The sequence below is a fragment of the Triturus cristatus genome, chromosome 1_1 (genome assembly GCF_964204655.1).
Source record: "Triturus cristatus chromosome 1_1, aTriCri1.1, whole genome shotgun sequence".
Lineage (NCBI taxonomy): Eukaryota > Metazoa > Chordata > Amphibia > Caudata > Salamandridae > Triturus > Triturus cristatus.
Window position 1 is genome coordinate 891422239 of NC_140579.1, and position 280522 is coordinate 891702760.

At 46.4% G+C, this 280522-nt stretch overlaps 1 pseudogene; it reads right to left on the minus strand.

The window, feature by feature from the left end:
* Positions 1 to 35072: 35072 nt before the first annotated feature.
* On the minus strand, positions 35073 to 243459 carry LOC146871249 (HAUS augmin-like complex subunit 4; annotated as a pseudogene).
* Positions 243460 to 280522: the final 37063 nt, after the last annotated feature.

Below are 280522 nucleotides of genomic sequence, written 5' to 3' on the forward strand. Positions count from 1 at the left end.
TGTCCAGCGCTTTAGTAGTGGTGCCAGTGAGGTGGGTCTCTTGGAGTAAGACCACCGCCGGGGTACATCTCATAATACTGTGCAGGACCAGGCCCCGTTTGATTTTATCTCCCAATCCCCGCACATTCCACGTGAGCAAAGAGAGGGGCTGCACTGGGGTCAAAGTGGTGTCAGGGGATGGGTCGTGCATCAAGCCAGACATTACGGTGGCTGAGAGAAGTGACGGAGCATGATGCGGATAATGCGGAGTGAGACGTGCCGTGTAGTGAGATCGCGCTTGGTATAGGTCAAGGGCCTGTGTCCTCCAGAACCCAAACATAGGAACAAAACCGTAAAACATTCCCCAACCCCCCAACCCCCTCCCTGCCTCCCTGCCACACGGACTCAGAACTGCCCGCCACCCCAACTCAGCAGAGTGCTCAATTCCCTTAACCTCAACCAGTACTTGCGCTTTAAGGAGCGTGGGGTCCGAGGAAGACCAGAACATCCCCTATCCCCAGGTCCCATCGTTCATGCCCTATGGCAACAGGAAGTAGGCCAGTCCAGCAGCAGCGGGCCCCGGAGGTCATTCTCCAACTTCATGCCGGGGGCAGCTTAAGCCACGACTTCATCCGGTGGGCCCCTCCTCAACCTCCTCCGTTTGCCGGTCGTGACCATCAGGGTCTTCCGCACCCCCGGGGTGCCTCGCCCTTCGGCCCGAGCGCCCAGCACCCTTAGCCTGGCGCCACCCCTCTAGCCAGTCATGAGCCTCCTCCGGCGTGGTAAAGAATACAGTTTTGCCATCCGCCACAACACGTAGCCCCGCCGGGAAGAGCATAGCATAGGGAAGTTCTCGGGCCCTTAGCTTCTTTTTCACCTCCATGAAGCTTCGTCGCTGCGCCGCCACCGCCGCCGTATAGTTCGGGAAGAAGGACACCGTGGAGTTTTGGAGACGGAGGGGCGTCCCTGTCGCGGAAATTGTCGCGAATGGCAAACCGGATCAGGCGGCGTCGCTTTGTCTCCGCTGTCTGCACAGGGACCCTGGGGCCAAATCGCCTCGCGGATGATGAACGGATGTCAGGGGAGTCGATCTCACCCTCGGAGCCCAACTAGGCTGCGGCCATCTTGCTTGGCTGCAAGCCACACCCCCGGCCTTGGGATTTTTGAGTAAGGCGGTGATCTTGGCGGGCTTCCAGCTCTCCGGGAAGATCGCTGTCTCAAAGGAGATGTTGATGACTTTCTGGAGTTGGGGTGCGATGGTGGCGCTGCCTTTGTTGAAGATGTGGTGTGGGCATGGGTCTGAAGGAGATCCGGTATGGATGGTGTTCATGATTTTGATGGTGTCGTCGTCACTTATGTTGGTCCAGGAGAGCAGGGGATCGGTGTGGATGGTGGCCGTGGAGACAGGGGTCTCAGTGGCTGTCGGAGTGGTCGTGACGTTGAAGCTGTCGTGGATGTCTGCGATCTTGCGATGGAAGAAGGTGGCAAGGGAGTCACACAGGTCTTGCGAAGGTGGGATATTGTTGGTGTTGGAGCTGGGGTTGGAGAGTTCCTTCACGATGTTGAAGAGCTCTTTGCTGTTGTGTGCGTTGTTGTCTAGGCGGTCTTTGAAGGAGGCCCTTTTGGCGGATCTGATGGGGTGATGATGTCTGCGGGTGACGTTCTTGTGGGCTGCGTAGCTGTCCGGTGTCGGTTCATAGTGCCGTTTCTTCTCTAGTCGTCTGTAAGTTTGCTTGGAGGCCTGGAGGTCCTCGGTGAACCTGCTGGCTTTCTTGTTGGTGTGTCTGTTGGAGGGTTTTGTGATCGGGGCGAAGGTGTTGGCGCAGTCGTCGATCCATTGTCTGAGGTTGTGGGCGGCAGTGTCAGGGTCGGTGGGTGGGCTCCGGGCAAGGGTGGTGGTTAGCTGGTCTTTGGTGACTGTGCTCCAGCGGAGGTGAGGGATCTGTTGGGTGCGGTGGTGCGTGGTGGGTTTCCGGAAGGTGAAGTGGACGCAACGGTGGTCGGTCCAATGGAGTTCGGTGGTGTGGCTGAAGGAGAAGTGGGAGCTTGCGGAGAAGATGGGGTCAAGCATGTGGCCGGCAGAGTGGGTGGGTGTTGTGACGAGCTGTCTGAGTCCGAGGTTGGCGAGGTTGTCGATCAAGGTGGTAGAGTTGGTGTCGTTGTTGTTCTCGAGGTGGAAGTTCAGGTCCCCGAGGAGGATGTAGTCTGTGGAGGCGAGGGCGTGTGTATTTACGAAGTCGGCGATGGAGTCGCTGAACTGTGGCCGGGGTCCGGGGGGTCTGTAGACGAGGGTTCTTCCGAGGGTGGTGTTGGAATCGGTGTGGATCTGGAAGTGCAGGTGTTCGGCGGTGCTGAGGGTGTCGTCAGTGTTGGTCGAGACTCTAAGAGGGTTCCTATGGACGATGGCGATTCCTCCTCCTGTTCCATTGGTTCGGTCCCTGCGGGTGATCTTGTAGCCGTCCAGGATGGCTATGGCGATGTCGGGTGCCGAGGAGGGGGTTCATCCAGGTCTCTGTCAGGAAGGAGATGTCTGGGAAGGTTGAGTCAAGTAGGTCTCAAAGTTCAACGGCGTGTTTGCGGGCGGAGCGGGTGTTGAGAAGAATGCATCTGAGGTGGTTGCGTTCTTTCTTGGTGGGTGGATTGACGGATCGGATGCTGGTGAAGCTGCAGTTCCGGCAGGAGAAGGGTACTTGGGTGCGCTTCGGGGCAGCCAGGAAGCAGGTGTGTGATCGTCCAGTGTTGAGTGCATGGAGGGTTCTGGCATCGTAGCGGAGACGGGCGTTGTGGCGTTCGCGGGGGCCAGGGCTTCTGGCGCTGGGCGTGGTCCAGGTGCGGACAGGCGCAGACAGGTGTGAGAAGTTGGCCTGATGTATGATGTCACTAGTTCTAGTGTACACCTTATATCAGTCCAAACAACCCTTATGGTGATTGGTTGTAAAGTCAACCTTATAGACCAGCTATCCTAGTGGTAGCATGGACAAGAGCAGTCTTAGGCTAAACTATGAATGGCATGTGAAGCCAGCTGTGATACCATATATAATCCCTTGAATACCAAATGAAAGGACACCACAACAGATATATATATAAAATAAAGTGTATTTATTCTAGTCAAACCCTCAGCACTCTTTATGAGATTCGAGGTAAGTACAACACAGTCTTATTCAAGCATACATTAAGTCACACAGGTAAGTAATACAGTTAGGCCCTAGGGGCCACGCAAACCATATACTAAAGAAGTGGTATAAGGACCACTGTCACGGAAATAGAATAGGCCTAGGCCTAGGGAATCGCTGGGGCTACACTACACTACCATCAGTTAGGAAGTGGGAGGCCCACGGGATTCAGGTGCAGAGTGGAAACACTCACGCGTAATGCGTATAATCGATAGAAATAGTACAGTTCTGAAATAAGCAGTTTTAGGACACTTCTGGAGTAGCTAGAAAGTCGAGACTCGGAAACTAGACCCTAGGATAGTCACTACCCTTGTGAGCACCGAAGTACCGAAGTACCCAAGTTACCTAGCCCACGGGCTGCGGGTGCATAGGTGTGAACTTGCGTCGGGTTTCGTCGTGGACTTCTATGGATGCCTGAAGGAAAGTTGCTGACAGGCAGTCAGTGCAGAGTGTCTGGTGGATCCCAAGGCCAGGATCAAGAAGGAAGGGTACCTGCAAGCAGAAGGGACAGAGTCAAGGTCACTAGCCAGTGACCACGTGGAACCAGGAAGGAACCAGGCGATGTCGTGAAGATTGCAGGTGAAGAGGTGAAGCTTGTCGCAGCAGCCACGGGTACCAGGAGACGTCGAGGATGACCAGGACGAGGAGCCGAGCTGTCCCACGAAGGCTCTTTTTGTCGGCGGCGTCGAAGTTGAACTAGGACTCACCAAGCCTTGGCAAGCGGAACCCACGAGGAATGGAGGACTTGCTTCTGGTGCAGACCAGGAAGGTCTGGGGTGCTTCTCTTTTGCAGAGGAGCGGGAGCTAGTCTGGAGGAGCCAAACCAGCAGTGAAGATTCAAAGGTGTGTCTTCGCAAAGGCCGCTAGCCAATGGGCAAGCAACCGGACAGACGCGGCAAGCAGGAAAATGCAGAAGGGCCCCACGCAGGAGTCGTGGAGTGTGGGGGGCAGATCTTCTGTGCAGATGGTGCTTGGGGTTGGGGCTTCTCAATCCCTGGTGCACAACTTCTAGGGTACCTCAGAAGCTACGCTGGAAGATACTCGCCACTTTTCCCAGGTAGCCGGTCCCACGTCTCTCGTCGCCTCCACGGATCTCAGCTCGGCTGTGGATGTGGATCAGGGTCGGAGAAGTCTGGAAGTCAAGGCTCTGGTCAGGCTCTGCAGTCGGTCCCTCGTAGAACTTCAGCAAAGCAAAGGGTAAGTCTCTTGATGGTGCCTGTTTGCACAGGGTAGCCACTCCTTGGCCACAAGGGAGATTCTTCAGTCTTCTTCTTTCGTCGAATGTCGAAGGTCCAGAGTTTCTGTTCAAGTTGCAGGTTCAGGATAATCTAATCTCCTGGGGCCCAGCTACCACTCTTATACTAATCTGGGGGGCTGGGTTGCCTGCTAGGTCACGCCTTATGGGTGGGACCTGGGAGGGGGGTGGTTACACCCCCTTCCCTTTGTCCAGTTTCGCGCCAGGACTGGGGCTGGTGTGCCCCAGCACCGGTTTGAACTGGACTATGCATGGGGCACCTTGTGTGCCCCAGGCAGTGTCTCGTTTCATTCATCCCTCCTTGCCCCAATACACTAAGGCCTGTCTGGGGTGGTGCTCGCACCTCCCAAGGCAGGAAACCTATTGTCCAAGCCTCCCGTGCCGGGATCACTCCCAGCAGCAGGAGGTCAGACTTGTGTCGTGGCAGCAGCATCCATTTTGTGATGCTGGGGCTCTGGTTAACTTTAACCGGGTAAGTAGGTTTCAACATGTCTTCTCCCTCTAGAAGGGAGGGATAATATCCTCATCCCCAGAAATGGGATGGGGGTATTATTCCAAAGTGTTAGACACCTTACACTACATGTTTTGATAAAGCCAAACCATAGTTACCATAACCGTTTAAGATTATAAGGCACTTTAAGAGTATATGGTAGGCTATATCATAGAACAGCTGTAAGGACATGGTTCCGAAAGCTGCAGACAGGCTCAGCTCATGCTAGAGCACCATCTCACATGTTACCAAGCACTCTGCCTCCAGGATTGTTAAGGCCTGCCATAGGAGTGGCTGATAGGTACACATGTGTCTATATATAAGGTAGGTATAGAAATACTACACCTAAGCAAGGGGTGATTACACGACCTTGCCCCAGCTGAGTGATCAGCCAGTTGTGTCATAATGGAAGGCCAGGCCAGGGGTGGCATAATACATGCTGCAGGCCCTGGTAGACCTAGGGTGCACCTATGCCCTGGGTACCTAAGGTACACTGTACAGGGGCCAATAAGGTGATCCTATGCAAATGGGTTATGCACCTAAAGTACATAGTATTAATTTAGAGAGAGAACAGCAGGGCTGTGGGTCTGATTAGCAGGCCCACAGCCACATCTAAGTCGAAAACCAGTAAAGCAAAAGCAAAAAGTGGGGGTGAACATAGAAAGCAGACCCTACTCTCCTACACAACCCCCCCCTCCAAACTTAGGGACATTAAACTAACCTTGACCAGTTGAGTCTTCATGTTCTAAGTGGAAATATCTGGAGAGTCCATCTGCATTGGCATGGTCAGTCCCAGGTCTATGTTCCACTGTGAAGTCCATCCCCTGTAGGGAAATGGACCACCTAAGAAGTTTGGGATTTTCACCCTTCATCTGATTTAGCCACAAGAGGGGCTTATGGTCTGTCTGAATCATGAAGTGAGTGCCAAACAAGCCTCAGCTTCTTCAGATTCCAAACCACAGCAAAGGCCTCCCTCTCAATAGCTGACCAACGTTTCTCTCTAGGGGTCAGCCTTCTACTCATAAAAGCAATGGGCTGGTCTTGACCATCTATATTAAGTTGTGAAAGAACAGCTCCCACACCCAACTCTGAAGCATCTGTCTGGACAATGAACTCTTTGGAGTAGTCTGGACGTTTCAGAATAGGTGCACTGCACATGCCCTGCTTCAGGTCATCAAATGCTTTTTGACAGCTTACAGTCCACTGAACTTTCTTTGGCATTTTCTTGGAGGTCAAGTCATTAAGTGGTGTCACAATGGACCCATAGTTCTTAACAAACCTTCTGTAGTACCCAGTCAGGCCCAAGAAAGCTCTGACCTGAGTCTGGGTAGTTGGAGGAGTCCAGTCCTTTATGGTCTGGATCTTGCTCTCCAGTGGTTGAACCTGACCCCCACCAACTAGGTGGCCCAGGTATACAACCTTGCTCTGCCCTATCTGGCACTTAGTGGCCTTGATAGTGAGGCCTGCCTTTTGCAGGGCCTCTAAAACATTCCTCAGGTGGACCAGGTGATCCTCCCAGGTGGAGCTAAAGACAGCAATATCATCAAGATAAGCTGCACAGTAATCATCCAACCCAGTAAGGACTTAATTCACCAACCTTTGGAAAGTGGCAGGTGCATTCTTCAAACCAAAGGGCATTACCACAAATTGATAATGTCCTCCTGGGGTTGAGAAAGCAGTTTTGGCCTTTGCATTCTCAGCTAGTCTGATTTGCCAGTAGCCTGCTGTCAGGTCAAATGTGCTCAAAAACTTAGCAGCTGCCAGTCTGTCAATGAGCTCATCTGCCCTAGGTATTGGGTGGGCATCTGTCCTAGTGACAGCATTGAGACCTCTGTAATCCACACAAAACCTCATCTCTCTCTTACCATCTTGGGTGTGAGGTTTTGGCACAAGAACTACAGGACTAGCCCAAGGGCTCTCTGAAGGTTCAATGACTCCCAGCTCCAACATCTTTTGTACCTCGACTTTTATGCAGTCCCTGACATGGTCAGGTTGCCTGTAGATTTTACTCTTCACAGGCAGACTGTCATCAGTGTCCACCTCATGGGTGCACCAGTTTGTCTGACTTGGGGTCAGAGAGAACATATGTCTGTATGATTGCAGAACTTGTCTGCAGTCCTGTTGCTGATGGACAGTGAGGCTGTCAGAAAAGACCACACCATCAACTGAGCCATCATCAGGGTTCTGAGTCAACAGGTCTGGGAGAGGGTCACTCTCTTCCTCCTGCCTCTCATCTGTAGCCATGAGTAAGCCCATGTCTGCCCTGTCAACATATGCCTTCAATCTGTTGACATGAAGCACCCTGTGGGGGCTTCTGGGAGTCCCAAGGTCCACCAAGTAGGTGACTTCTCCCTTTTTCCAACAATAGTGTGGGGTCCAGACCATTTGTCTTGGAGTGCTGCTGGGGCCACTGGCTCCAACACCCACACTTTCTGCCTTGGCTGGTAAACAGTCAGCACAGCCTTTTGGTCATGCCAAGCTTTTTGGAGTTCTTGGCTTGCCTCAAGGTTTTTAGAAGCCTTCTTCATATACTCTGCCATCCTGGAGCGGAGACCAAGTACATAATCCACTATATCAAGCTTGGGTTGTCTGAGAGGTCTCTCCCATCCTTCCCTTACTAAACATAGGGGTCCTCTTACAGGATGCCCAAACAAAAGCTCAAAAGGGCTGTAGCCAACCCCCTTTTGTGGGACCTCTCTGTAAGCAAACAGAAGGCAGGGTAAAAGGATGTCCCATCTTCGCCTAAGCTTGTCTGGTAAACCTTTTATCATTCCCTTTAGGGTCTTGTTGAATCTCTCAACAAGCCCATTGCACTGTGGGTGATAGGGTGTGGTGAACTTGTAGTTCACACCACACTCCTTCCACATTGCAGTCAAATATCCTGACATGAAGTTGGCACCTCTGTCAGAAATGACCTCCTTTGGAAATCCCACTCTGGAGAATACTCCAAGTAGGGCCCTTGCCACAACAGGAGCTGTTGTGGTCCTCAGGGGAATAGCTTCTGGATACCTGGTGGCATGGTCCACTATCACCAGTATGAATCTGTGCCCAGATGCTGTTTGTGGGTCCATTGGTCCTACAATATCTATGCCCACTCTTTCAAAAGGGACCCCCACCACAGGTAGTGGTATGAGGGGGGCCTTTGTGGTGCCACCTGATTTGCCACTGGCTTGGCAGGTGACACAGGAGCGACAAAACTCCTTGGTATCTTCTGACATATGAGGCCAGTGAAAGTGAGGGACAAGCCTGTCCCAAGTCTTGTTCTGGCCTAAGTGCCCTGCAAGGGGAATATCATGGGCCAAGGTAAGAAGGAAGCCTCTGAACTTCAGTGGTATGACCAACCTCCTGGATGCACCAGGCTTGGGGTCTCTAGCCTCTGAATACAGCAGCCCTTCATCCCAATACACTCTAAGGGTACCTTGAGCATTCCCTACAGCCTCAGCAGCAGCCTGCTGTCTGAGGGGTTCAAGAGAGGGGCAGTCTAATTGTGCCTGCCTCAGATCTGCCCTTGAAGGTCCCCCTGTCCCAAGAAACTCAACCTGATCAGGTTCAAGTTCTTCTAGGACAGTTCCTTCAGGGCTCTCAGAATCATCCTCCTGTGAGGGCTGATCCAGTGCCTGAGGCAGGGGGGAAGGCACAGCCTTTACCCTACTGCTCTTTCTCTTGGTTTGTGACTGGTCCATAGTTCCAGGATCCAGCACTTGTGCAGTGGTGCACATTTTGGCCTGTGACCTGGTCACAGCAAGGACATGTGCATCTATCCCTAGCATTTCTGCATGGGTCCTATACTCCACTTCAGACCAAACTGAAGTTTCAAGATCATTGCCCAGTAAACACTCCACAGGAAGGTCTGAACTAACAACAACTTTCTTGAGGCCAGTTACCCCTCCCCAGGAGAAGTTAACAATTGCCACACTATGGGAGGTAGTGGCATTGCTAGCGTTGGTCACTAGGTAGTTCTCACCTAGTATGATCTGTCCAGGGTCCACAAAGGCAGTTGTCACCATTGTGACACTAGCCCCAGTGTCCCTGTAGGCCTGAGCCATCCTATCATTGATAAAAGGAGTCTGTCTGTACTTGCCCAGGTTACTGGGACCTATAGTAGAGGACAAAGCTATGTCCCCATCACAGATCAGAACAGCCTGAGTAGGTATCCTGACTAAGCCAGAATCCTCCTCAGTTCCCAGGGTTAACCCTACTACACCCTTTTGCTGGGAACCACCACTTACAGCTGAACTAGGGGGTACAGTTGCCTTAGGGGCAATGGTGGCTGGGGGCTTATCCTTTTTGGTGCACTCACTAAACCAATGTGAGTTGGACTTACAATAGTTGCACCATGGTTTCTTTTGGCCATCTTTCTTTTTATCCTTTTTGGGACCACCCTCCCCCTGAGCCATTTGGGGGCCTGGTGAAGACGGCCTGGTGAAGACTTCTGGTCTTTTTGTTTCTGATCATTACCCTTCTGGTCTGCCTTTTTCTGATCACCGCCCTCGTTCTGGTTTTTCTGCTTAACTCTAGTCCTGACCCATCTATCTGCCTTCTTTCCCAATTCTTGGGGAGAAGTCATATCAGAATCAATCAGGTGTTGATGCAGTAGCTGGTTTTGACAGTTGTTAAGGATTTGTTCTCTCATGATCAAATTATACAATTCTGTATAGTCCTTAACCTTACTTCCCACTAGCCAGCCTTCCAGAGCCTTAGTGGCACAATCTACAAAGTCAGTCCAGTCCTGAGTCTGTGTCTTCTGGGTATCCCTGAACAACAACCTGTATTGTTCAGAGGTTAGGCCAAACCCATCAATTAGAGCACTCTTCAGGACAGTGTAATTGTCTGCATCCTCATCACTAACTGTGAGGAGCTTGTCTCTACCTTTCTCAGAGAAGGAGAGCCACAAGATAGCTGCCCACTGACTTTGGGGTACCTGCTGTACTTTGCAAGCCCTCTCCAAAGCAGTTATCCATTTGTGGCTGTCATCCCCACACTTGCAGGGAGGGACAATCTTGCTCAGGTTTTTATTATCATAGTGCCTGTCTCTATCCTTAGGGATATTGCTGCCACCAGTGGGTTCTAACCCACTTAACTTTTGCTCTCTAGCCAGAGCAAGCTTCTCCTTGGCAAGGGCAAGTTCTTCCCTCTCAATCCTTAGCTTAGCTTCCCTCATTCTGGCTTCATGCTCTTTTCTCTGGGGGGAAGTCATTCCCCTGTGAGAAGAGGCATTAGAGATGCTAGAGACATGGGAGTGGATGGATTCCCTTGAAGGGGATCTGTCTCTCCTGCTTCTCTGGTTAAGCCCACTTGGGGGTCTGTATGGGGGGACCCCATGCAAACTCCCATGTAAGCTTAGGTTAGCCTGGCTAAGTCTTCCTACTTGGCCCTGGCTGTCTACCTCCTCATCTGAAGTCCCATCTGACTCATCTGTAGCGGGTAGACCCTCCCCTGTACCTAGGGTACCAGCCTGTAAGGCCCTAAGAGCATCATATTCCTCTAGGATCTGTACTAGCTGAAGGAGGGTAGGGTTTGCACCCTGTTTTAACTTTCTGGAGGTACACAATTGTCTCATTTCCTGAAAAGTTAGGGTATCATATCTAGAGGGGATCTTTCTCAGACCTGCCCCTCCTGAGAGAGAATCTCCTTGATCTCCTCCCAGAGACATGATCTAGTGAGGGTGTGGTGTGTGCACCTACCTACACTAGTTGTTTCTACTAAACCTCTCTAGTAGTTGTAGTCAGGGTGTGTTAGTCCCTTCAACCTACAACAACTAAGTCCAGTAGGACTTAAGTATTATAATCTATGTTATATGTACCTAAACAATATCTGTGTGATCTTTCAATTTAGTATCTCAAGATTACAATGGTATTACAACAGCAAGCTCAGATCCCAACCGCTGCTCACCAATGTGAGAAGTTGGCCTGATGTATGATGTCACTAGTTCTAGTGTACACCTTATATCAGTCCAAACAACCCTTATGGTGATTGGTTGTAAAGTCAACCTTATAGACCAGCTATCCTAGTGGTAGCATGGACAAGAGCAGTCTTAGGCTAAACTCTGAATGGCATGTGAAGCCAGCTGTGATACCATATATAATCCCTTGAATACCAAATGAAAGGACACCACAACAGATATATATATAAAATAAAGTGTATTTATTCTAGTCAAACCCTCAGCACTCTTTATGAGATTCGAGGTAAGTACAACACAGTCTTATTCAAGCATACATTAAGTCACACAGGTAAGTAATACAGTTAGGCCCTAGGGGCTACGCAAACCATATACTAAAGAAGTGGTATAAGGACCACTGTCACGGAAATAGAATAGGCCTAGGCCATCGCTGGGGCTACACTACACTACCAACAGTTAGGAAGTGGGAGGCCCACGGGATTCAGGTGCAGAGTGGAAACACTCACGCGTAATGCGTATAATCGATAGAAATAGTACAGTTCTGAAATAAGCAGTTTTAGGACACTTCTGGAGTAGCTAGAAAGTCGAGACTCGGAAACTAGACCCTAGGATAGTCACTACCCTTGTGAGCACCGAAGTGCCCAAGTTACCTAGCCCACGGGCTGCGGGTGCATAGGTGTGAACTTGCGTCGGGTTTCGTCGTGGACTTCTATGGGTGCCTGAAGGAAAGTTGCTGACAGGCAGTCAGTGCAGAGTGTCCGGTGGATCCCAAGGCCGGGATCAAGAAGGAAGGGTACCTGCAAGCAGAAGGGACAGAGTCAAGGTCACTAGCCAGTGACCACGTGGAACCAGGAAGGAACCAGGCGATGTCGTGAAGATTGCAGGTGAAGAGGTGAAGCTTGTCGCAGCAGCCACGGGTACCAGGAGACGTCGATGACGACCAGGACCAGGAGGCGAGCTGTCCCACGAAGGCTCTTGCTGTCGGCGGCGCCGAAGTTGAACTAGGACTCACCAAGCCTTGGCAAGCAGAACCCACGAGGAATGGAGGACTTGCTTCTGGTGCAGACCAGGAAGGTCTGGGGTGCTTCTCTTTTGCAGAGGAGCGGGAGCCAGTCTGGAGGAGCCAAACCAGCAGTGAAGATTCAAAGGTGTGTCATCATAAAGGCCGCTAGCCAACGGGCAAGCAACCGGACAGACGCGGCAAGCAGGAAAATGCAGAAGGGCCCCACGCAGGACTCGTGAAGTGTGGGGGGCTGATCTTCGGTGCAGATGGTGCTTGGGGTTGGGGCTTCTCAATCCCCGGTGCACAACTTCGAGGGTACCTCAGAAGCTGCGCTGGAAGATACTCGCCACTTTTCCCAGGTAGTCGGTCCCACATCTCTCGTCGCCCACGGATCTCAGCTCGGCTGTGGATGTGGATCAGGGTCGGAGAAGTCTGGAAGTCAAGGCTCTGGTTGGGCTCTGCAGTCGGTCCCTCGTAGAACTTCAGCAAAGCAAAGGGTAAGTCTCTTGATGGTGCCTGTTTGCACAGGGTAGCCACTCCTTGGCCACAAGGGAGATTCTTCAGTCTTCTTCTTTCGTCGAATGTCGAAGGTCCAGAGTTTCTGTTCAAGTTGCAGGTTCAGGATAATCTAATCTCCTGGGGCCCAGCTACCACTCTTATACTAATCTGGGGGGCTGGGTTGCCTGCTAGGTCACGCCTTATGGGTGGGACCTGGGAGGGGGGTGGTTACACCCCCTTCCCTTTGTCCAGTTTCGTGCCAGGACTGGGGCTGGTGTGCCCCAGCACCGGTTTGAACTGGACTATGCATGGGACACCTTGTGTGCCCCAGGCAGTGTCTCGTTTCATTCATCCCTCCCTGCCCCAATACACTAAGGCCTGTCTGGGGTGGTGCTCGCACCTCCCGAGGCAGGAAACCTATTGTCCAAGCCTCCCGTGCCGGGATCACTCCCAGCAGCAGGAGGTCAGACTTGTGTCGTGGCAGCAGCATCCATTTTGTGATGCTGGGGCTCTGGTTAACTTTAACCGGGTAAGTAGGTTTCAACATGTCTTCTCCCTCTAGAAGGGAGGGATAATATCCTCATCCCCAGAAATGGGATGGGGGTATTATTCCAAAGTGTTAGACACCTTACACGACATGTTTTGATAAAGCCAAACCATAGTTACCATAACCGTTTAAGATTATAAGGCACTTTAAGAGTATATGGTAGGCTATATCATAGAACAGCTGTAAGGACATGGTTCTGAAAGCTGCAGACAGGCTCAGCTCATGCTAGAGCACCATCTCACATGTTACCAAGCACTCTGCCTCCAGGATTGTTAAGGTCTGCCATAGGAGTGGCTGATAGGTACACATGTGTCTATATATAAGGTAGGTACAGGAATACTACACCTAAGCAAGGGGTGATTACACGACCTTGCCCCAGCTGAGTGATCAGCCAGTTGTGTCATAATGGAAGGCCAGGTCAGGGGTGGCATAATACATGCTGCAGGCCCTGGTAGGCCTAGGGTACACCTATGGGCCAATAAGGTGATCCTATGTGAGCGAACGGGTTCTTCCCTGTTTGTTCAGGTAGTGCATCGTCGTTGTGTTGTCCGTTCTGATGAGCACCAGTGAAGCTTTTATCCTGGGAGGGAAAGCCAGGAGGGCAAGATATACAGCTCTCAGCTCTAGGAAGTTTATGTGCAATTTTTGCTCGGCAGATGACCACTTCCCGCTGATCTGAAGCTCCTGAAGGAAGGCTCCCCAACCTTCTAGAGACGCATCCGTGGTTATCACTTGAGAGGTTTGAGTTAGAAAAGGTAGGCCTCGCGAGAGATTTTGTGGATGAGTCCACCAGTTTAGAGAGGCGACCATCTGAGGAGTCACCTGTATGATGTCGTCGAAGGATCCGCTGATTTGAATCCACTGAGTGGAGAGAGCCTCTTGGAGAGGACGCATGCGGAGGCGACAGTAGGGTACCAGGAGAATGCAGGAGGACATAATTCCGAGGAGGGATTTGAATAGGCGCACTGAAAGAGACTTTCTTTTCTTAATGCACTCTGCTAATTGCCGGAGTTTTTGTTGCCGTTCCTGTGATGGGTAAGCTTTTTTCAGGTCTGTACCCAGGACAGCTCCCAGAAATGTTATTCTTTGAGAAGGTTGCAGGACCGACCTGTCTGGGTTGAGAGTGAGACCCAATTTTCTGAAAAGCCGTAGACAGGCTCTGGAAGACTTCCTCGTGCCGGCAAGAGAGGGCGCCTTGACGAGCCAGTCGTCGAGATAAGGGAAGACTTGGTGATGCTGCTGCCTGAGGTATGCAGCCACTGGGGAAAGACACTTTGTGAATATCGCGGAGCTGACTTAAGTCCTAAGGGCAGAACTCGAAACTGGTAGTGCCTGATGGCCACGGCGAACCTCAGAAACTTTTTATGTCTTTTGTGGATAGGAATATGAAAATAAGCATCTTGGAGATCCAAGGATACCATGTAGTCTTTCGCATTGAGAAGCTGCAAGACTTCTTGAATGGTGACCATGTGAAACAACTGTTTCTTCAAGAATTTGTTTAGACTTCTCGAATCCAGGATTGGCCTCCATTTCTTTTCCTTTTTGCGCACCAAGAAGAATCTGGAGTTAAAACCTTGCCCTCTTTAATGAACAGGAACCCTTTCTATGGCTCCCTTCTGGATCATTGATGATATTTCCAGGAGTAGGAGGTGCAAATGTCTGTGAGCCATAGGTTGAGGAGGCGTCGGTGGAGGAGTTTGCACAAATTCTAGAGAATGTCCAAACTGTACCAGTTGGCGAACCCAACGATCTGTTGTGATTTGTTACCAATTTTGAAGAAAGTGGGATATCTTTCCTCCTACTTTGGTGGGTGGAGATGTAACTGGGATCGGCGGTGGAGAGAAGTCACTGGCGTCGGGCGGAATCCTTCTGTCGTCCGGCCCTTCCGCGAAAGGAAGTCTTGTTGTATGAAATCTGTGTCTGTTGCCTTTGCTGAAATTGTGGTCTGTATTGTTGGTTAGAAGAGGAATAGGTAGGATACCTATACTGCTGGTAGCCTCCTCTGTAAGAAGATTGTCCTCTACCCCTTGAGCCTCGAAAAGGGGGTGTTTTATATTGAAGGGTACCCAAAGCTCTGGCTGTATCCATATCCTTCTTGATCCCTTGGAGGGCTTCATCTATATGAGCTCCAAAAAGGAGTTGTCCATCATAGGGCATGTCAAGAATTTTGGTCTGGATTTCAGGCCCGAATGTTGTTGCCTTACGCAATCCTTGGCGCCTTAGGACTACCGCCCCAGCTAGTTGGTGGAAACCAGTGGACGCGATGTCTATCGCACAGTCTATAATTTTAGAGGCCGATCGTTCACCCTCTAGCAACACCTTTTTTGCTTCCTCTTTAGACTCCTGTGGCAGGGTGCAATGTCTGACCACATCTGCATGTTATGGCGTCCCAATAACACCAACAAGTTAGACGCCCTTACAGTTAACGCCGACATGGATGAAAAACGCTTCCCAATATTGTCTAAGCACCTGCCCTCTTTATCCGGAGGTGCCGACAGTGGAGCAGATGGGTTTTTTTTTTTTTTTTTTTTTTTTTTTTGAAACCGTTTATTACATGTTAAAAAGGTTACAAGTATGGGCCTACAACCATCCGGCCGGCCGCTAGAGTGGCAGAAGCATATGACATACCTACAGTAAGAGTCTCTTGGCGGTGCAGATCGGTAAATCAGGAGATATCAATAGCGCAGGCCACATAACTCCAAGCCCACACTACGGTTTCCTTTTTTCAAAACAGAACAACACAAAAAACCACACCCGCAAGGCAACCCGCCATCCAAAGTGACGGTACGTGCTCCTTAAGTGGGGGATCCCAACCAGCAGCCAAACTCTGAAGAGGGGAATGGGAATAGATCAGGGACAGGGGAACCACATGCCCGTGGCTGGGGGAGGGGGTCGGCTAGGGGGACGGAGCTGGTGAGGCGGCCGGTAGCAGTGGCGGCTCACAAATACCCCCGCGATAGGCGTTCCAGGGGCCCCAGATTTTCACCCACGCCCCAGGCTTACCTCTCGCCACATACACTACCTTTTCACGAAACATACACCAATCCATATGTTCTTTCCAGGCCAACACCGCTGGGGGCCACTGGGATCCCCACAATTGAGCAATGTCGCGCTTAGCTATCATGTATCCCAGAGTCACCCACCGCGTCTGCGGGACCGAATAGTCATTTGGTTCCCACACATTCAGCAAGCATCTCCTCGCTTCAGGCAACAGCGCAACACGCGTCACCACACGCAGGACCTCATGCACACCACGCCAGAATCGCTCCACCTGTGGGCATTCCCACAGAATATGCATGAAAGTTGCCAAGGCACCACAGCCACGCTTACACAATCCGTCACCAACAAAGCCCATACGTAGAAGCCTTGGCCCCGTCACGTAAACCCGGTGGAGGATCTTAAGCTGGACGAAGCGAAGGCGAGCCGGGATGGCCACCTCCTTCGGAGAGGCCACCGCGGAAATCCAGTCCTCGTCGTCCAGTTCCAGCCCGTCGGCAACCCAGGCCTCGCGGAGACTAGTCAGCAGGCACGATCTGTCGTTGATCAGTTTTTTATATATAAGGGAGATCGTGCTGTCTGGGACATGGCCATCCAGCACTCTGTCTTCCAGGGGGGAAGACTCCGGAATGGACGCGACATCAGGGAAGACGGAGCCCAGCGCGTGGCGGACTTGTAAGTACCGAAAGTACTCACTGCCTTGCAGCTGAAATTCCGTCCGCAGCGTCTCAAAAGTTTTGAATCCACCCCTTGCACAGAGGTCTCCCACTGTGCTGATTCCGATCGTGTCCCACTTCTCGAAGCCCTTCGATGTCCACAGGGAGCCCAACCTCTCAGACGCATATAGCGGTGTCGCCCGGGTCAAACGGTCCTTCCACCCCATCGCTGCATTAGCCGCGTGCCAGACACGCACCATGACACGCGTCGGTCCCGTCAGACGGGAGTCGGGCGCGCCAGAGTAGAGCGCTCGATTGTAGTCGCCACCGGGCAGGAGCATCTTGTCCATTTCAAATGCCGGGTTCAGGGCGGGCCCGTAAAGGCCATGAATAATCGCAGCTAGCTGGGAGGCCCAGTAATACCGTTTAATGTCCGGGAGGGCAACCCCCCCATCGTACCACGGGAGCGTCAATTTAGCCAGAGCAATACGCGGCCTCCCGTCCCAGAACAGGCGCCGCTGCAGACTCTCCACCTCACGGAAGTAGCGCGCCGGAACCAAGTCCATAGTGTTCTGAAGCGCATACAGAAAGCGCGGCAAGGACATCATCTTAAACAAGGCCGCTCGGCCAAGCGGCGAAAGCGGAAGACGCCGCCAGCGCGCAACGTCCTCCCGCAAGCGCTGGAGGGGGGGTAGCAAGTTCCGCTCGTAGCGGGCCTCCGGGTCTAGAGTAATATATATACCCAGGTACCGGAACCCCTGGGAGGCAATCTGGATCGGGCAGTCCCGTGGTAGGGCCGGAGCCTCCCCGGAGAGCACATACACGCAGGATTTCGCCCAGTTGATGACAAGGCCTGAGTTACGACCGAAGGAGCGCAAAACATCAACCAGGACAATCAGCGAGTTACGCGGGGAGGCGAGATACAAAAGGATATCATCGGCGTAGAGGGACACGCGGTCCTCATGCTCGGGGGTCCAGCGGAGACCACGGATAGAGGGGTGCCACCGCAGCCACTCCGCCAAGGGCTCCAAGGCCAATGCAAACAGGAGCGGTGACAAGGGGCAACCCTGACGCGTGCCCCGCCCCAGCGCGAAGGGGGCCGAGACTCGCCCATTCACCACCACCTGCGCCAATGGGCCCGAATACAACAATTTGACCCAGCTAATGAATCCCGGTCCAAATCCAAATTTCGCCAGCATCGCCCAGATGTATGGCCATTCAAGCGTGTCAAACGCCATGGTGGCGTCTAAGGACGCCAAGATGGCCGGCTCCCGCACAAACGGGACACGCGCGAGCACCCCATGCAAGCGTCGCAGATTAAGAGCCGTGTTGCGATGGGGTATAAAGCCAGATTGGTCTTGGTGGACCAAATCGCCCACCACGCCAACCAGCCGGTTGGCCAGTACCTTGGCGAGGATTTTGGGCTCCGCGTTCAAGAGCGAGATAGGCCTATAGGATGTAACCCGCTCACGGGGTCTCCCCTCCTTGTGGATCACCACGATTGTGGCCAGACGCTGGTCCGGCGGGAGGGAACCCTGCGAGTGGGCCGCCAGGAACATGGCGCGCAGGTGGGGCGCCAGTACATCCGGTCGCAGCTTGTAAAGCTCGATGGGGATACCATTGGGGCCCATGGCCTTGCCGGATGCGACCGAGCGAATAGCCAGGGCAATTTCGTCCGAGGTGGGAGGAGCGTCCAGCAAATCCCTGTCCTCCACCGTAAGGGAGGGCAGCGCGATGTCCCGAAGTAGGGCATGGGAATCTTCCTCCGAGCAGGGAGAAACCGGGGAGTACACCTCGCGGAAGTAATCCGCGAAGCAGGAGACAATGGCTTCCGGCTCGGTGACAGGCACACCATCCATCCCCTCAATCAAAGGAACCACACGACTCGCTCTCTCCCTCTTGTCCAACCACGCAATCAATTTACCAGCCTTATCACCCACATCATACAGTCGCCCCTGTTGCTCTCTACTGAGGCCCCTGGCCGCCTCCGTGACGAGGGCCCTATAGGCCGCCTGCTTGAGGTGCAGAACATGCAACTTGGCGTCCGTTACCCCGCTCCCCAGGTCACCCTCTAGTTCCGCAATTTCGGCCTCCACCCGGGTTACCTCCTCCCGCTCGCGCCTCCGGGCATGGGAGATAAAGGAGAGGGCCTCCCCTCTGAGAACTACCTTAAAAGCCTCCCACAGGGAGATGGCCGAAGGGACAGACCCCACATTCTCATCAAAGTATCGCTGTAAGGATTTGATCAAGTCGGCACGAATAGTGGGGTCACGCAAGTACCAAGCATTGATTGGGGCCACCCTGCCCTCCCCCCTAGGGAAGACATCGAAATGTAACAGTACTGGGGAGTGATCTGAAATGCCCCGCGCCAGATGGCACACCTCTCCCACCCTCCCAGCATAGGCCGCCGGGACAAGGATGTAATCAAGCCGCGAGAGGCTACCATGGGCACCCGAGTGGAAGGTGTATTGCCGCTGTGCGGGATGCTTTAGTCGCCAGCAATCCACCAGGCCCAGAGTATCTAAAAGGCCGGACAGCCAGGCCTGTGCCCGGGGGAGGTCCCTAGGGGGATGGCGATCCATAGACCCAGAAACTACCGCATTAAAGTCCCCCCCAACCACCAGCAGGCCACCCGGGAGGTCCAGGAGGAGGCGCCCCAAGTCCGCAAATGTAGTAGATTGTAACCCAGGCGGGACGTACACTGATATAAAAACAAACACTCTACCCTCCATTCTACCCACCAGAACAGTGAAGCGTCCCCTCTCATCATGGCGCACCTCATCAATCTCCAACGGGAGCGAGTTCTTAATCATGGTACCCACCCCCCGCGAGCCCGAGGTGAAGCCCGAGTGGGCCACCAAACGATAGCCTCGCCGATTCATGGCATGAAAGGAGTTACCTATAAGGTGTGTCTCCTGCAGGAAGATAACATCTGGTGAGATACGTTTCAGGTACTGCAGGACCACACCACGCTTAATCCTGTCCCCCAGGCCGTTAACATTCCATGACAACACAGTCAAATCCCTACCCCCCATCATACGTAGAAGCAATCAGTCGTCCCCCACAGAGCATCTCGAGAGCAACAATACAGTAAAGGGCTTGCCTTGCGGTGCAAACAAACAACACACCCCCCCCACCCCCCCATCCCAACAGAACTCCCCCCTCCCTGCACCCCTGCATGAGCCCAAACAGCCCCCCCAAAGTGCAGTGTGCCTGTCGCCCCATAGATGAAAAACTAACTAGTCCCCCAGAGGAGGAGGGAAGCCCCCAACAGACCCCACACGACCTCCATCGGAGGGGAACATAAACGATCAGTAAATGGTAAAGGAATGTTGTCCAGAGCAAGGCCTATTCTTCACCCCTCAGTTCTGATCCGGCGGGCCCTCCCCGCCAACCGCACCCCCCCCACCCCCTCGGCCCCGATCTCCAGGCAGAGTGTCCAACCAGTCCCCAGCCGCCTCGGGTCGGTCAAAAAAGTGCGTGCGCCCATCCACCTCCACCCTTAGCTTAGCTGGAAAAAGCATTGAGTACTTAAGGTTCAGGTCCCGTAGGCGACGTTTAACTCCGAGAAAACTCAATCTCTGTTTTTGGACCGCCGGAGTGAAGTCTGGGTAGAAATGCACATCCATGTTATCAAGCTTGACCGGTCCCTGTTGCCTGGAGGTCTGCAGGATAGCGTCTCTGTCCCGAAAATTAAAAATCCGGGCAATGAGAGGCCGCGGCGGGGCACCGGCCTTAGGTCTGCCCCCAGGGACCCGGTGAGCACGTTCCACCGCAAAAAGCGTACTCAGCCCCCGGGGCTGGAGATGGGTAAGGATCAATTCTTCCACAAAAAGATCTGCCGCCTCCGCCTCTCGTCCCTCCGGCACTCCCACAATGCGAACGTTATTCCTCCGGGCCCGACCCTCGGAATCCTCCAGTCGCCGGTCCATCAGGGCGCTCGCCTGGCCAAGCCGGCGCACCTCCTTTTGGAGGGCCACCACGTCCGTCGTGAGGCTCGTAGTGGTGTGGGCCAGGGAATCGACCCGGTCGTTGGTTTTGGACAAGTCAGCCCTCACGAGGCTAACATCCACCAGGACCGAGTCTATCTTTTGCGCTAGGGTGTCGAAGCGCTGGTCCACCGAGGCCTTCATCTCTGCGATGGCGCCCATGACGTCCCGGAGGGTCAGATCCACCGGTTGAGCAGATGCCTCCGTCGGGCCCGCCGGGGATGTGCGCGATGTCTCCGGAGATCCCTTCTGGAGGGTGTAGCGGTCCATACTGTTGGATTGAGGCGCCGGGCCGCGGCGGGTCATCTTCACCTTCGCCCGGTCGCCATCTTGTTTGGTGGACATGCCTGCTCTCCCACCGTCGTGCCAATCTCCTCGAAAGGGCCGATAAACCAGTTCACGGGTTCCGGGGGGGGGGAGGGCGACCACTGGGCCGCAGGACGACTCACGGCCGGCGGGTCAGCCGGGCACCTGGACAAGGCCACACCACCGCACCCCGCTCCGCAACCCTACCTCGCTTGAGGGCAAGGAGAGCGCAAAAGCGAAAGTGAAAGCACGGGATACGCGAGTCGCCCAGCCCTGCCCGCCGCTGTTGTTCGCTTTGTCCCCGGATCGCCCCACTACTCCAATCCGGGGGGCCAGCGCGGAGAAGGCCGCAACCTTCAATCGGTGCTCCCACCGGTGTCCGGGGTCCGATTCGAAAAAGAAAAACGGATGGCGCCTCAGCTCGGGTTCACCGATGCAGTCCCCTCAACAAGGACAGGATATAGCCAGGATTAATTCAGGAGGTCGTGGTGGTCCTCGGGAGCCTCGCACCTACGCGGCCATCTTGGTTGCGCGCTAGGCTCCTCCTCGCAGATGGGTTTTTTGATCTGTGTTGAGCTGCCTAAGTAATCACCGAATCAGGCTTTGGATGGCCTATAAGGCAGGCTGGAGCGTTGTCAGGAGCTCTATATTTTTTATACAACCTTGGCAAGACTGGAGGAACTGTAAAAGGGTTTTGCGCTATATTTAAGCCTTGATCCCAGATATAATCTATGATAGGCATAGATCTAACAGATTTCTTGAAAGGTTCCTTGAAATCGTAAAGGAAACAGTCCTGTTGGTGAGAAGGCATTGGCAGTTGAAAACGTTGTGCCGCTCTTTCCAGGAGGTTGTGGAATCCTCCGATATCTTCTGGAGGCGAGTCTGCCTGAGGACGCTGGAAGAGGGATAAAAGTCATTCCATTCGTCATGATGAGACTGGGTATCTTGAATTTCCCCTTCTCCTTGTGGCTCATCCTCCTCGTCATCCGTAGAGGGAGGAGGCGGCACAGGCAGTTCAATGGCAGGAGGCAGCGGAGGTGGAACTTGCGCCATCTGAGGTGGAGAGAGAACTGGAACAGGAGATGGAGCAGAGGCAGGGAACCTCTTTTTGTAGTCTGAAATCATGAACTGCAGGTCACAGACCAGGGCTGAAGGAAGACAAACCATCTGAGGCTGCTGATGATGGGTTTGTTGATAGTACGCCTGTTCATCCATATCTTGATTTTCATACTCAGTCTTCCTGATATTTAACATCGAGTTCAGAAGGACTTCTTGCAGCCCGAAACATACTGTCCTCGTCCGAATCATCATCTTCATCCAATAGATGAGAGGGAAGCAAAGATTGGACCCTACTGGGTGATGTCAGGGAAGGCGTCAGCCTCTGCTTGCTGAATTTCTGTTGAAAATGTGTATTTTCTGTCCTAGATTTAGGTGTCGTCGACGAGGCCGTCGTCGGTACACTCGTCGTCGTCGACCAAGATTCATCGATGGTAATACAGGGCACCATCACTGATGAAGGAACTCTCGTCGACGGAAGGGCTGTCGACGGTATACTCTTGGTCGACGTTTGTTCCATCGTCGACGAAGCACTCGTCGTAGCGCTCGTCATCGAGCGAGCCGTCAACACTATCTTCAACGTCGACGATGATTACTTGATCGTCGACGACAAAGGGGTATGTGCCGTCGACGACAAAGGGGTATGTGCCGTCGACGAAGACGTCGTCATCGACGACAAAAGAGATGCCGACGAGACTGAAAGTGTGGAAAATGTCGTCATCGACGGAGTTACTCCAGCAGCTGTATGAGGAGATCTTGTCATCGTCAAAGCCATCATCGACGAGATGGTAGTCGACGAGGCTGTGGAAGGCTTTTTAAAGGTGTGTTTCACCCTCGGCGGAGGGGTTAGAGGGTCTGAAGCTGTAGTTTGCGATTTTTGAAGAGGAGCAGACTCCCTGGCTGGCAAATCCTTAAGTTTTGAAGCCTCTGAAGACTTTTTGTGCGTCTTCTTTTGAGGTTGCTGCGAAGAAGGACCTGGAGAGACATCTCTGGGCCTTTTCTGAGGTGTTCTAGAAGAGGATTTCGATGAGGTCTCACTCTCCTCAGAGGACAAGGGGTCTTCTTTGTCCTTAAGCCTCTGCAGCCAAGTCAAAAGCCTTCCCTCACGGTCTTTTAACGTTTTTGTAGAAAAGGTATGACATACCTTGCAGTCTTTAGGTGAGTGGTCCGGATAAAGACAGTAGAGGCAGTCTTTATGTTGGTCATCGACGTGTAACCTCTTCTTTTTGCAGGTACCACAGGGACTAAAAAGGCCTTTTTTAGGCATGTCTGACATGAAGACAGGAAGAACTTCACTCAGACAAAGAGAATCCTGAAGAAAAATACCTTGTAATCCAAGAATTAAGGAAAACCTGAGCAGAGCTCAGTGGAGACTCCCTTAGCACAACGTGCAGTAGAAAATCTGAGGGACTAGAGCTCCTTCCAGGAAGGTTCCAGAGGGTGGTGACAGCCGATTGGTTGTTCCCTAGAGTTTGCTCCTTATTACAAAAGGACCTGGATATGTTACTTAAGTGAGGCCTTAGGCCTATCACTCTCTATGTCTTATGAGACATTACTTTATTTATGTACCGGGGACTCCCATCCCGATGACTGGGAATGATTCAGGCATGTGAATCTATGAAAGATGCCCTAATACTGGATAAAAGAAAAATACAATAACCTTATTATTATTGTATTTTTCACTTTACCACTGCTCTGAGAGCAGTGGGGCGACGCTCCACCGCCTTAGCGGAGGAGCCACCCCTGAATCCGATATTGGGAGGGGTGTGGCAACATATCTAAACTCATCTTTTAGTATATTCGCAATACCACCCCGTATTTTGCCTACACGATCCTGTCTGCATATTTGGATTCGAGGAGGAAGGGCCATTAGTATCTCAGGGCCGGAACGCTCATTGAGCCAGGTTTCCGTAATAAACAGGACATCCAGATGTTCCTCTTCTAACAGTAAACTGATCTCTGTTTTATGACCTGGAAGTGATCTACTATTAATTAAACCCTTCTTCCAGAGTTTTCTGTTCGTTTGTGTGGCTTGTGTTGTCTTGCCGAGCCTTGCATGCCCCTTTAGTACATGATTGCAATGAGCACATATCTCTTCACTATTATCCAGCCCAAGCATAGATGCAGGAAGTTTTATCTAAAAGCAAGTTATTGCTAATGTGATAATGGCTAGCATTTTATATGAAAGGGCAAATCTGACAAGAAACTCAGTATAGGTGTGTATAAATGTAAGGCAATAGCATTTCTAACACAGCTGCCAATGTTATGGTGGTGTAGTGCTGCCGTTCAAATTGTGCAGAGTTCATCTTGATTTGGCATTGGAACAGATTATTTTGAATATTGAGGAGTGTGTTGGTTGGTACACACATTTGAGGATGGTGATTTATCCGTGCAAGGTCAGTTTAGTGGTGCAAACCTCAAGGGGGCAGACTGTTCCCTGGCTCATCTCTTTGAGAATGTCGGGGGGTGGGGGGGAGGAGTAGTAGAGGAAGTTTGGCTAGACTGTCAGTGTCATCTCTATGTTGCATTTACACCCCACACAAAAAGATTACTGTGCTATGTAGCACTGCAAAGAACCTATTATGTGCAAAAGTTGCAAAGGGACAGGCTCCGGTATAAACCCAAGAGAAAAAAAATCAGTATATCAGTCAGTTTCAGAACACCACTGAAACTCAACAGCGAGAAGTTATATTTTAAGCATGCGACTTCTATATACATATTCCGGGAAATAATTTGTTGACAACAGAGTAACACATGATTGAGTACTGTTCTTTGTAAAAAAAAAAAAAAAACTAAATTCCTTTTCCCAGTCCTCACTTAGCATACAGTATCTGCACCCATCTGACAGGCACCAGACTACTTGCTCAACTCAAAGTGAGATGAGTATTCACAGGAGTACATCCCACCTCCAAGAACAGGGCCAACCTTGCCACAACTTCTCTGTAGAATATCTAAGCTCCAAGAAGATAACGTTATGAGTCCACATCTGGAAGTAGGATGGATTTCAAAGGGAGGGTCAGCATGTAACTGCATTATCAGTAAGGGAGACATTGCTGCCATCATATTCCTCATAGCAATCCTTACGTACTATGAGAGAGTCCCAGTGACAAGGGAAACCCCATCTCAAACAGTCCCCCTCTGATGTGGATTGCCATCAAGGACAGAAGTTACGCAAATCAGGTACAATGTGCAATACCGCTGAGAACAGGAACCTGGATGTCATGTCCCTTGACTATTCACATAAGCTTTTGAGACCATTGAATGGTCAAGCATTGAGAACGCAAACAGAAGGAAGGAGGAGAGAAGTATGACTGACGATAACTTACAATTCAAGTACATAAGGAAGTCCACCGCACACCACTGGCCATGAATCTAGACATCCCAATACTGCCCTTTTAACAACTAGAGGTGTCTGTGGTGAGGAAAACTAGTGCTAGCAGGAATCTAAGCACAAGGCACACACAGGCTGAAGACTTGCACGATTCAGAATCCTGTTTTATGAGCAATTATGATGCCATTCTCCTTGTAAATGTACAAATTCAACTAACTCTTCTTTTTGTTTACACACGTCTCAGTATTAAGAACATATACGAATTTGTGGGGACACTCTGCACTGGAAATTTCCCTACAATCTCCTGTTATAGGATACAGAAGAGTAAGGTCTTATTTTAAGCTTTGGGAGCTTCAACATCCTAATTTTGTGTTTGGTGCCTTATGCTGCCCCTCAAGCGTAATGTTAGAATTGGGGGGTCTCTAGTTGGCACAGGTAGGTACTTGTGACAAATAGGGGCCCTCTCCTCTAGTCAGGGTAAGAGGGTACACTCCTAAAATAACCCCTGCTCACCCCCTTGGTAGCTTGGCACGAGCAGACAGGCTTATCTCAGAGGCAGTGTGTAAAGTATTTGTGAACAACACTACAAATGGACACCACACAGGTTGTATATTTATAAAAATAAGTATCGTTTATATAGAGTTACCACAAGACCATAAACGACAAAAATAATCCACAATACTATTAGAAATCAAGAGTTCTTGTTAAAAATGCTTAAATCAAAATTCTGTGCAAGTCGGTAGCCCTGTCCGGCTACAGCGTTGCTGAAATAACACAGAGTCTAAAAAATCCAGCGGACTGCATCGGTCCGGGCCCACTCAAATGTCGACAGACTCAGTCACAGTACCTTTCACTTGAGGCGTTCGTCGCAGTGCAGAAAAGAAAGCGTTGCAGGATGCGTTGTCCCTCGAAGCGGTGCAGGCAACGGCCCGTTGAAGGAGTTAGAGGGTCCGAGGCGTACGTTTGCAGGGCAAGACGGTGCTTCGTCGCGGTGCTTGCAATGCGGCGACAGAGCCGGGTTGCGGGAGCTTGCATCTATCAGTCCGGACAGCGGTACGAGCCGGGCGGTGCGTCGCGAAGTGCGCGAGCGGTGCCCAACTCCGATGCGTTTACAGGACTCGAAGTCAGCAACAGTGATCGGGTCGGTCAGACCAGTTCGATTTGGTGTAGCGAGGCATTGCATGTCGCTGTGTCCACATGTCGCAGTGCAGGAAACGGCTCGGTGACGGCGTCGGGACGGAGTAGGTGAGCTCAGAGCTTGCATTGTTCGATGCGGACGTTGTTCGATGCAGTGCCTACAGGACACCGGGTCGGTCATGAGAGTTACTCACAGCTCCCTGCCTCTGTAGCCACTGTAACAGCGTTTCCAGCAGCAATCCACAAAGGCTGGTGAAGTCTACTGGTCCTGAGACTTCGGTCAGGGGGCAAGCTCTCTTCCAAGCCCTTGGAGATCTTTGCACAAGTTGATGAGGGTACACACACAGTTCTCCTCCCTCTCTTAGGCAGTAAGGCAACCACTGCAGGCCAATTACCCAAAACAGCAACCAGGTGGGGATAGCCTCTCCTTCAGTCTTCGCGGGTTCCTTCCTCAGCAGAGGTTTCTTCTTGTCTTCCCCAAAAGTGATCTAATTTCTTGGGATCAAGGTCCCAATATTTATACCCCAAAATCATTTGTCCTCTGAGGGCAGTGGGGCCTTTGCCCAGTCCAAACCAGTTCTGGAGCACTCTGTTTACATGACTCCTCCTTTCCTTTCACAGTGGAGGGCAGAAACATCAGACGCCCCACAGGAGGTGGAGCCAGCATTGTGGAGGGAAAGCACAGCCCTGGAGCACTTTGTTGACATGATTCCTTCTCTCCTTTCACACAGCAGGGCAGAGACATCAGACACACCACAGGGGGTGGAGCCAGCACTGTGGGGGGCAGACACTGTCCTAATCAGGTCCCAGGTGCAACTCCTCCCTCCCATCTAGATGCAGATCTCTCTATTCAGCCCTGTGCTGACTCACCCTTTCTCCAGGAATTCCCCAGCCCCCTGGAATTCCCCAGCCCCTGTCACTCAAACTCCAGACAAGGAATACACAGCCTAGCAAAGGCAGGTTTGGATGGTTAGATAAGAACATACCTACTTTCTAAAAGTGGTATTTTCAAACACAGAATGTTAAAACCAACTTCACTAAAAGATGTATTTTATCATTCTGAGTTCAGGCATACTAAACTCGAATTTCTACCATGTTCCCTGAGTCAGTTTAGGATTAGAAGATGTAATAATCAAACTGCCCATTCTGGCCTATGGAGAACAGGTAGCCTTGCAATAGTGAAAAACGAAAATGGCTGTAATTCACTATTAGGACATGCCAAACACATCAGGGCTTGTCCTACCTTATACACCCTGCCCTTGGGCCTACCATAGGGGTGACTGATATGAAGCAAAGGGAAGGTTTAGGGAATGGTAAGTGGGTGCACTTGCCCAGTCAGCATGGCAGTGCGAGACTACACGCAGGCTCTGCGATGGCAGACCTGAGACACAGGTTTACAGGCTGCTTCTGTGGGTGGCATAACCAGTGCTGCAAGCCCACCAGCAGCATTTGACTCACAAGCCCAGGGAACCTCTTGTGCACTGTACAAGGGTCTGACAGTGAATCAAATATACCCAATCATGGAATCACTAATCCATACATCAATTTATAATAGGGAGAGCACATGCACTTTAGCACTGATCAGCAGTGGTAAAGGGCCCAGACTAAAAAAATAGCCAACAGGTCAGAAAAAATTTATGAGGAAGGCAAAAAGTTCAGCTGACCCTGCAAAAAGGGCCAGGTCCAACACAACCCCCTTCCAGCCAAAACGCAGGGTAGACCAATCACTACCTTGATGGGCTTCCCTGCTTTGGGCGATAGAACATGGACCTGGCCCGCAACAGCAGGGGCATATTCCAGTTCTACGCCAATCTGAACCCATTTCAATTCCTCTGTCCATACTCCCAGAGCCCACTAAGATAATCCATGGGGAACCCTTCTCTTCCCTGTGGACACCACCTGGGCAGCATCAAACTTCAACTTGCTCACAGGTGGGTCCCAACAGACAGCAAGCCACAATAGCCACTGACAGTAGTCAGGGATGAGACCCAGGCCTTCTGCCTCTCAGGGCTCTCAAACCTCTGTGGCGTCAGAAAGCAGGGGGTAGTAGGCCCAGGTGCTTGGCACCCTTTGTCCACTCTCCCTCCTGTCAGGTCAGGTATGACATCCTGACCCTGACCCACCAGCCCCAGGCCTGTACCCGGCGGCTGGAGCAGAGACTGGGGTGGCCTCTCCCACATCCAGTCCTCCTCCTTGGGGCTCTGTACCCTCCCACCTGGAGCGGTACCCCCTTCCAGAGTTGTCAGGATGCCTGTAGCAGGTGTCCTGCACAATTCGCCCAACCGTTCAGGTGTTCTATCCTGCAACTGGGCTTCCAGGTCAGGGGGTCACCCTGAACCTGGCTTTCCAACCTAGGGTCTAAACCCTCGGGATGCACCGGGGTCAGAGGCGAGGACTCCCTCCCTCGGTACTCCCTTCCAGAGCACTGCACCCTCCCAACTGGAGGGTTACCCCATGAAGCTACCTCGGTCAGGACACTGATTACTGTTGCCCCTTCCTCCAGGTCAGACAACACCTGAACCTGGCTTCCCAACCCAGGGACCAAACCCTGTGGTTGAACACTTGCCTGGCAACCCAGGACTTCCTTGGGAGCACATATGCTCCCCCCGGAGGGTGACACATAACTCATGGGGCGTGTGACAGTCTGCCTGGCGCAGATCTCCCGACCCCTGTGTATCTGACAGTGCGCGAAGATCCCACAGGACAGAAGTGGTGTCACCATGGTCATTCACTGGGGACGCAGCCCTTCTGGCTCCCCCTGACCCACTGGTTCCTCCACTGGGGACTCTTTCACCCTCTCACCCCTCAGTCTGGACTTCTGCACCCTCCACTTAGGAGCGGCACTGCCAGACACCAGAACTGATGGAGGCCTGCTTACAGACACTCCCAGTTCACCAGACACTAGGGGATGCCCCTCAACGGGCGGCCCATCAGGACAGCCTAGGCTCCCTACCTGGAGTTCCCTTAAAAAACTATCCAGGCCCTGAGACTGGGTTTCGGGCACCTGGGGACACGCAGCCCCACACTCACTCCTTCACTGAGACAGGGCGTGAGCCCCTACACCCCTCCCACTACAACGGGACCTAGCTGGGCTACTCTGAACCACTTCCACCACTCTGGATTGGAAGATACCTGAGCCACTCCTCTAAGGATCACCCCCAAATGCCTCTCCAGACCCTCTGGAGTCCACCAAAAGGTCTGCCTCCAATGTGAGCTCCCTGGGGTCAGAGAACTCACTCTCCAGCAGGTGTTGGCATAGCTCTGGAAAACAGGGACTTACAATATGCTCTCCCACAATTGGATCACAGCCCCCCACAGGGGTTAACCAAACTATCCTTTACCTCACCATCCAGTGCCTCGCACACGTATTCCACACCACTCTCCTGAGATTGGCAAGACAGTATCTGACTGTCTCTGTCATTCAACCCACACTCTTCTGGGTGGTCTTCACACTCACATACCAGGACTTCAACCTTGGGGGAACCTCTCTCCCTGCACCTCTCTTCTAGAGTCAGTAGAGTGTCTTTCCCACCACTAGGACCATGAACCCCTGCGCCAGTTACCCTATTCTCCTCAGGGACACTGCGCACTACTGGAGCTACCTCATGTCCTTGAACCTCCTGGTGTATGTTAACCCCCTCCAAGTCAGGTGCCACATCTCTGGGTGTGTGTACTACTCCCTCAGCACTAGAAAATAAAATTTTGCTGCCACCATCTGAGCTGGACTCCACCTCCAACTCAGCAAAGCTCACTTGCTGAGCTACCCAAATTTCTTGTTGCTGGGCTGAGACACTCATGGCCTCAAGCCTCTCGAGCTCCAAATCAAGCTTCCTCATTATCAAGTCATGCTCAGACTGCATTTTCTTTTCTTCCAGGGCTAATTTCCTAGTTTCTAACTCCAGTTGTCCACTCAACTCGAGCTTGGCCATCTCCATTTCATGCATCCTGTTTTCCTTCCTGTCTGCCAACTCTTCTGGGGACAGGCCTCGGGCAGAAACACTGCTACCCAACGGGGAGGTTGCACTCCTCCCTTCTGGACCCAGTGGTCCTTGAAGCCGCTGCTCTACATCCTCATTCTCATTTCCAGAGGCATTCCTTGCCTCGACCCAGGCCCTCAGCACCTTTTGGAACTGCTCCTTTCTGGAGAGCCCGGTCATGGAAATTTTAAACTTTTTGCAGAAGCTCCTGAGCTGCTTGTTGGTGTAGCTTTCTATTTTCTCTTTCACCCAATCACAGTCAACAGATGCAATGGATGCTGCCTTTTCCATGGTGGTTGAACCAGGCATTACTTTGCAAAAATAGAGATTCCTGGCAAAAACAAGTATCAGAAGTACGTGGTTGCGTTATGGTCTGCACTCACCAAGTAGTGTTCACCAATCACTGTATAGGAGTCACAAATGCAAGTCCAGAATCCTCACCGCTGACCACCAATGTTAGAATTAGGGGTCTCTAGCTGGCACAGGTAGGTACTTGTGACAAATAGGGGCCCTCTCCTCTAGTCAGGGGTACACTCCTAAAATAACCCCTGCTCACCCCCTTGGTAGCTTGGCACGAGCAGACAGGCTTATCTCAGAGGCAGTGTGTAAAGAATTTATGAATACATACAGTAATCAAGTGACACTACAAATGGACACCACACAGGTTGTATATTTATAAAAATAAGGATCTTTTATATAGAGATACCACAAGACCATAAACGACAAAAATAATCCACAATACTATTCGAAATCAAGAGTTCTTGTTAAAAAGGCTTAAATCAAAGTTCTGTGCGAGTCGGTAGCCCTGTCTGGCTACAGCGTTGCTGAAATAACACAGAGTCTAACAAATCCAGCGGACCGCGTCGGTCCGGGCCCTCTCAAATGTCGACAGACTCAGTCACAGTACCTTTTACTTGAGGCGTTGTCCCTCGATGCGGTGCAGGCACCGGCCCGTTGACTGAGTCGGTGGGTCCGAGGCGTACGTTTGCAGGGAAAGATGGTGCTTTGTTGCGGTGCTTCCAGCTTGCGGTGCGGCGACAGAGCCAGGTTGCGGGAGCTGGCGTCGATCAGTCCAGACAGCGGTACGAGCCGGGCGGTGCGTTGCAAAGTGTGCGAGCGGTGCCCAACTCCGATGCGTTCACAGGACTCGAAGTCAGCAACAGTGATCGTGTCGGTCAGACCAGTTCGATTTGGTGTAGTAAGGCAAAGCACGTTGCGGTGTCCACAAGTCACAGTGCAGGCAACGGCTCGGTGACGGCGTCAGGATGAAGTCGTGAGCTCAGAGCTTGCGTTGTTCGATGAGGACGTTGTTCGATGCGGTGTCTACAGGACACCGGGTCGGTCATGAATCGGTTACAGCTCCCTGCCTCTGTAGCCACTGAAACAGCGTTTCCAGCAGCAATCCACAAAGGCTGGTGAAGTCTACTGGTCCTGAGACTTCGGTCAGGGGGCAAGCTCTCTTCCAAGCCCTTGGAGATCTTTGCACAAGTTGATGAGGGTACACACACAGTTCTAATCCCTCTCTTAGGCAGTAAGGCAACCACTGCAGGCCAATTACCCAAAACAGCAACCAGGTGGGGAGAGCCTCTCCTTCAGTCTTCGCGGGTTCCTTTCTCAGCAGAGGTTTCTTCTTGTCTTCCCAAAAGTGATCTAATTTCTTGGGATCAGGGTCCCAATATTTATACCCCAAAATCCTTTGTCCTCTGAGGGCAGTGGGGCCTTTGCCCAGTCCAAACCAGTTCTGGAGCACTCTGTTTACATGACTCCTTCTTTCCTTTCACCGTGCAGGGCAGAAACATCAGCCACCTCACAGGGGGTGAAGCCAGCACTGTGGGGGGCAGGCACTGTCCTATTCAGGTCCCAGGTGCAACTCCTCCCTCCCATCTAGATGCAGCTCTCTCTATTCAGCCCTGTGGTGACTCACCCTGTCTCCGGGAATTCCCCAGTTCCCTGGAAACCCCGAGCCCCTGTCACTCAAACTCCAGATAAGGAATACACAGCCTAGCAAAGGCAGGTTTGGATGGTTAGACAAGAAAATACCTACTTTCTAAAAGTGGTATTTTCAAACACAGAATGTTTAAAACCAACTTCACTAAAATATATATTTTATCATTCTGAGTGCAGGCATACTAAACTCGAATTTCTACCATGTTCCCTGAGTCAGTTTAGGATTAGAAGATGTAATGATCAAACTGCCCATTCTGGCCCATGGAGAACAGGTAGCCTTGTAATAGTGAAATACGAAAATGGCTGTAATGCACTATTAGGACATGCCACACACATCAGGGCTTGTCCTACCTTATACTTACAATGCACCCTGCCCTTGGGCCTACCATAGGGGTGACTGATGTGAAACAAAGGGATGGTTTAGGGACTGGTAAGTGGGTGCACTTACCTAGTCGACATGGCAGTGCGAGACTGCACGCAGGCTCTGCGATGGCAGACCTGAGACACACGTTTACAGGCTGCTTCTGTGGGTGGCACAACCAGTGCTGCAAGCCCACCAGCAGCATTTGACTCACAAGCCCCGGGCACCTCTTGTGCACTGTACTAGGGTCTGACAGTGAATCAAATTTACCCAATCATGGAATCACTAATCCATACATCAATTTATAATAGGGAGAGCATATGCACTTTAGCACTGATCAGCAGTGGTAAAGTGCCCAGAGTCAAAAAATAGCCAACAACAGATCAGAAAAAATATAGGAGGAAGGCAAAAAGTTCAGGGATGACCCTGCAAAAAGGGCCAAGTCCAACAGTAACATTTCCATCCCAGCTTCCAAAAAAGAAAGCATGATGTGGTGGTAACCAGTAAGGTTTCCTTCTACATCTATAAAAAGCAGACTGTTTTTTTTATCCAGGCATTAAAACTACTTTTTAACGCTGGACATGCCAGAAAACCATTCCTTCTCACAATGTCCACATTATCTGTAACAGCTCCCTTTTCGTGGTCAAGTTAAGAGCAACCATGTTAAAATTACATTTCAGGTGAAGAATCAATTATTTGTGGATTCCTTTTCTCAATCCAGTAAATGTCAACTTTCATACCATTGATACGTCATTCTTAAGACACCTTTAGGTGAGCTCTTAGAAATTTGATCAGCACGGCAACTGCATCCCGTATAGATTGTGCCCGTCAGCCTTTAAGAGATTTTGGTAATTGGGTAATTTCTGTTCCTCAAGAATTAGAGTGCTCAAAGGTGGAATACTTTACAGGAGTTGTCCTTTCCCTTAAAAGGAAAAGTAGATTTCATGCAATGGCATGTGTGAATTTAGGTAACCAGATGAAAAGGTCAGTATAAAATCAAATTTAAAGGCAGGTCTTTATTTCGTAAAAATATACGGTTTTATATTTCAGTATCATATATGGTCTTATTTAGCAATGCAAATTATTCCATGCCATCACTGCAATCATTTAAGAATTTTTTTTTGCAATATGTATATCCAATGTTTATGCTGTAAATCCCTTCTTGGATGTGTTGTTTTTCAGATTATAACCAGATTTGACAACAAATGATGTGTTCTCATGTATGGCCTTTTATTGCTGATTTCATTGCATTTTCTCAGTACAAATATTCCGAGGTACAGCAGACACGCTCTAGGCAGAATTCTCTTTTAGTGCTTCCTTAAGGCAGTTAATTACGAGTGAAGAAAAAAAAGTGAAAGCAAGCAGAACTATATGATGGGTTCTAATTCAGTGTTAGATACTGAAGGGAGCATGTAGGGTAACTGAGTCAGATGAACATTCCATAAAGTTGTGAGGAGTATGTGCAACACAAAATGTTTGTAAAGGGCATTGCAGTAGTGAAGTTGAACCGTGTATATTTATAAAAAGATGTACCTGCATGTAAACAAAAATGGCACCTTTAATGTTCATTTGGACTCCTGAAACACTAAAGCACCAAGTGATTAATGTAGCAATATAAAATGGATAGTGTTAAATGCAAAACACTACTGTGTGGAAAAGAGAGACACACACCATCATGTAGGAGTGGGTCAGAGACTAAGTAGTTAAGAATAAATAGTACTAAGCTAAAGCATCCAAGGGGAATTTGTGACCAGACAAGAAGTTACATGAATGTAAATGTAATTTAGGTCATGCCATACAGATTAAGAGTAGATTTTAAGAGACACAGCTTTTAATAACCTGCTCATCAACATCCTGTTGTATATTCAACTACCTCACTATTATTTTATACTCTCCTAAAACAGCCACACAACAAATAACAGATTACATATTTGTGCTTCTTTCCACAGTACTGCTGACTTGGTCAACGAGAAAAGGCTTGAGAAAGCTCTATAGGGTCACTCCAGGTGCTGCAAAAGGCATTACATCTGTACTTTGGAATATTTATGTTTAGCAAACATAATGGGAACAACATGAACGTCAATATTAGGATTTAAAATTCCGTAAATCTGGTGACAAATAAAAAAACGTAATATGATAGAATTGACAACATATATTGGATCTTATATAATGTTAATAATGTTTTTTTCTAAAATGCACATTTGGACTGAAGTCATCTAGCATTGAGGAAATAGTACTACAAAAACGCAACAAATTGTACATTTTTTCACTTCGTGCACTTGCAGAGGTGTGCCGCTCATTTGCAGTTTGAAGGTCTCCTCATACCTATGTAAATTAGCAGTATGCACATTTAGAAGGCAGATTGCCGAGGGCCTCGTGTCCATAAGGCCCAACTCTAAGTTCCCATGTGTCTGGATCTTCATCGCTGCCCATTGCAGTTTGTGACCTTCTCTAGATCTTTGTTCCTTAGAAAGTGGTCCATATCACTATGCTAATTTCCTCATTGACTAGACTTGGAAAGTTCCTCAAGGGCCCACATGTTCGTGGCAATCTCCTCCTTCAGACGTGCGTACTCCTTCACTATCAACTCAAACTCTGGACCGAGGCTCTCATAGGGGTGCAGCAGCATGCGAGAAGTCATCACCTCTTGCTCTTGGATAAGGATTGCCTTTTCCAGACTAGGCCTGAAACACAAAAGTGAAAATGAGAGGGGCACTGTGAGAAGCTGGCCTGGTATATGATGTACACTTCTGTAAGTAGACACCCTGCAAAGGTCCAGACAACCCATATTGTGATTTAGGAGGTCTTAGACAACCATAGAAAGCTCTCTAAGTGGTAGCTGTGGAGAGCAGCGTTAGTGCAGAAAGAGCGTAAAGCAGCTTGTTTTACTAGAACACAATCTTGTATGTATAGATTAAGTGAAAGAGAACCACACAAGGTATTTATAAAAATATGTATTTATTATATAATACGCTCTAACACATACAGATATCTCTTACCCACAGATATGTACAATGCACACAATACTTTGCAAATAAATCAAGAAATAGCACGAAATACAAAGTGGACTCCAAACCAAACCATATACTAAGAAAGGGGTATAAGACCCACGACTTGGGTCAAGACAAGGTCTAGAAGGCGTGGAAGTGCTGGGCCCCCAAGGAACCACCCAAGGTGAGAAACTAGGAACCCCACGTTCTCTGTACAAGTCAACATGCAAGTCGCAGTTGGATTTGTAAAGATTAAGGACCCTTCCCAGTGAACCCTGAAGAAACCCTTTGGAAGACAGAAGGTTGGAGAGCCACCCCACCCGTGGATACCCTAGTACCCACGTTACCTACACCAGGGAAGCTGGGTGCATAGGTGGGAAGTTGTATCGGTAACTGCCATCGAACCCAATGGAGAACTTCAGGAATGTGCCGCTGCTGAAGAAGGAGAAAGTGTCCAATGGAATCCGAAGGAAGATTCTAGTTGAGGGGTACCTGAAAGCAGAGGGGACAGAGTCTATGTCACTCTGGAGTGACCAGGAGATCAGGAAGACGAATGCCCACCAATGTCAGAAGTTTCAGGAGAGTTGACAAGGACCTTGACTCTACAGCTGTGAGGACCAGGCGACGCTGAAGAAGACCTAGGAGCCGTGTACGAGCTGTCCCACGTCGGATGTTGAGTGCTGAGGGATCGGTGTCTGGCGAGAGCACCAACAAGCCTTGGCAAATGCAACCCACGCAGAAGTCGAAGAAGGTGCAGTGTATGGACCAGCAAGATCCAGGGGACTCACCACAAGCAGGGGAGTCAAGGTAGGCCCTGGGCAATCAGTGGAGCACAAAAGAAGTAAACGTGACCCTAAAATTGACCCCACAGGCCGGAGGCACTGGAGTCGAGAGAGGACCTCAAGCAGCTCACCAAAAGATCCAGGCCACGATGAACATGATGTGGTGTGGCCCAAGATTCTGGTCACTGGAGAGGCTCGAGGTTGGGGGCTTCTTGGAGGCCGAAGATCTTCTTGGACGGAAGCCAACAAGCCTTTGCAACTGCAAGTTGACGTGATGCACAGGGTTTTGGTTCCTGCAGCTCCCACGAGGGATACTGGCCTCAAACTTGGTGAGAGGGCAGGCCTCGAGAGCTGTGCAGAACCACCACCTGTGTTGCAAAACCTTTCGGAGTCCGTAGGAGCTCAGGATCAGCAGACCGGTCAGCTTAGTTGCGGTACCTGCAAATGCAGGCAAGTGACTCCTTCACTTCAACGGAGATTCCTTCTGGTGTCTTTGATGCCCACAGGCCTTGGAAGGTTCCTGTATGGTGCACAGGCACAGACTGGAAGGGAGACGAAGTCGGTCCCAATTGAAGTCCAGAGTGCCCAGACGGTAGAAGAAGTGGTGTCTGTACTGAATATTGTTCTATGACAAATCTAGGGACCCGCCCACAGGTAAGCCCTTAAGTACCCCAAGGACAGGGTTTTGATGATTCAGGGGACCCTCCCAGGGGTGGGTGTGGACAGGGGGGAGGTTACTCGCACGTCCTTTGTCCAGTTTCACACCAGAGGGGAAGCCAACGGCTCTCAGAGCTGGTTTGAACTGGACTATGCAAGGGGTCACCAAGTGTGCCCCTCATGCAGACTGAGTGGCGCTCGCAAATGCACCCACCCGGCCCAATACACTAAATTCTGTCTGGGAGGTGGTCACACCTCCCTTTGACAGGATACCTATTGTTCTGCCTTCCCCTGCTCAAGCTTGGCTCAGCAGCAGAAGGGCAGAATCGTGTCTCTGGTCGGCAGCAGCCATGTTGTGCTGTCCAGGTCTAGAAGACTGGCACCGGGAGCATGGAAAGCCTAACGGAGGGCGCTTCCAGTGCTTGGAATCATACCTGCCACACCATTTACAGTGTGGGGGTATGATTCCAACATGTTTGATACCAAACAAGATAATTAATTGCAGACAGTTTCGAGATGGTCATCATGTAATTACGAGGTGCCCCTCTATATGGTATATGGCTGCTTCACTTACAACCCGGGAGAATGGACTCCGTAGGCTGTAGGGGTGTCATGCTCATGCAGGGGCCCCCTTACGCTTAGAACCAAGCACCCTGCCTTCAGGATTACAAAGGCCTGCTATAGGGGTGACTTAGAGGTTTTAAGTGCAGTGACCCTAGATCTAAGAAACCTCTATCTTTAGTAAGTGGTGCTAGCACCAGCTTACACAGGCTGCAATGGCAGGCCTGTAGTTACAGTTTGAATGGTCTCCCATGGGTGGCATAATACATGCTTCAGCCCATGGGGGACCTCTGTGGTACCTATGCCCTGGGTACCTTAGTACCATATACTAGGGACTGATAAGGGTACCCCAGTATCCAATCTGGGATGTACCCAAGTACTGAACATAACAATCTAAGGGAGAAAGCAGACAGACTGGGGTCCTGATTAGCAGGATCCCTGTCAGACTAGTCAAAAACTGCTTAGCACGAGGCAAAGAGTGGGGGTAACCATGCAGAAAGAGCCTACCTTCCTACAGGCACAATAAACAAAGCCATGGAAAGAGAGAACAGTGTGCCGAGACCAAGGCAAAACTGAACTTTGTATTAAGCCACAAATAACAAACATCTATGGAATGAGGTTGAGAGTGATGAAAATGCAGAGGTGCAGGTAACAGATGGGTGCAGGGTCAGTCCATGTAAAATCTCCCTTACAGACATGGAGCGGAAGCAGGATGCAGACACACACAAGGATAGAGAAGGGAGATGAGATTACCCCAGACAAGATAGCCTGGAGCACAAACATTAGGTCACGTAAGCAATATTACACTTAAATGAGGCACATATGAAGATAGAGAAATGTAAGGTACTTGTGATGTAAAAACAGTAGTCCTTCAGTAGTACACACAGGCCATCCTATAACATTGCCTAAGTAATTTTAGATGAGAGAAGACTGGAACGAGGGCAGATACTCTGTAGATAAACCCAGCCTTAAATCTGTGTAGAGTAGGTATTAAATTACTTGTAACACAAGGTTACCCTGTGCCTTGTAACACAACGTTCTATCCCACTGTCATACTCTGTAAAACTGAGATCACAAAACTGCAAGGCTCTATGCTTTAACGTGTAAAGCATAAAGTTACGCAGGGGAGCAGGATGCCACCTCTGAGCCTTTAAAATTATTCAATATTACTGAACACACCATAGTCCCGTACTGCAGTTTGAGTAAGGCAAGAAACTACTTACTTATACAGAAAGTTTTTAAAAGGACAGACTGAATGGAAATGAAGAAATCAATTTACATGTACATATTTCAAATCTACGGCATCCGGCATCTTATCTACCAAGGTATTTTATTATTTTTTGTGAATTTTTTTTATTACCACATACAAAAACAAAAATGCACCTTTCATCATTACATAATATTCCAATGCAGTACCTCTGGTAGCATATTGGCCTTTCCTGAAATGCAACAAAAACCAATATCCATACACACCCCTCCCGCTATAGCCACCCCCCGCCCACACATCCATCCCACATCACGTCCCTCCCCAGGCCGCGAGAATGGCGTAGCTTCGATTTCAGTCGCTCAGCTCGGACTCTGAGTCCGCCACCGGGGGTTCACAGATATTGCCTCTAAACGTGTTCCATTTTCCCCAAATTCGTTGCCAGCGCCTGGGGCAGCCTCTCTACCAAGGTATTTTTGAGAATAAACTGGGAGTTTATTATGGGTTTCTAGTGGGATATTTAAAAACAACAGGCGGGGATAACTGGGATTATTACAGTTTCCATATCAACATGTTTCAGCCAATTCTACCCGCCTCCCCACCAAAAAGGAGTCCACATCTTTCTTCAGGACCATGATCCCTACTGGTAATTGACTTTCACTCATAGCATGCAATCACACTCACTAATGCATAAAAAGGAAGTAGAATTAAAACACCCCATGGAGGAAAAACGGAGTCACATGTAGTCACACAGTTGTCAAAGAGAGTCACCCATTATTTATGATCTGCTTAGCAACACCGGCTGAGTTTGTTCTCCCTGGCGTTTAAAGATCCTGCCAGGTGCTGAACGATCAGGGAAAGGCCTTGATGACTTGGCCAGTTCTAGAGGCATATAGCCTCCTGGCACAGGACCCATGACCCCATTCTGTCCTGATGGTTGCAGTACCACATTGCGGTGGTGTGGTCCTTGAGGATCTGCACCTGTTCCCCCTTGATGGTCAGAAGGAAGGTTTTTATTGCCAAAAGAATCGCTCTAACCCACAACTCTAACAGTCAGAAGTGGAGACAGGCTTCTGATGGAGATCAGAGTCCTCTGATCTCCTCCTCTCCTAGATGACCTTCCCAACCCAGCAACAATGCTTCAGTTATGACGGATGCATGCATCTGAGCTCTGGGACAGGTAAAGAGATGGGCCTGCCACAGTCTAATTAGGGTCCAGCGGCCACCACTGCAAGTCGTTCGCATTCTTCTCTGACACCTGGATGGATTCTGACAGGTTTCCCTGGTGCTAAGCCATCTGAGACTGCAGATACAACTGCAGAGCCTGCATGTGCTACCAGGCTTGTTCCTGCAGCAGGATGCAGGAGACAAAGAGCCCAAGAAGTTTCAGAGCTGCTCTAACTAAGACGCGGGTCAAAGATTGAAACATTTAGATCATAGACAAGATGTCATGGACTCGAGGCGAAGGGAAGGCCCGGAATAGCACCATATTCAGAATGGCTCCAATGAACTGGTGCCTCTTTGAAGGAGTCAGATGTGACTTGAGCACATTGATGGAGAAATATAAGGATGTTAAGAGGCTGGCAGTGGTCTGGAGGTCGTTCATGACTGATTGAGGTGAGATCGTCTTCAACAATCATTCGTCTAGGTCTAGCATGGTTGGTGTTTCCAACCTCCAAAGATGTGCAGCATCCACCACCATCATTTTCTTGAGCACTCAGAAGGTGCTGGTGATACCAAAAGGGAGCACCGAAAACCGGAAGTGCTCGTGACCTCCTTGAAACCGCAGGTAACACCTGTGGGACTGAAGAACGGGGATGTGAAAAACATCGTCCTGCAAATCCAATGCTACCAACCAATTTGCCTGGATGCAGGGCAGCCAGAACTTGTGCCAGCGCGAGCATCTTGAACGTGATCAAAAATATGATGTAGTCTTCTGTCTTTTTCAGCACCACAAAGTACCAGGAGTAGCAAGCACTTCCGATTTCTAATGCTGGCACCCTTTTTATGGCTCCCTTGTCCAAGACAGCCTGAACGTCTTCGGTAGAATGCACAAGTGGTCCTCTGGAAGTGATGTAGCTAGCATGTTTGGAGGGGTGGATAGGAAGAGTAGTGCGTAGCCATGATGGATGATATGACGCACTCATCTGTCCAATGTGATACTTTGCCACCCATGGAGGAAATAACTCATCCTGCCTCCAACTTGGTGACAATGTGCTGCTGAGGGCAATCTAAAGGGGTTTCCCTGGGGCAGGGGATTTGGCAGCGCATCGCTCATGAGGCCTTGGATGTTGTCAGCCGGGTCACAACTTTAACCACGAAAGGGTTGGGAGATATGTTATTGAGGCAGCCATGAGCATTGCCTTTTCTGGATGCCACTTCCTAAATCTTGAAAAAGTTGCTATTGTTGGGGGAACTGCTACACAGGCACTGAAAGGACGTGGGAGAGTACTGTAACCATATTCGCTTTTAAGCTATCCAGGGCAGAGTCCGCCTTGTCTCTATAGACTGGTGCCATCAAATGGCATATCCATAAGTGATGCGTGGTTGTCACTGGAAAAGCCTGTGGAACTAATCTACGCAAGGCTCGAAGCACCACACTGGTGAGAACTACCATACTCATGAAACAGTCGGTAGGGTCCAGGCCAGACCTATTCATGTACTTTGCCATGTCTTGGCCAACTCATATTAACTGCTGCAGATTGGCTCCGAAGTAATCAGTCTTTGGGGGCAAGAAAGATGTCCCTCAATGTTAGACCTGGCACCATTGGCGTGAGTCTCCCTTCCATTTTTTGCTGTGTCTCCTCTGTTTTTGCTGGTTATTAATGCTCTGGGCGCTGTGCCACTGCCATTCAGTGCCACAGCGTGAATGCTCCCTTTGTAAAGATGATATGTGAATTGGTACATCCATGATTGGCTTATTTGGTTTACCTGTTAGTCCCTAGTAGCATGGCCTGTGTGTGCCCAGGGCTGGTAAACCGAATGCTGCTGGTGGGCCTGCAGCACTGGTTTGTGCCACCCACAGAAGCAGCTTGTAAAGTGACTCAGACCTGCCACTGCAGTGTCTGCATGCAGTCCAGAACTGCCATCTTGACTGTGAAGTGCACCCACTTCCCAGCCCCTGAACCTTCCCTTGGCATCCTGTAAGCCACCCTTATGATAGGGTACATTGTATGTGTAATGTAGGACATGCTCCAATGTGTGTAGTATGTCCTAGTAGTGAATTACACCCAATTTCGTTTTTCACTACTGTAAGGCTACCTGTTCTCCATAGGCCAGAATGGGAGGTTTTGGCTATTACATTCTATAGTCCTAACTGACCCACAGAACATGGTAGAACAAGCATTTGCAATGCAATAGGTCTCGCATTATAAAAGTGTGAGCAGTTGGCATTGCTAATAATAATGCAACACTAGCTATTGGCTTTGTAAATGATAATGGCATTTATTTATATGTTTGTTTTATAAAATAGATTAAAAAAGGCATTGTCATGAACAATGCCAATAGCATAAACTTTTGCTAATGCGAGACCTATTGCATTGCAAATGCTTGTTTTTTTAGCATTGTGGGGGAAGGAAAATCATTTTAAGAGAGTCGTTTTCTCTCTGGATTTCCCTTCTCTTTCTGCAACTCAGGAGCATCAACATTGTCGGGGTGTCACCAGGGCTTTAAGTGGAAGCTTTTTCAATATTATATACAAGCCATAGTTGCTGCTTATTTATCTTATGCAACTAACAACCATTGGCAAAGCCAATATTCCTGACTTCTTGTAGGTATGATGTTACTTGTTATATCATATGTCTGGATGCAATGACAGAAACAGCAAAATATAAGTCTGGCAGCACACTATAATAAGCACAGATTTTACCTTACGTGTTTTAAGCCACGCCCTTAATTACACTGGCCACGCCCCTTTGAGAGCTCCCTAGTGTTTTTTAATCCCATTTAAACCGTGACTAGAGATCATTTCAGACACCAGCACAAAGAATTAGGATCCTTGCATCATGAAGGTGATGTTTGTTTATCAATAAGTGGCGTATATTGTAATACAATTCATAAAACATTAACTCTACGGTAAAGTTATCAGAGTAGAGTAAAATGTGCGAATGTAAAAAAATACGGTGCCTGTACAAATTATCGTTCGTATCACAGATTTTTATTTTTTTTTTACAAAATAAATTGTAGCACACTTTCCAAGGAGCTTAGCTGAAAGGTGCAAATTATGTACGGTTTATGGTTTGTTACACCTAAAAGTACACACACAAAAAATACAGTTGTAGGGCTCAAAATACGCCTCCCTACTAGAGATTGATTGAGCAATGTAGCACGAAGTACTAATGCTGTTCGTCCAACAAAATACAATAGAGAATTGGATACACACGTGACTACCAACCAACCCCCTTTATCACCATGTGAGAGGGTTAAGGAATGAGCGTGAAATTAGATAAAGCAAAGGAAAGCAAAGGAGAGCACAGGTGCAACGGGGGAGTGTCTGACGTGATATGGAGTGATTTAGAGAGGGGCACAGGCTCCCGTTTAAGGGTGGGGGTCAGATAAGATAACACGAGGAAGAAAGAAAAGGGTGTCCGAGTCCAGCAAATTATTAGGACTCAAACATTAGATATGAGAGTAAGATGGAAAGGAACGCGGGGATAGGCACATGCAGGTAAGGAGTGGAGCACAAGAGATGGTGTGGCCCTCGGAGTGCTCGTACCTGGCCCTTGCTGCGCTGAAGAGCCCTGGGCTGGGCAGCAGTAGAAGTTGCCGCAGGGAGAGCAGCACCAGCAGCCAGTGCAGCAGGAGGTACAGCAGTATGGACGGCACCAGGAGGCTCTCTCACAGCCCCGGGCTCCTGCCGCGGGAGGCGCCGCTGCCGTTGCCAGGGGGACTCCTCCGGCGCTTCCTCTCCTCCCCTGTCCCGTTCTGTAACGCCGAGCCCCAGGCCGGGAGCTGCGGGGCTCCCGCATGCACCCTGCACACCGCTGCCCCCTCCATCTCCAGGCACCTCTTCCGCCTCGCCTGCCTCTCCGGTGCAGGGACTCAAGCCGGGCTGCCGGTCACGTAGCTCGAGCACAGGGGGTCAGATCTCTGCAGTCCTGCCGCCTCCTGACACTGCACCTGCCCGGGGGAGGAGCCGGTGCGTGCGAGGCTGGGGATAGGCTGAGGCTGTCGGCGGGGAGTGTACGGAAGAGCGAGGTGCTGCTGACAACCGGGGTGCAGGGTCTCCACGTGCTTCCTGAAGTCAACCTCGGCGCATGAGAGTGCCCGCCTCGACACCCCTCTGTCCCAACGCGAGAGACTGTCGAAAAGTGGTTGCCGGGGCTCGAGATAATTCACACCCCCGAAGGAGCTCCTCGCACAGTGCGTGAAGGGCAGCCCGTCCTTTGCAGTAGCCCGCGACCGCGCTAGCGTTGATCTTACAACCCTCAGAAGTGAATATCTGCACACATGTGACCTGAAATTTGCATACAAATGTAAAAGTGCGTCAGTGACCCACGTTACAGAGGTAAATGGTGTCACATCGATCGCACCTGATAAAATCCGACTCAGCCAATTCAGTTGTTGAGAATAGCATGCAGATTTAGGGCCTGATTACTAGTTTCGGGGTCCCACCACCAAAACAAGCACTGGCCGCACGCGCGCCTCGCGCTTAAAGTAAAAAAAAAAAAAAAAAGACAAGCCCGGCGGAGCGTAGCGCGCGCGCGCGCTTGGGGGCGGGGGAGCGGACCCTTTGAAGTGCTCCCAAAAGGCGGATTTCATGGCGGCACGATGCGCGTGATTTTGCGCGTGCTAGCCATGCAATCCGCTTTTTGGGAGCACTTTTCAAACCCGCTCTCTATAGTCTCGCTTTGCGATCGCTTACGCGATAGCAAGGTCGAGACCTAAAAACGAATTTAGTATGCCTGAGCTCAGAATATTAAAATACATCTATAAGTGAAGGTTATTTTTAATTCTGTGTGTGAAAATACCACTTTTAGAGTATAGGTACTTTCTTGCCTAAGCCTTCCAGTGTGCTCTGCTATTATGTGTATTGACTGTCTGGTTTTGGAGGGACAGGGCAGGCTGAGTCAGACCTGGGTTGAATAAAGAGATCTGCCTTGGAGTGAGGGGAGGGGTAGCTCCTGCACTTGAATAGGGCAGTGCCTGGCAAGGTGAATGCTAGCTCCACCTCCCACTGTGCGTCTGAAGGCAGACCCCCTCTCTCTGAAAGGAAGGATGCATCCTGGTAAACAAAGTGCTCCAGGGCTGGGCAGAACTGGTTCTGGCTGGGTTCAGAGGCTTGTGACCCCTAAGAACAAAGACTTTGGGGGTATAAATATTTCTGCCCAAACCCCTACAATTTGTATTGCTCCTGGACAACAAGAAGAACCTCTGTCCGTGTAACTACAGGAATCTGCAGGAGAAGGACTGTCCTTTTGCTTGTGTGCTGTTTCTTGGATTGGCCTGCAGTGGTTACTATTGGACTTGGAAGAAGAGGAAAAGGACTTTGAAGGAACTTTTATTTTTGGCTACAGCAATCACCCCAGGGCTAGAAGAGAGCTAGCCTCCTGCAGGAGTCTCAGGAACATCAGACTCCACCACCAGCCTCCTGTTCCCTCCCAGCGAGGATTTCTATCTGCAGGTGAGGCTCCTGTGAGTTCCAGGGCCTCTAGTTCTACTGTTGAGAAAAGAGTGCTGAAAATCGTCGCTAACCCCAGTTAGCGAGCCGCTGCAGCTGGAAAGTGTGAGGAAAATCGTCGCTCTGCTGCCGCCGAACGCTCGCTACCGGAGATCGTCGCATCACCTGTCGGCGGGCCTGAAAACGCTCGCTAATCCCGAAGATTACCCTATTGCCCGTCAGCGGGCCCCAAAACGCCCGCTAACCCAAGTACGTCGCATCACCTGTCTGCGGGCCTGAAAACGCCTGCTATCCCGAAGATCATCGCAGAGCCTGTCAGCGGGTTCTAAAACGCTCGCTAACCCAAGTTATTGTATCACCTGACTGCGGGCCTGAAAACGCTCGCTAACCCGAAGATTGTCGCATTGTTTGTTAGCGTGCCCCAAAACGCTCGCTAACCAAAAGTCATCACATCAAGTTCATCGCATCGAACGCCATGCGTTCGCCATTTTCCCCGCATCGCATCAGGATCATCGCTCCCTCGCGGAGCGCCATTTTCTTTTATCGCAGCAAGATCGCACACGCAACAGGCTCGGCGCATCATCCTCCCTTAGCGGCAAGGATTTTATCGCATCGCCGGCTTAGCGTGCAGAAGTTGTCGCTTTGTCCTGCCCGCAACCCAGCGCATCATCCCTCCTTGCGGTAAGGATTCAATGCATCACTGGTTAGCGTGAGGAAATTTATCGCTACAACTCCTTAGCGACATTTTTGTTGCTTTGCTACAGAATCCAGATACCTTGTGAGTAAAAGGGTCTCAGAGACCACTGCATTGAACTGAACATCATTTTGTGCACCTTGAACTATTTTTACAGCATTTTTAAAGTAACCCTATGGTCCTAGTATTGTGGATTTTTACTGTTATTGGTCTTGTGTTAAGTCTATATAATATATACTTATTTTTTTATAATTACTTGAGTGTTGTCCATTTGTAGTGTTCCTCATTGTGTTACTGTGTATGGTCATAAATGCTTCACACACTGCCTCTGAGATAAGCCTAGCTGCTCGTGCTACGTTACCACAGGAGTGAGCAGGGGCTGTCAAAGGGTGTAGGCTGCTTACTCTGACTTAGGAAGAAGGGTCCCTACTTGGACAGTGGCCAGCCATTACCAACTAGAGACCCCCATTTCTAACACTCAACAAGTCCCACAACACGTACTACTAACGCCCCAAGGGGCAACTTGAGTTCACAGATCTGAGGAAGAGGCTGGTGGAGGAGAAAATCCTTTTCTCAAAGGTTTCCATGCGTCTGGACTCTGTCTGTAGGTGTAATTGGGAAAGAATTATGGTTCAATATGCTGGAGTAAGCTTGTATCACAAGAGTTTCCGGTGTGGAATCTGGATGAGGAAAGATGGACTCCCGGAGCCAGCCTATGACTTTTATCTATCTGCCTGTAGACAGGTAGGGGGCGTGGGCAGGACAGGCGGGTGTAAGACCCCAGTTTTGCCCAAGGTCTCCGTGAGGTCCTTGTTAAAGGGGAGTAGAGGCTCTGATGAGGTCTGCCCTGGCTGCAGGATCTCTGGGAGGACATTTGTTTTGATCTCTACTGAAGGTAGCTGGAGGTGGAGGACATCTGCCACTCCACTGTTCACTATGGCAAAGGATGCCAATTCCTCAAGAATGGACCAGGTGGAGACCAGTATCGGGGATTGTATCCAGGCCAATGGCCGTCTAGAGATTCAAAAATAAGCTCTATCATCATCTTCATGGACATCCTTGAGTGGTTTAGTGTTTAGAAAACATTGTGCAAACAGAAGCGTACGTTCAGAGTCTGACTGGGTTGAGATGGGTGCGTTGTCAGCCGAGGTCGCAGAGATTTAGCTTTAGAGTCGTTCCTTCGGTGGCATCGGCGCCAGCGTCAAAGCACAGGAAGTCAGCACAGAACTTGGCGCCGGAAGAAGTGGGTGTCAGCTGGACACAGGTACTGTATCAAGAGGCACAGTCGTGATCAGAGAAAGATCGGCCTGTGGTAACCCGTGATAATCTGGCGAATGACCTCCTCGGAACCTTGGGGCTCATAGGCATGGGAGAGGGATATGAAGGGGTGCCAAAAATTTGCAACATAACCTTTTTAAAGGCTTGTATCTGTTGCAGTGTCGCCGAAAGCCCCGGTAATTCAGGCAGAACTGGGAATAGGTTCCTGCAGCAGGAGATTGGGAGCGAGACCATGGCATACCCTAAAGTCAGAGTTACTTCTCCTGACGATTGTGGCTGGTAAAAGAGAAGTAACGCATTGACTTCTTAAGTTTCTTTTTTGAGTTTGACTTGCCTGAGGATTTGGAATCTGATGACAACCTTTCACAAGACTTGTCTCAGGAGCAAGAACTTGTCCGTGCCCTCGACTTTGACGCTTTTCTGCGGTGTTCTGCAACAGAGGTTGGCTTCCGGTCTTGGATGGCCTTCAGTTTCATCCGAGCTCAAATATCGCACGATTTACAGTCAAGCCAAGAGCCCAGAGCCCAGAGACAGACCTCATGGGGTTCCGTCACCGACATCTGTTTGTGGCAATCCTCGCAGGGTTTAAATCTTATTGTTTTTGAGGATGATGATGGGTGGTGGTAAAGGTCCTCCCGAAGTGGCAGCCCAATTGAAGGACAGATGCTCAGGCCAAACGTGTGGGTAACACACTCTCCTGATACAACCCGAAGCCACCAAGATGACTTGGGCCTGGTTTTTCCTGATCTTCAAAACTCTAGAAAAGGGGCAGAAGCACGAAGGCATATAGACGTCCAGTGGTCCACTCTAAGTGGAATGCATCTCTGAGCATCCCTGGTTAAGTCCGTCCTCTGACAGGACAATTTGAAGGACCCACGTGTCGGGTGTAATCCTCTACCTAGCTTTGATGTAATCATGTATCCTCCCTCCTAAAGTACTTAAGTGGCTTGGAAGAGGTGGGGCACTGGGTAGAATTTTGACCCTTCTGGCCTGGGCATTATTGGCTGAATCTCAGACCCTGGCTTCAAAAGGACTGGAGGGTCTGCTGCTGAGGTGATTGTCCTGGACATTTTCTGTACATCGTGCACTTTGTGAAGCTGTGAAAAGAGTGAAGTTGTTGGGGATACAGTCACAAGGGCACAGAAAGGCAGAGGAAATGTGCTGTGCCCTGCTTTCTTTGAAACATTCTAGTGCAGAGTCTGCTCTGTGTCAATACAGAGCTATACCATCATATGGCATGTCCATTAATGATGCCTGGACGTCACTCGAAAAACCTGTGGAACTCATCCAAGTGTCGTGCCAAACCATCACAGTGGATCCAACCACTTTGTCTAAACAGTCAGTAGTGTCTAGCCCTGAATGGGTGTCTTATTTCACTGCATCTTGACCATCCTCAATGAGCTGTGTTATTTCGGAGTGGAATTCATCTGAGACTGTTGGCAAGATCTTGCTGACCATGTCTTATAATGCATGTGAGAATCGTCCAAGAAGACAGTGACACAGTGAATGGCAAGGCTGGATGAAGAAAACACGCTTTTCCCAAAAGCACCTATACGTTTTGACTCCTTATCAGGTGGAGTCAAAGGAAACACGTTTGGGTTCACCCTACATGTAGGCGCCTGGACCACTAGGCTCAGGTGTGGGATGCCGAGTGAGGAAGGCAAAGGCACCAGGGGCAGGACTGTGGTGTCTAGCCGCTTGCCTATTTACCGTCGGGGAAGAGCAAGGATTGGCCCAAGTGCTCAATAATGGCTGCGTGAGGGCCTCATTAAAAGGTAAAAGGGGCTCAGTCGAAGGCTAAGCAGGCTGCAGAACCTCTGTCTAGACAATTGTTACCTATCCAATGGAAGCTGCAAGACTAAACCTTCAGCAGCACACCTGATAACGACAGCAGATGATCCAAATTCTTCTGCCAAGGGACTAGAGGAACGCAAATCAGTGACAGAGAAAGTGCCCAAATCACAGGCCTCTTGTAAGTCCATAAGTAGGTTATCTAAATAATAGCTGGATGCATCATCCTAATCACCTCCATTATCATTGCCCAGGCCCGGTTGGCTATGCTCAGAATCCAAACTAAAAAGATCATGGAGTGCTTGTGAGCGGCTCCTAAGTAAGGGCAACGTCCCGTCGGAAGCTGCACAGGACGTGACACTGATTGCGGTCGTATTGGATTGGTTTAAAAATTTGACAAAACAATTGGGTCCTCCTCTGACGTCGCGGCTGGAGTAGACATGGCAGAAACCAGTGTGGATCTTGGCGTCAGAATCAAAGTCAGGTTGGGGTTTGGTCCTGGAGTCAGGGTGGACCCTGCCATGAGGTTAAAAGGTGCAGGATGGATCTGCCAATGATAATCTAACTGGAGGCCTCCTCCGATCAGAGGGGCCCGAAGGCACGCCAGAGGGATCAGGAAGGGTGCTGAATATTCACAACATGCCTTATTTGAAAGCCTCTATCTACTGCATTGTCACCGACAGACCTGGGAATTCAGGATGCATCAGTATAAGTTGGGGAGGCACTTGGACATCCACAAGACTTAAAGAGCAGCAATTGGTTGATCATATCAATGGCCTTAGAGAAGTGCACACAAACAGAACACATGAGCGTCGCATCACATCCTTCTGTTAGGTAATAGGACAAGTGTCAACACATTATGTATTATTGACAGGTGTGGTGGGACAGGGAGAAATGTTGCTTCATTTTCTGGTTTTCCTGTTTTTTTGGCTCACCTGAGAATTTCTAATGTAAGGAATATCTATTGCGAGAACGGCCAAAGGAGTGGATCCATGCATTTAGCTTGGAATGGGAGCAGGGCTTACAAGACTTTCATTGGTGTTCTGAAGCACAGTTTGCCTCTGTGATCCCGGATCGCCTTGGCATTCATCAGGGCACAGTCCTTGTAAGACTTAGAGTTGTGCGAAGACCGTAGACACCAAAGACACATCTCATGAGGATCTGACACAGACATCTGTTTGTGACAGTCCCTACAAGGCTTAGATGGGGGCATGTTCCCTTGCACACTGTGAAAAGAATTTGACGATATTTTTTTGTCAAAGATGAGGATAAACGTTTGGGAGCAATCTCCAAAATCCACATCTGAAGGTATGGAAAGAAAGGAACAGAAATCAACGTGCAGAGGTGGCACTTGCATGCTTCTCGGATGCCACTTCCAAAACGGGAAGAGGCATACGAGGAGACGTATGACGCTACCTGCTAGTGCGCGGGAGCAATACTCTGAAAAATCTCAGGATCCAGTCTGGCGCCTGAGGGGTATTCACAGTTAGATGGATCTATCAGAATAGACAATACCCAAGTATTTTTTTTATTTTAGAATGAGAAAATTGGGAAAGGAGTTTGATGCCTCAAATGCAGTGCATCTTTTTACATTAGGGCATTAGTGCAGAAGGCACAGGGGCAATGGTATGACTCATCTGCCCCACACCAATTATTGATTTTGTTTCTAGATAACTACTGTACTATATGCAGACCTGTACAATTTGAATATAATTCTGCCAGCTGATATGTGAGCCAATGACTTAAAGAAGAGAGAAAGGGTATTGAAGGAAATACTCCTGGTCCCCTTATAGTATATGTATCAAACAATTGAAGAAGTATACCCTGAAGACAAAAAATGTCCACGTGGTATAAGGGAAGACACACCAAAGGAGAGAAGTTCTCCTTCTCTAAGAAGACCCCCTCACTCACCAACCTAGTTGGTGACATGCTTCATCATGGGGGTCCCACCCGAATGCTATACGGGTGTGCTTCAACACCTGATTACAGTGGAGCAGGTTTTGATCGCAACAGTGGTGCTGGTGAGTGAAAACAGGTGAATTAAAAATTGTCCTAATTTAACTCCCTAAAATGCTTTAATATGGAGCAACAGGACAAGATTAAAACCAGTGTAAGATACCGTGTTCAGTTAGATTGACCTCTGGTATCTTTGTGGTGATAAAAAGTGAAAGTGGTCTACATGTTTCAACCCAATGGCGATATTACCAGGTTTTCTTCAGGACCTAGCTATGTGACCCAAGTGGTATACACGCGCTAGGGTGTACCCAACCCTTGGTCAATCTGATACCACACCGTGTACTCACAGTATGGCGACCTCTCAATTGCTGAAAGGAAAAAATCTGAAAGAGAAATAAACAAGCACACGTATTTCCAATCAATAACGTGTGTCTTGACCTTAAGTTGTTATTAGTGTTCCTCCCATACAAGGCTCAGAGTTAGAGTCGTTTAAACAAACATGGTGCACATAGTGATTCGGGCATTTCATGCACGGCGTGCCTTACGTCTGAGCACTGGATGAGTCTGATTGGATATATAGGACACCTAAAGATTTCATCCTCGAGTGCGCGAGATTGGTCCTGAAGAAGAATTACTTTGAATTCGAGGGAGCTCTGTACCTCCAAATTGGGGGTACTTCGTTGGGGAACACTTTCGCCCCTAGTGTGGCCGGGCTCTATGTCTTTGAATTTGAGCAGAAATTCATACTTAATGACCTGACCCTTTCTCTTCACATATGTTCTGGAAGAGATACATCGATGACGTCCTTGTCATCTGGCAAGGACCGAACGATGTTCTGACTTATTTCATTTCATGGATCAACACCTGGATCGAAACTTGAATTTCACACACACACAACAGACCCCAACAGCATGGTGTTCCTGGATGTTGTGATCACAAAGGAGAACGGGTGTTTGGAAACAAAGACCCACCACAAACCTACTGCTAAATGCAACTTGCTCAGATACGAGAGCTTCCATTCAAGGCCACTGAGGGAGAATCTGCCCTACGGCCAGTACCTTAGGTTACGCCGCAATTACAGCAAAACCAGTGATTACTGCACCCAAGCAGTAGACCTCATTAAGAAATTGACAGATAGAGAATACCCTGAAAGAATACTGAACAAATGCCAAAAAAGAGCACGTAACCAACCGAGAGAGGTCCTGCCTGTTGAAAGACAAGAGAACTACAGAGGAGGAAATACCACTTACATGTGTCACTACTTCTAGTACGGCTTCAAACCAAGTGACACAGTCCATCAATAAACACTGGGGCATCCTCAGGACAGGGAACCTACACTGGGAGAAACCGCTGTTTTCTTTCAAGAAAGCCAGGAGTATGAAAGACTCCCTAGCGAGCACACGCCCAAGGAAGAAAGAACAGGAAAACTCACAAACAGTTCTTAACGCATGTGGCCTACCGAACATCATGGGCCATTTCCCGTGCGGGAATTGTAGCGTGTGCCACCTCACCAACACAACGAAAACGCTTACACTGGAACCTGGGAAGGTGTGGACACAACGGGCACACATGAATTGCAATAGTGCGAACGTAGTGTATTTGATAACATGCCCGTGCGGCCTCCAATATGTGGGCATGACCAGCAGGAAAAAAAAACAAAGAATCTGTGAACACCGCAGCACCATTAGATTTAAAAAAGTAATAAGTAGACTGACAGAACACTTTCTTCACGTGAACCACACAACCAATGATATGAGGCGGAGAATAATTGAGCAAATCAAAACTGTAGAAAAGATCCAACAACGCTTATTTGAGAAAGAACGTTGGATATACAGACTGTCCACACACAAAAACGGGTTAAACGAGAATATCCCGTGGAACTCAGTACTACAAAGATAACGTCCTGCCAAATCACAAGCCTCACTAGGGTCACTGATAACATTTAATAACTGAGTGTAATAGTGTAGCTTTTATCAGATGTGCACAACCACCATGCTAACCACTAAAGCCTCAGGAGAGTCATTGACGCATGGCACATACACATGGCCCCTTAGCGTAACCGCATTCTGTAACCATACATACCATATACATTTTTAAGCACCCAACAAGACACCTGTATGCCTGGATCACTTTATAATTTGTGTTTCCATCTCCACTAGCGGTAATGCCTTCCTGGCTTACCACAAGGGGTGTATTCACAATAAATAACTTAATACCTCAAAACTACTTAGTCTCAATCGAATAGTTCAGCTCGCCCACTAACCACTATGTTAAGATACATGGCCGCTTTTTGCTTGCGGTCTAGGGAGTTCTATTCCCAGTAGTTACTATTAATCTAAGAATAAGCACTGCGCTCATTCTGTCATAAATATCAATGCTATTTACAGCCCCGTCGCAGGATTCATTGGCATGATATTGAGTGCCCCGCTATACAATCTATTATCACACCATGTGAGCATTTTGTTCAAAAGCTTCACCACACGTTCCCATTCAAACACCTGCCACGCCCCCCACTGACGTAGTCACGCGCTGCTGTGACCACGTTTTCAAGCCACACGTGACGTACCCGGATGGACCCTGGTACCGGTGCGGGTTAAAATACCGGTGAGGTGCACACACAGTGATCCTTGGGTCGCCGTGAAGGGTTCACACAATAGGCAGACAAGCGGGCGCCATGGTTTGACAGAGTAAGTAATCCTGGTATCATGTGGGTGGGCTCCGTTGCTCCACGTACCATTGTTAAGGTATGTGCTATGCGAACGCTGGAATCTAATGTCTCGCTTACCTCCAGAGTGTGACTAGAGCCAGCGCCATAACCCCAGCTTCCATGAGGCACGACCGAATCGAGTCTCTATTAAGCCTTAAATCTTCTCTTGTTCCATTTGGCAGTCTTTTTAAGCGCACAACAAGCATGCATGCTTTTTAACAGAAAACCCTTACTTCAAATATACGCTCAATCACTGAATCGAGCGTTTTAGACACCCACCGTAAAGTGTGTTGAAAGTGGGTTGTAATATCGAATTGGGGTGACTACCAGCCCAGAGTAAATGGACAACAGGCAGACACCATTCACTGTTGTCTCGCAGACGTAAGGCACGCCGTGCATGGACTGCCCGAATCACTATGTGCACCATGTTTATTTAAACGACTAACTCTGAGCCTTGTATGGGAGGAACACTAATAACTCAAGGTCAAGACACACGTTATTGATTGGAAATACGTGCGATTGTTTCTTTCTCGTTCAGATTTTTTACTTTCAGCAATTGATGAGAGGTCGCCATACTGTGAGTAAACGGTGTGGTATCAGATTGACCAAGGGTTGGGTACACCCTAGCGCGTGTATACCACTCGGGTCACATAGCTAGGTCCTGAAGAAAACCTGGTACTCTTACAGATAGGTTGAAACATGTGACCACTTTCACTTTATCACCACAAAGATACCAGAGGTCAATCTAACTGAGCATGGTATCCTACACTGATATGTGAGCCAATCGAGGCTGAATTAATATAGGCATTTGGGTGAAGCATTTGTTGGCACTTCTAAGACAAACTTCACTTGTCTGAGGAAAGTGAAAAATAACTTTGCTCTTTTCTGCTTACCTTGAAATTTGGAGTACCTCAGTCATGATTGTAAGTGGATAGTGTGGCTGTAGTGCAGATGGTCTCCCAAGGCTTTCTATGTGTCCTGTCGAATATGCACAAACGTTCTGGGTACTTTCTGCATAATGATTATAGCTCCAAAAACTCCTGATCATTCTTTTACTAGGAAAATCTTAAGAGTTTTATTAAGCCTGGTATTTTACTGCCTGTAATTCATCTCTTGTATTATCACTGGTGCAATGTCCTCACTGGTCTCTTGGGGTGCCTGCAGAGTGCAGGGAAGCAGCTCTGCTGCTCCACGGGAGTTCCTGGTTCGTGGATTCCGTGCTGGCAGGTCTCCCAGGCTTTAGAAACAACAGCTGCAGGACACGTCGTCTTTAGCTCCATTGTCAAAGTCAGACCGGCAAGTTGGCGCCAAGTCAGTTGCTGTTTCTCTGCTCTTGTTTCTTGTGACTCTTCACGCAAGTCTTCTTTCAGGTCAGCAGGATCTGATTTCCTGGTGCCTGGTCCTCCCCTAAATACTAGATTTAGGGGCGTTAGGAGTGTAGGGTAGCAGCCAATGGGCTACTTATCCCTGGGGTCACTACACCCCCTATATGACCACTTCCTGTGGGTAGTGGGCAGAATCCTGCCCCAGAGTTGCTAAGTTTGCCATCACAAAGCTGGCAGACTCTGACATTTCGTCTTTGTAGGAGAGTAGGGTCTGCAATCCTATGATCACCCAGATTTTTTGCTTTTGCTTCATTGGTTTATGACTTTCCCCGGCTGTGGGCCTGCCAATCAGACCCACAGCCTAGCTGTTCTCTCTCGAAATTAAACACATGTACATTAGGTGCATCCACCAATTGGAACTGGGCCGCCTTGTCAGTCCCTGTCTCAGCATACCACAGGTATCCAGGGCATCGGTGTACCCAGGGCCTACCAGGGGCTGCAGCATGTATTATGCCACCCCTGGAATGGCCGCCCAAATCGGACACAACTGGCTGCACGACAGCTGGGGCAACGTGGTGTAATCACCCGTTGCTGTAGGTGTAGTATTCCTACACCTAACCCTAAAATGGACACATGGATTCCTATCAGTCACTCCTATGGCAGGCCTTATCAATCCTGAAGGCAGAGTGCAGGGAATCATGTGGGACGGTGCTCTGGCGCGAGCTGAGCCCGTCGACGGCTTGCGGAACCAAGTCCTAATAGCCGTTCCATAGTGACGCGGGCCAACTACTTTTAAATGCATTATAATCCTCGCGGTTATTTGCTAACTTTGGCATCGCATCACCTACACATGTCGAGTAAGGTGTCATACGAATTGGAATACGAACCCCTCGCCAGTTCTGGCGACGGGGCTAGCATTCCCCCCTTTTAGAGGGGCACGACATGGAAGTAACCTTGAACCCCGGTTAAAGTTGACTCAAGCCTCAGCATCACAAAATGGATGCTGCCACCAGACACAAGTCTGACCTCCTGCTGCTGGGAGACCTTCCCGCGAGGGGAGCTTGGACAAAGGGTTTCCTGCCGAGGTCGGTGTTAGCACCATCCCAGACAGGGTTTGTGTATCCCAGGTAGGCAGGGCTGAAAGGAAGGTGATTGCAAGTGGCACCCCGGTGCTCACTGTGCATAGCCCGGCTCAAACCAGTTTCGGGGGCACACCAGCCCCTGAGCTGGGGCGAAGCCGGACAAAGGATAGGGGTGTAACCACCCCCCTCCTGGCTCCACCCATAGGTAGAACCTAGTCACGGGCCAGCCCCTTTTCTTAGAATAAAGGTAGGAGCGAGTCCCCTTCCCAAATTGGATAATTCTGAATCTTGAACTACTTTCCACGAAAGGAACTCTTGACTATTTCTGAAGACTCTCCCTTGTGGCTAAGGAGTAGCCACCCTGCACCAGCAGGCACCACCTAAGCGCTTGCGGTTTGCTGTAAGTCTCTCCCACGGATCAAGACTGCCCAGCTCGACGAGACCCGAGTTCCCTGCCATCTCTGACCTTTTACCTACCTCATCAGCCCAGCTGAGAGTCGTAGGTGTGACGAGACCTGCGGGACCGGCCATCTTCAGAACCTGCACGACGCTTATCTAGCACGCCCACCGAGGGACCCTCGAGTGAGTGCACCTAGGGTTTGAGAAGCCCTAACCCTGAGCAGCTCCAGCACCGAAGTCTGCCTCCCCAGCATCCCCGAGATCTGCGTGGGGGCCCTTCCGCTCCTTGCTGTTCACCGCGTTGTTCGACCACTTGCCGACCGGCTTGTGGCCCTCTTCACGACGCACCACGTTTGTTTCATCACTAGTCTGGTTGCTCCAGACTGGCTCTTGCTCCCCTTCAACAGAGGAGTACCACGGACCCTCCTGGTCCACTCCAGATGCCATCTTGACTCCACCGCGTGGGCTTGCCACTGCCAAGATCCGCTGCCCCATTCCTGGGCCCAGCATCAGCGACAGCAGACACCTGCGTGGGACAGCTCGCCCTCCATCCTGGTCGCCGCCGCGCCTCCTGGTCCGAGGAACAGCCGAGTCCGACGTCATCCACTCACCTGGTCGAGGTGACTTCAGCCGGTACCCTCCTGGTGCCCACACGATCGCTGGCTAGCGGTTGAGAACTGAGTCCCCTCTGCTTTCAGGTTTCCTTCAACACCGATCCAGGCTTGGATCTCGCTGAACATCGACACTGGTCACCTGCCAGCAACTCTTCTTTCAGGCTCCTGAGACTACAACGAGGACTTCCGACATCTTGCCGAACCTTCCACAGCCGCAGCCTCTGGGCTAGGTAACTCGAGCATCTCGGTGCTCCATCGCAGATTCGCTTTACAAGTGTCCAGTTCCTTTTTCGTTTAGTCCCACTGATCGGATCACTCCGGAATCAGTAACTTTAGACTTTCTAACTTCTCCCCTTCCACTTGCAGTGTAATGGTTTCGTGCCCTCGGGCATTTGTGTAAATTGTGCAACCAGAAGTATTTTCCTAAGAGTTTCGTATTGTGCTTAGCTCCCTGACTCATAAAGAGCCAGGGTAGTCTTGTTATAAATAAATATCCTTTATTTTCATAACAACTTGTGTGGTGTCCTTTCACTTGGTGTTCAAGGGGTATATGTGATGGTAAACAGCTGGCTTAACACGCCCTCTAGAGTTTAGCCTAAGACTGCTCGTATCCACGCTACTAGGATAGCTGGTCTATAAGGTTGACTTACAACCAATCATCAATAAGGGTTGTTTGGAATGATACACAGTGATCACTAGAATTGTGAGCACTACATATCAGGCCAACTTCTCACATTGGTGAGCAGCGGTTGGGATTTGAGCTTGCTCTTGTTTTACCACACACGTATCCTAAGAATATCGCAGTGAAAGATCACATAAGTACCCAGGTACATATAACTTAACTTAGAATACTCCGAGTTCTACTGAACCGGCTGTTGTAGTGTAACAGGGCTTAGCACACCCTGACTACAACTCTTAGCAAGGGATCAGTAGGTAAACACATAGTGTAGGTAGGTGCATCACTTACACCTCACTAGAAAAGCATGTCGGTCCACGGAGAGTCTGGCAACCGACAGGGTAATACCCAATTGACCCTTTTAGTACCTGGGTAAGGAACAATAAAGAGCAAGCAACAAAAATGGTACAAAAGGAAAAGATAAGAGAATAACTTGGGACAAGAGCACACTAATTGACTCTATATCTAGTTTATTAATCTAGACAGATTTTATCAAAATATTTGGACTTTCCTGCAACAGAAATGACCACGGACCTTAATGGAAGCAACAAAGCAAAAATACAGCAACACAAATATACATAAATTGAACATGTGCAGAACGTCACCAACAAAAACACACGAAAAAGTTAACCCCTAAACCAACATATAATTTTTGTTAGTGTCCTCCTAATAATTTCAGGACGAACCACTGGAAGGAAGTCCACAGAGCGCGCTGCGACTCAACAAATTATTGTCGGACTTTCTCAGCACACTCAACAGTGAATATCCACACTGTACTTATTTTCAAGGACTCCTCCTTCAAAACCGGGTCTACGCAATTGCGTTTCGGCCATATGTATTCCTCGGCCTCCTCAGGACAGGGTTAATACAAAGAATGTACACACACTACAAAAAAGAAGTATATACACATATAAATATACAAATATATTACATAAAACTAATCACAAGCATAGTCCTAGCAGTTCGCCATGCCGTCCAACGGGGAGCCTGTAGTTATAGAGACCACCAGCGTGTCAATCTCTCAGGCAGGCGGAAGGAAAGTGTGTCACACCACAGACCCAAAACGTCCGACTGAAAGTCCGGAACAAACAGCCACTCTACTCGGCAATCCTCACAGCGCTGGTCTGCGTGTGGCTACGGGCAGCCTCAGTCCTATTTTCCGGCATCGGACGAGGGTAGTGGACATAGAAGAAGGGTTCCACTGAGGAGTGAAAACGTGTCGGCCATCTTGGCACGGGGGCGTCTAAAATCAATCGATAGCGACAATAGGGTCGGCACCCGTTCGGGTACCTGTGGACCCGGATGACCCACACGTAGGAGCGTCCTTTGGACTACCCTACCACTGTAAGTACTACATGTTTGTTTACTCCAGCGAGACACGCAGTTAGAGTCATGGGGGAGAGAAAGTGAGAGTGGGTTTCCTCGAGGTGTTTGTCGGGTTGTGGGCACCAATGGCTACGGTGGACTATGCATTGGGTCTGTGGTGTGACACACTTTCCTTCCGCCTGCCTGAGAGATTGACACGCTGGTGGTCTCTATAACTATAGCACCTTTCGTTATGAACATATAGATTTCCTATGTAAGCCCCCGGCTCACCCCTGGGCCCCTTGGTGAAGGTCACCGACTACAGGCTCCCCGTTGGACGGCATGGCGAACTGCTAGGACTATGCTTGTGATTAGTTTTATGTAATATATTTGTATATTTATATGTGTATATACTTCTTTTTTGTAGTGTGTGTACATTCTTTGTATTAACCCTGTCCTGAGGAGGCCGAGGAATACATATGGCCGAAACGCAATTGCGTAGACCCGGTTTTGAAGGAGGAGTCCTTGAAAATAAGTACAGTGTGGATATTCACTGTTGAGTGTGCTGAGAAAGTCCGACAATAATTTGTTGAGTCGCAGCGCGCTCTGTGGACTTCCTTCCAGTGGTTCGTCCTGAAATTATTAGGAGGACACTAACAAAAATTATATGTTGGTTTAGGGGTTAACTTTTTCGTGTGTTTTTGTTGGTGACGTTCTGCACATGTTCAATTTATGTATATTTGTGTTGCTGTATTTTTGCTTTGTTGCTTCCATTAAGGTCCGTGGTCATTTCTGTTGCAGGAAAGTCCAAATATTTTGATAAAATCTGTCTAGATTAATAAACTAGATATAGAGTCAATTAGTGTGCTCTTGTCCCAAGTTATTCTCTTATCTTTTCCTTTTGTACCATTTTTGTTGCTTGCTCTTTATTGGTCCACGGAGAGTCTTCGCAGACTCCCTTAGTGGTCAGTGACCCTCCACAGGTCGTGTCACGATATGCAGCTCTTAGCTTCAAGGAGATGCGACAACTGTGTGCCTCCAGGAAGCTAAACCAGGGTTCTAACCCTACCATCGCATTTTTGATAGGTCTCTTAGAGACATACGATGCCAGGAGGTCCTCTAACACAGGTCCCCCCGATGCTGATGGGAACATGCCTCCCTTAGAGGGAACCCTCGGTGACCCAGACCTCGACCTCCACACAGAGGAGGAGGACGAGGAGGAGTTATCAGGAGACGAGGCAGACAAAGGTCCAGTGGTAGTCGGCAGGCTTACAAGGACCAACTTAAGCAGGCATGAGAATGGAACTGGGGGAGCCCCGGGCCCACGCTCAAGCAGGCCTAACCTTGGGAACGGACGAGCTAGGTCTCTCTCCAGAGGCTCTGGCAGATCGGTTCATACACATGTCTCTCAGGCATCTTCTCAGAGAGGAATGACATCCCCTCAGAGAAGGGAGCATGAAGCGAAGATGAGGGAAGTCAATCTGAGGATCGAGCGGGAAGAACTTGCCCTCGCCAAAGAAAGACTTGCCCTGGCCCGAGAGCAGAAATTAAGTGGGTTAGATCCCACTGGTGGCAGCATTCTCAATAGAGAGAAAGACAGGGGATTAGACACTAGACACCTGAGTAAAATAGTGCCCCCCTTTAAACAAGGGGACGACATCCACAAGTGGATAACTGCCTTGGAGAGGGCCTGCACTGTCCAGTGCGTCCCCCCAAGTCACTGGGCAGCTATACTGTGGCTTTCCTTCGAAGGTAAAGGAAGGGACAAGCTCCTCACTACTAGAGCTGAGGATGCTAACAACTACCAAGTCCTGAAGAACACACTGATTGATGGGTTCGGCTTAACCACGGAACAGTACCGGGTGCTGTTCCGGGACACCCAGAAGATTCAGTCTCAGGATTGGACTGACTTTGTCGATTGTGCCACTAAGGCTTTGGAAGGCTGGTTGCTGGGTAGCAAGGTTACTGATTACACAGGATTGTACAATCTTATCATGCGAGAACAGATTTTAAACAACTGTCAGAACCAATTGTTGCATCAGCACCTTGTCGACTCGGATCTGACCTCTCCCCAAGAATTGGGAAAGAAGGCAGACAGATGGGTCAGAACAAGGGTCAAACAGAACCAGAACCAGAACCAGGGTGGTCAGAAGAAAGCAGACCAGAAGGGTAGTAACAAGAACGAACAAAATGACCAGAAGTCTTCGACAGGTCCCCAACAAACCAAAGAGGGTGGGGGTCAGGCTTCACAGAAGAAGAAGACTCAAGAAGGCCAGTCAAAAAGGTGGTGCCAATACTGTAAAAGTAAGACTCACTGGTTTAGTGAGTGCACCAAGAAAGGAGGGCAAACTCCTGCCACTGCAGCCCCTAAGGCACCTGCACCCCCTAGTACAGTCAGCAGTGGTAGTGCGCCTCCCAAGGCATTAGTTGGGTTAACCTTGGGAACCGAGGGGAGTGACGACTTAGTCAGCACGCTCACTCAGGCCGTCCTTGTCTGTACAGGGGATATGGATATGTCCCCTGATGCAAGTCCCAATACTTTGGGCAAATACAGACAGACACCTTTGATTAATGGAAAAGTGGCTCAGGCCTACAGGGACACTTGTGCCAGTGTCACCATGGTGACGCCTAACTTTGTGGACCCTGGACAGATCATGCTAGGTACCAGTTACCTAGTGACCAATGCCAGCAACGTCACTACCAATCACAGTATGGCAGTTGTTGATTTCTCCTGGGGAGGGGTAAGTGGCCCGAAAAAGGTTGTGGTTAGTTCAGACCTCCCCGTAGAATGTCTGTTGGGCAATGATTTGGAAACGTCACAATGGTCAGAAGTGGAGCAGAGGACTCACATGGAAATGTTAGGCTTGCCAGCACATGTCCTTGCTGTGACCAGGTCACAGGCCAAAAGGTGCCCCACTGAACAGGTGCTGGATCCTGGAAGAACGGACCAGACACCTTCCAAGAAGAGGAGCAGTAAGGGTAAGGCTTCACCTTCCCCCTTGCCCCAGGTCGTGGATCAAGTCTCTGAGGAGGCTGACCTTAAAGAACTGAGGGAAACTGAGCCGAAAGAGCTTGAACCTGGTCAGGTTGAGTTTCTGGGCTCAGGGGGACCCTCCAGGGAAGACCTGGGGAAGGCACAGTTAGACTGCCCCTCCCTTGAACCCCTCAGACAGCAGGCTGCTGCTGAGGCTGCAGGGAACGCCATAGGTACCCACAAAGTGTACTGGGACGATGGACTCCTGTACTCCGAGGCAAGAGACCCCAAACCTGGTGCGACCAGGAGGCTGGTCATCCCCTTGTCTCTGAGAGGTTTCCTTCTTACCTTGGCCCACGAGATTCCCCTTGCAGGTCACTTAGGCCAGAATAAGACTTGGGACAGAATTGTTCCACACTTTCACTGGCCCCACATGTCCGAAGATACAAAGGAGTTTTGCCGCTCCTGTGTCACTTGCCAAGCCAGTGGTAAGTCAGGTGGCACGACAAAGGCCCCCCTCATACCACTGCCGGTGGTGGGGGTACCCTTTGAACGAGTGGGGATCGACATTGTTGGACCAATGGAACCCCAGACAGCATCAGGGCACAAGTTTATACTGGTGGTGGTGGACCACGCCACTAGGTATCCTGAAGCTATTCCACTTAGGACCACTACAGCACCTATGGTGGCACGGGCCCTACTTGGAGTGTTCTCCAGAGTGGGCTTCCCTAAGGAGGTCAGAGGTGCAAACTTCATGTCGGGATATCTGACTGCAATGTGGAAGGAGTGTGGTGTCAACTACAAGTTCACCACACCCTATCACCCACAATGCAATGGGCTTGTTGAGAGATTCAACAGGACCCTAAAAGGGATGATTCACGGACTACCTGGAAAGCTTCGGCGGAGATGGGACGTCCTGATACCCTGCCTCTTGTTCGCCTACAGAGAGGTCCCGCAGAAGGGGGTTGGCTACAGTCCTTTTGAGCTTCTGTTCGGACATCCTGTAAGGGGACCCCTTTGTTTGGTAAAGGAAGGATGGGAGAGACCTCTCAGAAAGCCGGCATCGAACATTGTGGACTATGTACTCGGTCTCCGCTCGCGGATGGCGGAGTACATGGAAAAGGCGTCTAAAAACCTTGAGGCGAGCCAAGAATTACAGAAAGCTTGGCACGACCAAAAGGCTGTCCTGACTGTGTACCAGCCTGGACAGAAGGTGTGGGTGCTGGAGCCAGTGGCCCCAGCAGCACTCAAAGACAAATGGTCTGGGCCCCACACGATCATTGAGCAAAAGGGAGAGGTCACCTACTTGGTAGACCTGGGAACTCCCCGGAGCCCCCACAGGGTGCTCCATGTAAACAGGCTCAAGGCATATGTCGAAAGGGAGGGCATGGGCTTGCTCATGGCCACAGATGAGGGGCAGGAGGAGGAGAGTGACCCTCTCCCGGACCTGCTCTCTCAGAACCCTGACGATGGGTCAGTAGATGGTGTTGTCTTTTGTGGCAGCCTCTCTGGACATCAACAAAAGGATTGTAAACAGGTTCTTCAATCCTTTCGACATATGTTCTCTCTGACGCCCAGTCAGACCAATTGGTGTACCCATGAGGTCGACACTGGGGACAGTCTGCCCGTAAAGAGTAAAATCTATCGGCAACCTGATCATGTCAGAGACTGCATCAAGACGGAGGTGCAGAAAATGTTGGAGCTGGGAGTCATTGAACCCTTGGACAGCCCCTGGGCTAGTCCCGTAGTTCTCGTGCCGAAACCTCACACCCAGGGCGGTAAGAGAGAGATGAGGTTTTGCGTGGACTACAGAGGTCTCAATGCAGTCACTAAGACTGACGCCCACCCAATACCAAGAGCAGACGAACTTATCGACCGGTTGGCGTCGGCCAGCTACTTAAGTACGTTTGACCTGACAGCTGGGTATTGGCAAATCAGGTTAGCTGAGGAGGCCAAGCCCAAAACAGCATTTTCTACCCCGGGTGGGCATTATCAGTTCGTGGTAATGCCCTTTGGTTTGAAAAATGCACCTGCCACCTTCCAAAGGCTGGTGAATCGAGTTCTCACTGGGTTGGACGACTTCTGCGCGGCGTATCTGGACGATATCGCTGTCTTTAGCTCCACCTGGGAGGATCACCTGGTCCACCTGAGGAAAGTGTTAGAGGCCCTGCAAAAGGCAGGCCTCACTATCAAGGCCACTAAGTGCCAGATAGGGCAGACACAGGTTGTATACCTGGGCCACCTTGTAGGTGGAGGCCAGGTTCAACCATTGGAGAGCAAAATACAGGCCATCCAGGACTGGGCTCCTCCAACCACCCAGACTCAGGTTCGAGCTTTCTTGGGCCTGACTGGTTATTACCGGAAGTTTGTCAGAAATTATGGATCCATTGTGACCCCGCTAAACGACCTGACAAGTAAAAAGATGCCAAAAAAAGTTCAGTGGACAGCAAGCTGTCAGAAGGCATTCGATGACCTAAAGCAGGCCATGTGCACAGCACCTATCCTAAAGAGTCCAGACTACTCCAGACCATTCATTGTCCAAACAGACGCTTCGGAGCTGGGTGTGGGAGCTGTTCTATCTCAGCTGAATTTTGATGGTCATGACCAGCCCATAGCTTTTATTAGCAGGAGGCTGACCCCCAGAGAGAAGGATTGGTCAGCTATTGAGAGGGAGGCCTTTGCTGTGGTTTGGGCCCTGAAGAAGTTGAGGCCATACTTGTTTGGCACTCACTTCAAGATTCAGACCGACCATAAGCCCCTCTTGTGGCTAAATCAAATGAAGGGTGAAAACCCCAAACTACTTAGGTGGTCCATTTCCCTACAGGGGATGGACTTCACAGTGGAGCATAGACCTGGCACTGATCATGGCAATGCAGATGGGCTCTCCAGGTATTTCCACTTAGAGCAAGAAGACTCACCTGGTCAAGGTTAGCTTATTGTCCCAAAGTTTGGGGGGGGGTCATGTAGGAGAGTAGGGTCTGCAATCCTATGATCACCCAGATTTTTAGCTTTTGCTTCATTGGTTTATGACTTTCCCCGGCTGTGGGCCTGCCAATCAGACCCACAGCCTAGCTGTTCTCTCTCGAAATTAAACACATGTACATTAGGTGCATCCACCAATTGGAACTGGGCCGCCTTGTCAGTCCCTGTCTCAGCATACCACAGGTATCCAGGGCATCGGTGTACCCAGGGCCTACCAGGGGCTGCAGCATGTATTATGCCACCCCTGGAATGGCCGCCCAAATCGGACACAACTGGCTGCACGACAGCTGGGGCAACGTGGTGTAATCACCCGTTGCTGTAGGTGTAGTATTCCTACACCTAACCCTAAAATGGACACATGGATTCCTATCAGTCACTCCTATGGCAGGCCTTATCAATCCTGAAGGCAGAGTGCAGGGAATCATGTGGGACGGTGCTCTGGCGCGAGCTGAGCCCGTCGACGGCTTGCGGAACCAAGTCCTAATAGCCGTTCCATGGTGACGCGGGCCAACTACTTTTAAATGCATTATAATCCTCGCGGTTATTTGCTAACTTTGGCATCGCATCACCTACACATGTCGAGTAAGGTGTCATACGAATTGGAATACGAACCCCTCGCCAGTTCTGGCGACGGGGTTAGCATTCCCCCCTTTTAGAGGGGCACGACATGGAAGTAACCTTGAACCCCGGTTAAAGTTGACTCAAGCCTCAGCATCACAAAATGGATGCTGCCACCAGACACAAGTCTGACCTCCTGCTGCTGGGAGACCTTCCCGCGAGGGGAGCTTGGACAAAGGGTTTCCTGCCGAGGGCGGTGTTAGCACCATCCCAGACAGGGTTTGTGTATCCCAGGTAGGCAGGGCTGAAAGGAAGGTGATTGCAAGTGGCACCCCGGTGCTCACTGTGCATAGCCCGGCTCAAACCAGTTTCGGGGGCACACCAGCCCCTGAGCTGGGGCGAAGCCGGACAAAGGATAGGGGTGTAACCACCCCCCTCCTGGCTCCACCCATAGGTAGAACCTAGTCACGGGCCAGCCCCTTTTCTTAGAATAAAGGTAGGAGCGAGTCCCCTTCCCAAATTGGATAATTCTGAATCTTGAACTACTTTCCACGAAAGGAACTCTTGACTATTTCTGAAGACTCTCCCTTGTGGCTAAGGAGTAGCCACCCTGCACCAGTAGGCACCACCTAAGCGCTTGCGGTTTGCTGTAAGTCTCTCCCACGGATCAAGACTGCCCAGCTCGACGAGACCCGAGTTCCCTGCCATCTCTGACCTTTTACCTACCTCATCAGCCCAGCTGAGAGTCGTAGGTGTGACGAGACCTGCGGGACCGGCCATCTTCAGAACCTGCACGACGCTTATCTAGCACGCCCACCGAGGGACCCTCGAGTGAGTGCACCTAGGGTTTGAGAAGCCCTAACCCTGAGCAGCTCCAGCACCGAAGTCTGCCTCCCCAGCATCCCCGAGATCTGCGTGGGGGCCCTTCCGCTCCTTGCTGTTCACCGCGTTGTTCGACCACTTGCCGACCGGCTTGTGGCCCTCTTCACGACGCACCACGTTTGTTTCATCACTAGTCTGGTTGCTCCAGACTGGCTCTTGCTCCCCTTCAACAGAGGAGTACCACGGACCCTCCTGGTCTACTCCAGACGCCATCTTGACTCCACCGCGTGGGCTTGCCACTGCCAAGATCCGCTGCCCCATTCCTGGGCCCAGCATCAGCGACAGCAGACACCTGCGTGGGACAGCTCGCCCTCCATCCTGGTCGCCGCCGCGCCTCCTGGTCCGAGGAACAGCCGAGTCCGACGTCATCCACTCACCTGGTCGAGGTGACTTCAGCCGGTACCCTCCTGGTGCCCACACGATCGCTGGCTAGCGGTTGAGAACTGAGTCCCCTCTGCTTTCAGGTTTCCTTCAACACCGATCCAGGCTTGGATCTCGCTGAACATCGACACTGGTCGCCTGCCAGCAACTCTTCTTTCAGGCTCCTGAGACTACAACGAGGACTTCCGACATCTTGCCGAACCTTCCACAGCCGCAGCCTCTGGGCTAGGTAACTCGAGCATCTCGGTGCTCCATCGCAGGTTCGCTTTACAAGTGTCCAGTTCCTTTTTCGTTTAGTCCCACTGATCGGATCACTCCGGAATCAGTAACTTTAGACTTTCTAACTTCTCCCCTTCCACTTGCAGTGTAATGGTTTCGTGCCCTCGGGCATTTGTGTAAATTGTGCAACCAGAAGTATTTTCCTAAGAGTTTCGTATTGTGCTTAGCTCCCTGACTCATAAAGAGCCAGGGTAGTCTTGTTATAAATAAATATCCTTTATTTTCATAACAACTTGTGTGGTGTCCTTTCACTTGGTGTTCAAGGGGTATATGTGATGGTAAACAGCTGGCTTAACACGCCCTCTAGAGTTTAGCCTAAGACTGCTCGTATCCACGCTACTAGGATAGCTGGTCTATAAGGTTGACTTACAACCAATCATCAATAAGGGTTGTTTGGAATGATACACAGTGATCACTAGAATAGTGAGCACTACATATCAGGCCAACTTCTCACAGTCTTCACTTCAGGTAGCCCACCTTAGGGGTGGAACTAACCTGAAGGTGAAAACGACTCTCTGACTACTAATTTTCCTGCCTGTCCAGGTGTCAAATGGGACCTAGACAGAGAGGGCGGGGGGGGGGGGGGGGCGTTGCATCCTCTCTGTGAGGAAAGACACATTTGCATACCAAATGCGGTTGGCTCTTTGAAGCGCCATGCTTCCATGCCTTGGAAAGCTAATTCACAGGTCATCCTGTGGGAGGGGGTGTAGACAACCTCTGCCCGAGCAGGTTTTTTTCCTGACTTCTTGGGAGCACATGCCCTCACCCCTGAAAATCAGAAACTAGTCTGTGGTGGCAGGCTGACTAAAACCAGTCAGTCAGCAAACCACTAGTTGGTAGGTTTTCAGGGGCAACCTCCAAGGTGCCCTCTTAGTGCATGCATTAATAAATCTTCTTTTGTGTCAGTGAGGCCATCATGTAGCTGTGGAACTCGTTTTAGATCAGTACCCAGCACATGTACTTAAAATGGCTTCTCTGATCACTTGCACTGGCAGCAATTGAACTGACCCGCACAGGGACATAACTGCTTGTGCAGATATGCCCACACATGTAATACAGTGCACCCTGCCTGTTGTAAGGTCTGCTGTGGGAGTGCCTTACCTATATGCCATGCAGTGTCTGGTCCCTTAGGATGGCACAATACATGCTGCAGCCCTTATAGACCCTCTTTAGCCTCCTTCTCCTAGGTCCCAGAGGTAACACTTACTAGGGACAAAAGGTATTGCCAATTGGGGAACCAACTGTAAATTGTGGGAAAGAGATCTGGCACTAGGGACCTGGTTAGCAGGAACCCAGTACATTTCCAGTCAAAACTGCATTGAATACCAGTCAAAAAGTGGGGGTGACCATGTCAAAAAGGGCACTTGCCTACACACAGGTCTAGTGGAGAAGATGTTATCACTAGTGCCAATACCTTCTCCCATCATATCTGCTGTGAGTGCCACAGTGTACTTCTTAATATGGATTCATTCCTGCATCCTCTCCTGTCACATTCTTCTGACCTTTGTTGGCTGGTCAGCAGGACAGTATTATATTGCATATTCGAACATATTTGCAGAGCACTACTTACCATTAGAATGGCTTTGCAGCACGGTTGAGTGTCCCAGTAGAAATCTACGCCATCTGAGAGCCCAAGCTCACTTTGCCCCCAGTTTACTGGTTTTCTCAGCACTTTGTGATAAAGCATGGTCAGTGGTAGATTAGTTGTGTACCTTACTTACTCCAGTACGGCTTATTTGTTAAGTTTGCCTTAAAATTAAATAGGTTTTCTAAGCGCCAGGCTTACATTCTCCTCATGCTTTTCCTGACCAACTATAGACAGACCGTATTCTATGATAGCTTTATTGTAAGGAGTGAAGGGAGGTGAGGGTGTTTAAGCAGGACTCTATGGTTTGACTTTAATGACTGTCATTAAAGTGGCTTTAATTTACAGAAGTTTCTAGATGACTGAAGAGTTGATTTTTGAGCAGTGACAAAAATAAAGTCAGTTCCACAGCCTCTTTGCACGATGTATGACCTTGTTCCGAACTTCACTTCAGGCTATTTCACACATAACCAAGAGCTCAACTTCTACCTTAGGTGGAAATGTAAAAGTTGGATTCATTGTATGCCAGTGACACGAGGATAAAGAACGCATAAGACAAAATCTGATGTTAGTCCAATTAATACGTTTGAAGAGCGGCTTTATCAGGTAGGACAGTATAGTGTTGAGTCCCAATACTAACGGTAGTCAGTGTATTCGAGGGTAATTACTGAAGAGTCTAACATGAATTCCAAGAGGATTAGCAGGATAAAAGTGAAGAAGTGCCCAACATATTCTGAATTGTGAGATCGTAACAAGGTGAACTCACACAGTGTTATTTTAGGACTGACTGTGCACAGCAATAGCTCGTCAGGCTACATGAACAAAAGATGCAAACCTTGCTGAAAGCAACAGAATCAAAATGTCTTCCATTTCATTTTAATTGTACCTGGCACATGGGCGTTGCCAAAACATCAAGCTTGTAAATTCCACATGCTCAGGCGCCATGCTGTCAAGTTGCGACACACACGATTGTGGGGGAGCACATGGCCCCAAATGCCTTGATAAGATGGCTGTCAAGCGAGAGATTATAGCTGTTGGACAGGTAGTGGAGTTATGTGAACTAAGTCATGCAGGTGGAATGAGGAGTGTTGTGTAGGGTTCACTCTTGAGTTTATGAAACATTCTGTAGATGAGGGGAAAAGTATGTTCAAATATCCAGTATCAGCTCATCAAAATGGGTCTCCAATTGTCCCTAGTTATCAATGCCAGTCGTGACAAATGTGCATGTTTTTCTATGTTACAAAGAGGTCAAATTGGAGCATTTCCCCACTGGTTAAAGACTCCGAAGGTTTTATTTGGAAGAAACTCCCACTCATGCAGTTGCCGCTTGTTCTGCTGAGGGCATATGCCTAATTGTATGTATCCTGTGGGCAATGGCCAAGGATACAGGGTCTTGGCCTCCTTCCACAGGACTGTGATCTTGGGGCCCCTGTTTTTTCTTCTAACACACAAAAGTGTTGTTATTCATTGTAATGAGAACAGAGGAATTGCTTATTCCGAGATGAAAGGCCTGGAACCCAGGAGTACCACTCACAATTCCAAAACATCAGTGTGTAATCGCTGGTCTGCTGGCAACCAGTCCACTGTCTTTCAACCCCTACTCCTCTAATAAATCCAAATGATCATGACAAACTTCAGGGGTGGCTCTCTGAATGACACTGAGGTATCTTATTCCTGGTGTGATGGAGTGCAGACCATGTGATCTCATGTTCCAGTGGCCCCTATCCAGAGAATGTCCAATCTGTCTTGCACTAAATATATGCACAAATAGCAAAATTAGGTTAGAAGGATGTGAGATGCCTCAGAAGGGACATGAACGTGTGCAACATCTCTTGAAAGTCTTTGATGGGTTCACTGATTTTTAAACCTTCTGATGATGTTGAAATATCCTGACTGGGGTTATATGGAGGATAGCCCCCAAGAAACGTAGTTGACTAGCAAGAGACACTTTTTTTCCTGGGTAAGGATGCGGCCCAGATAGCTTAAAAGTGCCAGACAAGTGCTCACTTTGCACTGTGATGTTTGGGCCTTTGGTGGTCTGGTCTGCAGGCCACTTCAACATCTGGCCAATAACTGGAGTATCCCCTAATATGGGTATGGATGCATTTGGTACTGCTGCTGCTATTGAAATTGATATACTTCTCCAAGTGTCTGCCTGCTCTGTGCATTAGCACCATGAAAGGGCTATGCCTTGAGAAACTTAAGTTTGTAACAATCGTGCCTGCCTACCTTTAGGGGATGCAACACATTATAGCCCTGCTTGACATTTATGGATTTGCTATCAAGTGATAAGTACAGAACATTGTTGCACCTCTGGTGTACAGGAGACACTTCTGAAACAACCTTGACGTCCTAAAGTGGCTGTTCCACCGGCATGGGTGGCTTTCATAAAAGCCAATGATGTTCTCACCCCTTTGCTGAGAATAGTTCTTGCCTCGCTGTTATTAATTTGCTAGTTGCTTTAATGCAGGTTACAGCCATAGATCATACTTTTGCCAAATGTGTCCATCTGGCAACCATCCAGGTGTGTCTGGCCAGTACATGACAAAGGAACTGTTATTTCTTTAAAGACATTGAGCTACCATTGAAGTCACAGATTCAACCATTGGAAAGCATCTCGGGATAGATAGAGCATTATCCGTAGTTTTATATATCATTGCCCTGGAACTGTAGCTGGAGTTTGCATCAACTTCTTTAAACCCCCCCGCCCCACCCTTTTTTCATTATTGTTTTTGATAGGGTTCATTAAAAATTCCACTATCATCAGTCATGCAGAGGTAGAATGTCTACTATAGTTGACGGAGAACCGAGGCAGTTGTAGAATCGATGTGGACTGGTACATTGCTGACTTGACAACTTTCGACTGTGCAGCTTTTGGTTGCACAGATGTCAACACGGACACTAGCAAGAACAAGTATATGCAATGCAATAAGTCTCGCATTTGCCAGAGTCTAAGCTATTAGCATAGTAAATGACAATGCCTTATATTTATCCGTTTTGATAATTAACACATACATAAATGGGATTGTCATTTACAATGACAACAGTTCAAACTCTTGTAAATGTGAGACCTATTTAATTTCAAAGAAGCGGCCGCCATTGTCCCAGGCTGCACGTGCATGGTGCGCTGAATGTTGCAAGAAAAGCATGTCATGCCTGCAGTAGTAGAAACTCATTAAAGAAAATAGTGCTTACAGACTAAATACGACATATCGTCTAACACCCAAAGTAAAAGGGCCAGCCCTCATGGGAGGTTACAAATGAAGACAAGGCAGTACTAAGGAGGGACTAACAAGCTTATTAACGAATTAGAAGCCAGCATTACAAAGGACAATGACACAAGCCAATGAAAAATATGGGCAGAGAGTGGGCGGAGCTTCAAGGCCATACCTGAATACAGCATGCCTCGCAGAGCAGCGCATGCGCTGCCCAGACTGGACCTAAAAATTATGGCATAGAAAACTTGAAAGATCCCACGCAAATAGCTGAGGCTTCGAAGAGTGTCAGACTCATAACTGACAAGGGCTTCAACAAGATCTTAATTTAATGAATACTTTATTTTGGATGTCAGCAAGATGCAAAAAAGGATTCAAGCAGCAATACAGCCTGTTTTTTAATTGACCAATTTGGGAAGTACAGCACAAGGCAGCTAAAAAGTCTAAAACCTTTGGAAGGAGATCGGTTCTTCTGAAGAGATTGGTCTTTCTCAGCACAGCATTGTTTAAAAATTCACCATCAAGCCACCAGATATGTGCCTTTTTGTGAGTGCAGGAGAAGCAGTGCTTGATTGGTAAAATAATAGGTGCCAGGGCCCTGACCAGGTGGCCACTGCAGTATGCACCACCCATATTCGCTGCCAATGACGGTACCAAAACAATTACTAACCATCTCTCTCGCTTGCAAGTGCGACACTTAAGATTATTCTACATCCCCAAAGCTAAAGGAATGGTTGGGGAGGCAGGGAATAGTAATTTTCTGTGTATATTGTATTCATAAACAACCGTTGTTCTGCTCCTCTCTAAATTAGATGAGCAGGGCCACCATGTGGCAGACTGTTATAAGTGTGGTGTTGACAATTAAGTACCGGTGCCGAGCACCGTAAACCAATTAAGTGCCGGTGCTGAGCACCGGAAACCATTGGCTCAAATTAAGCACTGAGGAGAACAACCCTCACAGATTCTTAGCCATAAGAGGGGATGGCTTTGGTGGTGGCTTCCCTCAGATTTAATCATTGACCAACATCTTTTAGCGCAACTGAAGGAAACGTACAACAATTTTTGCAGATGTTGAACCGGTAGAGAGGATGGAAGCAAAAAGGCTTTCTTTGTGCAGATCATATGCATAAATGTTTCTAGCCACAAGCTGATCTAGGGAAAAATATGAAGAAAGAGCAGACTCAGCTGAGAAAAAAATAAAAAAGTAAGCAAGAGAGCAAAGCGCAAATGGGATGCATGCATGCAATAGGAATCTGAGCTATAGTGGCCTGAAGGTTGATTGGCGTGCTCAGCTCAACGTCTGCAGTTTGGGCAGTTTTAAATTAAATTAATGTGCTACTATGAACACACACCTGCCTTAGGGCATAATGCCTTCCCTTTTGTGTAAAACTACCAGGCTTCCGATCCGGAGGACACCAAATGATTCTATGAAGCAAGATTATGAAAGATCAAGGGGCACATGCATCAAGGCAATCATTTGCGATTACCAAATATCGAATTTTAAGGATTCGCTATTTGGTAATCGCAAATGCCTATGCATGAGGGATTCACAATAAATCTTGCAAATCCTTAACATTCTCTAATAACGATTGGCAAATTGAGAATGCATTCGCAATCAGAGATTAGCAAATTGGTAATCGCAATTTGTGAATGCAAATCCAAGGGTGCCTGGAGGCCTAAGCCCCCCCCCCCCTCCCCCAAGACACTCCCCCAAAAAAGTAAGTATGCTAATGTGTAGCACACACATGCCCTAAGGGCATGTGTGCGCTACATAGTGCATTGAATTTTTTATTTTTTTTTGCATTTTCCAATGCATGCACAAATTACCATCAACTTCAAGTTGATGGTAATTAGCGTTTCCTAAATACACACTCGCATTTAGGAAATGCTACATACATCTCAATTAGGGAATCGAAAAAATTGCGATTACCTATTTTACAAATGCAAAAAGGTACATGCATCGGAAAAGGCATTTTTCCAGTCCGTTTGCGACCAGTAAAATGCTTGATGCATGTGCCCCCAAATGCTGGCGAGACCATGTAGTGTCTTATATTAGTCAGTAAGGGGTATGTTCCCTAAGAAAGTCATGGTAGCATCTTATGTGTATTACGTGAACTAGGTGTTGTCATAAGTTGACTGTGGGAGAGTATGACCTGCTTCACATGTTTACCCCCACATTTTGCTGGTGTTTCACTGTTTTTCGACTTTAGTCTGGCTGGGACCCTGCTATTCAGGGCCCCAGCCTAGCTGCTTCCTCTCTAAATTGATTGCACTCCAGATTGGATTCTGGGGTACCCTTGTGAGTTCCTAGTATATAGAATACTATGTACCCAGGGCATAGGTACCCCAGAGGCCTACCAGGGGGTGAAGCATGTATTGTGCCACCCCTGGAAAGCCATGCAACATGACACCACAGGTCTGCTACTGCAGCCTGGGTAAGGTGGTGCATGCACCCCTTACTGAGGTATATAGGTTCCCTATACCTCAACTATCACTGCACATAGTAACCTATCAGTCACCCCTATGGCAGGCAGTATCAATCCTGAAGGCAGGGTGCTGGGTTATATGTGAGAGGGTGTCTAGGTATGAGCTGAGTCCCTCTGCAGCCTTCGGAATCTCTTCTCCAGGGTTGTCAGTGGTGCAGCCTGACCATATACTCTTAAGTGCATTATATCTTAAACTGTTAATGCTAACTTTGGACTGAATGCACAGAAACATGTCATGCTTGGTGTCAAACACCTTGGAATCATACCCCACATCAGTTCTTGATGTGAGGAAATGATCCCACCCTTCTAGAGGGAGCGTCATGACAGTACTGGTATACCTGGTAGAAATCTAATAGAGCCCTGGCATCACAAAATGGATGCTGCAGCCACATACACGGGTCTGGCCTCCTGCTGCTGACCGAAACTCTGGCAGGGGATGCCTGGACAATAGGTGTCCTGTCACAGGGAGGTGTAACCACAGGCTTATGTGTATTGGGGCTGGGTGGGAGCACTCTTTGAGTGCTTTGAAGTCCTGCACTGGAGGCACATTTGGTGTCCCTGTGCATAGTCCAGCTCAAACTGGTTCAGGGGCTTCCAGCCCCTGCTGTGGTGCGAAACTGGACAAAGGAAATGGGTGTAGCCACCCCTCTTTCCAAACCCTCCCATAGGTGGGTCCCTAGAGCTAGTCCAACCCCTTCCTTTAGTATAAGTAAGGAACCTCTGTAACCAGAACTTTAGATATCCCTGGATGAAACTCTGAAGCTGAATCCTGGAACTTCAACGCTCTACTAAAGACTAGAAGACTGAAGAAATCTCCCTTGGGGTCAAGGAGTGACTCCCCGGCTTGGCAGGCACCAATGAAGCATTTTTCCGAACTGCATCTCTGAGCTCCCCCAGACTCCTTAGTATTTGCAGCCCAGCAAGAGGATTTCCAGACATCTCAGAGGCCGACCCGAGTCCCCAGCAAAGCGGAGACCTGCAGCCCTCGTGAGTAGCGTGGAACCGGAACGCCTGGTCACCGTGCACTTTTGCAAGTGCATTGACTTACCGACGTCTCTTGAAGTCGTGCTTGGGCTCACTTGTAGCCACCACCTCGAGAACAGAACCCACCGAAGAGTGTCAGCCTAGTTAACCCGAGTGACCTGTGAATCACCATTTTGTGTTTTGTCTCGAGGTCCATTCGCGATCCCTGGTCCATCGACTGGTGGGTCCCTGAGGGGGTAACTTTGATTTTCCTTGGGCTTCCCTGGTTGCTCCAGATGTGCCCCGACTCCCTACCAAGTGGGGAGTCCCTCAGACCTTGCTGGTATGCACCAAAGCATTCTTCTCCTTTCTGCGTCGGTTGCTGTTGCCAAGGCTTGTTGTGTCCAATCCGGGCACCGATGCTGCAGCACTCGACATCCTTTGTGGGACAGCTTGAATCCAGCTCGTGGTTGTCCTCGACGCCTCCTGGTCATCGTGGCTGAAGAGTAAAGCTTCACCTCCTTCACCTGAAATCACCCAACATCGGTGGGCATCCGCCTACCGCCTCCCTGGTCACTGGCTAGTGACCCAGACTCTGTCCCCTCTGCTTTGAGGTTCTTCTCGACTTCGATCCAGGCTTGGATCTCTTCGGACACTTCACATCTTCCCGGCAGCAGCACTTCTTTGCCAGCTCCTATTGAAATTGACGACGCGACCCGACACCATTTGACACCTATGCACCAGGTTTCCCTGGGTGAGGTAACTCGAGTACTCCGGTGCTCCCGTGTGTGTTGGCCCTAGAACTTCCTAAGTCCCAAAGGCTTTGGTCCTGACTCGTTTCTAAGTGTCCCTAATCTTTAAAAATCTAACCAAGACTTTCCCCATAGAAGCTAACGGGAGCTCGCGGCTGTGTTCTCACACTGCACACGGCCCCCGTGGGTCCCCTGTGTCACCATCTAGGATGGTTCATTGGGGTCCCAGCGATTCTACAGGCTCTAGGCCTTGTGTCTAGTCAAGTCGTGGTTCTTATACCATTATTTTAGTATATGGTTTGGCTCGCCCCTAGGGCCCGACGTGTATTTGTGCTTATTACTGTGATATTTGAAGTGTAACTTATGTGTTTTGACTAGGAGGGTGTGTTTAGAAATAAATACATCTAATATATATATATATATATATATATATATATATATATATATATATATATATATATATATATATATATATATATATATATATATATATATATATATATATATCCAATTAACCAAAGTTTCGTACGCTCTCAGGCAGGTAAAAAACACGACCAAAGTAGAAGTGATCAGGTTTATTTCATGACGCGTTTCGACTGCGTCCGCAGCCTTGCTCACATGAAGATAGTGCAACATAGGGCAGCTCGCGACTAAATACAGTGGACACGTGACCGTGACAGTCACAATAGAAACAGGACTAGAAATGGCCGCCATCTTGTAAAGGTCAACGATCAAAGTATAATACATATGACGAAATGCAGAATAATTATGCAAAGTGAACATGTCACAATGGACGAAAAATAGAATGAAATAAAATAGAAGGCTATAGAGCAACATGACATATGTGCTCAGCGTACACAACACGCTAATGCATGAGTTATACCATCGTAATGCTCCCCAGTTGTCCGGGTGATAGTCAATAAAGTTTTTATACATGAATTATGTAAACAAAGATTATTAGTCAGCCAAAGTTAAATACTATTGTACATCATCTTTGTATCAAAAGACATAATTATCAAGGCTCATAGCATATGCAGATCCTATGTGCAATAAACATCTTTAAACTAAAATGCGATCACATAATGTACGTTACAATAACTCGTTTTCTCAAAGGCAGTGATCAATAAAGTATATACAAAAAATAATAAGTGCGCCTAATCTGCAACTTCTGGGATTGCTGCGTACACAGGAGCAAAATGAAAAGAAACTTCTCAGTATATGTGTACAGCCCAGAGTATCATTCCGTCCCATTGTTGTATGATGTGGCAAGAGGACAGCTGCAATTCCCTCCCTCAGCGTGCGTTAGCTCATTGTACACCAAGTCCGTGTCCGACGGTAATCTGAACTTGACGTATAAAGATCATATCGGCATAGTGCTTGTTACCGAAATAACTCATTGAATGACCAAACCTCAGTATATACAGAGTATAAAATGTCAACAGTACTAGAATAGTAGGTCTAAGCATGGTGCCAGTAGACCTGTACTGAAAAAACAAACTACGATATTACTGAAGAGTAAGTATCAAGGCAAAGTGCTCAAGAGGAAAATTAGGCCTCTAAAATGGTAAGTCTAGGCCTGGGGTTAGGATATAACATAACGAAACCTAGTAATTAAAAAATCCGAAATGGTACACTGAGAGGGAATGTAAAGTCAATGTAGATAAAAGTACAGTATTAAGCCCAAAAGAAAACCACTTATCCTGAAGTTGAATCGTGCCCATCATAGGAGTCTTCAGTCGCAGTGCAGTGCCCAATACTGACGTGATGGTGATAGAGTGACATTGAAGAAAAGGTTAGGTAACCAGTGAAGTGAGTAGGTACCTTCCTTCTCTCCTGTAAAAAATCGTGATATGCATGGATTAGATGATGAAAGTTTGTAGGATTATCAATGCATCAGATAAAAATGAACAATGAAATTACTTAAGAGTTTAAGTAGAATAGCAGAAATTAGAAGAGAGATTATAAAAACATGGAATAAAAATCACATGATTATGTAGTACACACTGCATGTATATGAGCCTGATAGTCCAAAGTGACAAGGGTCCACTGTAAACTGAAACATCCACATAGATGTAATAGTGCTATACTTTTAGTCTTTTTTTAAGTGGATCGACATTTCCTCGTCTTGATTCATACCCCATGGGGCTTTAGTTTGTAGATCAATAATATACCTGGACTCTTTCTGTCTAAGTTTCAGTGTTCTATTCCCACCTCTGTGATCTATGAGAACTTGTTCCAGAATGAAATACTTCAGAAGAGAAGAGTCTGAGTAATGTCTCTCCTGAAAATGGCGCGCCACAGGATATTTGGGGTCTTTGTTGTTAATCGCCCGCTTATGTTCCAATATCCTTTTCTTAGCCATAAGGGTGGTGCTGCCTATATAGCATAGGTTGCAGGGACATTCGATGACATATATAACAAAAGTAGTGCTACATGTAAGGAATTGGGTTATCTCTCTGCGATTAAGGCCTTGTGTGTAATCCCTGCGGAAGGGGCTGGCCGAGCAGGCCTTACAGTGACCACACGGAAAAAATCCATTCAGATTTTGAATCCCCCTTTCCGGTGTAGCAGTGATGTCATTGTGAACCAATATGTCCCTTAGATTCCTACCACGTCTGTATGTGATGTTAGGTCTGTTCTTAAATGTGTGGCCTATACTAATGTCATTTTTAAGGGTATTCCAATTCTTGGACAGAATGCGTTTGATGTTATCTGATTCAGCATTATAGGTGAGAATCACTCTAGTCTCTATTTCACTGGTGTCTACCTCTCTGGTAGTGTCTTCTCTAAGTGTTTCTTGTCTGTCCACCCGTTCTACTCTGCTGATAGCTTTCTTAAGTACCCAGGTAGGGTAACCGCGGAGTTTAAATCTTTCGATCATCTCTGCGCTTTCCTTGTCAAAAGTTTCCGTACTACTGCAGTTCCTTTTTGCCCTCAGCAGTTCGCCAAAAGGAATACTCCATTTGAGAATGTCTGGATGACTGCTGAGGGCATGTAAGATACTGTTACCTGCAGTGATTTTACGGAAAAGGGAGGTCTGAAGTGTGTTTTCCTTGACCATGACTTTGACATCAAGGTATTCGACCATCTCAGCACTGATGTTGCCTGTAAGGTGTATATTGAGATCATTGCAATTAAGCTCTTCAATAAAAGCCTGTGCCTCTGAATGACTACCTTTCCATATGATGAAAAGGTCGTCGATATATCTGAGCCAGAGTACAACCTTGTGGAGTTCTTTGATGGTGATTTTTTTAGAGAATATCTCTTCCTCCCAAAGACCCATGAACAGGTTCGCGAAACTTGGGGCTAGACAAGAACCCATCGCGGTACCGATGAGTTGCTTGTAAATGGTACCGTTGAATGGTACCGTCGCTGCATGTAATCATTTTCTCAAATCTAGACAGATAAGATACTGGGAACACAACTGCATGATAATTGAGATGATACAATTCTGTCTCACGAATAATATCTTTGTCTTCAACGGTACCATTTACAAGCAACTCATCGGTACCGCGATGGGTTCTTGTCTAGCCCCAAGTTTCGCGAACCTGTTCATGGGTCTTTGGGAGGAAGAGATATTCTCTAAAAAAATCACCATCAAAGAACTCCACAAGGTTGTACTCTGGCTCAGATATATCGACGACCTTTTCATCATATGGAAAGGTAGTCATTCAGAGGCACAGGCTTTTATTGAAGAGCTTAATTGCAATGATCGCAATATACACCTTACAGGCAACATCAGTGCTGAGATGGTCGAATACCTTGATGTCAAAGTCATGGTCAAGGAAAACACACTTCAGACCTCCCTTTTCCGTAAAATCACTGCAGGTAACAGTATCTTACATGCCCTCAGCAGTCATCCAGACATTCTCAAATGGAGTATTCCTTTTGGCGAACTGCTGAGGGCAAAAAGGAACTGCAGTAGTACGGAAACTTTTGACAAGGAAAGCGCAGAGATGATCGAAAGATTTAAACTCCGCGGTTACCCTACCTGGGTACTTAAGAAAGCTATCAGCAGAGTAGAACGGGTGGACAGACAAGAAACACTTAGAGAAGACACTACCAGAGAGGTAGACACCAGTGAAATAGAGACTAGAGTGATTCTCACCTATAATGCTGAATCAGATAACATCAAACGCATTCTGTCCAAGAATTGGAATACCCTTAAAAATGACATTAGTATAGGCCACACATTTAAGAACAGACCTAACATCACATACAGACGTGGTAGGAATCTAAGGGACATATTGGTTCACAATGACATCACTGCTACACCGGAAAGGGGGATTCAAAATCTGAATGGATTTTTTCCGTGTGGTCACTGTAAGGCCTGCTCGGCCAGCCCCTTCCGCAGGGATTACACACAAGGCCTTAATCGCAGAGAGATAACCCAATTCCTTACATGTAGCACTACTTTTGTTATATATGTCATCGAATGTCCCTGCAACCTATGCTATATAGGCAGCACCACCCTTATGGCTAAGAAAAGGATATTGGAACATAAGCGGGCGATTAACAACAAAGACCCCAAATATCCTGTGGCGCGCCATTTTCAGGAGAGACATTACTCAGACTCTTCTCTTCTGAAGTATTTCATTCTGGAACAAGTTCTCATAGATCACAGAGGTGGGAATAGAACACTGAAACTTAGACAGAAAGAGTCCAGGTATATTATTGATCTACAAACTAAAGCCCCATGGGGTATGAATCAAGACGAGGAAATGTCGATCCACTTAAAAAAAGACTAAAAGTATAGCACTATTACATCTATGTGGATGTTTCAGTTTACAGTGGACCCTTGTCACTTTGGACTATCAGGCTCATATACATGCAGTGTGTACTACATAATCATGTGATTTTTATTCCATGTTTTTATAATCTCTCTTCTAATTTCAGCTATTCTACTTAAACTCTTAAGTAATTTCATTGTTCATTTTTATCTGATGCATTGATAATCCTACAAACTTTCATCATCTAATCCATGCATATCACGATTTTTTACAGGAGAGAAGGAAGGTACCTACTCACTTCACTGGTTACCTAACCTTTTCTTCAATGTCACTCTATCACCATCACGTCAGTATTGGGCACTGCACTGCGACTGAAGACTCCTATGATGGGCACGATTCAACTTCAGGATAAGTGGTTTTCTTTTGGGCTTAATACTGTACTTTTATCTACATTGACTTTACATTCCCTCTCAGTGTACCATTTCGGATTTTTTAATTACTAGGTTTCGTTATGTTATATCCTAACCCCAGGCCTAGACTTACCATTTTAGAGGCCTAATTTTCCTCTTGAGCACTTTGCCTTGATACTTACTCTTCAGTAATATCGTAGTTTGTTTTTTCAGTACAGGTCTACTGGCACCATGCTTAGACCTACTATTCTAGTACTGTTGACATTTTATACTCTGTATATACTGAGGTTTGGTCATTCAATGAGTTATTTCGGTAACAAGCACTATGCCGATATGATCTTTATACGTCAAGTTCAGATTACCGTCGGACACGGACTTGGTGTACAATGAGCTAACGCACGCTGAGGGAGGGAATTGCAGCTGTCCTCTTGCCACATCATACAACAATGGGACGGAATGATACTCTGGGCTGTACACATATACTGAGAAGTTTCTTTTCATTTTGCTCCTGTGTACGCAGCAATCCCAGAAGTTGCAGATTAGGCGCACTTATTATTTTTTGTATATACTTTATTGATCACTGCCTTTGAGAAAACGAGTTATTGTAACGTACATTATGTGATCGCATTTTAGTTTAAAGATGTTTATTGCACATAGGATCTGCATATGCTATGAGCCTTGATAATTATGTCTTTTGATACAAAGATGATGTACAATAGTATTTAACTTTGGCTGACTAATAATCTTTGTTTACATAATTCATGTATAAAAACTTTATTGACTATCACCCGGACAACTGGGGAGCATTACGATGGTATAACTCATGCATTAGCGTGTTGTGTACGCTGAGCACATATGTCATGTTGCTCTATAGCCTTCTATTTTATTTCATTCTATTTTTCGTCCATTGTGACATGTTCACTTTGCATAATTATTCTGCATTTCGTCATATGTATTATACTTTGATCGTTGACCTTTACAAGATGGCGGCCATTTCTAGTCCTGTTTCTATTGTGACTGTCACGGTCACGTGTCCACTGTATTTAGTCGCGAGCTGCCCTATGTTGCACTATCTTCATGTGAGCAAGGCTGCGGACGCAGTCGAAACGCGTCATGAAATAAACCTGATCACTTCTACTTTGGTCGTGTTTTTTACCTGCCTGAGAGCGTACGAAACTTTGGTTAATTGGAGATAATTTGCCGGTTGCTTCGCCGGCGTGTACGCCACCTTCCATGGGGCTGGCTGTCCAGAAGGAGCGGATGTATTTTGGATATATATATATATATATATATATATATATATATATCTACACCTGGTGTGGTTGTCTTTCATTTAGGCACTCAAGAGATTATAGACTGGTAAAACAAGCTGCTTTACATTCCTTCAAGACTTAGCCTGAAGGCTGCTCTCCATAGCTACCACTAGGATAGTTTTCAATAAAGGTTGTCTTTAACGTACCACCATAAGGGGTTGTTTGGACTGATACAAGGTGCCCACTATAAGGATTAGTTACTTACCTGTAATCCTAGTTCTCTTCCAGGGGTATCCTCATCAAAGTGATAAGCATTAGAATATTCCCGCCCATGCGCGGGACCCCGGAAACACTATAATATATTTATATATATATATATATATATATATATATATATATATATATATATATATATATTCACTGAAAAAACTATAGGTTTCACACATGTTATAGTTAGCTGGACATTTCACTCGTAGAAAACCAATGAAATTCCCTCGTTATAGTTAGTTCAGCTAACTATAACTCGCGCGCCCGCAATCCACTGCTGATGACGTCACATATTACATCACTCATGACATGGTCAGTGACATCACTCATGACATCACTGATGACATCTCAAATGACATCACTGATGACATCACTGATGACATCATCCATGTGATAAATTAGCACATCTTCTCACACCCTAATATAACCTTTGATACACCGACTGAATCTGAAAGATTGTTTAAAAAAGCCCCAAATGTTTCCTAACTAAAACATACCTTAATAGAAATGTCAAAAATACCTTTTAAGAACAATAACAATTTACAAGAAATAACGTCTGTAAACCTTGTTGCAAAAGAACATTTTCCAAAATGATATCTGTCAAAGAAGTCCACAATTGTTTGTTTTACCTTTCCTTGAGGCCAAACGGTAAGTTTAAAATCCCTTTTGAGTGAAATATCCAATTTTAATCCTTTTAAATTTTAATAATGCTTTCTTCCGATGCTGATTTTAGTATTTAAAATTTGGGTTTCAGAAAAATTAAGTAACAATTGGGTAAATCCTAAGGCAAACGTTGCTTGAAAATCAATTGAGAATCATTACACAGTGTCCATCCTTTTTCACATTTAAGATAAACTGTGTAATGACCAGAAGTTATAGAAGGACCATCATGAAAAATTATTGCAACTGCTACAAAAGTTTTTCCAGATATAGATAATTGGTTGCCAACAAACTTCTTTAGTAAAGTTTCCAATTTTGTTCCATCAGCTCTACAACGTTGTACCATTAAAGTTACATACTGTCCATATTTCTTTAAAAAATAACGTTGACAACATTTCAGATTTACATTTAGAACATTCCATGTTGTGATTAGCATCTTTAACTAATTTACTAAAAGTCACTGTTTTACTTTCTGGTAATGGTAAATATATGAACCTTTCAGAATCTACATTACTACTGCTTGTGCTCATACAGTTATCACAACAATGTTCCCATGTATAAGAGACACCAAATACATTTTCTACTTCTACTCCTTCATCTTCCAGTACCATCAGGATATACATCAAGAATTCCTGTGCATCTTGCTGGACATTTTGTGTAAACTGTGTACATCCAGAACATACATCTAAAAGATTTCTAACATCAGAAGCACTTTCTATTTTATTTTTATCATTACTCAGCTTCTCATAAAGGAGACTCAGCAAAGAACAGAATCTTTTTTCATGATTTAGTATTATCTGCTCTTGCAAAGTTTCAAGATAAAATACAACATTCAGCACTACATTTGCGTAGCAGTTGACACCAGAGCTATTTTCAAAATGACAACCAACAACCTCTTCAACACTGTCCTTTTTCTTTTTGCTTGCAGTCACATCACTATCTTTTTGTTTTCTCTTCTGTACATCCTCATTACAGATATTCTCAAATCTCCTTTTCCGACAAACAACACGTTTTTCAAACACAGGATACTGACCTAAATGAGGAGCATAGCTTCTTCTTAATCTATTATACTCCTTTACACAGTTTGCATCAGCACTTACTTTTGAGTCATCAAAGTCTATCATGAATAAACCAGATAATTTTTTCACGCGTGACAAAGCAACATATGCCATACCTTCTTTGAACACAGTAGACCCAATGTTTACAAAAGCACTAACAACAGTTAATCCTTGAGACTTGTGAATAGTTAAAGCATATGCTAGAGAAATCGGAAACTGCTTCCTACGTACATACAAGTCTTTCACTAACAAAAAACGAACTGAACAACGACTAATGACTAACCTCTTCAATCTGATCAAATTTTATTTTTAAGAATTCAATTCCATCTTTTTTCTGGTACTTTACAAAACCCACAATTTTATCCATAGCTCCATTCACTAAACCTTTTTCTACATCCAAATTGCGTCTTAAAATTACTCTACAGTTCATACACACATAAAGATTCTTTTCCAAACCAACTGTTTTTGAAATGTTTTTCTCCAGAGAATCCAATTTAGTAGCCAATTTGCCTGTCAATATAATAGTCATTCGTTCATGTTGAATTTTATCCACAGCTTCCAGTTTTATGATCTCTTCATTTTCCAATTTCCAAAGTTCTTGATTGAATACAGAGCATTCATGTAGTGTTGGCATTAAGCAGATTACAGTATTTTTTTCAGCAATTTTCTTGTATATTTTCTCTGGAACTATTTCTTCTGTTGTAAACAAATTAGTCAGCAATCGACTCTGTAATACTTTTCTGCCATATTCTGTGAGTAGTCCAATTCTTATATCTTTCAGAATACTTGCATAGTCCTCATCATTGGCTTGCCTCATATTGGTAATGAGTTCCTTATACTCAAAATATGTCCAAATATTTACATTACCTATACTTCCTAACGACTTTTTCGTGTCTTCATGTGTAAGAGTATGGAATACTGGTTGTACTTTAACTGGAGTAAGTTGCAAAAGATCCCCAAAAACTATGACGTGTTTTCGTCCAAATAACACGTCATACTCTGTCTTCAGAATTTGCTCCATTCTTAAATGCACAAAGGCAAGCATTAAGTTTGACACCATGCTTACCTCATCAATAATGAGTACTTTCAATTTCTTCAATACTCTTGAAACTTCCAAGCATGCTTCTCCTGCTAGTTTGTGGTACTGTATTTTGTTCTCATGCTCTACTGGTAACATTAGCAAATGATGTAAGGTAACTCCTTTTATGTTATACGCTGCTAACCCAGTTAGAGCAGTAACAACACAAGACAAAATGGAATCCATTTTCTTCTGTAGGTAGCTTCTAATTACATTAATTAAGAAACTTTTTCCAGTTCCTGCTTGTCCACTTACATACATTCTCATTGGTTCAAAAGATGTGCATGAGCACTCTTTATTTTCATGTAGTAATCCGTGATCAATTTTTTTCCTGACTTCTTCATAAATTTGTTTTTGTTCGTCATTCAGTTGCTGCTCCAAATATGTTAAGTCTACTAAATCTTTCTGAGCTTGATTCATAGCTCTTTCCACTTGATTCATGGCTATTGCTGCTTCATTTTCTACTATTGGTTGTCCTAGAGGATCTTGACTGAATATCCCAGAACTTTGACTGTCTTGAGAACTGTCTCTAGCTACTTCAGCTGCAATTGTTGCTTCTTGTTCAATTTCTTCATTTAACATTTGAACATAAGTTGTGAAAGTACTGCATTCTATGCTGTCTTTGCTAGCATTGAAGGAATCTTCATAACCCTGGAATTCTCCAAGTAGTTCCTCCTCTGAACGCCATGGTTTAAACAGCTGCAAAAGTGCCAAGTAGTAAAATTCCTTTTTGTCAGGAGTGTCGCAACTCAGCTTCCGGTGATTTATCAAACTTCCTTTTGTTTGCTTCACCAAACATCCCTCCTCACCACTGACTTTATATTTTCCATTGATGATATCTTCTGTGGCATTCCGTTTAAAAATGAAGTTCTGCAGCACTTCATAAAGACACATGTCCTCAAGGTGATGACTTCTTTGTGGGTAATATTGTGTCCAACATGTTTGTTCTTAAAATGTCTGTACTTTCTGGTTCGAACTCTGCTAAATATTAAATTTCTCGAATAGATTTCAGTACCCGATTTCGCATTCCTGCAAGGCCTAAACTTACCCAAATTATTCTTCTGGATTTCGAGTACAGACTTGCAGATGACAACCTATCTGAGCATTCGTAGGATCCAATTTCTCGATGCGATAACATCTTTAAACTGAAACTGTATAGCTTCTTACTGACCGTCTTCTCGTGAGAAATCTCTTCCCACATTTCCTTCAATTCCGTTTTCTCAGATTTAGTGATGTAAGATGTGACATACCGAGCAACAGCAATAGAATTGTCAGCCACATACTGTATATCCATGTTAGCATTCCACATGGATAAAATGACTGGGTTGTAGTCATTTATATATTTTGACTCTTCTTTTCTTCTTAGGTTGTAGGCATTCTTAGGCGATTTTCTTGTAATAGTATGTCGCACAGCTGACATAAAACTGTTTACTCTTCCTTTTGAAAGAACAGGCCATGGAAATCCAAATCGACATTTTGTGTAGAATTTATCTTTACTCTTGTACTTTCGTCGACAGTATTTTCCACACCGATGACTTTGGAAACGTAAAACTTTCTCTTTTAAGTTTTTCTCTTCTGTGCTTTTAGGTATAGCACATGTTGCATATCCTTCAATGAAAGATAAAACTGCTTCATCAGCATCTGTTCCAAATTTTGGGGCATCCTTGATCCACAACAGCATATGAATATGAGGAGCACCTCTTGCTTGGTACTCTTCTCTCCAAAAGAAATCCACAACTTCTCCAAGAGGTAGATTTTTTTTATTGCAGATGAAGGCCATCATAGCCTCAAATCTATGATTGAAATATCTGCAAACATTAACCGGATCTAATGAGCACAATTCTCCTGCTGTCTTGTATTGGATGTTTTCAATGTTTGAATTTGCCTCTCGCAGAAAATCCAGTAAATCATCCCAAGCGTACTCAGCACAGCTCAGGGTAAGGAACCATGTAGGAGTTCCTAAATTCCATAACATACACTTCAATTCTCCATGGCGTCGGTACCAATATTCATTAGTTCCACGCTGACAAGCCATCAAATTGATCAATTGAGATTCCAAATGATCATCTCGCTGTTGCACTTTGTTGAGAAAGACCTTTGCTGACACATTATGTAGATGTACTCCAGTTTTCAAAATGTGATTTACTGCATAAGATAGTGCAGACAAGTCACTTTCAAATAAAAGATGGAACAAATAAGGAATACTTTGACGAAATCTGGGATCTTCTGCATATAATCTTGTAGTCCGATACTCCGAAGCAGGAATCTGTACTGGACGTTCATCATATCGTCCACCTTCTCCTGTAGGAAACAGTTGGAGAAAACAACGAGCTTCCAAGCTCTCCTCCCATACACTCACAGGAGTTCCTTTTGCTTTCTTCATCTGAAACAGATCAATAGCGTTTCCCATAACTTCTTTAGAATGAAGAGGATGTATGCTGAAATGTTCATAAATTTCTTCTTCTTTTGACTTATCCACTTTTTCAATTTGCCCAGTTGGTATTCCTGTGTCTTCTAGTATTTCTTCTTCATCTTCATCCATATAAATGGCATCATACCATTATTTTTTTTCAAATACAAATTTGCTCGTTGTACTTTTCGTACATCCACCAGCTCCTGCCAAATGTTCTTATTCTTTGTTGGTACTCCATTAACCAGAATAACTAATGGTTCAGTTTCCAATCTATCTGCATCAATTGTTTCCATATTTTTTTTCAAATCCAATGGCAAATAGACAACTCTTCCTTTTAAACCTCTTTGTAAATCCGAAGGAGGTAATTTACCTGTTTTTGGCTCCATACGCACTATGGTCTGAAACGGATGGACACATTGAATGAGTATAGACCCATACGTATTTAAATCAGAAAGTTCTGGAGGAATATCAACCAATTGTAATTTATTATGTACAGCTCTTGCTGGCATTCTATTTTCTTCTAACTTGTTATAACAGTATTTACAAATACGCTGATCTTCACCCAAATCAAAACTATTTTCCAGAAATATATATGTTGCAAAATCCTTCCACTTATAATTATCTTCATTTTCACTTTTTTTATACAGATCAACATTCCTTGTTTGAATTTTGTAATGGCTTCTCCGGCAACAAATACAAGTAATATTTGGTCTTTCATTAGAGATGATAGCAAATTTTGTCATTTCCTCTTCAAAATTTTTACTAACAGTAAGTTCTACATTCTCTTCCACATTTTCATCAATAACTGTGTCATTTTCTGCACTTTCTTGTTCTGGACCAAAGTAACAAAACTGAATCTCATCAGTAACCTTCACTACATCTGATACAGATCCACGGAACAGAGCATTATTCAACTCATTCAACTTTAGTGCTGGACTTTTAGCAAAATACAATGTTCTCACAAACTTTCTCATTTCAGTATGATGAACAGCCAGCATCCTAAAATGGTGAAAAACACTTTGACACACTTTCCTAGATAGACAAGCCAGAGAATGTCCTTGCAAACCAGTATTCTCTCTCACTCTGCATGGATCTAGTCTTTGAAGCACCTTAATTTTCTGTTTAACACTCTTTTTACTATATTCTCTTAGAAAGTCACGTACTTTATCAATAGATTCCTGACGCACAGTACAAATACTACTACAATTCCAAATGTACACTGGGGCTTTAGAACGTCTCCCCATAACCTCATCAGCCATCACTTCTTCCTCATTTCTTGGAACCATTTTCTCCTTTTCCATTACACAACCATCCTTAACTTCATATGCTCTACCATTGGTGTCAACTGCATGCAACAAACTATTACTTTGAAGATAACTCTCTTCATTAAAAAATGGTTCAGTACTTGAACTATGCTTCCATTCTCCTAAGAACACTTTACAAAAGTTATTTTTTTTTACTTCTCTTTTCCTTTTGCTTTGTGACTTCATTGCATTGACTAATTTATCTAATCTACGCATCCTGTTCAAAATTAAAATGAATAGTTTTTTTTATTTCTAATGCCTTGGTAACAATACCTTTAATTAATTTCTTTTGCTTATAAAATGTGGTTTTCTTCTTAGATTTTTTCACATCCTTTAGCAAATTTAACATCACTCTTCTCTGAAACATTTTTCGACTAATGTTTTTAAAATCTATTTTCCGTGTTAAGTCACTCTTTCTTACTTCTGAGTCTACATTAGCATTTTGTTTTTGCTGTCGACTCTGTTGTTGTTTTGTACTTGAAACACTGTTTGAATTTATATTTCGATCATTTTTTTTTTTTGGAAGATATTTTTTAAAAATTCTTTCGTTTGCTTACCAGAAGACTTTTTCTGTTTTCCAACACACGCTTCTCCTCCTATTTTTTTTTACCAGTTGTCTTCAAATATAGTTGTTGTTTCTTCTCTTTTCTCTTTCTTGACTTTATAGGCATCTTTATATTTTTTCACTGTTGCTCAGTAATACCTGCAAAAAACTACAAAAAAATAACTTTATGTAATTTTAATTCATTACAATTTTTTTTTTCAACTTTTCAAATCCTATCACATGAGCTGATCCTTTCCTACGAGTCCAAGTCTTACAAAACAAGAAAAACATGAATTAAATCTCTGACAACAATTCCTGTGTGCACACAGACTCATGGTGTGATTCTAGGCAGAAAACGATATTTGATTGGCAATTTGAAAGCACATTTACTTCTGTTGAGGAGCAAATGATAATTACTGTGACAGCCTGACACATTTTTCTTATATTTTAGAGAAGCAGAAAAGAGCACATGTCCTTACACCTATTTGAGACCATGACCATGTGTTACAGGGTGAGTGATTAGACTAGAGCAAAGGAAAAGAGCCTTAGTGACATTCAATCTGTTTGCGTTACACACTGCTATCTGAAACACAACACAGAGCTGAGTATTATGCATGGGAGTGTAGGAGAAGCTGCTGCATGTGTGCAAAGAGTGTGTTTCTGGAGACTGTGTATTGTCAGTTGCAAAAGAGATCTGCATGGAGACTTTTTCAACTGCATGAAGACTGCAGATATGTGTGTAAGAGTACATGTTTGGTAAACGTTAATTGGAGATTTATACATGTAGGAACTACCTCACCCATTACAAGATTGAAAGGAAAATCTACTCTGTTGATTTGAAATGTGTTACCATTTGCCTCTCATTTTTCTGATAGTGATTTCTGCTGAGTACTAACCAACACATTTGAACAAAACAAGCTGGCCCTTTCCTGAAAGTGCAAATTTTACAGAACAGCAGTAACAAATAAAATCTCTGACAACAATTCCTCTGTCCACACAGACTCATGCTGTGATTCTAGGCAGAAAACGATATTTCCTTTGGCAATTTGAAAGCACATGTAGTACTGTGGATGGAGCAAGTGATAATTACCGAGACAGCCTCACACATCTCCCTTATATTTTAGAGAGGCAAAAAAGAGCACATGTCCTAACAGCTACTTGAGACCATCAGCATGTGTTACAGGGTGAGTGATTAGAGTAGAGCAAATGAAATGAGCCTTGGTGACCTTCAATGTGTTTGCGTTATACACTGCTATCTGAAACACAACACAGAGCTGAATATTATGCATGGGAGTGTAGGAGAAGCTGCTGCATGTGTGCAAACAGTGTGTTTCTGGAGACTGTGTATTGTCAGTTGCAAGAGAGATCTGCATGGAGACTTTTTCAACTGCATGAAGACTGCAGATATGTGTGTAAGAGTACATGTTTGGTAAAGGTTAATTGGAGTTTTGAACATGTAGGAACTACCTCGCCCATTACAAGATTGAAAGGAAAATCTACCCTGTTGATTTGAAATGTGTTACCATTTGCCTCTCATTTTTCTGATAGTGATTTCTGCTGAGTACTAACCAACACATTTGAACAAAACAAGCTGGCCCTTTCCTGAAAGTGCAAATTTTGCAGAACAACAGCAACACAAATAAAATCTCTGACAACAATTCCTCTATCCACACAGACTCATGCTGTGATTCTAGGCAGAAAACGATATTTCCTTTGGCAGTCTGAAAGCACATTTAGTACTGTGGATGGAGCAAGTGATAATTACTGAGACAGCCTCACACATTTCCCTTCTATTTTAGAGAGGCAAAAAAGAGCACGTCCTAATAGCTACTTGAGACCATCAGCATGTGTTACAGGGTGAGTGATTAGAGTAGAGCAAAGGAAATGAGCCTTGGTGACGTTGAATGTGTTTGCGTTATACACTGCTATCTGAAACACAACACAGAGCTGAGTATTATGCATGGGAGTGTGGGAGAAGCTGCTGCATGTGTGCAAAGAGTGTGTTTCTGGAGACTGTGCATTGTCAGTTGCAAGAGAGATCTGCATGGAGACTTTTTCAACTGCATGAAGACTGCAGATATGTGTGTAAGAGTACATGTGGGGTAAGGGTTAATTGGAGTTGAACGTGTAGGATCTACCTCACCCATTGCAGGAGTGGAAGGAAAATCTACCCTGTGGTTTTCAAATGTATTAGCATTTGCCTCTCATTTGTGAGATAGTGATTTCTGCTGAGTGCTAACCATCACAGTTGAAGAAAACAAGCTGCCCTTTTCCTGCGAGTGCAAGTTTTACAGAACAACAGCAACACAAATTAAATCTCTGACAACAATTCCTGTGTGCACACTGTCTCATGGTGTGATTCTAGGCACAAAACAGTATTCCTGGGTGATACCAGGCCCTTTCCTGAAAGTGCAAGTTTTATAGAACAACAGGAACACAAATTAAATCTCTGACAATTCCTGTGTGCATGTTGTCTCATGGTGTGATTCTAGACAGAAAACAGTATTCCTGGGTCATACCAGTACACCTTAACTTATGGTGAAGACATACTCCATAATATCTTTCAAGTTCAAGGCACTTAAATATCTTCCTTAACATAAAATGTAAAACACAACTTTTAAATTGGTAGGAAAATGTACCATGCTATTTTCAAATGTGTTTGCATTTGCCTCTCATTTTTCAGATAGTGATTTCTGCTGAGTGCTAAGCAACACAGTTGAAAAAAAGAAACTGCCCTTTCTTAAAAGTGCAAGTTTTACAAAACAACAGCAACACAAATTAAATCTCTGACAACAATTCCTGTGTGCACACAGACTCATGGTGTGATTCTAACCACAAAGCGATATTTTGTTTGGCAATTTGAAAGCACATTTAGTACTGTGGTGGAGTAAGTGATAATTACTGTAACAGCCTGACACTTTTTTCTTATATTTTAGACAAGCAGAAAAGAGCACATGTCCTAACAGCTCCTTGACACCATGACCATGTATTACAAAAAACAAGCTGCCCCTTTCCTGCGAGTGCAAGGGTAATAGAGCAAGACCAACACAAATTAAATCTCTGATAACAATTCCTGTGTGCACACTGTGTCATGGTGTGATTCTAGGCAGAAAACAGTATTCCTGGGCGATACCAGTACACCTTAACTCATAGTGAAGACATACTCCATAATATCTAACATGTTCAAGGCACTTAAATATCTTCCTTAACATAAAATGTAAAACACCACTTTTAAAGTGGTAGGAAAATGTACCATGCTATTTTCAAATGTGTTTGCATTTGCCTCTTTTTTGTGAGTAACTAATTTCTGCTGAATGCTAACCATCACACTTTAAGCAAACAAACTGCCCCTTTTCTGCGAGTGCAAGGCTAACAGAACAAGAGCAACACAAATTAAATCTCTGACAAAAAATCCTGTGTGCACACAGACTCATGATGTGATTCTAGGCACAAAACAGTATTCCTCAGTGATACCAGTACACCTTAACTTACAGTGAAGACATACTCCATAATATCTTACAAGTTCAAGACAGTTAAATTTCTCCTAAATCACAAAATGTAAAACACCACTTTAAAACAAGAATGACAATTCTATTATTTATATCAAAATACACCACATACTTCCCCTCTCAAACTCATAACTCACCTTTAAAATTAATTAGTTGAGAAAGAAATGTGGCACTCAAACAGCAGATTATCAGAGCCAGAATCTCAGAGCTGTACACCTCTCTCCTCTCTCCACAACCAGTAAATGGCAATTTTTCCCTATCTTTTTTCACACATATACATGTTAATGTAAAATCACAGTCCTTCCCACATTTTTTCAAATGGAATCACACATTTCTATTGGTTGCAACTTTCAACCCCTTTCCAAATCATCCCTTCCCCCAACATGACTTCTGCCTGCTACCATAGCAACAGGTCATGGAACACTGGTGTGAGCAGAGAGGTCAGAAGTTCAGCACACAATGTTTCAAATCCAAAGAGCAAGACTGCTTGACTTTTCAAACCTAACAGCAAATCCAAAGTAATGTTCAGTGGGAACACATTTTTCTGTACCAATCCAAAACATGCTTTAAAAAATGTAAACATACAGCCTAGTTTTAACTGTAAAATGGTTTGAAACAGCCAATGAGTTCTTTTTATTACAAAAAAGTATGTATGCCTCCATTTTTCAACTGTCTTTCTTTTCATATTGCCATTCTACTGAAAGACACCTCCTGAGTGCATCCTGTTCTCCTTGGAAGATGTTCACAGTGTGGATTGTAGGTCATAGCTGTCTTCTGGAGTGAAAAGTATGCAGGAAAAATAGGTATTTTCAAAGACCTTGCTTTGCCAAATGTAGACATTAAATGGATTGGTCAGAGAGGGTTAAAGTGGCACCAACTAATGCCTTTGGTGAAAACCTTTCTACATCTCCCACAGCCTAACATTATTGTGCACTGTGGTGGTAATGACCTAGGCACTTTAACTGGGGTAGGTCTGGAAATGCTTATTAAGGACACCTTTCTGCAATTGATGTCACTTTTTCCACAAACTGCCTTTGTATAATCTAATATATGCCAAAGGCAAAAGTGGAACTGGTCCAACCAATTTTGTCCGCAAATTGACAAAGCAATAAAGCACGTCAATAAGTCTGTTTCTGCTTTCCTCAGAGACTATGGTATGGGTTCTATATACCACAACAACTTGCGTTACAACATGCAAGACATTTATAGAGGAGACGGTGTACATTTCAATGATGAAGGAAACAGAATCTTCCTCTTGAACTTTAGACTCTGCATCGGTACTTACTTGTAGGTACCGAAAAACACTCAATAAACACTAGGGCTCTTTTTAGAGCCACCTAATATCTAAACACTTAAACTTGATTTTTATTTCTATTTTTTTAAATGTTTTTTTTCGGGTGCGCACAGAGTGCGCGCACCTCGCGATGTTTTTTAAAAAAAATGCAAATCTTTTTTTTGGCCCTTCGGGGTCCCACTGTGACCCCCTGACAATGGCTAGGGGGTCAAGAACTCCCTACCCTGCCCCCTATTCACGTTCTCCACCTTTCCTTTTCAGTGTGACAGACAAAATGGCGGCCGACACTTCCTGATTTCGACCGATTCGAATGTTTACTGACATCTAACAACCAATCAGAATTACGCTCGCGCACGGCAGGGTGCGCGCACAGGGCTTGCACAGTGCGCGCACCCTGCGCGCGTATAGATATTGATATGCTTTTAAATGCTATTTTCTCAGGAAATACTGAACAGATTTACACCACACCTGCGAAAGGCACTTCCTTGACCTTATGGCTACCTCTCTGCCAAATTTCAAGTAATTCTGTTCAGCCGTTCGGGCTGTAGCTGTGTCTAAAGGTCCTATGGAAAAATGCATGGGGAAAACACGTTTTGGGACCCCCCTTTTTTCTCGGCCCCTACTTGACGAATCACCCCGAGACTTTCAGGGTAGGAGCTGAACGGAGCCCCCCATTAGTTTTGAAAATTTCACGAGGATTCGTCAACCGGCGCCAAAGTTATTCAAAATAGAATTTTGAGATTTCCTATGGAAACACGATCCTAACTATAACTATCTACTGGCGACCGCCAGTAGATTATATATATATATATATATATATATATATATATATATATATATATATATATATATATATATATATATATATATATTCACTGAAAAAACCATAGGTTTCACACACGTTATAGTTAGGAATTAGCATTTAAAAAACCTTGCAAATTCAGTGAAAAAACCATAGGTTTCACACATGTTATAGTTAGCTGGAAATTTTGCTGATAAAAAACCAATGAAATTCCCCCGTTATAGTTAGTGCAGGCAACTATAACTCACGCGACCGCAATCCTCTGCTGATGACATATGTGTCTTTATGAAAAAAAAATATTTGTAATATATGTATAGCTAAAATTTAATGGAAGAAGACATGGGCAAATAAGTGTCTAAATACAGTATTAGCATCAGCAGAAGATTGCGGTCGCGTGAGTTATAGTTGCCTGCACTAACTATAACGGGGGAATTTCATTGGTTTTTTATCAGTAAAATTTCCAGCTAACTATAACATGTGTGAAACCTATGGTTTTTTCACTGAATTTGCAAGGTTTTTTAAATGCTAATTCCTAACTATAACGTGTGTGAAACCTATGGTTTTTTCAGTGAATTTGTACGGTTTTTTAAACGCTAAGTTACTTTACGCCATTCGTGGCGTGCGCGCCCACTTAACGCAGTTTGTTCCGTGCGCGCACGGTGCGCTTCGCGCACCGTGCGCGCACAGTGAGCACGCGGTGCGCTTCGCGCACCGCGCGCCCACTTTACGCAGTTAGTGCCGTGCACGCACGGTGGGCACGCAGTGCGCTACGCGCACCGCGTGCCCACGTTACGCTAGATGGGCCATGTACGCACGATGCGCATCGCGCACCGTGCGCACATGGAGGACATATGATGCGCTTCGTTGTGAAAGGTAATATTTTAATTTTTCCCAATTGGGTAATATGCCATGCACAAATGTTGCCCTACGGGCACCATTTGTACACGGGGTGGAGAGAGTATGGATATTTTTTTTAATTTTTTTATTTTTTACCGTACGCGTACGGTAAGCGTAATCGGCGAAATTATCGAAAAAATTAAAATTCCGTTTTTGGCCATGGGGGATCTTTGAGGACTCCCTCAACATGGCTAGGTGCTTAGGAGCTGTCTAAACAGCCCTTTTACATGTATTTGGCCTTTGTTTTTTAACCCCCTCTCAGACTGCGAGAGAGAAAATGGCGGCCGCCGCTTCCTGGTTTCGACAGATTCGAATGTTTACTAAGATCTAACAGCCAATCAGAATCGCGCTCGCGCACGGCGGCGTGCGCGTACGGTAAGCGCACCGTAAGCGCACCGTAAGCTGGCTCAGATATATATATTGATTTAAAGGCTATTTTCTCAGAATCTACTGAACAGATTTACACCAAACCTACAAAAGGCACTTCCTTGACCTGTAGACTACCTCTCTGCCAAATTTCAAGGAACTCTGTTCAGCCGTTCGGGCTGTAGCTGTGTCTAAAGGTCCTATGGAAAAATGCATGGGAAAAATGCGTTTTGGGACCCCCCTTTTATCTCAGCCCCCGCTTGACGAATCCCCCCGAGACTTTCAGGGTAGGAGCGGAGCGTAGCGCCCCATTAGTTTTGAAAATTTCTCGAGGATTCGTCGACCGGCGCCAAAGTTATTCCAAATAGAATGTTGCGGTTTTCCTATGGAAACAGGGTCCTAACTATAACTACCTACTGGTGACTGCCAGTAGGTAATATATATATATATAGGGAAAATACACTTTGTTTAGGACCAAAAATTTTTAAATGGGATTTTAGATGTATTTATTTTACTATTTATAGAAGTGTATATGGTCTTTTTATATGTATCTATTTATTTACCATACAATACAATATGAAAGCTTAATAATATCTATTTTAGATCATATTTAGTCGTTTATAAAATTTTATATTTAACATGGTATTTATTTATTTATCTATTTATCTATTTATTTACTTAGATGAATAAGGACCTAATTTAGAACCAAAAGCGTTTTAAGTAAATACTACTATCATTTTCTATACATATGGAATTTTCAAATACTTATTCTTATTTTTACCTGTACATAATCCCATCGGTAATTTGCAAACTCAAGTATCCATTTTACTGTATTCAATTAAAAAGTTTCTTTGTATCTTACATTAAGCTTAAACATCCATCCTCATAGGACGTGATATTGAGATCTCTAACAGTAATACTATCACTGGAAAACACCATTAGGCCGTTTCACAAATTGTCAACATAGATTAACATATTTGCATAAATGAGATTAGAGTGGACCACAATACCTTCTGTAGGCCATCAATGTTACCTAGTCTACTAATAGGAGCTGACCATACAAACTGAAAAAATACTTTACAAAAAACGCAACGAAGTTTTGTTTATAGCAGACATGAGAATATGTCATGCATAAACGGTATCACTGGGGCTCCAGTGAGGGGTTTTTTGCACACACACATATATATTTATACTCTTTTCTATGCTCCTTTTGATGTGCTATTTCTCATTACATTTTATACATAGGCATTCATGCTGTTTATCGTAGTTACATACTATTTACTGAGAAACTATGCACCAATCAGGGGAATTGGGGAACGTCGGCAAGACTCTTATATACACAGAACAAGGGTCTTTTCAGCACTAACACTGTTTACAGTGTTAAAGGATTGTTAGATACTATTTAACTGTGTATTTCCCCAGGCACTTTGCACTTTTGCACTTTAGCACTTCTACCTTAGGTTTACAGGTACAGTCAAGCGTAATGAGACAAATTCACAAGCATCAGTTCCACTCACATTAATAACTTGCTTTCAGAAACCAAAATTATGTTATTTAAACCAAATCTTTTTTATATACATTTTAAGTGGTTTTAAGGATTTGAATTTACTTGTATTTTACTCGTAATGTTAACCCGAAAAGATTAAGGAACTAGCTGTTTGTAGTCTGTTATCCATGTTACTTGTCTCAAAACATGCCAATCAGCTTGCCTGTTACTTGTATTATATAAACCAATGATATGTCACGTTACCGTGTCATGGCGGCAAGGTGATTTTGAAATAAATATATCTGCTGCACCAAACTGTGGTCCGTATCCGTTGTCAAGAAGAGACAGTAGCGGAGTTTCTTGAAATATATATATATATATATATATATATATATATATATATATATATATATATATATATATATATATATATATATTTGTATTATCTACTGGCGGTCGCCAGTAGATAGTTATAGTTAGGACCGAGTTTCCATAGGAAATCTCAAATTTCTATTTTGAATAACTTTGGCGCCGGTTGACTTATCTTCGTGAAATTTTCAAAACTAATGGGGCGCTCCGCTCAGCTCCTACCCTGGAAGTCTCGGGGTGATTCGTAAAGCGGGGGCTGAGAAAAAGGGGGGGTCCCAAAACACGTTTTCCCCATGGATTTTTCCATAGGGACTTTAGTCGCAGCTACAGCCTGAACGGCTTAACATAATTATGTGAAATTTGGCAGAGAGGTAGCTAAAAGGTCCATGAAGTGCCTTTTGCAGGTCTGGTGTAAATCTGTTCAGTATTTCCTGAGAAAAAAGCATTTAAAACAATATATATATCTGTAAGCGCGCAGCGTACGCGCTGGGTGCGCGCACTCGGCAGTGCGCGAGCGCACTTCTGATTGGTTGTAAGAAGTAAGTAAACATTCTAATCAGTGGAAATCAGGAAGCGGCGGCCGCCATTTTGTCTCTCGCATAAAGAGGGGGTGAGAAACAAAGGGGGAGAACGTGAAAAGGGGGCAGAGTGGGGAGATATTGACCCACTAGGCATTGTAAGGGGGTCACAGTAGGATCTTGTAGGGCAAAAAAAAAAAATTATATTTTGAAAAAAATATCGCAGAGTGCGCGGACCCAGCGCGCACCCGAAAAAAAACTTTTTAAAAAAAAGAATAAAAAAATCGCATTTAAGTGTTTAGATATAAGGTGGCTCTAAAAAGAGCCCTTGTGTTTATTGTGTGTTTTTTGGTACCTACAAGTAAGTACCGATGCAGAGTCTAAAGTTCAAGAGGAAGACTCTGTTGCCTTCATCAGTAAAGTGTACACCATCTCCTCTATAAATGTCTTGCATGTTGTAACGCAAGTTGTTGTGGTATATAGAACCCATACCATAGTCTCTGAGGAAAGCAGAAATAGATTTGTTGACGTGCTTCCTTGCTTTGTCAATCTGTGGACAAAATTGGTTGGACCAGTTCCACTTTTGCCTTTGGCATATATTAGAATATACAAAGGCAGTTTGTGGAAAAAGCGACATCAATTGCACAAAGGTGTCCTTAATAAGCATTTCGTGACCTACCCCAGTTAGAGTGCCTAGGTCATTACCACCACAGTGCACAATAAAAAGGTTAGGCTGCGGGAGATGTAGAAAGGTTTTCACCAAAGGCATTAATTGGTGCCACTTTAACCCTCTCTGACCAATCCATTTAATGTCTACATTTGGCAAAGCAAGGTCTCTCACCATACCTCTTTTTTCTGAAAACGTTTCACTCCAGAAGACATAGCTGTGACCTACAATCCACACTGTGAACATCTTTCAAGGAGATCTGGATGCACTCAGGAGGTGCCTTTCAGTAGAAAGGCAATATGAAATGAAAGACCGTTGTAAAATGGAGGCATACATATTTTAACATAAAAAGAACACATTGGCTGATTCAAATCTTTTAACAGAAAAAAGTAGGCTGTATTTGTATATTTTTAGAAGCATGTTTTGTATTGGTTCAGAAAATTGTGTTCCCACAGAAGATTAGATTGGATTTGCTGTTAGGTTGGACAGGTGAACTACTCTTGCTCTTTGGATTTGAAACATTGTGTGCTGAACTTCTGACCTCTCTCCTCACAGCAGTGTTCCATGAGCTGTTGCTATGGTAGCAGGCAGAAGTCAAGTTGGGGGAAGGGTACATTTGGAAAGGGGTTGAAGTTTTCAACCAATAGAAATGTGTGATTTCATTTGAAAAAAAGTGGGAAGCACTGAGATTTGAAATTAACATGTATATGTGTGAAAAAAAAGAGGGAAAAATTGCCATTTACTGGTTCTGGAGAGAGGAGAGAGGTGTAGAGCTCTGATATTCTGACTCTGATAGTCTGCTGTTTGAGTGGCACATTTCTTAAACAACTAACTAATTTTAAAGGTGAGTTATGAGTTTGAGAGGGAAAGTATGTGGTGATTTTTGAGATAAATATTAGAATTGTGAATCTTCTTCAAAAGTTATGTTTTACATTTTGAGGTTTGGGAGATATTTAACTGTCTTGAACTTGTAAGATATTATGGAGTATGTTTTCACCATAAATTAATGTGTACTGGTAACAATGAGGAATACTGTTTTGTGCCTACCATCAAACCATGGGTCTGTGTGCAGAGAAGAATTGTTGACAGAGATTTAATTTGTGTTGCTGTTGAAAAGTAAGACTTGCAGTTGAAAGAAAAGGACAGCTTCTTTTTAATTGTGATGGTTAGGATTTAGCAGAAATCACTTTGAAAGAAAAGAGAGGAAAATGGCAACACATTTGAAATTAGCATTAGTTCTGTAAGAATTGCAGTCCCAGGAAAGGGGCAGCCTGTGTTTTGTGCCTACAAACACAGCATGAGTGTGTGCATATAGGAATTGTTGTCTGAGATTTAATTTGATAAGTTGTTGTTCTGTAAGAATTGCAGACCCAGGAAAGGGGCAGTCTGTTTTCAAAAAACAAATTAACCCTTACCACACATGGCTGTTAGGACATGTGCTCTTTTCTGCCTCTGTAATCTACAAGGATGTCAGGCTGTAACAGTAATTATCACTTGCTCTACCACAGTATTAAATGTGCTTTGAAATTGCCAATCAAATTCTGTTTTCTGCTTAGAATCACACCATTAGGCTGTGTGCGCACAGAAAATTGTGGCCAGAGATGTAATTTGTGTTGCAGTTGTTCTGTAAAACATGCACTTGCAGGAAAGGAAAAGCTTGTTTTCTTCAAATGTGGTGGTTAGCACTCAGAAATCACTAAATCGCAAATGAGAGGCAAAAGCTAAAACATTTGAAACCAACAGGGTAGATTTCCCTTTCAAAATAGCAAAGGCACAGGTAGTTGCCATATGTTCAAAACTGAAAATAACCCTTAGCACACATGCACTGTTACATACATCCCTGCAGTCTTCATGCAGTTTAGGAAGTCTCTTTGCTCACCTGTCTTGCACCAGACAATACACAGTCTCCAGAAACACACTCTTGGCACACACGCAGCAGCTTCTCCAACACTCCCATGCGTAGTATTCAGATCTGTGTGCTGTTTCAGATAGCACTGTGTAACGCAAACACATTCAACGTCACCAAGGCTCATTTCCTTTGCTCTAGTGTAGTCACTCCCCCAGGTTGCACATGCTCATGGTATGAAAAAGCAGTAAGGACATGTGCTCTTTTCTGCCTCTAATCTACAAGGAAAATGTGTCAGGCTGTAACAGTAATTATCACTTGCTCTACCACAGTAGTAAATGTGCTTTGAAATTGCCAATCAAATTCTGTTTTCTGCTTAGAATCACACCATAAGGCTGTGTGCGCACAGGAATTGTGGCCAGAGATGTAATTTGTGTTGCAGTTGTTCTGTAAAACATGCACCTGCAGGAAAGGGACAGCTTGTTTTCTTCAAATGTGGTGGTTAGCACTCAGCAGAAAACACTAAAACGCAAATGAGAGGCAAAAGCTAAAACATTTGAAACCAACAGGGTAGATTTCCCTTTCAAAATAGCAAAGGCACAGGTAGTTGTCATATGTTCAAAACTGAAAATAACCCTTAGCACACATGCACTGTTACATACATCCCAGCAGTCTTCATGCAGTTTTGGAAGTCTCTTTGCTCATCTGTCTTGCACCAGACAATACACAGTCTCCAGAAACACACTCTTGGCACAAACGCAGCAGCTTCTCCAACACTCCCATGCGTAGTACTCAGCTCTGTGTGCTGTTTCAGATAGCACTGTGTAACGCAAACACATTCAACGTCACCAGGGCTCATTTCCTTTGCTCTAGTGTAGTCACTCACCCAGGTTGCACATGCTCATGGTATGAAAAAGCAGTAAGGACATGTGCTCTTTTCTGCCTCTGTAATCTACAAGGAAAATGTGTCAGGCTGTAACAGTAATTATCACTTGCTCTACCACAGTAGTAAATGTGCTTTGAAATTGCCAATCAAATTCTGTTTTCTGCTTAGAATCACACCATAAGGCTGTGTGCGCACAGGAATTGTGGCCAGAGATGTAATTTGTGTTGCAGTTGTTCTGTAAAACATGCACTTGCAGGAAAGGGACAGCTTGTTTTCTTCAAATGTGGTGGTTAGCACTCAGCAGAAAACACTAAAACGCAAATGAGAGGCAAAAGCTAAAACATTTGAAACCAACAGGGTAGATTTCCCTTTCAAAATAGCAAAGGCACAGGTAGTTGCCATATGTTCAAAACTGAAAATAACCCTTAGCACACATGCACTGTTACATACATCCCAGCAGTCTTCGTGCAGTTTTGGAAGTCTCTTTGCTCATCTGTCTTGCACCAGACAATACACAGTCTCCAGAAACACACTCATGGCACACACGCAGCAGCTTCTCCAACACTCCCATGCGTAGTACTCAGCTCTGTGTGCTGTTTCAGATAGCACTGTGTAACGCAAACGCATTCAACGTCACCAAGGCTCATTTCCTTTGCTCTAGTGTAGTCACTCACTCACCCAGGTTGCACATGCTCATGGTATGAAAAAGCAGTAAGGACATGTGCTCTTTTCTGCCTCTGTAATCTACAAGGAAAAAGTGTCAGGCTGTAACAGTAATTATCACTTGCTCTACCACAGTAGTAAATGTGCTTTGAAATTGCCAATCAAATTCTGTTTTCTGCTTAGAATCACACCATAAGGCTGTGTGCGCACAGGAATTGTGGCCAGAGATGTAATTTGTGTTGCAGTTGTTTTGTAAAACATGCACTTGCAGGAAAGGGACAGCTTGTTTTCTTCAAATGTGGTGGTTAGCACTCAGCAGAAAACACTAAATCGCAAATGAGAGGCAAAAGCTAAAACATTTGAAACCAACAGGGTAGATTTCCCTTTCAAAATAGCAAAGGCACAGGTAGTTGCCATATGTTCAAAACTGAAAATAACCCTTAGCACACATGCACTGTTACATACATCCCAGCAGTCTTCATGCAGTTTTGGAAGTCTCTTTGCTCATCTGTCTTGCACCAGACAATACACAGTCTCCAGAAACAAACTCTTGGCACACACGCAGCAGCTTCTCCAACACTCCCATGCGTACTACTCAGCTCTGTGTGCTGTTTCAGATAGCACTGTGTAACGCAAACACATTCAACGTCACCAAGGCTCATTTCCTTTGCTCTAGTGTAGTCACTCACCCAGGTTGCACATGCTCATGGTATGAAAAAGCAGTAAGGACATGTGCTCTTTTCTGCCTCTGCAATCTACAAGGAAAATGTGTCAGGCTGTAACAGTAATTATCACTTGCTCTACCACAGTAGTAAATGTGCTTTGAAATTGCCAATCAAATTCTGTTTTCTGCTAAGAATCACACCATGAGGCTGTGTGCGCACAGGAATTGTGGCCAGAGATGTAATTTGTGTTGCAGTTGTTCTGTAAAACATGCACTTGCAGGAAAGGGACAGCTTGTTTTCTTCAAATGTGGTGGTTAGCACTCAGCAGAAAACACTAAAACGCAAATGAGAGGCAAAAGCTAAAACATTTTAAATTATTGAAAAGCTAAAAAAAAAATTAAATGAATTATAATTACAAAAAGGTATTTTTTTTACAGTTTCTTGCAGGTATTGCTGAGCAACAGTGAAAAAATAAAAAAATGCCTTTAAGGACAAGAAAGAGGAAAGAAAAACAACAACAACTATATCTGGACAAAACTGGAAAAAAAGAAATAGGAGGAAAAGCTGGTGATGGCAAAAAGAAAAAGTCTACTGGTAAGCAGAGTAGAGATTTCTTAAAAAAGATCTTCAAAAAACAAAAAAATGGAAAAAATAAATGTAAAACAAACAGTGTTTTAGGTACAAAGCAACAACAGAGTTAACAGCAAAAAACAAAAGCTAATGTACAATCAGAAGTAAGTAAAAGTGATTTAACACGAAAATTAGATTTTAAAAACATTAGTCGAAAAATGTTTCAGAGAAGAGTGATGTTAAATTTGCTAAAGGATGTGAAAAAATATAAGAAAAAAACAAAATTTATTAAGAAAAAAAAAATTATAGAAAATATTGTAAGTAAGGCTTTGGAAATAAAAAGAAAACTTTTTATTTTAATTTTGAATAGGATGCGTAGATTAGATTAATTAGTCAATGCAATGAAGTCACAAAGCAAAAGGAAAAGAGAAGTGAAAAAAAGTAACTTTTGTAAAGTGTTCTTGGGAGAATGGAAGCACAGATCAAGTACTGAACCATTTTTTAATGAATAGAGTTATCTTCAAAGTAATAGCTTGTTGCATGCAGTTGACACCAATGGTAGAGCATATGAAGTTAGAGATGGTTGTGTGATGGAAAAGGAGAAAATGGTTCCAAGAAATGAGGAAGAAGTGATGGCTGCTGAGGCTATGGGGAGACGTCCAAAAGCCCCAGTGTACACTTGGAATTGTAGTAGTATTTGTACTGTGCGTCAGGAATCTATTGATAAATTACGTGAGTTTCTAAGAGAATTTAGTAAAAAGAGTGTAAAACAGAAGATTAAGGTGCTTCAAAGACTAGATCCATGCAGAGTGAGAGAGAATACTGGTTTGCAAGGACATTCTCTGGCTTGTCTATCTAGGAAAGTGTGTCAAAGTGTGTTTCACCATTTTAGGATGCTGGCTGTTCATCATACTGAAATGAGAAAGTTTGTGAGAACATTGTATTTTGCTAAAAGTCCAGCAGTAAAGTTAAATGAGTTAAATAATGCTCTGTTCCGTGGATCTGTATCAGATGTAGTGAAGGTTACTGATGAGATTCAGTTTTGTTACTTCGGTCCAGAACAAGAAAGTGCAGAAAAGGACACAGTTAATGAGGAAAATGTGGAAGAGAATGTAGAACTCACTGTTACTAAAAATTTTGAAGATGAAATGACAAAATTTACTATCATCTCCAATGAAAGACCAAATATTACTTGTATTTGTTGCCGGAGAAGCCATTACAAAATTCAAACAAGGAATGTTGATCTGTATAAAAAAAGTGAAAATGAAGATAATTATAAGTGGAAGGATTTTGTAACATATATATTTCTGGAAAATTGTTATGAATTGGGTGAAGATCAGCGTATTTGTAAATACTGTTATAATAAGTTAGAAGAAAATAGAATGCCGACCAGAGCTGTACATAATAATTTAGAATTGGATGCTATTCCTGCCGAACTTTCTGATTTAAATACATATGAGTCTATACTCATTCAATGTGTTCATCCGTTCCAGACCATAGTACGTATGGAGCCCAAAACTGGTAAATTACCTCCTTCAGATTTACTGAGAGGTTTAAAAGGAAGAGTGGTGTATTTGCCATTGGATTTGAAAAAAAATATGGAAACTATTGATGTAGATAGTTTGGAAACTGAACCATTAGTTATTCTGGTTAATGGTGTACCTACAAAGAATAAGAAGATTTGGCAGGAGCTGGTAGATGTGCGGAATGTACAAAGAGCAAATTTATATTTGAAAAGGAATAATAAATGGTATGAATCAATTTATATGGATGAAGATGAAGAAGAAATACTAGAAGACACAGAAACACCAACTGGGCAAATTGAAAAAGTGGACAAGTCAAAAGAAGAAGAAATTTATGAACATTTTAGCATACATCCTCTTCATTCTAAAGAAGTTATGGGAGACACTATTGATCTGTTTCAGATGAAGAAAGCAAAAAGAACTCCCGTTAGTGTATGGGAGAAGAGCTTGGAAGCTCGATGTTTTCCCCAGCTGTTTCCTACAGGAAAAGGTGGACGATACGATGATCGCCCAGAACAGATTCCAGCTTCTGAGTATCGGACTACAAGATTATATGCAGAAGATTCAAGATTTCGTCAAAGTATTCCTTATTTGTTTCATCTTTTATTTGAAAGCGACTTGTCTGCACTATCTTATGCAGTAAATCACATTTTAAAAAGTGGAGTACATCTACATAATGTGTCTGCTAAGGATTTTATGGACAAAGTGCAGCACCGAGATGATCATTTGGAAACACAATTGATCAATCTGATGGCTTGTCAGCGTGGGACGAATGAATATTGGTACCGACGCCATGGAGAATTAAAATGCATGTTACGGAATTTAGGAACTCCAACATGGTTTCTTACCCTAAGCTGTGCCGAGTATGCTTGGGATGATTTACTGGATTTTCTACGAGAGGCAAATTCTAACATTAAAAACATCCAATACAAGACAGCAGGAGAATTGTGCTCATTGGATCCGGTTAATGTTTGCAGATATTTCAATCACAGATTTGAGGCTATGATGTCCTTCATCTGCAATAAAAAAAATCCACCTCCTGGAGAAGTTATGGATTTCTTTTGGAGAAAAGAGTACCAAGCAAGAGGTGCTCCTCATATTCATATGCTGTTGTGGATCAAGGATGCCCCAAAATTTGGAACAGATGCAGATGAAGCAGTTTTAAGTTTTATTGAAGAATATGCAACATGTGCTATACCTAAAAGCACACAAGAGAAAAAGTTAAAAGAGCAAGTTCTAAGTTTTCAAAATCATCGGTGTGGAAAATACTGTCGAAGAAAGTACAAGAGCAAAGAAAAATTCTACACAAAATGTCGATTTGGATTTCCAAGACCTGTCATTTCAAAAGGAAGGGTAAACAGTTTTATGTCAGCTGTGCGACATACTATTACAAGAAAATCGCCAAAAAATACCTATAACCTAAGAAGAAAAGAAGAGTCGAAATACATAAATGACTACAACCCAGTCATTTTATCCATGTGGAATGCTAACATGGATATTCAGTATGTGGCAGACAATTCTATTGCTGTTGCTCGGTATGTCACATCATACATCACTAAATCTGAGAAAACAGAATTGAAGGAAATGTGGGAAGAGATTTCTCATGAGAAGACTGTCAGTAAGAAGCTATACAGGTTCAGTTTAAAGATGTTATCGCATCGAGAAATTGGATCCTACGAATGTTCAGATAGGTTATCATCTGCAAGTCTTTACTCGAAATCCAGAAGAATAATTTGGGCAAGTTTAGGTCTTGCAGGAATGCGAAATCGGGTACTGAAATCTATTCGAGAAATTGAATATTTAGCAGAGTTCGAACCAGAAAGTACAGACATTTTAAGAGCAAACATGTTGGACACATATTATCCACAAAGAAGTCATCACCTTGAGAACATGTGTCTCTATGAAGTGCTGCAGAACTTTATGTTTAAACGGAATGTCACAGAAGATATCAACAATGGAAAATATAAAGTCATTGGTGAGGAAGGATGTTTGGTGAAGCAAACAAAAGGAAGTTTGATAAATCACCGGAAGCTGAGTTGCGACACTCCTGATAAAAAGGAATTTTACTACTTGGCACTTTTGCAGCTGTTTAAACCATGGCGTTCAGAGGACGAACTTCTTGGAGAATTTCAGAGCTATGAAGATTCCTTCAATGCTAGGAAAGACAGCATCGAATGTAGTACTTTCACAACTTATGTTCAAATGTTAAATGAAGAAATTGAACAAGAAGCAACAATTGCAGCTGAAGTAGCTAGAGACAGTTCTCAAGACAGTCAAAGTTCTGGGACATTCAGTCAAGATCCTCTAGGACAACCGATCATCGAAAATGAAGCAGCAATAGCTATGAACGAAGTGGAAACAGCTATGAATCAATCTCAAGAAGAATTAGTAGACTTAACATATTTGGAGGAGCAACTGAATGAAGAACAAAAACAAATTTCTGAAGAAGTCAGACAAAAAATTGATCACGGATTACTACATGAAAATAAAGAGTGCTCATGTACATCTTTTGAACCAATGAAAATGTATGTAAGTGGACAAGCAGGAACTGGAAAAAGTTTCTTAATTAACGTAATTAGAAGCTACCTACAGAAGAAAATGGAATCCATTTTGTCTTGTGTTGTTACTGCTCCAACTGGGTTAGCAGCGTATAACATCAAAGGAGTTACCTTACATCGTTTGCTAATGTTACCAGTAGAGCATGAGAACAAAATACAGTACCACAAACTAGCAGGAGAAGCATGCTTGGAAGTTTCAAGAGTATTGAAGAAAATGAAAGTACTCATTATTGATGAGGTAAGCATGGTATCAAACTTAATGCTTGCCTTTGTGCATTTAAGAATGCAGCAAATTCTGAAGACAGACTTTGACGTCCTATTTGGAGGAAAACACGTCATAGTTTTTGGAGATCTTTTGCAACTTACTCCAGTTAAAGGACAACCGGTATTCCATACTCTTACACATGAAGACACGAAAAAGTCATTAGGAAGTATAGGCAATGTAAATATTTGGACATATTTTGAGTATAAGGAACTCATTACCAATATGAGGCAAGCCAATGATGAGGACTATGCAAGTATTCTGAAAGATATAAGAATTGGACTACTCACAGAACATGGCAGAAAAGCATTACAGAGTCGATTGCTGAGTAATTTGTTTCCAACAGAACAAATAGTTCCAGAGGAAATATACAAGGAAATTGCGGAAAAAAATACTGTAATCTGCTTAATGCCAACACTACATGAATGCTCTGTATTCAATGAAGAACTTTTGAAATTGGAAAATGAAGAGATCATAAAACTGGAAGCTGTGGATAAAATAGAACAGGAACGAATAACTGTTATATTGACAGGCAAATTGGGTACTAAATTGGATTCTCTGGAGAAAAACATTTAAAAAACAGCTGGTTTGGAAAAGAATCTTTATGTGTGTATGAACTGTAGAGTAATTTTAAGACGTAATTTGGATGTAGAGAAAGGTTTAGTGAATGGAGCTATGGGAAGAGTTGTGGGTTTTATTAATTACCAGAAAAAAGTTGGAATTGAATGTTTAAAAATAAAATTTGATCAGATACAAGAGGTTAAAGACATTTGTCGTTGTTCAGTTCGTTTCTTGCTTGTGAAAGACTTATCTGTGCGTAGGAAGCAGTTTCCGTTTTCTCTAGCATATGCTGTAACTATTCACAAATCTCAAGGATTAACTGTTGACAGTGCTTTTGTAAACATTGGATCTACTGTGTTTAAAGAAGGTATGGCATATGTTGCTTTGTCACGCGTGAAAACATTATCTGGGTTATTCATGATAGACTTTGATGATTCAAAAGTAAGTGCTGATGCAAACTGTATAAAGGAGTATAATAGATTAAGAAGGAGCTATGCTCCTCATTTAGGTCAGTATCCTGTGTTTGAAAAACGTGTTGTTTGTCGGAAAAGGAGATTTGAGAATATCTGTAATGAGGATGTACAGAAGAGAAAACAAAAAGAGAGTAATGAGACTGCAAGCAAAAAGAAAAAGGACAGTGTGGAAGAGGTTGTTGGTTGTCATTTTGAAAATAGCTCTGGTGTCAACTGCTACGCAAATGTAGTGCTGAATGTTGTATTTTATCTTGATTTTTTGCAAGAGCAGATAATACTAAATCATGAAAAAAGATTCTGTTCTTTGCGGAGTCTCCTCTATGAGAAGCTGAGTAATGATAAAACTAAAATAGAAAGTGCTTCTGATGTTAGAAATCTTTTAGATGTATGTTCAGGAAGTACACAGTTTAGTCAAAATGTCCAGCAAGATGCACAAGAATTCTTAATATATATGCTGATGGTACTTGAAGATGAAGGAGTAGAAGTAGAAAACTTATTTGGTATCTCTTATAAATGGGAACATTGCTGTGAAAACTGTATGAACACATGCAGTAGTAATGTTGATTCTGAAAGGTTCATATATTTACCATTACCACAAAGTAAATCAGTGACTTTTAGTAAATTAGTTAAAGATGCCAATCATAACATGGAATGTTCTGAATGTAAATCTGACATGTTTTCCACGTTATTTTTACAGAAATACGGTCAGTATGTTATTTTAATGATGCAACGTTGTAGAGCTGATGGTTCTAAATTGGATACTTTAATAAAGAAGTTTATAGGACAACAATTATCAATTTCTGGCAAAACTTTTGTTACAGTTGCAATAATTTTTCATGAAGGACCTACTGTAACTTCGGGACATTACACAGTTTATCTTAACCCCTTCAGTGCCCGCCCCTTTCCCCGCCCAGTGCCGGCCGTTGCATTAGCGGGCGGGGTCTATGACGAGCTGGACTCGTCATGGGCACAGCGCCACCGCGGCCCATGACGAGTCCAGCTCGTCATGGGCACTGAAGGGGTTAAATGTGAAAAAGGCTGGACATTGTGTAATGATTCCCAATTGATTTTCAAACAACGTTTGCCTTATGATTTACCCAATTCTTACTTAATTTTTCTGAAACCTAAATTTAAAAAAATAAAAACTGCATCTGAAGAAAGCATTTTTTGAAATTTTAAAGGATTATAATTGAAGATATCACTTAAAAAGGATTTTGAAATTACTATTTGGACTAAAGGAAAAGTAATAAAAGGATTTTGAAATTACTATTTGGCCTAAAGGAAAAGTAATAAAAACAATTGTGGACTTCTTTGATAGATATTATTTTGCCATATGTGCTTTTGCAACAAGGTTTAAAGACGGAATATCTAAAAAAATGTTATTCATCTAGAAAGGTATTTGTAATATATATGTAATATTTGTAACAAGGTATATTTTAGTGTGGATAGTTTTGGGGCTTTTTTAAACAATCTTTCTGATTGGTTTTTTTTTGCCCGCTGTTAAATGATGAATAAAATTGTTTTCACTATTTTTAAGTGAAAATTAAAAAATTCTGAAAACAGCCAAAAAAGGGCAAAATATTGCTTTGTAAATATGTAAAAACATGTACTGCTTTATAAAATGTATGATTGAATATTAATATTTTTTTTCTTTTTTTTCAGAACTTGAAAGAAAAATTAAAAATTGAAATTCTGTTTCCTTGCAAATTATTAAAAATGTTTTTTATCAAAATAAGTTTTTTTTAAATAAGATAACTAAAAAATATTTGTATTTTTAATCCTTCCTTTTCATGATTCCTTTTCTTCACCTCTCTTTGTTCATTAAAATTAAAAAAAATAATTTTTTTTAAAAAAACCTCCTTGGGTGCGCGCAGAGTGCGCGCACCCCCAAAAAAAAAAAAGTAAAAAAAAAATCCCCCAAAAATATTTTTGGGTTTAGTTTTTAGGTGGCTCTGAAAAGAGCCCTTGAGTTAATGTAGGGAAACAGGAAGAGAAAAATGAAAAAAAGAAAAAACATCTATGGCCTAGAGCAGGGGTACTCACAGACTTTCTCTCGGGGGCCAAATTTACAGTGTGGTTTGTGGCCGAGGGCCGCACCGGTGTGGGCGGGGTCAGTGGTGGAGGGGGTCGGGGCTAGAGCAACAAAAAAAACTGACCATGAGGTTGAACACTCTCTCCATGTCTCCCTCTCTCTCTCCCTGTCTCCCTCTCTCTCCCTGTCTCCCTCTCTCTCTCCCTCTCTCTCTCCCTGTCTCCCTCTCTCTCTCTCCCTGTCTCCCTCTCTCTCTCCCTGTCTCCCTCATTCTGTCTCGCTGTCTCCCTCTGTGTACCTCTGTCTCCCTCCCCCTCTGTCTCCCTCCCCCTCTGTCTCCCTCCCTCTGTCTCCCTCCCTCTCAGTCTCTCTCTCTCTCTCTCTCTCTCTCTCTCTCTCTGTCTCCCTCCCTCTAGCGGTCTCCCTCCCTCTCTCTCCCTCTGTTCCCTCTCTCTGTCTCCCCCCCTCTGTCTCGCTCCCTGTCTCCCTCCCTCCCTCTCCCTCCGTCTTCTACATCTCCCTGCCGCTCTCTGTCTGAGAACTCCTTGTCCTTGTGACGAAAATTAAACATGCACCCATTCTAAAACCCGCCAAGTTCTACAGGCCATGCTGACCTGTCAGTGGTAACTGGTTGAAGATTAGATTCTGTGTGCTGATTTTTGGCATCATCGGTGATCTTTGGCAGTTGCCAGCCCAAAAATACAAGCTCCCTGAATATGGGCCAAACGTACTTTAAAAATATTTTACTGTCATTTATTTTTGTAAAATGGAAAACAAGCACAGTCCAGCAACATCAGTGGACAATTAAACTATGCTTCATTTCTCATGTTTATTCACATCTGTGCTTGGAGCAGTATGTGGCAAGAAGGAATATCTATTTACAATCATTTAACCACCTGTGTGGCAGCAATAGAGATCAGGGGAAAGAAGGTGAGACAGCAGGCCCAGGAGAGGAAACAAACTGGTTGGTGGGTACAGGACCTGGCAGAAGACCGGTGGATCCTGGGCAGGTGCTAGAGAAAGATGGCTGCTCGGTCAAGTTATCAAGGCACCAGTGACTGATGGAGGCATGGCGGCCGGTAGACTCAAGTGACTAGTTTTCCTGGAGGAGGTGGGGTAGAAATCTGTGTTTTGTCTTAGTGAGTTTGTTTAGAGCAGACTGTAAGGAAATGGACCAGATGCAACCGTTTTGTAAGCGCAAACAGTGCCTTTTTAATTAAGACCAGCATTTTCAACACTATAAGGTTCGTACAGTTCCACCCAATTCATCTTTCATGAGAATGGTGCCTGGCAGAGGAGGTTCCCTCGGCCATCTTGTCTCCCCCCCTCCAAATTCCATGTCTGCCATATGATCACCACGTGGTGACGTCAGCCTGTTCCACGTTGGCAAGAGTTGGTGTCAGCACTCTTGGTTCTTTTTCAGTTCACAGCTTTCCACCTGGTAGTCGCCAGCATAGCTGTAAACCAGTGCTAATAAAGACAATGCGGCCCTTCACAGACACAAAACACCCCAATTGCTGGTGCACCAGAAATGGAGGGATGCATGCTGGGTGGAGACTAAAAAACGAGGCTCCCGTGTTTGCTTCTCTCTGTTTGTTTGGCTCAGTGTGGTCCATGGCGCCGGAGAAACTACAATGCCTACCCCGATGTTTGTTTGCGTCACGATTTCTGCATTCCATCGGATTTAGGACGATCCCTGCCTTCCACACTACAGTGTGAGCATTCCCACATGGCGGCTGGAGTTAGAGGTCCTTTCAGCAGGTAAACACAAGACTGGGTGGGAGATCGTTAGCAGTGTGCGCCCACTTGTTAAACCGCACTCCATTCTTTATCCTTCCATTCATTTACCGTATTCACACAGCAGAGTCGGGCCGACCTATAGGACAGTCAGGCACTGGTCTGACACATCAGTGTATGGACTGTGTATTTGGCTGCTTGTAACTTTGCTACCTTGCTGTGTTTACACTGGTATGGTCGGTATTTTAATGTTCTACAAAAATTGGAAGCATCACGTAAACCAGGTTTTTATCCCCGTTAGCTCTAAACTGCTGCATTCTGCACCACTATCCTCTATGCAGGCGCGCAACACCCATTGGACTCACAGGGCTTCAGCCCCCCCCCCCGTCGTGTGTGGCAGCCCGGGATGAGACCGCTTCCCGGGCAGACACAAAGCCGTGCCCGAGCACTTCACAGGTCTTTAAAAGACCATTTGCATGTTAATGAGGCCTCGCTGTTGTTTCACCCCTTCTAAGAAATTTTTCTAAGCCCCCCCCGCCGAAATTTGGCTCTAGTTGCGCCTCTGCTTGCGAGGCACTGGTTTTGCGCATGCTTCTTTCATCCCTTACCCAGTGAATGCGGCCCCCGAGGAACAACAACAGGCGGAATTGCAGTTGATTCCCAACTGTCTGTTGTTTTACACGAGGGCCGCATGGAAAGGGCTGGCGGGCCGCAACTGGCCCGCGGGCCGTACTTTGAGTACCGCTGGCCTAGAGCAATGATGCGCATCAAATTTTCGCTGAAGGAGATCAAGACTGGTCTCCCCCACAGAAATAAGACTACCGCAATCAGTGCACCGTGTAGACAACCTAGCCAAACAAGGTGGTCCAACAAGAGGTGTAGAAAAAGGTGAAGGCACCATCGCAGTAGAAGTGCTAGCCTGAGCTGCCGAAGATGTGCTCGGCTGAGCTGCTGCAGATGTCGTCGGCTGAGCAGGTGGAGGGTTTGCTCCAGAAGCTCGACGAAAAGTCACTGGATGCATTTTGTCAACATGCCTCAACATAGTGTGAATACTAAAAGAATACTTCTTGTTAGGATTCCCACGTGACAAGACTTTTTGACAAAGTACACAAGTAACTTTAGGTGCATTTACCTTTTTTTGTCCCTCTGGAAAAGTGAAAAACTGCCATATAAAGCTGTCTTTCTGCTTCCTGTTCCTCTGTCTCTCAAGTGTCCTCATCACTCTCTGAAGATGGATGCTGCTCAGCCATTGTCTCTCAACAACAGATTAGCTCCTTCTCCAAGGGAATCAGAACTAATAATGAGGAAAGTGGGAGTGGTGTTGGAAGAATCTGGAACTGAAAGTACTTCAAACCAATCAAAAGTGATGATTCTTGAACACATGACTTGCTATGAGGGGATTGGGTGTGGTGTTGATACAATCTGAAACTGAAAGTAATGAGAACCAATTAAAAGTGTTGTTTTATTCATCACATACCCCGAGGTGCGCGCACCGCGCAAGCTCCCAGCGCGCACGGTGCAATTACGCATGCGCGAACGCGTATCGCGCATGCGCTTACGTACTATTCACGTACGTAATGCGCATACGTGGCACGCGCGTATACGCGAACGTCAGCGCGCGGACTCTACGCGTATACGGAAGTGTACCGCGTGGAGCACGTACGACACACGCACGCATGCGTACGTACGCATGCGTACTGGGTGCGCGCTCCGAACGCGCACGAAAACGTATGTTTGCGTACGTAAATAACGTACGCCGAAATTCACAAAAAACTTACGCAAACGTACTAGGAGCGCGCTACGAGCGCGCACCCCAAGAATGTATAAAAAAAAAACGAAGTGAACATAAGTTAATAGAAGATATTAACTATGTTGTTGTACTTCATCCTAATTGAAAGTAAAAAAAAAAAAGCCACACCAAATTAAAGGATACAGATAATATATAAATGTATACATAGGGAAATTTTTGAAAAACAAATATATAAAAAAAATAATAAAAAGTACAAAAATTAGCATTTAAAAAACCTTGCAAATTCACTGAAAAAACCATAGGTTTCACACACGTTATAGTTAGGAATTAGCATTTAAAACACCTTGCAAATTCACTGAAAAAAACATAGGTTTCACACACGTTATAGTTAGGAATTAGCATTTAAAAAACCTTGCAAATTCACTGAAAAAACCATAGGTTTCACACATGTTATAGTTAACTGGTCATTTTACTCGTAAAAAACCAATGAAATTCCCCCGTTATAGTTAGTTCAGCTAACTATAACTCGCGCGCCCGCAATCCACTGCTGATGACGTCACATATTACATCACTCATGACATGGTCAGTGACATCACTCATGACATCACTGATGACATCATCCAGTGAGTATGTGACGTCATCAGCAGTGGATTGCGGGCGCGCGAGTTATAGTTAGCAGAACTAACTATAACGGGGGAATTTCATTGTTTTTTTACGAGTAAAATGACCAGCTAACTATAACATGTGTGAAACCTATGGTTTTTTCAGTGAATATATATATATATATATATATATATTACCTACTGGTGGTCGCCAGTAGGTAGTTATAGTTAGGACCACGTTTCCATAGGAAATCCGCAACATTCTATTTTGAATAACTTTGGCGCCGGTCGACGAATCCTCGCAAGTTTTTCAAAATAGGTGGGGCGCTACGCTCCGCTCCTACCCTGAAAGTCTCGGGGGGATTCGTCAAGCGGGGGCTGAGATAAAAGGGGGGTCCCAAAACGCGTTTTTCCCATGCATTTTTCCATAGGACCTTTAGACAGGGCTACAGCCCGAACGGCTGAACAGAATTACTAGAAATTTGGCAGAGAGGTAGTCCTCAGGTCAAGGAAGTGCCTTTTGTAGGTTTGGTGTAAATCTGTTCAGTAGATTCTGAGAAAATAGCCTTTAAATCAATATATATATCTGAGCCAGCTTACGGTGCGCTTACGGTACGCTTACCGTACGCGTACGGTGGCGTGCGCGAGCGCGATTCTGATTGGCTCTTAGATCTAAGTAAACATTCGAATCGTCCGAAACCAGGAAGCGGCGGCCGCCATTTTCTCTCTCGCACTGAGAGTGATTTTTAAAATATAAAGCCCAAAAACATGTAAAGGGGCTGTTTAGACAGCTCCCACACACATAGCCATGTTGAGGGAGTCCCCAAAGATCCCCCAAGGCCCAAAACGGAATTTTTATTTTTTCGGTAATTTTGCCGATTACGCGTACGGTAAAAAATTAAAAAAAAAAAAAAATTATCCACACTCTCTCCACCCCGTGTGCAATTGGTGCCCGAAGGGCACCAATTGTACATGGCTTATAACACCTGAGATAAACTGAAATATTTAAAAAAATAATAATAAAAAAAAAAATTATCCACACTCTCTCCACCCCGTGTGCAAATGGTGCCCGAAGGGCACCATTTGTGCATGGCTGATAAAATATACAAAAAATTAAAATATTACCTTTCAAAACGAAGTGCATCATATGTCCTCCATGTGCGCACGGTGCGCGAAGCGCATCGTGCGTACATGGCCCATCTAGCGTAACGTGGGCACGCGGTGCACGTAGCGCACTGCGTGCCCACCGTGCGTGCACGGCACTAACTGCGTAAAGTGGGCGCGCGGTGCGCGAAGCGCACCGTGCGCGCACGGAACGAACTGCGTTAAGTGGGCGCGCACGCCACGAATGGCGTAAAGTAACTTAGCATTTAAAAACCGTACAAATTCACTGAAAAAACCATAGGTTTCACACACGTTATAGTTAGGAATTAGCATTTAAAAAACCTTGCAAATTCACTGAAAAAAACATAGGTTTCACACATGTTATAGTTAGCGGAAATTTTACTGATAAAAAACCAATGAAATTCCCCCGTTATAGTTAGTGCAGGCAACTATAACTCACGCGACCGCAATCTTCTGCTGATGACATATGTGTCTTTATGAAAAAAAAATATTTGTAATATATGTATAGCTAAAAATGTATGGAAGAAGACATGGGCAAATAAGTGTCTAAATACAGTATTAGCATCAGCAGAGGATTGCGGTCGCGTGAGTTATAGTTGCCTGCACTAACTATAACGGGGGAATTTCATTGGTTTTTTATCAGTAAAATTTCCGCTAACTATAACATGTGTGAAACCTATGGTTTTTTCAGTGAATATATATATATATATATATAAAAACAATTGCAGCCTAATAAACACCAGAGCTGAATCATGCTGTAAGGAATTTCCACTTTACATGAAAAACATGCATTAGAAACAGGAGAAACAACAATAAAAATTGTTTAGAAACTGTTCAAATGCTCAGCAAACAGTAGAAATTCTCATATCCCACTGAAAGCATAGGAAGCTCCCAGGCTGCATTGCAAATACCCAGTCTACCAAGACTGAAAAGCTAACCTGTAGCTGCATAGCAATAAACTGACACTGTGCCTTTAAGGCACACCTGACCCCCACCTTCCCATCATGCCTCAGGGGTGACAGTTAGGTCAGTTGTTCTTTGCGGAGACTGAAAAAGCCATGGTACAAAGAGTTAACAATATCTTCAAAATATAAATATCCTTTGCCCGGGGAGGCGGGAGGGTTGCTTATGACTCTGATGAGGATACCCCTGGAAGAGAACTAGGATTACAGGTATGTAACTAATCCTTCTCTTCCAGGGGATCCTCATCAATAGTCATAAGCATTAGAATAGAATAGCGAGCCTCACCTCATCTCCCTGCGGGCAAAGGAGAACACAGAAATATGATCAGTAAGCTTAAAAAACCAAGCTTGGATAGAGCAAAAACTATCCAAACAGATTCCTCAAGAAAGCTTGGCCTACTTGAGCATCAGCCCTGGAATCAGATTCTAGGCAGTAGTGCCTCGTAAAGGTATGAATCGATTTCCAGGTTGCAGCCTTGCAGATCTCTGACATTGGGACGTCATGTAAGAAAGCAACTTTGGCTGCTTTCCCCCTAGTGGAATGCGCCTTAGGAGGCAACGGTAAAGGTCTTTTCGCCTGCTGGTAAGCTAAGGTAATGCAGGATACAATCCATCTGGAAATGGATCTCTTAGCGGCTGGGAAGCCTGTTCTCATGGCGCCATAGTTGACAAATAACTGATCTGTCTTCCTTATGCCCTTGGTACTTTCGAAGTAGAACTTAAGCACCCTCTTGAGGTCTAAGGAGTGAAGCGACCACTCGGCCGGGGTCACTGGATTTGGGAAAAAAGATGGAAGGGAAATGGACTGATTGATATGAAAATCAGACACCACCTTAGGGAGAAAAGATGGATGCGCCCTTAAAACTACTCTATTATGGTGAAAAACAGTGTAAGGCTCATTGGTACACAGCGCTTGGATCTTGCTTACCCTGCGCGCTGATGTAATGGCTACCAGAAAAGCGGCCTTCCAAGACAAATGCTGCAAAGAAGCTCTGTGGATTGGCTCAAAAGGTGGGCCCATCAATTTAGATAACACCAGGTTCAACTCCCACGGAGGAGAAGGGTTTCGAACAGGGGGGTACACTTTCTTCAACTCCTGTAAGAAGTCCTTGACCACCTGCATTTGGAACAAGGAGGGCTGACTAGGAGACTTCCTGTACGCCGTAATGGCAGATAAATGCACCCCGATAGAAGCATACTTTAAACCTGATCTTGCTAAGTAGAGAAGGTAAGGGAGAATGACATCCTCCTGCCCCTTTGTAGGATCAAGGTGACGTTCTCTACACCAAAGAAAAAACCTCTTCCACTTAAACGCATATGACGCTCTTGTGGAGGGTCTTTTCGCTGCTTTCAAAATATGCATACAATCAGGAGGCAGATTCAAATGTCCGTATTGCAGGACCTCAGGAGCCATTCTGTCAAGTTCAGTGAGGGAAGGTTGGGATGAAGAATCCTCCCGCCCATCTTGGTCAGCAGGTCCGGCCTGCAAGGTAGTCTCCTGTGTGGAAGTACCGACAGATGAAGACGGTCCGGGACCACCACTACCGTGGCCAGTCTGGAGCTATCAGAATCATCGTCATGCTGGATCTGAGTAGCTTGGACACCACCTTCGGGATCAGGGGCAGAGGAGGAAAGGCGTAGGCAAATGTCCCTGACCAGTCCATCGAAAGCGCATTCCCCCTTGTTCCTGGACCGTGGAATCCGGCCGCGAAGGCGTGGCATTTTGTGTTTTCGTCGTCTGCGAATAGATCTATTTCCGGATGACCCCAACGATGGAAAATGTCTGCCACCACTTCCTCGTGTAGTACCCAGTCTGGCTGATCTTCGAAGTGCCTGCTGAGTGCGTCTGCCTTGACATTTAGCTCTCCTGGAAGGTGTACTGCCACCACCGAGAGGTTCCGGGCGAGAAGCCAGTGCCAGATCGCCTGTGACTCCAGGGAAAGAGGACGCGACCGAGTTCCACCAGGTTTGTTTAGGTAGAACATGTTCGTCGTGTTGTCAGTCTGGACCAGGACCGAGTCGGACTCGATTGCCGGTAGGAAAGCTTTCAGAGCAAGGTGGACTGCTCGTAGCTCCAGCATATTTATGTGGTAGGTCTGTTGCTTCGCCGACCACCGTCCTTGTATCTGAAGGCACCCCATGTGTGCCCCCCAGCCTTGCAGAGACGCATCTGTCACCACCGATTGCACTGGAAGTGGCTGGTGAAAAGGGACTCCCACCATCAGATTCCAGTCCACCATGTGAGGGAGGATCTCGCCGCCTGGGAGAGACATATCTGATCTTCTCAGCGACCTGTTGACTGATCCCACTGGTCCTCCAGAGTCTGCTGCAAAGGCTGCATCCTCAGCCTGGCGTTGGGAATGAGAAAGATGCAGGATGCCATGGATCCTAGCAGGGATGCCGCCTGCCGGACTGCCGGATTCTGCACCTGGAGCAGAAGCCTGCACTTCTGTCTCATCGAAGACAGTCTCTCCTCCGAAGGATACGCTCTTCCCGCGCTTGTGTCTAGAACGGAGCCGAGGTAGTGGATGGTCTGGGTGGGCTGCTGCACTGACTTCTCCACGTGGAGAAGTGTGGCACAATGGTTAGAGCGGCAGATCCTGATGCAGACATCTGGCCCGGGACCAGGGTTCAATTCCCGCCTCGGCGGGTCTTGGGCTCAATTTCCTCGGACCTGATAATTCTCGCCTCGGTGCCTACTCTAATCATGGGTCCCACTCTGCAACGCTGGGCAATAGCTTGCTTAATCTCCACAACGGCCCCAACAGCGCTGGGGATGCCTGGCTTCACCTTGGGGGTGCCCAGGAGTGGACATTTCACAGGGAAAGCCAGGAAGGGTTCCACAGCGGTATGAGTACAAGCGCCAGGACGCCCCGTTGCTGGGGCAGCAGTGCGCTATACAAGTACAAATTTCATTTCATTTCATTTCACATGAAGGCCGAGATCGCGCAACTGTTGTAGACAGATCTGGAAGTCGTGCCTCACCTGCAGCGGGGATGGACCTTTCAGCAGCCAGTCGTCTAAGTATGGATAGACGAAGAGACCTCTTCTGTGAAGAAAAGCTGCCACCACTGCCATGCATTTGGTGAAGACTCGCGGAGCCGACTTGAGTCCAAAGGGCAGGACCTTGTATTGATGTTTGTGGCCGACCACAAACCGTAGGTACTTGCGATGACGTTTTGCAATGGAAATGTGGAAGTACGCATCTTGGAGGTCCACCAAACACATCCAATCCCCTGCTTGCAGATGTGGACATATTTGATGAAGGGCCAACATGCAAAACTTCTCCTTCACTATGACCTTGTTCAGTAGTCGAAGGTCCAGGATCGGTCGAAATTTGTGCTCCTGAACTTTTTTGGGGACAAGAAAGTACCTGGAGTAAACTCCCTTTCCTATACGAGAAGGTGGAACCTCTTCTATAGCCTGCTTTTGAAGAAGAGACCTCACCTCCTTTTGAAGCAGCTTTAACTGGTGAAGCCGAGACTTTTTCAGTGATATGTCCTTTGGAAGAGCACGGAAACGTAGCGCATATCCATTGCGCAGTATATTCAGCACCCAGCGATCTTTTGTGATGCTGTCCCACTCTGCCAGATGTTGTGAAGCACTTCCTCCCACTGGAGTGGGCAACGGCGGCAGAGGAAGCCACTGCTCATGACTTCCCTCCCGCTCTCGCTGTGGTAGAGGACTGTTGCTGGTGACCCCCTCTACCTCTGTTGGACTTTCCTCCTCGAAACTGGGACTTCCCCTGGTTTTTGTTCTGGGACCACTGAGGGGTTTGAACCCTCTGTTGAGGCCCCTTGTGCTAGTAGGGTCTGTAGCGGCATCTAAACTCTTTCTTTTTCTCCAACCCAACCGCCTTGAGGGTGTCCAACTCGGTCTTCATTCTATTCATCTCTTCATCTGCGTGTGTGCCGAAGAGAGAAGAGCCAGAGAATGGGAGGTTCAAGATCCTCTGCTGTGCATCTGGTTTTAGAGCTGTCAATCTTAACCAGGACGATCTCCTGGCGCATATTCCATGCGCGTAAGAGTGCACTGATAGCACCGCACCATCCGCCGATGTGCTAATCGCTTGATTTGCCACCAACGATCCCTCAGTGACTATCTCGTCAAAATCCTTTTGGCCTTCCTTTGGGAGCTTGGTTTTGAACCGCTCCAAAGAGTCCCAGAGAGCTCTGTCATAACGGCCTAGCAACGCAGCCGCGCTGGAGACCTTAAGGGATGCAGCCGCAGAAGTGCAGGCTCTGCGACCCCACGAGTCCTGAGACCTGCTCTCTTTATCTGGTGGAACCGAAGAAGTGGCCGTTACAGCATGTGTCTTCTTTGCTGCCGCCACGATGACTGAGTCCGCCGGAGGGTCCGTCTTGACGAAGATCGGATCCGAGGCAGCTGAACTTATATTTATTTAGGATGCGAGCTGGCACCGCTTTGATGGTTGCTGGAGTTAAAAAAGTGTCCATGACAGGGTCAAGGATCCCAGGAAGTAATGGTCGAGATGCAGTTTTCTGATGAAGAGTCTCGAAAATCACTGTTGTCGTGACTTGCGGGACAGACATCTCAATGTTGAGCTTCTGAGCACCCCTCTTCAAAACCTCATGGTAGGTATTAATGTCATCTATGGGAGAGACCCTGAAAACCGGGCTGTCCGATAGTGTGGGGGAATAATCCCTCTTGGAGGACCGGGTAGAGGAAGTCGAAGAAGTAGATGGTGGTGTTCTACTTCGCCGATGAGCACAGTGCCTCCTTTCTTGTGATCTGACTGCGCGTTCTTGTCGATTGGGGGAACGCGATCTATAGTGCCGTCTCTCAGGGGACCTCCTGGGAGAAATCACTCTGTCCACTTCGTCCACCAATCTCTGAAGAGGAGATCTATGACCCAGACTGGCATATTCCTGCATACGCCTTGTCGCCCCGGAGTCCTGCCAGTGATGTAAGGGCAGCAGCCATCTTGGGGACAACTGAACAGCAGAAGGGGCCTCCTTTTGCCTTGAAGGAGACGTGCGGATATGGCCAGCAGCTTCCGGAGTGGCTGACCTTGAAGGAGCCCTCTTGGAAGAGTGAGAGGACGAATGGCGCGAGGCTGACTCCGTCACCAGGACCACCGATCTATCCCCAGACCTCACCGAGGCCTGTCTCGACGTCGAGCGTGCTCTCAACACCGAACCTGCATGCATTCCAGACGCCGAACTTGGCTCCTGACTTCTCGGTAGTTGGGCCTCCCGTCTGCTCGACGTCTCGACGGCGACCAGTGCCGATGAGAAACAGGTGAGGAATGCTGTCTCAACGTCGAACGACGATGTGAAGCCGACGACGGAGGGACTCTCTCTCTAGACGACGGCGGAGCTGTGTCCAATCTCGACGTCGAAGGTCAGCGCGACGACGGCGGAGGGGTATTCTTCGCCCTCGACGCCGAACGCCGTCGAGACGACAACGGAGACCTCAATCTCGACGCCGATCGTCACCGAGTTGACGACGGCGGAGGAGATGATAGAAGTGAGCCTGCCCTCGACGCCGAACATCGTACCGTCGACGGCAGGGGGTCTCTCTACCTCGACACCGATCGTCGCCGAGTTGACGTCGGCGGAGGGGTGACACTGCTCGACGCCTAGTTGACGACGGCGGAGGGGTCTTATTTCTCGACACCGATCGTCGCCGGGTTGACGACGGCGGAGAAGCTCGACGAGCCCGCTGTCGAAGGTCTTTTCTTTGATACATGACCCACCTGAAGATCATGCCTCAGCGCCGAGCCCGACGCTGAAGCAGAAGGACGCGAGGACTTGCTTCTAGAAGGCGTTCTAGACCTCTTGGAGCCCTTCCTTACTGGAGATCTTCCTCTAGATGACTTATCTGCCAGGCCATACAGGCAAATTCTTTCCCTGTCCTTTAAGGTTCTTCTGGACAGGTTCTGGCAGTGAGGGCAGGTCTTAGGATCATGATCCTCAGGAAAACAAAGAATACAGACCTCATGAGAATCTGTTTTGGCCTTCTTTTTACCACAAGAAGGGCAAGAGTCAAAAAGAGATGGCATTTTAAGTTGTTAAAAAGTGCCCAAACCCGTCAGAAAAGACAGCTTCTTACTTCAAAAGATGAAAGACGTCGAAGTAAGGATTAAAAGTTGTGAAAAATGACAAGAATTTCTGACAAAAAGCAGAAAAGCGTGGAGCTGTGTTGCCAGGATCCTTCCTGAAGGAGCCGGAAAGAACAACTGACCTGTCACCCCTGAGGCATGATGGGAAGCTGGGGGTCAGGTGTGCCTTAAAGGCACGGTGTCAGTTTATTGCTATGCAGCTACAGGTTAGCTTTTCAGTCTTGTTAGACTCGGTATTTGCAATGCAGCCTGGGAGCTTCCTATGCTTTCAGTGGGTTATGAGAATTTCTACTGTTTGCTGAGCATTAGAACAGTTTCTAAACAATTTTTATTGTTGTTTCTCCTGTTTCTAATGCATGTTTTTCATGTATAGTGGAAATTCCTTACAGCATGATTCAGCTCTCGTGTTTATTAGGCTGCAATTGCATATATATTATATATATGGCACATATAATATAGTGTTTCCGGGGTCCCGCGCGTGGGCGGGAATATTCTAATGCTTATGACTATTGATGAGTATCCCCTGGAAGAGAACTAGTGGACAGCATATATCAGGCCAACCTCTCACAAGGAACTGTCCCAGAGGAACTTGAGCCTGAGCAGGTGGAGTTCTTGGGGACAGGGGGCCCTTCCAGGGCAGATCTGAGCCAGGAGCAGCAGAGCTGCCCCTCTCTTGAACCCCCTCAGACAGCAAGCTGCTGCTGAGGCTGCTGGGAGTGCTAGTGGTACCCATAAGGTGTATTGGGATGATGGACTCCTGTACTCAGAGTGTAGAGACCCCAAGCCTGGTGCCACCAGGAGGTTGGTTAAACCTCTGAAGTTCAGGGGCTTCCTTTTGACCCTAGCCCATGATATCCCTTTAGCAGGTCACCTGGGCCAGAACAAGACTTGGGACAGACTTGTCCCTCACTTTCACTGGCCCCACATGTCTGAAGACACAAAGGAGTTTTGTCGCTCCTGTGTAACCTGCCAAGCCAGTGGCAAGGTAGGTGGCACTACAAAGGCCACCCTGATACCACTACCTGTGGTGGGAGTGCCCTTTGAAAGGGTAGAGATTGACATTGGTGGTCCCATGGATCCCCAAACAGCATCTGGGCACAGATTTATCCTGGCAGTAGTGGATCATGCTACCAGGTACCCAGAAGCTATTTCCCTTAGGACCCAGACTCTGTCCCCTCTGCTTTCAGGTTCCTTCCATCCTCTATCCAGGCTTGGATCTCTCCGGACACTTCTCCTCTTCACAGCAGCAGCACGTCCTTGCCAGCTTCCATTGAAAACAACGCCGTGACCAGACACCATTTGACACCTATGCACCCGGCTTCCCTGGGTGAGGTAACTAGTGTACTCCGGTGCTCCCGCGGGTGTTGGCCCTAGACACCTCTAAGTCCAAAAGGGTTTGCTTGTAGTCATCCTCTAAGTGTCAAACTCTTTCCAACCGCGACATTCCCCATATAAGTTAACGGCGATTCGCGGCTGTGTTCTCACACTACACGCGTCCCCCGTGGGTCCAAAGTGTCACTACCTTGGGTGGTTCCTTGTGGTCCAAGCACTTCTACAGGCTCTAGGCCTTGTGTCTACTTCAGTCGTGGTTCTTATACCACTTTATTGGTATATGGTTTGGTACGCCCCTAGGGCCCAAACGTGTATTTGTGCTTTTACTGTTGAATAGTGACTTGTAACTTAAGTACTTCGAACTCTAGCCTCATAATGAGACTAGAGGGGTGTATTTTATCTTAAATACATATATTTTAAATATATACCTGGTGTGGTTGTCCTTTCATTTGGTCAGTCAAGAGATTATAGACTGGTAAAATAAGCTGCTTTACATTCCTTCAAGACCTAGCCTGAAGGCTGCTCTCCATAGCTACCACTAGGATAGCTTTCAATAAAGGTTGTATTTAACCTATAACCAATAAGGGGTTATTTGGACTGGTACAGGGTGCCCACTATAACTAGTGGACAGCATATACCAGGCCAACTTCTCACATTGACAATTAGCACATGCATAGCAGGTCTGAACATAACACTATCCACTGACTCAGTCTGATTTAGAGACCGGCTAACCCAGCTACACAAAGATTAACTAATTTATTCGTCATACAAAAAATGCTTAATCAGTTACAATAGTACACAATGGCTCTACTTGTACTTGAAGTGTGGCAGCATACTACCTAACAAAGAACGTCATTTTATCATTCACCAGACAAGAAAAGGTGATACTAGATTGGGTAGAAAGCTCACATAAGAAATTATCTTCAATTATAGCTCATCATTGGCCGCTGTTTGCAATTCACTGACTTTCATAAAAACATGATGGCCACCAGAAGAACAAGGTACTTGGCTTCAGTAGAGCTCTTTCTGGTGCTTCCTCTAACTGCAAATTCCTCATCTTTTGAATATTCCCTAAGCGCTAGACTGCATCAAGAAAATCTTCAGCAGTAACCGTACAATCTGGTAGGTGGCATCGTGCCGTTCCGCACTGACCTCGTTCCACTCCGCACATAAAGTGTGGAGTTGTACATTGTGCCATCTATGTGTACTGACGTCAGGGGCTTTCTACTCGGTCTGTATACCCAGGTACAAAGATCAACAACAGACTAGTCCTCATCAAAGTTATTATTTAAAGACTTGGGATCCTTTTCACTAGAAAAGAACCAAGTACACAGAACGTGGAGGTGAGAGTGTCAGTGACGAATCTGCAGTTCCACCAGAAAGAGCATTTGTGAAGGTAAGTAACTTGTTCTCCCAATCGATACTTCTAACTGCAGATTGGTCTCCTTTTGAATCAATACCAAAGCAGTACCTCCCCGAAGGCTTGTCTGTGAACTGTCTCAAAACAGTAAATGCTGCATCACTGAGTAGTCGAAATGCCTTTCTCATCAGGAATGGTAGTTCAGCCAACAGTGCTTTGTGAACGTGTGCAGGGACGCCCACGTAGCAGCCTTGCAAATATCCAGAACAGGCACTCTGTGTGCCAATGTATTGGTGCAGTTTTAGGTCCAGTGGAGTGAGCCCACAAGCCTTCTAGGGGATGCTGAACCAGTGCAGAGTACTTTGTAAATAAAAAGAACAATCTAGGGACGAATGGTTCGTTTCTGCACTGCTCTGTCTAAGTTCCAGCGAATCCAACAAAGAGCTGAAGGTCCACATGATGTTCACAAGTACGATCATACTAGAAGCTGTGATCCAGCAGATGGAATCTCCTTCTCTTTAAAGGGGTGAAGTGAAATAAAGAGTTACCACCGGGGCCTCAACACCAGCTTGCCTGCAAAGAATGTTGTGCATGGTGGGTTGACAGAGATGACTTGTAGTTCACTCACACACCTCGCCAAAGTTATGGTGCTAGAGTAAGAAGCTGCAATGGACAGCTGTGCAGTGGTTCAAAGTGAGTACACATTAGGAATGTGAGAATGAGAACTAGATTCAGGTCCCATTGGTGCATGAAGAAGGGTGGTGTGGGAGGATACAGATATTGCAGCCCATTCAAAAATGTATCACAATAGGTGATTTAAATAAAGAGGCTAGTCCTGGAACTAGCCACAAAAGCTGACAAAATGACTCATTTAACTGTCCACACAGTAAGCCAGAGACAACACAAAGAGATAACACAACACTCCGGAGAATTTGTCTTAAATTTGGTCATTCTACTGAGTATCACACCAAGCCACCAAGTTGTCTCAACGGCAAGCGTATACTGATTTTGTGGAAAGACACCTGACTTCCAGAATGACATCAACTAATTCGGAAGGAAGTGTAACGCAGTCAACTGCTGCAGCTTAATCTCCAAGCATGACAATTACGTTTGCGTTGTGCCGGTTGCAGGACCTGCCCTGCTGCTGCGACAGAAGACCATTCCGACGCGGCACGCTGATCGGAAGACAGACGCTCATGCCAAGTTCCTCCAGTTATAAAACTTCCCCTTACCCAAACCAGTGCCACTTGGATGGCTTGGGCTGGCCGTTCCAAGTTCTAAACAAGCATTTGCAATGCAATAGGTCTCACATTTACGCGACACCTATAACATTGCAAATGGTAGTCATCACAGACAATGGGAGGGGGGAGAGAAGGCATGGACAACGAGAGTGTGGGCGGGGGTAGGGGAGGAAAGGCACGGACAACAGGAGTAAGAAGGCAGTAGTAGACCCACATTAAAGAAAATAGTGCTCACAGTCAAAATAAAATGCACAGTGTAACACTCAAAGTGAAGGGGTCAATCGCTATGGGAGGTGACGAATTAAGAGGAGGTGGTACTAAGGAGGTGCTAACCAGCCTATTGATGAATCAAAAGTCAGCATTTAGGACAGACAATGAAACAAGCCAATGGCAAACATGGGCAGAGTGCATGGGGCTTCTGTTCGCTACTCGTCTACAGTAAGTCACGCAGAGCAGCGCATGTGCGCTGGCTCAGGCTCAACCTAAAAAGAATCAGGGATAGGAAAGGTAACAGAGCAAAGGCGCCTGACCTGGGGTTCACGTGCTGCCAGGTTTTATGCCATCAAGAAAATCCCCTAGTGTTCCAGCCATTTCCAGAGGTGTAGTGCCTTCTGACACAGGGTGCACAACCCCACCTCGCCCAAGGGAGAAGGCGGCTGATGGGAACGTACGTTGGGAGATTGCTGGGCTCAGTCGTTCCTAATCCCTTTGCAGAACTCCCAGTAGAGGGAGGTAACAGTGTAAAGGTGCCTGACCTGGCGCTCACCCGAGCCTGCTTATTGCAGTACTACATGGAGGTGGTGTTGTCCACGACTACCTGCAGCAGCCATCCTCTGATGGATGGCAAGAAGGCTCTCAACGCCAAGCAGATGGCCCGCAAATCCAGAAGATTGATGTGGAGACAGGTATCCACCTAAGACAAAATGTCTGATCCCCACTGCTCCAAGAAGGCTCCCTAATTCAAAAGTGATGCCTCAGTTGCCACTGTTCACTCTGGGCAGGGTAAGGGATCTACCGCTGGCCCAATCGCGAACCAGCAACCACCACTGCAGACCTAAATCTTGACATAGTTGGGAAGATATCCCTGAGGCTGTGTTCATTTGGATTTTGCCTTATCTGTAGGATAAAGAAAGCCAGGAACCCAAACAGCCTCAGTCAGTCACACGGAGAGCCAGGAGAGAGGCTAAACATCAGGATCATGACCCGAATGTCCTTTACTCTCTGCTATGGGAAGAATCAGCACAAAACTGCATCTTATCCAGAATAGCTCTGATGTAGGGTAGCATCTGCAAAGGAGTCGGGCGTGATTTCAGCACCTGGATAGTGAATCTCAATGATGTAAGGAGGTTTGCCATAGTCTGGAGGTGGGTGACGACTGCCTGTAGCAAGCCCACCTTCAGCAGTAAGCTGTCCAAGTAGGGGAAGACTGGAACGTCTGACCTCCGAAGATGCTCTGCATTTCGTGAACGCCAGATGGGTCTACTGGTGTGGCCAAAGGGGAGCACAGTAATCTGAAAATGCTCCTGGCACACTGTGAACCTCAGGTAACACCTGTGGGTCTGCAAGGACGAGGAAATGAAAATGAGCGCCCTGCAGGTCCAACACTACCATCCAATCTCCAGGGTTGAGGCAGACAAGTCCTGGGTCAGGGTCAGCATCTTGAACTTGCCCCATCGCAGAAAAGTATTGAGAGGATGAAGGCCTAGTATGAAATTAAGGCCTCTGTCCTTCGGCACCAGAAAGCAGAAGGATTAATAGCCAGTTCCCAATGCTGATGCCAACACCCTCAGTATGGCTCCCTTGGCCAGATGGGCCTGCACTTCTTGCTGTATGATGGACAGATGGTCCCCTGTTTGCTGTCCTAAGGGTAGTAGTGGAAGGTGGGGTGGAAATAAATGGAGAGCATAACCCTGACAGACAATTTGCAGGATCCACTAGTTTGAAGTGATTGGTTGCGACCCCGAGAGAAAATGTGCCTCCGACAGGATGCTTGTGTGTATGGAATGGCACACTAAAGAGGTTTTGTGGCTGTAGCATATGAAAGGAGCTCGGAGTGGACTGCTTGCTTCCCCCAGTTGTCCACATGGTCTGTGGGAGGCGCATTGGGTCAACTAAGCAGGCTGCATGCAAGGGTTCTGGCAGAATCAAAAGCCCTATTGACACATTGGAGGAGACTAACCCCAGGAGCACACTGTGGCCCTGCTGTTTTTAAGTCCTCGAGGGCTGAGACACCTTCTCACCGTAGAGGAAAAACCAATCGCAGGGCCTGTCCATAAGGGAAGATTGGACATCCCCGGAGAAGCTCCTATATCTCATCCAGGCATGTCTTCAGAGTGGCACACTGGTTGCAATTGTCCGACCAAGGCAATCTGTACTATCTAACCACAGCAATTTTTCCTGCAGTTCTGCCATCTTGAATGGCTTGAGTAATGGGGGTAAAGGTGGCAGCTAGCTGGGTCACCCTAGGCAGGGTGGTGGCACCTTACTATCTATTTAGAGCAGAATGACAGTGGTGCAGAGCCGCACAACTTCAACTACCAGCATGCAGGGATACTACTGAAGATTTTCCAGATCCAGCCTGATGCATGAGGAATATTCAAAAGGTGAAGAATCTGTGATTAGCAGTATCTATCAGAAAAACTAAATTCCAGGACTCTCTTGTTTACACCACAATAGTGCATGGGTTCAAACGAGAAGCCGTATTAGTTTTGTGAGGACATTGAAATCCCATGTTAGAACTGATAAGCAGATGGTGAGATCAGACTCTTCAAATGTTCCATACATGCCTTCATTGCGTGCACCCAAATACGGACAGGGTTTCCCTATTGTGCAAAAAAGCTGTACATTGAGTGAAATGTACCTTAAGCTAGATTGTCTGAGCATTAAAAACTACTTCATGTCTTGAACCGCTCAATTTAAATGGTTATGATGGCTCGAGAAGGAATGCGGAGCAAAATATTCCCACTAATAAGCACAAGTCTTTGGCCAGTGCACCTCCTTAAAGATTCTTAGGCATTATGAGGACAAACTTAAACAACCAAATTGACCAGAGCTAGTGACTAAGCAATACAGCACAATACTCTCCATCATTGCTGGCAGAGACGTTTGTACAGACATTTCTACCAGATGGCAAAAGCATGGCTGATGTGCCTATGGGAAGTTAAACAAAGTATCTTCATTGGCGCTTGGTGCATTTCGCTCACTTTATACTAAGAAGCAGTCAATAAGTGAAATGCATACTCAAATATCCCAGACTAATCTACAGCAGATACATTCCCCTAAGACTGGATAGCAGGAGGCAGAGGTTAGGAAGTTTTGTATTTTTCTTAGCCAAAAAAAAATCTACTTCTAGGGTGTTCCATTCTTGAAAGGACATTTGTAAATTGTGAGATTTAACTTTCACTCTTGTGACTGATGGTGATCTCTGCTCAATCTGTTTGTTGGCTCCTTCTCAACACCTAGTATGTGTTCTGACAGGAAATGCATGCATCTCAACCAGTGCCCAATGCCATATCTTGTGCCATTCTGGACAACTGATGTGAATGTGCCCCTTCTCTCCAGTTTAGCCAAATATTTCATTCATAGTATGCTGTCTAGTCTAATTAAAATCTTGTTATGGTGATTCTGTAATGCAGCTTTTGCAAAGACTAATTACTTCAGTTCAAACAAATAAATGACTAGTGTGCCCCTTTAAAAGTCCACATGCCCTCCATCATGAGGCTATTTGCGGGTGAGCATCTTACTGCCTGCAATGCATCTGTACTAATGGTCACATGTAGCAGGTTTGCAAAGGGTCAGCCCTTCAACACTAGACTGTGGGAGTTCCTAACTTAATACCAAAGATTAATTATCACTAGATCCCTTCAGGACCGGTCATTTGAGAACACGGTATTGCTTGTCACTTGTGGAGCAATCTCATATGAAACCTTGTGTTAGGAATTAGTGCAATGCATGATAGCATCGTACCCATTTGGAAGGTTCCCATCTTCATCATTAGAGACTGGTGTCTGGTAAAGAGGACATCATCTTCATGTTCAGAAATAACAGGATCCTTTCACATGCAGGTTGGACTATTATTGTCTTTCAAAACAGCATCTAAACACAGCTGCACGCATTAAAATCAAATGTAAAAGTGTCACACGGACACCAAATGTCTTACTGGGCACACAGCAAATACTTTGCTTGCAAAGCTGGAATGTTAGATGGTATCACAAGTAAGTTACCGGTGATCTGATGGCCAGGAGTAACTCCAAATTCAAAGGAATTCTTAAGCTAGTCCTGTTGGCACAGTTATTCAGCCTTCTATGGTGGCCTACAGTTAGGTGTTGAATTAACTCCACCCTGACTCTTTCCATTAAAACCAGTCACAGCAGCTCTTCAGACTTTAGAGCTTGCTATACACCAACTAAAGCCTTCCAAAGGCCACCGTTCTACCCGTGACCCCAGATGCAGTCTTTGGATTTATTATCTGCTCGCAGGCTCTATTACCAACATGGATATTCCATGTGCCATCTGATAAAGAAAGAAAATGTTCCTGAGGAACTGCTTTATATTAGCATTAAATTTGCAGTATACCCAACCTTGTCTTCAGCAAGTGTTAGAAATCACTTCCTTGCTGCCCAGCAGTCTTTAATATGGGAAAGTATTCACTCCTTTGTAGCACTGTCACACCGAGGAAAAGCTTTGCTTTCTCATTAATTTCCAATACCCCTACATGAGGGTATGTCATTCTCTGAATAACTGCATAATATGCTATAGTGCCATCTGGTGGGGATGTCCTCATGGGGTTCGAAGTTAAGCGCTCTTCATAGGAAATAATATCTTCGATCAGCCTGTTCTCAGTACACCCGCTGTATGGGTCATTCCACTGAAAATGGGCAATCATATGCCTTAGGTGTGTCAAACATTGGGCAAAAACTGTGGCCACTTGGTCTTTGAAATGTGTTTGTTCCCCGTGTATCTTCATTGCCACTAGGTTGTGAGCGTGCCCTTCGTGTAGTGGGTTGTGTTTTAAAGGGGTTAGCCCATAAAACCTACCCGACCATGGGTCAGTAGTACAATATGTTATGAAGTTGGCCGTGGTAGTATTATTTGTAAGACTCATATGCTGGAAAGAAGCATTCACCGCTTACAAATTCAATACGATTCAAAAACGGAATTTAATTCCATCAAGTATGCAGGCATTAAATGCAATATAACATCAAAACATTAATGATTGACATTAGAGTTGCTCCACATAAAGGTAGTGCATTCAGTATTTACAGTGCTCTTATCGTGAAGAGGAGGAAGGGTAGGGTAGGGTAGTGACATATATACATTTGTAGTTATCTGCCACCTCTCTGCAAGCTCAAAGAACAGAATAATTGAAACAATTTCTACTTTTGAGCTTTGTGTAAACATGGGAACAACTGACCTATGTTAGGCCGGAAAGGTCCAGTTCTTTGTAACTACAAATGTCACTATACCTTTACTCTGTCCCTCACTCACCGATTCACTACCATTGACCCTACCCTTCCAACTCTTCACAATAAGAGCACTGTAAATACTGATCTACTGCGGGTAAGAGCACATGCTCTCTGAGGCCAGAAACAATGCCTGCTCCGGAGGAAGGTGTTCACACTTTCTCCAGTAGGATGGCTAATCATTTAGGATATCAAGGCCATGCCTTCAAAGCCCCTGCCACCTTTAATATGCGACCCCAGCTGCCCCGAGACATGGGATATGCCACCCCCTGCCCTGAGGCCCATTTGGCAAATAGGCTATTGCACCACCAGGTTAGTCACACCCCTAAGGTGGGCTGCCTGATGTGCTCCATTAAAGAAGAGTTTCACTATCTTGATTTTGGTGGAATTAGGAACTCTGGGACAGGGTTATTCCCACGCCCCACAGGAAGAGGTCATATAGGGGGGAAGTGGCCCCAAGGGTAAGTAGCCCATTGGCTACTACCCTTCACTCCCCTTAACACCCCTAAATTCGGTATTTGGGTGACCCCCGACACCAGGAAGGCAGATTCCTTTGACTCAAGGATGACAAACAAGAGCCAATGAAATGTGGACTAACTTTGGACTTGGCCTCAAACCCTGACTGTTCCTGTCTTGACAACTGTAACGACCCGACTCGTCCAGCAGCTGTGCATCCTCCAGTACTTTGCCAAACCTGTCAGCATCTCCCTTGAAGTGGAGGAGCCACTTACCTGCAGCCTGAAGGCACCGACCGCGATGTCTGGTACACCGATCTGCTGTCCACTGGGTCCATCAATGCAGCAGCCACCCAGGAAAAGGTCACCGTGCTCCAGGTCAGATCCGTCTCCCCAATAAGTTTGGAGACGCCAGGTCCCCAGAAGCGGCCGTGCAAAAACAGGCGGGGTACCAGAGAAGCACCAAGGCTCGTTTGTGTTCAGTCCGAACACCACCACCATCAAAACTGACCTGCATGTTGAGGGACTACACCGGAGGCCACCTCCATGCCACAAGTCGTCTGGCTGCGTTTTTTCTCCCTCTTCTGCACGTGCACTGAGAACCATGGGAGTCTCAAACCCGACAACCAGCTGGACAAAGCACCTATGCACCCGAGCCCCCTATCCCGTGTCCTTTGAAACCAACAGTGTCTATGTGGCCCCGAGAACCCCAAGAGTGGAACCCCCACCTTAGGGTTCTACCAGACTGGTCCCGTCGTCCCCCTTGAAGCCTCTGTTCTACAGGTACTTTTCCCATTTACTACCGCGTCTAGCGTCCAAGGCTACCACCGCTGAGAGCACTGCTGCACCTGGACACCCTAGGGCAGGTAAAGTTGCATTCTTGCACGGGTGCCCCTACTCACCTTAAGTCCAGAAAAGTCCTGTAAGTCGTTTGCAAGTGATCCTATGCAGTGAATATTTCTCCCATAGGATGACATTAAAGTGTTCAAGGCTCATGCCTCATAATTGTAAAATTTGATGACGTCTAAAGTACTTACTTGATTTCGAATTCTTGGTGTCTAAAATTCTAAGAAAATGTGTTACTTTTCTAAATTAGTTTTGAGTTTCTTCTGGAGTGTGCATCTCATTTATTGACTCTGTACACAACTGCTTTGCACTACCCTCTGATAAGCCTAAACTGCCTGCCCACACTACCACAAAAGACAGCATTTGGCATTATTAATTTCAGACCTGTAAGCCAATAAGGGTCGTCTGGACTTTCTACATAGTGTTCCTCATTATGGTAAACTACATAAAAAGCCAGCTTCCTACAATCGTTAGGTGGAAGGAGGGCCTTTAGCAAAACCTCACTCACCCACCCACCGTTGGTAGGGAGGAATGAATTGGGAGACCAAGAGTCACAGATGTGGGAGTAAAGTGCGAGTTCTCTGCCATTATCTTGGCAGATTTCCATAACTTCAGATTTCAAGGGTTGAGTGCACATTGAGTTACAAATCCTTTTAAACCAAACTTAATTATCAAAAATAATATGTCTAAAAATGAAATTTAATTCCTCTCAGCACTTCATTATCTGCATTTTTTTTGCTGGTGTGTGCAGTCAGATAAGTCGTTCTGTGCCCCTTCGTGAGTGCAAGGCATGGACACCTACTTTGACTGCTCTATGTAAGGAAATATGACAGATGAAGATGTCCTGCTGTAAGTAAATGCAACTGTACAGACAGTATTTTCATATGGAAACTACATACAGTGCAAGAACACCTTTATAGTGAATACATATCTGTGTAGGTGTGAGCAAGCCATGCACAAAATACATTCATCAGGCACTAGAATATTTGGTGTGGGAGGAGAGGATGACCTGTATGACATTGCAAGATCATGGAGCACCCTTCAGTGCTTAATTTGACCGGCAGTTGCCGATGTGGGCCAACTGGTACTCAGCACTTATTTTTCTGCAGACATTTAAAAGAGGAAGAGAGAAGAACAAACAAAATGGAAAAACAGCGGAAGAGAAAGACAAAGAAACCATAATACAGGGAGAAAGCAGGAACCTGCCAGAGTGAGATAAAGGGGCAGGGAGTATCTGTTAGTAGGTCAACGCGCAGGAGGTGACATAATGACTATGCAGCGTTGGTATACGGCTTGCCAAAATTAATTAGCACAAGGCTTTTCAGCAGAGATTTAGGCATCTGCACTCATTCTTTCACAAATTTAGTATTGGCACCCTCCATGGCATCACTGGTGCACCAACCATTTGCCAGTAATGGCAATCAGAGGAGGAAGGGGTGAATGCTTGCAGGGCCAAAGCAAGAAGATAAGGCCATGATGGATGCAGTAATACCTCAGTAGAAGTGCTCAATCCCAGCCCAAAAATCAAACTCCAGGGACCCAACCACTCAGGAGGAGAGTCCACATGTGGCCATGCCATAACCACCAATGTGATCCAACAAGCGAGAGGCATTCTGCTGGTATACAAAAGGTAGGAGCTTATGAGTAATTCTGATGATTTCTATGTCAGCCCAGTTCCTCAAAGAATAACACGCAGTTTTATCAGAGATGTCAATTAATAAGGATAAAAACATTTTAAGAATATTGAGTGGGAAGCAAAACAAAAAGGTTCTATGACATTTCACCTACAGCATCTCTCCTCTATGGACAACTGCATGTAACATGCAACAGAGGTAACAATAGGTAAAAATAATTAACTCACTGGGTCATCATACATAAAACAGAATGGGAAAGATGTTTTTGCTATTGCATGCAAGCCTCCAAGTACATTTTTACAAAATAAACAAGTACAAATTACCATGTACGCCTACCTTTAGAGGTGGTCCTTCAACAAGAACAATTTTACATGTAAGTGGATTTTGTAAGCACAGGAAAAAACAGATTTGGCAATATTTTGCATATTTATTCTATAAACACAGATAGCCACAGATTTTAAGAAAAGTCCTGAAAATAACCACTGGAATTCACAAAAATAAACACTGCAAACAGGATACCACAGGTATATTCTTGCTATGCTCTGCCACCCATGGAGGTAATACCTTATCCTGTCTCCAATGGGATGGCCATGTGCCACCAAAGGAAGGCTAAATCGGTTTGGTAGAGGGAGAAACGAGAGACTGACGTTGTTGGCTGGATTCTCGACTCCAGCCTTGAAAGGAGGGTCTGATGCTGTGGAGGTGGTCCATGGCATGTTCTTTGAGTCACGTCACCTTAGAAGCCTTCAAAAGTGGAACAACTACTGTCAGAGATACTGCCACATGGGCTCAGAAAGGCAGAGGCAGTGTACTGTGGCTCTGCTTTCCTTGAAGCATTCTATTAGCAGAGTCTGCATCATTTCCGCAGAGACTGGTGTCGCCAAATGGCATGTCAATTAAGGGCATCTGAACCTCTCAGGAGAAACCTGCGGATCTTATCCATGCGTAGTGCCAAAGCATCACACTGGTATGGACTGTACTTCCCAGTCCGTGGTGTCCCACCCAGATTGGATGGTGTACTTGGGTTTATCCTGATGATCTTAAATGGCCAGAGTCCAATTTCAACCAGAGTCCCACAATGCACTGGAGTAGCCTCCCAGTAATCATGTGGCATTCATGGACTTAAGGGTGAGGCTGGCTGAAGAAAACATCCTCTTCCCCAACTATTCAAGCCTTTTCAAATCCCTATTTGCGAGGGCCGTAGGAAAGGAATTAGGATTGACTGTTGGCAGAGGCCAGTCCTATCAGGCTCTCTGGAGCAGTGTACTACTTTAAGAATTACAGGGTCACCAGGAGTTGGCCTATGGCCACAGGCCACCTATCTATTCACTGAAGGGCCTGAACAAGGTTTTTCCCAAGTGTCCATGATGATATAAGTAAGTGCCTCATTAAATGTTAACAAAAGGATCTGAGAAGAATGTACAGGCCTAGAACTCAGTGGGCATATTAGTCTTTACTTCAATTGAAGGCAATTGCAGATCTAGAAATTTGGCTGCCTTTATACTTACCATGGCAAAGGACGTAGACTCTTCTGTAGAAGAATCAGACAGGACTCCAGTTCTGTGTTAGGAGACGAGTCGAGCCCACTTACAAGTTCATAAAGAAGTTGCCATCATTATGTGGGGGAAAATCATACCCGCCAAAAATGGGTTGGCTCTAAGAATTTGTTGTACTGGAGGGTTACCTCTAGGCAAAGGCAATGTCTAATCTAAGTTGGAAAGAATGTGGGCCAGGTGCGTAGGAACTGAACTCATGTGCAGCTTAAAGGTCAGGTTGGATTTGGTACGAGTTGGACAGAACTATAGGCTCAAAGTCTTTCTCTGACATCTCTGGCGACATGACAGGAACTGGCCTGGATTGGAGCGCTGGATGTGAAATGAGCTCCAGGATCAAAGCCAAACCCGAAGCAGGCACCAAGAGCAGACCAGCCAGTGGTAACCAGACTAGAGGCCTCTGCAAATCCGTGAGTCCCAAAGGTGCGCAGTGGGAACAGGTAGGCTGAAGGTGTGAAGCATGGCATCCTTAAATGCCTCAATTCGTTGCAGCGGCGTCAACAGACCGTGACTCTTGGGGTGCATCTGAATCAGCTGCGGAACTGGCTCCTTGGCAGGGGCCCAGGTGCAAGACCACTGGGCATCTTGGATATCACGCGGAATAGGGGGCCCCCTGCCCGGGGGCATACTCCGGTTCGCCCTAGACGTCTAAATTCAATACATTCTTATTCAGTACCTGTTTTTGATGATCTTTCTCAGCATTTTGTCAACGAAATCTCGTACAAAACTTCTTCTTTTCATAGATTGGAGAGCCTTTAGCTAAGCTTCTAGATCCAAAAGTGGAAAAAAAGAATATGAAGATGGCAACAACGTGTGGAAGCTTCCTGGGAGTATGAAATCACGAGAGCCTGGATTAGACACCAAATGATGGGATAGTCAATGCCCAAAAACAGCATAAAAACAAAAAGAGAAAAAGGACTACAAGTACACTGGAGAATTCCAGACCCAAAAACTAGATCGTGGAATAATGCATAGCATGTGAATCCAGAAAAGATTCATGCTGCAACTGTGGACTTCAAGTGATTTCAGATAATGTTTGGCAACATACAGCTTGGCTTCATTGTCCCAGATTGCCTTCAGATTCATCAGAGAACACTACCTGCATGACTCTGTCATGTCTCAACCCTGAACACCAGAAGTACATCTTATGGGGATCCATCACAGACATTAGTTTGCAACAATCCCTACAAGGTTGAAAGCCTGTGTTTTTAGGAGGTGGCACTTACCTTGCACACCAGAAACATTTTGAAAAAAAGAAACTGGTCAACGGATGAGGAAAAGGAGCTAGCTCCGGATTCACATGAGAAGGCGTGGAAAAAAGGGACTGACATTAGCATGCAGGGTTAGCGCTTATGTGTGGCTCCGGCATCAGTTCGAGGGCGGGACTAACTCGGCGCAGTCACACTCCACCTGCAGGTGTGCAGTAGCAATGCTGAGAAATGAATTCCTGATCCAGATTGGTGCCTGTGGGTATTCACAAGGTGAGGAATATGCCTTTAGAAGTATCAATCAGATGTCAATCAGAGAGCTGCTGATGCCAAAAGCAGACCTGGCACCCAAGAGACTCCCATAAAGATGTCTCTTGACAGTGGACTCATCCACAGATGCAAGAGCATCCTGTGCTTCCAACAAGACGAAATGTGTTACTTACCTATAACTGCAGTTATCCAGTATTGGTATCTTTCATAGATTCACATGCCTGAATCATTCCCCGTCGTCGGGATGAGAGTCCCCGGTACATAAATAAAGTAATGTCTCATAAGACAGAGAGTAATAGGCCTAAGGCCTCACATTAGTAACATATCTAGGTCCTTTTGTAATAAGGACCAAACTCTAGAGAACAACCAATCAGCTGTCACCACCCTCTGGAACCTTCCTGGAAGGAGCTCTAGTCCCTCAGATTTTCGTAAGCACAGAGCTATATAGAGGTACAACTGAGAGTACTAGGTGAGCCCTTCCTAGGGAGGCTGTTGGGTTGCATGTGAATCTATGAAAGATACCAATACTGGATAACTGCAGTTACAGGTAAGTAACGCATTTCTTATCCAGTATTAGGGTATCTTTCATAAATTCACATGCCTGAATCAGAATAAAAAGAAATGATAAGCACATTTCCTTTTGTAAAGAATGCAAAAGTTATAGAAATAACAGAGAAATGTGCGTATAGAGAGAGATAGAGGTTGGTGGGAAGGAAGGAAGGCTCACCTTTATTTAAATAGATGACGCAGCGCCGCCTGTCCCACCGCAGCATCCTTCATTAGCTCCGAATCCAAGCAGTAATGCATGTCTTCCATGTTGCCGCTCTGCAAATGTCAGTTATAGGCACGCCCGCAAACAATGCCATAGAAGTATAAACTGCCCTAGTGGAATGGGCACGAATTCTTGATTGTAAAGGTTGACCAGCTTGTTGGTGATAGAAGACAATAGCACCAGAAATCCATCTAGAAATACTCTGTTTTGTAAGGGGAAAACCTTTCCTAGGTAGACTGTAAGCCACGAAAAGTTGGTTGGACTTGCGGAAAGCTTGTGTCCTGTCAAGTAAGAATTTAAGGCAGCGTTTCAAATCCAGTGAATGTAGAGCTCTTTCCGCTGCTGTATGGGGATTCGGAAAGAAAGTCTTTAGGACAATAGGTTCGTTAAAGTGGAAGTCCGATGGGACTTTGGGTATGAATTTCGGATTAGTCCGCAGAATTACCCTATCGTTCTTGAATTGAAGGAATGGGTTTGTATTGTGAATGCATGAAGCTCACCGACTCGTCTTGCGGATGGAAGGGCCGGAAGAAGTGCAGTCTTCCAGGAGAGGAACTTGAGGTCAGCTCTGTGTATCGGCTCAAAACGATGTCTCATAAGTTGAGCAAGGACTGTGTTGAGCTGCCATGTTGGAGGCGGAGACTTTTCAGGAGGGAAAGTCCGAAATAGACCCTTGCGAAATTGTTTGATCAGTCTATTTGACCAAAGAGAAGGTCCTATAGAAGACCTCCTGAAACGGGAAATTGCCGCCAGGTGAACTTTGATGGAAGCGTGAGCGAGGCCTGAAGTTGCTAGATGGAGAAGGTATGGTAAAATTTCTTCAGGAGAGGATGTGAGGGGATGCACCTTAGCTGATCTACACCAGATACAGAATCTTTTCCATTTGAAAAAAAAAGCTCTATTTGTAATATCTGCTCGAGCGCGAGATAGAACTGGCCTGCAGTCTGGAGGAATGTTTAGGCCCTGAAATTCGTAGAACTCAGGATCCAGGCGGATAATTTGAGAGATGCTGGATCCGGGTGTTGGACTTGTCCCTGGTCCATTGTGAGGAGAGATGGAAACTGTGTCAACTGAATCGGAGGCTGCAGGGAGAGGAGATGGAGTTCCGAGAACCAATGTTGGCGAGGCCATGCTGGCGCTATTAGAATCAATGTGCAGGGCTCTGCCTTCATCTTCCTGAGGACCCTGGGAATCAGGGCAATCGGTGGAAAGGCGTAGGCAAATACGCCGAACCATGCTATTGAAAATGCATTCCCCAGAGACCCCTGTTGGGGATGCCAGCTTGTGAAGTGTTGGCATTTGGCGTTGCGTTGTGTTGTGTGGCAAACAGATCCAACAGTGGTTCGCCCCACTGAGAGAAGATGCTGTTGAGAGTATCTTGGTTCAACTCCCACTCGTGGCAGGTTGCCTGCAGTCTGCTTAGTGAATCTGCCAATGTATTGTCTTTTCCTGGAACATACACCGCTCTCAGGGAAATTTTGTGTTGAAGTGACCAGTTCCAAATTTTTTGAGCTTCTCGAGAGAGTGTGAGCGAACAAGTTCCTCCCTCTTTGTTCAGGTAGTGCATCATCGTTGCTTTGTCCGTTCTGACGTGCACCTGTGAAGCTTTTATCCTGGGAAGGAAAGCCAGGAGGGCAAAATATACAGCTCTCAGCTCTAGGAGGTTTATCTGCAATTTTCGCTCGGAAGATGACCACTTCCCGCTGATCCGAAGCTCCTGAAGGAAAGCTCTCCAACCTTCTAGAGACGCATCCGTGGTTATCACTTGAGGAGAGGCTTGAGTTAGAAAAGGTATTTTGTGGATGAGACCACCATTTTAGAGAGGTGACCATCTGAGGAGTCACCTGTATGATGTTGTCGAAGGATCCGCTGATTTGAATCCACTGAGTGGAGAGAGCCTCTTGGAGAGGACGCATGCGGAGGCGACAGTAGGGTACCAGGAGAATGAAGGAGGACATCATTCCGAGGAGGGATTTGAATAGGTGCACTGAAAGAGACTTTTTCTTTATGCGCTCTGCTAATTGCCGGAATTTTTTATGCCGTTCCTGTGATGGGTAAGCTTTTTTCAGGACTGTATCCAGGACAGCTCCCAGAAATGTTATTCTTTGCGAAGGTTGCAGGACCGACTTGTCTGGGTTGAGAGTGAGACCCAATTTTCTGAAAAGCCGTAGACAGGTTCTGGAAGACTTCCTCGCGCCGGCGAGCGAGGGCGCCTTGACAAGTCAGTCCTCAAGATAAGGAAAGACTTGGTGATGCTGCTGCCTGAGGTATGCAGCCACTGGGGAAAGACACTTTGTGAATATGCGCGGAGCTGACTTGAGTCTGAAGGGCAGAACTCGAAACTGGAAACTTTGTGTCTTTTGTGGATAGGAATATGAAAATAGGCATCTTGGAGATCCAAGGATACCATGTAGTCTTTCGCATTGAGAAGCTGCAAGACTTCTTGAATGGTGACCATGCGAAACTACTGTTTCTTCAAGAATTTGTTTAGACTTCTCAAATCCAGCATTGGCCTCCATTTCTTTTCCTTTTTGTGCACCAAGAAGAATCGGGAGTAAAAACCTTGCCCTCTTTAATGAACAGGAACCCTTTCTATGGCTCCCTTCTGGATCATTTATGATATTTCCAGGAGTAAGAGGTGCAAATGTTTGTGAGCCATAGGTTGAGGAGGCGTCGGTGGAGGAGTCTGTACAAATTCTAGAGAATAAACTGTACCAGCTGGAGAACCCAACGATCTGTTGTGATTGGTTTCCAATTTTGAAGATAGTGGGATATCTTTCCTCCTACTTTGGAGGGTGGAGATGTAACTGGGATCGGCGGTAGAGAGATGTCATTGGCGTCGGGCAGAATCCTTCTGTCGTCCGGCCCTTCCGCGAAAGGAAGACTTGTTGTATGAAGTCTGTGTCTGTTGCCTTTGCTGAAATTGTGGTCTGTATTGTTGGTTAGAAGAGGAATAGGTAGGATACCTATACTGATGGTAGCCTCGTCTGTAAGAAGATTTTCCTCTACCCCTTGAACCTCAAAAAGGGGGTGTTTTATATTGAAGGGTACCCAAAGCTCTGGCTGTATCCGTACACTTCTTGATCCCTTGGAGGGCTTCATCTATATGAGCTCCATAAAGGAGTTGTCCATCATAGGACATGTCAAGAATTTTGGTCTGGATTTCAGGCCTGAATGTTGTTGCCTTAAGCCATCCTTGGCGCCTTAGGACCGCCGCCCCAGCCAGTTGGCGGAAACCAGTGGATGCGATGTCCATCGCACAGTCTATAATTTCAGAAGCCTATCTTTCGCCCTCTAGCAACACCTTTTTTGCTTCCTCTTTAGACTCCTGCGGCAGGGTCTCAAGGTAGGGTGCAATGTCGGACCACATCTGCCTGTTATAGCGTCCCAATAATGCCAACGAGTTAGGCGCCCTTACAGTTAACGCCGACATGGATGAAAAACGTTTCCCAATATTGTCTAAGTGCCTGCCCTCTTTATCCGGAGGTGCTGACAGTGGGGCAGATGGTTTTTTGATCTGCGTTGAGCTGCCTGAATAATCACCGATTCAGGCTTTGGATGGCCTATAAGGCAGGCTGGAACGTTGTCAGGAGCTCTATATTTTTTACCCAACCTTGGCAAGACTGGAGAAACTGTAGAAGGGTTTTGCATTATTTTTAAGCCTTGATCCCAGATATAATCTATGATAGGCATAGATCTAACAGATTTCTTGAAAGTTTCCTTGAAATCGTAAAGGAAACAGTCCTGTTGGTGAGAAGGCATTGGCAGTTGAAAATGTTGTGCCGCTCTTTCCAGGAGGTTGTGGAATCCTCCGATATCTTCTGGAGGCGAGTCTGCCTGAGGAGGTAAAGGCGACGCTGGAAGAGGGATAACATAGCCATCCCATTCGTCATGATGAGACTGGGTATCTTGAATTTCCCCTTATTCTTGTGGCTCATCCTCGTCGTCGTCCGTAGAGGGAGGCGGCAGCACAGGCAGTTCAATGGCAGGAGGCGGCAGAGGTGGACCTTGCGCCATCTGAGGTGGAGAGAGAACTGGAGCAGGAGACTGAGCAGAGGTAGGGAACCTCTTTTTGTAGTCTGAAATCATGAACTGCAGGTCAGAGACCAGGGCTGAAGGAAGACAAACCATCTGAGGCTGCTGATGATGGGTTTGTGCTCGATAGTGCGCCTGTTCATCCATATCTTGATCTTCATACTCAGAGTCTTCCTGATATTTAACATTGAGTTCAGAAGGACTTCTTGCAGCCCGAAACATACAGTCCTCGTCCGAATCATCATCTTCATCCAATAGATGAGAGGGAAGCAAAGATTGGACCCTACTGGGTGATGTCAGGGAAGGCGTCAGCCTCTGCTTGCTGAATTTCTATTGAAAATGTGCATTTTCTGTCCTAGATTTAGGTGTTGTCGACGAGGCTGTCATCGGTACACTCGTCGTCGTCGACGAAGATTCATCGATGGTAATACAGGGCACCGCCGCTGATGAAGTAACTCTCGTCGACGAAGTCGTCGATGGAAGGGTCGTCGACGTTATACTCTTCGTCGACGTTCGTACCATGGTCGACGAAGCACTCATAGTCACGCTCGTCGTCAAGCGATCCGTCGACGCCATCTTCAATGTCGACGAAGATTTCTTGATCGTCGACAAAGGGGTATGTGCTGTCGACGAAGACGTCGTCGACGAAAGAGATGCCGACGAGACAAAGTGTGGAAACTGTCGTCGTCGACGAAGTTACTCCAGCAGCTGTATGAGGAGATCTTGTCATCGAAGCCATTGTCGACGAGATGGTAGTCGACAAGGCTGAGGAAGGTTTTTTTAAAAGGTGCGTTTCACCCTGGGCGGAGGGGTTAGAGGGTCTGAAGCTGTAGTTTGCAATTTTTGAAGGGGAGGAGACTCCCTGGCTGGCAAATCCTTAAGTTTTGAAGCCTCTGAAGACTTTTTGTGCGTCTTCTTTTGAGGTTGCTGCGAAGAAGGACCTGGAGAGACATCTCTGGGCCTTTTCTGAGGTGTTCTAGAAGAGGATTTCGATGAGGTCTCACTCTCCTCAGAGGACAAGGGGTCTTCATTGTCCTTAAGCCTCTGCAGCCAAGTCAAAAGCCTTCCCTCACGGTCTTTTAACGTTTTTGTAGAAAAGGTACGACATACCTTGCAGTCTTTAGGTGAGTGGTCCGCATAAAGTCAGTAGAGGCAGTCTTTATGTTGGCCATCGACGTGTAACCTCTTCTTTTTGCAGGTACCACAGGGCCTAAAAAGGTCTTTTTTAGGAGTGTCTGACATGAAGACAGGAAGAACTTCACTCAGACAAAGAGAATTCTAAAGAAAAATACCTTGTAATCCAAGAATTAAGGAAAACCTGAGCAGAGCTCAGTGGAGACTCCCTTAGCACGACGTGCCGTAGAAAATCTGAGGGACTAGAGCTGCTTCCAGGAAGGTTCAAGAGGGTGGTGACATCTGATTGGTTGTTCTCTAGAATTTGGTCCTTATTACAAAAGGACCTGGATAGGTTACTAATGTGAGGCCTTAGGCCTATTACTCTCTATGTCTTATGAGACATTATTTATGTACCGGGGACTCCAATCCCGACGACGGGGAAGGATTCAGGCATATGAATCTATGAAACTTACCCTAATACTGGATAATGGGATCTACCACAAATTTGAACACAAATCTTTGGAACAAGGCCTCACATTAGTAACCTATCCAACTTCCACCTGGAGAACAACAACGACTGCAACACCAGCACCCTGCTCGACAACCTCGCCAACCTTGGACTCAAGCAGCTGGTGTCCACCCCCACCCACCTCGCCGGACACACACTCGACGCCATCTTCTCATCCAGCAAAGACATCGCCTTCAGCCACGCCACAGAACTCCACTGGATGGATCACAGATGCATCCACTTCACCTTCAGAAGAACGACGATCCACCACCACCAGCAACAGGCTGCCCGAAGAAGCTGGAACAAGATCACAGCCGACCAGCTCGCCGCCTCCCTGAGCCAGCACCCTCCGGCCAGCTCAGCGAACCCCAGCCAGGCCGCCGACAACCTCACGAAGTGGATCAGCGACTGCGCGGACGAACTCGCCCCACTGAGGACCCCGCCCAGCAGACCCGGCAGCAAGAGAGCCCCTTGGTTTACCGACGAACTCAAGAGCTCCAAGAAGAACTGCCGCGCCCTCGAGAAAGCCTGGAGAAGGGAACCCACGCCGGACAACAGGACCACCCTCAAGCTTGCCACCCGGAAACACCACCAACTGATCCGCATCGCCAAGAAGACAGCTTTCAAGAACCGACTGGACAACAACGCACACAACTGCAAGGAACTCTTCAACATCGTGAAAGAGCTCTCCAACCCCAACGCCGGAAGCAACGACATCACCCCTTCGCAAGACCTCTGCAACTCCCTCGCCTCCTACTTCCACAACAAGATCGCGGACATACACAACAGCTTCAGCACCCATCCGACCCACGCCACGACCGCAGCAACGCCACCCACCACCACCCTCCGCGCCTGGACCCCGGTCAACACCGAAGACATCGTCCACACGATGAACTCCGTCCACTCCGGATCTCCGACCGACCCCTGCCCTCACCACGTCTTCAACAAAGCCGACGCTGTCATCGCACCCCACCTGCGGGACATCATCAACACCTCATTCGACACCGCCACCTTCCCCGAGAGCTGGAAGCACGCCGAACTCAGCGCTCTACTCAAGAAACCTACAGCAGACCCCACCGAACTCAAGAATTACCGCCCCATCTCTCTACTCCCGTTTCCAGCCAAAGTCATCGAGAAAACCGTCAACAAACAGCTGGCCGCCTTCCTCGAGACGAATGGATCCCTCGACCCATCGCAGTCCGGATTCCGTGCCAACCACAGCACCGAGACCGCCCTCATCGCCGCCACTGACGACATCCGAGCCCTGATGGACAACGGGGAAACAGCGGCCCTCATCCTCCTAGACCTCTCCGCGGCTTTCGACACGGTCTGCCACCGCACCCTAGTACAGCGCCTCAGCAACGTCGGAATCCAGGAGAAGGCGCTGGAATGGATCGTCTCCTTTCTCGACGGAAGAACACAAAGAGTCCGCCTACCACCGTACAAGTCAGAGGCCACCGAAGTCATCTGCGGCGTCCCTCAGGGATCCTCACTGAGCCCGACTCTCTTCAACGTCTACATGAGCCCTCTCGCGGCCATCGCACGCCAACACAACCTCAACATAATCTCCTACGCCGACGACACCCAGCTGATCCTCTCCCTGACCAACGACGACCCCGCCGCCGCCAGAGCCAACCTGCACGAAGGGATGAGAGAGGTAGCCGAGTGGATGACGACGAGCCGCCTGAAGCTGAACTCAGATAAGACGGAGGTCCTCATCCTGGGCTCCTCGCCCTCCGCCTGGGACGACTCCTGGTGGCCCCCCGCCCTGGGCACCGCACCCAAACCGACAGACCACGCACGCAACCTGGGTTTCATCCTGGACTCCTCCCTCTCCATGACCAGGCAAGTCAACGCCGTCTCCTCATCGTGCTTCAACATCCTGCGCATGCTTCGGAAGATCTTCTGGTGGATCCCCACGGAGACCAGGAAGACCGTCACCCAGGCCCTCGTCACCAGCCGACTGGACTACGGCAACGCACTCTACGCCGGAACCACCGCCAAGATCCAGAAGAGACTCCAGCGCATCCAGAACGCCTCAGCCAGACTCATCCTCGACATCCCACGTCACAGCCACATCTCCGGACACCTAAGAGACCTGCACTGGCTCCCGGTCAACAAGAGAATCACCTTCCGCCTCCTTACCCACGCACACAAAGCTCTCCACGACCAAGGCCCGAGCTACCTCAACAACCGAATCAACTTCTACGCTCCCAAACGCCACCTCCGATCCGCCAGCCACGCCCTCGCCACCGTCCCACGCATCCGCAGAACCACTGCTGGAGGAAGGTCCTTCTCCTACCTGGCCGCCAAGACCTGGAACTCCCTCCCGGCCGACCTGCGCCTGACCCAAGACCACCTCTCCTTCAGGAAGAAGCTCAAGACCTGGCTGTTCGAGCAGTAGCGGCACCCCCCCCCCCCCCCCAAGCGCCTCGAGACCCTACGGGTAGGTAGTGCGCTCTATAAATTTCTTTGATTGATTGCTTTGATTGATTAATGGCAATGTCTAATCCATCTATAGTTAGGGCAACCAGACTCACCCCACATGACATACTCCACAGACTTAGGGTGAATGAGTAAAACTTTTAAAACCCCCCTCAAGCTTAAGAGAGAGTAAATAATCTGTCTGGGCAAGAGACAAAACAGATAATTCTTCTTTGGTTACGCACAAATCCTTTAATGTCAGATGCTGAAGACAGCTCATACTTTGAGCAAAAACAGATGGATTGCAGGTCCTCGTGGCTATTAGGTAGGCTCGCTTACTAGAATGGCCTTCCAAAATGATGTTCTTGAGTCGGCTCCTATACCTGTATTCCAAAGCAGGGTAGCTCCATCATCTAGTCTACTAGATAGTCCGGCAGCACCTCTTCCAAGTCTTTGGCTTTTTTTCACGCTCTGAAGTTTTAACAAAAACTCCCAAGTTTCAGGTCAGACATCCCTCTCAGCTGGTGCTTTAGGTATTTTTCCAAAGTCCAGAATAATATGCAGATTCTGGAGGGCCAACATACAATAAAAACTGGAGGGTCAACATACAAGAAAAACTAAAACAATAGTGGAAAGCCAGGTTAATTCACAAAGTGTGCAACATCAACTTCCATTTTGATAGCCAATTACAGCAGAGTATATCTCCCTTAGTGAAAAAGTGATAGGAGGAGCAGCAGCCAATGGTCACAGTGAGACTGTATTCTTGCTGGGTGGAGTATTTATTGTTTTTTGACAGGCCCAATGGCAAATGAATGTTCACAGATGTATATGTATTTGAGGAAGCATAATGCAGTGTACACATCCTAAGCAGAGGCTCTCCTTGGACATACCTGAGAAAGTTTAAGTGTGGATTAATTCCCCATATCCTCACAGACATTTACTGGGCTTGAAGGGAGAAGCAATAAGAACACTGTCACAAACAAAAGAAAACTTGAAGGTGAACTTCCATCTTGCTGGTAACACAGCTTCCTCACAAAGGATATAACTCTCTCAGCATAAGGGATATCAATAATGCAGCACACATCACACCACAACCTACGAATAAGCAGATATTTCACAAGGGCAGAAGTAAGCACTCTCCTAGTAGAGGGAAGTGCCCTCAATAAACAACCATCAGTTTACAAAATTCAGTTGGTGGCATTTTCAGCCAGAACCTCTGTGTGGTTGCATACTCTGTGTTTAGCAACTCTCAATGTGAGCCTTGTGCTTTACTGGAGAGTAAGAAACTGAGTGTGATGCTATAAGGTATCAAATTCACTGGGGGTGACGGGGGGGGGGGGGGGGGAGTTTGAAAACACTCAGTAGACCAGAAAAGCAAAAGTAGGCAAGATCACACCTTAACTAGCAACCTAGCCCTGTTTGTGTACAAGTGCAAAGGTGCTAAACAATGCCCTTAAGTCTAGTTTAAAAACAAACTGTTGCAAGCATTACCAAGTGCGACTCCAGGTGAACCTTGCAGTATTTGGTGTGGCAGTTTTTTTTTTTTACTTTGTAAAGCTATTTCAACAGAGAATGTGCTCAGTATACATGATTATACACAACCATGCCACTTGTGTATGTAAGACTTTCCCACAAATAGAGAAATATGGATGTGGCCTTTCAGCCAGAGCTGCCAACTTTGGATCTGTGGAACCAGGTTCGAATCCTGGCATTGGCGCAACATCCTTTGATTCTAGACAAATCACTTGAGCTTCAGTGCTTTTAATAAAAGGAATCTGATCTTGTGTAGTGTACTCTGGAGCTCATGTAAAGTGCTGCAATGTCCTTAGCCCAAGTTTGTGCTACACAAAGCAGACAGTCCAAAATGCACCCCTGAGCCTCGGTTTAACACAAAAATTGAGATATAGCCATACCCCATACTGCTGCAAAAGGGGTTTCTCAAATTTACTAAAAAAAATCAAAATAAAAAAATCACTGGGATAACTTCAGAAGCTATGTGATTTTAGGAGACAGATGCCACAGGCCAGGACCCCACTCTGAAAAGTGTTCCGGCTAGCTCTGGACTTCAGTGCAGTTCACCATTTGTCACTTTCATGGGCAGATCAATATCCTGGCCACAGTCCGATATCGAAGAGAGTATACACGGTCGTGACATTTAGAAATAATTCCTGGTATTACACTTAAAAAGTATCCCACCTCTTGTCTATTGCAGGCAGGTGTGTCACGAAAGTTTACCATGAGGTTGTGGTTCTAAACGTTTGGGAAGTACTGAATGAGACTGTTGGAGGTGAGGCAGACTTTAAGGAATCTGTATCAGCAATAAACAGCAAATACAGACAATCACTAGGTACAGGTTTAGTGACATTTAGGATTGTAATGGAGCAGATGAACAGAAGCGAAAGCCCAGAGATTCCAGTCCATGCACCCAGGAGACAGTTGAGAAATAGTAAAGGAGAAGCAATTTACTCTGCACTGTCAAAGATGCAAGGACATCTTCAGAAAGTATTTTTCTATGACATTAGAGTTACTGGGGAAACTAGTCATGTCTTCAGCTATCATTAACACAAGGCTAAAGAGCTATAGAGTTCAAACTAGGCGACTAACAACAAACTTGTTACAACAAAAGCACATGTTTACGCCACAGTCAGGTTTATGCAGCTTGTTCAAGCCTCAAACTTTTTTTGTTTTTACAAAGCATGCCTTACACATTTGAGTTGAACCAGTTTGTTCTGGGCATAATACTGTAGTGTTCAACACAAATGAGGCCGCTCCCAGTCGAATGACCTAAACAGTGCTCTAGTGTGTTATGTGTATGCGAGTGTAGGCATCTCACAAAAAGTTTAGGACTGGCCTCACACACCACCTGGTGTCATGCTTCATCATCGGCCATCCTCACCCTCTAAAAACTCGGTTTGATAGAGGGCGGGCATACACCTGACGACAGGGATGCACTTCTAAGCTAAGTGGGGGTCCAAAGTGAGTGAGTGAGATTAAAATACCACTGTTGACACTAGGCAGAAACATGTCGACCCAATTCCTCACGGCGAGGGGTTAATAACCTTCCCCATGTCGCCGTTCACTTGTTTTTAGACACCATACGGTTACCTAATTCATTAAAATTAAGTAAGCAACTGTAATGGTTTTTTAATCTCACTCACTCACTCACTCACTTTGGGCCCCCACTGAGCTTAGAAGTACATCCCTGTCGTCAGGTGTATGCCTGCCCTCTATCAAACCGAGTTTTTAGAGTGTGAGGACGGCCGATGATGAAGCATGACACCAGGTGGTGTGTGAAGCCAGTCCTAAACTTTTTGTGAGATGCCTACACTCACGTACACATAACACACTAGAGCACTGTTTAGGTCATTCAACTGGGAGCGGCCCCATTTGTGTAGAACAATTTATGTTGGAGGCTGGCCGGCTCCCAACGCCCTTTTTTGCCTCTAGTTCCCTTCCCCAGCACAGTCTGGGGCTAGTGTGGTTCCATAATACTGTAGTGAGAACTGCCTCACCTAAGGCGGTGTCCTCTAAAATATCTAGAGAGATACTTCACTATCTGGCTGTACCACATCAAATGATTGCATTGTTGCTTTACCGGGTTGGAATGCATAAATTATGTTTCACATGATCCTTTATGTAAGGAAAAAAGAAAAACTCTGTAGTTCATCTTTTAACACAGCAGAACATTACTCCAGCTATCTAAAGTTCACACTAGCTTCTGGATTGCCAAAGGACTGATTTTAAGATCTGCATGCCTAGTTGAGCCTATGAGATGGAATCCTTCTTCCAGATGAAACGACTTTGTTACATTTGTCCCCATGAACATCTATTATGCCAGGTACCTTCTCTTAATTGATCCACAAGTGAAAAAGGGTTGTAGTGGTGACGAGAACTTGCAGTCCTGGTGTCTAACTATATTTTGATCTTAGAGTCCTACCTCACTTTTAACCGAACAGTTAAAATTAAAAACTAAAATCTATTTCACAAATAACTTCAACTGCCTTGTTAGTGATACAATCTTCACCAAGAAATCATAACTTGTTTTTGAGCACTGATACATAGTTGGAATGCAAGGCTTGTTTTTCAAATTACCTTTGAAACATAAATGCATTTCTCCATAAAGATGTCCTAAAGCACACTACTATGAAATCCAGGATTTAAAGGTCCCAATTCGTCCATCATTTACAGGCTTACTGGTAGTATCCCAGGGTTTTATTTCTACTGACTTTGCTTGGATAAGGTAAGTATGTGACTGCTTGAATGACATTGCCACCTTTGGCTGTTGCTTCAGTAAATAATTCATTATTTTCTTCAGGCTTTCTGGACTAGGGAGGTCCAACTTCCCCAGCAGTCCCTCTCTAGGACTGAAATAGGAAACAGTCAAGCCTTACTTTCAACTGGACTTATACATAGCAAACACTATTAAGCAATTAAACATACTAAACAGGAGTCTGCATAAAATTACAGCGCCACTGTAGAGAAACGTAGCTGGGCAACACAAAGATCAAGTAAGCCATACCATAGGCAGATTAAAAAATAGCATTCAATGGTCCTGAGGGAGATCATTGGCTCTGAACCCGCCTATTGGCTAAATACACCACTTCGGCAGTGGGCGCCAAGCCAAGTTCTCAGGACCCAGACAACATGGGAAGAATAAGATTTTTGGTCCATCCACATATACGGAGGACGAAATAAACTACCCAATGACGGTTCAGATTACGCTGAAGCCTGCAGCATTGCAATATGTACTGAACTGGCATTGTACAAGATGCGATCTTTCAAGACATGAAGAGAGCAAAGGAAACTCTATAAAACATCCCATAAAAGAAAAGGCTCAGTAATAGCAGGGTAGGAAACTGGGTTTTTGTTATAGTACACCCCGCTTTTGCCTTGTATTTATTGCAACTTTAAAGGAAGTGTACTGGGTTCCTGCTAACCAGGTCGCCAGTATCTGTTCTTTCCCTAACACTGTCCAATTGTTGGTAAATCCAACACTGGAATCAATGTGGGTTTATCAATATGAGAGGTTTGATACCAACCATCCCATTTTCAGTGAAGCAATCATGTAGCTGGGGAACTTGTTTTCACCAGTGGCAAGCACATGTTCTTAAATGGGTTCCCTGGTCACTTGTACTAGCAGCAGTGGAACTCACCCGCACAAGGGCACATCTTCTCATGCAGGTATGCTCTCCCATGTAATACTATGCACCCTGCTTTAGGGCAGTAAGGCCTGCTGTAGTAGTAATTTACAAGTACTGCATGCAGTGTTAGGGGTCCTGGGAAAGAGGGATGTGTGTCAGGTCGTGTTTTCACTCTTCTTTGCACAAAAACACGCAGCCTGCAGTAGCAGACCTGCATGAGTTTGGTGAGGGGCCCCTTAAGGTGGCACAATTTGTGCTGCAGCCTTTGGGGACCATCTTTAGTACCTCAGGCCCTAGATACCAGAGGGTACCATTTACTAAGGTCTTAAAGAGGGTGCTAAAAGTACTGTCAATTTGGAGAACAATTGTACAGTTTTAGGAAAGAGACCTGGCACTGGGGACCTGGTTAGCAGGTCCCCAGTGCACTTCCAGTCGAAATCACTTCATGTACCAGGCAAAATGTGGGGATGACCATGTAGGAGAGTAGGATCTGCTTCACATGTTTACCCCCACTTTTTGCTGGTGTTTCACTGTTTTTCGACGTTAGTCTGGCTGGGACTCTGCTATTCAGGGCCCCAGCCTAGTTGCGTCCTCTCTAAATTGATTGGATGTACTTTAGGTACACCACAGATTGGATCCTGAGGTACCCTTGTGAGTCCCTAGTATATGGTATACTATGTACCCAGTTCATAGGTACCCCAGAGGCCTACCAGGGGGTGAAGCATGTATTATGCCACCCCTGGAAAGCCACCCAAAATGACACCACAGGTCTGCTACTGCAGCCTGGGTAAGGTGGTGCATGCACCCCTTACTGAGGTATAGGTTCACTATACCTCACCTATCACTGCAAATAGTAACCCATCAGTCACCCCTATGGCAGGCCTTATCAATCCTGAAGGCAGGGTGCTTGGTTATATGTGAGAGGGCGCCCAGGCATGAGCTGAGCCCCTCTGCAGCCTTCGGAATCTTTTCTCCGAGGTTGTCAGTGGTGCAGCCTAACCATATACTCTTAAGTGCAGTATATCTTAAACGGTTAATGCTAACTTTGGACTGACTGCATGGTAACATGTTGTGTTTGGTGTCAAACACCTTGGAATCATATCCTCACATCAAGAACTGATGTGGGGGTATGATCCCACCCTTCTAGAGGGAGAGACATGGCAGTACTGGTATACCCGGTAGAAATCTAATAGAGCCCTGGCATCACAAAATAGATGCTACAGCCACAGACACGGGTCTGGCCTCCTGCTGCTGACCGAAACTCCAGCAGGGGAGGCCTGGACAATAGGTTTCCTGTCATAGGGAGGTGTAACCACAGGCTTATGTGTATTGGGGCTGGGTGGGAGCTCTCTCTGAGTGCTTTGAAGTCCTTCGCTGGGGGCAAATTTGGTGTCCCTGTGCATAGGCCAGCACAAACCGGTTCAGGGGCATCCAGCCCCTGCTCTAGCGCGAAAATGGGCAAAGGAAATGGGTGTAGCCAACTCTCTTTCCAAACCCTCCCATAGGTGGGTCCTTAGATCTAGTCCAACCCCTTCCTTAGGTACAAGTAAGTAACCTCTGTAACCAAAACTTTAGATATCCTAGACGAAACTCTGAAGCCGAATCCTGGAACTTCGACGCTCTACTAAAGACTAGAGGACTGATAAAATCTCCCTTGGGGTCAAGGAGTGACTCCCCTGCTTGGCAGGCACCAACAAAGCATTTTGCCGGTCTGTATTTCCGAACCTCCTGCCGGACTCCGAAGTATTTGCAGCCCAAGAAGAGGATTTCCAGACATTTGCAAAGCTGAGACCCGCAGCCCTCGTGAGTAGCATGGAACCGGAACTCCTGGTCACCGTGCACTTTTGCAAGTGCATTGACTTCTCGACGTCTCTTCAAGTCATGCTTGGGCTCACTTGTAGCCCCCACCTCGAGCACAGAATCCACCGAAGATTGTCGGCCTAGTCACCCCGAGTGACCCGTGGGCTGCCATTTTGTGTGTCGTTTTGAGGTCCCTTCGAGATCCCTGATCCGTCGACTGGTGGGTCCATGAGGGGGTAACTTTGATTTTCCTGGGGCTTCCCTGGTTGCTCCAGACATGCCCCGACTCCCTACCAAGTGGTGAGTCCCTCGGACCTTGCTGGTCTGCACCGAAGCATCTTTCTCCTTTCTGCGTGGGTTGCTTTGCCAAAGCTTGTTGTGTCCAATTCGGGCACCGACGCTGCAGCACTCGACATCCTTCGTGGGACAGCTCGAATCCAGCTCCTGGTCGTCCTCAGCGCCTCCTGGTCCTCGTGGCTGAAGAGTCAAGCTTCACCTTCTTCACCTGAAATCACCCGACATCGGTGGGCATCCACCTATCGCCTTCCTGGTCACTGGCAAGTGACCCAGACTCTGTCCCCTCTGCTTTCAGGTTTTTCTCGACTTCGATCCAGGCTTGGATCTCTTCGGACACTTCGCATCTTCCCGGATGCAGCACTTCTTTGCCAGGTCCCATTGAAATCGATGACGCGACCCGACACCATTTGACACCTATGCACCCGGCTTCCCTGGGTGAGGTAACTCGAGTACTCCGGTGCTCCCGTGAGTGTTGGCTCTAGAACTTCCTAAGTCCCAAGGGGTTTGGTCCTGACTCGTATCTAAGTGTCCCTAATCTTTAAAAATCTAACCGAGACTTTCCCCATAGAAGCTAACGGGAGCTCGCGGCTGTGTTCTCACACTGCACACGGCCCCCGTGGGTCCCTGTGTCACTACCTTGGGGTCCCATCGATTCTATAGGCTCTAGGCCTTGTGTCTAGTTAAGTCGTGGTTCTTATACCACTATTTTAGTATATGGTTTGGCTCACCCCTAGGGCCTGACGTGTATTTGTGCTATTTTACTGTGATATTTGAAGTGTAACTTATGTGTTTTGACCTCTAGCCTCATAAAGAGACTAGGAGGGTGTGTTTAGTAATAAATACATATATTTTATATATATATACCCGGTGTGGTTGTCTTTCATTTAGGCACTCAAGAGATTATAGACTGGTAAAACAAGCTGCTTTACATTCCTTCAAGACTTAGTCTGGAGGCTGCTCTCCACAGCTACCACTAGGATAGCTTTCAATAAAGGTTGTCTTTAACCTATAACCAATAAGGGGTTGTTTGGACTGGTACAGGGTGCCCACTATAATTAGTGGACAGCATATACCAGGTCAACTTCTCACAGACCATGTCAAAAAGAAGTACTTTCCTAGGATTTTTTCAGTTGTGCGGTTATGGGATACATTTTTTTAGCTTTAACCAGTAGCCACTTAGGTCTGAATCATATGGAGTTTCCAAATGCCTTTTTTAAGCTCTTGTATAAACAGATTTAAAACAGTCTATGCACAGTCAATGCAGAGTAAATCAACAACTCTGGGAAGTCTGATTCTGTGCGTCAGCTGGAGTAACATATGTAGCCTTCTAAGCACCATAAGTTAATATTTTGAACGGTTTGTCATTTACTGGCAGTAATGTGTACCCTCTCCTTCCCCCCAAATTACCTCACACCACGACACTGCACAATGAATTATCAGGGAAATTTCCTTTAAGCCGAAATGCAAGTTTATAAAAGACAGTCATTAGAAAAATTACATTTCTATAAACAAGATGAAAATGTAGTTGCCTGTAGCTACAGCTGTGCTGCATTGGTATTTTTCATAGATCCACATGCTTGAATCATCGCCCGACTTCAGGCTGGGAACCTCCTGTAGTCCATGTTAAACATATACAATTATAGATGGTTAACAGTGAATTACGGGGATATTTTTCACTGAGGGATGCTGGGTGAGGTCAAATAGACATGAGTGAATCTCAAGTTGTCTATAAGGTGAAAAACCAACCTGAGGTAAAGGTGGTCACTTTCCAAGTTGATGTAAGAAAAGGTGACCATCCCTCACACATTGTGAATATTGATGGTGTAGAACTTGATTTCAAGTTTGATTCCTGCTCACATTTAACTATGATTGGTGAGGATATTTTTTCAAAGCACTTTGAAAACAATGTTAAACTCCTTAGGAATGACCTTGCTCCTGTAGGTTATGGTGGGTTACCTATAAAGATGTCAGGGTACTTCATAGCTACAATAGAATTATGTGGAAGAATCATTGCAGGGAAAATATATGTAGCTAAGCATGGTGATTCTCTCATGGGTTGGCCTCATCAGCGTCTTCTTGGGGTGCGTTTGAACCCCAATGCATCTCCACAGGTTCAGGTGCAAGCGATTGAAGAGTCTACTTCTACATTTGTAGAATAGTTCCCTGACATATTTAGAGATTCTCTAGGGTGTCTTAAAGGGTATAAACATCGCATCAGGGTAAGAGATGGGGCGGACCCTGTAGTTGCTAAAGTAAGAAGGATTCCCCTAAATGAACAGGCGGGTGTGCAGAAGGAAATTGATAAGTTGATTGATGCAGGTATAATTGTCCCGGTGGAAGCAACAGAATGGCTTGCTCCCATAGTCGTAGCTAAGAAAGCCAGTGGGGAGCTTCGTCTATGCATTGACTTACGCGCTTTGAACAAAGAGGTCATTGTTGATAAATTTCCTCTACCTAACATAGACGAGATTGTTAGTACCTTGAGTGGAGCGAAGTACTTCTCTACCCTGGGTTTGGCGTAAGCCTATCATCAGATTGAGTTGGATAACTCTTCTCAGGATTTAACTGCCTTGTAACTCCCATGGGTATGTTTAAATCTCGGAGAATGCCTTTTGGTCTCATCTCGGCAGCCTCAGTGTTCCAACGTGTCATGTCACATATTCTTAAAGGGTTGGCTGGTGTAAATGCTATCAAGATCTGCTGATATTTGGTAACACCATTCGAGAGCATGATGTTCGTGTGTTTGCTGGTCTTACTCTTAGGAAGGATAAGTGCAAATTTGGTTTAGAAGAGGTAAATTATCTTGGACATCATATAACTGGTCTTGGTGTTTTTCCTAAGAAGGAGTAAGTAGATTCTATCTTGAACATTTCTGAACCAGTTAACAAGGAGGAACTTCTGTCCTTTCTAGGCATGGTAGAATTTTACAGTAAATTCATTCCTGATTTTGCTGGAAAGACTCACAATTTGAGGTTACTCACTGCAAAGAATGTTGTGTTTCAGTGGTCAACAGAGTGTGTGGAGGAATTTGTTGCAATCAAGGAGGAACTTTTCAAAGCTCCTGCGCTTCACGCGTTTGTGCCTGGTGATCCTACCTTCATTATGACGGATGCCAGTGAAAAAGGGCTAGGTGCGGTATTGCTTCAAAAGAAGAATGGGATGGATTCACTTATCGCTTGTGCCTCGAGATGTCTCAGGGGGTCAGAAAGGAACTACTCTGTTATAGAAAAGGAGTAATTGGCTATATTTTGGGCTCTAAGGAAATTCAAAAATTTAATTTGGGGAACAAAGGTCAATGTTTTATCTGATCATAAGCCTTTGAAGGAAGTCTTTTCAAAGAAAGGCCTCAACTCAATTTCCTCTAGAATAAAAAAGTGGATCATCTCTCTTCAAGAATCTGATTTTGAGGTAGATTACATTCCTGGCGTCATTAATAAATCTGCTGAATGTCTTTCGAGGTTAGTTGATCTCAATGGAGATTTGGACGAAGAGGTTACTTCTGATTTTGAGGTAGTAAATGTATGTGAGATCACGGATGGTGTTGTTACTCAGGATGATTGGAAAGTGGAGATTAATAAAGATGTTGAGGTAAAAAAAGTAATTGAAATGTTAGGTGAGAATAAACGGTTGGAGAAGCCATGGAGTTTAGTTTCTAATGAACTTTCAGTAGTGGATGGTTTGCTTGCTAGAGGGACAAAGTTGGTTCCACCACTAGGTCTTAGAAAGAAGTTACTCACGGTTGCTCATGTGGGCCATCCTGGCATTGTCAAAACTAAAGAATTGTTGAGATTGCAGTTTTGGTGGCCAGGCATGGATGTTGAGATTGAGAGGTTAGTTTGTGAATGTGCTGAATGCTGCGCTAGTGATAAAGTTTTGAAAACAAAACAGACTCCTATGGTTTGCAGAAAATTACCTGGTCATCCTTGGGATGAGATTTCAATTGACATTGTTGGACCTTTACATGGTGTGAGTGATACGCCCTATTTGATTGTGGTATTAGATCTGTACTCCAGGTGGGTAGAGGTGTGTGCTGCAAGAGAGGTGTCCACAGCTACGGTAATTAAGTTCTTACAGGATATATTTAAGAAAGAAAGCTTTCCCAATAGCTTACTTTCGGATAATGGTCCACAATTTTCTTCTAATGAGTTAAAAAAAGTTCTTGACAGTTGTGGTATTATTCACAAAAAATGTGCGATTTATCATCCAGAAACAAATGGTGCAATTGAAAGGCTCAACAAAACTCTTACAGAAAGTATCCAATTAGCGAGGGCTAATGGTCTAAATTGGAAGGAGTTACTTCAGGATAGAATCTCGTCTTATCGGGTTTCTCCTCACTCGACCACTGGAAGGTCGCCTTTTGAACTCTTTAAGGGGAGGTTTCCCAATACAAGGTTATGCCCTGGGTGGATGAAATTGAACAAGGGTCTTGTCAATAATCAGATAGGAGATTGGAGAGTTAAGGAGTTGGAGAAACAAGCTTTGAGGAAATGTTACTTTGATAAAAACAAATGTGCACAATATCAGGCGATAAAGGTGGGGGATCTAGTTAAAATAAAAGCTCCTGTTGGACGTCTGCCATGGTCAAAATACACTAATGTCAGAACAGTGGTTAAAATTTTTAATAATGCAGTCAAGACTAGTGATGGGAGGATTTGGAACAAGAGTCGGGTTGTTGTAGTGAGTCCTTCCTCTTCTTCAGACCAGTCTGATAGTAATGAGGTGGACTCATGTTTGAAGTTTACAAATTTCTCATCTGCTCCTCTCTCTGATATTCCTAGTGTCTCAGGTTGTGTTAGAGAGAGAAGTCAGAGAGTGCGCAGATGCCCTGCGTACATGAAAGACTATGTTTAAGTTGGTTTCAGATTTGTACAGACTATCTGGGTATGCATGATCAACGATCTATCGATGTTTATTATAGCACTTCATTGTATAGTGATATATATTTATATTGTTTCATTACACTTATGATGTATGTTTATTTATCTCTGTAAAACTTGTAGTGAACTTATTATTTGTTGTTGTTCAGAGGGAAGATGTGTAATGTGGTACATTTTCCTTCTGTAGTATCATTTCCTTCATCATTGCAATATAGAATAGACTATCTACAGTTTTCCATTCTTTTCTAGAATATGAGAACGTTTTGTGTGAGGAAATTCCGGATAAGACAGTTGTACTTGAACAATTGGTGGATGAGGTGAATAAACCTACCTGTGTCACCCATGCTGGTGTTCTTGGTCCTCCTTCCTTGAAGAACACCACACATGGCCTCCATTATGAATCATCGTCCCGAAGGTTTCAAATAAAAAAATATAAACGTACCCGCCATTTTGACCAACCCCCTACACCGGCCTTCCTCCTGCAGCTGTGCTTCCTGTTTTTAGTTGAAGCAGACAAGCAGCGCTGCGCAGACAGGCTCTCAAGGAGGCTTTAAGACATTACAACAGCGAGTAACCAGTTTAGTTATCGACTGGTGTTGTATCATAACAGTGGATTATGAGATTCAGACACGGAAGTAAACGATAGAGGCTCTCTATGAGAGTTATACACAACAAAACATTTTCCCAATACAGCAACTGACACGGAAAACAAATGACAACTGTTCACCCATTTCATTATGTAACCTGAAGCCTACCCAATCAAGTGGAGGGGCTCCAGGCTCAAACTCTCCTCAAAGGCTTTAATCACCAGATTTTCACAGTTTGTAACAACAACTAATGGCCTCACAAATAGATTCTGCAGCACTGAATCTTTCATAGACTCCCATCTGCAGATATCTAATAAGGGCGCTCCAACAAGCAGTGCAGCTCTTGCTAGCATGCCCTTCATAGACAGCCCTCCAACCTTATATCTCAAAGCACTGCCGTCTTTGACACAACAGTAAGATGAACCAGAGGTAATCCATCTGGATATGCTTTACTTCAACAAAGGACATGCTTTATTTGCATTTCTATGCGAGTCAAACAACTAGCCCATTTTGCAAACCCTTTCAAATTTCAAACTTAACGCCAAGAAAATGCAAGACTAGTTCAGCTGCTGTAGATGACTGTGGGAAAAGCGCCAGTGAATGAATTAGTTTGTTGATGTGAAAAGATGTCAGTACTTTCAGGATAAACTTTGGATTTGTCGACAAGGTTATCATCTTTTATTAAATTTAATGTATGGTGGTTTAATTGAAATGATGAAATTTCTCCAATTTCTGTTCCTTGATAACATCTGCAGGGATGCTTTAGGTATTAGTTCAAATAGTTTGCTGAAGAGTTGGCCTAAAACGGCATGGAATTCCCATACTGGTGGACTTTTGGCTAGAGGTTGATAAGTGCAGAACAGACCCCGCATGAATTCCTTTACTGCTCTTGTGGGAAATAAAGACGGTTATCATTGGAGCTCTCAAGTATCTTCAAGTAGCTGCCAACTGAACCATGATGGATGAACAACACAATACCAGATTAAGACAACAATGCAGATGCATGGCGAGAGGTTCTATAATATTCCTTGTAGCACAAATGCTAAATCTCCTTTTCAGGCAGTTTTAATTGTGGAAGTATCTCTGTCTGCTTGAAGAATCCTTCTTTAAGAAAGTGATATTTCCAAAGGCCCACACTCTAGCCAGAAGCAGCCAGGCAGTCATGCATAGAGACAACGGGTGGTGGTGCAGGATCCAAGTTCTTGGACAACAGAAAAAGATTCACTTTGATCTGAACAAGTGTCTGTCCCTGCTGTGAGCTAGAACTGTCTCGCCCAAGCAAGGGCTGTCAATATCGTTCTGTTTCCTTAATTTTTCAGAGGACCCCTGATATGGGAGGTATTGGGGGTGAAAAATGTAAACAAATTTCCCTAATCAGAAAACTGAAAACGCTTACCCATTCGAGTTGAGGTACCAGAAACTGCTTATGAAGTTTCAGCATTTGGAGTTGGTTGGTGCTGTAAACAGACCCAATGGGGTTTTGCGCCAGCATGAATATGAGATCTAACTGATTTGAATTGAACTCCCAGTCATGGCAGCCTACCTATCTTCTAAGGGCATTCACTGTCTCACTCTGTAAGCCCGGGACATGCTCAATTGTCAAGTTGATGTGGTATCGCAGGACACAATGCCACAATATCAGTGCTTCCTTGGACAACTGTTTGAATTTTGTTTCATCTTGTTTTTGATTTTTAATATAATGTAGTCATGCTGTCCATTCTACCTTGACATCTTTTTGTTGAAAGGGGGGAAGAAAAGCCTTCTCACCCCTCTCAAATCTAACATATTTATGTTTAGCTTTTGCAAAGAACAGAGCATAATCTACATGTCAAGAGGTTATTCAAGATCACTCCCTAACTATTCACTGTGGCGTCTCTTGTCAAATGAAGATAAGGCTTGACTTTGTAAAGATCCTGATCGAAATAGAAATTGTTTTTTTCTTCCCACCAAAGTAGGACATGTTTCACCCTTTCTGTGGCTTCAACATAATTGTCCCAGTTGCTATTTACCTGTGCCAACTGTTTGTCTAGTTCTTCTTGAAGACGTGTCATTCTTAGACGACAATGCGGTATGAGAGGAATACAGGATGCCTAAAAGGACTTTGTATTTTCTTACTGGTATGCAATCGTTTGAGGCTATCTCTTGTAGTAAGAGACTGAACTTCAGTCCTTTTTCTTTCGATGGGATAGCCTTTAAGCAGTCGGAACAAATGTTTGCACTCAAGAATTGTAGGTTTTGTTTTAATTGAAAGGTAGGCTGAATTGTTGCAGAAGATTCATTATTTGATTGATTGCGAAGTTTGGTGAGCAAGTCATCGAGATATAGCCATCATGGCCGCGCAGACGTATTATCGCTCGGCTCCACTCCAAGCCCCAGGGATATAGAGGATGCCCCGCGCAGAATGCGGCCCGGTCCGCGGTTTCAGAAGAAGTAAAGCAAGGGGCACCGAACGGATACTGTGACTGCACCGAGCACCCCATATATGCTGGTTTCACCGCCGGAATGACAACTCGGCTGTGAGATGCAGAGCGGCTATCAAGAGGGCGGCGGCCCCTGCCTGGTGACTGCAGACGGCTGGAGGCGGCACTCCTTTGGCAGCTAAACTCACCTGGAGTGGGCTACCCAGACGATAGTTCAGCCCTCCGCTGCCCGGGACCTGAGGGCGTCCCGTGCAGTAAGCACAGGAATTATGGCAGCAGCGACATGAGGAGATGCAGCCCCGGCATGGATGATAGAGGAGCATGCTGAAGCTCGCTGTGAATCAAGGTGGGGGCCCGCTTTTAGTCACAGGTAGAGCATTTGTCCATCTGTGTCTCCCCCAAAATGCATGCAGCACGACCAACTAAGCGGACCCCTCCTTGGCCGGAGTGAGAATTGACGGACCTTAAGATGGCGCCCATCAGGCTTCGCCAAGCGCCAGCGACCTTGGTTGGCACCGGGTTCTGAGAACAGCTGCCATACCGGTGAGCCTATGTAAAAGGGGAAGAGCAGGAGAAACTCACCGGGTGATTTAACTGATTGTCTTGATAGCAGGTGAGCCGTGAACACCGGAGATCGGGACTGCCTGATTCTAAGATGGCGGCTTCTTGGGACAGAGCCCCTAGAACGGTGATCTACTATGGCTACTAGCTGCTGATGAAAGGCCCGGGCCCCCGCATTTCCTGATGTTGCGGCATGCCTAGCCTTAATGAAGAGTGCACAGCTTTGACAGATTGGAGAGGCTCAGGTCATTGAGACTCAGTTCCTACCATATTCTGCCAGAAACAGCCTGCCTTGAAAGAGAGCCAGCCTGCCAAACATCTCCCCACCTCACTGTTTGATCGCACTGGAATACAGGAACTATTGAGGGAGGCATGGAACGCGCTGCAGCACGGTCTGAGCAACCAGCTGGACAGGCGCCACGGAGCAAGCACCGCTTGATGTTTGAATTACGCTCAGGGTTTCCCAGTAACACCGGGACTGGTGCGGCAGTTGGAGCTATGATGAGGCCCCCCGGGCGGAAACCATGAATATTGTACTTACCGTGGAGACTGAGCAACATGGGCGATGCCCGGTGGAGCTGTTTAGGCAGCTATAGAGGAGTTTGGCTCTGGTTCACCCCCTCGGCCGTCACCTTCCCAGCCGGACATTGGACATAGTTTTTCTTCGTCTCACCGTTGTGTTTCCTTCCCTCCACCGCCTCCTCGCTCCGTGATACTGTGGCTACCTCCCCTTCCTTGCTTATACGTTAATATCTCTTGTTACTTTGTAATCACTATTTTTCTCATTATGTTTATTCTTGGCTCCTGTAACTGATGTCATTTTGTAACCTGTAACTCGCTGATCCTCATGTAAAGCCACGGTGCCCGAGCAACTTTGGCTGATGCCCGGTGGAGCTGTCATATGCAGTTATAGACAGAGTTTGGCTCTGGTTCACCCCCTTGGCTGGCACCTACCCAGCTAGACATCAGACATGGTTTTCCTCACCTCACCGTTGTGTTTTTCCTACCTGCATTCCCTAACCCAGTGTACCATTCTCACCCTCTACCTCTTAACTCGCCATAAGACGTGTGTACGCGCTAATAATCTCACATTATTGTGTAATCTCATTTTATTTTCTCCTATGTCTAGACTTGTCTAAATAATTATGGAAACTGTAACTTACTGATCCTCATGTAAAGCGCTCCGATACCTCCGGGTCTAGCCAGCGCTATATAAACCTCTGCAAATAAAATAAATAAATATCCTTGTCCCTGGCAGGAGGCTACTCATACTAATTATATATATATAATTATTTTCTTTTATAAACAACCTGGGTGCTGACTTAAGGCCATATGAGTGGGCTTTGTATTGGCAGTGTTCAATGTCAACCAAAAATCACTCATACTTCTATTGTTTGGGATGGATCGGTAAATGTAAATATGCATTCTCTAAATCTATTGATGCCATGAAGTCTTCCTTGTTTATAGATTGCAAAACATCCCGAAGAGTTAGCATCCTTAAGGTTTGTTTTCTTTGTATATTTGTTTAGTTCCCTTAGATAAAGAATGGACCTCCTGTCCATATTCTTTTTCTGGAGGAGGAGCAAAAATCTGAAGTAGAACTCCCAGGTTCCTTTTTTTGGCCGTACTGGCTCTATTTAGTCTTTTAGCTATAATTTATTTCCTGTTTTAAGGCTTCTAAATGCTAATGCCATTCTTTTCTTGTAGGAGTTACTGATGACAATGATGCAAACTATTGTATGGCCATAAATCATTATATCTAACGCGAACGGGAAGTAGAGCTGCACGGCAAGCCAGGATTAGGAGCAAGCTTCGGGAGACACGAACGCGACACCGTACGAATACCAAATGTTACCGCTTCAGGAAATTGGATACTGCAAGGAGACCAGCGACTCGAGAGGGCAACCGCAAGCCAAGGGTGCAGCAAAACACGTGTACTGGGCCTGCTACTGGAAAATATATGCTTTAATCAGATTACTTGGTCTCCCCTCTTCCTGCTGCGGGTCTCTTCCCTCAGCCGGCCTCCTCCTCCTTTTCTTCCTCCCTCCCGGAGCTCCGCTCCCGATCGCAGTTCCCACCCATCCCAGGCCGACTGTGGAGAGCAGCGATCATCGCCACAGAAAGAGGACTGGCGGGCCGTGGTCCAGTGAACACCATTTTCTAATGCAACTCCTGGCATTTCTGCACAAGTACACGTTTTTTTAGAAAGTGTTATTTGTAAATATGTCTTTTGGCCAGATGTTTATCTTATTTTATAAACACGGCGTGCGATTACTAGGGTTTCACGGACTTTGCTGCTGCTGCCAGGGACTCCAGGTCCCACAAACCATCGCCAGCTAGGGAGGAGCCATTCTCGCGCTCAAAAGCGCGCCACTCCACCCGCGACGCAGGTTTTACGGACTTTGCTGCTGCTGCCAGGGACTCCGGGTCCCACAAACCATCGCCAGCTAGGGAGGAGCCAGTCTCGCGCTCAAAAGCGCGCCACGCCACCCGCGACGCGGGTTTCACGGACTTTGCTGCTGCTGCCAGGGACTCTAGGTCCCACAAACCATCGGCAGCTAGGGATGAGCCAGTTTCGTGCTCAAAAGCGCGCCACGCCACCCGCGACACAGGACGGGCGGCGCCAGGAAGGGGCAGGGAAGGGCCACCCCCTGAGCGGCTGTTCTTTCCCCTACTCTGCTGTTAAATGGAGGGGTAAGACTTTCTCTAAATCATATGCCCACAATAACTTGATGACTCTGATCCAAAAGCTAAGAACATTTGCATGTTCCTTCGCTTACATGGACTATTGCTGTGCCACTGTTTAAGCACCACCTTGGAGGGAAGGCTTTGTTGTAAACGAATTAGGTGCCGAACGGGGCGACACGTCTGTATAACTGTGTAGACAGGTGGTTTATACTTTGAATTTGAGCCCTATATGAACCCCTATGGGTGTTTAGTTACATCTGGGTAGTGGGGAAACGAGGTACATCTTGCAAAAGAGCGGTAACGATAACTGTTGGGAAAATAGGGAAAAAGGGCAGTTGTAAACAAAAATAAAACAGCAGGTAAGCCCCCAATCACTGCTATAGATAAAATGCTTCAGAGGGCTATCGGGGTGGTGTCTACAGAAATAGAGCGCACGGAAAGGAGGCTATCCCTTACTCCGGATATTTGCATACAAGAATCTGAGGCCACTCCGTCACCAACCACCACTCAAATATTGCAGCACAGTTCATTGTCACTCCCCCCCCCCTCTGGTTATTCCCCCACCATGACAACAGGGGCCCAAGATAGGCAGACACATAGTAGGGTGCCTTCGCCGCGGGTTGCTCGAACTAGGAAGCAACCACATAGGGCCAGTACGCTCACCAATATTTCAAATAAAGGGAAACGTAAAGCAGTACCTGATATAGGGCCAAAAAACAAAAAACAATGTGTGACTAACCAGGCTGATCTACTGGAATCATGCGAATCAGAACAGTTAAAGGGTAAAACTCAAATCGATAATCCAGCTGCAGAACACACAACGGGGGTAGACAATCTGATAGCGGATCTTTTAACTAAATTAAGAGCCACCATCCAAGAAGAAATAGCACCCTTAGTAGCCCGTCTAGATAGAATGGAGAGAGCTTGGGAGGGCTTAGGAGCTTTAGTACGAACTGACTCTGTGACTAGGAACGCACGGGGAGGGTCTGACACTGGAAGTCAAGACGCTACCCAGTGCTCAACTCATATACAAGGTGTGGGGGGGGCATATAATTGAGATACCTACAACCAGTGGTCTACAAAGGGAAGCGAGCACTAAAACTACAATAGTCACCCACGAGCTTAGTCATAGGAAGAGTACAATGGAAGCAAGTGGAGGGGTTAAGGCTAAGGCTTTGAGGAGGGAGGTTATTAGCAAACAAATTGCGCAACCGACCCAGGTTTCTCCTAGTGAGATTAAGGTGACTTCCCTCCCTAGTATAAATCTTCCCCCAGCCTGTGCCCCCTATGTAGCCATAATGACAGGCATCCCTTTAATTGCACACAATTCTAAGGAATCTCAGCTTGACCTTAGGAACAAATGCTTATTCTGGCTCGCTAGGTTCAAGTATTTTGAGTATGCCCGGGCGGGGGAGATAATCATGGTTCGCAGAGTAGGTTGATTGGGCGATGCCCGAAAAACTGAAGTAGGGAAGTGTGTTGTTATTAACTTCAACAACCCTCATACTGCAAGCAGACTGCTATCCACCCCCAATGCAGGTCATCACACACCCACAGGAATAAGCCTTCGCTCGCTGGATTACTTTTATCCCCAACTAAACTCGGATCAGAGAGACCATGTACTCTCGTCACTCCTCACTGCGGGCCCCGGTCCTCTTATGGAAGGGAAGGTGGAGTAACCCTTCCAGGCGCCCTCTGTATAATATTGCAGTAAGTAACAGATATGAAAATCTCGAGGAGGTTGACTGACTAGGGGTGGGCCATTTCATTGGCGACTCTCGAGAGAAAAAGCAACCCGATCGATCTATTGAAGAAGGCTGCATTGAGAGCGGTGCGAATGGAGTTAGCGGTCCAGTATTGGACCACTGGCATAGTACACAAACAATGGGTAGCAATCCGAGCGAGGAGGCTGCTTATATCTCTCTTGATACCCATGTGGGTTGTATTGATAGGGGTGGATTAAGTGTAGTACTTGTAAGACCGGATAAGGTCCATCAGGCTGTATATCCCTCCCCCCATTCTTCCTCCAGGGAGGCACCAACAGGGGCAGGATTGAGGAGCAGCGATCTACAAATTCTTTTGTGGAATTTAGCAGGGCTGAAAAATAAACTACCATGTCATGACTGGGGGTCTTTTGTGGGTAATCAAGACATTTGCCTATTCTAAGAAACCTGGGCTTGCGAAGAACACCATAGGGTAGGATTTGCCCCATTTAATATCTTGGCCACAAAGGGCAGGAGAGGACGCCCGTCTGGTGGACTCACGATCTGGGTGGGCACGCATCTTGGGTGCAAGGCAGAGCAGTTGATAACTCCTAACAACAACATTCAATGCGTCTTGCTGTAATTCCCCGATAAGATGAAAATTGCCTTAATTAAGGTCTATTCTAGACCTGTAATCAATAGAATCTGCCACCATAGATCAACTTGGCCACTATATTCCCATCTCGGATCCAGCAATTCTGTTGATTATAGGAGGTGACTTTAATTGTCAATTTGAACCTTTAACTGACAATTTCCAGGAAGATCCATCAGAAGAATACCTGTATTGGTCAATTCCTGAACCACAGATCACCCCAATTAAAACCTGGTCCCCTTTAGCCATACAAATCTACTCATTTACGCTGTCCCACTCATTGAGGGCATGCAATGGGAGGACCAAGGCTGACCTCCCTGGTAAATTTACATTCAATCACGATGGCCACCCCTCGTTAATGGATTACATTATGGTGGAAACAAGAACCTGGGAGAAAGTCCAAGATTTCTATGTACAACAGAGGCAGGACAGTGATCACAACGCCCTGATTGTAACATTGAAGCTGGGGAATCCGGGCGTATCTGCCATCCGTTCCAACCCGGCGACTAACACCGGTGATTTAGTAACCACTAATAACCGAAGGAAAGTTAGATGGAATCGCGTCCAGCAATCTCCCCCCAAACTGGTAAAGGTGTACCAGCTTGCAATACCTATAATAGAGAAAATGAGAGTGTTGGGACAGGTGGAGACATCTGTAGAGGACAGAGACAAAGCTAAAATAATCCATGAGGAGCTAGTAGTAAAGCTGGCAGAAGTATTCTACCCGGAAACATCTAAGAGGGAAATAGATCGACCTAAATGCTCATGGTATAATAGCAAATGTCGCAAAGCAAAAAAAGAGCTTGTAAATGTGGTGAAAGCCAAAGATAGGCCAAATATTAAGTTAGCCAGAAGTTAGCCAGCGTGAAGCGGCGCAAAACTATAAAGACAAACAATTATTGTTAGACCTGGCATCTTTTGGCGTGGTTACCCCTGACTTTTTTGCCTCTACCTCCTGTATGTTTGATGCTATGCTGGATGTCGTTTTTACTGGTATAGATGCTTTGGGCACTTTGCCACTGCTGATCAGTGTCAAAGTGCAAGTGCTCCCTAGGGAAATTGTGATGTAATTGGCTATACATGTTTGGCATATTTGTTCTACCTGCAAGGCCCTAGTAAAGTGCACTGAGAGTGCCAGGGCTGGTAGTACAAATGCTACTAGTGGGCTGCAGCACTGATTGCGCCACCCACAGGAGTAGCGCTAAAATGATGTCTTAGGCCTGCTTGCAGTGCCTATGTGCAGTCCAGGACTGCCATGTCGACCTGGCCAGTGCACCCACTGACCAGGCCTTATCCTTCCCTTTCTGTACATGTCAGGCATCCCTATGGTGGCCCTAGGTACCCCCCCTGGGCTGGGTGCAGTGTATCTGAAAAGTAGGGCATGTACTGAGGTGTGTAACATGACCTGGTAGTGAATTACAACCATTGTCGTGTTCACTGCTGAGAGGCTATCTTGCCCATAGGACAGAATGGGGGAGGCTGTTTACATGCCTATCTTCCCCTAAAGGCAAGGTAGAAAAAACAAGTTTGGTATCTGTGTGTTCAGAATTTAATTATACATCTTTTTAGAAAGATGGTTTTTAAATTCACTGTGTGAGAATAGCACTTTTTAGAAAGTAGCTATTCTCCTGTTTAACCTTCCTGTGTGCAGATTGGCTGACTGGTGTCATGTGATGGGCTAGGTGGCTCTAGGAGTCTGGATGAGTCAGCAGCAGGGTGACTAGGGAGATCTGCTCTAGATGGGTGGGAGGAGTAGCCCCTGGGTTTTGAATAGGGCTGCCTCTGCCAGCACAATGCCGGCTCCACCCCCTTCTGGCCAGGCTGAGGACTCTGCCTCTGCCAGCACAAAGGAGGCTCCACCTCCTGCTGGGCGTCCAACGACCCTGCCCCTCACTCTGAAAGGAACCAGGTGCTCCAGGGCAGAGCACACCCAGGAACCGGGTTGAGCAGGGGAATCCCCCCACTGAAACAAAGGGAGACAAAGTCTTGGAGGGGTATAAGAAGAGGACCCCAGACACCTAAACTTTAGATCACTGTGGAACTAAGAAGGAACCTCTGCCAAGGAGAAAGCTGGAAGGAACTGAAGAGGAGAAGACTGCCTGCTTGCTGTTTTGCTTTGCTGCCAAGGAGAGGGGAAGGACTCTGCTGTGTCCCCTTCTTTAAATTCTGATCTCCAAGGGCCTGAGGAGAGCTGGCTCCCTGTTAAGAAGTCCCAGGAACAAAAGGACTTCACCACCAGCTCCCCTGGAACTCTGCTGAGGGAGTTCTGACCTGCCTTGGAGTGCTTGCCTAGTCTTGGGGCCTCAGGAGGTCGTTTTGCTGTGTTTAGGAGCTGGAAAGCAGAAAGCGTGAACAAGAGTAACTGGTACCCAGCGCATCATCTGTTTGAGGGTCGCATCATCCGGTTGCGAGTCGCAAGATCGAGAGTGCAAGAAGAATTTCATCGCGGCATCATCGCAGCACCCGGAGTCCCCACATCGCCGAGTGCGTCGAGCATCGTCCCGGTGCGTGACGATTTCTGACACTGCGAAGGTCGTCGCAGAACCAGTTTGCGGGCCGCACCACTGCTGGTGCGTGAAAGTATCCAGTTGCTGCGTGCGTCGACGCAGAGTCCCGTCCCGTGGCGCATCGAGGGTTGCGGCGCCAGAAGTCAACGCTGCGCCGTGCATCGCGCACCATCGAAGAGCGTCACACCGTACCAGTGCGTGAAGCTTCCCCCTAAGAAAACTATAAAAAGAAAGCCAAAGTCATCGCATCCTCCCCCTACAGATCGGAGCTGGCGCATTCACCTCTGCTGCGTGACGCAGGGCTGCTGCAAAGCCTCCCCAAGGTCTCAGGAGTATCGCATCGCCTTTGCCATCTTCATTGTTATAGCTTTTGGGAACCTTAGCGCAACTACAGGTACTGTTGGGCACGAGAGTGTCGCATTTTGTGCATTGAGAGTCGCATTGTGCAGGACACTGATTTTTACATACTGGAGTACTTTCTACTAACTCTTGAACTATCTTTAAAGTAACCTTTTTAATTGTATGGTGGTTTTTCTGTAGTATTTGGTCTTGTGAAGTTTTTAGTAAAGATACCTTCTTTTTTTAAAACTGGAGTTTTCACTGTGTTGCTGTGAGTGTCTATGTACAAATACTTTACACATTGCCTTTGATAGCCTAGACTGCTCAGGCCAAGCTACCTAGAGGGTGAGCAGGGGTTATCTTAACAGTGTATCTCCCTTGCCCTGACTAGAAGCAAGGGTCCCTACTTGGACAGTGGTACCTACCCTGCCAACTAGAGACCCCCAGATCTAACATTGGTGGTCAGCGGTGAGGATTGAACTTGTATGTGTACTTGACCCACAGTAATTGGTGTACGTCACTAGGAGAGCAGACCATTACACAGCCACATACTGCTGTTTGTTGATTTTTGGTTCTATTTTTGAGGTAACTCTTGAATTATCATGGCTCCAAGTGAGAAAGCAGCCAGTGTAGAAGGAGAGCTAGAGTTCACCATTGAGGATTTGTATTCATACAAGGTGGAGGAGCTCAAGCGGTTCTGCAAGGATTTTGGTTGTCCCATAAAAAGCAACTTCAGAAAGGAAGAGTTGCAGAAGGTTCTGAAAACCTGGTGGGAGGCTAAAGAGGCTGAGGGAGCAGATGATAATAATGAAGGGAATGGGTTTGGGGCAAATGATTTGCCAGTGGGCAACCCCACCAGAGGAGCGGGGAGCCACCATTCCAGCAGGGGTCTCTCCCCAGCAGAGGAGTTACAAGAGAATCAAAGAATCAGAGAACATGAGCTGGAAGTAATGGAAATGGAAATGGCAAAGGAGGAGAAGAAGAATGCCCTTGATTTTGAGGAAAGAAAATTGCTTTTGGCTCATGAGTTGAGCATGAAGGAGCTGGAGATCAAAGCCAGAGAGGTGGAGACCGGCTCAAATGGTGGCAGCAAACAGCCAGTGAAAGGGGGTAAGGTATATATCCCCAAGGATGTGGTTCAGTGTTACAGAGTGAGTGATGATATCTATGGGTGGTTTTCTGCCTATGAGATTTCTTGTAAGATGCATAGAGTGCCTGAAGAAGATTGGGGTGCAGGTCTGTGGAAGCATTTTGAGGCCTCAGGGAGGAGTGCTCTAGAGCCCTTGGAAGCAGCCGGTAACCTGGCCTATGCCCATATGAAGGAGGCCTTATGCCTCATGTTTGGTTTAACCCCAGAACAGTACAGGGTACAGTTCAGGAACTCCAGGAGGGAGGGGTCCCAGACTTGGGTGGAATGTGTAAATCTGCTCTCACGTGCACTGGAAGGTTGGATAAAGGGCAGCAAGGTGAATGATTATAAGGCGTTGTTGAATTTGATCATTTGGGAGCACTTGAGTAGTATATGTGTTCCAGAGCTGCGTCAGCATCTTTTAGACCGCAAGCTTACTGATCCCCTTGAGCTTGCACAGGAGGCGGATCGCTGGGTCAGTACCAGGGTCCATAGGGGTTTTGTGGGTACCACAGCCAAAGGTGGGCAGGGTCCCCAGCAGAAGAGTGGGGGGGACAAGGGTAACCAAAAGGTGTTCGCCCAAGGGCCCCAAAACAGTTCCCAGGGTAACCAGTCCCAGCCCCCCAAGTCAAAACCCAAACTAACCTGGCCCCCTAAGGGCAGGTCGGATAACAGGGGTCCCATTAAGTGTTATCACTGTCAGGAATTGGGTCACAAATCCCCTGTGTGTCCCAAGAAATCCCAGGCACCCTCTGGTGCTCCAACATCGGGTATAGCTAGTGTAACTTTTGGTGGGAATTTAATTTCTAGGGATTTGGAGGGATTAGCAGTTATGTCCCTTGTCTCTTTAGGAGACACAGAGATGGTCCGGGAAACCCCTGTCCCTGATAACACTAAGAAGTAGAGGCAGTGTGTGACCATCAATGGGAAGAGGGTGGAGGCTCTCAGGGACACTGGAGCCAGTGTGACTTCGGTCAGGTGTCAGTGGGTCCCTGAGGAGCTAATCATTCCCGATGTACTTCACCCTGTGGTGTCAGCAGACAACTCTGTGCGCCTTTGCAAGGTGGCACATGTTCCCTTTGGGGGGGTAGGGGAGGGTGGGGGGGGGGTCAAAGGGCCTCTCAGAGTTGTTGTGAGTCGATCCATGCCAGTAGACTGTCTGCTAGGTAATGACCTGGAGAGTTCCCCATGGAAGGTGGTGGAACGCCAGGCTCCTTTGGAGATGTTGGGTTTGCCTGAGTGTGTCTGTGTGACCACTCGGTCCATGGCAGCCAGACAGGGTTGTGAAGCAGACCTGGAGCCTGAAACAGTGGCCCGGGTCCCTGCCAGAAAGAGGAAGGGCAAGGGGCGTGGTGCGTCCACCCCCGCTGTTCCCACGGTCCAGCAAGGAGCAGACCCTGAGGGGGATGCCCTGGAGCCTACAGGGGAACAGGTAGCTGAGCTGGGAGACATACCTGAGCTGACCCATTGGCAGCAAGAGGGTGGCCCCTCCACAGAGGAGTTCTGCTAGGCGCAGAAGACATGCCCTACTCTTGAAGGTCTGCGGCACCAGGCTGCAGACCAGGCAGCAGGTGCTGATCCAAAGAACTTCTTTCTCTACTGGGAGAATGACTTGTTGTACAGTGAGCCTAGGTTTGCTGAGCCCAGTGGATCACGTACCCTGGTGGTACCCGCAGGGTTCAGAGACTTCCTACTGGGTCTGGCTCACGACGTGCCTCTTGCAGGACATCTCGGACAGGACAGGACCCGACAAAGGCTTGCCACCCACTTTTACTGGCCCGGGATGAAGACGGACGTCGGTTCCTTTTGTAGATCATTCCAGACTTGCCAGGCAAGTGGCAAGGCTGGAGGGAAGTGCAAAGGCCCTCTCCAGCCTTTTCCTGTAGTGAGCACCCCTTTCGAGCGGGTGGGGATCGATATTGTGGGGCCACTGGACCCCAGGACAGCCTTGGGCAACAGGTTCATCCTTGTCCTGGTGGATCATGCCACCCGGTACCCGGAAGCTATCCCTCTCAGGACAACCACAGCCCCGGTGGTGGGCCGTGCGTTGATGGGGATCTTTTTCAGTGTGGGTTTCCCCAGAGAGGTGGTATCTGACCGGGGTACCAACTTCATCTCCAGGTATATGAAGTCTCTGTGGGAGGAGTGTGGGGTAACTTATAAGTACACCACTCCTTACCACCCTCAAGGAAATGGGTTGGTTGAAAGGTTCAACCGGACCCTGAAGGGCATGATCTTGGGGCTGACAGAGCCCATGAGACGGAAGTAGGACGTATTTTTGCCATGCCTATTATTTGCCTACAGGGAGGTACCACAAAAGTCTCTAGGGTTCAGTCCCTTTGAGCTTTTGTACGGACACCCTGTTAGAGGACCTCTCAGTCTGGTGAAGGAGGGTTGGGAGAAATCCCCTGGGAAAACCCCCCAGGATGTGTTCAGCTATGTGCTGGCCATCCGCAACCAGACACAGCGCTTCAGGACACTCACTCAGGCGAACCTGGAAGCCAGCCAGGATGAGATGAAGAGATGGTTTGACCAGCATACCACTCTGGTGGAGTTTCAACCTGGGCAGATGGTGTGGGTGATGGCACCAGTGGAGCCTTGCGCGCTCCAAAACAAGTGGACTGGGCCATATGAGGTGGTGGAGCGCAAGAGTGAAGTGACCTACCTGGTCAACTTGCGGTCTCCCAGGAACCCCATGAGGGTCCTACATGTGAACCGCCTCAAACCCCATTTTGAGAGGTCTGAAGTAACAATGCTACTTGCTACATGTTAGAAATGGGATTTCTGGTTGGCTAGGGCTTGCGCCAAAGCCAGGCAGAAACCACCACTCTAGTCAGGGCTGGGGAGTTACACGCCAAAGATAACCCCTGCTCACCCCCTTGGTAGCTTGGCACGAGCAGTCAGGCTTATCCCGGAGGCAATGTGTAAAGCGTTTGCGCGCGCACCCAGCAACAACACCCTAGGCCCACCACAAAAGAAACTCCACACAAGGTTATATATAAAAAATAGCCTTTGTATTATAATAAACACATTAGATGATAATCACATAATTTACACTGTGCCAACTGGCACTGGGCAGAATTTTACAAGGGACTATTTACACGGGACAGGACCACATGGACCACTGTCAGAATCAGCACAAATCACCAATTGTACATGTAGAACATATACTAACTGTAACACAAATTATCACTGTAGAGCACAACCAGTAACTGCTGGCGCAATAATGACTTCAGCAATATCACAAGAGAATCAGGTATAAAACCTATCCTGTATCCATCACAGGGGCATAAACACATTATGCAATTTCTCATAAGTCTAACGCAATAGACCTAACCTCCCAAGTATAACTACACTATTGGCGTACATCACACAGGGAAGTATAATCTCCCTAACATCAACCTAAACAGGTAAAACAACCTCCTATGCAGAAATCCTATCTAGAGGTATAAAACACAGGGTGCGCAAAACATACTATACACAGTATATTTCCTAACACCATAAGCATTAATATATGAATCACAATAACACCTAAATCACATTAGGGTCCAGGTTGCGCCAGAACCTGAACGTAGCAGCTGCCCACTACTTGCTGGGCAGCTGGGGACAAGAACAGGGCCTAAACGCTGCAGCTGGCACTAAGTGCTGCGCAGCTGGGGAAGTCAAATGAGGCATGGGCTCTCAATGGCCCTGCCAAAACGTTGGAGCCACCTAGGCTCTAAAACAACATGTCCCCCCAGTACTGTAGAGCCACACGGGGCTCCTGAAATTAATATGCGTCAACTAGAGAAAAGCGCTGGCCCCCCAATCACTGTGGAGCGCACTGGTGCTTTTAGGGAATGAAATGCGCAGTTGTTGGAGCCACGGAGGCTCTAAAGATAACATGTCCCCCAAAACGTGGTAGCTGCAATCTAACCATCGGGGCAGTGGGAAACACAGAATATGGGCAGGGCACCTCGGTGCCCTCTAGGACTTAGAAATGACTTGCCCCATCATGGGGGCGACCCGCTGCCAGACGGGGCCGCCCAGGAAACCGTAACACTGTGCCTTCACTGGCACCTGAGCAAGATATGCTCCCTCCTAGAGCGGGAGGCGTCCAGGTCCCCCTGCCCAGCCCCAACTCACCGGGCTCCTAGGCATGGGGGATTAGTCCTCTGTGGTGGCAGCACTTCTTGTGCGGGGCTCCCTGGACTCCTGGGTGCCCCGCGCTGCCGTTGGCGGCCTCAGCCGCCTTCTTTGCTTCACCCGGGCCCCCTCCTGGGACCCGGCCGCCACTGCGGGGCTCCTCCCTCAGCATGGGAGCCCCGCGTCAGCGTTGTGTCGGCTCTTTCCGTTTCCGTCCGGCGGCCCCGCCCACAACCAGGCGGGCCGCGGACGGCGGCGGCGATCTCGGGGGCAATGAGGGGTAGGCTCCCTTGGTACGTAACAATCCCCATAGCCAGCGGGGTGGGCACCCGCGCACCTAAATAAGTAAATAAGCGGGGTGGGCTCCCGCTAGAGGCGAGGAAAATGCGGGGTGGGCACCCGAGACTTAAGTAAAGAAATTTAGAAAGGCGGCCATGATGCGGGGTGGGCACCCGCCGCTCCTCAAGAGTCACCACGGCACGGCATCAAAGCAGGGTGGGCACCCACGAGGGCTGACATAAGCGGGGTGGGCACCCGCACCAAGCCATCACGTAAAACGAAGACGCAGGTTGGGCACCCGCGCACCAAAAGCAACAAAATAAGCGGGGTGGGCTCCCACAAGGCCGGCATCACAGGGGAATCCCCCAGCTGGGAATTCCCCCCTTTTCCCCTGGAATCAGCGCGGCGCTGCGAAGCCTCAGCACTCCTTCTAAAGTAAAGGGCCAAAATCCAAGGCAAAGCGCTCCCAGGCGCTAGAAGAATGCAGCAAAATGTCCCAGACGTCTTCCAGGTATCCAGGGGCTGGGCAGGGCCCAGGGAGGCAAGCCTTCCCCTGGGCCCCAGCAGCAGCACGCCCCTGGTAGATTCAAGTCAGAACAAGAACATTTTCATGGGGTCACAGCCCCTCTTTTATACACCAAATCCTTTGTTTCCAAAGGTGCAGGGAAGGGGCGGACCAGATGCAACTGGTTCCTGAGCACTTTGTTTTGCTCAGCCCCTCTCCCTATTCACAGGACAGGCCAGGGACATCAGACGCACCACAGGGGGTGGAGCCAGCATTGTGTGGGGAAAGCCCAGCCCTATTCAGGTCCCTGGTGTACTCCTCCCTGCCATCAACATGCAGATCTCCCCACCCACCACCGGGGCAGACCCATCCCGACTCCTGGAGACAGACACCAGCCAATCACAAGCAAAACAGTCCCTGCACATTTATGTCAGCGTCTAGAAGTGGCCCTTCTACACTAGACACAGTAACGCCGCACACATCATCGCGCAGCATTTAATCTCACGAGTTCGCACATACCAAACTCGACCCTGCACTCCTCTCACATCAGGACTTAACACGGTCACACACATTCCCCATGCATTCCTATGGGAGGGCAGGTCAGTCTCAGTCAATGTAACACAGAGCGCACGCACTTTACACTGGGACACAGTGTTAAAGTGCCTAGAGGCCTAAATCCCCTAATACAACATAGGGAAAAGGCTAGGATAAATGCAAAAAGTTCTAGGGGTGAACTTGCCAGAAGGGCCAAGTCCAACACTACAGATGCAGGGATGGAGGAGGATAGCGATCCTCTTCCTGACCTCCTGGAAGCTAAGGAGCAAGATGGGTCAGTGGATGGAGTGGTTCTCTCGCCCACCCTGACCCCAGAACAGCAGAGGGACAGTCGCCATGTGTTGGGTCAGTTTGCAACTCTGTTCTCCCTGACCCCTGGTATCACCAACTGGTGTGTCCATGATGTGGACACTGGAGATAGCATGCCTGTAAAGCAAAAGTTTTACCGGGTGGCTGACAAGGTCAGGGCCAGCATCAAGAAGGAGGTTTCTAAGATGTTGGAACTAGGGGTGATTGAGCCCTCCAGCAGCCCCTGGGCTAGCCCAGTGGTACTTGTACCAAAAGCTGCTGCGCCAGGTGCCACTCCAGAACTTAGGTTTTGTGTGGACTACCGTGGGCTAAATGCGGTCACGAAGACTGACGCACACCCCATCCCCAGAGCTGATGAGCTTGTGGATCGGTTGGGAGCTGCCAACTACCTCAGTACGCTTGATTGAACTTCTGGGTACTGGCAGATTGCCTTAACTGATGGGGCCAAAGAGAGGTCTGCGTTTTCAACGCCAGAGGGGCACTTCCAGTTCTGTGTCATGCCCTTTGGGTTGAAGAACGCCCCTGCCACATTCCAGAGACTGGTCAACCAGGTACTGTCCGGGCTGGAGCAATTCAGCGCCGCATATCTTGATGACATTGAGTTCAGCTCCACTTGGGAAGAACACTTGCAACACCTCTGCGCAGTGTTGAAGGCTCTGCACAGTGCAGGCCTCACTATCAAGGCCAGTAAGTGCCAGATAGGGCAGGGTTCAGAGGTGTATTTGGGACACCAGGTAGGAAGCAGCCAGGTGGCGCCCCTACAAGCCAAGATAGATACCATCCGGGCGTGGGAACCCCCCAGGACCCAGACAGAGGTGAGAGCCTTCTTAGGACTCACCGGGTGCTATCGCCGTTTTGTTAAGGGGTATGGCACCATTGTTGCTCCCTTGACAGAACTAACTTCCAAGAAGTTACCCAAGAGAGTGATTTGGACCAGCGCCTGCCAAGAAGCTTTTGATGCCCTGAAGGAGGCCATATGTACAGCACCTGTACTCAAGGCGCCTGACTTCTCCAAGGAATTTATAGTGCAGACAGACGCTTCTGAGCATGGAGTGGGAGCAGTGCTCTCACAACTAAATGATGAGGACTTGGACCAACCTGTAGCTTTCCTTAGCAGGAGGCTACTTCCCAGGGAACAGAGGTGGAGTGCTATTGAGAGGGAAGCTTTTGCTGTGGTCTGGGCTCTGAAGAAGCTGAGACCCTACTTGTTTGGGACTCACTTCCGGGTTCAGACAGACCACAGGTCCCTTAGATGGTTGATGCAGATGAGGGGTGAGAATCCTAAGCTGTTGAGGTGGTCCATTTCCCTACAGGGGATGGACTTCACGGTGGAACACCGTCCCGGTACAGACCACGCCAACGCTGACGGTCTGTCCAGGTTTTTCCGCCTTAGTGATGAGAACTCCCAAGAGGGTGGGTAGTTCTCCCCACATTTCAGCTGGAGGGGACACGTTTTAGACCTGGCATCTTTTGGCGTGGTTACCCCTGACTTTTTTGCCTCTACCTCCTGTATTTTTGATGCTATGCTGGATGTCGTTTTTACTGGTATAGATGCTTTGGGCACTTTGCCACTGCTGATCAGTGTCAAAGTGCAAGTGCTCCCTAGGGAAATTGTGATGTAATTGGCTATACATGTTTGGCATATTTGTTCTACCTGCAAGGCCCTAGTAAAGTGCACTGAGAGTGCCAGGGCTGGTAGTACAAATGCTACTAGTGAGCTGCAGCACTGATTGTGCCACCCACAGGAGTAGCGCTAAAATGATGTCTTAGGCCTGTTTGCAGTGCCTATGTGCAGTCCAGGACGGCCATGTCGACCTGGCCAGTGAAACCACTGACCAGGCCTTATCCTTCCCTTTCTGTACATGTAAGGCATCCCTATGGTGGCCCTAGGTACCCCCCTGGGCTGGGTGCAGTGTATCTGAAAGGTAGGGCATGTACTGAGGTGTGTAACATGCCCTGGTAGTGAATTACAGCCATTGTCGTGTTCACTGCTGAGAGGCTATCTTGCCCATAGGACAGAATGGGGGAGGCTGTTTACATGCCTATCTTCCCCTAAAGGCAAGGTAGAAAAACCAAGTTTGGTATCTTTGTGTTCAGAATTTAATTATACATCTTTTTAGAAAGATGGTTTTTAAATTCACTGTGTGAGAATAGCACTTTTTAGAAAGTAGCTATTCTCCTGTTTAACCTTCCTGTGTGCAGATTGGCTGACTGGTGTCATGTGATGGGCTAGGTGGCTCCAGGAGTCTGGATGAGTCAGCACTAGGGAGATCTGCTCTAGATGGGTGGGAGGAGTAACCCCTGGGTTTTGAATAGGGCTGCCTCTGCCAGCACAATGCCGACTCCACCCCCTGCTGGCCAGGCTGAGGACTCTGCCTCTGCCAGCACAAAGAAGGCTCCACCTCCTGCTGGGCGTCCAACGACCCTGCCCTCACTCTGAAAGGAACCAGGTGCTCCAGGGCAGAGCACACCCAGGAACCGGTTTGAGCAGGGGAATCCCCCCACTGAAACAAAAAGGAGACAAAGTCTTGGAGGGGTATAAGAAGAGGACCCCAGACACCTAAACTTTAGATCACTGTGGAACTAAGAAGGAACCTCTGCCAAGGAGAAAGCTGGAAGGAACTGAAGAGGAGAAGACTGCCTGCTTGCTGTTTTGCTTTGCTGCCAAGGAGAGGGGAAGGACTATGCTGTGTCCCCTTCTTTAAATTCTGATCTCCAAGGGCCTGAGGAGAGCTGGCTCCCTGTTAAGAAGTCCCAGGAACAAAAGGACTTCACCACCAGCGCCCCTGGAACTCTGCTGAGGGAGTTCTGACCTGCCTTGGAGTGCTTGCCTAGTCTTGGGGCCTCAGGAGGTCGTTTTGCTGTGTTTAGGAGCTGGAAAGCAGAAAGCGTGAACAAGAGTAACTGGTACCCAGCGCATCATCCGTTTGAGGGTCGCATCATCCGGTTGCGAGTCGCAAGATCGAGAGTGCGAGAAGAATTTCATCGCGGCGTCCCCGCATCGTCCCGGTGCGTGACGATTTCTGACACTGCGAAGGTCGTCGCAGAACCAGTTTGCGGGCCGCACCACTGCCGGTGCGTGAAAGTATCCAGTCGCTGTGTGAGTCGACGCAGAGTCCTGTCCCGTGGCGCATCGAGGGTTGCGGCGCCAGAAGTCAATGCCGCGCTGCGCATCGCGCCCCATCGAAGAACGTCGCACCGTACCTGTGCGTGAAGCTTCCCCCTAAGAAACCTACACAACGAAAGCCAAAGTCATCGCATCCTCCCCCTACAGATAGGAGCCGGCGCATCCACCTCTGCTGCGTGATGCAGGGCTGCTGCAAAGCCTCCCCAAGGTCTCAGGAGTATCGCATCGCCTTTGCCATCTTCATTGTTATAGCTTTTGGGAACCTTAGAGCAACTACAGGTACTGTTGGGCACGAGAGTGTCGCATTTTGTGCATTGAGAGTCGCATTGTGCAGGACACTGATTTTTACATCCTGGAGTACTTTCTACAAACTCTTGAACTAGCTTTAAAGTAACCTTTTTAATTGTATGGTGGTTTTTCTGTAGTATTTGGTCTTGTGAAGTTTTTAGTAAAGATACCTTCTTTTTTTAAACTGGTGTAGAGTAAATCTGTGGTGTTTTTCACTGTGTTGCTGTGAGTGTTGGTACAAATACTTTACACATTGCCTAGAGGGTGAGCAGGGGTTATCTTAACAGTGTATCTCCCTTGCCCTGACTAGAAGCAAGGGTCCCTACTTGGACAGTGGTACCTACCCTGCCAACTAGAGACCCCCAGATCTAACAATTATTCAGGATCAAACCATATAAATACAATGAATAGTTCGTTTTTAAAGATTTTCTAAAATGATCCTGTGGTGGCCATAGATTCTATGTCAGGACCGGAGGCGAGGATTATGCGTTCGCTTTCTTCACTTTAAGAATAGCAGCCATTCAAAGTCAAAACAAACAAACTACTATTCCCATGCAACATAGGGAATAAACATTTTAATCATGGATTGTCCATGGCTAGAGTGTCCTCTTTAATGCATCAATCAGAAGTGTCCCCCGGGCTTGATAGTCCTTTGTTTATGACCACCCTTCCTCTTTCTTCGCTGCTGCAGCCGAGTTAAGTCACATTTTTTTTTACCTTCGATACTGGGTTATTCCCTATATTCGGTTTGGTGCTTTATTCACTGTTAACCACAAATTTTGGCTTATTTGTGTAATTTTAAGCTTATTATCTGGCTGTCAGCGCGGCTCTTCTGTGCGCGACGTTCCGATGTTTCCCTCACGGAGCGGTTAGGTGGAGCGCGTGCCATTTCCGTAGGCACGCTCCACTTAGAGATGTTTTATTTATCTTAACTTTTCTCCGTGTTGCTTTGGTATTGTTATTTAGCGTTTCGCCGCTACTCGGCGTTCGCTGCAGCCGCGGGAGTCTTGTTACTTCCCTAGCGGCAGTGAATGGTGCGAGCTCGCGGTGGCCTTCTGACGCCACTAGAGGGCGCATTCTGATGTTCTCTGACGCAGCGGGCGCGCTGGAGATTCCGATCATTCCAAACTGAATCGGAACCCAGCGCGCACCTCCGCGAGCGAGCCTTGTCCAGAGTCTGCCTTATACGCCCCCGACATGGGTCTGTACCTTGCCTTTAGGCATTTTCTTTACATACTACACCCCGTGAACGCCCGGTGACTCGGGTCTGTAACTGCCATTAGGCAGATCTGCAGGAGGTGTTCCTGCTGTGGGGGTCTGTGATTTTAGGCCATTTACACTTTGTTCTGAGCAGTGTCGCAGTTTACTGCAGGGACCTGTGTTAGGCAGACTGCCCTTCACAATACCTTCTGCACCAGGGCGAATTGGGTCCTAGGCTTCAAGCCTTTGTTATTGCGAGCTTTGCCCGCCCATATTTTGGCTGCTGCCCAGCCACCCTTATTCAGGATAACCTCCTTTTCAGGCTTTTTGGCCATACTTGTTTCCGCACATTATGGAAACCTCCCAAGACGACGCTGTCTATGAAGAGCAGTGGGAGGAAGACCCCTTGGGGGCTATGCCCTGGGGTGATGATTTTTATGATGCGGTGGATGAATCCATCCATAAGGCGGTGGAATTGGCCATGACTCCTTTAGAAGAGAGACTTTTGTGAAAAATTGATCAAGCCTGTGAAAAACTAACCAGGGTCGCACAATCCTCAGACTCAGGTTTGTCTGCCACCAATACTAACTCATGTGACCATTCACCTCCACCAAAGTGGGCTAGAGATGCGAGGGCGGGTTCTGACCCCTTTGCTCGCCTTAAGCAAGCTTTCCTGTCTAGTTGCACTGCCCCGATAAACCCCGTCTCTATTCCTCCTCCACTACCTTCTACTTCCCGGGAGGGGACCCTGACGACCAGGGCGATGCGGACGCTTCTCTGGAGCGGTCCCGCCCATGGCTCCCTGCCAAACCTCCTGCGACAGACACAAGCTTGTGTGCCGACATGTTGGACCGTATGACGTTTTGCATCCACGCTCTTCTGACTGGGCACCCTCTCAAAAAGTCGCCCAGTATGTGGCCACCAGGATTCGCCGACCGCTGGAGCCAGCCACTTGCAATTGCCTTAGGGCAGAGTGTTGTCGCCCTACTTTAGACGGGAAGGTGGCTGCGACCCCCGAAATAGACCCCAGAATGGCGACATTCCTGCAGAAATTCGTTAAAGACCTCAAAAAAGGTATAGACAGATCATGGCGTGCCTGCCAAGATAAGTTATTGGATATCTTGGGGCCGATTACCAAGATTTTAGACATGGAGGAGGAAGCCAAAGTTTCGGGCTCTTTAATATCTCCGGAGCATCTCTCCTCATGGGCCCAGAGAGTGGTAGTCTTTCTTGGAAACACCAACTGCGCGCTGTCCACTGAGCGACGCAGGTCTCTCCTAATTAAAGTAGACCCTAAGCTCGGAGACCTTGCGGACACAGAGGCAGGTCCTGTAGCTCAAGGTGGCCTTTTTGGGAAACCCTTCATCAAAGAACTAGGGAAACTCATTAACACCTTCACCTCCCTAGGTAGAGCTCAGTTTTCCATCAGGAAAGTTTTTCGCCCATGGGTTTTCAGAGGGGCCGGACGAGTTAGGGGCCGCTCGTCCGGCCGTCCAAACCAGACCAGAGGACAAGGCTCTAACCAGGGACAATATCAGGATCAAGCCCGCTTCGGAAACTTCTACCCCACCAGGGGTAGACGAGGCAAGAACAGAGGCGGCAGAGGAGGAGGCGGCTCCATTACTTCCGGTGAGTGTTCTCCCTTCTTCCCGTCTAAAAGTGGGGGGCCGTCTGGCGCTTTTTTTCCCCAATGTGGACTTTATCACAGGGGATGCTTGGATTCTTCAAACAGTCAGGGGTTTTCATATCGAATTCCTGGGCACCCCGGTGCAAACAGTGCCTCCCAGGCCACTTTGTTTTTCAGAGGTAGACGCGAGTTTGATCGACCACGGGGTCCAGACCCTTCTCTCCAAGGGCGCTGTAGACAAAGCCATGTTGCATCCAAGAGGTTTTATCAGCAACCTCATTCTGGTAGACAAGGTGGATGGGGGTCAACGTCCGGTTATCAACTTGCTGGAGTTCAACGAGTGGTTGGTCTACCGCCACTTCAAGATGGAGGGGATCCATCTCTTGCGAGACATCTTCCGCCCAGGGGACTGGTTGGCACGCCTCGATCTGAAAGACGCTTATTTAGCGGTGCCCGTCTTCCCTCCTCATCGCAGGTTCCTTCAATTTCAGTGGCGTGGCAACACCTACGAGCTCACCACACTTCCTTTCAGTCTGTCCTCCGCTCCCTGGTGTTTCACCAAGGTCTTGAGGCCGGCAGTGGAATGCCTGCGAGCGTCAGGCTTGAGACTCATTGTCTATTTAGACGACATCCTGCTTGTGGCACAGGATCCGTGCACCCTGTCTCGACATCTGCAAACCGCGGTAGATCTTCTCCAGAATCTGGGGTTTGTGATAAACGAACGCAAATCTACTCTGGTGCCCTCTCAAAGAGTGGTTTTCCTAGGTTTTCTGATCGACTCTGTGGCATACACCCTCAGCCTTCCTGTGCGCAAGCAGATGAAGATTCGCCACGAACTTCGGAGGGCCTTAACACTGGCTCGAATCTCTCTCAGGCAATTGGCTCGGATAGTGGGTCTCCTGTCGGCATCCATCCAGGCCCTCTTTCCTGGGCCACTTTACTACAGAGCCTTGCAATGCCTAAAGGCGGAACATCTCCGCACGGGCCGCCTTTATTCTTTCAAGGTGACCTTGACAGCGGAAACCAGGGAGGAACTGCAATGGTGGCTGACCCACATGGAAGCTTGGAATGGGCGGGCCATCCTCGGTTCGGCGCCCGATGTAATTATCGAGTCAGACCCGAGCAGATCAGGCTGGGGCGCACGGTGTGGCGACTTCACCACAGGAGGTGTCTGGTCTCCGTTGGAGCAGCGGTTGCACATCAACTGCCTGGAGCTTTTGGCGGGTTCATTTGCCATCAAGTGTTGGACCAGAGAGTCAGTTCGTTCTTGTGTCCTCCTCAAAATGGACAACATATCCGCAGTCCGATATATCAATCACCTTGGGGGCACTTGCTCACGAGCGCTTTAGGACTTGGCGGCGAGTCTCTGGCAGTATTGCCTGGACCGTCAGATTTCGGTCACAGCAGAGTACTTGCCCGGCCAGGACAACCAGGTGGCGGATTTTCATTTGCGCCACTTTCACGATCTCTGTCTCTGGAAGCTCCACCCAAGGGTGTTTCCAGATCTACAGAAATTTTGGGGTCCTTTTTCAATCGACCTGTTTGCCTCCCGTCTGGATTTCCAGCTTCCCTGCTTTTACAGTTGAAAGCCGGACCCTCTGGCAGAGCGGACAGATGCCTTCCTTCAGGATTGGAGGAACGAAGTGGGCTATGCCTTTCCCCCGTTCGCAATGATAACCCGGGTTTCGGCCCAGGTTCGCTGGCAGGAAGCGTCCATTGTCCTGATCTCGCCGATCTGGAGGTCTCAAGTCTGGTTTCCGGTTCTACTGGAACATTCCTGGGATTCTCCGATCCTACTCCCCCAGTTTCCTACTCTTCTGAGTCCGGACGGACGCCCTCACCCATTGATCGAACAGGGTTCCCTAACGCTAATGGCGTGGCGGATTACAGGGGACGATGGACAGTCCCGGGGCTTTCGGGAGCGGCAGAGACTTTCCTGTCCAAGGCCTGGGCGGACAGTACCCTCAAGCGCTATCGTTCCTCCTGGAGACGATGGTGTCGTTGGTGTCTGCGACGGAGTTTCAATCCTGTGGCAGCGGATGTCACCGCCATCTTGAATTTTTTGGCCTCCCTAGCAGAGGAGGGCCTCGCATATAGGACCATCAACACCTTTAGGTCCGCCATTTCCGCTGGTCACGTTTTAATTGATGGTACACCTGTCGGGGAACATCCCTTGGTTTGTAGACTCCTTAGGGGTATACGTCCGTCACTTCCCCCGGAACCTCGGTATTTCCAGTTATGGGATGTTAATAGAGTGTTGAACCTTTTTCAGTCTTGGCAACCGAATAGATTCCTGTCCAGGAATGAACTTTCGGCTAAGATGGCTATGCTTCTGTGCCTGATTTCTTGCAGACGGGTCTCCGATGTCAGAGCCCTGGATGTCTCCGGGAGAATTTTTTCTCCCACCGGTGTCACATTTACCATTCGTAGGCGCACCAAGTGTGGGACGACTACCGTCTCCTACCCTGCTTTCCCTGATTCTCCTAAGCTCTGTGTTGTGGCCTGTCTCAAGGCCTACGAGGAGATGACAGAGGAACTGAGACCTCCTGGTGAGCGCCAGTTGCTTATTGCGCTCAAGAAACCTCACAAGGCGGTTTCTTCTCCAACGATTGCACATTGGGTTCGTTGGATCATGCAGGAAGCAGGCATAGACTTGAGTATTTTTGGTGCTCATTCTACAAGAGGAGCTATGGCCTCCAAGGCCTTTACCCTTGGAGCTCGTCTAGAGGACATCCTCAATGCAGCGGATTGGTCCTCGGACTCAACCTTTAAGCGGTTTTACTTCAAACCGGTTATTAACATGGCTCAACTGGTCGTGAGCAAGCTTTAAACGAGCATAATCCTCGCCTCCGGTCCTGACATAGAATGAAAAATTTCCTAGCTAACGTAACGGAAAGTTTTAATTCTATTAAGGACTCGGAGGCGAGGATTATCCCACCCAGGGTACATATTTGTTGTCTTCCCTCCCTCGTACTGGGGTAAGTAGAGTATTTACGTGACATTCTAGTGTGATGTTTTGCGTATATGCGTTGTCACTTTCCTCTACAGGGCTGAGCCTTAGCCATGACTGTCGCTTACGCCGTCTTTATTTTTTCCAGGGGACTCGAGCAAACAAGACTCCTGATATGAATTTCCTGGCTGACTGAGCGACGAAAGAGGAAGGGTGGTCACAAACAAAGGACTATCAAGCCCGGGGGGGACTTCTGATTGTCCATGGCTAGAGTGTCCTCTTTAATGCACCAATCTATGATTAAAATGTTTATTCCCTATGTTGCATGGGAATAGTAGTTTGTTTGTTTTGACTTTGAATGGCTGCTATTATTAAAGTGAAGAAAGCTAACGCATAATCCTCGCCTCCGAGTCCTTAATATAATTGAAACTTTCCGTTACGTTAGCTAGGAAATTTTCCATTACACTGTAATGTCGACGGCGTTTCGACCTTGTTGAATAAAGGTCATCATCAGGACAATGGCTACAGCTTTTACGTAGTGCTGTTTAGAAAGGAAAGAGAAAATAGAGTAAAGACTATGAAAGTGCATAAACTATATATAGAAAAGATATATAGAAAGGTGAAATAGTGAACAAGGGAATTCACCTGAAGGCACGCAAAACAAAGTAATCGCAGGGATGGCGCGAAAGGATCGCTATCAATGAATGTGGGATGCAGATCAAGGGGGCATCATGACTGGAAGGAGAGAAAAAAGCAGATAATGTAATCAGCAGATACGGAGGGGCCAGTAAGGGTAATAACTCATGGTGATAGTTATTCATACCGGAAAGTGCTTGTTGCCGTCATCCATGCTAAAGCAATGTGTCGATATGGCCAGGCGGTCCAGGGGTCAAGTTATCTAGTAGGGCTTGGTTTCAGTTACTCCGGATGTGGCACAAGGGTAACTAACAATAAATCTCGAGCTACAAAGAAGGTGAGGGGCGGGAAGGGGGGGGGGATGGGGAAACGAGAAACAAACTATCAAATTAAATTGAGTATACCGATAGGGGTGAGGTTTGCACAAGACAACTATGACAAGAAATGTGAAAAGTGTCTTACGAACTTGCAGTGCAGATACTTCAAGGGAGCGGGAGATAATCGCCGCCACGAGCAATGTTGAATGCACTCGCAAGGATCAATCAACAACACGAATAAAGCGTGTATGGGAGTGGTAAGGCAAACTATAAATGAGGGCGATATCCGAAGTACGCCACACGCGGAGTGGTAACTTCTTTCTAATAGAGGAAGCGGGGTGTAATCGCGGCCGCGAGCAACGTTACATTCACTGGCAGGAATCAATCACCGGAATGAGTAGAGGGTATATGGGAGCAACACGGCTACTTTTAAGTAAAGCCGGTATCCGGAGTGCGCAGGACAAATAGACACCAAAAACACTAGAAAGAATAAAGTACCAAAGCAAGGTGCCCCGGGGGGGACTGTGAATAGAGAACTACGCCCCAGGTAAAGATGGCAAAAGAATAGAGATGGGAGACAGAGGGTTCTTGTGCAATTACATCGCATTCAGCAATTATACATACATAAACGTAAATAACCATGAAAATCAAATAAAAGGGCATATTTACAAAGGTTCTACATCATATATGCCAGAAAATTAATATTTGAAGTAAGCGATGTACGATTACATCGCAATAGACATTTAACCACATAGATAAACATATATAAATGTGGAAATCATCCAAGAAGGCATATTTACAACAGTTATATATCATACATGCCAATGAAATAATTATTAATAATAGACGAAGTGTCCGCTAGAAAAAGTAAATTACAAGAATAAAGTATCCCGGAGGAGCTATGGGTGGGGCAAACGCCTCGAGGCAAGATGGCGAAAAACTTAAAATAAATTGGAAAAGAAAACATCGCATTTGTTTAAAGACATCATGAACAGCAAATTTCATACATGAAGAATGAATAGACATATTCCCACGAATTAAATTAACAAGAATTGCAACAGGTCAAGCAACACAGTCAAAATTGTTGGGTGTTTTATACATAAAAACATGGATCAGTGTGGTTCAGAGAAAGAAAAAGAACCTGCTGAGTGGACTAGAGACTTACATAGATAAATTAGAGTGTCAGAGGGTTATCTCGGAACAGCATAATGCGTACAAAATGGGTATAGACAGATCTAAGAAATATAGGGTGTTGTAATAACAGCATTCCATTCATCAAGTGAATTGAGGCCAAGGTTTACAGAGTTACAACGAGCAATCCAGCGACATTCGCATCTATTGAGTAGATGTTGTAGGTTGCCACCTCGGGTGGACAGTTGGGGCCGATCAATCACCTGCCACGTGAAATCAGTTTCTGAATGATTGAATTGTTTGAAATGTGTAACCAATGGTGCCATGTCAACGTTACATCTGATGCGGCTCTTGTGTTGAGCGATGCGTTGTTTTATCATTTGAGTAGTCTGACCAATGTATAACAGATTGCATGGGCAGCGTATTGCATAAATAACGTTGGTTGTCCTGCAATTTGAAAATTGTTTCAGCTGGTATGTACGTTCAGTCGTGACGAAAACTTTAGTGTTAAAAGTCAAGTCACAGGCAATGCAAGTCTGACATTTGAAATGGCCTATAATGAGGGACAAGCCCCACATTGATTGAACTGATGGAGTGGTCGTATCTTTTTCAGGCCATGTAATGGCGTGAACCAATTTGTCAGAAAGGTTGTTGCCCCTTTTACAGGAGAACAAAGGGGGATCCTTGTATAGGCCTGAGGCCCGAAGAATCGTCCAATTATTTTGGATTATTTTACTGACCTTATTACTAGAGGGACAGAATGTGGATACAAAGTGAATACGTTGATTGATGGATTTCTTAGATGGTGACATAAGTATTTCCCTATGGCTATACCAAGCTCTCTTGGAGGCCCTTTTCACTAGATGTCTAGGTTACCCTCCATTTGTAAGTTTCTCCGATAAGATGGCTGCTTCGCAAAAATAATCTTTTCGCCATTTGCAGTTCCTCCTGATCCGGAGGAACTGTCCATATGGTAAGCCGTCACGTAAACTACGTGGATGGTAACTGTTATACATTAACAAGGTGTTACGCTCGGTTGGTTTACTAAAGAGTTTGGTGCCCATGATACCATCTTGAGAGTGTAGCGTCAGATCCAGGAAAGGTAAATCATTATCTCTGATGTCTGAGGTGAAGGTCAAATGGTTTTGACAACTATTAAGCCAAGAGATGAATAAAGAGAGTTTGTGCAGCGGATGTATAGCACGCCAATAATTTACATTTTTACAATTACAAAATTGTTTAACGAATCTCAGTTAAAACCTTCTTAAAGATTGAGAGAGAAAGAAAGGTGATGAGAAACGACAATGCCATCAGTCGGTAATTCACAACCCTTCTGAAAGTAGCTTGCAGAGCAAAGGAATAGGAAACTTGGAATTCAACTAAAGGTTAAAAAAAAAAAAAAAGAAACCTGTAGTACCTGCAGATGCCTGGGGCCAGTGCAAGGAAATTAACTTCCACTGGTCAATGCTCACGGCAGGGACAAAAGACTGAAGCCCAGGAGGAAGCCTGATGCCAGCAAGAGACGCTAACTAATAGTAAGCAAGGAAATAAGAGTGATGTGGGAGCCAACCAATGGTAAGTAAAAGTGAGTAATGGGCAGGCTCTAAGACACTTAAAAAAATGTTTTGCCTTACAAGAGGTTTCACAAGTACAGCACAAGCAATGTGCAGGCAAAACCGAAAAATGTACAGCAGATCCAGAGTAATTTTAGGCTCAAACCATATGCTCATTGGAAGCAAAGATAGGTAAGTTGACCTTTCACCGGAAGAGAGGCTGAGCAGAGCTCCATGGATTCCTGTAGTTGTTACTAAGTGGTACACAATCTGGCAGTTGGAGCCTCCAGAAGATAAACAGACATGGTAAAGAATATAGGAGATAGGACATTTGAAAGAAAGATTGTACTACCGAGTATCAACGCACCCATGCCCCAGAATACTGTGGTACAAGAATATCAAAACGAGAATATAAAGGGACAAAATATCAAGAGGGTAAGTACATATAGTGAATTATAGATTCACTATTTCCAACTTCACAGCTACGTACCTTGAAGATATATGTACTGCATAGGTACTTATTAGTAGAGTTGGGTATTAAAAATCTATACTTGCCTGTCGATATTTATTTCCTCTATATTTTGTTCTTGATATTGTGCCCCATCAATATTCTAGGATCGATATTCAGGGTGAACACCCATTGGAAACCACTGAATGCGTTACTAAAACGCTGTGAGATCAATCACTGTAGAACTTCACTGAATCAACAGTTGGTGGAATAGCTGGAGGTGGTCTAGATTACCAAAAGCTGAAAATAAACTATTATTATACTCCTCATTCACTATAGTTGCACCACCGTTTGCACGGAGGGGGGAGGGTTGATGTGCAGGAGTGCAGTGTAATGCCCGGATACATAACTGGCTAGATGTAAAGAAGGGGTTGGTGGTCCTGCATGAATATGATGTTGTGTGAAGGTCAGATGATATTTATTTGGCTCATGGCAGTAAGTAAAACGTTGCAGATTAGAGTTTTGATACGGTTACTTTGTAAAGCTAAATAGCTTGAGTTTGGTGTAAAAGTGAATGTCTTCGACATAGGAATTTAGAAGGATTGTGTGCGAACTAAAAAACAAAATCTGACAAGTCCACATGGGTGGAGTACTTGGTCAATATATTGATGGCTTTAGATAAATTGGTCATGAGGGAAGGAGTCATTGCGGATCGTTTAGCTGACAATGAGGAAGTAGTTAAGTTCAACAGTGGCAATCTGATGTTGTGCCAATTGGTGGCAGTTTTAGTAAGTGATGGTGCATATGTGATTGAGAATGTTTTGAGCTTGAGAGTTAATGAGCAGGTGGGTAGACCTTTGCATACAAGAGGTGTGTAGCAGTCAACATGAACTATATTTGTGCACTGTTCCATGAGTACTTTACGTAGACCCACTAAAGAAGCGTACAGCTCTATTCATTATGCTCTTTGTGTTGTGTCATTCTATTCACAGTATAAGGAGAGTATGTGCTGGGTGTTTTCTAGCAATCTGTGGTGTGAAACGCTTCCGATTGATTCACTGAACTCTCCTGAAAGCTGTCAAGCTGGCAGACTGCCACAAGCATCTGGTGGTTATCACAAGAGTTATGGCGTCATGAAGTTAATCTTAGTTCACTACTGACAGTGTTCGTACTTTCTTCACTATTTCTCAGAAATCTGTATGTGAGAAAAACTGATATGACCTCGACCTGTTGCTGTTAGTTTACGTCATTTGGTAAAGTGTAATGACTACAGACGAATAATAGAAAGCGTTAAGGCTCCCTGAACTGCAGACTATGTTTACATTTAATATTTTTCCATTCTGAGAAACAATCAATCACAGTTGGAAAAACCGATACAGACCAGTTTACACTGCTTTTACCAGCTTTGCATCTCAGTTTTGAGTGGTTAAACTGCCCTACTGAAAAAAGCAGTTACTTTGCCAGGCCAACTTACCGGATCTTAATGGAAAAAGCATCACATTTCTTCTTTCAATAATCAACGTTCCAGCGGTTGGCGTCAACTTGGGCTGAGAGGCGAAACTTTGTTGCCATCGTCTGCAGCAAGGAGAGGCATCGAAGAAGAACCTGACCAAGATAATGGATGAAATAAGAGATCAAAATACATGTATGAGATTAATCCGCTCCTGTACCACCTTTATAACAAGCATTGGCATAGCCAATAGGTCTCGCCTTTGGGACCTTATAAGTGTTTAGCCAGAGCAATTGCCTTTGCCAATATCTTTAAGCTATGTTGTAGAGCATTGTGGCTGCTGTGTAGCATGTTGAAAAGGCATAATAAAAAAGTGTTATGAACATTTGTTACCGTATAAATATATAACCAAGAAGACATTATGTACGACTGAACGACCCTATTAAAAAAAAAAGAAAAAAAAAAAAGTCTTCTTGGTTTTTTTTTTCTTGGTTATGCTGGCAACTTCTTACTGCCTGTTGTAATGCTTGTTTGTTATTGTTTTTTTGTTATGGGTGGGAGGGGGAAGTGGGGGGGGGATGAGGACATAATCAATGGGATGGTGGAAGTTGGGAAATAGTACCTGAATTACCACACGAGCAGCGGACAGACATTAGGGGAGAATCAACAGATTACACATATCCCGGGCAGACTGAGGTGGTAATGTGCTGATGCGGAGGTGTTACTTAATGATACTTAGGTGGAGCTGAGTGATGCTGTGGTGCTGAGTCATGCTGAGGCGCTGGTGCTGCACTGGTGCTCAAGTGGTACTGATTAATGCTGAGTTGGTGCTGAGTTGGTGCTGTGCTGATGCTGAAGTGCTGCTGCATTAGTGATGAATTGCTGCTGAGGTGGGGCTTTGCTTGTGGTCGTGTTGCACTGGTGGTAAGGTGGTGCTGCGCTGAGGTGATGGTGCGAGGTGAAAGTGCAACTTAATGGCATCCCAGTTATAAATTTGACCTGCATGGAATAATACTACCACAAACTATGCGCAGTAGAACATAAAAGGTAAAGGAGTGAAAATTACCCTGCAACTTCTAATAACCTCATAAACCCTGTGGGTAGTCAAAAAATGCCGTAGCCCATTTTTCCATAAAGGGCAAAAGAAAATATAGCTGTGAAAAAGGGTATTGTTTTACAGTAATTACTGTGTTCACTAGAAACAGATAGGTAAATGGCACACTTATTAGTTAATCATGAGCCTTCAAAAACATACATATTTAAAATAACCTTGAATCAACAACGCCATAATTTGTGCAATCTCGGCCTGCAGCAGGAACGCAGTACCATGTGGCAAACTCCTACAACGCGGCGCTATGTGGAACGCTCTCAGTAGTGCATTGCTATGTGACACGCACACAGAAGGGCAGTCCTATGTGGCACACTCCTGGAATGCAGCGCTATGTGGAACGTTGTCAGAAGTGCATTGCTTTTTGGCACCCCGACAGAAGCAGTCATATGTGGCAAACTCCCACAACGCGGCGCTATGTGGAACGCTCTCAGAAGTGCATTGCTGTATGAGGTGAAAATAGAGGGAAGTCCTATGTAGCACACTCCTGGAACGCAGCGCAATGTGGAATGCTTTCAGTAGTGCATTGCAATGTGGCACCCCCACCGAAGCACAGGTCTATGTGGCAAACTCACATAAGGCAGCGCTATGTGGAACACTCTTTGAAGCGCATTGCTGTGCTAGGCTCTCACAGACGGAAGTCCTTTGTGGCACACTCCTGGAACGCAGCACTATGTGAAACTATGTGTAGGTTCTGTTGCACATTATGTCCTGCGCATTATACCGGGGCATCTAATAATATTTTGCATTATTCATATTTAACTGCTATAGACCACGTAGTTACTTTATGCATTGTTTACAGGGACATACAATAGCACAATGCACTTTCTGTACCTATATGATGCAGTGTACTCGTACTGTACCCTATATTGGGATATGCATTAGCACTTTTTGTATATAAAAGTTATATGCTATTTTGCTTATTTGCACTATATATCATGCAAACCTGTACTGTACTTGATCTATTCATTGAGTATGATCTTTCGCTGTTTTAAATTTGTCTGTACATTCTCCTTTTCTTTTTTAATTGTGATGGTTTGTTTTTTTCTCTTTTAAAATGCTTTTATGGTGATATACTTTGCACCGAATAAAGCTTGCTTTGACTTGGAACGCTTTTAGAAGTGCATTGCTATGTGGCATGCTCATAGAAGCGCAATGCTATGTGCCACACTCCCACAACGCGGCGCTATGTGGAACGCCCCTAGAAGTGCGGAGCCCTTGGCCTCACAGTGCTCATTCACACATAAATCCCGCTTACCGCTCTGGAACCGGGGTAAGAGTCTGGCGCAGGGTCCAGGGTCCAGGAAAGACTTCGGGGAATGCGGAGCCCCTCCCGAAGCGCCGACGAGCAGGATCCCAACAAGGGTTCAGGGCAGCATCTCCTGTCCGTGCCGAGCTCGGGCACTTGTCTCTGATGTCTCCAGAGGAAGACTGCCCGGGAGTCTCTTTCCTGCCCGTAGAGACGGCAGGTTCTCCAACCCCCGCACTGACGGAGGAGTTCAGGGCAAAAATGGAAGGAGGAAGGGAGCAGAGCTACAGAAAGAGGAGAGTGGTAAAGATTGGGAGAGGATGGAACAATAGAGGCGGAGAGAGAGAGGAGACGCAAAAAGAGAGGCTGCTGCTGCAAAACGAGGGAGAGATGTGATCGACAGGATAAGAGAAGGAAAGAATGAACGAGGAACGGCCAGAGAGACGACTGGTGACAGAAGAAACAAGCATTGGCATAGCCAAATGGTGCGCGCGCGCCGTCAAATGTGAAAGCAAGGGTGCGCGCGCGACGGCGGAAAAAGTAAAAGCTCCAGATGGGCCTTGGGCGCTGAAAGCTGCCGGCTGCGCGCGTGAACGCAAGCTTGTCGCCAGCCAGCAGTACTTTGAAAACTCACCTACTAAATGTCTCTCCAAGCAGCGCATGCGCGCTGACTCAGCGAGACCTAAAAATGAAACAGATTGCAGCGTCTCTGCAGAAATCAAAGCTATTACAATTAGTAATAAAACACACATCATGGCTTAGAGATGTCAGTATGCGTCCCAGTGTATGAGCAATTCTTTATTCTAGTCACTTGAAGACTACACAGAAACGCATACATGCACCAGGAGGAGTAAGATGTCCTCACTGCTCAGCTGCTTCTTCTAGAAGTCTGTATCCAACATTAAATAGACAAAATTTCCGTGCAAAAAATGTGCTATGAAATATTGTAATGTTCCAACAACGAGATACACTATATACCCACAGCACAGTATGAAGAATAAGACAATATTGCTTCTGAAGCCTGTCAATCTTGCATGTACCAAAACCAACCTCCCCTTAATAATTGTCAGCATCAACCAACAACGAATGAGGGAAAGTACTCGAGTGGTGAGGTGTGATGACTGAAGGGCAAGAACTAATTAAAGAGTAACTGAAGATTTTTTTTAATTATTTCTTTATTTTCTGAGGCTCTCACCCCTTTTCAAACAGGGCCGGAATAGATTTCAGAGACGTATCATATTAGTCGAATATAACTGAATAAGCTGAGCCAGATTTCAGCAAAACGATGATGCAATATTTTCTTGCCAAAGGAGGCATAACTGCTGGAAGAAACGTCCTGAGGGTAATGCCTGCAAAGCAAGAGGATAGCCAACAAGGTTGTCCTATATATTTTAGAGATTCAAACGTGCCTCTGAAAAGCCAGCGATGCAGTTTTAGCTGTGCTTAAAGGTTTGACTGGTAGGTGAAATGCAACAAAGCTCGCACAAAAAAATGATATGCAATAGATTTGAATCTGGTGCTACTTGCGTTTGAAGCTATGCTGCCAGGAGAACAACCATCTTGAGTAACAAATTATTTTGATTTTTTTGTTCATGAAAAACTTTGCCTTTACAAGTAGAAAGTTTACAAATACCCCGTATACAAATACCCCGTACAATGGTTAATATAGGACCAGTTGGACATTTTGTGTGAAACGTTTAAATTCCAAAAGGTAATATTATGATTTCACCTAAATAATGAAACAAGGACCATACAAAAAAAACATTTTATCCATGGTGTATCCGATCCGTGAAAAGCCCTGCTATTCACCGATTTCACTGGCTGAGGTAAAGGACAAGGCACAAGAAGGATGATGGAAATAACTGTTGGGGGGTCAAACTGCTAATCTGCTGTGTGTCCGGGGGGAATCAATGGAAATGTCCTTAGATTGTGATGAACCCAGTCCAGTGGCTTCTGGAGAGGATTGCAAACCATAAAGGCCCATACATTGATTCCCACCATACTTGGACCTGTTAACCTATCACCTTTTAGGTGATCGTGCTTGATTCAGATTTTTTAAATGGGGATGGGAAGCTCTAGTACAAAACAAAATCTGACACTTGACCTCCTCTCTACCTTCCAAATCCATTCAAATAGGTTAGAACATCTGCAAGGTGGGTAGAGGACATCCCCAATCGCTCAATATGCTACCATGTGTATGGATAGCAATTCATGTTTAGACAAAACAAGCAGCTTGACTTTATTAGAATACACTCCTGAACACACCTAACCAACTTCTTTAACAACTCTGTATAGGTTACAAAACACTGTCAACCACTACATAAAAATGCTGATCAAAGATGGGAACTGGACTCATTGATGGTGGTAATAGAGACAAATACAGAGAAAAAGAGGTGAAGGAGCACCCACAGTACCGCAACATTTGAATCTTTACCTGAAGTTTATAATGAACTTGGCCACAAATGTAGTCTGCATTTGCAATTTATTTCAATATGTTGAAGGACTAACTTTTCAGGGATTAATTGAACAACTTAAAATGTAAAACACTAATTGTATGTAGCAAATCCATGCTTTTAAGAGACAGTGATTTAACAATCAGGTTACATATATCAATTCCTGATGGCTACTTTTAACCTCAGATTCTTCACCTTAGAATACTCCCCCAGGCGCCAGACTGCATCTGGAAACTTTTAACATCAATGCTCCAGTGCACCGCTAGGTGGCACTATGCGTCTCTACACTGGTTCTGTACCGCCCTGTAAGTGAGAGATAAGACCCACGTATAAGCGTGCTGATTTAAGCTACTTTCTTTCTGTGCCTTCTGATGTGGATCCAGAGCACTGCTCCGTAACAAGGCCTCTGACAACTCCTGCACAAGGACTTCACATTAGCCTATTGGGCCCCAAGATAGACTGGGACCAGGGCAGTGAGGCAAGAAATTCCAGACACCTCTGTAGGAGGGAAACTCCAAAAGCTCAAACAAATCTAGTGTGCTGGGAACAATGTCCCCTCCTATCTCTACAGGTTTCAAACCATGCAGTGACTGAAGAAAATAGATGTCGGTCACTGTGAGAAAGTTCCTCTTTTAAAATGGTTAGCCCACACTTTTTGCCTGGTAATTGATGTGGTTTGGATTGTAGTGCACAGAGTCTCTGCCAACCAGGTCCCCGGTGCCAGTGCTTCTTCCCTAAAGCTAAAATTGCAATTGGTACACTTTATTACCCTACAGGTCCCTATTTAATGGTACCTAGGGCAATAGGAGCTGACGAAGGTCCCCTAGGCACCCTTCACCTAGGCCATGGCACTGCCCCTGCCACTTGCATGCCGGTGTGGAGTGAAAAACAACAAAGCTGGCATGCACTGCCCAAGATAGAGGTAAGTCACCTCTCTAACAGGACTTACAGTCCTAAGGCAGGGTGCACTATATACCAGGCACGGGCATATCTGCATGAGCAGTTATGCCTCTACAATACTTAAGTCCATTTTTAAATATTGCAAGTGCCAAGGAAGCCATATAGAGCTCATGGGCTGGAAACTAGACACCTCCGAGTTCCCCAGCACCATGATGGCTTCACTGAAACCAGGAGTATTTGGTACCAAATGACTCCTTTTAATAAACCCATACTGATGAAAGTTTAAGATTTATTAAACCATGTATTCAGAGGGCACCTTAGAGGTGCCCCCTGAAAACCTACCAACCCTGGTTTGGTCTCTGACTGGCTGTACTCAGCCTGCTACCACCAGACAGGTTTCTGGACCCTTAGGTCCAGAGTCCTCTGCTCACTGAGGCCAGAAACAAAGCACATCCTGGGTGGAGTTGTCACACCTCCTCCTTCAGGATGGGCACAGTGCTCGAGAGGGAAGCTTCAAAGGCCTGCTGCCTTTGTAAGTGTGAGAAGTTGGCCTGGCATATGCTGTCTCCTAGTTATAGAGGACACCTTGCACCAGTCCAATTCGACTCTTATTGATGATAGGTTTAAGACAACCTTTAAAGAAAGCTATCCTAGTGGTAGCTGTGGAGAGCAGCCTTCAGGCTAAGTCTTGAAGGAGTGTTAAGCTTATTGTTTTACCATAGATAACCTCTTGAATGACCAAATGAAAGAGTAGTCCACACAGGTATATATATATAAAATATATGTATTTATTCTAAACAGAATCCCACAAGTTTCTTTATGAGGCTGAGGCAAAGTTACAATTCAAACAAGCATTGATAGATACAATAAAATAGCACTGGAATCATAGGGCCCCAGGGGGGGACCAACCATATATTAAAAAAGTGGTATAAGAACCACGACAATTCTACAGACAATGCCTAGGGCATTTAGGATCGCTGGCCCCTTAAGAATCCACCCCAGGTTATGAGGAAGGGGACCCACGGGAGGCGCGTGGAGTGGAAATAGCTGCTTCGGGATCTCTATTAAAGCCTATGGAGAATGTCGCGGTTTGATTTAAACAGATTAAAGTCACTTCTAGCAGGAGTACAAAGTTAAAACTTTAGAGTTAAGCTTTTGAAGAGCCCATTACCACGAGAGTACCGAGGTACCACTGTTACCTGCCCCAGGGAAGCCGGGTGCATAGGTCGTTTTCGATGTCGGGTCGTGGGCTGATTTTCAATGGAGAAATGTTCAAAAGTGCTGCTAGCCAAAAGCGTCGATGACGCCGTGAAGATTGAAGTTGTAGAACTTGTAGAGAAGAACCTGAAAGCAGAGGGGACAGAGTCTGGGTCACGGCACAGTGACCAGGGAGCTCAAAGCAAAGAGCCCTTCAATGTCGGGTGCTTCAAGTGGAAAGAGGTGTAGCTTGGATCTGCAGCCACGGGCTCCGGGAGGCTTCAAGGAAGGCCAGCTTTGGAAGGGCGACTGTCCCACGTCGGATAAGGGTTACTGCGGTGTTAGTGTCCGGATTGGATCCACTAAGCCTTGGCAACCGCAACCCATGCAAGATGAACAAATCAGCTACTGGTGCAGACCCACGAGGTCTGTGAGAGGTCTCCTTTGGAGAGACTGTAGAGCAGGCCTGGAGCAATCAGGGGAACTCTTAGTTGTCGAGATTGTCCTCCGCTTGGGCCCACAAGTCGAGAGACAAGGGACCGCGGAAGGCAGCAAAATGGAGTGCGTAAAAGGGAGCCCACGGGCCACCGAAGGGGGCTAGGGCGTTGATCTTTGGCACGGATGCTGCTTGGTGGTTGGCTCAATAATGGGCCAAAGCACAACTTCCCCACCGGTCAGGGTCGTGTGCTACGCAAGAGGTGGCCGGTGTCCTGGGGTATTGGGAATCTTGGCACCCAAGCGGTCCACGGTACACAGGTTTGCTGTGCACAGTCACTGGCCTCTGGGATGCTTAGGAAAACCACCTCAAGGGTGCTGGAAGTCGACGAAGTCCGTGAGAGCAGCGAAGTTCCAACCGGGTCACTTGCACTGTTTCAGGTGCCTGCCAAGCAGGGGGATAACTCCTTTATCCCAAGGGAGATTTCAGCTGGGCAGCAGCTCGTCGAAGGTCAAGTCTGTAAAGTCCAAGATTAATCTGAGGCTCTGGGGCCACGTTATTCACCTTTATCCCCAAGATTAGGGGAGTGTCCAGAGTAGTGTCCACCAATGAGAGGTGAGGCGGGAAAGGGTGGCTACACCCTCTCCCCTTTGTGTGTTTCCCGCCTGGGCGATGGGCAGGATGCCCCTGAACCGGTTCCAGGTGGTGTATGCAGAATGTAGGCTCTGTAGCTGCCTACGTGCAACTCTGAAAGGCAACTTTGGTGCACCCACCCTGTTCCAATCCACATATCCTGTCTGGGGAGATGCTAGCACCTCCCTGCCACAGGAGCCCTATTGTCCAGCTGGCGAGGCTGGGGTTTTCCCCAGCAACAGCCAGCCAGAGTCGTGTGGGTGGCGGGTAGTAGCCATTTTGTACTACTTGTGCACTTTTAAATTGGTGTCCGAATTCTGACGCTTTTCCCATATCCCCCCTCTAGCAGGGGGGAATCGTGCCCTCATGCCCATGGCTGGACTGGGGGTAGGATTCCTACATGTTTGACACCAAACACGATATGGTTCTGTGTAGTCATTCTCAAGTTATCCCGCTATCGCGATAGACTTATAATGCGGTTAAGAGTATATGGTATGGCTACACTACAAACAACCCAGCAATGATTTTACGAGGGTTGCAGAGAGGCCCTACTCAGGTAGGGGTCCCCCCTCACACATACCTCAGCACCCTGCCTTGTAGGATTAGCAAAGCCTGCTATAGGGGTGACCTATGAGAGTATATGTGTTGTAATGGGGTGGGATATAGGGTACCTATATCCCTGTAAGGGGTGCTAGCACCCCCTTACCCAGGCTACAGTAGTGGTCTGGTGGTGTCAGTTTGTATGGCTGTCCCAGGGTAGCACAATAAGTGCTGCAGCCCTGGTAGGCCTACTGAGGGACCCATGCCCTGGGTACCTAGGGTACCATCTACAAGGGACTGTCAGGGCATCCTCAGCATCCAATTGGGTTTGTACCTAGGGTACTCACATCAGTTTTAAGGAGAAAGCAGATAGGCTGGGGTCCTGGATAGCAGGATCCCAGCAAGACTAGTCAAAAACCACTCAAATACCAGGCAACAAGTTGGGGGCAACCATTAGTCAGATTCCACCTTCCTACAGTAAGATAACCACAGCCTCTGCTGCTATCAGCAGCTGGCTTCCACCGGTTCCGACCCCCCACTTTGGAAGGGAGAACAGACAGGAAACTTAGAAAGAATAGAAGGTGTGCCCCCTTCGCCAACGTCACCCCTGAGGTGTGGTAGGCGAAGTTGAACTTACTTTTCAGCCCCCTCCATCTTGAAGATGAGGACCACTCCAATTGCGGCTAGGTCTATGCTCCTTCCCACAGGAGGGTGGCATAATAGTAGGTGTAGTCACCCCAGGTAAGGGACCCGTTGGCCCCTATCTGCTACTCCCCTGTAACGCCCCAAATCTAGTATTTAGGGGGATCCCTCAGACCCTGAATCTAGTTCCTACCGACGTAAGTAGAATGACAAAGAAGACGCCAAGCAGCAAAGCCTGAAGACACCTTTTGACTTGGCCACAGCCCTACCGGCCTGTCTCAAGCTTCAAAGACCCTGCAAAGAATATGGCGCTTGTCTTGCAGCCAGTGACCTCCATAACCAGAGGAAGACTGCCTTACCTTTGAATAAGACCATAAATCCAGAGGACAGCTTACCTGTCCCCAAAAAATCTACACAAAGGAATCTGGTTCGGTCGGGAACCACAAGTCCAGCCATGTCTGCACCCGACGTCTCCGGCCCGTGTCCAGGTATCCCACTGATCCATAATAGGTTCCCCAGCACTTCTGATGTCAAGACCAGCACTGGCTGACCCCTTCTGGACTCCACGATGAGACCTGCAGTCTGAATCCAGAGGCTTCCCGATACCCCACCACGCCCGTACCCAGTAAGAAAAACCCGACGTCAAAGGACACCCCTCCACCCAAAGTCCCTGGGGCCTTGGGGAGCTCGACCACGGTGTCCCTAAGACCCACAGCATACCCATTTACCTCTGCTGTCACTGGTGACCTTTGAGCAGCCTCCAGTGTGACGCCTGCAGCCTGGTTGTCCATCTGTGTTTCTCCATTGAAAAGCATTAGGCGCCCGACACTGTCTTTACACCCTACTGAAGGTGGCCGCAACACACCTTGGGAGGTTGGGAATGCCAGCCTTCCCCTAGATCCCGGATCTCGGTGAGAGCAGCTAGCAGCACGCAGGAGCATTTCAGGAAAGTTTCCAGATTCAATCTTGTGCTTGGCGAGGTGAGGAGTTTACGGCTAGCTAAAGTATTCACCAGAAAGAACAATACAGAAGGCAAGTAATTTGTTCGCTGGGCCTCATGTCAGATGGCCTTGACAAAGTTCCTGGAAAAGGGTGAAACATTGGTTTCAATGCATTCTTTTATAAGTTCTTTGAGATTATAAAGACATACACTTTCTGTATTTTTCCATGAAAGCCTTTGATTTGCCTGGAACCTCATCTGATCAGTCTGTGCCATCCTGATATAGGAATCAGAGCCCGAGTTCCCAGTGGAATACATTACAGGACTCGCATCCTATTTCTCCTATGCCAACATTTGATATGAAAAATGTCAAGGTCCACAATTTTATGCATCTATAAGATAAACTAGCACAGTCAGAGCAAGAAATAGAGTTTGCCATCTCCAAACCTGGAAACGACCAAGATTGCCCAGTTTTTTTGTAACCATAATTGCACTTTACTGGCGGTTTTTAATGATATTTCAGAGTTGTTTTATAAACATGTATCATAGTATTATGAGCAGACGAAACCATAACTCTACTAGAAAAACGTTGCTAAAGTGATTTTTAAATATGTTTAACCATATCCACCTTCCTGCACACTGCATTTGGCTATGCCATGGATGATGGCCTATGGCCAGGCAATAAGTGCAACCTTCCGCAGACTTCTAAGCCACTATGGCAGGCTTTGCTATTTACTAGCATTGTTAAGGGGGAGGTGGGAGGGGCATTATGACCCACTCAAGGATTCACATCTCATTAGTCATGGCCCCCTCATCTACAGCATATAAGCATCTACATATATGTTTTTACACATATATGATAAGTTAGAACTATATTGTAAGAGGTGCAGTGACATCTTTTTAAGGTTGACACCGCTGTAGGAAAGTGCCCTTTTTGACATGGTCCCCCCTACTTTTTGCCTGGTATTTGACGCAATTTCAACTGGAAGTGCACTGGGCTCCTGCTAACTAGGTGACCAGTGCCGGATTTCTTTCCCTAAAATTGTGCAATTGTACCCCAATTGGCAATACCTTTAGCAAACCCTGTAAGTACCTAGTAAATGGTACCCCTGGTACCTAGGGCATAAGGTACTAAAGAGGGTCTCCTAAGGGCTGCAGCAAGAATTGTGCCACCCTAAGGGACCCCTCACCAAGCACAGGCAGACTGTCATAGCAGGCTGCACATCTTGGTGCAGACAAAAGTCATAACAAGACATGGCACACACCCCTCCCTGCCATGCCCAAAGACACTGCATGCATCCTCGGTAAGTCACCCCTAAGGCAGGATGAACCATACTGCATGTGTGGGCATGCCCCTGTGCTGGTCAATTCAATTGCTGCCAGTTCAAGTGACCAGTGAAGCCATTTTAAGAACAAATGCTGGACACTGGTGAAAAAGAGTTCCCCAGCTACATGATTTTTTTTTGTAAACAATCTTTATTTAGTTTTACAAAGGTTCCATGTGGCCATTATGCAACAATCTTATCATACATCAGAATTACAATTGACCAGTTAGGAACACAATTAAGGCAGTAACTAACATAAGGATTACCGGTCAGATTATTACATTCAGCTGGCCCGTTGTTCTCTCGCAGTTCAACATACATACTTGTACTCAGTCCCGACCGTGAACTCCCTTCCCACAACTTACCCCCACCCTCCCTTACCCCTCCCCCCCCCCTCCCCCCAGGCGTATCACTTGCACCCAGGTCGTTAATTTACAATATTCCAGCACTCCAAGCTGGGCGTCAGGATTGACTGGGGTAACCCTATAGGGGATCTCAAACTGACAGGTAGGCAGTATGCCGTTCCTGTTAGCAAGTTTCATGGGTCCACGATTCGCTCCACTGTATGCAGCCTAGTCTATTTCTTCCCCAGCTACATATTGGCTTCACAGAAACACAAGATGTTTGGTATCAAACCTCTCATATTGATAAACACACACAGACTCCAGTGATAGATTTATTAGTACATGAACCTAGAGGGTACCTTAGAAGTGCCCCCCTGAAAAACAACTAACTACTAGTGTGTTAACTGACTGGTCCTAGGCAGCCTGCACCACAGATGAGTTTCTATCCCCTGGGGTGAGGGCCTTTGCTCTCAGGAGGTTAGGAACAAAGCCTGCTCGAGAAGAGGGTGTTTACACTCACTCCCACAGGATAACCTGAAAATTAGCATTCCAAGGCAGGGAGCCACAACAAGCCCACCGCCTTTGATATGCAAATCTGGCTTCCCTCACAGGAGAGGATGTAGACCCCCTCCCGTGCAGGGCCCATTTGGAGCCTGGACAGGTGGGAAATTAGTAGTCAGAGAGGTGTGTTCACCTTCAGGCTAGTTCCATCCCTAAGGTGAATACAAAAATAAGAAGTCTGCCATCTTTGTCATGGTAAACATAGGAACTCTGGGACAGGGTTATGCTCACTTCCCACAGGAAGTGGTCATATAGGGAGAGTAGTGACTCCAGGGGTAAGTAGCCTATTGGCTACTACTCGCCACCCCCCTAATGCCACTAAATCTAGTATTTAAGGGAGCCCCTGGCACCAAGAAAGCAGATACTGCCGACCCAAAAGAGAAAGAATGACTGAAGAGCCACGAAAAGCAAGAACTGTAGAAGGAGCAACTGACTTGGTGCAAACCCTACTGGACTGTTTGCTGGTCCCGAAGACTGTAAGCTGCTGTGCCTCCCAAAGCCTAGGAGGACCGCCAGCACCTCTGCCAAGACTTAAAAACTCCCTTGGTGTAGCGGAGCTGCTCCACCGCATCCTGCAGGTAACCAAAGAATGAACTGTAAGGACTCAGAACTGTGTAAACCCGACACAAGCCAGCACCACTGCACCTGTTGCTCCAAGCCTGAGTAGAAAAGGGCTAACAGTGCCAGCGTGGTCCCCCAACCTACCGGAGAAGAAGCCCACCTTGGGTTCACCAGGAAGAGACTCCTCGATGTCGCCTGTAGCCTTTTTGTCCAGCCGCCAAACAACTGCGAGTAGCTTGGTTGTGAAAACTAAGATGCCTCAAGACACCTCTGCACCTGTCGCCTCTGGCCTGAGTAGAAGTGGACTGAAGGTGTCCCTACGTCCTGGAGCATGACGAGGTCTGAGCGCCTGGTTGGTTCAGACCGACTGACTTCCCAGTCCAAACCTGCAGCCTCTTTCTGACCAGACCGATCCCCAATGACTAACACTTGGCACACGACGCTGTATTGTATTGCCCCTGTGCTGACTGGTATGACCTCTCGGTGCTGCCTTGGACCTTGCCCTTTTCTGACCTCAAGTCCAGGATACTGGTCACATAAGTCACTGTGAAGTATCTCAAGCAGTATTGCTTTTTCCTTCATAGGGTAATAATGCTGCCTCAGAAAATTTCACAGTGCTGACTTTTGAAAACTACAAGTATTTCTATACCGAAACTTACTTACCTGATCGTATAGATTCTGGTGCCTAAATATATATGGAGATATGTGTTATTTTTATAAATTGGTGTGGTTTTCTCTTTTTGAGTCGGTGAATCATTTGCAGACACTGTGTGTATAAGCCTAAGGCTGCCCTACCTCCCTACCCAGCTGCGCAGACCACGGTTCAAGCCCTGGACCCTCAGAGCCGCCGCCAGCATTCTCCTTGGTCTTCCTTTCCCTCTTCTCAGCCTTTATTTTCATTGAGTCTCTTGCCTGCTTTTGGCCCTATTCACCTTCTAATTTTATTTGCTATCTCTTTCCTTGCTCTTTCTCTTTTCTATTTTCATTCCATTATTCCCTTCGCTATTCCCTTCCTCTCCTTGCCCGCTTTTGGCTCTTATTTCATTTACTTTTATTTCTTCTTTCTCCCTTCTTCGTGCTCCATTCTTCATCCCAGCCCCTCGCCGTTGGTATCGATCCCCCCCCGCCTTGCTCCCCTCCCTCTACTTCCGCCTGCCAAGCCTACACACCAGCTGCAGCATCGCTTCACCTTACTCCACGGAAGGACCCTTCAACTGCCACCATTTGTGTTTTGCCTGCAATGCAGGAACCCCCGCAACCACTGCCCAGCCGACACCTGGACAGAGACTGCAGCTCCACTGCATGCTGCTCAACGCTGGATCCCTCTGCAAGCATGCTACGAAAATCTGGGACACCATAACCTCCCTCACCCACCCACAACGTGATGTTCATAACAGAAACCTGGCTCATCCCCTCATCGGCACCCGACATCGGCACAGCAACTCCCCCCGGATACAAGTTGATCCACTGCGACAAACCCGGAAGGACATGGAGGAGGCATCACAATCATCCACAAGGACTCATCAAATGCATCGCCTCGAACACCACCACCACCACCACCACCACCAATCATGAAGCACCTCAACTTTCAGATCCAACCAGACACCAAAACCACCATAAAAAGAACCCTTCCCTACAGAACCCCCGGCCCTCGTCCCAGTTTCTGTACCTCCATCCTGGACTTCATCAACCCCCTCCCGTCAACTAACTCCAATCACTACATCTTCCTGGGAGACCTGAACATCCACCTAGAAGACCTCAACAACGCCAACTCCACCACCCTCCTTGAGAACATGAGCAACATCAGCTCTCACAGCTGGTCACCACCCCCACGCACAGTGCAGGACAAACACTAGACCCCATCTTCTCCACCAGCAACTGTGCTAAGTTCTCCCACACTACTGAGCTGACCTGGACAGACCACAACATCGCCCAATTTACTCTCAACAGCCTGCTTGAGGTCCTGCAAGGATTTCCACCCACCCATGCCGAAACTGTAGCAGTATCACAGAACCCCTTTGGATCTCCTTCCTCAAAGAAGCAAGACCCATGCCCTCTGACACCCTCAAACTCAACGTTCACAACTTCTCCAACTGAATATCCCCTGCCAACATGATTGCCCCTGCAAAGAACACCACCAGCAACAGACCCGCTAAGTACACCAGTTGATTCACGCCTGAGCTACTGACCCTCAAACGCCACAGTAAGAAGCTAGAGTGAGAATGGCGCTCCAGCAAGACCCCCGCCAACTTCACCACCTTCAGATCCGTCCTCAACAACTACCACCAGTCTCAGGGAGGCCAGGAAGGAATTCCTCACCATCCGAATCGAGACAAGTGCCAATCACACCAAGGACTCTTCAGCATTGTCAGAGAATTTTCCTGCCCCTCCGCTATCGAGAACACGATCCACCCCTCCGAAACCCTCTGCGACACTCTGGCAGACTACTTTCACCACAAGATCCCAGACATCTACAGCAACATCAACCCCCAACCCTCTGACCTCAACCACCTACGCACCCAAACTGATGCCTACCACTCACACCAGATCACCCCCCTAGAGGCAACTCACGACCGAAGACACAATCTCTATCATGAACTCCATCCACTCCGTAGCCCCCACTGACCCCTGCCCATACCACATCGACAGCCTAGGAATGGAGTTAATCAGCAGCCTTCTCATGGAAATCCTCAACAAATCCATCACCACAGCCACCATTCCCGATGTCTGGAAGCACGCGAAAGTCATGCCCCTTCTGAAGAAACCCTCCGTCAACCCCAACAAACTCGAGAACTGCCACCCTATCTCGCTAATCCCCTCCCCGCCAAAATTTTGGAAAAAGCAATCAACCACTAACTTATGGACTACCTTGAAGACAAGAACCTGCTCGACCCCTTCTAATCTGGCTCCCACCCCAATCACAGCACCGAGACTGCCGTGATTGCAGCAATGGACAACATCACACTCCTCCTCAACATAGGTGGAACAGGGCGCCCCCATTCTCCTTGACCTCTCGGCAGCCTTCAACACGGTTTCCCACCACAACCTCATCACCAGACTCCACCACATCGGCATCCAAGGCAACGCACTCAACTGGATCTCCTCCTACCTCTCCGGCAGAACACAGGCTCCATCTACTACTCTACTTCTCCGCTCCCAAAGACATCTACAGCGTCCCCCGGGGCTCCTCCCTCAGCCCCACCGTCTTCAACACCTACATGACACGTCTTGCAGACCTCACCCGCACCCATGGACTCATCTTGTACGCCGACAACACCAAGCTCGTCCTTTCCCCTTGCAGAATACACGGACACCACCAAAGCCAACTTCTGTAGGAAACTGGCTCTATATATACTACACCAAAATGAGGTACAGTGTGTATAGAGTCCAGGTGACCGCAGAGGTAGGAAGAGGTTAAAGTTAGATAGAACCTTACTCTCTATTTGTGGTAGAGTGGTCGAGCAGTAAGGCAGTATCAGAGGACAGTGTTAAGTATTTTATGTACACACTCAGTCAGCAAATGAATTCACACACTGAAGAACTGAACTCTAGGCCAATTGTTTTTGTATCAAAATATATACTGTTATTTTTAGAACCAAGCAAGCCTGGCACAGGTAAGCATTATATACTTTACAGTAATACTTTACAGTAATACGTTGCTGATTGTAGAACAGTTTGAAAATGCAATAGGAATTGTACTTTATTCGATTTACAGGGGATGCAGTAGGTTGAAATACTTAAATGAATAGGCTTTTTCAGTAAATTTCAGGTAAGTTACTTTTCACGTTACTTTTCTAACTCAGTGCTGGATACCTAGATTCAGCACTGGGACATTTCCTGCAAACAGGTAAGTAAATATGTTTTGGTTTTGGTCAGGGCCTGGATAGTTCTTTAAGGGAACACCAGGTAGGGAGCCTAGTCTGTCTTGAGAGGCTGCCCGTTGTGGGGGATCCCAGAGTGTCTGGTGAGCTGGGAGTGTCTGTAAGCAGGCCTCCATCAGTTCTAGTGTCTGGCAGTGTCACTCCTAAGTGGAGGGTGCAGAAGTCCAGATTGAGGGGTGAGAGGGGAAGTCAGTCCCCAGTGGAAGAACCAGTGGGTCACGGACCGGCCAGAAGGGCTGAATCTCCTAGGAGTGACAATGGTGATGCCACTTCTATCCTGGGGGATCTTCACGCACTGTCAAATGGACAGGGGTCGGAAGATCAGCGCCTGGCAGACTATCACACGACACATGAGTTGTGTATTACCCTCGGGGGGTGGAGGGGGGCATGCATGGTGTGCCAGGCAAGTCTTCAACCGCAGGGAATGGTCCCTAGGTTGGGAAGCCATGGTCAGGTGTTGTCTGACATGGAGGAAGGGGCAACTGTAATCAGTGACTTGACCGATGTAGCTACCAGGGGTACCACTCCAGTTGGGAGGGTGCAGTACTCTGGAAAGGGGTGCAGAGGGAGGGAGTCCTCGCCTCTGACCCCGGTGCAGCCCGAGGGTTTAGACCCTAGGTTGGAGGGCCAGGTTCAGAGTGTCCCCCCCTGACCTGGAAGCCCAGTTGCAGGATAGAACCCCTGAACTGGTGGGCGAATTGTGCAGGACACCTGCTACAGGCACCCTGACAATTCTGGAAGGGGGTACCGCTCCAGGTGGGAGGGTTCAGAGCCCCAAGGAGGAGGACCGGGTGTGGGAGAGCCCACCCCAGTCTCTTGTCCAGCCACCGGGTACAGGCCTGGAGCTGGTGGGTTAGTGTCAGGATGTCATACCTAACCTGACAGGAGGGAGAGTGGACAAAGGGTGCCAAGCACCTGAGGCTACTGCCCCCCACTCTCTGACACCACAGAGGTTTTAGAGCCCTGAGAGGCATAAGGCCTGGGTGTCATCACTGACTACTGTCAGTGGCCACTGTGACTTGCTGTCTGTCTGTTGGGACACACCTGTGAGCAAGCTAAGGTTAGGTGCTGCACAGGTGGTGTCCACAGGTGAGAAGGTTCCCCATGGGTTAGCTTGGTGGACCCTGAGAGTATGGACAGAGGGATCCAAATAGGTTCAGATTGGCGTAGAACTGGAGTATGCCCCTGCAGTTACAGGCCAGGGTCCATGTTCTATCGCCCAAATCAGAGAAGCCCATCAGGGTAGTATTGGTCTCCCCTGCGTTTTGGTTGGAAAGGGGTTGTGTTGGACTTGGCCCTTTTTGCAGGGTCATCCATGAACGTTTTGCCTACCTCCTGTATTTTGTCTGACCTCTGGTTTGCAAAAGCACTGCAGGCAGGGAGACAAAGGACTTCTGGGTGCGACCACCACTTCGAGAGGTAAGTTGGGAAAGGGTTGGTGAGGCACCATTGGTTTGGCCACACAAGGCCGTGGGGCGTCGGGTGCAGGGTGTTTTGGGGTCGGATCTTCTTACCAGCTCCGGCTCGCGGTTGGGGGGGGGGCGTCTGGATTTAGACTGCCGGCATCGGCTGAAGGCAGGTCAGGGTTCGCCGGATCTCGGGTCAGGATCGCCGGGGTGACCTCCTGGTGGCGTTTTTCCACTCTAGTTCGGGCCGGGTTCGGCGGGTGCAGAGTGGGCTGGATTTGCGGTCTCTGGCTGCTGCCAGAGTGTTGTGTGCAGATTTAGATTCCGTATATAGATTTCCCAATTTATGCCCTTATATAGGTACAATTCACATTGCCCTTATTTAGATATTGTCCGTACAAACCAAATACAGGCATGGCCACCTACATCCGTCCATCCACGTCACAACGAATTCTTGGAAAACCAGACCCTTAAGCCTTTAGGAATTTCTCTCAGCTTGAATATTGATTTCTCCAAGAACTCATTAAGTATGGATGAACATCTATTCCCTAGGGGTTCATTCATGACGTTCCTCTGCCCGACTTTTACGTCAATACTGGCATTCCTTGACACCTTCAAGGTATAAATATACCAGCACTTGCCCTGGCAAATTGCAGTTCCCGGAGGATTCGATGCAACCCAGACTACGCGGTTCGCCACGGCAAGTTCGGAAGGAGATCGAGTTCCAGCCTGATGCACTGCTGACCTGACGGTGCCATCCTCCTCGCAGAGAATCCAGCTCCAGTGCTCTGACTTCCCTTGCGGGGGGGTTAGACTATCGAGTCCAGAAAAAGAGATTCCAACCTCTCTCATTCTAAGGTATGGAGCGGACTAGAAATTAGAGAAACTTTTGGCAACTCTTGGCTAAACTAAAATATAGCTAGCTATACTTTAGAAATGGCACCTACTTCAAACCTCGTACTGCACTTAGGTTAGGTACACTGGGGTAGAACAATTTAGAAGCATCAGATGAGTATCACATTTTAGCTTATGTTAATTATGTATGTATTTTGATTAATATAGGTCATAGCTACAAACCATGCTATTGCAGTATTATTTTATCTTACTGCTAACCACATACATATTGTACTTTGCAGTCTATCTTACGATTGTAGCAATTCATATCTCTTGCATGAGAAATAAGACTGTTCAATAAACCCTTTTATTGAAATGCCCGTCTCTCGATTTCTGTGCAACTCTGTACAAACGAAGCATGCACTATTGACTGAGTGAAACTGTTATCTATTGTTTCCACGATTCTGAGACTGTTCCAATTCTAAAAGGAAACAAAGTTGTCATGTTTATGCGGTTGTCAGAGACTAATCCCTTCTTGTATATTTGAGAAGTTTCTAGTGACCTCTGAGTTAGCCGGCACACACAAGTAATTAAGTTTAATATACTCAATAGAGACATACTGACCTTAGTCCTATATCAAATCCATAGTGTATGTTATTCCAATGCGCAGAGCCTATCAGGGATATAGGAACTACACCACAAGAGGTTGCAGTTGAACAAATCCGGTGTTAACGGGAGAAGCAGTCTTTGGCAGTGAAGGCAGGCAGGTTCTCCAGGGTTTTTGAGGTTGGTGGCTGCAGGACACACCGGGATTTCGCAGGAGCAGTGTGAGAAGTTGGCCCGGTATATGCTGGTCACTAGTTAAAGTGGCCACCTTGCACTAGTACAATTCGAAACTTATGGTAGATAGGTTTAAGACAACCTTTTAAAGAAAGCTATCCTAGTGGTAGCTCTGGAGAGCAGCCTTCAGGCTAAGTCTCAGAGGAATGGAAAGCAGCTTGTTTTACCTTATAATGTCTTGAATCACTAAATGAAAGGACACCACACAGGTATATATATATATAAAATATATATGTATTTATTACTAGACACACTCTACTAATCTCTTTATGAGATTAGAAGTCAAGGACATATGCACAAATCAACATTTCACAACAAATTAAGCACTTATATAGCTGGGGCCCTAGGGGTGTACCAGACCATATACTAAAAAAGAGGTATAAGGAGAACGACTTGAGAAGGGGGAAGGCCTATGGTCTTCAGAAGCGCTGGGGCCTCACTAATCCACCCAAGCCAGTTAAGTAAAGGACCCACGGGAGACGCATGCAGTGTGAGAACACAGCCGCGGATCCCAAAAGACTTCAATGGAGCAAGTCGCGGTTGGAATTTTAAAGTTTTAGGATACTTCGAGAGAGTCTACAAGCAAGTCACTGACAGGGTAAGTAGTACTAGAGCCAACACCCACAGGAGCACCGGAGTTCTCGATTTACCTCACCCAGGGAAGCCGGGTGCACAGGTGTCATTTGGTGTCGGGTCGTGGCGTCATTTTCAATGGGAGCCAAAGAAGACTTGCTGCTTGTGAAGACAGGAGAAGTGTCCGGTGGAATCCAAGGCTGGATTCTGAAGAAAGAAGACTTGAAAGCAGTGGAGACAGTGTTCAAAGTCACTTGCCAGTGACTCGAGGCCAGGAAGCTGGATGCCCACTGTAGTAGGGTGATTTCAGGTGATCACGGGTGTCTTGACTCTTCAGCCACGAGGTCCAGGAGGCGTCGACGACGACCAGGAGCTGGATTCGGAGTGTCCCACGAAGTCTGCAGCTTACTTCACAGGAGCCCACGGCCACTCGGGATGAGGTAGGCCTCTGATTTTCGAGGGAAATCCTGTTGGAGGCTTGGGCCACACGTGGTCCAAAGCACAAGTTCGTAGAACGTCGTGAAGGGGTTGCACTCAACAATAGTGCACGGTACCCGGGTATTGCTGTTCTTCGTCACTCGTGGGGTCCACTCGCCTCAGCTTCGCTGGGGACTCACAATGGCCGTCGAGAAGTCAGGAAATCCACTTCCGGGGCTGCAGGGACTTCGGACTCCGGCGGGAAAGTTTGCGACCGTTGATGCAAAGTTTTGGTGCCTGCAAAGCAGGGAGATTCTTCAGTCTTCCAAAGGTAGTGGAACGTCGAAGGTCCAGGATTCTTCTTCCAGAGCGTCGTCCAGGGATATCTAGTTTGCAATGGCAAGGGTTCCCTATCTTATACTACAAGAAAGGGAGGGACTAGCTCTATGACCACTCCTATGGGAGGGTCAGGGGAGTGGGTGGCTACACCCACTTCCCTTTGTCCAGTTTCGCGCCAGAGCAGGGGCTGGTAGCCCCTGAACCGGTTTGGGCTGGCATATGCACAGAGGAGCCTACTGCTCCCCAGGCGCAGGACTTGAAAGCACTCTAGGAGTGCACCTACCCAGCCCCAATACACTAAATCCTGTCTGGAAGGTGGTTACACCTCCCTGTGACAGGATGCCTATTGTTGGGCCTCCTCCACTGCGAGTTTCGGTCAGCAGCAGAAGGGCAGCCCAGTGTCTGTGCTGGTGGCATCCATTTTGTGATGCCAGGGCTCTTCAGGATTCTACAGTGTTTCCACAGTGGGTACATGTCTATCCCTCTAGAAGGGTGGGATCATACTCCCACACCAGTTACTGACATGACATGTTTTGATGCAGCCATCCCAAAGTTAGCATTTACCGCTAGGTTAATCAATCATTCAAGGTACTTGTAAAGCGCGCTATTTACCCGTAAGGGTCTCAAGGCGCTGAGGGGGGGGGGGGCGCTACTGCTCGAAGAGCCAGGTTTTGAGGAGTCTTCTGAAGGCGAGTAGGTCTTGGGTCTGCCGTAGGTGGGTTGGGAGGGTGTTCCAGGTCTTGGCAGCGAGGTAGGAGAAGGATCTGCCGCCGTAGGTCGTTCGTTGGATGCGGGGGACGCCTGCGAGGGCGCGGCTGGTGGAGCGGAGCTGGCGGGTGGGGCTGTAGAAGCTAAGTCTGCTGTTCAGGTAGGCTGCTCCGTCGTTGTGGAGTGCTTTGTGTGTGTGGCTTGAAGGTGATCCTCTTGTCGATGGGGAGCCAGTGCAGGTCTCTCAGGAGGGGGGTGATGTGGCTGCGGCGAGGGGCGTTGACGATCAGTCGGGCGGAGGCGTTTTGGATGCGTTGTAGACGCCGTAGGTTCCTGCATAGAGTGAATTGCCGTAGTCCAGTCTGCTGCTGACGAGGGCCTGTGTCACTGTTCTTCTTGTTTCGGTCGGGATCCACTTGTAGATCCGGCGGAGCGTGCGAAGGATGTTGTAGCAGGAGGAGGAGACGGCGTTGACCTGTTTCGACATGGAGAGGGAGGAGTCGAGGATGAATCCTAGGTTGCGTGCGTGGTCGGTGGGTGTCGGTGCAGTCCCCAGTGTGGTCGGCCACCAGGAGTCGTCCCAGGGTGAGGGGAACGGTCCGAGGATGAGGACCTCCGTCTTGTCCGAGTTCAGTTTCAGACGGCTGCTCCTCATCCAGTCGGCGATGGCCTTCATTCCCTCGTGGATGTTGGTTTTGGCGGTGTGTGGGTCCTTGGTGAGGGAGAGGATGAGCTGTGTCTTGTCGGCGTAGGAGATGATTTCGAGGTTGTGGTGGCGGACCACGTGTGCGAGGGGGGCCATGTAGATGTTGAACAACTTCGGGCTGAGGGATGAGCCCTGGGGGATGCCGCAGATGATGTCGGTGGCTTCTGACCGGAAGGGTGGGAGGCGGATGCTCTGAGTTCTTCCGGAGAGGAAGGACGTGGTCCAGTCAAGGGCCTTCTCTTGGATTCCGGCTTCTTGGAGGCGTGTCTTTAGGGTGCAGTGGCAGACCGTGTCGAAGGCGGCTGACAGGTCCAGGAGGATGAGGGCTGATGTTTCGCCGTTGTCCAGTTGGCGCCGGATGTCATCTGTGGCGGCGATGAGGGCTGTCTCGGTGCTGTGGTTTTGCCTAAATCCGGACTGGGATGGGTCCAGGATGATGATGTCTTCGAGGTGGCGGGCCAGTTGCATGTTGACTATTTCCTCGATGACCTTCGCCGGGAACGGGAGCAGGGAGATGGGGCGGAAGATCTTGAGGTCCTTGGGGTCAGCCTTGGGCTTTTTGAGGAGGGCGTTGATGTCGGCGTGCTTCCAGTTTTCCGGAAATGTCGCAGTTTCGAAGGAGATGTTGATGACCTTCCGTAGTTGGGGTGCGATGGCTGCGTCTGCTTTGTTGAATACGTGGTGTGGGCAAGGGTCTGACGGAGATCCTGAGTGGATGGAGTTCATGATCTTGCGTGTCTCGTCGTCATTGACGTTGACCCAGGAGGTCAGGCGGTTGGCGCTGTTGGTGTTCGCAGGGGAGGTGGGGTCTGGCATAGTCGGTGCGGGCGTGGTGTTGAAGCTGTCGTGGAGGTCAGCGATCTTGCGGTGGAAGAAGATGGCTAGTGAGTCGCACAATTCTTGTCAGGGCGGGATGTCGTTGGCGTCGGGATTGGAGAGTTCTTTTACGATGCAGAAGAGTTCTTTGCTGTTGTGTGCGTTGTTATCCAGGCGGTCTTTGAAGGAGGATCTCTTGGCTAGTCTGATGAGGTGGTGATGTCTGCGGGTGGCGTCCTTGTGGGCTGCGTGGTTTTCTGGCGTTCATTCGTGGAGCCATTTCTTCTCCAGCTTCCGGCAGGCGCGCTTGGAGGTCTGGAGCTCGTCGGAGAACCAGGTGGCTCTCTTGCAGGCGTGGCTGTTGGAGGGTCTCTTGAGTGGGGCGAGGGTGTTGGCGCAGTCGTTGATCCACTGTCTGAGGTTGCGGGCTGCGGAGTCAGGGCAGGTGGGGTCGATGGGTGGGTTCTGGGCGAGGGTGGTGATCAGCTGGTCTTCGGTGACTTTGTTCCAGCAGCGGTGAGGCAGCTGATGGGTGCGATGGTGCGTGGTTGGTTTTTTGAAAGTGAAGTGGATGCAGCGGTGGTCGGTGCAGTGGGGTTCGGTGGTGTGGTCTAAGGCGACGTGGGTGCTTGTGGAGAAGACGGCGTCCAGCGTATGGCCTGCGGCGTGGGTGGGTGTGGTGACGAGTTGTTTGAGGCCGAGGTTGGTGAGGTTTTCGATCAGAGTGGTGGAGTTGGCGTCGTTGTTCTCGAGGTGGAAGTTCAGGTCACCGAGGAGGATGTAGTCCGTGGAGGCGAGTGCGTGGGTGGTGGCGAGGTCAGCGATGGAGTCGCTGAACTGAGCCCGGGGGTCTGTAGATGAGTGTTCCTCTGAGGGTGGTGTTGGGGTCGGTGGAGATCTGGAAGTGCAGGTGTTCAGCAGTGCTGAGGGTGTCGTCTGCGTGGGTGGTGACCTTGAGGATGGACTTGTGGACGATGGCTATTCCTCCTCCGATTCCGTTGGCACGATCCCTGCGGGTGATCTTGTAGCCATCCGGGATGGCTATGGCGATGTCGGGTGCCGAGGAGTCGTTCCACCAGGTCTCGGTGAGGAAGACCACGTCTGGGGCGGAGATGTCGAGCAGGTCCCAGAGCTCGACGGCGTGTTTGCGTGCGGAGCGGGTGTTGAGCAGAATGCAGCAGAGGTGGTTGGGTCCAGTCCTTGGAGGTTTGGTGGGTCTGTTGCAGGTGAAGCTGCAGGTGCGGCAGGAGAAGGGTCCGTTGGTCCGTTTCGGGGCGGCCTGGAAGCAGGTGTTGTGTCGGCCAGCGTTGAGGGCGTGGAGGGAGTCGGCGTCAAATCAGAGTCTGGCGTCGTGGCGAGCGTGGGGTCCAGGGGGTCTGGCGCTAGGCGTGGTCCAGGCGCAGACAGGCTTGCCTTTGGCGCGGCCTCCATAAGAGGGGCTGAGGGAGGGAGCGGCAGCTGGGAGTGGGGTGGCGAATGGGATGCTCGGGGGGCGGGGCCGCAGGAGAGCAGCGGCGGGAACCAAGGCAATCAGGGGAAGGGGAGCGGGAAAACAAGTGGGAAATCGGCGATCAGGGAGCGGGAAATCAAGCGGGAAAACGGAGATCAGGGGAGCGGGAAACCAAGGCAGTCAGGCAACGGGCGAATCCGGAGCAGGCACACAGGGGGGCAGCGCAGTGGCTGGGGAGCGACCTAGCAGGGCAAGGTTATAATGCACTTAAGAGTATGTGGTTTAACCGCATCCACAAACAGCTACAGAGAATGGACTCAGAGCTGCAGAGGGGCCCTGCTCAGGCAGAGGCACCCCCTCACATGGAAACCAGGCACCCTGCCCTCAGGATTGATAGGGCCTGCCTAAGGGGTGACTGATAGGTTTATATGTGTGTGTAAGGTGAGATATAGGGAACCTATACCTCAGTGAGGAGTGCTAACACTACCTCACCCAGGCTGCAGTAGCAGGCCGATGGTGTCAGATTTAGTCTGCTTCCCAGGGGTGGAATAATATATGCTTCAGCCCCTGGTAGGCCTGTGAAGTACCTATGCCCGTGGTACCTAAGGTACCATATACTAGGGGCTCATAAGGTACCACAGTATCCAATCACTAGTGCATCTAATATGCACTCCAGGTTGTTTAGAGAGAACAGAGAGGCTGGGGCCCTGATTAGCAGGGTCCCAGCCAGACTATACCCAGAATTCAGTGTAAACATCAGAAAAAAGTGGGGGCAACTTAAGTGCAGATCCTACTCTACTACAAGCAGGTTCTTTTCTTCTTGTCGTTTCAGGATCTGAGGAAGCAAGGTTCAGGGTGCCCCCTAAATACTAGACTTAGGGGCGTTACAGGTAGGTAAAGGGCAGGGACCAATGGGTCCCTTTCCTGGGGTGGGTACACCCTCTATCGTGCCACCCTCCAGTGGGAGGGGGGGCAGGAGCCTGTTCCTGGTTGGGTCCCCCCATCCTCAAGATGGCAGGGACTCGAAGTTTTTCTTCACCTTGCCTCCCCCACCTGAGGGGTGGAGTTGGCAGAGGTGGGCACACCTCTTTCCCTCATTTGTTTCTCCCGCCGGTTCTCCCTCCCAAAGGGGGGGTAGAATCAGTGGGGACCAGTTGCTGAAAGCAGCAAATGGTCTGGGGAGGCTCACAAAGGCGGCATGCCTTTGAAGCCTCCCCTTCGTGAACCCTGCCCATCCTGGGGGAGGAAGCCTGGCACCTTGTCCCAGGATGTGCATTGTTTCAGGCCCCCGAGAGCAGCATGCTCTCGACCCAGGTGTCCAGAAACATGGCTGTTGGTGGCAGCCTAAGCAGCCACTCAGTCAGGACACTAGAAGTTGGTCGAGTTTCAGGGGGTATCTCTAAGATGCCCTCTTTCGTGCATTTTACATTAAATCCCACACTGGCATCAGTGTGGGTTTAATGTGCCGAGTTTGATACCAATCTTTCCAGTCTTTAGTGTAGCCAAAATGGTGCTGTGGAGTTCATAATGACAAACTCCCAGCACCATATACTCTTAATGGCAGCACTGCACTTACAATGCCCAAGAATGGACTTTGACACTGTAGGGGTACGGGGCTCATGCACCTGTACCCTCACCACTGGCATAGTGCACCCAGCTAGAGGGGTGGCTGGTCTAGGCCAGGGCAGTGAGTTGTGGGCATAGCACAGGTATGTGTGCCTTGTCGACTCTTCATTTTGTTCTGCACCAAGACACGCAGCCTGCAAAGGCAGTGTGTGAGGGAAAAGGTGCAGGGCCTCTAAGGGTGGCACAATAAGTGGCCTTCCCTGGTCACAGGGCCCTTGGTACCTGTGGTACAATTTACCAGGGGCCTACCTGTGGCTAGGGATGCCAATTGGGTTTAGGCTTCAATGCAATTTTAGGGAAGGAACTTAGGCACTGGGTACCTGATTAGCAGGAGCCCAGGGCACACTCAATCAAAGAACATCAGCAATTCAGAAAAAAGTGGGGGCATACCATGCAGAAATAGGGCACTTTCTCACAACTTCCTTACCACCATGACCAACATCACCACCTGGAAAAAGGCCAACTGTCTAAAACTCAACTCTGATAAAACTGAGGTCCTCATCTTCGGTAACAAGTCTTCCCCTTAGGACGATGCATAGTGCCCACCGCACTCTGCCACTCACCCTCCCCCACCCGCCTCACACACAACATCTGAATCATCCTGTAAAGCCAACGGACCATGAAGCAGCAGATGAACGACCTCACCTCTGCCTGCATCCACACCCTCTGCATGCACCAAAAGAACTACCGATGGATCCCAGTCTCGGCCAGGAAGACAGTCAGCCAGGCCCTTGTCTCCAGCCGGCAATGCACTCTACGCCTGAACTACCAAACAGCTCCTGAACGCCTCCAGACCATTCAGAACTCAGCAGCCAGACTCATCCTCTGCTTCCCAAGAAGAACCAGCATCTCCCCTCACCTCAGGGCTCTTCACAGGTGCCCCGTCCGGGAAAGAAGCTTCTTCAAGCTCCTCACTCACGCCTACAAAGCCCTCCACAATTACAGACCCGCCTACATCAACAACCGCCTCACGTTCCATCAACCGACCAGGAAGCTCCACTCCTCCACCCTCGCCCACATGCCCTGCATCTGTCGAAGCCGTTGCGAACGTTATTCTTTCTCTTACCCCGCCAAGTCCTCGAATGACCTCTACTTAAGCACCTCCTCCTTCACTAGAAGACTTCAGGAAGAAGCTCAAGACCAGGCTCTTCGAACGTCAAGGCCATCCAACTGAGGCTCACAGAAACCCAGCGCCTGGAGACTCCTGGGGTGACAAGGCGCCCTCTACAAAACCTAATGATTGATTGATTGAGCAAGCCCATGTCCACTTATAAGGGATACCTGGAATCTTTGCACTGTATACCTCTTTTTGGTATACTATATAAAGAGCCAGCTTCATACATTGGTGGTGCAGTGGTGGGGTACAAGACTTGACATTTGCTGTACTCCTTGGTTAATAAGTGATTCCACTAAGGAATCCAAAATAGACCTTAGCTAGAAACATTTTTGTCGATTTTTTTGCCTACGTTTTTAAAATAACTATTATGGCCTTGTGTTAAGTCCCACAGTCCAAACTGTTTAGAATTTAGAAGTATTTCAGTTATTTAGACCTTTTAGAAAGTTTACTTCGGATTTTTTTGCAATTCTTAAAAAGGACCAAACTACTTTAAAACCATGACTGTGGAGGCGGGACCCTCGCATGAGCTCAACCTGGGCCCTTACAAGAACCTTAAGTATTAACAACTTAAGGGCCTCTGCCAAGCATAGAACCTTGCCATGGGGTCTAGACCCACTTGGGCACATCTGTAAAAGATGCTTGCATAAAATGCTAGGACCCTGGCAGGGGAAGACCCCCTTAATGGAGAAGGGGAGGTGGATGATGAAGTAGATGAGGATTCCAGCAGCAACCCTACTGATAGCATTACTGGAAGTACTCACAGTGCCCCAGGAGAAGTAGACCGTAAAGATGCAGATATTCAAATACTAGCAAAAAATATATAGATATCTATTTTTTCAAAAAAGCCTTTTCGCGGTCAAAAAGCAGTCTTGAGCCCAGTTCCATAAGCGTGATTCTTTATTTATGAAAATGGCAAACAAACGCCCGACGCGTTTCGGTGCAGCCGCACCTTGGTCAAGGATTACCCGTGACCAAGGTGCGGCTGCACCGAAACGCGTCGGGCGTTTGTTTGCCATTTCATAAATAAAGTATATATATATATATATATATATATATATATATATATATATATATATATATATATATATATATATATATAACTAGAGGCCAAGCTCTTGGCCATTGAAAACGATAGAGCCAAGCTGAGCCTAAGACCCATCTCTGGCGGCAGCAAACATTTTAAATAGGGAGAAAAATGAGGCTTTTGACCTTAAGGTCTCCAAAGGGATTGTTCCCAAATATGTAGACGGTGATAATATCACCAAATGGTTTACAGCCGTTGAGAGGGCCTGTAAAATGAAGGAACTCAACCAAAAGAATTGGGGCTCTCTTCTCTGGGAGCTGTTTTCAGGAAAGTGCAGAGATCGGCTCCTGACACTGAATAAGACAGATACCGAGTCCTATGACCTCATGAAGGATACCCTGATTGAGGTATTTGGACTCACCGCTGAAGAATGCAGGATCAGGTTCAGGGAAACTCTCAAAACCTTGAGTCATACCTTGGTAGATCTTTTTTACCTCAGTCAAAATACTAGGTGGCTGGTTAAAAGGTAACAAGGTGCAAGACTATGATGGGCTTTATGATCCTATTATGAAAGAGCATCTGTTGACTAACTGTATTCCTGAGAAACTGCATTAGTACCTGGTAGACCTAGGTCCACTTTCTCCCCAAAAATTGGAAAAGAATACCAACCACTGGGCCAAGACAAGGGTATTCAAGACAACTTATGGTGGGGGTGACAAAAAGAAAGGGATTGTTAAGCCCCCGCAAGGGAAAGATGGTGACCGGTCAAAAGACAAAAACAAAGAGTCTTCTAAAGGCCCCTAAGGACCTGCTCTGGAGAGTGGGCCCGAGACTATACACAGTACAAATGTGGGTACCAGGGTAAAAACAGGGATTCTAAGAAGGCTTGGTGCTTTAATTGCAAAGTCAATGAGCACCAAACTGGAGACCTAGATGTTTCAAAAAGAATCCCCCTAGTGCACCTGTAGTTCCTAATGCAGCGCTAAGTCTCCAGATAGGATCCCAGGTGTGCCCTGACCATGTCAGAGCACACTAAAGCAACTCCAGTCTCCGAGGGTGGGGTGAATGCAGCTGCCCTGGCTGTCTGGTCCAGTAACCTGGAAAAATAGACCACAGCCACATATTAATGGGGTTAGAGTAGAGGGATACAGCTGCAAGAGTCACTATGGTGACTGAGAAACGGACATCCCCAGGACAGTATCTGACCAGTGAAACATGCACAATCCTTAATGCTGACATCCAGGCTAAGGTCCATCCCATAGCAATGGTGTCCTTACTATGGGGAGGGGGCATTGGCAAAAAGAAGGTGTTGGTATCCTCTGCAATTCCTGTGGAATATTTGCTAGGAAATTATCTGAAGTCCTGAGCTTGGGCTGAGGTCGGATGAAAGACCCCTGCAGTTATGCTGGGTATACCTGAATAGGTGTGTGTAGAACCAAGAGCACGATGCAAAGCCCAGGGTGAAAAAGAGGTGCTGGAGCCTGGAATAATGAATATGCTACTTACCAGTATGCATCTGTTCTTGGCATGTAGGGCTGCTGACATTCATATCTGTGCATAGATCGCCGCCTAGTGTTGGGTCCGGATGTTTGCACGTTGTTGTCCTGGCAGAGTCTTCGAAGTATCACGAGATAGGTGACTCCTCCCCTGGACCACAGTGCGCATGGGCATCCTCTCCATCCTTAGATTGTTTTTTGCCATTGTGGCAGTGACGGAGTAGATACAGTAAGTGATGACCATGCTATACAGTAATTCTGAGAGCTGCAGCTGCTACAGGCGCCGGGGAGGAGGGTGGGCGATATGAATGTCAGCAGCCCTACATGCCAAGAACAGATGCATACTGGTAAGTAGCATATTCATGTGGGCTGCTGAATTCATATCTGTGCATAGAATACATAGCAGTACCTCCTATTAGCGGCGGCCACCAGTGCCAGCTGCAGCAGTCTGAAAAAGAGTTTTGAGAACAGCCTGTTCTACAGCTGCCTGCTGTTTTGAGTGTACATCTACACAGTAGTGTTTGGTAAATGTATGTATAGTGGACCATGTGGCTGCTCTACATATTTCCTGTAAAGGAATGTTTCCCAGGAAAGCCATGGACGCCCCTAACTTTCGTGTTGAGTGGACTCGTGGGGGAATCGTTAGTGTGCGTTTAGCTTTTTGATAGCAAATTTGAATACATTTAACGATCCATCTGGCTATACCTGCTTTGGAAATGGCGTTGCCCTTGTGTTGTGGAGAAAAGGCAACGAAAAGTTGTTTTGTCTTCCTAAAGTCCTTAGTTCTGTCTATATAGTACATGAGGGCCCTCTTTACATCTAGTGTATGGAGCATTCTCTCAGCGACAGTTTGTGGATTTTGAAAGAAAACAGGCAGTTCAATAGTTTGATTCATGTGGAACTGCGATATTACTTTAGGCATGAATTTGGGGTTGGTACGTAGTACGACCCTGTTTGCATGAACCTGTATGAATGGCTCTTGAATGGTTAGTGCCTGGAGTTCACTAACTCTTCTTAACGAAGTGATTGCTACTAGGAAAGCTACTTTCCAGGTGAGGAATTGAATCTCACATGAGTGGAGAGGTTCGAAGGGTGGACCCATTAGTCTGGTGAGGACCAAGTTGAGGTTCCACACCGGTGCTGGTGGGTGCCTTGGGGGAATCACTCGTTTAAGTCCTTCCAAGAAGGCTTTGATGGCAGGCACTCTGAATAAAGAGAGGTGCTGCCTGTTTTGGAGATAGGCTGCTATTGCGGTTAAATGGATACGGATTGAGGTGTATGCCAGATTGCATCGGTATAGGTGTAAGAGGTAACAGATTATGTTTTGAATGGATGCGTCTAGCGGGTTAATGTCATTGTTGGTGCAGTAAATGACAAACCTCTTCCATTTAGCTGCATAGCAAGCTCTGGTAGTGGGTCTCCTGGCCTCCTTGATGATCTCCACACAGTCAGGTGGCAGGTTTAGGTAGCCAAACTCTAAGACTTCAGGAGCCAGATTGCCAGGTTCAGCTGTTGCGGATCTGGGTGCTGAATTTCGCCATGGCTCTGCGTTAAGAGTGCAGGTTTTATCCGCAGCCTTTGATGCGGCACCACGGAAAGTTCCAGAAAGGTGGTGTACCATGGCTGGCGCACCCACGTTGGAGCAACTAGGATGAGTGTTAGTGAGTGCTGTCGCAGTTTGCGTGCCACCAGCGGTATTAATGGCGCTGGGGGAAAAGCGTACGCAAATCTGCCGGACCAGTTCATCCATATCGCATTGCCCTGCGATTGCGGATGTGGGAACCTGGCGGCAAAGCTTTGGGATTTTGCGTTTTCGTTTGTGGCGAATAGGTCTATCTCTGGATGACCCCACTGTTGGAAGTACGGTTGGTGTACTGATGGGTGTAGCTCCCACTCGTGCATCTGGTGGCTGTGTCTGCTGAGCAGATCCGCCATCTGGTTGTCCTTGCCGGGGAGGTGTTCCGCCATGAGGAATATGTTCCTCTGAATGGCCCACTTCCACATGCTCTGAGCCAGGTGAGACAACTGTGGAGAGTGTGTTCCTCCCTGCTTTTGTATGTAGTACATGGCAGTCATGTTGTCCGTCCGGATCAACACGACTTTGTTGCACAAGTGTACTTTGAATGCCTTCATGGCGAGGAAGATTGCCATCAGTTCCAGAACGTTGATGTGCATCTTCTTTTGTTGTGTCATCCATAGTCCCTGCACTGTGTAACTGAGTACATGAGCTCCCCATCCCTGGAGAGAGGCGTCCGCTGTCAGTATTATTTGTGGAATAGGCTCTTGGAACGGTCGGCCCTTGCAAAGGTTTTGTGGATTCCACCAATGCAGAGAGTTGTATGCCCGACCGCTCACCAACACTAGGTCTTTTAATTGCCCGTGAGCCTGATTCCATGGACGTGCCAAGCACTCCTGAAGCGGGCGCATATGTAGTCTCGCGTGCGGGACTATGAAAATGCAGGAGGCCATCATGCCTATCAACTGCATGAACACTCGCTCAGGAAGGGAGTGTTGAGGTTTGAACTTTGAGATCAGCAGTTGCATGCTGTTGATCCTCACTAAATTTGGCTGAGCTGTGGCTGCCAGAGTGTCTATGGTCGCGCCCAGGTACTGCTGTACGTGTGCGGGTTGTAGATGTGATTTTGGGTAATTTAGTGAGAATCCCAGACTGTGAAGAAGGTGAATGGTGAGGGACATGTGGCTGGCACATTGCTGGGCTGACTTTGCCTGAACAAGCCAGTCGTCCAGGTAAGGGTAGACATGAATGTGTTGTCTCCGTAGATGTGCAGCCACTGTAGCTAGGCACTTGGTAAAAACCCTGGGTGCTGTTGTCACACCGAAGGGGAGGACTTTTAATTGATAGTGCTGTCCCTGAATAGTGAACCTGAGATATTTCCTGTGTGACGGGTGTATGGGTATGTGGAAGTACGCATCTTTGAGGTCTAGTGTGGCTAGGAAGTCTCCCTGGCTGAGCAGCGGGAGAACCTGCTGTAGGGTGAGCATATGGAAATGCTCTGACAGAATGTAGTGGTTGAGGGGTCTCAGGTCTAGTATAGGTCTGAGAGACCCGTCCTTTTTTGGGATTAGGAAGTACAGAGAGTACACCCCTGTCCCCTGCTGGTTGACGGGCACGACCTCTATTGCACCTTTTTGCAGCATACTTAGCACTTCCTGCTGCAATAATGCTAAGTGCTTTGCGGACATAGGACGGTGCTTTGGCGGTATTGTGGGTGGAGTGGAGGTTAATTCGAGACAGTAACCGTGCTGGATAATATCCCTGACCCACCTGTCCGTGGTGATGGTTTTCCACGTGGACCGGAACCGCTGGAGTCTCCCCCCGACAGGTGTTATGTGGTCGGGGGGAAGGGAGAGGGCGTCACTGTTTGTTCTTGGGTGAGGACCTGGTGTTGCCGTAACCGCGTCCTCTGCCCTTGGTGCTGGAGCCACGATATCCACCTCTGTTGGTTTTATCGTAGGTACTCTGTGTGTTCCCTTTAGTGTATTGCTGCTGTGACCCCTGGCCTCTAGCTGATCCCCTATTCCCGGGGCGACGAAAGGAGCCACTACGAAAAGTCTGCGTTTGCAGAGCCCCCATTGACTTCGCAGTGTCAGTGTCCATCTTTATTTTTTCTAAGGTGGTGTCAACTTCTGGGCCGAATAAGTAGTCGGGGTTGACTGGCTGATTCAGGATGTTGTTTTGAATCTCTGGTTTGAATCCGGAGATTCTTAACCAAGCGTGTCGTCGTAACACGACGCTAGTGTTAATTGCCCTTGCAGCTGTGTCGGCAGCATCTAGTGCGCACTTAATGGATGCGTTGGTAAGAAGTTGTCCCTCTCTGATGAGGAGCTCCGCTGCCTCTTTGTATTCGTCTGGCAGATGCTGGAGTAGTGACTCTAGCGTGTCGTAGTGTGAACGATCATAGCGAGCCAGGAGGGCCTGTGTATTGGCAATGCGCCAGAGGTTTGCTGCTTGAGCTGCAATTCTTTTGCCTGAGGTCTCTAGCACCTTGGACTCCTTGTCTGGGGGAGGAGCATCACCTGTTGTTTGCGAGTGGGCTCGTTTGCGAGCGTTAGCAACCACCATGGAGTCCAGAGGTAACTGACCTCTAATGTACATAGGGTCCCCGGGCGCAGGTTTGTATTTTTTTTCAATTCTGGGGTTTAGCACCCGTGCCCTGGTTGTTTCCTTGAAAATGTCCTTTGCAGGTTTGAGAACACCTTTCAACATGGGCAAAGTTTTTACAGTTCTCTCGGAGGAGGCAAAAGTGTCCACTAAGAAGTCTTCCTCAACTGTGTCAGAGTGGAGTTGTACTCCATGATTGGCTGCAGCCCGTTCTATGAGGGCATTGAAGGCAGCAGTGTCCTCTGTGGGAGATGTTTTTGCGCCGTAAAGCTGCGTGTCCTGGGTATCTGTTGCGGCACCCTGGTCTGTAGGGTCATCCCAAGCTTGATCTGGGTCCTGCTGCTCTTCAGGATCGATATCCCTAGGGTAGGTGGTATCATCACCTATGTAATCCTCCATTGCGTCCGTGTCGTAGGGCGTAGGAGAAAAGGACTGGGGATCCTGATAGGAGGTGTGCAAGCGTTCGTACAGAACCGGTTCCGACTCCGCTGGCAGTTTCTGCTTCAGAGGGATTCTGTAGGAGTCCAAGGCCTGCTCTGGCGTGACCTTCCGTTTTCGGAGTACGAGTCTGCCAGTGTCGGCGTCGATGAATTGTGACTGTGAAGGCTCAGTAGGAGAGTGTCCAGGAGAAGGGGACTTTGTCTGGTGGACACGTGTTCGGATCTCGAACATCTTCGGCGCCGTGGATGGCGGCAAACCAAAAGTGATGTTGGTTGGTGCCGAGGGTGCCTTTGGAGCCTTGTTCGGGTCGGGGCCCGACATGGACCGGAGGGCTGCCCGTTCCCTGATGCGTTGCAACGACGCCGCGACTTGCCGCACCGAGAACGCCGAAGGTTCTTTGGTGCCGAGTGGTTCCGTAGAGGTAGGCGTCGACTGCTTCGGAGCCACAGGGTCATCGATCCGAGGAGAGGTATCAGCGGTCGTCGGAGCCGATGACTTGACGCGTGTCGCTGTCTTCGAAGTGGACTCAGATGGAGCGGCCATTTTGACTTTGGTGGTCGGGGCCGACTGCTTCGGTGCCAGGGGCCGAGGCGCTTTTGTGGGACCGATGGCCTTCCTTTTCGGGCCGGTACCGATATCTGCTGCAGCGAGTTCGGCGCCGAAATCCCTCTTAGTGCGTTCGGAGCCGATGGTCTGTGCTGGCGTCGAAGGAGTGGAGGTCTTCGAAGGCTTCGAGCCGACCACTGCCAGTTTCACTTTTGGTTTCGGTGGAACTGGTGCGTCGATTGGTTTCGGTTTCATTGAAGGGAAACCAGTCTTTTTTGGTAATAATGGCTCGTGCTGGATGTTCGAGGCCGGGCCCGAAGGCGGGGCCGAAGAACTTTGGGATTGATCTCGGGTAAGGCCCGGAGGTGATCCCTTGACCGGAGCCGTAGAATGACGCACTTTGATGGCCTCCGTTTCGACGGGTAGGCCTGGCTCTTCACCAGAGCTATCTTCTTCGGCCCCAAAGGCCTCATCGTAGTCTCCTACCTCGTCGACGGCTTCTTCCCTGTGAAAAAGCGCTTCATCGGCGTCTTCCGATCGGGAATCGTGTTCGGAAGCGGGGCTGGAGTTTACTTCTTCCACGCTCTCAACATCTTCGTCCTCGGTGCTGAAGATGTTGGCCGGGGCCAGTGCCGATTGCTGCGCTTCTAATCTCGCTGCCCGTCGATTCCGGAGAGTCTTCTTGGATCGGAATCGGGCACAGGCCATACATTTCGATTCGTCGTGATCCGGCGAGAGACATTTGTTGCATACCGGGTGGACGTCGATGTGTGGGTATTTGGCGTGGCATACAGGACACCGTTTGAATGGGGTCCTCGATTCCATCGTCGTTGTAAGGTCGATGTTCGGATTAAACGGATCCGAAAAACTGGAAGAAGTTTCTAAACTAAGCAAGAAAGCAGTCGATACCGAGCGGGAACAGTACCGACGAAAACTAAAGGCCTTTTCGCCTTAAACTAAATTTTCCTAACTTGAGCTAAGATAAGCACATCCGAACCCAATGGCGGAAAAAAACAATCTAAGGATGGAGAGGATGCCCATGCGCACTGTGGTCCAGGGAAGGAGTCACCTATCTCGTGATACTTCGAAGACTCTTCCAGGACAACAACGTGCAAACATCCGGACCCAACACTAGGCGGCGATCTATGCACAGATATTAATTCAGCAGCCCACATGCCTCGAACTGGCCCAACCCTCCAGAGAAAAAGCAAGAAGACTGAGAGACCAGCTTCACATCAGACACAAGCTCAGGTCCCCTCTCCTCAGGCAGAAGACCTGTCAGGCCCAGACGGCACTAAGTCCCAAAAACTTGGGCCTTATACAACAGAGCTCTTGGGCCCAAGCAGGCCCTCTAAGAAAGGTCTGTGCCGGGGTCAGAGTACCTGTCCCACTCTTGAGAGCCTGAGACAGCAAGCTGCTGATCAAGGAAAGGGAGAAGTCAGTGGCTCACACAGATTCTATTGGGAGGAGGGACTCCTATAAACTGACCCCTGAGACCCCACACCTGGTGCCACTAGGAAAGTGGGAGGCTCCCTCAGAAGTATAGTGAGTTCCTACTCACTTTGGCTCATGACATCCCCTTAGCTGGGCAACTTGGCCAGGCCAAAATTTGGAGTAGGTTAGTCGCCCATATCTACTGGCCAGGTATGTCCCAAAAGGTGAAGGAGTTTTGTAACGCCTGTGTTAAATGTCAAGCCAGTGGTAAGACAGATAACCACCCAAAGCCCCCCTTAATTCCACTTCTAGTGGTGGGAGTTCCCTTTGAAAGGGTAGGGGTTGATGTTGTTGGACCCCTAGATTCTCCAACAGCTTCAGGGAACAGATTTAGACTGGTGGTAGTGGATCATGCCACCAGGTACCCTGAAGCTATTCCGCTAAGGACTTTCCCTGCTCCTGCAGTTGCCAAAGCCCTCATTAGTATCTTTAATAGAGTGAGTTTTCCTAAGGAGGTGGTGTCAGACAGAGGTAGTAACTTCATATCTGGCTACCTGAAAGCCATGTGGGCTGAGTGCAGGGTGACTTATAAGTTAACCACCCCCTATCACCCACAAACAAATGGTTTAGTTGAGAGATTCAACAAAACCATGAAAGGTATGATCAATAGACTCACTGAAAAACTCAGAAGGAGATGGGACATCTTATTGCCATGCCTGCTTTTCGCCTACTGAGAAGTACCACAGCAGGGAGTAGGTTTTTCCCCATTTGAACTTCTGTTTTGGTCATCCTGTAAAGGAACCATTGTTTCTAGTGAAGGAAGGTGGGAGAGACCTCTCAAAGAGCCTAACCAAGACAGAGGACTATGTACATGTCCTACATTCTGAATACATGGAAAAAAACATCTAAAAACTTTGAGGCCAGCCAGGAAGCTGCAGAAGCTCTGGTATGACCAAAAGGCTGCACTGGTGGAGTTTCAACCAGAGAAGAAGGTGTGGGTTTTGGAGCATGTAGCTCCTAGGGACCTCCAGGACAAATGGAGTGGACCCTACCCCAACCTTGAAAGAAAATGGCAGGACACCTATCTGATGGAATTTGGCACTTGCAGGGACCCCAAAAGGGTCACCCATGTAAACCGCCTTAAACCCTACCATGACAGGGCTGATGTGGACATGTCGATGGTCACAGATGAGGATCAGGAAGAAGAGAGGGAACTTCTCCCTGACCTCTTCTCTCACAACCCTAAAGATGGGTCAGTAGAGGGAGTTCTCTTTTCAGACACTCTCTCTGCCCAACAGCAGGCAAGTCCTCCATCAGTATGCTGAGCTCTTCCTTTGGACTCCTGGTCAGACAAACTGGTGTACACAATGTGGACACTGGGGACAGCCTACCTGTAAAAAATAAAACATACAGGCAGTCTGACCAAGTCGAAGAGAGCATCAAAGCTGAAGTAAGTAAGATGCTGGAATTGGGAGTCACGGAACCCTCCGAGAACCCCTGGGCCAGTCCAGTGGTTCTAGTCCTCAATCCTCATTCCAAGGGTGGAAAAATCCCTCCCACTGCATTCCCCAATGGTGGGAGTAAGGGGTTTAAAACTATAAATAGGTTGCAGGAGTGTGTGCAAGTGGGCTGGGAAAGGGTGAATCATCTGCCAGGCGCCCCTGGTCCAAAATGGAATCATGATGCAGGAACAGGTAGCAGCAGACCTGCTCTTTTTTTGTTTTTTCCCCTCAAACATTTTTTATTGAGACGTCATCATATAATGCAGCATATTTCTATGACAAGTGTAGCAACAACATTGCCATCTCACTTTTTTCTCATTCACTAATCATACTCACCCCCCCACCTTCCCACCCAAAAAATTATGAAAACGGAGCAAAATGACAAGAATAACCCCCCCACACGCAGGGCTGGAAATGCCTTTTGGAACAGGGCCCAATCATTTAAAATATAGTAATAAGCAACAAAAAGGTGACCAGGCAACCTTTCCACAGGCTAATGCGTGGCATCACGTGTTGCTGCATTTTTAGTAACTTTTGAACCATTTGAGCTTGAAACACATTTTTGTTGTTGTTAAAATCTGCAAATTATGCGGCAGATGATGGATTATGTGGCAGGTGCAGCAAATATATAATTATGTGAAAATCGCTGCGGCCGCACAATAGGATAATGCCGGTGGCCTTGGTGTACGGTTGTGACAACCCAAGAGTGGATTCAAGTCAGCAACTCTCCTCACCATTTCTATAAACCTTGCATCATGAATATACAAAGACAAAGATTTTGGGCTTGTAAAGTGTACACAATCACCTTTCTCCATTTTTTTGATTGAGATAGGGCTTAAGATCTGTATAGAAGACGCTACAACCTAAGACACTCTTCACTACTCCTCATCATAGTTACACTACAAAAGCAACCCACTTACCTCTAAAAGGCAACAGGGAATAGGATCTGTGGAATAAATCCAGTATGAATCCCCTTACCCCCCCCACCAGAGTGACCTTTACATTGGAAATATCACGAAAGGGCTGGAAGAATACGTTCGCCAATGTTACTGCTTCCAGTAAGAAGTAGATTGGGGAGGTTAAAGAAATAAACTCCTAGAGATGACCTCTGATGTCCCTGTCCCACACAAATCTGGTACTGATAAAAATCCATTTTGATTATCCTGAACAAGGAGGGTCCCCCCCCCCCCCCCCTTACCGGGGGAAAAAACATCTTCTGCTTTTCAAGGATTACTGCATTCTCTTTGCACTTCTCAGACTCGCTCTGCAGCCTTCTCTTCTCGTCTTGCAGGTTCACCACCAAATGTAGGGATTTCATGGACTTCAGCAGATCACCGTTTTTATCTTATGGAGAGAGTGAAAGAGTTCAGACTGTAGCCAAGCCTGGGATTCAGCATGAATGATGGAGTAGCATTATTGCTATCCTTGCCCACAGACTTCTTCATAACAAGCACTCACCTGTCTCTGGTTGGTGGAAGGTGAGCAGAGAGATGCACTTTTCCTCAAGTCTAGCCTCCAGTTCCTTCTGAAGTTTCTCCCTCATTTGCTGTACATCCTGTGGGGAGATGAAAAGTAAAGGGGACACACAGTTTTGCATTAGATTTGAGGCTGACTGAAGTTGAAGCATCAGTGCAAACTATTGGGGCCTAGGAAAAAAAAAATACCAAACTCATGGACAGTGGGGAAAGAAAGTGAGTGGGATTGCAGACACAATGATAAAGGGATTAGCGAGGTGAAAAAAGAAATGAAGGGAGACAGAAAAGGATAGCGGGAGGCTCAAAGGCAATATGCAGAGAAACATACCATCTTGGTAGGCAACTATCACAGCTAGACTCAACAAAATCCTCACCTAGCCAGCTGAGAAATAAAAGCAGGAAGACGATTCAAGGAGCAAAAAATATATTTGATTTTGATTTGTGCCCTGGCAGACACAGCATCACAATCAGGTTTTCATTCAATAACTCATTCACGGGTGTATTTGTAACACTGCAGCTAAACTGAGAGATCCTAGAAAATAATCCCTAATGCGGGGATAGAAAATGGAATCCTAGCTCTCCATTATGGCCATCTTCATTGAGTTAACACAATACTGCAGGAATGGAGGAATGGAGGAATCTCAGAATATTTATCTGGGTATCCACTTCCACAACAAAAGTACTAATCTCGGTCTGGGATTTTCATAGATAGCTATTTTAAGGTAACTTTAAAACTGCAGATCCTTACCAACTGGGGCCTCACCAGTTCATATTTTTGTATGTCCTACTAAATCAGAGGTCTTATCATAAGCATTTACCACAGAGATGTTTACGTTCATGCATGGTCTTGTTGCCTAGGAGAGGAATTTGAGTCAGGAGTTTCATGTACCCTCATAGAATAGTTTCCACCAAGATTAACAAAAGCAGGTAGAAGAATCTGCATACATTCATATATGATGCAAGATTCAAGGTCTAGAAATGCCTGGGAGTGACAAGGTAAGTTAGCAATTAGTCTTGAGAAAAAAATAAGAAAATGGCAAACTTGAGGGGAGAGAGACAAGAGAAGAAAATAGTAGGTGAGACTTCAGTAGAAAGTGGCAGACAAACAGGGCAAAACAGTGAGTGGGGATGCAGTGACTGGCTTTATAAAGTATGATGATTCTTCTCACAGCAGTTCTTGTCCTTTACCTTCTCAGCATGCACAGCCAGGGGCGGGCACAATCAGGTTTCCCATGGACCAGATCTATGGTTATAACTGACATGGGGCTTATAGCATTTGTGGTTAAATGTGTGAAATGCTCCTCCTGCATTGCACACACAAGCGATGTAGCTGGGGAAGGAGGGCACTGCATCTCCTACAGTAGCACATGTAGGATTGCAGTTTGGATAAAAGTGAGTGCTGCAGCTTCGGAGAGTGAAGACTGTCCGGGGATGTCCATGAAATGCACCACTGCTGCAGAGCAAGCCCGTGAAGCACATATGTGCCTCAGCTGGAACTAAATGCAGGGAATTATCCTGCAATGCACAGGCACTACAGCTACGATAAAGGCGGGGCATGCTTGTGCAAAGTGTAAATGCTACACAGCAACTCAAGGCAATGCATCTTCTCGCAGTGCATAGGTGATGCATTTGGGGCACAGAATAGTACTTTAGTGGAAAAGTGTTTCAGCTGGTGTTGGGGAAAAAGAATGCGTTGCTTCTGTAGTCTTACAATATAGTGCTGCTGCACATTCCTGCATTGTACAGGTGCTGTAGCTGGGACTGAATACAGAAAGGTAGGTTTCTTCAGTGGCCAGGTGCTATAGCGCTCTATAAATACAGAGCTTGCTCTAGAGTACATTTAAGACTTCAAAAGGATGGTCAAACAAGGCCACTGCATTGCTGTAAGGTAGTCTGTACACAGACTCTGTTAAAATAAGGCCTCAGCACCCACCCCTTCTTTGATCTATTCACGTGCATTTTCACTTATCCTTGCAGTCTGCCCATTGATCTTCAGCTTGGTCCACAGCCTCACGCCGTATTTGAATATACAACACATGTAATGCAATCCTATAAAGCTAAGGCAAAATCCACCTATAGTTCTAGGATCAACTTTCATATTTTTTCTCTCCCTACCACAACATGGATGCTACATGTATCTCCTGTACCCATTTACGTTGTGCCACTCGTGACCTCCTCCTCATCTAGGGGAATGGTGGAATTTGCTGCTGCAGCAAGCCTGCACTCCCACTACTTGCACTTATTGACTAGAGGTTCCAACTTAGACGTAAACTATGGGGGTGCAGAACATCCCCAGCTTCTAGCTTGTTAGTAAGTGTAGGACTTTATACACACACACTGTGCAAGTTTCTCTGGCACAGAAAACCAAGTAGAGGGTTAAGTTGAAGTGAACTTTGTTAAGATTAAGTGGAGGTGAGGAGAAAATGTCAGTTTAAGGACTAGTAAACCTAGAAAGTCCATAAACAATGGTTATACTAACCACATATTGTAAGAAGCAACTGCAGTAAATTATGTCAATCCTTTAGAAACAGGAGGGTTGGCAATGTGCGAGGAGGACAGGGGAGCAATTTACTGAAAACTGCTCTGCAGAATACGTGGATAAAAGTGCTATGTAGAGGAAAGTTTTCTAAATTTATCTCCTGAAAGTCAAACGTCTACAACACTTCTAAATTTAAAAAAGGAACTAAAGAAATAATCTGTTCTTTGCTTCAAGACACTGGTTCAACGTTTCTCTCCACAAAAAGCAAAGACACGTCTCTACAAAAATTGTGCTCTGATGTATAGAAAATGGATGCACAGCAGGCAATTGTTTTTTGTCAGAAAATAGTGGTTTTCTCCTACAGTGTGCCCGAGTGGAAATACATTTCCATCCCTTTTTAAAATCACATTTCTAGAGAAATAATTATAAAAGAAGTGTCGGTATATATTGCTTATTATGGTACAGAATCAAAATGTCTGGACCAGAAAATATAGCACCAGTATTGGTGCTCTTATATGCCAGGCTGCTGCCAACATACCACGGTGTTGCTCAAATATTGTAGGGTGCTGTTCCTTCATCAAAGCACTGCCCAAGTGTTTCGGGTTGCTGATAATATTTTGCTCAGTGTCACCCTGCCAAGGGTACTTCTCAAATGTATTCAAGTTCTGTTCAGTGTGTCAGATTGTCATAAGTGACAATGGATGCTTCCAGAAACTAAGAATCCTCATGTAACATAGGGTTAAGAGCTGTCAAGCGGTGTCTTAAGAAGAAAGCACTTACTCTGCCAATACGGACCAATATTTTTCAGGCTCAAGCTTCAGAAAGTAAAGTTATCCATGAAATTGCAGATATTTCCTGGTTGTTTCCATCCACATTGCCTCGGGAAGTAACATACATACAGCTTCAACTCTTTACGCACATTGCCATTAAAGGCAAAGAATACATTGATGCATACAATTTTAGAATGCCTTCCTACAAAATTCTGCAATAACCCATAAATGTTGGAAGGGCATTGGAAGTATTAAGATTTGCCTGTGTGTGTTTTTGTGGTTGATTTGGTGATTAGGTGCTCATTAGACTAATAGTATGGCAGGGCTTACCCGTTTCGGGGGAAGAAATTCCAAGACATTCTTCTTCTCCATGCCCAGCAGAGGAGACATAACCTGTTTTGGATGTGGGCTGAAGTCCTGGATTCTTGTGCATTCCATCACCAGCAGGACCTGGGCGAGCGTCTCATAGAGCTGAAGGGAGCACAAAAGGTGATCAACTTAGTGTGGTATCCAAATAATGGTGAGACAGAACAATAAACCCAATGACAGGAAATTACAGTAGGATGTAGAAAGGAGCCCCCAGTATCATAATCTTTCCTCAAAACCTCACCATGCTCCTGAGCTCCCGTCTTTGCTGTCCTGTAGCCCTCTCGCCTCACCTTTCCCGCCTGCAGCCCGCATTAGTTTTGTTCCCCGCTTCCTCAATCTCTTAGTTCCTGCAGTCTCTCGGTCTCACCAAGTTGCATTGTCTCCACACTGCTCAGCTGCTCTACCTTGCTACCTTAACATGCATCCTCCCCTCATTAAGTTCCAGCAACCACCACTTGTTAACTTCATGCAGCCCATCCTCCCCACCAAATTCATCTTTGCCTGTGAACCTCATTGTGCAGCAGTCATCCATCTATTTACTACCTACAGCAATGCAACATCACTCGGTTGCTCTTTCCAATACAATTCTCCAAATCTTACTCATCTGTTCCGCAGTAGTTTTATCCAGGTCTTCCTGCTCCGACATTCCTCCCTCCTAAACATCTATCTGTCCTACTGCACCAGCCCTGCTTCCTTACTTACTTGAACCATTGTTCCTACCAAGACCAACCGTCCTTATAATACAGTAGGCTGAAATTATTCCTCCCAGCTACCCTGCAGACTGAAACAGCCGCTTCTTAGCAATCTACAGACTCCAGCTCTCTGATCATCATCCTGCAGGTCTCCGTGCTACCCGGCATGCAGCCCACTGATGCCACCCTTCTGGAGCCCCCCTTGTGAGAAGTTGGCCTGGTATATACTGTCCACTAATTATAGTGGGAACCCTGTACCAGTCCAAGCAACCCCTTATTGGTTATAGGTTAAAGACAACCTTTATTGAAAGCTATCCTAGTGGTTGCTATGTAAAGCAGCCTTCAGGCTAAGCCTTGAAAGAATGTAAAGCAGCTTGTTTTACCAGTCTATAATCTCTTGAGTGCCTAAATGAAAGACAACCACACCAGGTATATATATATATATAAAATGTAGGTATTTATTACTAAACACACCCTCCTAGTCTCTTTGTGAGGCTAGAGGTCAAACCACATAAGTTACACTTCAAATACAACAGTAAAATAGCACAAATACACGTCAGGCCCTAGGGGCGAGCCAAACCATATACTAAAATAGTGATATAAGAATCACGACTTAACTAGACACAAGGCCTAGAGCCTGTAGAATCTCTGGGACCCCAAGGAACCAACCATGGTAGGGACACAGGGGACCCAAGGGGGCCGTGTGCAGTGCGAGAACACAGCCGCAAGCTCCCGTTAGCTTCTATGGGGAAAGTCGCGGTTAGATTTTTAAAGGTTAGAGACACTTAGAAGTGAGCCAGGACCAAACCCTTTGGGACTTAGGAAGTTCTAGGGCCAACACCTACGGGAGCACCGGAGTACTCGTGTTACCTCACCCAGGGAAGCCGGGTGCATAGGTGTCAAATGGTGTCGTGTCGCGTCGTCGAGTTCAATGGGAGCTAGCAAAGAAGTGCTGCTGCCGGGAAGATGCGAAGTGTCCGAGGAGATCCAAGCCTGGATCGAAGATGAGAAGAACCTGAAAGCAGAGGGGACAGAGTCTGGGTCACTTGCCAGTGACCAGGAAGGCGATAGGCGGATGCCCACCGATGTCGGGTGATTTCAGGTCAAGGAGGTGAAGCTGGACTCTTCAGCCACGAGGACCAGGAGGCATCGAGGATGACCAGGAGCTGGATTCGAGCTGTTCCACCAAGGATGTCGAGTGCTGCAGCGTCGGTGCCCGGATTGGACACAACAAGCCTTGGCAACAGCAACCCACGCAGAAAGGAGAAAGATGCTTCTGTGCAGACCAGCAAGCTCTGAGGGACTCACCACTTGGTGGGGAGTCAGGGCACGTTTGGAGCAACCAGGTAAGCCCAAAGAAAATCAAAGTTACCCCCTCAGGGACCCACCAGTCAACGGACCAGGGATCGCGAAGGTACCTAGAGAGGATACACAAAATGGCGGCCCACGGGTCACTCGGGGTGACTAGGCCAACAATCTTTGGTGGATCTTCTGCTTGAGATGGGGGCTACAAGCAACCCCAAGCACGACTTCAAAAGACGTCGAGAAGTCAATGCACTTGCAAAAGTGCACGGTGACCAGGAGTTCCGGCTCCACGCTACTCACGAGGGCTGTTGGTCTCAGCTTTGCTGGGGACTTGGGTCGGCCTCTGAGATGTCTGGAAATCCTCTTCCTGGGCTGCAATTACTTCGGAGTCCGGCGGGAGCTTCGTAGATGCAGACCGGCAAAATGCTTCGTTGGTGCCTGCCAAGCAGGGAAATCACTCCCTGACCCCAAGGGAGATTTCTTCAGTCCTCTAGTATTTAGCAGAGCGTCGAAGGTCCAGGATTCAGCTTCAAAGTTTCGTCCAGGGATATCTAAAGTTCTGGTTACAGAGGTTCCTTACATATACCCAAGGAACGGGTTGGACTCGCTCTGGGGACCCAACTATGGGAGGGTTTAGAAAGAGGGGTGGCTACACCCATTTCCTTTGTCCAGTTTCACGCCAGAGCAGGGGCTGGAAGCCCCTGAACCGGTTTGAGCTGGACAATGCACAGGGACACCAAATGTGCCCCCAGCGCAGGACTTCAAAGCACTCAGAGTGCTCCCACCCAACCCCAATACACACAAGCCTGTCTGGGAGGTGGTTACACCTCCCTGTGACAGGAAACCTATTGTCCAGGCCTCCCCTGCCAGAGTTTTGGTCAGCAGCAGGAGGCCAGACCCGTGTCTGTGGCTGCAGCATCCATTTTGTGATGCCAGGGCTCTATTAGATTTCTACCGGGTATACCAGTACTGCCACGTCTCTCCCTCTAGAAGGGTGGGATCACATCCTCACATCGAGAACTGATGTGGGGGTATGATTCCAAGGTGTTTGACACCAAACATAACATGTTTCCGTGCAGCCAGTCCAAAGTTAGCATGAACCGTTTTAGATATAATGCACTTAAGAGTATATGGTCAGGCTGCACCACTGACAACCCCGGAGAAGAGATTCTGAAGGATGCAGAGTGACTCAGCTCATGCCTGGGCACCCTCTCACATGTAACTAAGCACCCTGCCTTCAGGATTGAGAAGGCCTGCCATAGGGGTGACTGATAGGTTACTATGTGCAGTGATAGGTGAGGTATAGTGAACCTATACTTTAGTAAGGGGTGCATGCACCACCTTACCCAGGCTGCAGTAGCAGACCTGTGGTGTCATTTTGCATGGCTTTCCAGGGGTGGCACAATACATGCTTCAGCACCTGGTATGCCTCTGGGGTACCTATGCCCCGAGTACATAGTATAACATATACTAGGGACTCACAAGGGTACCCCAGAATCCAATCTGTAGTGTACCTAAAGTACATGCAATCAATTTGGAGAGGAAGCAGCTAGGCTGGGGCCCTGAATAGCAGGGTCCCAGCCAGACTAAAGTCGAAAAACAGTGAAACACCAGCAAAAAGTGGGGGTAAACATGTGAAGCAGATCCTACTCTCCTACACCCCTGCACCCCTCCTTTATCCATACTTGCATCTTCTCTTCCTTGAGGGGGATATTTTTAGCCTCATGCTTCTCCTCTTTCTTGGAGTAATATTCCTGAAGAATGTCCTGCAGCAAGCGGTGCACCACTTCACACTGCAGCCAGGCCTTTTTCTGCGCAATTAGTTGATTCTGAGCCTGAAGATGAGCAAGCAAGCAAGAAACTGTTTACAGAGAAGAGGGATAAATTATGGAATGATGTGTTTAGAGGGTGCTTGTGGAGGTGGGATGGAGAGGGCTAGAGACTGAGGGTTAAGGTCACTGTTCTCGTGAAAGGAGAGAGGCTCAAGGTTGGCAAAGGAGGTGTTATATAGAGATACATGTAATTTCATACCTGGGCAGTGTTTGTGTTCACTTGCAAACATGAAGCCAAGGTGTGAAGAGGGGTCATGCTCTATGGCCAGGGAGACATGCTGGGCACAGTGTTTTTACAAAGAGGATCCACTATGGCATATTTTTAGTTAACGTATATATCTTCATTTTATGCTTTTCATATAACCTAGGTGTATGCTTCTGTCCCACATACGCTACAGAAACACAAGGGAAACCCATGTATATGTAGGGACCAGGGGTGTGTAATGCTTTAAAGGAACAAAGGACCCTAAACCAAATATATATAGGATTTTACTGCTGAAAACAATTATGCCCAGATGCAACGTTCATTAGACAAATTAAAATCACATTTATTAAACAATTAAATCCAAATCGGCGGGTGAAGACATAAAACACAAAGGACACAAAATTAAATAACACAAAAGACTCAGGCAATAGTGTGAATCAAGAAAATGGTTATTTACAAATAAACCTACAGCAGTAGTATTTCCCCGAGGTTAATTTACACAATAAATAGGTTCAATGCACGAGAGTCGACAACGTTTCAATCCTTACACAATTACAGGATCATCATCAGGAGATTACAAATCATGCCTGAGATGTTACGCAATTGTAGGAGAGAATGGAGAAAAGAAAAAAGGAAGAAAGGGAGACAGAATCAGTTGCCATTTGCAAATTAACTGCCTGCATATCAATATCAGCCGCACTCTTGGGGATGAGAAAATTAAGTGCCTAGGGCCCAACACACAGGTGAGGCCCAACCAAGTAAAATGGTGGAGATGTGCTCACCATGTAGGGAATCCGGGGCTGGGTTCAATAAGTAAATTATAGCCAAACGCTGTCAATGTCTAAAATAGGCAAAGCAATTGTGGAAGCGATCGTTAAATCACCAGTCCAGAGAGGAAATATTTCATAGGCTGTCTGGAAATATACAACCCATGGATCCAATCACACAACTCATTGAGAGAAAGATTTATGATCTTACTGGTGACCGCAAACGCTACATTTTCCACCAATGAAAGTGGACCTTCACAGGGAAGAGCAAGGATTCCTGGAAAGGGGGTGAGGGTGCCTAAAGTGGTAAGTATTGCACCCAGTTTCCAAGCAACTGCACTCACCTAAGACTTCCCTGAGAGAAAGTACCCCATTGTCTCCCAGTGGAAGGGTCAAGATTTACTCTTCATAAATGTCAGATTGTTCAAGAGATGTCTCACCTGATAGTTGCAAACAGAGAGAGCAGGGAGGCACTGGTGGGTTTTGCCCCAGACAGGGTATGCAACTGGTATGTGGGTGAGCTGCTGAAAACTGCTTTTGCATGAAACCAGATGTGAGGTAAACGCTACTTAAGATGAACAGTAAGAGAGGAAGCATTTGCTAAAGATTTAAGAAAATGTGGATTAGCAGTCCCAATGTGCGTCTATTTAAGAGAGAGCCAAGTTCCAGTCCACACCAACATGCTACAAAAGGGTAAGGGCATGCACCTGGCACATTTTAGCAACGTTGCTGTATGTACAAAATGACATATGACATCTGGCCCTCTATTCTCTCCTTACCTCTTCTCAACTTTCCTTTAACCATCACCACTTGTATAAACACTCATCTTACCGAGTCCAGCTTTTCCTTGAGGTCAAGGCTGAGGCCGCTTTCATCAAATTGCTGAGAAACCTCCAGCAGCAGTTTGGTGAACTCTGGTTACTGGGTCAGGTCATCTACCATTATATGGCACAGAGGAATCCGGCTGCACACTGGTGAAAATAGGATTGAGTCATTAGAGAAAAGGCATCATCAACAGATGGAATGTCAGAGAAAATACAGCATCAATTGAGAGTAGGCATGCTTAGCCAATAAAGAGAGGCAATGCTAAAGTCAACAGAGCAAATATATCAACAGAAAACAGGGCATTTTGTTAGCAATAGAGAAGTACTTCAATAGACAAAATAGTTTATCACTAAAGTACTTAATCAATAGCCCAGGGACACGGACGAAAGAGATGCTTTGTGGATACAGGCATTACCTGTATCAACAGAAGGGACACTTCATTAATAGGGAAACTAGTCAATTAAAAAAAAAATGTCATCAATTAAGGGAACCTCAAAATCTATGGCAGTAAATGCTATATGAATACAAGCGCACATTTTGGGAACAATACCTCATCATAGTGAATGTATCAATTGAGGAAATGCCTATATAACAGATTGTTAACAAAAAAGAGCATAGTTAATCAATATAAAACTACATTTCCCATGACCTTTATAGGACATCATGTTCCACACACCAATCACCATGAACCTATTGCCATAAATATCCTCAACATCATATTAGTGTCTCATTTTTTCCTGCTGCATCTAGAGATAAGTAGATTTATTTCAATAATGTTTCCCTTCCGTCCACTTTCCCGCACCCAGAGGGGTTGCTCAAGAGGAGGGAAGGTGTACGTGCTCGGCCTAACAAACGCCCAAGGTGTATAGTCCTTTGTCTCGCAGCCAGTAGCGAAAACAGAGCCTGGAGGCCAGCTCAATTATATTGGGCATCGAGCAGGGGCGGCTCCGCCGCTAAGGCGGAGGAGCATCGCCCCCCTGCTTTCATCAGTGGAAATAAAGGAAAAATAAAATAACGAGTTGTTATTTTATTTGTTTCTGCTGTGGGTGTTTTTGCAGGGCAGGGCTGCTCTGCTCTCAGAGCAGGAGGGAGGAGTGGTGGGCACACTGTAAGAGCACAATGACTGACTGGCTAGCCCTCTTGTGTCGGCCAGTCATGCGTACATGTTCTCCACCCAGGCTGCATTACAGCCTGGGTGGACAACATGCTCAGGCTCCCATTCCTCGGCTGATGACCAAACCACAGCACTCACATTAATCACAACGCTGCAGTGCAGCATTGTGATTGGTCAGGGGAGCCTGGATGTGCTTCCTGTTCCTGGCTGGGAAGACGGAGGAGAGACGTAACGAAGAGGTACGGTTGTTTTCTTCATTATTTAAAAAACCCTCTCCCCCACCAACCCAAGCCCCTGATGCGTGCTGACCACCACTGGCATCGAGATCACGCCGCAAGCTCTTGGCAGGTTATAGAGCCACCTCACAATATCCTTATTTTGCTGCTACTTGACTGAGAAATTCTCCTCACTCACACAGAGGCACTGAAATCTTTCCTACGCCCTGAAAATCTGGGGCAAGTAAAATAAATATACAGGTTTTGCCTAAGAGGCTGAAATTTCTCACCTCCTGTCTAGGCGGCCTGAAATTTAAGGGGACATCCACTCTCATAGTAGCTTGGATACAGACCGGTATGTGCTTTAACTTGTGCACAAATCCTGCAGAGAAATCCTGTGTTTTTCCACCTGAACACGATTGCATATTCCAGTCAAAAGACATTGGCAGAGTCTAACCCGCTCACTGAAGATACATACGAGGAGTATGTAGACGATTAATATTTCTTGGAAGACAGCCTTGTTGAGGACCTTGACAACTCTGTCCATCAGTCACTTAACAGAGCACTTGCAGTGGCCTTGCAACCCTTTACAAGGCAGCTACGCAAGTATGCCATGTATATGCCTCGGAGTATTACCTCCACGGAACCCAGTGTACTTCCTAATGATACCTACCCTAAGAGCGGCAAGGCAATGGCAACATCCAATAAATGGCTAATGCTGCCGCCCTGGACCGGCTCTCCAAGAACCTCCTTCCTGATCATGCTTACTGAGCTCTAGAACCTTTCACTAATGGGGCTCACTCCCAACAGCATTCGGTGGACTATATAACTCACACAAGGCTTCCACACTCTCTTCCTACTCAGAAGACTCACAAAACTACCCTAGGAACCCTAAAGGCTGGAAACAAGGGTCCTTCCTACTTTAAAGCACAGTACCCTCAAAGGCATCTAGAGACTCCAAAAATATTGTTGATCTTAATCTGGATGACACAGTCCATCCTCGGTTCACTGATTGGCCTCTATTCCCCCCAGTGGTGGTTTGCACTCATGTGAGGCTTTCTAAACGCTAAGACAGGGATGTCCGCAACCGCCTACATGAAGAGTGCCCCAGGCCTGACCTTTCAGGCATGGTGGCTGTTAGAACTGGGGGTCTCTAGTTGGCAGAGGTCGGTACCTTTGACCAAATAGAGACCCTTGCTTCTAGTCAGGGTAAGGAGGTACACTCCTAAAATAACCCCTGCTCACCCCCTTGGTAGCTTGGCACGAGCAGACAAGCTTATCTCAGAGGCAGTGTGTTAGACCTGGCACCTTGGCGTGAGTCTCCCTTCCACTTTTTGTCGCTGTGCCTCATGTGTTTTGCTGGTGTTAGCTGCTCAGGGCACTGTGCCACTGCCAACCAGTGCCACAGTGCAAGTGCTCCCTATTTAAAATGCATATGTTGGTTGGATTCCATGATTGGCTTATTTGGTTTACTGTCAGACCCCAGTAAAGTGTACCAGGAGTGCCCAGGGCTTGTAAATGCAAATGCCGCTGGTGGGCTTGCAGCACTGATTGTGCCACCCACAGACGCGGCCTGGTAAAATATGTCTAAGGTCTGCCATTGCAGAACCTGCGTGCAGTCTGGTACTGACATGCTGACTGGCAAGTGCACCCACTTGCCAGTCCCTAAACCTTCCCTTAACTTCATGTTAGTCACCCCTATGGTAGGTCCAAGGGCAGGGTGCATTGTAAGCATAAGGTAGGACAAGCCCTGATGTGTGTGGCATGTCCTAATAGTGAATTACAGCCATTTTCGTTTTTCACTATTGTAAGGCTACCCTGTTTTCATAGGCCTGAATGGGCTGTTAGAATTGTTACATCCTATGATCTTAACAGACCCAGGGAACATGGTAGAAAATCTAGTTTAGTATGCCTAAACTCAGAATAATAAAATACATCTGTTAGCAAGGTTTATTTTAATGTTATCTGTTTGCAAACACCACTTTTAAAGATGGCCTTTGCTTGCCTAACCATTTCAGCCCGCCTCTGCGCTGATGTGCATCTGCTGTCTGGCTTGTGTGAGTGACAGGGCTGGGGAATCCCAGAGGGGCAGGGCTAGGTAGCCTGGTGGTGAATAGAGAGATTGACATAGATGGGTGGGAGGAGTACACCTGGACTCTGAATATGGCTGTGCTCTGCCACCACAATGCTGGCTTCACCCCCTGTGGAGCGTCTGATGACTGCCCTGCACACTGAAAGAAGAAGCCTGCATCATGTCAACAAAGTGCTCAGAAACCGTACCGAACTAGGCAAGGACCCCCCTGGCCTGCAAGAACAAAAGAAATGGCGAATAAATGTAGGAGCCCTGCTCCTAAGAAATTAGATCCTGTCCTGCCAAGAAGAAACCTCTGTCCGACGAGGAGGAACCGGGAAAGCTGTGGGAGGAGTACGGTCCCTGACCTGGGGGACTGGCCTGCAGTAGTTGCCTTGCTACTGAAGAAGAGGAAAAGACTAAGAGAGACTTTGCTTTCAACTTGCTTTAAAAGATCTCCAAGGGCTTGTGTGTGAGCTTGCCCCCTGAACGAAGTCCCAGGACCAGTGGACTTCATCGCCGTGAGAAGAGCTTCGGAAAACTGCAGTTTTCCCCATAAGCGACAAAGCAAAACAAAGTGTGTGTCTCGCCCCTCGACGCATACACTGAAAAGCTTGTGCCCAGCTGTCCGGCCCAAACAACGCGACTAAAGGCCCCTACGAGCCGTAGCTCGCACCGTAAAGGAAGGACTTCGCACCGCACTTCGCTTTTCATCCTACGAACTGTACTACTCCCTGTACGCTCCTTTCCCTGCTGTGGAAGGGCTGTGGCACGTAGAGTAGCTGTGTACGTCTCACAGACTCGGAGCGTACTGTTGCTTCGCACCGCATCTACGGTAAAAGTGCCCCTCTCAAGTACGGCGCGTACGCCGCAACGAAGAGCATCCGCACCGTACAGCGTACCGTTCCCTCAAGCAGAGTGACTAAGGGCCCCTACGAGCCGTAGCTCGCACCGCGAAAGGAGAACGCAGCGTACCGACGCTTGTTTTTCACCGCACAGTCCGTGACGAACTCCTTAAAGACAAAGGTACTGTGTACGTCTCGCACCGAAGCTTGTACGCTCCGTACGGAAGCGCTTGCAGCGCGTGTGAAACCCGTTCTGAAGCTGCTTTCATCACTGTACGAAGCAGAACGCACCGCATAGACCTGTGAAATTACGCTGATCAACAACTCTTTTGCTAAATAATATTGTGGGCCTGTTAAATTGTTATTGGGTCTTGTGCTAAGCCTTATATAAATATATACTTATTTTTGATAAATCCTTGTGTGGAGTCCATTTGTGGGGGATCATTGAATGACTGTGTGTGGTAACAAATGCTTAACCATTGCGCCCTGAGATAACGCCTTGTCTGCTCGCGCCAAGCTGCCTAGAGGGTGAGCAGGGGTTATTGTTAGAGTGTAACCCCTTACCCTGACTGGAAGAGAGGATCCCTGCTTGACACAAGTCCCTACCTGTGTCAACCAGAGATTCCCAATTCTAACACAGTGTGTAAAGCATTTGTGAACACATACAGTAATCCAGAGACAACACTACTGATGGACACCACACAGGTTTTATATCAAAAATAAGTATTCTTTATATAGACCTATCACAAGACCACAAACGACAAAAATCCACAATACTGTACTTTTAAAATGGTATAAATAGCTTAGTTCTCTTAAGATGGTAAATGCAAGACTTTAAGCTCAATGTACCTTTGGATGCGCAACGCTATACAATGAAAGTGTTGCAGGGAAGGTGATGCGTCGGTTCCTTACATGCAAGAACGGTGATGCGTCAGGTCCCTACTGAAGCGTAGGGGATGTGTCGGTTCTTCTCGGCGTGGGGATGTGATGCATCGGTTTCTTACTGCGCTTCCGTGGTGATGCGACCAGCAGCGCCGTGATGCGATGAAGATCCAGTGCAATGAAACAAAAATGGTGTCTTCTTGTTGCGACACGATGCGTGCATGCCCAGCGGCCGTGCGGCGCCTCAACGATTCTTCTGAGCCGTGACAGGCCCTGCCACACTCTTCTCCGGTGATGCAAGACGCTTTGGCGATGCGACAGCTGCAGCGGCAACACCTTTCTTCAGTGATGCGACGACAGCGGCTACGGCGGCGACATGCTTCTCCGATGATGCGACGGCGTCTGATGCGACGGCGAAACTCAACAGCAGGCACATCAAAAGAAATCTTGGGAAGCTGGTTGGTGAAGTCTGTTGTCCCTGAGACTTCAGCCGGAGGTAAGCTCTATCTCAAGCCCTTGGAGATCCTTCACAAGTTGATTTGAAAGTGGCACAAAGTCCTTTCTCCTTTCTTTGGCAGTCAGGCAACCACTGCAGGCCAATCCCCCAAACAGCACTCCGCTTAGGGATAGACTCCCCCTTTTTATACTCATTTTCTCTTTGTTCTCTGAAGAGAGGCCATTGCCTAGTCCAAACCAGTTCTGGTCAGTCCTGGAGCACTTTGTTGATAAGACTCCTTCTTTCCTTTCGCAGTCTAGGCCAGGGACATCAGACGCACCACAGGAGGTGGAGCCAGCATTGTGGAGGGAAGGCACAGCCCTATTCAGGTCCCAGGTGCAACTCCTCCCACCCATCTACATGCAGATCTCTCTATTCAGCCCTGTGCTGACTCACCCTGTCTCCTGGAATCCCCAAGCCGCTGTCACTCAAACTCCAGACAGGGAATACACAACCTAGCAGAGGCAGGCTTGGATAGTTAGGCAAGAAAATACCTACTTTCTAAAAGTCAAACACAGAATGTTAAAACCAATGATGGAGCAGGTGTGCAAAATGTTGTATACCTCCTCTATTTTGCATGAAAGTATTAATTGAATAACCTACTTATTATAATTTACTAATAGTGTGCTGTGATATATTAAAATTAACCAACCTACATACACAAATTACATGTGGGAACTTGCTATTTGCATGGTAAAATAACTAAAATACGTACGCATATTAACAGTAGTATATGTAATAATTAAATATTGCATGCTTTATGTTGCTTTTGTGACGTTTGCACCTTCATGGAGGACCGAAAAGGTGAATATACTGCTTTAAATGTCGCTATATGCTAGGAAAATACTAATACATAAAGGGATTAGTGAGGGTATAACAATAGAAGCATCATTTCTTTGTATTAATTACTCTCTTGTGTTTGTTTCGCTTAAGGTGACATTTTGGCCTATCGAAAACATGGAGGCAGAGACCGAGTTCAGAAGTGGCCACCGTCTCGTGAGGCGCGAAGTCTACTGCGCAGAATCGGATGGCTCCGTGAACTTCCCAACGACCTCTGTACACGCAGTTCCTGTCAAGGATAGGTTATTGGTGGACTGCCAAAAAGACCCCGAATATTAGAATCTGGTATAAATGAACAATGGACCTTTTAAACTAGAAGTCGAATTATCGCAACAATCGGAATTTGGTCATAACCGGAAACATATCAGCAAAATCCATGTGAACCTGGACTATACAAAATCGGACGTTTTCTCCCGACTAATTGGAACCTTTCTCCGCCCAAAAATGTATAAAAGAGGGGCTATCTATTCTTTCCAGACCTTTTCGATCACATTCGGCTGTTATTATGACTGCACACCCTCTTTAACCCCACAGGCGATGACGGATGCTGGCACGATTTCTGGTCCTTTGATGATCTTTGGGACTGTAACGTGCTGAGCAAAGGACTTTCGGACTCTGAGATCTGGCCTGTTCTTTGGACAATTTGACGACAAAATTCGATTATGCTGAGCCAATGAAATGGAGAAAACCCAGATAGCCAGAATAGGTAAATATGGTGTTCTGCGATTTAATTAAATTGATCTAGAAAATCTAAGATTTGAAGAGACAAATGCTAATTTAATGAAATTTTAGATAAACAAATATTGATTAACAGAAATTATGAGTTTGTGGTTCTTCGTTAAAGAGAATAGAGGATTCTGAGTCTTAAATGTGTTTTAGCTGGTTCTAAATCACCATCAACCAATCCAACTATTTGGTCCGATCGACCAAGTGGGCGGAGTGCATTGATGTTTAGGAATCTATAGGTGGCGAATGTTAATGTATATGATGCAATATAACTTTTCTCTCCCTATAGGTTATAAGGTACTCCCACCCACATGTCCAGCGCATCATTCCCACTCTTGTGTGCAGACCTGTGAATGAGAAACGTGGGAGTGTTGGTGTTATGGGCCCCACCAATGAATGCGTGTGTGAGTTAGTGTGACGGCGGGTCTGCGACGCAGGGAGGGTAGGTGCGTTCTCACTTTTCACCCCCCCCCCCCGAGTTGTTGTTTGCGCTGGATCAGTTTTTCCTGGTAGCAGAGTTATGGTTTTATTGCATTGGTTTGGTGATTATTGCTTGTAAATTGCTTATTGATTATTGACTGTGGATAAGTATAGGTTTATGTATTAACACTATGTTGAGTCGCGTTGCGTTCCATGTTGTTTGACGACTTCTGGGATGTGGGAAGTCGGACGTTTGTAAAGATTCCGTAGTAGAGCAGAGGTAAGCACTGATCTCGGGAAAGACGGGATTGTTGTTGCCCTGTAAGTATACGGGGAAAACGTGTGACGATTGGAGTTGCACGACGAATTGTCTGGGTTCAATTCGGTAACATCATCGTGTGTTGCCAGTAGGGCATTTTCTGTATGAGAGAAATGTATGGTAGCGAAGGTAATCTGTGAAATTTTGGTCTTAAGTACCAGGAGTCCAAAAGGAGCTCTGATTACGCCTATCACTGGAAAGGTAATAGATGTTCCCTAAGCCTGTTAGAAGGATAAAGTAGAGGGAAGTGCTACTTTATTAACAAATTAAATAATCATGTAGTAGGGCAGAGGTAAGCGCTGCTCTCGGGAAAGACAGGATTCTGTATGAATGAACTACATTTTCCGTATGAATGTGTGTAAATGAAATAGCATTCAGGTTAATTGTGAAACTCTGGTTTTAATTCTCAGGAGCATTCGGTCTCCAACAGGTGTTTTATTTCTGGAGAAACGTTAGCTAATGCTTGCTAGAAGGGTGAAGTAGAGGGAAGTGCTACTTTATCAACGGGAGTAACGATTCCGTAGTAGGGCAGAGGTAAGCGCTACTCTCGGGAAAGACGGAATTCTTGTGAGAAAGGTCAGGACTATCCTTTGTTAGCGAAACAGATAATGGTGGCGTTAGTAACAACATACAAACAGAATTTTAGTAAAAAGTGAATGTAAAAAGTTTACCAATAAATTTTGTAAAGGAGAGGTCAGCAGGAGCAGCAGCAGCGAGAAAAGCGTACGTCAGAAAAAACGCGCTGAGATTGGTCAGTCAGTAAGAGACGTAGACGCTCCAGATTGGTGCTTTAGTGTACGCCGCGCTAGGAGTGGAGAATTACAGGGTGACGTAGACGCCCCGGATTGGTGCATTAGTGAGAGTCGCGCTGGGATTGGAGAATTGCAAAAGTGACATAGACGCTCCGGATGGGTGAGTTAGTGTAAGTCGCGCTACGATTGGATAAAACAACAGAATAGTCGTAGGAGAAATCTAGCGATACTGAGAAAAGAGAAAATGATGTATTACGATCCACCAGAGAAAGAGAAAAAGCCCTGGTTCGGTAAAATCAAGAACATATTTAAAAAGGACAAACCGATTGTGACTAGAGAGTGACAGTTGCTCCCTCCAGCGAAATCACCTGCATCTTTTATGATTACGAAATATGGTTATCATACATGTATTTGGTTAGACAATTGGGCAAAGTATACAAAAGATGATGGAGTTTTGGCATTTCCAGAACATGGTTCATTTAATTTAGCGGTTTTGAGAAATCTGAGAGAAAGAATGATGAAATTAGAACCGAGACCTAGACCTACACAGTTTGAAGCATTGACAGAATGGGAAGATGAGATGTATGACAGAGAACGCCAACGCAGTGGCGGAAGGTATAGATATATGTTTGGTAGATCATATGGAAAAGAGAATCATGATGATAGAATGAAGAGATGGCGATGTGCGAATGTGACTGATGGGTTGTTTCCTATAAGAAATGTGGAAGAAACTACAAGTAGAAAATGTACGGAAAAGAGAAATAATACAGCATCAGAAAGTTATAAGTATGGTGTGCATGAGTCGGAGGATGATGTGCTTGAAGACATGTTTTATAAAAATCCACCCCCATATCAACCAAATTCCACATTGACACAGAGTGCCCCAGTAAAAGAATCACCACAGAATATAAAATTTGAAACTACATGAGGCAGGAAGAAATAATCCTTTTAGAGAAACAGAAAATACTCAAGTTAGTAAAATGGCTAATGAAAATTCAGCTGAATTGGCTAGAACTACTTTAGAATTGACTGAGAAGATTAGAGAATTAACTAAAAATATGGAGGCAGTAACTGTTCCGGTAACAATAGGACCTATAATGCCGATTTTTGATAAACAAAAGGATAGTGAGCATTGTCTGACAATTCCTTATAACGGAAACAGAGAAAATGAAATACAAAGACGATAGGAATTTCTGAACAAAGTACTCCCAAAAATTTGACAGTAAATCAGAGTTTAGTAAATAGAGCAATGACGACGACAGAGTCAGTTCCAGGATCACCAAAAGGAATAGAACAAACACGAAATGAGAGGATTCCTGTAGGTCCTACTTCTGATGAATTAAGTGATTGGCTAAAAAATTTACAACAAAAAGATGCTGAGCCTAAACCTTTGGATGTGTCCAAATTAATAAAAGTATTAGATTGTTTAAGCGGGAAGAGGGGTCCCTTTAGTTCCCCTGGGGAGGGAGGGAGGGCTTAGTTTGGGCCCGGTGTCAGAACTGTCTAGGTCTATGCTCATGCAAGATGTTGCTTGTTGGTCATGGTTTGGTGCGGTCGGGGGGTTTTTCATATGAAGCGCCTCTTCATTTATTTCTCTAATGTAAAACGTCTACGATATTATGTTTGTAATGCTTCAGCAGGTACCTCTGGGGATTTCAGGGGCCTGCAATTTGTGTGTATATTGACGAATAAAAACTATTTAATTAAAAAAAAATTATTAGAGGAATTGATAGTAGGGACTATTCCTACAGAAAAATTAAAGAGCTATCAGTATGAAGAATTAATGTTTCTATGCAAAAGCATAACATGGAGAGCCAGAAATTTACATGAAAGACTAGAAGAAGTGGCAAATGAAATGGGTATTGATTTTGAAAAGGTAAAGTCATTACGACAACCATATAGAGTAGATTTTTCTGAAACAGACATTGAAAATCTAAACACAACAGGACGAATGATTCAGATTAAAGATTTAATCATATTACTGCGAAAATGGGGTGATGTAGACAAATGGAAGAGTAGATGGTTTCGAAAACGAGACGATGCAACGGATAAAACGTTTGCAGCTTACCCAGTAAGAGAAAAAGAAAAGGTTAATTTCTGAATGTCCCATGAGAGAAATTCAAGGTGGAGGATATGTACATGTCCCCTGGACTAGACAAGATATTTTGTCATTTACCAATGATTTTCCTCGACTGCGCGAAAAGCCAGTTGAGTGGTACAGGCAGGTAGACAGGTTTGTGAAATTATCAAAAGTCCTATGGATTGATTTGAACAGTCTTTTTGACATAATAGTACCTGCAGATTTATGGACAGAGTACAAGGTAATGATTAGCTAGCCTACACAAGAATACCCTAGAGATCCAAAAACAGGTGCCCCTGATCCAGAAGTAATGAGAAAATATGAACAAGTAATTACCTTTCTGAAAAGTAAAGTACCTCCTAAAGAAACTGATTGGCTAAAAATTGATAGAACTCATCAAGAAGTGAAAGAATCGGTATATGTGTACTATGAAAGGTTGATCCTAGCCTTTAAACAGTATAGTGGTGATGAAAACTTGAGTGAAAAGGATTTGAGTCATTTTGTATATCGATTAGTGTATGGATTGCGACCTGAAGTAAGTGAAATGATTAAACAGCATACAGTAGATTGGCAAAATAAAAAGATAGATGAAGTACTAAGACATGCAAAATATTTTAGTGATGAAATTGAGGCAAACCAGCTTAAATTAAAAGAAAAAGCCATGTGGGCTCATGTAAAAGTAGCAGAAAGACAGGAAGCACAATTGATTGAACAAGCAACTGGTACAGGTATGAAACAAACATTTAATATTGGAAAAGGGAAAGGACCATTTAATATAGATGAAGCAAAAAAGAAATGGCCATGTCATAATTGCGGAAGAATGGAGCATTGGAAATCAGAGTGTAAATTTCCCCCGAGTGCTAATGGCGATAATGCATCATTGAATTCACAGGTGCAGAATGAGGTGAGTTGTCAATCGCAGCAACAGCAGCAGCAGGTTGTTCCCCATCAGAATCAGGCGCCAAAACCACCTTTTCCACAGAGCGTAAATCATCAGAAATACAGTAATGAGACAGGATTCTACAACGAAGAACAGGTAACTAAACTGCTGCGCGCTAGTGCTGTTTCGCAGTATTGGCTACGACGCGATGAGAGTGAGTCAGAAGAAGGTTATTGACGGTGCCGAGGGGAGGAAGAGGAGTGCGTACTTGGCGAAACTCTAGAAGTAGACCAGACAGGCCCATTTGTGGATGGAAAGGTAAATGACGAAAACATCACTTTCCTAGTTGATACTGGTGCTACTCGCTCAACTGTTAGGTCAGCTGATGTTAAAAATCTTCCTCTCTCGGATGACACGATCCAAGTAGAGTATCCAACAGACAGATAAAAACGTATCTCACTGATCCAGTAAAAGTTAGCATAGGGAAATTTTCTGAAATGCACCGCTTTGTCGTGTGCAATTCAAGCCCTGTAAATTTGTTAGGGAGAGATTTACTGTGTAAGATGAATTGCACCATATTTTGTACTCCAGATGGTATAGCATTTGAGACTCCAGATGAAGATGTACCGTATAAAATGACTATGGCTAATATGGAACCTGAGATTACCGAGGCATTTGCTGTATTTAACCCTGAAGAGCTGCCTCAAGAGTTGAAAAAGACAGTGAAGACAGAGGTATGGGATTTCACAGAAGATGTGGGACTAATGAAAAATGTAGATCCTGTAAAAGTTGCTCTAAAAGAAGGAGTAAGTTACCCAAATATTCCACAGTACAAATTGACACCTGAGATAATAGCAGGAGTTACTCCTATAATAGACAGAATGATCAAGTAAGGTATTCTGAGAGAAATAATGAGCAGTCCATGTAATTCACTAATTATGGGTCTGAAGAAGCCTACTGGAACATTTAGAATAGTACAAGACCTGAGAAGAATAAACAAAATCGTTGTGTCATGTTGTCCCATTGTACCAAATCCATCTGTGATTCTGTATCAGATTCCTCATGATGCGGAATGGTATACAGTAATTGATCTGTGTCATGCGTTCTTTTCCATCCCATTGCAAAGCTTTGCGTTCCGATTTGGCGAACGTATCTTGGCATGGTGCCGAATTCCACAGGGGTACACAGAGAGTCCCTCAATATTCAATCAGATATTGAAAAAGTTTCTAGAAGATTTAAAAATGCCTGAAAGTTCAGTTCTAGTACAATATATAGATGATTTGCTTGTAGCATCAAGAACTCGAGAAGCTTGTGTAGTGGATACCATTGCACTGCTGAATCATTTGGCAGATGGAGGACTTAAAGTATCCCCATCGAAATTACAATTCTGTCAGAAAGAAGTACAATATTTAGGCCATAAAATTGAAAAAGGACTGAGAAAAGTAACTGCAGATGGAATCAAGATAATAAAAGGAATGAGAGCCCCAATGACACAAAGAGAAGTGTGAATGTTTCTTGGAATGGTTGGATACTGTCGTCAGTGGATAAGTAACTTTTCCCTGATTGCAAAACCTTTGGTATGCTTAACCAGAAGTGATGTAAAAGATCCCATTGAATTAAATAAAGAAAAATTGACTGCTTTTAAACAATTGAGAGACAGTTTGTGTGAAGCACCAGCACTTGGTATGCCTGATTATGAAAAAGAATTTGAACTCTATTGCAGCAAAAGAAATGGATGTGCACTTTCTGTATTAATACAGAATCATGGAAAGCTAAGGAGACCAATTGCATATTTCTCAGCTCTATTAGACCCTGTAGCTGTAGCATTACCAGGATGTCTGAAAGCTGAAGCAGCCACTTGCAAGAGTTTGGAACAAAGTGAAGGAATTGTGATGGGATATCCTGTGAGAGTGTTTATACCTCATGATGTGGCAATCCTTTTAACAGGGAGCCGCACCCAGTTCATGACGCACAGTCGTCTGACTAAATATGAGAAAGTTATCCTAGGTGCAACGAACGTAAGCTTGGTGAGATGTTTAAATGTGAATCTTTCAACGTTACTGCCTGATGCTGAGAATGTGGAAGTCAGAGATGATGTGGATCATGACTGTTTGGAAGTGCTTGACTTCTGTACCAAACCCCGACCTGATATAAAAGATGTGCCTTTGACAGAAAGTGACTATGTGATGTTTGTGGACGGATCATGTTTGAGAACAGATGAGGGAATTCTGAGTGCAGCATATGCAGTATGCACAGTAGCAGCTGTTTTGGAAGCATCGTGTCTGAAAGGAGTAAAATCAGCCCAAGTTGCTGAACTATTTGCCTTAACAAGAGCATGTAAGTTGGGAAAGAATGTGAGAGTGACTGTGATAACCATATGGCTACGGTGTAGTGCATGATTTTGGCCAAATTTTGTCACAAAGAGGATTTTTGACATCGAGTGGAACTCCTATAAGGAATGCTGAAGTGGTTGGAAAATTGCTTGAGGCGATACAGCTGCCTAAGCAATTAGCTGTTGTGAAGTGTGCAGCCCACACAAAGTTCAATGACTATGTATCGGCTGGCAATCTGTTTGCCAATGATATGGCTCAATATTGCGCACAAAATCAGAATTCAATAAATAGGGGAAGGGAAAGAGAAATGAATTCATGTCCCTTGTTGTTTACTAACACTGTGAATACATGGGAGGAAGTAAGGCAGTTGCAGGAAGAAGCAGGAGATGAGGAAATGAGACAATGGGTAAGAGCAGGATGTGCACCACGGGAAACAGATCATGTGTGGGTTTACACGGATGGAAGACCAGTTATGCCTGATAGCTTGGTGTCTGCCATGGCACAGATGTATCATGGACAAGCACATGTAGGAAGAGATGCAATGATCAGACTTTTTAAACAGACATGGTACAATGCTAAATTTAGACTTGTAGCTGAGAGTCTTTGTCAGAGATGTCTTATATGTCAACAGTTCAATCCTGGAAGAAAGACAGTGGTAAGTCTGGGAACGATAGGTCGAGAAAGAAGGCCTTTCACCAGAATGCAGATTGACTTAATTGAAATGCGCCCCTGTAACAGGCTGAGGTATGTTTTAGTGATGGTTTGTCTGTTCTCACGGTGGGTGGAAGCATACCCAACGAGAAGAAGTGATGTAATTACAGTAGCCAAGCTATTATTAAGAGAGTTCATTCCTAGGTTTGGTTTTCCAGTCACAATTGAGTCAGATAGAGGAAAACATTTTCATAATGAAATCATGAAGTTGATTTGTGAAGCATTGAATGTACAACAGAAACCACATTGTGCCTATCGCCCAGAGGCTTCTGGTGTGGTGGAACAAGTAAATGGCACCATTAAAAACAGGCTGGGAAAGATGTGTTTAGCCACAGGTTTGAAATGGCCTGATGTCTTGCCTCTGGTACTCATGACTATCAGATCAATTCCAGATAGGAATACAGGTCTGAGTTCCCATGAAATTGTCATGGGAAGAGCAATGCGACATGTCTTCATACCAGTCAACAAGCTATTGCCTATATCTGAAGACTTGGTGTTGGATTATTGCAAGGGGTTGGCTGACTCCATTCATTCTGTGTTCCATCAGGTTGGATCAGATGCTACCACTCTTGAAAATAAGCCATCTCATGATTTGAGCCCAGGGGACTGGGTGAGAATAAAAGTGCACAGAAGACAAAACTGTTTGGTCCCATGTTGGGGAAAACCACGTCAGGTGATCTTGACCACGACAACAGCAGTAAAATGTGCAGGAGTGAAGAACTGGATTCATGCTAGTCACACCTTGCGAATTCCTAACCCTGTGGATAATAAGGAGGGAGAATACTTTGAAGAATCAGAAACAAGCTCTGAATCAGATACTGAAGAAATAAGAACGAGAAAAACTCCTGAAAGGGGGGAATCAGAACAAAGTCCAGCTATTGCACCAGAGAACCTTCCTTTAAGAAGAAAGTTACAGATTTCTGACACCAGCTCAGAATCAGACACCGAACCCGTCCAAGCACAAAAGAGAGAGAATAAAAATAGTGAAGAGACTGTAAAAGAAATTTTTGATAAGACAGTTCCGAATGAAAGTTCAAGAGAAATTCCACCTGAAGTAATAAAATTAGATGGTAAGGTACCAGATACAGAGAGTGAGGGAAAGATTTTTGCGGAAGACCCCCGAGGAGTTGTAGGGAATTCACACATCCAGTTAGAGGAAGGGACGGTTAGTCAGCAGTGTGGAAGAACCACGAGGAGGGACAGAAGTAGGAAATAAAACAGAAGTGATGGAAAGAAGAACAGTTGAAAGTAAAAGTCAAGTTGGAACTGAATCAGAGGACAGTGATGAAGAAGTACCAGAAGGTCGAGTCCTGAGAAAGAGAGCATGGAGAACTGAGAAAAATGAAAAAGGAAGTAAGTTGAAAAGACCAGCAAGAGATGAAATTTGGCCCAACAAGATAAAAAGGTTAAGATACAGATTGACCCGAGTGAATTCATCTAGGGCTGAACAGGTAAATGAAGTGTCTAGCCCAGAGAAATTGAAAGATGTGGAATGAAATACAGTAGAAGAAAATAAAAGAACGAGAAAACCTAACCAAAAGTAGAAGTCACCGGAATGGTCATATATGGCATTGCCTGAAATAAAAGAAGAGGCAGACAGCCAAGGGGATCTAGAGGTGACTGTACCAGGAGTGGTTGAGGAAGACGAAGAATCGGAAATCCTGAGAGTTATCTTGTCCGACTTCGGAGAAGAGACGGATGTTCAGGAAATTCTGCAACAAGACTACGAAAGGAAAGTAAAAGACGATCAAATGCCAAATCGAAAAGATAAAAAAGGTTCAAAATGGAGAAACAATAAATTACCGGAAAATACATTAAACTGAAAGAACTAAGTAGGTGCTTAGTTGTGAAGTAGAAGAGGCTAAGTCAAAAGACACTAATCATTTTTCGAAATAGCAAACACAGAACATATAAAAACTAAATGTATGTTCATAAGAAGATGGTTCAAAATGTGTTGTTGTACAGGATTACTAATGCTTCTGTGGAGTGCGTTAGCTTTAATGGTTTCATTTAAGGTTACACTAGAAACAATAGAAGGCCATAGCGGGAATAAACCTAATGTAGAAAAGACTCAGAAGGTATATCCGACTAAAATAGATAGAAATTATTTACATAAAGACAGATCTATAACTGATTTTTCTAACAATGCATTTTCAAAGTTACTATACGAATATGTGAAGACGATGGACGTGAGGGATTGCTACGTCTGTATGCAGTTGCCAGCGTCTGTATCTGAGGGAGTGACTTACCATCACCTTCCAGTATCATATGGAATAACATGTAGTGTAATAGCAAGTTTGTTTTACAAAATAGGGAAATTAGAATATTATTTTTCAGACGTAGATAATGTATTTTCACAAGTACCTGTAATTAACAAGTTGAATAAAGTAAAACCTGCAAAAGCTGGCAGGTGAATTTTTCTTAGAAACTAAAGAATTAACATTAGAATCAATATTTAGAAATAATCTAACTTGCAGTTTAAAGAAAAAGGAGAAGGTTTGCTTGGATATGGTTGAAGAAAGGAGATTGAAAATACAAAGGAAGGTACCGGAGGGAAAAAAAGAAAAGAGTCTGGGATGTTGAAAGAGAAAAGCATTTGAAAGGAGAAGCTAGTCCAACAATGGCTTTAGATTGGCCTCAGAAAGGGAAGTTGTGAATTAGAAGGAATCAAACTGCATATGATAATTATTTTGTAGGCACTAGTGATTGCCATGATACTTATAGAATCATGGGTGGATGGGGATTTAAAGGAGGAAATGATCCAGTTTTCCCTGGACTATATTTTATCTGCGGGAATAAAGCATATTATCGATTACCAGATCATTGGTATGGCACATGTTATCTAGGCCTGGTTTACCCAAAGATATTCCATGTGGGAAGAGGGAAAGATGGTGCACATGAGTTAGGTAGTCAACTAACACGTTGGAAAAGAGAATCTTGGTAAGAAATTGTAGGAGACATTTTTGGAGCGTTGATACTAGCAGTGGGAATATCTCTGAATGCACACAAAATTAGAAAACTATCAACAGTAGTGGATCGCTTGTCAACAAGCAGCGCTGGAGGATTTTTTTTAGTAAATACTGAAATGGTTGCCATGTGTGCCATGGTAATGCAAAGACTTGCCCTTGATATAATTTTGGCAAAAGAGGGTGGAGTCTGTGGAATGCTGAAAGTTCAACATTGTTGTACTTACATTCCTGACGAAAGTCAAGATTTGAAGACATACATTAAGAATATAACAGATTTGCATGAGGAAATTGTTCCACTGGAGATTGAAGGTATTTGGGAAAAGATTGGGAAAAAGTTTCTACTATTAAGAACTTCTTACTTAAGCTAGGTAGTACCTTTATTGGTAAAATATTAATTCCAATAACGTGTGATTATTTTAGTATTAATTCTAAGACTAGGATGTTTATGTAGTAAGAAAAGGAAATTACAAACACATATAAAAAGAGAAACTGTAAGAAATAAAGAGAAAGAAAGAAAAGAAAGAGAATTTGAAGAAATAGAATTAGAAGAGTGGAAAGACAATATGTATAGAAAAACAAGAGAAGAAGAGAGAGGGGAAACAGTAATGCAATCTAACAAAAGATTAAGAGTATTGAATTCATTTCTTTTACTAAATTTTTTCAAAATTTAAAGGTAGTGTGGTGATGTTAAAAATGGATCACTGACATAATATCGACTACAAAAATATAGACTTACAAAAATATCGATGCCAAAATATAGAATGCCAAAATATCGAAGTCCTATCTCCAAACAGGAAATTACAAAAATATCGAATCCAAAATATCGTTGTAAGTAATATAGTTAGTCAAAATATCGAATTTTTTAAATGTTTTAAAAGTAATGTTAAATAAATGAAATAATACATATAATTAACTGACACATACTTAAAAATACTTAAATAACAGTAAACTTAATGAATAATTAAAGTAAGTAAAAAAAAAAATTAATACATATATCTTAACGTGATATTAATTAAAAATATTCAATATTTTCTGTGTAGGATAGCGGGCGCGTAAAATTTACTATTACCACTCCAGTAAGTGCAATAGTAGGGAAAGCGTTGGATAGCGTGAGGGTAAAAATTACTATTCCCACTCCAGAGAATGCAACAGTAGGGAAAGCGTTGGATAGCGGGAGGGTAACATTTACTATTCCCACTCCAGTGAGTGCAACAGTAGGGAAAGCGTTGGATAGCGGGAGGGTAACATTTACTATTCCCACTCCAGTGAGTGCAACAGTAGGGAAAGCGTTGGATAGCGTAGGGGTAAAAATTACTATTCCCACTCCAGAGAGTGCAACAGTAGGGAAAGCGTTGGATAGCGGGAGGGTAACATTTACTATTCCCACTCCAGTGAGTGCAACAGTAGGGAAAGCGTTGGATAGCGGGAGGGTAACATTTACTATTCCCACTCCAGTGAGTGCAACAGTAGGGAAAGCGTTGGATAGCGTAGGGGTAAAAATTACTATTCCCACTCCAGAGAGTGCAACAGTAGGGAAAGCGTTGGATAGCGGGAGGGTAACATTTACTATTCCCACTCCAGTGAGTGCAACAGTAGGGAAAGCGTTGGATAGCGTAGGGGTAAAAATGACTATTCCCACTCCAGAGAGTGCAACAGTAGGGAAAGCGTTGGATAGCGGGAGGGTAAAAATTACTATTCCCACTCCAGAGAGTGCAATAATAGGAAAAACATTGGATAGCGTAGGGGTAAAAATTACTATTCCCACTCCAGAGAGTGCAACAGTAGGGAAAGCGTTGGATAGCGGGAGGGTAACATTTACTATTCCCACTCCAGTGAGTGCAACAGTAGGGAAAGCGTGGGATAGCGTAGGGGTAAAAATTACTATTCACACTCCAGAGAGTGCAACAGTAGGGAAAACGTTGGATAGCGGGAGGGTAACATTTACTATTCCCACTCCAGTGAGTGCAACAGTAGGGAAAGCGTTGGATAGCGTAGGGGTAAAAATTACTATTCCCACTCCAGAGAGTGCAACAGTAGGGAAAGCGTTGGATAGCGGGAGGGTAAAAATTACTATTCCCACTCCAGTGAGTGCAACAGTAGGGAAAGCGTTGGATAGCGGGAGGGTAAAAATTACTATTCCCACTCCAGTGAGTGCAACAGTAGGGAAAGCGTTGGATAGCGGGAGGGTAAAAATTACTATTCACACTCCAGAGAGTGCAATAATAGGGAAAGCATTGGATAGCGTAGGGGTAAAAATTACTATTCCCACTCAAGTAAGTGCAATAGTAGAGAAAATAATAAATGTATTTTTTTTTATTTTTTTTTTATTTTTGAAAGACCTTTATTGAGAGAAAAAACAAATACAAATCAACAAAGAGCCCTGGGGGCTCACACATACGGTACATTACAACTTACTGAAAGCACAGAGGATACATTACAGAAGGACTGAGGTCTAGTTTTAAAAGTTTTCCTTGTAGGATAGACATAAGCAGGATATCGTAGCACAACAAGTCAATACTGGTGTTGGACAATCAGGATAGATAATCTTATAGCAGAAGAAAACACCAGAGTCGCTGCGTGGCACCCAGAAAGGAACGTCTAAACCCCAGGGAAGGAAAAAGGACAAAGAATAGAAGGCCCATAGAACAAAAAGGAAAAACAAAAAAGAAAGCAACCCCACCCCCCAAGTACCCCCCACCCTGCACCCCTGCAGCTGGCTACGGCCTGTCCCCCCCTAGCAGTGTGCCTGTCGCCCAAGAAAAGGAGTCCCGAAATATAGAAAGTAAGAAAGAGATAGAAGCCTAAGACTCTCATAAAATTGAGAAAGGTGGGGAGGAGCCCACTATTCGTCCCCCAGCTCCGCCATCTCGCACCAATAATAGCAACAGTAGTCTGACACCCAATAATAATAACATGCCCAATATGACGAGAAAACTGGGGTCGCAGCAGCAGCGCGCAGGGTAAGTAAGGCAGCAACACCCAACCGAAACATCCAAAATATCAACAAGGAATCTTCAAGCCATGATTGATAAGCGTAAGCCCCCGCAATAGTCTTCTAGCACCACCGATACATGTCCCGGTCACTCAGAGAAACCTAGGTCCCCGGCTGCCCCACTCGCCAGAACGGTGCAAAACATTTATCAACGGAGGAGGGCCAACCCATGATAACAAAAATAATCGACAGGAGTGTATCCGGCCATCGCTTCCCGGACCCCTATGCAAACCATACCCAAAGTCCAGCTTCCTCGTCAGTCCAGCACAGTCCCAGGAATGTAGTGACCGGTATCAAGGCAAGAAAAAGACAAACTCAACCCTGACCCCTACGTTCCAGTGCGCCAGCAAAGTGCAGTTGCGGCGTAGCCCCGTAGAGTAGGAAGAGCATCCGATGTGACCACCTAGAGAGATGGCAACAGCCAGTAATCGCCATCCAAAGCAGGACAGTGTAATCCCCAAGAGTGCAGTACGGGCAGGCGTACAGTGATAGCCCACCGAAATTAGGCAACTCACTCCCGGGCAACATGTTCAAAGTAAGCAGAGCAATCTTGTCAGCAGCACCCGCTGGCGGTGGTAGTCCTGGCATCCGACGGCGAACTTCTAGTTTCCGTCCAAATATAGAATGCACTGTGTCCTCCATAGTTGCGACAGTCCGAGCGGCGGTGATGTTAAGTGCACTCACAGTCAGTTCCTCTACGTCTCCCCGGAGAGGCTGCACACGACTGCCGAGTCCTGGGCTCGGCGATCCGCTCCGCGCACAGCCGCCCGTCCGGTCAGCCAAGGAGAGATCGGGCACAGCGTCGTCCAACCGGCGCTCCAGGTCACGGGCGTTGGAACAAAAAGCAGCTCGCATAGCAGCCAAAGCTTCCAGGACGTCGCCGATGCTCACGGGCATAACGTGAGAGGAAGAGATGCCAGCTCCCTGTCCCCGGAATCCGCAAGCGTATGGCGACCCTCGAGCCCAGTCTTTAGCATACATGTCCAGGCGTTGTTTAGTAGGTCAGCTCCCAGAAAGACAGGGCCAAACCACGGGGACAGGGCAGCAACCTCTAGTCCAGCGCCACGCACAGGGACAGCACAGTGACGGTCCAACCAGGCGCCGTGTATAAGCTCCGATCACTCAATACAAATGGCCCCTTCCATTACACTACGTAGCGAGAAATCAAAGAGAAACTTCCAAAAAGGGGGGATACATTTGTTGCATCGGTGGTAGTAAAGCAACGTAGCGGCGAGACTCCAAAAGAAACTGTTGCGCCACTTCTGAGGATCTCGGTGGTTTGTCGTGTCTCGCCGGCGGTTTCAGATTCTCATGTAATGGCCGCTGCTGTTGCCTTCCAGCCGGACGCTGCCGAGAACAAAGGACCGGACCCACTCAGCAGCCGTCTGCAGGAGTTCAGGGCATTTCTTCATTCCCGGTGCAGGAGGAACGACGGGGAGCCTACCATCGGATGCAGCGTCGCCTCCCAGACCCGTTACCGCACAACAGGCACGATTCCGCAATCAGGAGAAGAAGCGGTACGGGAGGGAAGCGGACGAGTCGGCGGAGCCGAGGGCTCAGGCGGCCATCTCTGTTGCAGGCTAGGCTCCTCCTCAATAAATGTATTTTTATTTTTAAATTAATTAATTATTAATACAAAAACAAGTATTACCATTAATTACCAATCACACAAGAATTGATCATTTTTAAATACCAATACATTTTTGTTTAATTAATTAACAATTAATAATTAATTAACAAACAATTGTTTTTCAATAACAAACATTAATAAATGCAAATAATACCAATTAATAATTAATTTATAATATATTAATTAAGGATATACACAAATTATTTAAAGAATTTTTTTTTCCAATTATATTACTTCCCACCATATTCCCGTATAAACACAATACCCGCTACAAATATTAATTGAATACAATTAACATAATTATCAATTTACCTATTAATACTAATTAATTACCAATTAATACTAATTATTTACAAATTAATAATTAATCAACAAACAATTAATTTGCAATACCAATTAATAATTAACTAATAACAATTAAATTACTTCCCACCCTATTCCCCTATAAACCCACAACCCGCTACAGAAGTAAAATGCAAAATTAAATTAAAGATATATTAATTAACAATATACACAAATAAATTACATAATTATTTATTTACAATTATATTATTTGCCACCATATTCCCCTATAAACACACTGCCCGCTACAAATATTAAATGAATACAATTAACATAATTATCAATTAAACAATTAATACAAATTAATTACCAATTAATACTAATTATTTACCAATTAATAATTAATCAACAACCAATTAATTTGCAATACCAATTAATAATTAACTAATAACAATTAAATTACTTCCCACCCTATTCCCCTATAAACCCACAACCCGTTACAGAAATAAAACGCAAAATTAAATTAAAAATAATAAATAATTCCTATAAATTATTATTTAATAATATATAATTAAATTACTTCCCACCCTATTCCCCTATAAACCCACAACCCGCTACAGAAGTAAAATGCAAAATTAAATTAAAAATAATTAATAATTCCTATAAATTATTATTTAATGTACTATAATTAAATTACTTCCCACCCTACTCCCCTATAAACCCACAACCCGCTACGGAATTAAATTACAAAAAAATAAAAAAACATAAAATTCAATAATTTAAAAATATTCTAACATACATTCCAATATTAATACATACTTTTAACACATATACTAACACTTAAAACACTATAAAAAAATCGATATTTTTAACAACTATATTATTGCAATCGATATTTCTTACCTGTTTTTCGATATTCTTCACCACTATATTTTTGCAAGTCGATATTCTGTCCATTCGATATTAAAAACTCGATATTCTTGCTACTCGATATTTTTTTTTCGATATTATGTCTATTTACCGTTAAAAATCACCAAAGGGGGGGATTGATGGAGCAGGTAGTGCAAAATGTTGTATACCTCCTCTATTTTGCATGAAAGTATTAATTGAATAACCTACTTATTATAATTTACTAATAGTGTGCTGTGATATATTAAAATTAACCAACCTGCATACACAAATTACACGTGGGAACTTGCTATTTGCATGGCAAAATAACTAATAACTAAAATACGTACGCATATTAACAGTAGTATATGTAATAATTAGATATTGTATGCTTTATGTTGCTTTTGTGACGTTTGCACCTTCGTGGAGGACCGTAAAGGTGAATATACTGCTTTAAATGTCGCTATATGTTAGGAAAATACTAATACATAAAGGGATTAGTGAGGGTATAACAATAGAAGCATCATTTCTTTGTATTAATTACTCTCTTGTGTTTGTTTCGCTTAAGTTGACATTTTGGCCTATCCAAAACATGGCGGCAGAGACCGAGTTCAGAAGTGGCCACCGTCTTGTGAAGCGCGAAGTCTACTGCGCAGAATCGGATGGCTCCGTGAACTTCCCAACGACCTCTGTACACACCATTCCTGTCAAGGATAGGTTATTGATGGACTGCCAAAAAGACCTAGAATCTGGTATAAATGAACAATGGACCTTTTAAACTAGAAGTCGAATTATTGCAACAATCGGAATTTGGTAATAACCGGAAAGATCAGCAAAATCCATGTGAACCTGGACTATACAAAATCGGACGTTTTCTCCCGACCAATTGGAACCTTTCACCGCCCAAAGATGTTTCATGTTATCCCGAAATTTATTATAAAAGAGTAGTAGATTAGGGAGGGGCTATCTATTCTTTCCAGACCTTTTCGATCACATTCGGCGGTTATTATGACTGCACACCCTCTTTAACCCCACAGGCGATGACGGATGCGGACACAATTTCTGGTCCTTTGATGATCTTTGGGACTGTAACGTGCTGAGCAAAGGACTTTCGGACTCTGTGATCTGGCCTGTTCTTTGGACAATGTAACAACAAAATTTGATTATGCTGAGCCAATGAAATAGAGAAAACCCAGATAGCCAGAATAGGTGAATATGGTGTTCTGCGATTTAATTAAATTGATCTAGAAAATCTAAGATTTGAAGAGACAAATGCAAATTTAATGAAATTTTAGATAAACAAATATTGATTAACAGAAATTATGAGTTTGTGGTTCTTCGTTAAAGAGAATAGAGGATTCTGAGTCTTAAATGCGTTTTAGCTGGTTCTAAATCACCATCAACCAATCCAACTATTTGGTCCGATCGACCAAGTGGGCGGAGTGCCTTGATGTTTAGGATTAGGAATCTATAGGTGGCGAATGTTAATGTATATAATGTAAGATAACTTTTCTCTCCCTATAGGTTATAAGGTACTCCCACCCACATGTCCAGCGCATCATTCCCCCTCCTGTGTGCAGACCTGTGAATGAGAAACGTGCGAGTGTTGGTGTTATGGGCCCCACCAATGAATGCGTGTGTGAATGAGTTAGTGTGACGGCGGGTCTGCGACGCAGGGAGGGTAGTTGCGTTCTCACTTACCCCCTCCCCCCCCCCCCCCGAGTTGTTGTTTGCGCTGGATCACCAACTTCACTAAAAGATGTATTTTATCATTCTGAGTTCAGGCATATTAAACTCGAATTTCTACCATGTTCCCTGGGTCAGTTAGGATTATAGGATGTTATAATCAAACTGCCCATTCTGGCCTATGGGGAACAGGTAGCCTTGCAATAGTGAAAAACAAAAATGGCTGTAATTCACTCTCAGGACATGCCACACACATCAGGGCATGTCCTACCTTATACTTACAATGCACCCTGCCCTTGGGCCTACCATAGGGGTGCCTGATATGAAGAAAAGGGAAGGTTTAGGGGCTGGCAAGTGAGTGCACTTGCCAGTCAACATGGCAGTACCAGACTGCACACAGGCTCTGCAATGGCAGGCCTGAGACACACTTTACAAGCTGCTCTGGTGGGTGGCACAACCAGTGCTGCAGGCCCACCAGCAGCATTTGATTTACAAACCCTGGGCACCTACAGCGCACTGTACTAGTGTCTAACAAGTAAACCAAATCCGCCAATCATGGAGTCACTAATCCATACATCAATTTACAATAGGGAGAGCATATGCACTTTAGCACTGATCAGCAGTGGTAAAGTGCCCAGAGTAAAAAAAAAACAGGTCAGGCAAAATACAGGAGGAAGGCTAAAAAGTTCAGGGATGACCCTGCAAAAAGGGCCAAGTCCAACAGTGGAGGAAACATCAGAACTGGACCTGAACATGGCAACTGTCTCGAAATGTTCCTCCTAATATTCTTAGAGGGGAATTGGAGGCCTGTCAAGACAAAGTTATGACTCTCTTAGGCCCCCTTTATAAAATTTCAGCGATGACAGTACAAGCCAAAGAATCATGTATGGCTATTGATTCTTAAGTCTTAATGGGGTGGGCGCTACACAGCATCTGCCAAATAGGAAACACAAATTGCGATCTTTCAGTGGAAAGCAGGAGATCTATTCTCCTCAGTATTCATCCAAAATTATCAGTACTCGCTACGACAGGGTTGGGTCCGATAGTCAACACTCTCCTGTTTAGCAACAAGTTTGTTAAAGATCTAGGAAAGTCTGACCACTCATTCACAGTCTTAGACAAGGCGCAGATGTGGCTACAAAAAGTGTTTTAACCACCTCGACAGTTGACAAGTGGGGGGGCATGTTAGACGGTTTGTTTTTTTCTGCAAAAATTGAATAAAAATATATATATATATATATATATATATTTTTAATTCATTATTTCAACCACAGCTTTTTAGCCGAGACGGTTGACACAGAAGACAATCACCTGGCCAATTAATATTGCAAGGTCTACCAGAAGTTTTCAATTTAGACGCTGCAGATGGTCTGACTCTGCAAGAGGGACAGTCTTTCCCTCCATAGCACATGGGGTTTGGGGGTCTGTTGAAGCAGATATGGAAGAGGAGGGTACCGCTCTTCAGGAAACTTCAACTCAAGGACAAGTTGAAAAGGTAAGACCCGTGCCAGCTTCTTCTGTGACCCTTGGGTGCAGGAAAAAAGCCTTTCTAGTCACCTGGCAACAGTTGAAGAACAATGCATGGGTATTGGAAATAGTACCAGGTTTGAAAATCGTGTTCTATGGTTCTCCCAGGCTAAACTAGGCCCCCTCAAACACTCAATTTTTCCCGTCCAACAACTGAATTTTATGGAAACAAATCAATCATCTTCTTTTGAAAGACCAATTTGCAAGACTCTACCCCACTATGCGGGTTTTTGAAGCAACATTTTCACAGCAACAAAGAAAGGCTGGGATTCCCGCCCAGTGGTCAATTTGAGAGAAGTCAATGGATGAATCCTTTAAAGCCACTTCAAAATGGAAGGGATCTATCTGCTCAGGGATCTTCTCTGAGAGAACGACTAGATGGTCCATCTCGATTTAAAAGAAGCGCATTTCTTGATCCCAATTTTTCAGCCCCACTGAACATTTTAACAATTCTCTTGGAACAGGCATTTGTAATAGTTCAAAGTTCTGCCATACGGCCTATCATCAGCTCCTTGGTGTTTCACCAAGGTGATGAGCCCTGTAATAGAAAAGCCTCAGGTCACAGGAGTGAGACTGATCGTTTATCTCAACAGCATTCTTTTGATGGCCCAGGACAAAGTTCTTCTGACAACCCATCAGAATTGGACTATCTATATCCTTCAGAAACTCTGTTTCTTAGTGAATGAGAAGAAATTGTTGTTGACCTCGACAGTGCATAGAATGCCAGGGGTTCCAGATCAATTCAGTGACAGCACAATTCTCACTTCCAGCTCAGAAAATGAAGACAGTGCAGGAAGAATTGAAAGCAACCCTGAGCAAAGACAAAATGTCCCTGAGAGTCTTAGACAGAACTGTGAGGATGCTAGTCATTCAAGCCATATTTCCTGGGCCTCTGCACTGAAGAGCCCTTCAGAGACTCAATATCCCACACCTGCCTAGGGGAGTCTCATACTCAGAACTTATCAATTTGACTCCAGAAACCAGAAAATAGGTGCAGTGGTGGCAGATCTAGACTTATTCTCCTAGCTGGACGTCGGCCAGTGGGTTTGGGAAGCCAGCTGCAGAGAGGTATCCACAGGCTGCTGTTGCTCAACAGACTAATTGAGTCTCCACGTAAACTATCTGAAACTACTGACTGGCTACATAAGGATCAAGACATGGTCTCCTCGCAAATTGAACTGCTGCATTATTCTCCGAATGGGCAACGTGTCAGAAGTCCAGTATATAGGAGTCACCAAACCCAGAGTACTAGTGGAGATAGCGACACAAAAGTTTGGCGAGAGCGCAATACCTTACGGGTCGCAACAATGTAGTAGCTGATTGGAACTCGAGGTACCTTCAGGATCCAGCGACTGGAAGTTGGACCCAACAATCCAGACCCTACAAGATTGTTGGGGTCCGTGCAATAAGGATCTCTTTGCCTCTTGTCTGAACATGCAAATATAGAAACGTTTCAGTTGGAGACCAGATCCAATGGCTTTGGCCACGGAACACCTTTCTCCAGGATTGGCATGGTCCCATGTAATATGTTTTTCCCCAGTTTGTTATGATTCCCCGAGTATCAGCTCAGGTTTTTAATCAACGTGAAGAGTTGATCCTAGTGAATTCCTCTGGAAAGCGCAAACTGGATGTCTTGAGCCTCTACTGTTGAACTTCCTCTATTTCTAGACTTACTGTTGGACCCACAGGGGTTTCAACATTCATTGATAACTCGGGAACAGCTGTGCCTCATGGCTTGGCAAATTTAAGGAGTAGTTGGCTCTTGCCAGGACTACACTGCAACAATTTGAGTTCTTCATTAAATAGTATTGGTTCCCGTCAACCCGTAAATGATATTCGTCAGCTTGGTAAAAATGGATGGGTTGTTGCAATGAACGGGGTCTGGTTCCCGTGCAGGCTCCAATACAATTTGTAATAAACTGGGAAATCTCATTTTTTTATTTAGTATGTTTAATGTGGTTGCCTACTGTGAAACATATGAAAATAAACAGCGAAGAAAGAAGCATAACCTTCCCCTCAGAGACATTAATAGCATTGAAAATTCTAGACATGTTAGCTAGAAAATCTTTTAGAAGGGGAGAAAACCAAGCAAGTGAAAAAGGAGGACTGGGAGAAGAATGAGCACGCAAGAAGAAGCAGGAAAAGGAGGAAGGAAAGACCAAAACAGTACCAATGGAGGAGGCCGTGTATTAGCCTGGTTTTGCAACATAATGCCCTTGAAAAAATATAAGGCAGGAGGGAGTACTGTTGTGTAACTCATTCTTAGGGGTAGGAGAGATCAAGCCAGTAGAATTTGAGATATAGAGCTCTCCATATGAGACAATACATGTATTGTACATGACAAGAGTAAGAGAAAAAGAGACCTAAATACTGAAGCAACCAAAACCAAGGTAGACAAGTAAAGGCAGCAAATTAGGTTAACCATAGTAGGGTGTAGAAGCTGTGAGGAGTGAAAGAACACCAAATGAGCAATCAGAACAGTAGGGGAGAGAGACAAAAAGACAGTGAGATACAGAGACAGAGCATGCCAAAAGAAACAAGCACTGAAAATGGAATAGGTCTCGCCTTTGATTAAGTTAAAGCCATTTGCTTTGCAAATGGTATTGTATAGCAAAGCTGCTATTAAAGACGCCACGCCTCAAGGTGCCATGAAAAAGATTTCGGAGAGAGACTATAAGAACAGCCCCTACAGGGAGGAATCTTGCCTATGGAGAGGGGTTTGCGTTTTCAACACTTCACAATCCTTCTATAAGAACTTTCTGGTGGGAAGATTAATCGGGCGTTCCGAGAAAAAATGAAGTGCAAGCCTCAGTCATGTTAGATGAGTCCAGCCAAAGGTTTTGTAGCTGCAAGGAGACATCCATGGATGAGAAACTGGAAGGCAGATTGAAGTGGACTACCAAGACACAACACGACTGCAGGCAATGTCCTTAAAGCAAAATGATGTGCGAGATGACCAGAGGTGCTAAGCGGGAAGCTGGGGAATGATGTTCGAGTCACGGCGTTGGCTTACCAATGTGTGATTCTGGGCTAATTAGTTAATCTCCGGTGCATTCTAAAAGGCAATGTGTTCCTGTGTGAATGTGCTCTTGTGTAATATAACTGGGTGTCTTGTAAAGGTCTCTACTACTCTCTGGAGTTCAGTTTGCGCTGTATGAATTTGCTAAACAAACAGCCAGCAGACCTTGTAGAGCAAGAGCCTATTATATCCGTTCATGTAGCGCACGCACAGCAATGAGATCTCTGTACAACCCAGTACTGTCCGTTGGGTGGAATGTTATCACTACACACAGAGTGCTGGCAGTGCTGCGCCCAAAATTTAGATATTGATTGATGTATCTGAGGAATGCTGTGTTCTACCTTGCGCAAAGCTGGCAGAGGCACACTTCTGGAGACTCTATAACACGCTGCTTTTACTGTGTCCCCAGACCCACCCCCCTCTACACCAACACGTGATGCAATGTGGCCCTCTGTGATACAGAACTGTACTAAAACGGAGCATAGACACAACACGACAGCAGGCAATGTCCTTAAAGCAAAAGGATGTGACGTAATGACCAGAGCTGCTAAGCTCTGCACACTACACAACAAACAAGTATCCGTTCATGTAGGACATGCACAGCAATCAGGGCTCTGTACAGCCCAGTACTGCATTTAAAATTTAAAGCGCATTAAAGCGCAATGCTCCGTTAATAAAAAAAAAACATGTCATGCCTGCAGTGAGAGTGGCTCACAAAGAAATTTTAAAAGTGCTTAGTGGCTAATTAAGAGACACTGTCTCCCGCTGCAAGTAAACGCTCCAATCCCGGTGGGCGGGGACAGGGTGGTAACCAGGAGGGACTAAAAAGCCTCCTGGACAATCGTAACACCTGGTTTTGCATAATTGGTGATGCAAAATGACGTGCACCAATGCAAAACACGGGCGGAGCTGAAAACGAGCTTCTGGAATCCTATTGATTCCAAGAAGCCCTCGCAAGGCGAGACCCAATAAACAACTCAGGCCAATATGTTGGGTCCGTGACACATGTACTCTAAGACGCTCAGTGGAGATGCATGGAATGTATTGTCCATAATAAAGTTCATCACATTCAACTGTCAATTTAAGGAAAGGGAGGGATGGTTGTGATTGTAGCGTGTTTCTCAAATGCACCTACACAAAGTGTGAAAATAAATCTAGTGATGTTTGAAGCCTGAGGTACAAAATCACTCAGCTCTCCTTGAGAATTATTTTCTGTTCATATTTGTAAACAAAGTAGTTCCACGAAGCACGCACTCCCCTCTGGCCCATGGCAGATAGATAAGACATCAGCCCGCATCCTGCCGAAAGTGATCAGCTGCAAGGAACCCAAACCTAAATCAGCACAATGCATAAAGGACACAACATTTCTCACATGCGGATACTGGAGCTGCCCACCTTTGTCCCAGCTACGGTGCTGACTGTGCAATGAAGGGGTGTGGGGCTCTCCCACGTGCAGCAGGTGTGGCTCTCATCTGCATGTCACCATGGCTCCTTTCCCCTTATGGGTGTAGATGCTCGGGAATGTGGCCTGAGAGTTTCCAGTCAAGCCAAAAACGGCCTACCTCACCAAAACATCTAATACGTGCCAAGCAACAGGCAAATATGCACAGGAATTACAAAGTTTGAGGACGTCCTTTCAGTAAACGCTCACCAGAGGATCAGCGAACGGCTGGACAGATGTCCCTCAAAATAACGTCCAAGTACCTTTTCCAGCCTCTTTCGCTCCCCTTTCCTCCTCTCCCCATCTTCAGTCTCTCCACTGTCTACGACCTCATTTTATTACCCCACCCCTCAAGTGGCAGAACACAACGTGCCTCCTTATCTTCATTTGCTATAACTATTTTGCCTTCATTGGAATTAGTGCGTGACACAAGGACGGAGCAGATGAGGCCAAACGGCCAGAGCTGCACTTTATAACTGGGGAACCAGGTTCGAGACCCGGCGTCGGCTCAACATCCTGTGACTTGGGGCACATCACGTGATCTCTCGGTGACTAAAATACGAATCTACCCTTGTGTCGTGTCTTGCTAATGACCTGCACCTGACCCCAGGTCACTACACCTTGGAGATGCGATCCGGTGCTCGTGTAGAGCGCTATAATGCTATAGATACAAGTTTGTGCTATATAAAACTGACTAGAAGAAAAAAGGTCTATCACCGAACTATGGCAAAGAGAGAAGTAAAACAGACAAATCTGCATTTTTTGCCCAACTAATGTTGAATAACGTTGTGTGAAAGAAAGAAATGCAGGTGTAGCCTTTATCAACGATTGCATAACGTTATAAAAATTCTTATATTACAACTTTACAAGGGAACATAGTGGCGGACTGTTATACCATAACGGCAACTGTGTAACTCAAAGGAAATGTGCCTTTGAAAGAACATGCCCTCCTTGGCTGTCAGTGTGAAGAGGCTCTTTGCACAAAGCCGAAAAATGAAAAATAGTCAGGACTTGTATAGTAAACTCCAAGGACCCAATTTGTGGCTGCAACTGGGTCGTTGGCTCCACTTCGCGCTTTCCTTCCATTGAGCTTCTCACAAAAGCTTAATGTCCTGTTCCCCTTCTTCGCGAGACCACAACAACAATTAACATGCTTCCCTGCCACGAGGCACATTTAAAAGTTTAATTCAGAGACGTAGGGAGCCAAGAATCAAACGCACACCACACCCGCCCAACAAACATACTCTGTCTCTGGTGTACCCTCGTTGCCAACTGAAAGTTCAAAACTTTAATTATGACGGAAAGCGCCAAAGTCTACAAGTAGGATGCTACAGAAGGCAGCTCATGGCAGTGTTCAGGAAATCCTGCCCCTCAGCAAGCGAGCCAGAGGCTGCAACTAGTTCATACGCCGTGAAACCGGCACACTTGCCATCTACTGTTTCAAGTCTACTTCTTTGAGAAAGGAAAAGGGGTCGAAGGAAAAGCTGGCACTCACAATCAGTCGAACATGGGGTCTTCCTTAAAGCGGTCCTTGGAGAGGGACGGCCGACAATAGAGAAGGCTGCAGGGGCTGCACCCTCTTTCTGAGCAGCATTCTCGGAAGAGGAAATGCGCTTGCATGAAACCATCAGCCAATTGGAAAGCGCAGGGAAGGCAGACAACCCGCACACCCTTTGGGATATTTCAGCCCCTCTGATTCGCCCCAGGTCATGCCCACCTTGACTGAAGCTTACAGGGCGGTCACAATGGGATCGCAATCGTTTATGAGGGCGCTGCCACTTTAAAAAGTACTGCAAAAATCATGCGAATTGCCATAAAAGGATCACAGCCCTGTCTGTACCTGTTGTCTACGCGAATTCCGGGGAGGAAATAATACGCTGCCACCAGTCTTTAACAAGCGCTCGCCAAGTGAAAGCGCGATGCAAAAATAAACACGCGTCACCCTGTCTGCTTTTTTGTCCGGCCCAATCAGAGAGCCTGACTGGCGCGTGCAAGGCAGTGTGACGAAGCTTCTGATAAGAAACTTTGTCACGACAGCCGTAATGCAGGCGAGCCAGTCCGGGTGGGCTGGCCAAAGAAGCAAAAAGTAGGCACCCTTGAAACCTTATTTCCAATGGCAGCCCACTGTTTAACATCAACGGTGACGCAAGCCAATGGAAATAAGGGGCAGGGCTAAAAGCCCTTTTCAGAAAGTACTCATCTGCAATAAATCTCGCCGAGCGAGCTAGGCATGTGCGCAGCAACGCTAGGCAAGACCTAAAAAGTACTACTTAAACAAACCGATTTTATGGACAGCAGACTGAGGGCTACAGACCATGCCATCCACTCCGAGGGACAATGGAAAGCCCTATATTCACGTTGTTCAGTGCTTAACATTTTGCTGTAGGCCCACTATTATGTAGTACTCACCTTCTTGCAGGATCTTGGAGTACTCCCTGGATGCAGATGTCATGTTGCTTCCTGTTCAGTACCAACAGGTCTTTATCTAGGGTAGAATAGGTAAAGGAGAATAAAAGAAGAGAAATAAATTAAACACACAACTAGTGGGTGTCCTTCCCAGATGCTGGCCCTCCACTAGGGCCTTAAATTTGCACCTAAATCCCATTCTCCATTATTCTCCAACATGGTACCTACAACCGGAGTTCAAAACCTTTCAATGTACAACCCAGAGTCTGTATTGAGATGTGGGGACCCTAAAGAAACCACTGAAAAGGCTCGAGGAGGACATGGTGTACAATAAAGATTACATCCTCAGATTTTTCCCATATTTTTGGCAGGTCAAAACTGCTGGAATTTAACAGGGGAAACGATCTGGTAAACACCAGGACAAGCCCAGCACCATCTTTTATGTGTTATGTCCCATTCTGGAAGGCAAAACTTGTAATATATACCATTTATCATGCCTGTTAAAGAACAAACTCCAGAGGACTGGACGTAAACACACTGCTAGACTCCAAGAAGTTTGACCTATTGAAATTCACGGGGTTGGAAACCTCAGGGTGTAGCATGTACTCCACCCTGTACTGAAAAGGTATGACATCTCATACAACTCATAATTATGCTCCCTACGCAAACGGTTTGCACAGTGATCGCAATTTAATGAAGACTTCACAATTGAGGCACAAATTTTCATTGGCTGAGAAGGCAGCAAAGTTACTAGGCACTGCACAATAACAGATATTGAAGGTCTATTGTAGTTTATGAAATCTATCATGTCTTATAGAGACATAGATTGTATTTAAAATAAGGGCTGAGGAAAACGTAAGTCCTGGAGAAGATGCCAAATTAACCAGTTTCTGAAACACACATTTCATGAAAAAAAGTGTTTAATAACGTTAAGTTGCTTGTTCTCTTGCGCTTCCAGCAAGTTTGCACATACCCAAAACTCTCCGCACCAACAGCAGCCAACACCCAATTTTCTCATACAGTCCTGCAAATCACCCACACAACACTCCACACTCACTTGCATAGTCTTCAATATCTGCTCACTCACCAAGCACACCACAGAGATAGGGACCTGCTGCACAACAATGCCCTGGACCTATTTTCCCTCATGGAAACTTGGCTGAACCCTGCATGGGCACCTGCCTTTGCCATAGCCATCGCTCCCTGGCTCCAAGATCACCAGGCAAGACAGACTCCCCAAGCCCGGAGGCAGAATTACTATCATCCACATGAGCGTCATCAGCTGAACCAACTCATTTTCCAACATGGAACACCTGTTGTTCAAGTTCCATGTCACAGCCAACTTCACCATAAGCAGCACTCTCATCTACAGACTTCGGCACCAACTTTACAGACACCATCACAGAACTGGCCGTCACCACACAACTTCAATTCTAGCAATTACTTTCTACTCGGAGACCTGAACTTCCACCTGGAAGATCACCTTAACTCTAACTCAAAAGCACTCATTGAAGACCTTGGAAGACTGGACCGCACCGAACGCAGTGGCGTAACGAAACTTGAGGGGGCCCCCCTGCAAAGTACATGGAGGGGGCCCCCCATTCTCCTCGCCAGTCAAGAGCCCTCAGGCCAGCGACCCGCCATACTGCAGGGGCTCACCCCAGCCATAAAAAAAGGATTCTGGTTCCTCTATTGGTCACATCCGCCCTCTCATCGAGCGATTTACATACATCAGTAAATGCTGCTGCGCCCTCCAGCAAAGTTACATAACACTGCCTCCAGCCGGCCCACCAAACACATCCTCCTACTTGATGAGCCACCTTCAAGCGAAGCCCTCTCAGTTAACCACCTCCAAACGCAGATCACTTCCGTCTTGCCTGCTACTAACGCATGCATTACACTCTACCCTCACCCCTATGAAACCCGCAATTATGCTTTTCTGCCCGCCTTTAAAACCACCCCTGGGATGTCACTGCAAACCTGTGACCGCCGCCTACTGCTCCCCTGTCCATCACCCACAGAAAGACTGATGACCGGTCACCATCTAACCACTGCCTACCAGTAAAGACAGAGCCTTTCAGCTGCTGGCCTCCCCAATGCCACTATGGAAGTTTTAAAAATGTTGAACAATCTCTGCAACTGACCACCTCAAAACATTTCTTCCTGCTAGCCTATACGGCATCAAAACCGTTCCTGCTACTTTTCATCCTCTGCATGATGCACACAATTATATCAAATGTACAAAGGGGCCGATTTTTGTTTCCTCACGCCAACATTAATTTACACTATGTACCCCACTAAACCATACCTGCTGTCAAAGGCAAACCAGATCCCATATGTAGCACCAGTCAACAAGTACCCCAAGGACAAACACCAGAGAGAATGAGCGATTCATGAATTAAACCTACAATGACAACGTAGCATTTCCCCACCAACTGTCAGCCCAGCGAAGTCTGCAACCGCACAGTAGCCATCAATACCAGCAACGTCTAAAGTGCATTTCCACTTCCTTTCTTTGGCAGTTCGTACGCCTTCTGGGCGCCATCTACCACAGACCACAGCATTCTTTGTCTCCCTAAGACTAACCGAATACTGTCGGTGAACGCTTCTCTTCCCTCTTCCTTACTAATAACTAATGGAGGATAACGAAAAAACTATATAGTATTTTCTTATACAAATAGCGTATCAAGACCTTGGTGCCCGCAGTCCTCGCCAGATCCACACAAATCAATATTCTGCTATCGCACCATCCTGTCACCCCTATTATTATCTGAAGATATTTTTTTATCCCTTCCTTGAACTGGGAAAAGCAATACTTTGCACAAAAACAAGTCCCTTTAAAACCTTTGCTACTTACAGACTCGCAAAGCACTTCCTTGTTTTACTAACTGTTGTAAAGCAAACGGATAACTCATTCTAGGATTGGGATTATTGTTTAGAGGTGTGGAAGTTAATACTGAGACATAGGATGATTTTTTGCATACACTCGTTCTTCCCTGCATGCGCACACAAAGCAACATTACAATTTAGGTAAACAAATTGTTCAGAAATGTACCGGAAGGTAAAGAAACAGCCAAAATTATTTTTACAAAGAAAAATAGACAATCGTCAACTTTATACCCCATGACATAAAAGCCTTAGCGTGCACAGCTTGCTCAAATCCACGCTACCTAATTCTACCAAACTCAGCACATTTGAACATCTCATAATTCCATGCCACACAATTCAACTATAAATAATTTAACCCTAAATTCCATACCACATAATTACAATCCTAAAAATGAAAAAACATATACTTCTACTTCACTCCATACCACATAAGTCCACATCACATAATAACATTCCACACAACTTAATAGCACTCCAAACCACATAATTACACTCCACACAACACAATTTAAGTATACATAATTCCACTTCAACCTATTTAATTATACGTCACACAACATATTTACACTAAACTTTAAAACACAGAATTACCCTCCACAAAATACAACTCTGCAACATGCTACATAATTCCACTCCACACAATTATACACCACACCATGCCACATAATTCCACACGTCTCACAATTCCACAATTCATCCCCACACAATTCATCACACATAATTACTCCACATAATACCACTCAGCACCACATAATTAACCTCCACATAATTATGCTCTCATCCATATTGCATAAATACACTCCACATAAATCCAGTCTGTCACGTAGCAACATTCCACATAACTACACTTCACACCATGCCTCATGATACCACTCAACATAATTTTCACCCAGCAGCGAACACTTCCACGTCACACATTTCAACTCTACACATTTCCATTCCACACCACATAATTCAACAACAAACTACATAATTCAAACCAACAACAGAATACATCCAATCTACACCACAAAATTCCACATCATGCTATAATATTTAACAGCACACCACATAAGTAAACTCCACTACATACCACTCTACAACGCAAAATACCATTCCAGATAATCTCACTCCAAGACACACAATCCCACTCCACATAATTCCAGTACACTCAATACCACACAATTACTATCCACATAATTACATTCTTTCGCTACACAGATCCAATCCACACAACACAATTCCACAACTAACAATTCCAATCCAAACCACATATGTCCACTTGACACCACACACATTCACTCCACTCCAAGCAGAAAACACATAGGTAAAATACACTGTCCTTTACAATGTCAATAGCTCTAACTCTCACAAATGCGAGACCAATTGCATTGCAAATGCTTGTTTACCTTCCAATGCGACCGAGCAGATCCTGTTCATTTTTTTATTTTTATTTATTTTATGGAGTTTTATATAGCTCGAACTTGACCCGTATCGGGTATCATAGCGCTTTACATGAGCACCAGTTGCGTTACATGAGGACACATTCATATTTGTTAGGCACAGGGAGATTAAGTGATTTGCCCAGAATCACAGGATGTTC